This window comes from Ammospiza nelsoni, chromosome 6 (assembly GCF_027579445.1).
Source record: "Ammospiza nelsoni isolate bAmmNel1 chromosome 6, bAmmNel1.pri, whole genome shotgun sequence".
NCBI classification, from domain to species: Eukaryota; Metazoa; Chordata; class Aves; order Passeriformes; family Passerellidae; genus Ammospiza; species Ammospiza nelsoni.
The window spans coordinates 15,875,616-16,132,771 of record NC_080638.1 but is presented as its reverse complement, the minus strand read 5'-3'; the positions used below and the strand labels follow the sequence as shown (position 1 = coordinate 16,132,771).

Below are 257,156 nucleotides of genomic sequence, written 5' to 3'. Positions count from 1 at the left end.
CCAGTCGCTCACAAATCATTTCCAACCCTGAACTCTACCATGAGCCCCAGGCTGTGAGATGCTGCCACCCTGGAAGCAGTGTGGGTGTTAATTAGTTTTGGCAGGGTGGGCATTAATTAATTCTCCCCATACCCAGAGAGCACCAAGGGCTCAGTGTGGCTCCCTGGACCTCCAGCTGCATTTATTCAATGCCCATCAGCACTGTCAGCCAAGGAAAGGCTCTCTCCACAGAGTAGTTTTTTAAAATTTCTGTCACTTTTAAGTGAAAGTTCCAGTAAAACGCTAAAGGAGGGGACAACTTTTAATTTTATTACTGTCAGACCATGAACCATCACAGAGTCACGTTCTTTCTTGAATCCATGAGTTTGATGTTTCCACTGTACAACAAAGCTCTGGAATGCAGCCCTCGCATAGCTGGAGGCATAGAAACAGAGAAATGATCAAATAGGTGAATATAAAAAAGTGTTTAAGAGTTTAAATTTCAGCCTTGGGTACAATAGGAACCTGAGACATGCTCTTGTGTAGAGAGCATAACTTTCTGTGCTCAACACTTCACATCTTTTAATCATGCTGGAAGAAATTCTGACAGAGGCATATTCCAGGAGCTAAAGGGATATAGGGCCAATATTCCTCTGTGTGCTTTTTACTAAGTGAAGCGCACACTAGTATTTCTACATAAATAGTCAAGAAAAGAAGGTACAAAGTTTTAAAATTAATAAACTGATTTCAACAGGTGGAAAATATTACCATTACATTATGACTACTCTTGGCAGATTAACCTTGGGTCTCAAGGGACCTGAGAGTTCAACATCAGCTTTCATTCATGCACAAAGATGTAAAAAGTTACTCTCAACCTACCTGAACATTTCTATATAAACCCTGAACTACTTTACATTTGGGCATAGGAATAATAATAATAATAATGTACTTCCAGAGCATAAAAATAAACACATTATTTCAGCAATTACCTGGACTAAGATAGAAGCAAGAAAGGAAGTTGATGTGAATGCCTAGGAACCTACTACACCCTTCAGCTTAAAATATTGCAGGCAGGTAAGACTGAATATTTGCTAATAGTCAGTATTGCAATAATGACCTATCATTACTTAAACACAGAACAAGAAAGTAGTTACATGTCCAATTAATACTACTGACTTGCAACATCAACTTAAATTTGCTTCTAATGTACATCTTATTTGAGAATAAGATACTAAGTAAAACTGTAGGCATTTACAGAGGAAAATAAACCCCACAACCAAAACTTACATCCTCCTACCTCCAAACCTAGAGCACAGACCACATTAAGGGCATCAGAGCTGCATCAGTCCCTGATCCAAAAAGCATCAGCTGGCCTGAAATAATGAAAAAGTCAAAAGGCATAACAATGGGATTTCCCCTGTCCACCATTTGTTACTCAAGTTTATCAGGAATAGAAAAGGGGAAAGAATAGCTTTCCAAATACAGAGCACCTCTAGTTATTTCTCTAACTTGTGTGCTCTAAATAATTAGATTTGCTTTTCTATTGATGTTAATCCTTATAATATTGACTACTGTGTATTAATTAAAAATTAAGAAACTATATTAAATATTAGTTAAGTAATAATTTTCCAACATTAAATTCTGTTATTACCCTTAATTTAATTTACCAAAAATAACAAATACCAGAGAGCCTTATTTTGGCAGCATATTGTACTTTGGAATAATTCAATTAATCTGGTCTTAGTAAAATTTGGAATCAAAGTACAGCTGTTGAGCTGTAATGATTCTTGAATCCCTGGTATCACACTGAAGATGTTTCCTTTCTCGCATTACTGCAGGATGGTCTAACATTGGGGAAGTTTAGAAAAATAGAGTCCTATTTCCTCTAAAAGTACTGATAATCAGGACTGAAATGTGCTGCCTTCCCTGGTCACACTGAAGCAGTCCCTGATTTCAGTGTGAGCCCAGATGCTGATTTCTATGGCAAAGATGGTAATTTCTATGGCAAAAGGTGGTGATTTCTGTGGCAAAAGGTGCTGATTTCTAGGGCAAAAGATGGTGATTTTTAGGGTAAAAAATGCTGGTTTCTATGGCAAAAGATGGTGATTTCTATGGCAAAAGATGGTGATTTCTATGGCAAAAAATGCTGATTTATATGGCAAAGATGGTGATTTATATGGCAAAGATGGTGATTTTTATGGCATAGGATGGTGATTTCTATGACAAAAGATGGTGATTTCTATGGCAAAAGATGCTGATTTCTATGGCAAAGACGGTGATTTCTATGGCAAAAGATGCTGATTTCTATGGCAAAAGATGCTGATTTCTATGGCAAAGATGGTGATTTCTATAGGAAAAGATGGTGATTTCTATGGCAATAGATGGTGATTTCTATGGCAAAAGATGGTGAGTTCTATGGCAAAGATGGTGATTTCTATGGCAAAAAGATGGTGAGTTCTATGGCAAAAGATGCTGATTTCTATGGCATTGAAGGGATATTTTAATCAGCAGCCTGAGGTGGTTTCCCCTCCTATTCAGCATGCCCAATATCCATGTTTTTGTCGCTGTTTGCTTGCGCTGGGGGACTGGCCGCAGCACCCCGAAAAGGCACAGAGGAGGCAGAAGGCGCCCATACCCCACCCCAGCACCGCCCACCTTCGCTCCACACTCCGTCCCCCTGCGCAGCAGCCCTGCATGCCCGCTGCAGGCAGAAATGCGTTTCCTTGCAGCGCAGCAGCTCGGGGAGCCCTCACAGTTTACCTTAGCGCTGATCCCGGCGCAGCTGCGGGCGCTGCCCACGGTGCCGCGGCCGCCCCTGCGCCCCTAATCCCGCGCTGGCCGCGCTCCCGACAGCGCCGCGTGAAAAAACAGATGGCGGTAAGCGATACGGGCTGTAATCGTGGCCAGTTAATAGCGAGGATAAGAGTGAGATAAGGACCCAGCGCCGGTGGCCAGCTGCTGCCGAGTTAACCCTTCCCGGCATCACCTCAGCGCCTTGAGATGCTCGCTCAGACGCAAGGGTGCATTGCGGTTCTCTCCAGTTCCCCTTCTCTGCTTTTTATTTGGCTGTTTCGTTCATTTCAGGGCTTTTGTGCCTATCAGAATAATTAATTTGAAGCTGGATTCTTCCCTTCCACCTTCTGGTCAAGGATCTCAATAGCCACTGTCGTGATGGCATTTCTTAGTGGAGCAGGTACCCTGGCTCCATTCTAATGAGAGGTCAAAGAAGAGAAGTCAAGTGACTTCTCCAAAAGCTCAGGTCCAGATTTATGCTGGTATTCATCCAGCACAACCCAGCTTAAACAAAGGAGCTGCTCTGTGTTTCAATCAAATTCAGCCATCAAAATAAATATTAAGACAAGTTCCTTATTCCAAGCTACAAGTGCCAAATTGAAAAAAAAAAAAGGAGAAAAATAAACTTCAAAAGTAAGATGCATGAAGCACCATCAATTAATGCAAAAGCAAGCTCTGTCCTAAATCAAATGACTGAGATATTGCAGCTTTATCTTCAAGACGTGTATTCCCACACCATAAAACACAAAACAACACAGACATCACCCCATGAGGTACTTGTCCTGCACTGCTCATGTTGTCAGCTTCTCACTCCAGGAAAAAAAGCAACTGTTGTTAAAATTTATTCAAAATAAGCTCATCTTTTCTATCTCCCATCTGAACTCAGGGATATTTTAAAATCAAGACTTTTGGGAAAAAACTGAGTCTGACAACATAGATTTGGGTTAAGATGCTGAAACTTAATTCACATCAAAATATCTTGTTTTAACTTCCTAAGAAGGAGGAATACCTAATATTACTTTGAAAGTATATTGGAACTTTCAGCATTGCTGATCCACATAGTATGAATAGAAAAAGGGAAACTCAAGGATAACCATTTTCATGGATTTTTCCAAGAACAAAATGGTTTAATAACTTAAAGGTTTCCTCAAGAGAAAGCTTAAATTTTTTTCACTCTAAACTGAAAGCGTGACTTTCCAAACTCTTAAAATCCTATGCAAAACCCCAGTATTTTCACTCTTCACAAAATCTGTGACAGCCCTAGCTTGCTTATGTAAAAGGCAAGTACTGGCCGCATTCAACAAAAGGGCCTCCTATGTACAGCTCAGGGCAGCCATAAACACACACCAACCATATGGATTTGGTAATCTAGTTAAAAATTATCCTGTTTCATAAAAAAGAAGAAGTAGATATGAAGTAGTTTCACTGTATATAAAATATGTCACTATTTTAGTCTAAAGCCTGTGGTTTATCAAACTCCTCCACCTTTTTTAGCAAAAAAAGGATTGAATCACCATTGTCAGACAGTCTCTGAGCAGCTGCAGGCTGCGTTCCAGTAGCACATTCCCAACCCCACATCAGGTAGTACTCCAGTGGGGGTGCAGTCCTTAGGCAGCAAATGCCCTTTCCACAGGTATCTCAGCTCTGATTTAAGTGTAAAACAGAAAGGAATTAGAATTTCCCTTCCCCTCTCTTATGGACACTAACATGGGAACCACTTCACATCCTCTCTTGCAGCCTGTATCTCCCTACAAACAAAGAACACTTGCTGTTCTTGAGCACCAAGAGTAAGAAAAGCCCAGACATGAGCCAGTATGGACTTTCCATTGTTGCTCTCTGGCAGGAATCAGGCAGATCTTCTCCCATCCCATACAGTAGTGCATGCAGAGATCTGTTCCATCCTCTTAATATCACCAGCATTCAGAAAGAAAACAGCTCACAGTTCAATTACAAAAGCCATTGTGTTACAATATAAAGACACCATCAAAACAACATCAGTAAATGCAGCAGCAAGAAGTCATCATCAGGTCAAACCCAGTATGGCAACACAGACAGTGCACACTGCTGTGAGAGGCATCAGCTTCTGCTATATCCATCATCTACTCCAGTATTTCACCATTTTCATTCATCTCAAAAAAAACCCTCTGAAAATATTTTAGAGACTTGGAGCATAAGAAGATTTCACCCAAGTACAGACTTCATTGGGATTAAGACAAGTATGAGCCACAGCAGCACCGGGAGAGCAACCGTCGCTTGATGCTGTACAGTGCAGGGATTGTAACGACTATACATCTTCTAATCCTGCTTCCTTCTGGCAAAACAATAGATTTACTGTGACTTTATGGCCACAGTGTGTCAATCAGTTGGGTTTCCATCCCCAGCATTCCTGCTCACCGCTGGCACGTTGCTGCCACTTGGCCATAAGCCGCAGGCTAAACCCTTTCGTGCCGTGGGGTTTGATTCGGGCCGGAGGAGCAGCCCTGCTCACGTGCCCCTCCTGGAAGTGCATAAGGCTGCGGTTGAACATCTTGTTTTTTCATTTGCTATAGACATTTGTTCTTGCAGCTGACCATGTGCAGGAGAATTTGCTCATGTTCCAGGAAAAGACAGCTGCACCACAAATTACCTTAAACCTCCTTGCTCCAGGGATTATCTGGGTACAGTGAAGTGTGTGTATCCTAGGGCAGGGGTCTTTTCTTACTATAAACAGAGTTATTAACCTCTTATTTACCAAAAGTGTTTATAAACTCAGTAATGGAAACAGTTTGGATATCAGTAGTGACTTCTTCCTGGCAATAATTTCTTGGAAGGTCCATCCATTTGCCCTCACAGGCTGGTTTTCTTAACTAATTCTTTTTTTCCATGAATTACATCTCCCACTAGCTACCTGTCCTTAGGGGACATGCACCTGATGGGGATGTCTGTGTGCAGGACTGATGGTTCCAGCCCCTCTTTGTCATGTTCCCTGCTTGGATCCTGCTGCAGTAAGCTCCCAGAAGTCTCCCAGAGCCCTTATTGAACTAACTCTACAGTAACTATGCCAAGCATGTCTTGGCTGTCAGCAAACTTATCTTGGCATTTACAGGAGATGGAGGAGCATCACTAAAGCCAAAGACAATCCAAAGAAACATTTCCACCTCTAAATTTGTAAGCATCCCTCCAGCAACATGCAGCTACAGAAATAAATGTCAGTGCAGGCAGCAAGCAGTGTCCCCAGCTGACTGCTGAGTGTTCAGCACCAGGTGAGGAACCAGCCAAGAGAAAGGCCAAGACAAAGCTGGGGATACAGCTCCAACCAACTTTTCACAAACCTAAGTTATGATAAAGACATAGCTCTAGGGACCTTCACGACCTACTTACCAGCTATTTGAAATCAATTCCTTTAGTCTTCTGTTTTTCTCCTTTTATGTTTTCCTTTCATGCAGACATTTCCAATGCAAAGAGGCTTTGAACAGGTAGCTCATTAAAACTGTGTTGCCTGCCTCTGGCTGAGTTCCATGCACCACCTTTTCACTCCTGCTCTAAACCCAGTTCCTGCCCTTTGACACTGCAGCAAATCCTCTGCTACTACAAACAGCCTTACCCATTTTCAAGAGCAGGGGTCCTGGCTCACTCCCCTCCAAGTTCTCCTCTCTATTTAGAGCATCACAATAAATGAGAAGTAGACGTATCTAACTCATGCACAAACATACTCATTATACAAAACATTCATATACAAGTAATAAAGCTAAATCAAGAATTAAAATAATAGAAAGGGACCTTAATGGGACCCCTCCACAGAGAGTTCCATGTTTTAACATCAAAAATGCATTTGTGAAATTAAAATATGTACCTTCAGTCTAACTTCAAATAGGATTTGAGGGGAAATTTCATGCATTCTCCAGCTCTTCATTTGTTACTGGATGCCAATAAAAAGGTCTGGAAACACATGCCAATTGAAAACCTGGGCCGTAAGAGACACCGTGCAAATAAAAAAATACTAAATTGAATATACATTAATATCTCTTCATAGGCATCTCTCTTAGTGTGCCTATTAATCAGTCTCATAATTTTTTAAAGACAGCTAAAATCTCATCTATAGATACCAACAGACAGCCAAACACAGGATAGATTTAGGAAGACATTTTTTAAATGCAGAAAGCACTCTAGCTATATCCGCCTCAAAGTCAGAAATTAGATTCCAGCTGTCAAGGCAAAAATTAATATCATCTTTTTAAAGAAACAAACAAGCAAAGAGTTGAAAAACCAAACTATAAAACAAACCCAAAACAATCCTACTCAGCTTCTTAGCAATGGAAGAAGCTGTCTAAAGTGGTTTTCAGCAGTTTTAATCATAAGCTGCCCTGATAAAACTACTTGTGACCCTCCATGTCAGTGCTACAATGTGATCTGGCAACACGTTGACTGTTCTGTGTAGAGCCAAACACTTCCTACACCCAGATAATCCTGTATTTAATTTTTAGGCCACTCTTCCATTCATAATACTCATTAGTCATAACTTTGAGCTATTTGCATACATCTCACAGTTTCAAGATCTTACCTAATAAAAGTAAGGATATCACTACACATTAATTCATCAAAGCTTTTGCAAGTACAAGTTCTGGCAGTGTTCTAGGAAGTGTTTCCATTTGTTCCATAACTTTCACTCTGATTGCAGGTTGCATTATCACTGTGATTTTTTTATCTAGGATGTATATTATATTACACTCCTAGGAGTCAAGGGTTAGATATTGCTGGGAAAACTATGCAACACAAATTCCTGAAGTGTACTGGCAGCCCACAGCCACATCAAAACCAGTCTAAAAATAAGCCAATTTGCTTTGGTCCACAAAGCAAAGTACCAACACCAGCTCGTTGACACAATCTTCCTTCCATGATACCAAACAAGGCAGACTCACTATCTGCAAAAGAAGAAAGCACAAATCCTTGCCCTCTGGTACAGTAGTAATTTATGAATTTGAAAATAAAATGTCAGCTGTGCCTCTGATGTTAGAGTCTGTTTTTATGTCACCACAGAGTCCTGCCTCTCAGTGTCTGAGGCTGTCTCTAGTGTCTGTAAGCTGCATACAAATTTCTCTCTAAGATATCCCAACAATCAATCTGGAAACCAGCAGACCAGATAATTTCTTGGTCTCTTAAAAAAATCCCAAGCAAAACCAAACCAAAACAAAACAAAGAAAACAACTAGCACCAAAACAAACCACATTTTGTATTAGTATTCTTTTGTACCACTTGAGCTGGAAAAAATTCTTCAGTTTTTCTCATCACGGCTTTCCACTACAGCATGTAGGGAAGTCCAAGACATTGGGAGGTACCAGCCCTGTTTGCATTCCTTTGGAACAGTTTCCTTTTCACTGGGAAGTGTGGAACAGGGAATACCTCCTCACCTGGAGCAGATGTACCCACCACCCTTGCCAAAACTCCCAACTCCATTCTTCTACCACCAGAGCAGAACATCTGCAAGGAGACCAAGCTGTATCTATTATGCCTTTTACCTTTTAAAGCCTTTTTCTCCTCAAGTTAGTAAGTCTAAGAGGGATCAGCCAGTGTTTAAAAAAAAAAAAATTATCCTTACTGATTCAATACACACCATCATCTAGGGATGGGGAGGAACTATCTGCAATCTGTCAGTCCTTTCATGGTGGATCAGATGATTCAGAAGAGAAGTAGTATCTTAGACTGTAATGGATACATTTGAATTGGAATCAGTCTTTGTACAATCTTTGTGTACTTTAACCATATATTCTCAGACTAAGTTTTTCTGGATACTGCACTTGTGAAAATACATATTTCCACTTGTGCTGGAAATATTAATTGATCAGTCCACAGTTTCCCACAAGCGTCCCTGCTATAAAAAGCCCACATCTCTCATTCTGTCAGTCTCAGTTTCCCCTTCCCTCTGTACAAGAAAGGGCCCCCCAAACAGCTGGCACAGACTCCCATTTCCAGATACTGTATTTCCATACAAGGTCCCAAAAGCAGGGAGAGGGACAGGATGTCCTCAAGCTCCTAGAGGAAGGGGGAAGGCTGTATTTCACCAAGGAACATATCATGTCCTCCACCCAAGGCAGAAAGGGACATGACACTTCAGCAGCTGGGGGGAAATCCCTGTGCCTGAATGAGACTGGAAACTTCCTGGGGAAGAAAGTCTTCTGTGGTGAGGAAGAGGAAAGAGATGGAGATTCATTTTTTTTTTCCTCTCCTAGAGACTTTGGAGTAAAGAAGAAAACATTTGTTCAGCTGGGATGACAAAGAGCCTGAAGTCCATGCTGTAGGTGCATTTGTTCAATTAACAGGCAGTTTCATATTTAAGAAGCAGAAGCTATAGAATGTATAGTGACTTTTATTTCCAGGAAGGAGCATCAGGATGTTAAAGACCCTCACAGACAGCTCTGGTGGAAAAGAGTGGGAGAGGCTCCTCACATGCACATGCACGGGGAGCAGGGCCCCCACACTCCAACTGGGGCAGCCAAGGGCAGAATTCACCTTCCCGACGTCCCTGTGGTTATCTCATGCAGCAAGGCAGAAAAAGTGCCACTTACAATTTCCAGAAGAGCCATTTGAGGAGAGCCTGAAGCTCATCTCAGAGCCCATTTTGAAATATTCACCTTTGGACTCACCAGCACCTGTCAGGACCCTCTGAACCAGGGCAGCTCTGTGCAGAGCACGCGAGATGCCACCGGGCTGCTCCATGGCAGCGGGGCATCCAAACCTTCCCAGCACATCCAGTACATTCCAGCCGGACAGACTGGCTGGGGCTGCTCCTGCACATCTCTCAAAGTGTTAAATAAATCAGAGCTCAACAATTCCATAGTGTTAATGATATTGTTTTCTGTTAAAACAATAAAGCGTGCTCCACTTTCAGTCTTGCTTAACACGCATTACTTAAGGAAAGAAGGCACTGTCCCACTGCAGAGCATCTGAAACCACAAAAGAAATTCCTACCAAAATAGCATCTCTCAGCTTCTATCTCCTTGCCATCACTAGGTCTAAAACAAAGATCCATTTTCAAGTGTTTAGACTGTCTGAAGAGAAAAAAAATAGGGCTGAAAGAGTTAAAGTGTTTATTGTACTTTTACACATTTTAAGATATCATCTTTCTACAATGGCAGTAAAATCAGCATGTAGCCTTAATTTTCTATGGTTGAACCTTGAACGTGAATCATTATATTACAATGTACTTATTGATTTCAACAGGAAGAGGATTAAGCCCAGAAAATCAGGTTAGGAACCTGAAACTGGACTGAGGAAAATGGAATTTTTCTGGTACTAAAAACTTCTTATGTTATGTAAAATACATTAGAATTTTAAGTATGAGATTTGGCCATTTGGAAAATATTCTTAACATCTTGAACTCAGCAGAGCTGTGACAAGGTCAGTGGACTGAAAATCCAATTAGTAACCAGGAATAAATAACCTAGTACTACACATATTAGACATCAATATCTGATTTTACCTACTTGCACAAACATATATAAATTGTAATGGTGCTTAAATGGAATATTGAACAGGTATAAAGAGAAAACATTTGTGAACTCTGAGTGCTGTCTGTTCGCCACCAGTATCACATACACCATTGGATGTATATATATACATTATATATACATGTATATAACATATATGCACAAGGAATACACACAGTGTAGATACACTTCAAGTACAACCAGGACATCAAATTGAAATTTATTTTTCAGTTTCCCTGTTTTCAGGAGCCTTTTCAGTTATTACCTGTTCATTGGAAGTACCAGGCTAACTCAGACATAGGTGTTTAATTTATGGGAGGGAGAGCAACACAAATACCAGCTGCACATCCCTGCATGCATTACTATTTGCTAAAGCTGGTGACAGAAGCCCACTCCCCACATAATTTACCCAGAAGCCTCCCTTGTAAAAGTTCTTATTTTGAAAGTTTGCAGTTTAGACAACAGAATAATTTGGACAGAAATTTTCTGTAATGGACATTGTCCTCCTTAAGTTTGCAGTGTGTGCTACAAAAGATTCCACATTCAAAAAACATTTCTCAATTGCTCTAAGGCTTTTCTTGCACAGAGAACAGCAGTATCTCAAAGACTGCTGCAAAGATCTTCAACTGCTTTGAACTTCAAATGACCTGGTAACAAAAACAAGCTCTGTAAGCACTGAGCAAGTCACATACTTTGGTGAGTAAGCACACAAGTCACTGAAATTTCCAGCTTATTACAAATACTTAAATCAGAATAAGCTATGCCTGAGAAGAGGAAAAATAATTAATTAAACTTCAGCTGGAAGACAGAGATGGTGGTAGCATATTGATGGAAATCACTCCTATGGTACTTTCTCATTCTTATTTGAAGCAGTTTGAGGCAAACATAAAAGGCTGATAAAATATTTAGAGTTATACAAGGAGATTTGAACTAGAATATGAAAGCACTGGAAATGATAAACCTTTCATCAGGCAAGAGAAGAAAATGCAGCAAGGATAGGAAATTAATCCAAACTCACAATCACAAGGCATCTGTCCCCATGCTCCCCTTCCCAGACACCCTCCAGCTACCTGAACACTGGTGCATCAGTGAATCATAGAATCACAGAATGGTTTGGGTTGGAAGGGATCATCTCATTCTAATTTCCCTTCCATGAGACACCTTCCACTATCCCAGGCTGCTCAGAGCTCTATCCCACCTGGCCTTGAACACTTCCCTGGATGGAGCATCCGCAGCTTCTCTGGGCAACCTGTGCCAGTGCCTCACCACCCCCACAGTGAAGAATTTTTGTCCTAATATCTAATCTAAACCTACTCTCTTTCAGCTTGAAGCCCTTACCCCTTGTCCTGTCACTACATTCCCTTGTCACTCTCCATCTGCTTTGTAGGGTCCCTTCAGGTACTGAAAGATCACAATCAGGTCACCTCAGATCTGTCTCTTTTCCAGGCTGAACAAACCAAATTCTCTCTGCTTTTTCTTGTAAAAGAGGTGCTCCACCCCTCTGATCATCTTTGTGGCCTCCTCTGGGCTCACCCCAGCAGGTCCCTGTCCTTGCTGTGCTGGGAGCCAGAGCTGATGCAGCTGCAGGTGGGCTCTGAGCAGAGCAGAGGGGCAGGATCCCCTCCCTGCCCTGCTGCCCAGGGGCTCTGGGTGCAGCCCAGGACACCTTTGGCTCTCTGGGCTGGGAGTGCCATGGCTGGGGCATGCCCAGCTCTCACCCACAGCAGCCCAAGTCCTTCTGGGCAGGGCTGCTCTGGATCTGCTCATCCCCAGCCTGTGCTGGTACCAGGGGCTGTCCTGACCCAGGTGCAGCCCCAGCACTTGGTCTTGTCAAACCCCATGAGGTTCCCATGGACCAGCTTCTCGAGCTTGCCCAGGTCCCTCTGGGTGGTCTCCTGTCCTTCATGTGTGCCAACCACCCCACTCAGCTTGATGTCATCTCCAAATTTGCTGAGGGTGCTTTGATTTATCCTTGGTGGGTCACAGGCTCTTCACTGTCACCCCCACGACTCATGTCCAGCTACCTGGCTCTCTACCAGCCCTCACACAGAGGCAGAAACAATTCTCTTTATTTCCAGCCCAGCAGTGCTTTGAGACATCAAGGGAAACAGAGCTATGGGGTTCATACTGCTTTAAAAAGCACACAACGAGGGGTGGTGCAAGCCCAGGGAAAGTGATACTACCAGAGTACTCCAAGCCACAAGACAGAAGGAAGATTTCTTGTTAAGCGGCAAAAGCTGTCTTGTAAAAGAGCAGATGGCACTAAGTTGGCACAGATGGCATGAAATCGTTTAGGGTAAATTGCAGTCTAAGGTAAATCTGTACAAATACTTTAATTCTGTTTCTAATTCCACTGTTAATGGAGTTAATCATCTGGTCACTCGGGAATAAGCCATTTGCACTGAATTCAAAAGTTAAAAATTGCCATATGGAAATAAGTAAACACTTCCATTACCCACTTCCACCAAGTAATTTCCAAGCCTTTCCAAAGTCAAATTAACAACACAATCTACAAACCCACAATTTTCCTTGCATTTTGGCTCTCCAAAGTTGACCTGACATGTTTCCAAAACTCTGAGGCACTGTATTTCACTTGGGAATAGGCACAGGATAGTGCTGCAAGAACATCAGAGCAGGCAAGAGCCATGAGCATCCCAGCACCTCTGTGCTAGCTCCAAGGTAGCCAGAAAGGAGCAGGGTGTGGGTCAGGAATGTTGATAGCCAGCCTGAGGCAGCTATTATCACAATGAAGCTTGGTGCAGAGAGCAGAATGCCCAAGCTCCACAAAGGTGACGCCCAGGGCATCTCATCTTTGGGCACAACCACCACGCTCTCCCCACCAGCAGCAAGGCTTCCACTCCAGGTAAAAGGCAGCAACAGCGGAGCTTGCCACCCATTACTCAGTCATGCATGAAGTGGAGCATCTGAAAAATGTTGCTGCGTTCTGGAAACACACTGCTCTTACTTGATATTGCTGTATAAGCATCAAACTATTTTGTTTTAAAAGCCATGGTAAATTTATGAATGAAACTGTGCAAGAGGGATTTAATGAGAGATCCATAGCAAGTGTTCAGTGGTCTGGATGTTGCCCGCCACCAGGGTAGCATGAAATCATTTGATAATTAGACCATGGCCATGCAGGATTAGCATACCTTAAAAATATAGGGCTGCATTATTTTTATTTATATAACAGATGGATATTTTAAAAGGTCGTGCATTTTTTAATGAATGCAGCATCACGCCAGTGTTGACAGAAGATTTGGAAGTGTTACAATATGACCAAATCTAAAGCCTAAAAATGATACCTTCCCTTCCCCTTGTGCTCCAGACTTGGAGCCAACAAAAAAATGTGCAAATGCTGTAAATTTCCTTACAGAGATCAGCTTAAATACAGCATTTACAGGGCACTAGGTTATATCAACTTCCATTTCATGTCAATTACTGGTAATTAAAAGACTCTCATTATTACAGTTACCTGGAGGCCCCAGGTAACTGTAGCCTTTAGCCTTATGACACATGAATAGGATAAGAGAGAAAGTTATGTTACCTCCAGTAATGCTGCACAAGAGCTGCACTCAAGCCCACTGCCATCAGTAACCACAGGACAAGTCAGTTTTCCTTCATTGTCAAGGGATGGACTTTTTCCCCACCTCTAATGCTGAAAATCCCAAGAGGCTCCCTTAGGTACTGACTCCCACTTTGCCCTGTGTAACAAATTCATGATATTTGGGCTTGCCAGTCCCATCTGAAGAAAAAACACCTCCTAAATGTTTTCAGTCAAAACATGATCCCTCATCTCCTTTCTGCTCCTTTTCCAGAGCAGAAATTAAAAGGATGAGAGTCAGGATCTAAGATATTGGTATTTCAACTAAATACTTGAAAATAAGAAGTTGCCATAAAACCATTTTTAACATTTTAGGGATTTTAATCAAACATGGTGGGGTTTTTTGTTGTTGTTTTTGAGTTGTTGGGGTTTTTTTTTTTTTCATTCAAAGTTGTCTCAAGTAGATACAATAAACATTTATTTATATTTCCTAGATAGATTTCATTAAATTCTGGGAATCACATTACCTTTAATATCTTGGAAGCCAAAAGCTTAGAAGGCAAGACCAGAAATCACCTGCAGATCTCAAGCCAATATCTACACAATGAAAAGGTTACAAAACAAAACAAAAAAAAATTAAATTCACTCACCTTATGGATTTTTTCCAGCTAATGGAAGACACTGCCATGGAAATAAACACATGACATCTTTGCAAATTCAGCTGTGCTTTTCCATCTTGAAGATTCGGCTGATGATGATGTCCTTCTGCAGCTCTAGAGATACAGGGATAATTTTATAGCTGTTACACAAAGTAAGTATTCTTGGAAACATGCAGGAATCACCAAACAGGACAAAGGACACTCAATTCAGCTTCATGCAAACCAAATATTACCATTAATATTGGTTGTCAGATAAGATATGCCATAATCACTATCAGAGTAGCTGATTTTTGAGCCTGTTGAGGTATCGTTAACCATTAAAGATAAATTTAATTCCAACTAATTTTAATAGTCCAAAAGCAAATTACCTAACCATATTTTACCATCTGGGTTCTCTCCACAGTGAAAAGGAAAGATGGCACATCTGGAGGATAAATCACCATATCAATCTTGGACACTTATTTAGGATGGGTTGAGTCACTCTCTGGATGCAGCTCTCTTTGGTAATGGATGGAGCCTGGGCACCTGAGCTAATTCAGATATCTGTGTTACAAACAGCTGATGTGAAGTGACATGATCAAAGCCTTGGTCAGAAGTCCATGCAGAAAGCAGATCTGAGGGGATGGCAGTCTGTCAGGTGCTATTTCTGAAGAGGTTAGATGTCTTCATCACACTAAGAGGGGATTTTTCCAAAAAATCACCATCTGCATAGCAGCTGTTACCTCGTTTTAATTATTCATAGCTAGCCACTTGTAGAGGGGAGGGAGATGGTGGTGTGGGCAGAGATAAGAGTGAAGGCAAAATTTTTTGAATTATTTTGGTCTGACTTCGTGGGCTGCATACTTGAGAGCTATCTGAGGGGGTGTAAGTTATTTAACTTGTGACTAATAGTTCACATAAAACTGCAGCCCAGCAGATGCCAATATCTCAGATTAATTTACCAAACCACCAGGCAGCCCTATCACTAATTAGAGGAAGCATTACTCAAGAGTCCTGAGTCCAGATCATGTCCTAATAACCCCAGAGAGTGAGCATTTAGAAAACACAATTGATATCATTATATTTCTTCTTAAAGATCTTTCTCAAGGGCCAACCTCCATGATATTCAAGAGTCCAGCTGCCAAATCTCATCTTTTCCCGTGAATCAAGGCTGGGTAAGCTTGCTCGAGGTAATACAAAAAAAAAAAAAAAGCTTTTTAAATGAGATGAAAATGGGCAATCATCACTGTAACAACAAACCAATGTTTCCATACTCAAATACGAAAGTTTTTATTCAAAGATGGAAACCCCCTAGCATTAGGAAGGTTTTAATTCCTAGATTTAATGAACACAAGCCTGTGATGATTCCCTCCCAACACTGGGAATCAGTTTTGTGAAGAAACTCCATGCATGCAAACACATGTGAGAAGACCAGGGGTTACTGGGGTGGAATAAAGTTCTGAGACTTTCAAAGAAATGTTAAGAAGCAAGTAAGTTTCAAGCAAAGGATTTAATTAAAAGAAAATAAAATTGGTTTAGGACTCAGTCATAGTTACAGCCCAAGTACCTCCAGCATGGAAGGGTCAAATGAAACTCCCATGGAAGCTCCTTTGGCTTCCAAAGATGTAGAAGTACAGATAGAGTACATCTCTTTCCAGCTGAGCTGCTTTGTGCAACTGCACAAGGTAAGGGCCTGGGTGGCTTTGAACAACTCCAGATAGGCTGAGGATGTGTGAAGGAATTTAACACAGGGGCAGGATTAAAGTGACTTCCCCTGCCACGTCAGAGGCAGTTTGAATCTTTTCCCTTGTTTCTCCCAGCATAAGCCTAAAGTTTGCAAAAGCAGAAGTAGGGACCTAGCACAATATTAATAATTTTACTGCTGAAGTAGCAGCAGCAGCAGCGGTGTTTGATTATGGTTACCAGACACACTACTGCCAGCTTTCTGCTCTCTGCCTGCATTAACTTTTCTCTTCAACCAACAGCAGAAAGTTTGGATCTCAAATGCTTCTCAGAGCTACTGCCTTGAGCTGATAAAACAATCAGCTCTCTGCTCAAGTGGCAAGAGGAGGGACCACACTGCAGCAGAGGGAAAAGTGTTGGTTGGCCTAATTCCTGCTCTAGTTCTGTCCCTCGTGGTGGTGAAATTTCGAACTTCACACAACTATCATCTCAGCTGAGAGCAAAAGAAGTGTCTCTTAATTCCAGCCCTCTAGGATGGCATCTGCCAGCTGGTAAACTAAGGAAGTTTGAACTTCTCCTTTGAAAATGCCAAAGCATGAATTTTAAGCACGTGGTGTCAAGGATTTAACTCTGCTCAATGCCTTATAAACAGTGTTTGTTCCCTCTGGATTTCCAAAGATGGACTTCTCCCAAATTCTGTCCCTTCCTGTAATTTAGAAGACAGCTTTGAAAAAGGAACATCATCTGCAAAGAGATCAGGGACTGCACAAACAGCAGGTAGAGCTTAAAGACACATTTGGCCCTACGTACAGAAGGATGACCATCACTACACAACAATTACTCAAAACACAGTCCACACACATTGCAGTCAAACTGAAGGTAAATTCAGAAAAGATATGGAAAGGATATGTGCAGAAATTCCTGTTCTTTTCCCCCTGTTTTTCCAGAACAATCTGACAGTGTCAGAGTTGTGTTGTTACAGTTTGATGAACAGGCGTTCTCCAATTTTTGTTTTGAACAAAATTACAGAGATGAATTTTGCATTTCTGAGGCTGAAAGTGAACTGTGATGAAATCAGGAAAATATATAGATTTTTTTAAATCCATGAGCAAGTCGTCTCCTTGATGTACTACTTGTGATGTCAGTAAACCCTAAAATTACCCATGCACACCACTGAATAAGAAAATTAGTAAGTAGAGTGTGTTTCATCACATGGCAGTAAGCTGCTCTAGCAATGATAGCAAAATTAATTGTAACAAAATAAGACTTCCTGTTTTTTATTAGTTATTGTAAGAATGAAATGTACAGTATACAAAATTAATATCAAAAATGTTCACATGATTGATTTTAACAACGCATTTTTCTTTGGATTTACTGCAGACAAGCAGCTTCCAAAGAGAGGTGCTGAGATCTATTTACTCAAAGATCTCAAGTGTATCACTGCATGCTATCTACAATTTCAATCTACAAAACAACAGTTACTGAATTTTTGCTTAATCTCAATGGCATTTGTTAAAGAAGAAGAGAATAGTAACATGAGCTTAGAGAAGAAAAAAATCAGTTCATTACAAAAAATTTAGTTTTTCAAGTTCATAAAAAATTGCTTTTGAAATTTCAAACCTTACAATTGTACATTTTGAATTTCAAGCACTTACCATAAGAAGTTACATCTACTATACAGGTGACAAAGCTTTTCAATTTTGTTTTTCTTTGAGGCAGTTACATATAATCCTCATTTTCTTTTTCCTAATGAACTTTCACATCTTTAAAATTAGTGTTAAACAATGTTCATTCTAAAGAGACAATTTAAGTATGGTTTCATTTCATAAGATGAAAGTTTTCATTTAAGTTATACCTATAAAAAGGAATATAAAAAGGTTTTCACTTTTTAAATCTGTGTATTTCCAGTTTATGTCATATTGTTTAGCAGAAAGATAAAGTGACTAATGGCTAATCTAGATAGCCTAAAGACAGCAGATCTGTTCCATGAACACATGCTTGCCATAATGCTTTTCACTACAATATAAAATACATTAGAAAAACTGAAATGATTCACAGGGAGTGTTACATACAGTTATCAGTATGAATAACGTTTCCCTGACTAAAAAAAATAAATCCTACATTGAATTTCTTATACATGCTCTACTTAGCAACAGGAATATGATTTAAACTGAAAATTCTTCTCATGTTGTCCAAAGAATTTTTCTTAAAAGACACTCAACATATTTGCATAATTACAATGCTTTCAAAGCAGTGACCTGCTGCCAGGTAAGTCAGGCAATGATGTAAAACTAGAATGGGGGCTTGACAAAGGGTGGATCAGCCTTCCAGAACAAAACATATGGTGCTCTTGCTCTTTAGATGTCACTAATGTAAATCACCTTTTATGTTGGCACATATCACAAGAACCCTTAAAACAATCCCTGTGACTGAAAATGAAGACAAATCATAATACAAATGATGCAAAGGCACTTTTCAGAAATTTAGGAGAGTCCAAATGTATTTGTGGTCTTTAGCAGTAAACTGGCGACATTAAGGGGATTGGCTATTGTGTTTTTAATAGATAAACTACCATAAAATTACGCTGTGAGCAGCGGGGCTTGCTGCTTTCTTTCTCTACTTTTAAGACCACTGGCAAGAGCAGTCAGTGGGCTCTTGGATGGAGTAGCTGACCCAGGTGGAGTTGCTGGTGCAGTACAGCTGCACAGTCCTCCTCTGCAGCCCCAGCTCCCTGCAGCACTTGCAGAACCGGGCGTAGGTGTTGATGTTGTAGTTGTAAATGCTGGCAGAGGGGCACTTCCCATCACACGAAACGATGTTCACCTGGCAACACACAGGCAGTAATTAACAAATGGGAGCAGGCAGGAGAGTTGGGGGTTCTCAAGGAACTCTGAGGACAACAGGCACCCAAATCCAATAGCAAAGCAGTGAGAAACGTGGATGTATTTCTTCTACCCCCTTATGAAATCCCATTACATCTGGAATTACCTCTGACGTGCACTGCCCAGACAGGTTTCAATGTCAGTATTACTGATGTTAATGATGAGTTTTCTGTCAATTTCAGTAACAGATTTGCACTATTTTAACAAACAAGCAATTTCAGGTTTGAATTTTAAAGTATTCGTAACAACCTTGGCTTGAACACAGCACCAAATGTTCTTTCCACAGCTCCCTGCAGTATTCATTTCAGAGATACACTGATGCAATGTTGCTATACTGGGTATCAGCAAGGAGGAATAAAAGAACCAATCCTTTGGAAAGCCGAGGGGAATTACTGCTAACGACACCAAATGTGTAATGTAGACTGTAAGACAAATAGGCTTAAGAATCTGATAATTTTTTTCAAATTTAATAGTCAGGATTTGTGTTTCTGTTCAATGAAACACTGAGAGTAAATTTCCTGGCTGCTCAACAGCTTACTCTACTAAATGTACTCTTGGAGTCATTTTAGAGGCTACAGCTGTTTCCCTACTCTCTTTTATTACAGCTTTTCCAGGCGCTCTTGCACATCTCACACGAGACGTTTGTCTGCACCCTTGCTGCTGCTCTCAGTCAGTCTCACTGCTCAGCAGGACATGGTCGGTGTCCTCCAACACTAAATCCTTTGATAGACACACAGATAGTGCCTCATTCTTCCTTCACATTTCACAGTGTACTCACGCTGCTTCCTAAAAAAAACTTTCAGGAGCCAGGATTCCTTTCTTCATGAAGTTGGCATTCAAACACCGACCCTGGGCAGATGGAAAATTACACACATCTGCAGTTGTTTTAGCTGTAGAGTATCAGGGCAAGGTTCAGTTTTAATAGTTAATTTGCATAGAGCAACTGCAGTATGGGGTGAAATAAGACTAAATTGGCATGCACCTAAATGCACACACAATAAAAGAAGCAGCCTCCTTTTTTATTATTGAGAAGATGACTGCTGAGAATGTAGGGAAGCATTAAAACAGCTCTGTGAAACACTGAAACCTCTGCCTCTGCAACAGAGATGGAGACAGTGGTCTTGTGGAACCTGAGTTCCCTTTCCTCCTTTTTTTAACTGCTCAAAATTTTTCTCTTCTATAGAAAGAAGTCACAATGGCTTTCTACTTACTGGTGTGTTACTCCTGCAGTCGTTCTTGCGGATGGTCATCCTAACAGTCACCTTCTTACAGAATTTACCATCTTCCTTACCTGCAAAATGGGCATAGATTTAAAAATATCAGCTCAAATGTCTAACATTTCAGAGACAAGAACACTCCTGACCATTTAATGGATTCAAGAGACACAAAGAAGAAAATATCCAGTACATCACTGCGTACACAACTTTGGTGAAGTAATATTAGCTGCACATTGAATCACTTTTAAGATTATTTCACTCATTAAAGTATCTCTTTTTATTTTTAATAACAACTATAAAAGGTTTATTCTTCGCTCAGAAGCCTTTTATGAGTAAGTCTACTGTTTCCAAAAATTTTTATAAAATTGATTAAACTCTCTGTGAGAAGACTTGGTAATTATTCTAACACTTTAATGATAACAAATGGTATCATTATTAAAAGATACATTTCTTAATAAATTAAAGTGTATTTTCTGTGAAATAAATACAGCAAACTTTAATAGCAGCATTTGCATTCCAGTGGTGTAAATAAAATTTAAAATAAACACAAAACAGAACCTGAAGAAGAACAGGGCTTCGGGGAGGTTTACATTTCTGCATGTTTTCATTAAATCAAAGAACACCAGTGAATAAATGAAACTTTTATTTTCATTTTCATTAACATTTCCACGGGTTTTTTTTACAAGGCACATGGATCAAATAAAAGAGATCACAAGAAATCATGAAATTAAATGAGGAGTTCAATTTAATTAAACAAGGGAATGCCAAACATTGGAAGCAAAAGAAAGATGTTTGGTGTAAAGCTCAGTTTCAAGAGAACAGGAAGAGCAGTATCTTCTGAGGATGATTCCCTCTGTGCTGATAAATCCCATCAGGCTGCAGATCTGTAAGAGAACCAACAGCCCATTCCTTTAGAAGCGTTTCCACTGTTTCACACCAGGTTTTACACACCATGATGCAGTCCCCAATGACTCCCCCCTTACAGAACTGCATTTTCTTTGAGCCAAGAAATCCAAAGATGTTGACAAAAGGGAAATACTGCTAGCTCCAGAAAAGCAAGGGCAATAAAGGATTCACTGCTTTGAACAGTACCCAATATTGAACTGTGACACAATTTAATTACACCTTGATGCACAATGTCCAGTTCTGTGCTCTAATCCCTGTCAAATGAGTAATACTGCTTCTTAGAGAAACAGATTTTAAATGTTGTCTATTTGGGGGTTTTTATTGAGATTTTTTTTTGTTGTTTGGGGGTTTTCTTGCCTTTTTTCAAAATTATATAAGCCTGATATTCTTCCTAGACATAGCAGAGTTTTCTACAACACGACAGAAAGGAGAACAATAAATCTTCTTGGAAACAAATAAAAACCTACAGACAAATGTCTGGCTACTGCTTGACTGTCACTGAATTATGTTTGCTTAGGGAAAAAGTAAATTGAGAAATGAAGGAAAAAATAAATTGATTTTAAAAAAACCCCAACTCACCGTTATTTCGTGTTTTTCACAGTTCTTTTCATGGTTCTTTCTTCTTTTACATTATACATGGTGTGTAGGGTGGAGAATTCAGTGCAGCTGTGACTATGACTTCATCCAGGCTATGGTGAAAGTACATTGTATCTCATACAAAATAAATATAAATTGTATTTCCATGCATGCATTCTAATATCCATTGCCTTTTAATGAGATTTACAACAAATATACATTTACATGTAGAACCTTACAAAACATGGGAGCATTTTAAATGTGTCATAATAGAATGAGATTCTTTTGCACCATCTGTATGGTTGAAAATCCTTGCTTGGTTTTTGTGTTGACTCATAACACTGTGGTCATTTATTGTGACAGCAATATGAAAGAGAAATGTAGATTTTGATTCAGTAGTCCTGGAGTCAGAAGTGTAATCAGATGTAGGATGTATACCTCAGTGGTGTACAAAATTACAGTCAACATAATCCCTCTTCCAGAAATTTAGAGGGTTGTTTTCACAAAATAAATGCCAAAACAAGCATGTTACAATTCAAAGAATTAACATGCTTTATGAAAAAGAACAAAGATAATCTCCAATTTTCATGGACTAAGCACAAGCTTGCTGTTTTCAGTACATTGTCCTAACTATGGATGGGAAAACAATTACTTGCTTCTGCTGTACACGGCACTGGAAGCAAAACCATATGACACATCATCTGCAAAAATGTGGCTGACATAAGAAGCTTTAACAAGCAAAGCAATTAGTCTCTATGTTCTAGTGCACTGTAAACACGATGGAATTAGTTTACCCTTTTAAACACAGCAATTTTACACATGCAGCAAGCTAAAGACTATGCAAGTGCTCACTACCAACAGTACATTGTTGGCTGACAACAATGCACTGCCCACACAGTGCAAAGTGAGAAACAACCAAAAAAAACCAAAATGGAGCCACTCTGAGCAACCATGAGCAGCTGTGCTACACTGCAGCTTTGGCAATAATTGGGTGACGAGAGGTCTGGCGCTCCTATCAGGGAGTACATTGTTGGAAATCAACAATGATGCTGTTTGGGTTGGTCCTACTTATTTCAGGAAAAGGTACCTGTGTGACAGCCAGCATAGGCTGTAGGAGTGACTGGGCTAACAGGGAATGGGAGGAGCACTGACACTGAAGAACCTGGTGAGAATATTACACATTGAACAGAGCACGTGTTACAGAGGGTTTCTGGAAGTATGAAAACATTTGGGAGTTACTAGATTTTGAAAACAGAATTCAGCTTTAAGATGTTTGTACATTTCAGGATCACAGAATGGCTGAGGCTGGAAGAGACCTCTGGAGGTCACCTGGCCCTGCTTCTCTGCTGAGGCAGGGATATACCAGCAGCTGAGTACCACATCCAGGCATTGCTTCATTGTTAACCTCATGTGTAAACCAGGAAGGATCTGGTCTACCTTGGTATAGCCAAGCCAATCTGGTATCCTGAGTCCTGTATGTCCTTTGGGGCTACAACACAAATAGAGTAATTTCCTCTCTAGGTTTTGATGGAGCTCCTGGCTCTTCATTTTCAAGATTAATTAAAACTGAAATTGAAAATCACAATTGTTTCTAATGGCGAATTACCTCAAAAGAAAACAAAACACTGATAATCCTTCTCATAAAACACCTCCTAGAATTACAACTGGCTGACAGCTCTCATGGCAGTTTGCTTGGAGTCAGAATGAGCTACATGATTCACAGAGGTTCTGTGTTGTGCACAAACAGGTGGGAAATCAAAACTCTAGGAATGTACTTGTAAATGCATCTCAGAAGTCACTGGGTTCCTCAAGGGTTTAATTTTACCTTGTGAGGCATGTCCCAGGCTAATTTACTTTTGTCTTTAACAATTAAGGAGCGTGGTTATAGTCTTTCTCTAAGCATAGCAGCAAGATCTTCTGCCCTGTTGAAGAGTAGCTTAATGCATGTTTAACTGTCTCATTAATTTGTTCAGAAGCTGGTTTATTTGGCTGCTAGGGCACTGAAAGGCAATTTATGATCATCAAAAACTGATCTCAGAGTGCCTATGGAGAATTTGCCAAAGAACTAGGTAGGACAAGTGCATGAAACACAGGTCCACCACAGGGAAAAACTTGGTAATTATCATGCCTCTATAATGGGAGCAGAGAAAAAAAGCCCAGATAAATCTTGTACAGTTTCCATAAATTTTTTCCCACAAAATGTAATGCAAGGCAGTAGCACCAAAAGGTACCTCCCAGCTGGCAGCACATAACCCACTGCAGGAACCGTGCACATGGTACCATGTCAGGTAGTCACAGCTGTGCAAGCTCCATCCCACCCAGCAGGAAATACTGCACTTTCTCCAGTTCTCTTCCCTGTCTGGAATAGGTCACTATTCCAGCCATTTATGCAAATTAAGTCAGTGGGTTTGCATTTTTAAATACTATTATACTGCCCAGTATAAAAAAAGTCAATAGTATCAAACTTCAGCCTAAGGCCTTCATGAGATCAACCAAAATGTTTCAGCTATGTAACAATGTGTTAAGAAAGAAAATTGTTTCTATTTTCTTGATTTCTATTAAGACACAATGTCTTTCAAACTTAGATTTCCATTCTGGTTTTTTCCCCTCAGAGAATCTTTATTAGTTCTCACAAAAAATCAAGAAGGGGAGAATTTTTAAATTGTAGAATATTATAAAGATACTGCCTGAAGGTTTTTTTAACTGTCTATTATTACTATATTCATTAGTTACAAAATTAACTTACAAACCACATAGATCAATCTCCATTTTCACAAAATATGAATATATTAATGTAGATGAAGCACTGTTTTAAGGTGCCTTTTAAAATACAGTACTTTTTATTTTACCTAATGCAGTACCTGAAATTTTACACAAGAGCTACAAAATTGTTGAGGTAGCAATTTCAGTGACCTGACCAGCTACAATCACTATTAGCAGAGTAAATGTTTCCATATTAAAGTGTTTCCTTTTGATTTAACTCCACTCCACATGCATTAGTTATATGAGTAAACCTGGGAAAAGCACAGGCTTTGAGATGTGAATCAAGCTTTTATATGGGAAATTATTCACTTTATTCATAAGGTAAGAGATCAGAGACTTGTGAGGCAGCAGTTGTCAATAACCACTTACATGTTTTGCAGCATCCTTCTAAGAATGGCACAACATAGCCTCCAACCTGACCAAGAGAGAAAATAAAGAGGAAAAACTTGATTTTTTTCAAGCATTCATTCCCATGTATCTGCACTATTAGAAATATCTCTCAGATAAAGGTCAGCATCATTGTTCAGGCAAATGCAACACTCTGGTGAATGGATGAAGGTTTGGCTACACAGCTGAGACAGCTCTGAGGAGCCAGCCCACTGCTATTTGTGAGGAAGAACTGAAGCCACTCAGTTCCTGCAGGACTCCTCCCTGCTTGTGTAACATCATCCACCAAGCAGAATATCTTTCTATCCACATGTAAATGTAAAACTATAGAGAGCAGTAAGAGAATTCTCCTTGCCTCCATTCCCTGGCACTTAGAATAATCTTGTTTGCATACTCAAATAAAATTTTTGCTCTTGCTCTAAAACTAGTTCATAAAACTTTACGTGCCGCTGTAGATGCTCCTGATTTTCAGACAATCTTGCCTTTTTTCAAAGTTTTTGATCATTATGCTGAGTCACATTGCTACACATCAAAAATGTTAGAAAGAGGAGGTTCAGCCCACAAAAACATCCAAGTTCAGACAGTTGTATGAAGACCAGTTTGATATTACAAACCCCAATTAAAATAAATATTCTAAGAACCAGAAGAACTGTGTCCAGCTCTGTAAATCAGCAGCCTGGTGGCACAGTAGTCTGATGTGTGGCCATCCCTTTCACCTTTAAACGTCTAGCAAAATATACAGGCACTACAAAAATTAATAATTTCTCCCTTCTTGAGAAAAAAAGCATCTTTTGTCAGAGCAAAATCTTTTCATGCAAACATAAATCACAGCTAGAATGCAGAGATTTGGACACTGACCTTGACACATTCAGTTTCATTAAAGGGTGGGCACCCAACTGGAGAGGACACCAGAACTGGTCCTATTGCTGTGTTGGTGCATTCATATCTGATGCAGCTTGAAATCCAAACAGCACCAGGCTGTCAAACATTTTAAAACAGAAAATTTACTCAGCAAAAACCGTATTTTAAGTGTTAATTTAAAAATTTCATTGAATGAGATCTTGCTTGAATCAACAGTAATACAGCAAAAAACAATTTAAATGCATATTCTGTTTAAGTACTGCATTTGAAAGTCCAATAAAAATACATAATGTTAAGCAGGTTCTAAAATAGTCAAGTTGATGGTAATTTTTTCATATATATCAGAATCCTTTAATTTTTGTTGACAGTTATATGGTTGACTTTCCAAGAAATTAATATTGTTTACATGCAAAACTATTCCTAGTATTTGGCCAAATAAAGCTCTTTTCTGCACATTTTTTATGTACAGTATTTTGTGATTTTTGCTGACTTCTAAATATTTTGAAGGAATAAAATATGCAAACTCACCTTAAAACTGGTAACTGTGCCATTGCTGAAAGTGTGGAGACAAGACAAGTTCTTGCAGCTACCACAGCAAGTTGTCAAATCTTTTGGAGGCTGATAGACTTGGTTCTGCCAAAATCAAATGGATTACTCCTTGTATAAAATCATCTTGCAGCTCAATGTTTTACTACTGTAACAGGCAGATTTTTTTCAGGTATCTGATTCTAGGCATATTTTTAAAATAACTTTAAAAACCACATGGCTTACACTGGCACTGCACACCCGTGAGGCTTTTATAAAATACATTTAATCTTAAGTGAAGTAAAAGGGGAGGAGTTCCAAATCTGAGAGAATTAACTGGTCTTTCTACCATTTTCAAATGCGACAGCTTACTTCAAGAACCACTGAAATCTTAACTTTTTACACATTAGCCATTAAGTAGTTATAAAATCAGAGAAAAAAAATCTGTACAATATTCCCATGGTTATGTATAATATCTTGTAAAAAGACAATTTAACATTTACTTATTTTATAAAGCTGTTTTCACTGCATTTAGAATACTTCTTCTATTCATAATTATTCTCTTTCTGATTCTTATTCAGCTAATGTCTGCCAGGCACTTGTACCAGTTTGCACAAAATGGAGCTGAAGCTCTGCAGGGGTGCAAGGAGGCAGCACGCCATTAATCCAAGGATGCATTCACTATCTACTTGAATTTGTGTAAGATTTATGCAGCAGAGAAAACAGTGGAGGGAGGGAGACTCTTCAAACTTCCATCAGAATTGTTGTAGCATATCATTAGAGGGAGATATCCTAATTACTCTTTCCAACTTGCTCTATGACTCTCATCTGCTCAACAAAACCCTGAATCACAAAGTAATTCAGGTCAATGGACACAGTACACTGGTTTAAATTTCTGAATTCCTTACAGCTTTGCACTTGACAGCACAGTCTATGGAAGATGTGTTTATTTTGTAGTATTTAGTGGAGGGATCAACCACATTTGTACAATAGGAAATATGGCAAATGCCATCTGCACTGTGCTCCACAATCCTCTGCCCAGGAAGCAGCACTCCTCTCTCATCACTCAGGCAAACTTTGTCTCTCACTGCAAGAAAACACAAACAGCACTCTCAGGACATTCAGCTGGGCATCAAAACTCCACTGAAAACATTCCAAATGGTGAAACAGGAATGGAAAAAGCTACTCTACCTTTTCTAGACACTTTCAAACAAATCATTTATAGTAAACTAATGTTTCGCTGCAGTCACCAAATCTTTTCAAATATAGCCATGCATGAAAACTGCATATATAATATTTTATTTGCTGCACCGAAGTGACAGTGCAGGCTTCTCCAACTGTTTTATTTTGTAAGACTACTTCAGGATAAGAAATGTACCTGAGAAATGTCTATTTATCCCCACTAATTACAGAGGACATAGAGGAAAATTAACACTATTTGTGAATTAAGTAAATTAATCCTGTCCTCTTTAGACATGTTCAAAGTGAATGCCTGATTTTTAATTCCTAATTTCCCTTAGCACTTGAAAGGCTATTTCTTTGAATTAAATTATTTTCTGACTTACCACATTTGTACTTCACACAGTTACAGACATTTTCTGTACTGTTCTGAAACAGTTCATCTATCTGAAGTTTCTGCCCCTGAGGGTATAAAAACAAATAAAAAATTTTAGATGAAACAACTGTAGGTGTCCTTATTTGTATCATCTTTTTCTATTAAACAACTTTCCTGCAGAAATTGGGTAGCAGTATCTCTTGAAGGTTCTGCTTAGTCAGCAGCCTGAGTGCATGATGTATGTTAACACATTCACCATAACAAATAATATTAACTGTGATGCTTGAAAGCATTCAGTTCAACCCTTTAAACCCAACATTTCATCCTGAATTTTATATTCTGTGTGCATGAAAGCAGTCCTGATCGACTAATATACTGGGGCAGAATATGATAATAAAAAGCTCTGGAAATATCAGGGCTGTAGAGTACTGCAAGGTATTTAGACTTGGGTGGCTTATAAAAACTGTATATATATTACTCTAAAGAAATTTTCTAAAAAAGAGGTGATGCTGTGCCATTTCATATTTCATGGATAAAACTATTATTCAGACACTGATAAAGAGATTTATTAAGAAATTATTAAAAGAATAGTGACAAGATAAATTTCATACCAGTTTGCACTGTGGTTTGGGGATTGTTTCACACGCACATTCTGAAACAAAATACATCCGAAACAGTAGGTTAGCAATTTATATGCCATTTGCTTACAACAGAGCAATAGAGGGAATAAAAATTCCAGATATAAAAGTCAGCAAACCCAACACAGGAACTCTTACAAAACTTTCAAGATAGTAAATAACCCACTTTGGAAATAAATTCTACAGGATGCAAGAAAAGCAAAACAGGCAGATTAGGAAGTTCTGCAGCATGAAGTGACTTTTCTGTATCATTTGTTTGTGAGCAGCTCACAATGGTGTAGCTGGCTGAAACCAAGGGGCCAGAGCTGCTGTCACCTCTCATTGTGTAAGGCAGCTTTGGTGAAAATCAGTGATTTTACCACATGTCCGGAAGGGGCAGCACTTCTCTGGGCTCCACACCTCCACCAGGGACATGCCCAGCATGCACCTGAACTCAGGACAACGATGGATTTCACAGACTGAAATCAAAGGAAAGGAAGAACAATAAACACAATGTTGTCACTTGTAGATGAGTGGAAATATTAATCAAGATACAGTAAACTACTTACAATAAATACATTTGGATAACATCTTTGACTGTTAGATTTCAACTGATAACAGTATGGAGTACAAAATACTCTAGACAAGTATTTAAATAATTTTAAATATCCAGAATTTGAGGTCTGAAACTACTCACTTGTAGTGAATTCAAGGCCTGAAACTACTCACTTTTAGTTTCAGGCCTCAAATTCTGGAAACTTAAAATTATTAAAATCTGGATATTTCATGATACAGATATCAGAAAATGCCTTACACACACGAAGTTTTAAAAGTAAAGATTATTAGTTCAGGACTATAAATGATAACTTGCTTATGCTTGTATCTCCAATCCACCACTTGGACACTGAACATCAACCCTACAAAATTTCCCATGTTCTCTGCTATTGAAAATATTAAAATCAGGTCAAACTTACTGCATTGGTATGTAGGGCAACACCTGCCAGTAGTGTTGCCATCCACAATGAGAACTTCTCCTTCCTGACATTTGGGAATTTGATCCGAGCAAGCCTCGCATGCTGGAGAAAACAATTATCTAAATTTAAAACATTGGAAGAAATTTTACTACTGCCTAGAAAATTTGCTATAAGCTTGTCCTGGACTTATATAAAAGAGAGCAGAGGTGCTCTGCATTCACTGCTTATAGACCCTATACAAAAGGCTAATTTTCAGTGCAGCTTGCCCCTTTTTCCTTTGTTCCCTGCTATAAAGAATCAATAGCTTTTTTGTGAGCAAACAGGATTTTCCCTCCTTCCCGTTATGAAAAATTTTTCTAGATCTTCTCTCCTGCTGTTGTTTTTTTCAGGAATCTTCAATCCTCAGCAGAATGCATCTCCCGTGATCCCAGTGTTATCCTCCCACTTGAACACACGACAACCACAACAGGAACTTTTCAATATGTACACTGCAAAGACTCATTTTATAAAAAAGGAGTCAAAAAGGGACTCTGCAGACAGTGAGAGGAGCAAAATGCTGGCCACTGTTAATATACAATCAAATAATCTGATTGCTATAAATAACAGAATTTTAATTCACATTTCCAATTAACACTCAAATTTTTGCATGTAGAAGGTGCTTCCCTTCCCAGATATCTGTTTGAAAATAAAATAAACTCAACAGCACCTCATTATCAGATTATTATCAAACAGAAAGCAATTGCATGGTAAGATTGGAGCTCATATACTAATGGCAAAAGTGCAATTTTATTATTGAATTAAGTCATGAAAGGCTAAACTCCAAAAGAATAAATAATAATAAATAAATAACAATAAATATGCATAATACTCTAATATGAGATATTTGTCATCAATTAAGATGGGCCATAGCTGAGACAGCAGGATACAGGGAATAAAAGCCTATATAACTTCAGTTTTCTTTCAGATAAAATATTTGTGTATCTCGTTCACACTGCATATGGATAATCTCAAAAGCCCTGAATTCTTTCATCCACCACAAGTCGTTTACTTGACCAAGGAATACTATCCAGTTACACAAAGCCATTGTATGACTCTTAATGGTTGTTAGCACTTTTAGAAAATTAATTTAATAATTTTAGGTTGTTGGCATATTTTAGAAAATTAATATCAATTTTTAAATCACTTTCAAGCCTTCCTATATTGGGACAACTAAAATACAAGGAGTCTTAATTGGCAAGATAATAATAGACATAACTGCATATGCAAAACCACACTCATAATCTCATGCAACCACTCAGGCTACTGTACCACATATATAGGAAATGCAGCAGGTATTCTCCACCCGAGCAGCAATTAGTGTTTGATCATGCTGACAGCTTGGCATCTGCTCCACTGGCTCACATTTTTCTGGATCACATTCTGAAAAAAGGGCAACAGATATATTCCCTCAGATGAAGCTCAGCATTCCTCCTGTGTTATACTATGTCCCAAGGAAAGGCAGTGTGGAGTACAGAGGTACTACCAGCTGCTGTAGAAAAGCTTTCACCTGGTATCCCAAGATCTTGCCTGATGATTTAACACAAGATTGCATCACATCTGCTCAAACTGAGGCACAGACCAACCCTGAGCTATAGACAAAAGTGAATTTTGTAAATGGCCATACTCACAACGGTACCTACACTACCCTTATCCTTCTGAGTCCATCCATTTAGTTTACTCAATGTCTCTTACAGAGTGCCCTTTACCTTTCAAAAGAAACCTACCACAAACGTAGCTGGGACAACAGGATTCTTCACTGTAGTAGGTGACCAGCTTCTCCAAGCTGCTGCACTCGGGGATTAGGAGTTCACAGAGACTCTGATTACAAACTGCCACACAAAGGGAAAAAAAAGAGAACAAGCACCTTCTAAACTATGCATTTAGAGGTTGGGTGGAGCAGTGGCAAGCAGTATTTGCAGATAGATACCCCAAAACTCCAAATTATAGGCATATCAAAAACATAGTGAAGCAAGAAAAAACTCCCATGAGACAGGATTCAGAAGTTCAACATTTGAGCACTCTCCATGGAGGCAGCTTTAAACTAGAGCTGAGTCCTTGTGAGAATTAAGAAACCAAACCTCCTCTGGAAAACTCACTGCAACACCATACCACGTGGTCAAAACATGAAAATTGCTTTCAGTTTCTTTTTGAAACTTTCTAAGCTAAGCAAGAATTAAGTGAAAAAAAAAAAGATTTTCTATAAGTTTTTACTGCTCACTTTATAAATCAGATAAACAATCACTGATTTGTTTTTCCTCAGAATTATCCAGATCATTTGTTTGTATTTGGATATTAAAAATAAACCAATAATCTCTACATTTGATGGAAACACAATTCATATTCAAATAAACACAGTGCTATTTCAGTCCTCCTATCCTCTACCTCAAAACCTACTGGATATTGAGCCAAACAGCTTCTACAGTTTTCTACATAATCTGTAAATTCAAACCAAAGCAATTTCCATTTTCTTCGAAAGCAGCACGTGTAACAGGAGAGCAAACCTCAGAGAAGGGACATCTGCCTACTGTACGTGCAGTATTCACAACCATGAAGGAACACTCACTACAGATCTTCTGAGGACAGCATGTCTGATCATCAGGAACAAGCAAGGCCACTTCTGCAAATCGCTGACACTCTGAACTGTGGATCTCTGAGCAGCTGTGCTCCACTGGGACTATGGTCTCACTGTCAACACATTTTTGCATGCAGCATCCACTCAAAGAAGTTCTCCAGATCTCACCCACGGCATGAGGGGCTCCTGAGCTGTCTGTACAAGCTAGACCGGGACAACAGAAAACAGAGTTTTTTAAATTCCTTTTAAATTCCAATTTTGATCACTATATTTTCCATTGTGGATGTGGATCTATTAAGTACAAAAAGTTCCAGCATTTTAAAGGCTTGATTATGTCCATCACCCCCCAAAACCTGAATGAGGAGACAGTGTGCGACTGAGTTTATACAGGAAAGCAAGACACTCAACACCTTGCAGAAGGTCCAGACCTCCAATTTGTTTCATGCCTCCACTGCAAGGCCAGTCACTTAAAATCCCAATCTAATCCTTCATTCTTAAAGTAACAATCTGAAAAGAAGTTACTTTTGTATTTCACAAATGTCAAAACTATTATTAATTTACAGTGCTTTAGCAGTCTGATTAATCATAAACTGATTCTTTAAGGTTCATGTTGTTAGGGACAAGAACTGGTCCATTATTTGGTGTGGTGAGGCAGAATTGCAGTGAAAATAAACACGAATGCTGGCAGGATACACACGTTATTATTGAAAATGTGTAATTAACTGCTGCTGCATGTCATTTGAATGGGTATCAAAAGGTTGGACCTTGGCAAAGGGCTTGGGTGAAAAGGAGGCCAAGACTAACATGCTTACAATGACTGAGTACATAAACTTAAGCAAAGACTTTGAAGAGCGTCCTCCAGCTGAGAGAAAGTGTGCAAAATTGTGCATCACAAGGACAACCCCTGCTTCCTCACCTACACAGTTAATGTTTACTGGGTATCTTGAATCCTCAAGTGAATGACATATTCAGAACTCACACAACACCAAACCACCAGAACTCAACTTGTGAATAATGAAGTGTCTGACCACCAACTTGCAGAGATAATAAAGAAGAAAATCACATCCAAATATACCACATTTTTCTTCAGGAATACAGACAGCAGTATGAGTCCTGTGAAGGAGGGTCCCTGCAGCACAGACACAGCCTTCTGTCAGCACTGAGCAGGAGTCTGAGCCCAGAGGAGCCACATCCTTATTCTGACAGCTCTCTGGAACCTCACAGGCAGCTATGCAAGGCTGGTAGGAGAAGTTTTCAGAGCAGGGGAAGGCTGGGAAGGAAATAAATAAATGAATCAGACATTGTCCAAGTTGTAATCCCACGAGACAACACTAAGAAAACACATTATTGTCCTCTTGTCAACTTCCTGTGCTCGCCAATTGAGTTGGGTCTACCAGCCTGAAGCACCAACACAGACCACTTACCTACATAACAAATTAAAACATAAGGAATCTGAACAAATTAAAACATTAGGAATCTGCAAGCACTTCTCTTCTTGTAACAACATTTTCATCAAGCTTCAGTTTGCATTTTGGCAGCAGAGTTACAAACCATGCAACAGTGTTGACACAAAATAATTCAAACTTCAAAAACATTTTCAAATACTACACAGATCAATCATAGAGTGCTCTGAAGGAGTAATCTAAATAACTTGCCAAAGAAAAGGCATTACTCTGGTATAAAAATAAGTGTGATGTGTCCCTTCAAGATGGATAGAATACATATTTACAGCTATATTTTGTAAGAGCTCCTTTTAACAGTTATTGCTAATAAAATCCATACAAACTGAAAAATTAAAAAAAAAATTGGCTCAAAACCACAGACCTCCTTATGTTGTCACTGAAGGGGGCTTTTCCAAGGTGATCATGGACAGCATAAGGAGATGCTGTGATGCAGCTACAGATCCCATTTTGCCTTACATTTTAGTGTTGCTGTGGGAGAATTCTGCTGCCAGGATGCACTAAGATTCCATTGAATCTCAAAGGTGTTTCATTTCCCCAATCCCATCTCCAAAGGCACAGCTTCTGCAGCAGTATCAAAGTACATGAAGACTCAAGAAGTATTGGTATTCTCAACTTACAATAACTCTTAAATTAGGCAAATTTTGTCTAAAACCAGAGGTGGGCACACATGCAGAATACTCACGGCAGTAATCAGAGCTCCTCCACTCTATGCAAATATTGAATTTGTTGCACATTGCCACATAGGCAGCTAGTGAAACACATGGATTTTGAATGTACTCAGTGTCTCGAGCCCATATATCACAGAATTGCTCAGGTGGAACCTAACAAAGGGAAAAAAAAAGAGATGGCACCTTCATAGAGGCTATGCTAGGTAGGAAAGTCTGACCTTTAAAAACATCCACTACAAAGAAGGCAAGAGTTCTTGGCTCACGGTAAGCCTTCATTAGTGTACAAAGATAATCCACTAGTATTTAAAAGTAAAACTTCCTGAACACTGACATGATTACACTCCTTAGTTTCATCTCTTATAAGTGCCAAGGTAAGAAGTAATACAGTTCTTCTAGCAGAAGGCACTATTAATTGGTTCCTTCTTACGTTTACATATTTACCTATTTTTGGTCTCCTCTTCATCAAAATTAGCTGTATATAAAAGGTCAAATGGTAAACATACTCATATATCCACACAAATAATTTATTTGCACACCAGGAGTTTGTTATTTGCTGTAGGCTTGATTTCAAGGGTCTGTTCTGCCCTCTCACATCTCCAAGCTGGAACTCTGTCTCTAGAGCCTTTGAGAATGCAGGTTCTCAGATTACCTATTGCAATTCTGGACTTGTTAAATTACTAAAGACTTAAGGATTAATTAAATCCTAAAACTATTTCATGTTTTTCTACATCCCTCTGATACAGTTGAATTACCTGTGACTGATTTATGAATTATGTGGTATGTCAAAACTAATAGAGGTGAAATTCTGAAAATTGTTTATTGCAACTCTCCTATCAAGCTGCCATACTCTTCAATTACTTTTACCTTGCAACTGTAAGCACACACTAAAATATACATCTCATTCAACAGATATGGTTACATGTAGCTTCACATTAGTGAAATTACCAAGTATACAAAAATTATATCTGAACTGCAGCTCTGTCAAAATGTAAGCTTTGAAATAGTTAACATACATAAGGGTGACAGCTGCTGAAGGTCTGGTTCAACACCATTCTTAAGCACTCTGAGCAGTCCATGACTGAGCAATTAGTTTCCTGATGCCTGTCTTCTCCAACATACTTTAACGTGTCTGGCACTTGCCAGCTGTCTATAAAAGTCGAGGGTGAACTGCTTTGGCTTAAAACTGTCCTGTTGGGAAGCATCAAGTCATTTTCCAAGCTTCTATCACAAAACCCTATGAATTACCAGAAGAGAAAAAAAAAAAAAAAAAAAAAAAAAAAAAAGCAGGTTAACACATGTGAAAAATGTTTGAAGTGGTATATTCAAGAAAGTAAACATCTTTTCAAAATCTTATACTACATGACAGTATCACAATCTACAGTAGATTTAAAAAGTCTTCATTAGGATCAAAATACACAAAATTCAGAAAAATGAAGGAAAGCAAAAGTAAAGATGCATCTCTGAATGGAAATCTACTGCACATCAAAGAGCTGCTCAGAGAGTCCAGCAAAGAAACTCGAACTTTGCTCCTAAGCTGCACAAACACTAAACAAAAATGCATTTTAAAAAAGGTTGCAAAGCACCTCCATGTATAGCAACAAGTTAAAACTGTAAATGTTTTCAGAAAAGGGAACAACCATAAAATATCAAGATGCTTATGTGATACCAGAAGGCAGCATCATATTTTTCTTTCTGTTTTAACTAAAATAGTAAGAAATTTTGAAACACTTTGGAGCGAAAGGAGAAATTTAATATGGACAGTGACTGTGGTCAGCAAAAAACATTCAAATATTGCAGTAGTCTCCTCAGAATATCCTTTAAAAACCAGCAGATACAGAAAAGCAGAATGATGGATCAGACCCCATTCCATCTTAATCAGTTTCTGAGACTTTTGTATCAGGCTTCTAGAGTGTTTTCTTCTGTTGGCTCCACAAGAATGATCCTAATTCTTTATCTGTTCAAAACAGTATTTGCGGATTCCACCCCTTTCTAAAGAACTGGTCTGTTTTACCATTTTTAGCAATTCTTGATGACAATCAGTGATTCAGCAACAGGCTTTCAGGGAGTAAAACAGCTTTCCAAACTGTGTCTGATTGAACCTTTTGAGTCTGTATTTGCAACACAGACAGGAAGTACATGATGGTTCTGAAAGACTTCAAAGGATTGCTGTCAAGTCAGGGACATCTTTTCTCACTTCTCTTACCCATTGACAAGGAGGTTTAAAACAGCAAAACTAAAACTCCACATTTTTCTTGGCAGGATCTGGTTGCAACTAGAACTGACATGCTTTAAATCTTTTTCAGCAGTTTTGCTGTATAAATGTCCATGTTCCCCTCCCACATCCCTCATCTCCCACCCCAGCTCTTCAACAGCTGCCACATTTGCCCAATCCTTGCACTGTAAAAGACACTGTTGTTTCTGGATCCTTCCAAAGGATGCTCGTGCTACAAACATGTAATCATCATCTCAGTTTTAGCATTCCCATGAAGCTCAGAAATCAAGACCTACCAATACAGCAGTTCAGCTAAAAGATGAAAGTCTGCTGCTGAGAAAGCATGCTGCTAGTATTTGCACCAACACAGAAAGGAGCTTAGGCTGGACTAATTCACCCTGAAAAGATGCAGTGCAACGAGCTCATTTGAGGCAGGCTCTTTAAGTGGCACCAGGCAGCACTGTGCAGGCAGACATGCAGAGAACCTTCCAGTCATGTGTGAACACCAGAAATACACAGAACATGCCCTGAAGAAGTTGTACTTGCAACACCATCCACAGAAATGTGTTGTCATCTAGTCAAAATGCCTCGTAAACCAGGAACATGATGTTCCCTATCCTCCCTACACAGTAAACAAACAGGTAAAGGCAAAAGAGATTCTCTGGATAACTTGAATCAGGCTTATTATAAAGATCCACTGTCTTTGTTGTCTTTTTTCTGTTTTATCTAGTTACAATACCAATTAGCCAAACAGAGCAAGAACAGTACTGAAAACAGAAGTTAGGGCAAATAAGAGATAACAATCAAATTTCAAAATGGTATAAATTCAAACTCTCTTTGTGAGAGATATTTCTGTCAGCAGGACTGGAAACTGGACTGAGCTATTCCTGGTATTTGATACTGAGCTACAGGCATTTGCCCTTTCTGAAACTGGAAAGATATCCACTGTAATTATATGATCTCCTTAATCCTGATTTCCAGCTTCAATTTACAGCATAAATTTACAGATGAAGCTACCAAAGTGGGGACTTATATCAGCCAATACATACTTGCAAAAACTGTAATACCACCAGCTTATTCAAGGCTGTACATTTTAGAAAAGGATAAAGAAGGGGAACACAGACCGAACAGTGCAGGGCACATAACAGACCTAACACAGTGCAACATTATTAAGAAATTCCCTCTAAAGTGTTTTCTCCAACAGTGAAACTAAGATTAGTTCTCTGAAGTTTACATTTCCTGCGAATTCTCACCTTTAGAAACTGAAAATAGCATATACCATCTCCTATCAGATGGCTATCAAACTCTAAATCTGTAAATGACCATATTTGAAAAAATGGACTTAGAGCTGTTCTACTTATTTGGGTTTGGTAACTGCAGTCATGCCTGTGGTTCAAACTGCTTACAGACAGAAGCAACACGGTGGGCAAAGAGTGATGAGAGGAATAAACACAAATATAATTTCAACAATAAACAAAATTAGTAGTAGATTAATTCTAACAGTATCTTAAAATTTGCAGTGAACTGCAATACATTTTTGAGACAGACCCTGCAATAAACAATTTATATAATTAGGAAAATGTGTCTCCCTAGCAAAGCACCTGAAATTCTTTATTTCTTGCACTATTCTATACTTACCACATAGTCCCAAAGCTCCTGGTTCTCTGGTATTATTCAACTCAATAATCATCACACCTGTGTTGTGAAACCACTGAATTCTGATTTTTGTTGGGGTCTCAACTGCATACTTGAAGCCTGAATCTTCAACTTTGTATCCATATTTTCTAACAGTAGGCCAAGCAGATCTTGAATTTACTGTTATCTAAACAACACACAGAAGAGAGATTAATGGTCTGGAAGAAGAACTAAGGCCAGATTTTTGACAGCTTAGGAATCTAAGTCCTAAGTAATTTCAGAAGCAGTCAGGCTTTCCTCCATAAAGGTAATACAGGTACCAAAGGTACAATTTATGTATTGTTATACAATAACAATTTATGTGCCTTACTCTGAGTCTTACCTCATTAACTACCCTTGGATCACAGTTTGACTCTTTGAATTTACCAGAAGAAATTTACTTAATTACAAAACTGGAACAATGAATCATATAACCTATGGTGTTCTACTCTATTCCTCGGTATCCACATGAGGAGGCAGCTGACTGCAGAAATAAGGTGTTACCTAAAAGAAAATAAAACCCCTCAAAATACTTACTTTTCTGCTTAAACGATTGATAATAATTTGATTTGATACATAAGTTAGGTTCAACATTGCCAGGCACAAAGAAGTTGAATTTGAATTACTCTGTGGAGAAAACAAAAATACATCACCCATAGCCATGATGTGCAAAATCTGAATACATTGGTTGCTTACTGGTTTTAGGTACGAGGACATTAAGGATTTTGGGAGATTATGCTATTAAGAGAAGAAAACCACTGGTGATTGCAGTTTTAAGTCATGACTACAGAGCTTCTCTGGATAAACAAACAAAATACTATGACCTCATTGTTTCCAGCAACTGTGCTATATTATAAAATCCTGAAATTAAAACTGAAATACAGGTTTTCAGGGAAAAAATCTTATGGTGGACTAGCTGTTTGGACAAAAAATCCCACAAACTACATATTGGAAGGTCTGCAAGGATGAGATTGGGAATGGTGAATCTGTATGATATGTACAGCACAGAAGTAATGGATCAGGAACAAATGCACACTTCCTGAGCTACATAAGGGTGAATAAAACAGAAGGTATTGAATACAAGAGGAAAACAAATCTGTACATCACAAACACAGTCTTCATATCATTCATATTGAGCTTCTGAAATTAACTTGCATTAGGTGAAACCTGGAGCCAAACTTTGCAACGGACATTTATGTAGACATCCAATGACCTAGCCTTCACAGGAGAGACTGGAGTTAAGGGGAGTTTTGAAAAGGCTCACAAGAAATGAACTTTTCATGGCAACCCACACTACCCCATCAGACAGGACCCCCTTCAGGCTTTCTCTCTCAGTCCTGCGTCAGAAACTTGGAATGCACAGGCTGGTCCCATTCAGTCTGGCATTCCTGCAGTATTTTATGGCCCTGAAGATGGGTGTTTCCAGCCCATGTTTGTCCATATGAACACAGATAAAAATCCTGCATTGAAAGAGACTGGTGGTACACCGGTACAACTGTGGTGTGATTGGTAATAAGGCAGCACTCACAGAGTGACTAATGATGTAAATCCACTTGATCTCTCATCACCTTGCCCATATTACACATACCACAGGACAACATGGCCCTACCTCTCATCTTCCAGCTGTTTCACCAGGAACTGTGCATTTACAGCCAGGAGTTAAAGTGTTGTACAATTCATAAGTATTGTGAAATGCAAGCACAATTAATAGATATTGCACAGAAGTGAATAATAACCACAATATAAGGTATTATTATGCTCTTTCCTTTCAGATACATCTTATTAGCAGTACCAAACACCTTTTGTTAGCTGATAAATGTTAGTTACCATTCTACAGTCAAGGACATGGATGGTTATAGTTTCATCTGGAGTTTGACTAACAATGTAGGATGCTTCTTTGAATAAAGCCAAATGACTTCCATCATAGGTTACAATGCTCAGATCAGAGAAAATGGTGCAACGACCTAAGAAAAAAAAGGAAATGTATTTTCTAACTTACTTTATCATTCCAGTAAATCTTACAACATATGAAGATAAACAAATTTCATAAGATGAACTAGCTTACTAAGTGGTTCATATATGCAGCACATATTTGATACAGGTGCATCTTTGTAAATGGACAGCAGAATCAAATTCTGCATGTTGTCAGAGGGGCAACCTGCAGACCTCTGTAATCAGCTATTTCCTTACAGTTCTTGCCAACAAACGTTTGCAATTTTTAGAAACCTCAAACTAAAAAAAAACAAAAAAACCCATGAATGACCGCACTTCATGCCAGATCCATAGATCCCCTGTAGTCTTATTCCTCAGTTTCATTTTTCCTGAGTCTTATTGCTGAAGCTTTTGTCTTTCAGTGGGCTTGGAGTCCTATTCCAAGTTATTTCAAACTCTAAAGCCTAAGCAGAAGTTCCAATTGCTAACAGAGTCCCCAGACTACTAACAGGAGTAGTTAACAGTCTAGGAAATCTTTTCATGCTGAAGTAGTTAAAAAATGAACCAAAAAATCCTGTATTGATTATGTGTCCCCTGATTAGAGAGATGACAAGATGTGTCTAAGTCAGACCTAAACATATCCACTGCAGATACATAATGCTGAGTATGTTAAAAAAGCATTTTTATTTTATTTCACTTATTATAAAACTACACTTATAAATTTCCTTCAACAATGAGTAACCCAAAAAATGTGCCTCTTTTACTTCTATGCTATGGTATATAAGTGTCAGTTCTTACCCTTCTTACATGCATTGAATTATTACCTGAACGCACTTCAAAAGTACTGCAGAATTTAAACTTACATGCACATTCCCACTTTGGGCAGCATTTGTCACCATTTGTTTGAGTAGCAAATCCTAAAACTCCACAGCTGGGTTGAGTAGCATTGTATGGGCAGTTCTGTGACTTATTAACCTGGATCAGCTGTCCATCCAAACAAATGTGCTTTATGCACTCACTCTCTGTGATTGGCTAAGGCAGATTCAATAAAAGACAGAGGTTACCATTCATAACAAGTTAGTATCACAGTATTGTATAGTTTTTGTTGAAAAAGGAATTCACATTCTTCAGGCACAGAATACTTATTGATCCCCATGATGGTGATGAAGCTACAAACAAGGAGCACCTTTGAAAACCTGACCATTCTGTGGATAGATTGACATTGCTGACCTATAGTAAAGATGAGAACAACACTTCTGAATTTTTAACTCTTTTCATTGTAAAGTTGAGAAGCTAAAATGTGGAAGGAAACAAGCAGGAATGGTAATAGGGGTGTCTGGAAAAATGTGCTTTAAAAAGGGCAACGACACAAAACATTGACACTGGACATTATGAAACTTCTTTTTTGTCAAAAACCCCATTCTTGTAACAATCACACTCAGAAAACTGAGGCCTGAAACCCAGTGTAGTAAAACATTTAGAAAAAAATATTTTGCATAATGAAGTTATCCAAGGTTTCAGATATAATGGATAACAATCAGGCTCCCTTGTTTGATACAGATATTTTAAATCCTAAAGATCAAGGCATGGCTCACTATTTTATATTTTAATCAGTGTGTAGAAGTAACTAAGTTTCAAAGCAGGCAGGTAATTATTTATATCTACTCACTGTACAAGTTTGAAGAGTTGCTGTTTCTCGAGGCAACATAAAAGGTGATGCTGCAGCTCCTGCCATGGCTTCAGCTATTGTCAATCCATCAGAAAATGTTGCAGTCAAGCCATGAAGTGTTTTGGTGGATGAAGCAAATGAGGAAACTGATGGAGCTGCTGTATCATTTGGATGATCAGGTATAATTAGCAGTGAGCTCACAGATGGTGTTTGCATCTCAGATGTTACTTCAAATTTTGAAGTTTGAGTAGCACTGACTGATGATGGAGCTATAGAAGAGAACACTTTTGATTCAGCAGGTGAACGTGCAGTGGACAGAACTGAAGTTGTGTTTGTGAAATACAGAGGGTAAAATGTCTGAGGTGTAACAGTAGCACCCTGAGTAAGGACAGACTGGAATCCTGTCATTATTTCTGACTCTTCAGACTTCACTGTGTCAAGGGGCATGGCTCCTTTTCCTTCTGAAGTAACAGAAGGAGAGCTGGAGATGGGCTCTGTGACTGCTGCTGCTGTGTCTGAGGCTGCTGACGCAGCGCTGAGGCTCTGCCCAGCGCTGCTCATCGCTGGAGAGGCTGAAGCTGCCACTGAGGAACGGGCCTCAGGGGACAAGGCTGTCCTTGGCAGGGTCATGGAGCTGGAGGTGGTGGCTGAAGGTGTGACCTGCTTAGGCAACACCACAGTTCCCTCTGTACCACTTTCCCTTGATGTGGAGCCCAAAACAACAGGAACTTCTCTTGTTCCTGGTGGCAAAACCATTGAAGAGGTCGACTGAGAATCCGATGAAGGTGATGCTTCAAGTGTTTGTCTGGAATCAAGGGATTTAGTAAATGTAGCTTCATGTGTGAATTTTAGACCTGTAGGTGTCTTTTGTGTGGAAAATGAAGGAATTGGTTCTTTTTTAATTGTTGCTGAAGCAGAGGAAGTGGCAAGCACTTCTGGTGAGAAAGGGGGAAATTTGGTGTCAAAAATCAAGTCAGCTGTTGCTCTAGCTGGGACTGTAGGCTGCAAAACAGAAGTTCTTGATACAAGCGGCTGTGTAACCGCATCAGTTAAATGCAAATATTTTTGAGTTGGTAAAATAACTGTGGTAGGACCTATGGAGGTAGGTAACACGCTTGAATGAGAGCCTTCAGGCAGTGAGGTCTTTAAGGAAGTCAGTTCCACTGTAGCTTCAGTTGTGCTAGAGACAGGTTGTGGCTGACCAGGGGATTCTGTTAGAGATTCTGCAGGATACTGGTGAACTTGGCTCGTCAATGAAGGTTCAGAGGTCTGATGGCCAAGTTCTGTAGTCTTCTGACTAGCATAAGGTGGTGTAACAGTGGTCCTTGTGGTCTGTAGCAAAGGTTTAGCTCCTGAAGATGTCTGCAAGGAGAAGGGGCCTGCTGAAGGTGGAGGCAGGGATGGCTGAGCTGCAGCTGCTGGAATTTTCACTGCTTCTGTCACACTTTGGACTGCAGGTTTTAATGCTGTAGAAACCATTTTAGTTTCTAATAAATATTTTGATGTGGTTGTTACTTCTGGTAGCAGTTGTGTTAAAGGTGAAGAAACTAATTTATCTCCTAGATACTGAGAGGTGGAGAAAGTGTGAGAAGACTTTGTTACTGGAAGTGCAACAGAAGGGGACAGAGAGGATTTTTCTTTGCCTGTCATCATTTTTTTGGTTGTTATGAGCAGACTGCTGATTGCAGAGGTTGGGGAGAATGTAGCATCAGTGATATTCCCTAGTGATTTTTCATCTGGTACTGTTGTTATTGAACTTGATTCTAATATAGAAGATAAAACAGAGAAAGTTGGGACTGGAGAGGTCTTTTCTGTTAACACAGATTTTCGTATAGTTGTTCTAGGATATAAAGAGGTTATTTCATGGGATGTACTCTTGGGACTCAGAGTTGTCAGCAATGCTTCTTTTCCATCTGAGGGTAGTGAAGGAAGAGAAATGTTTAAAGAAATTAGAGAACCTGATGGTGGAAAAGACAAAGCAGATGGCTTTCCAGTAGAGATGGTAGAAATACTTTCTACTTGTGATTTATCAGGAAGTGTTGTCAACAATGTGGTTTCAGTCCCACTAAGGAGAGCAAGTGGAGATCCAGTGATGGATGTTCTTTGAGGTGACTCCTTTTCTGTAGCTACAAAAGGACCTGTGGTGGTTTCCTTGGTTTTCATTGCTGATGTTGTAACACTCCCTGAATATGCTGGACTGCTTGTCTTCACTGTACTTGAAACCAGAGCAGACTTGTATTCAGTAGATATTTTTCCAGAAAACAAAGTTGACTTTGTTGCTATTTCAAGAGGGGACGTTATTTTGGGTGTTACCTTAACAGACAAAGGTGTCACACTGCTAGTCTCAGCCATGACAGGATATTTAGTGTATAATGTAGTCAGGAACTCAGTTGTGTTTAGAACCTTGTGTAAGGGATATCCTGTAGTTGAAACAGTTTTAAATGTTTTTTTTAATTCACCTGAAGCTGGAGAAGCAGGAATAGGAGCAGACACTGCAGGTCTCTTTGTAGAAAGAATGAAGGATTTCTCAGTACTAGAACTAGGATGTGGTGAATAGGGAGGGAAATAGGAACTTGATGTATGATCCACATAAGATGTTATTTTTGGGATTTCCTTTTTATGAGTTGCAAATGATAACAAAGTTGTTTCTGATGATCTCTCTCGGGTTTGTAGAGTTGTCATCTTTGGACCTAGAGTTGTAGTGACAAGAACCTCTGGAGAACCAGTCAGGTGTTGAACCATTCCAAGAGGAGGTTCTGTCATTGTCTTTCCTACTGAAACAGGTGGCATGGTTGTTGGTGAAGATGTAGTCTTCTCACTCTGTCTGGTTAAAACAGCTGCTGCTCCTGTTGTTGCTGAAGACACTGGCTTTAACAAAGATGAAGTAGTGAGCGTAGGAGAAAATGATGTCACTGTAACATTAGCTGCTGTGGAAAGAGACTGTTCTACGCTTATTTTTGTCCCTTCTGAAGCTCCTGTTAAGTTTACTGATGGTGTATATGAAGGCACTTCCACAGGTGATGTAGAAAGCTGTGCTACATATGCAGTAGTTCTTTCTGTTATTGATTCAAATGAACTGGGTGTAGATGTTCTAAGTCCTTCTGGTTTTACTTGTGCTCCTTTCATGGGAAGTGTTCTTGTGGCCATTTCTGATAACTCCATTATTTTAGTTGTGACTGGCATTTCTGTTGTTCTAAGTGGTGCCCCAGTAAAAACAGAAGTAGCAACTGGTTTGCTCTCTGTTTCTGTTCTTGTGGTGACTGCATGTGTAGCAGTTGCTGTCTGAGGTTCTGTAGCCCTGAGCACTTCAGTGGAGCCACTACTGATCAGCTGTATCCTTGTGGAAGTTTCTGAACTGACGGCGGAGGGAAACAAAGGAGAAATGTCAACAGAAGCAGACAAGCTTACATTAGATTTTGTTGTCCCTGTGGTTGCTGTAGTGCTTCTCCCAGATGTCGTTTCTGTCGACTGTGAAGAAATAGTTGGCAATAAAGTTACAGCTGGAAGCGTTTTGTTGGATGTAATAGCCAAAATTTCCAGTTTCTCTGTGGTTGCTGTGAGTTGCAATTTTGTAGCAAGTGTTGTTTCCCTGCCCTTTGCTTCAGGCACAGGAAATGAAGTTGCCTCTTCACTGATCACTGCCAAACTTGCACTTGGTGTTAAATGTGGAACTGCTGGGGTTTGAATGCTGAGAAGCAAAGGTGGGCTGTCATCTGCAGGTTCAATGCCTGAAAACAGACACAAGAGAACAGCCTGAAATTGGTGAATAATTATAGTGATGGAGCCAGCAGAGTTCTAGGTTAAATGGTATCACTGATCTTTTCAATAGCCTTTAAACTTCTAAAACTCATAGACGAATTTAAAAATAAATTCTTTAAATCATTTGCTTGACATCTAATGTTACTGAAATATTTTATGAAGAAAGAACAACTTTCTTAGTTTAAAATTTGTCTCATATTCTTGAAGAACTAAATTATTTTAGCTAAAATATATGTTTAGTTAGCTGAAGGTTCATGTAACTAATGTCATGGTTACACAAATGTAGGCAGTGATATTTGAAATTATGGTGAAAGAGCTAATTAATCATTAAGCTAAGTCTAACATATACTATATATATATAAGTTTTCAGACATACAGTCTTCAAAATACACGCATCTTTGAGTGATTTCATCCAGCAACATGTTGAGAGGACAGGCAGGGATGCATCCTTCCACTCTAAAAGAAAAACAATTAGTATTAACCAGTCAAATAGTATCTTGTGGATCAAGAACTCAATTGCAGAAAAAGAATCTATACATAAAGCATAAGCAGACAGTCTGGCACACCTGAGTGTACTCCTTCAAAATGTCACTGCCATGGCTTCCACTCCCACCCACATCTAAGGGAAAACATGAACTCTATGACACTCAGCTTTTTGAAATGAACAGTCACAGGTTCAAGAGTGAACACTACTGCTATAAGAAATACCCAATATTTTTATATGTCAAAGTCTGCATGTCAGTTTTACCAGATTTAGCACAAATTTTACATCACAGGAAAAAGCAAGGCCAGATATAGCTGCTGCAATGACATAATGGAAAAGAAGGGCACAACTGTTTGAAACAAAGTTGTGATAACCTCTCTTCATTAATGCTCTGTAATACTCCCAAAATGAAAGCTACAAATATAGCAGGCATTTCAGAGCCTGACAGTACACTAAAGGCTGAAATGTCATGTTTATGTGGCTACAGCAGCAAGTCTTATTCCATTTCTTTCCTCTTTCACTCACCTCCTTACCCATTAATACAGTCGTGGTATGTTAAGTCTACATTTGGTCCTTGTATTCCTATTATCCTGCTTAAGTGTCTTGCCTAAACTACACACTTACCCATAAAAACACAGACACTTACTTTGGTACAGTCTGACAGTTTTTTCCCAAAGGGTCCCTGCATGTCTTGAAGCAAGGGCTTGTGCAGGCGTCATAACGCCATTCACATGTGGAACGGGACAGAAGCTTAAATTTGACATCTGAAAAACAACAAAGATCTGTTACTCTTAACATTCCTTTCAGCACTCACAGATACACATCAGCACAAGGCATGTCTTACATTCACTGTAGCATCTACACACACAGTGTTTATTGAAGGACTTTCAAGTCACTCAGCAGAAACACAAATTCAAATGCACTCCAGCCCTCCCACACCTCCACGCAGAACAGTTCCCTGCACAAAGCTGGGTTAGCCCAGTGGCTCTTCCAACACCTGCAAGATTTACATGCTATATCTGGATTTCAGTCCCTGCACTATGGCAGCCCACCCCAGCTCTTCTAGCAGCAGCCAGGGCAGGGCAGTGACATTTCCTGTACATTCATGCCTGCAGAAGAAAACCATCATCATGAATGAATCCCCTCTAATCTGGTAAACCTGAGCTCAGAGCAATGTTGTTCAGAGCCTACAAAGAGTAACTGCTCTAAAACGATGTGTACATTAAGCACCAGGGAAAAAAAAAGGCAGCTAATTACTTAGAAAGAACTTCCATTTTTGTGGGGGTTTTTTTTTGAAGGGTTTTTTAAGTTTTCCTGATCTTTGCTTGACTGAGATACAAGGAATAGCTCTTTTACAGCTTCTTGAAGACAGGCAAATTTTCCATGAAGATACTGAGCAATTTTTATTCCTGCAGTTTAGGGAATCTGCACTTATAATTAATTATCTCTATCATTATTAACTGTTAATGTCTCCACTTAAAATAAAAATAATTCTTTTAAAGATAGGACTCAAACTCAGACAAAAGGGTGTGTATGTTGCCATCTAGTGTTACCCCTTCTACATCTCATTTAATCCAGGAATGTAATTTGTCACTCCTTTTAAAAACATAATTCTTATGACAGTTAAAAATGTATTTCTTATGTTCTCATAAGAAGATAAGTACAAGTGACTGAATTCTTCTGTGATCCCTTCCATTGACACCAATATAAGTTACATAAATCTAATGGGGGAAGGGAATTTTTGCCATACATTTTATTAACTGATGTATGAGGTCTTGTACACACGGACTCATTGAGTGGTAAGGTTTAAGGGCAAAAGAAAATACTTACCAGAAATACAAGGTTTAAGGACAAAAAGAAAACATATGGCAGAAAGACAAAACATATCAGAGACACACTGGTACGGGCAATCACCAAAAGTAGTGATAACAGTAAATAAATCTAAGTTAAATCTAGGAAATCTCATTCATTAATCTACTCTAGAATTAAGTAAGGAGACAAATCCATAACTTTTAGCTCTGGCCACAGAACTCACCATTAACCATAGAGTAAGTTTCAAACACAATAAAAGTACAAGCTTGCAGAAGACAGACTGCAACCTGATGAAGAATGACAGTTTCTCAATTTAGCAGAATGGTGGCCATGAACTAACACTTCCAAATGCTGGGATTAACATACCATCTCTGATTCTCCAAATGAACCTTGACTTTTATGAAATGATAGCCACATTTTCCTCAAGATTTCCTACAGGCTAAGCTCACAGAGTTTGGTGGTGTTGCATGCCTTGGTAAGATTTAGGGTGAATCTCCACATAAACGCATAGCATTTGCTGAGTGTTTCATAAATGCTGCCTTCAGTCAAGAATGAAGTCATGCTTGTTCACAAATTTTGTCTCTACTTCTACAAAAACAACTATGAACAACAGAAGAATCTGTGAACTTGGTAATTAAAAATTTCTTTCAAAGAGCTGTAGAACCAATGGACATTTAATTTTCCAGTCAAGGGATTTTAGAGAATGGAGTATGCAAGGCCAAGCTATACCAGTGTTTTTTAGTGTGCAAACTACATTAAAGAGCACACCAAATCACCACAGCAAGAGTTGAGTATTTGTATGAATTGTTGTCCTTTTTTTCAGAAAGCTTTCAGGATGTCTCTGTAAACCCATAAGGTATGAGGATATCTGTGCTTTTTTATGAATTGTGGAAAAATTATTTAGAGTATTAAGAAAACATCAGTTGAATAATTCATCATATTTAGAGTTTTCACTATTGTCAACCTAACTTCTGGAACGCCTCAGCATCCCAAGGATCAGGCCGCTGTAAATTGAAACAAACCAAAAAGAAGACAAAAACACCTGCTCAGCCCTGGTGCAGCCTCATCTCAAGCCCTGTGTGCAGTTTTGGCCACCACAACATAAAAAAGGACATTCAGCTGTTAGAGAGTGCCCAAAGGGGCAATGAGGATGGTGAAGGGCCTCGAGAGGAAGCCACATGAGGAATGGCTGAGGTCACTTGGTCTGTTCAGCCACCTCCACCACATGCTTCCCATTTTTTTAATACTTAAATTCCCCTTCCAGCAACCAGTAACACGAGCTTACTGCAGCCTGAGCACCGGCAGAGTTCGCTCACCGCAGAACAATGATTTGCAGTTTACAGACAATGAATCAAGCTTCTCGTACCAGGCACGTGTTCCTCAAAAGGATTTGTCGTGGCATCTGGAGACAGCCATGTGTCTCCTTGTCGAGCCTACCAGCACTTGCCTCCTGTTGACAGGGTGACACAGCAAATCCTTCCCAAAGCGGTGACTGATGTCCCGGGTGACAGTGGCCCCAGCTGGGGGATGTGCCAGCTGAGCCCACGGTTCTCTTACCCAACAGGAGCTAGCACATCAAAATGCAGAAACCCCTTGTGCGAGCACAGCTATGAACGTGGCCAAAGACAATAGATTAAAAGGTATTTCCCAACTCCATTGCTTTCACATCTTCTTGAATGTCAGAGAAGCATTTTCTTCCCTGTAATTTATGATTTTCTTCTTCATGGCTTTCAAAAATAAAACTGGGATGACAACAGCAGTTGCTACCATTTAATGAAGATTTTTGATATTTTATCACTGACAGACCATGAGGTTCTGCTGAGCCACAACCGCATTTCATGGTAACTTGGCCGCTTCTTTTTTGAGTTGACAATTCTTACTGTTCACAAGCACCTTAATTTTCTGTGCTGACTTTCAAGGCACAGAGACAAAATTTGCCACTGTTAGAAACTCCATAATATGAATAATTCCAAGTTATGCTGAAAAAAGGGCTATTTACTTAAAAAAACCCCTAAAATTTGAAATGTTCCAGTGTTAATAAAATGCTGTATTTAAAATAAACATCTAAAAAATAATTTTTAAAATAATGTATTTGGATTTTCAATCTTACCTGATGCTTTTATTTTTGGTGTTGTTACTTTAATACAAATTTTTTTTAAAATCTAGTAGGCACAAAAATTGCTTTAGAATTTGTTCTATTTATAATGGAGGCAAAACTCTGCTTGGTAACTTAGATTGCCTGTCTCCTCAGTTACAAGTTTAGAAACATGAAATCCTATCTACCCACTTAACACACACAAACGAGTAACAAACCCTGCTCATGACTTCTAAGTTTCTGCAATGAGAAATGTAAGCAAATATCACTGGAAAAACCAAACTTTGCGCCCAGCCAAGACATCACTGGAAGCAGAGTGCAATTACCTAACTCTTGTCCAAGTACGGTTCAGTTTGCTATTTCAACGTTAACGCAACTCTTTCATCTCCTTCTATTTATACAGCCAAAAATGGCAGGTCAAATGTTTGTGTTTGCAGCATAAAAAGGAGAGATGTTATTGTACAGAAAGCTCAGCCTGACTGCAGGAGCTATGAGGCAGATATGTTCAGTGGCACACGTGGGATTTGCAGGCACAGCAGCAGTTGCTCAGCATTTTCCAGCCCCACATCATGAACTTTTGGGCCAACAAAGCACACGAGCTCAAATTAAACTCAACAGCAACTCATTATGAGTGAATCAGGACACTCCAGAAAATTAATTCTACTGATGGAAGCGGATTAGAGTAAATTGATGTTAAAGTAGTTGGTAGTACCACGTGTAAAACTGACTTAAGGTAAAAAGATGGTTTCGTAAAAAACATTTTCATTAAAGTTAATTCAATTTTCAGTTTTACCCCACATCTCTGAATGTGATTGAGTTAATTAAAATACAAAGATTAAAAGTGCTCTCTGTCAAACTTAAACACTGAAAAATGCCTCTGTGCAGTGGGCCTATACTAAGTGCATCTCGATATTTTAATTTTAGCTAAAAATTCTCTCTAAAACAGGCCTTGTATTTACAGCAAGTTAGCTATTACAACACATAACTAGCATTATTTAATACTTTGCTGCAAAATTTATATGGGGCAAGTCATATTTTCATGACATAAAAATAATTCATAGTGATCCTAAATAGGTAACAATTATATGAATGATAAAAGGTAACTAGTTTGAGCATATTATTTTTAAAAAGGGTAAGAAAATAGCAGCTACACCCATAAAAAGGTCATAAATTTCCCACATAAAATGATTTCCCAGCAATCTCAAATGGGAACTGATGGCTCTTACATGGCACCTTTGTGTTTGTCCATCTGGTAAGAGTAAAGGTATTCTTTCTTTTGACTGAATGCATACCAATCTGCCAGCAAAATAATTCCTGAATAGAATGCAAAAATGTATTTTCTTATGAATAAGTATACACTACATATCAAAATTCAGTTTTCTACTCAACTTCCTCACATGTTTGTGGGAACAGGACAGCAGAAAAAGCAAAGTATAATTACAAAAAACCCAATTTTAAAGCTGAAGTGACTTCACATGGCAAACACTTCCCAGCCTTGGTGTCTCCCAACATGACAATATTTATTGCGATGAAACTGGAAAAAGTGACTCGTCAGCTGACTTTAAACAGACGTGTGTCTACTGCTGTGGTGATCAGGTCACTTCAAATTCTTCCTTTTGCATGTGCGTCACCGAGCACGAAGAAGTCTCATGAGGAGCTTTCTGGCCAAGGGGATTTACTGGGCCTATTATTCTGCTCCTGATATTTATCCTCTGATTCCGCAGGAATAGCTGCTCCCGGTTCAAGGGTTTCTGATCTAATATGCAAAGCATTTACAATAGTCAGCAGGAAACCCAATACGCTTTTGCCTGCGCACTCTGGAGCTGGTGTAACTTTTCCATTAACTTAAACAAATGCTGCTGTATTTTTAGACCATGTAATTACCCCACATCAGCAGGCTGGCCCTTGTGAGAGCACGCTGGAGAAAGATTGGAGCCCTATGCTCCTCTGCTTATAAAACTCTGAAACCCAAGCCCTCGGATGTGGTGATTAATGAAATACCTCTTGATCATTTGATCTGATCCCACTTGCTGAGGTAAATTGTTTTAGTTTTCCATCGGCATAAATAGGATTTTTCGGTATAATGACTGGAGGGTAAAGACTTCACACTTGGAAAGACATACCATTCTGTGTTAATGGAGGACCACTGAGAATCGGAACGTGCTTTACCCTTGTTCATTCCTCCCCCAAAGATAAAAGACCAAGGAGATATTTTTGTTATGTCCCAAAAAAGTGCCTTGCTTGAAATGCTGTACGAACATCCTGGTAATAGCATTAGCCCTCTAATTCTGCCGCTCAAAACCCTCAACAGCTCTGTGATTACAAGCATTTGTCAAGAGGCAACAGGCATTTGGCAATGACAAAATCTGTCATTTTTCTGAAGTTGGAGTGTGCCAGTCAACAGCTGCATTAGGCTGTCGGCGTAATGTACTGCAAAACATGGGCAGATTCACAATGACACCATTAACACTAATTCACTGTTTTGATAACACGAAGCTCCACGAGGCATACAGTTGGCCTCTTCTGTCACAGAAATCAGAGGTTGCTTCAGGTTTGTCTGTGCCACAATTCAACATGGTCACTGTAAAATATGGTCAGGTCATGCTTTATTTCATACAGTATTTCATTTTCTTTCTTTGCTTGTAAAATACACTTCAGTTTCAGAGAATGAACAACTGACTTTAAAACATGGCATTGCCAGGAACACATTAAAATAGTTCTGCTAAATAAATAAACAAATAGTTAATGCATTTAAAATTACAGTACAATAAAATTTTTAGAACATAATCACTTGCAGTGATTTTGGAATTATATATACTATGTTTGGTTTCAGCAAGTAATTATTGTCACTGAATTTCATAAATGGATATGTTTGATGCATCTAATGTGTTAAGGAAAGTAAAAGCTAAAGCAAAGAATAGTTACATGAATAATTTGTTTTGCTTTATTTTATACACTGATATAACTTGCATGTTTTTCCTGACCTCCAAAGCCACCTTCATTTCAGTGGATGGCTCCACTTGTTTAAGAATGTAAAGACTGTAATTCTTATTATTTCTTTTCCTTACTGATATAAAAACACAAACAAAAAACAAACACACAAACAAACACACTGAAGAGAACTAGATTAAATTACATGATCTTTTTAGTGTGGTTTTATCATCAGCTCTTTTAGGGTCAACGTCTGCGGCCAGCTCTTAAGAAATGATCCTTGGAGTGAGTATCTTCTTCATTTCTGATCCTAATGTCTCAGTGGAATGTAACTATTATGGGAATGGGAATCTCACAGGTAGGTAGAAACACCCTCACAGCAGTCTGTTTTGCATTCAAACGCTGTATCTGTTCAAGCAACATTAGGGAAATGAACATCTGTATCCCCAAGAAGGGGTGAATACCCCCAGCTAGATGATGACTGAAACACTGGTGGTTAACACCCCAACAGACACAGCATCTCTGTGTGTGTAATGGATAAAAGCCAAGGTATTTTTTAGGAAAAAATGAGGTTTGGAAGGTGTAGCCTACAGGCCATGTCCTTAGCGCTGGAAGGCATTACTCCTGATGAGGCCACAGGGTTAGCAAAGAGAATTCACTGTACAGAAATCTCTCTCTTGGCAACAGGCAAAGAGAGAAAACGTTGCCCACACACCTTAAATTTTAGAGATCTGTTCTTTTCTATTCCCTTTGTGAATCCATTATTTATGAGTATGAAGGCTCTACTCCTAAAGAATTTTCTTACCATCTCCACAGCAAATATTGCCCAGAAAATATACACTAGGATATGTATTTCCAAATCCATTTGGCAAATTTAAAAAAAAAATTGTGTTAAACTATTTTAAAATTGTGTTAAGCTAATTTTTCACAAGAATATAGAATCTCATCTTCACTACAATGCTCAGGGAAAAATATTTTGAGGCTGGATGTCCCAGAATTCCCAGAGTAATGTAGGGGAAGAGGTAAGCAATCTCATCACCTCTGAAAATAACACCATTTAGCCTGGATTTGCACAAGGAGAAAACTGCTGTTCATAACATTGAAGTGTAATTACCTACCTACAAGTTTAAAAAGGGTTGACAGTCTGAACTCCTCTGAATGATGGTACTTCAAAAGCCCAACTGAAGAGGCTGAAATGTGGATGAAGAATCCTGGTTTTGCAAATGACTCAAAGGAACTGTATCCCAATAGCCACGTGTTCTTGTGAATGACAAACGTAGATCTGTTGTGAAAATCTTCTGATTTTTTCCATTTAGAAACAACAAGAGTATTATTGCAGGCCAGCTGAAGAAAATAATTTGGTCTCTCAGCTGTTTCAAATGAAATCAAGCTGGAATCTGAAAAAATAAAACACAAGAGAGCACACAGAACTTGTTTATTTGCTGATAAATGCATCATAAATTCAGTTCATTCCAATGTACCACTACTGACCCTAGTAGCATGAGGAATGAAAATTGGCTTTGGCCTTACCAGTGAAAACAGCCTCAATCTTGTAAGAAAATGCACTGTGTAGGGATTGCAGAGTGCTAGATGGTGATGATTATTAAGTTTTCTAAATGCTCTACAGATTCCAACAGGAATACAAAGAGATTGAGACATTTGCCCACACCAGGATAAAGGAATATAGCCCTGCAGTCAAGCAGAACTTAATTTACAGTCTTTACTAAGCCATTTGTTTAATAAAAACTTTAACTCCATCTAACTAGGTTTAAAAGTAACATTTGCCATCAGGAATTGATAGCTTAAAAGCTCAGCCTTTCATTAAAAATAAATTAGAAAACTGTATTTTGTATTCAGCTCTCTAGCTCTCCCTTTAAGAACAGTACAGCAAAGTCTTTTTTCTGGCAAATGTTCCCTCATGTTACCTTACCCTGCAGTACTTCTGATTTCAAGCAGCCTCTGCACAGCCAATTGCAGGGCATCAGATCTTGAGCCTGTCACAGGCATCTGTTGCTCACAGAATTACTTCATTCTATTTTGCTGTAAACTCTGCTAGTCTCTTGAAAACAGCCATTAATCTACTGTAAAATCAACTAACCCTCCAGGACTGGCTAGCATTTCTTTAAAAAAAAAAAGCTTAGAAAACAAATGATCTCTATTAAAAGGATGTATTATCACATTCTGGTGTAACACTTCTGGAAGACCACCTTGTTTTCTGAGCATAAAAGTTCCAGATAATCTGAAAAACCTAGCAGTACTAGTGAATGCCTTTTTATGAATTGCCTGTAGCAAACAGGTCTTTGATAAGTAACAAAGGACAGTCAGTGTGATTTTTAACACCTGCTGTATTGCCAATCAGTGCATTAATACCCAAACTCTCCATTGTCCAGGAATGCCTGAAACTGATAAGACATGCATTGTGCTGAGGTACCAAAGAGGCATGAATGTCCTATAATGATACAGAACATTGATTGTGCAAATTCCTCATGACCAAATGATGAAATTTCATTTGCTCAAACTGGACCACAAGGCACAAACTCTATTTGCCAGGTTAAATTCTGAGAGAGATTTTTATAGGGGAACAGAACAGTAGGACTGACCTTCCCTTTCCAAACATAAATTGAACACAATGTACAAGTGCCTCAAAACTATGACTAATAAAAGAAATCTATACCCAGCGATTCTGTTACATGAGCTCTGGTGTCAGTTCTACAGACAGCAGTAGTAGTAATCAAAGACTTAAGTGACACAAAGCCACCTTCAGGCTACCCAAAGAGCTCATCAGGGGACTCTGGTCAGTAAAACCATTGATACCCAAGTGCTCTGTGGGCATTAAAGCTGTGTATGCAGACAACTTAAGCATTTAAGAATATCACAAATGCTGGGTATACTCTTGTAGGTTTTCTGCATATCTCTGAAGGTGTGCCACACACTTTTCATCTAATGAAGAGGGAAGATTCCTTCAGGGAAACTTAAGTTGGGACCCAAATGACAAAAGTTTACAGCACTCACCCTTACAGAGCTCAGTCAGTGCCAAAGGGCATCTCTGTGTGTGTGGGCAGGCAATGAGTGATGGTGGCAGAGCAAGGGAGGTGGGGAGCACTTCCCTTGCAACATTTCTCTCCCATTCTTTCCCACTTGCACCAGAGGAGAGCTAAAGGGAGCAGCACGCAGATTACTGGGCTGCAATACCAGTTCGGTGCTTCTGAAGGCTCAGGTGTGGGGAGGCAGCTGCTTTTTCAACTGCTTACAAAGCAACAATTTAATAACCACCAAAGAAAATTCTGGCAGATGTTAAAGTGTACATTCAACTGACAGATAAAGCAAGAAATTTTTAACCCAGGTTTATTCTTAAAGACAAGGGCAGAGTCAGCTCTGTCTTATTTAAGAAGCTACGTTATTATGACTTTACCATGTGCTTTGGGTTTATAAAGTCCTGAAGTGAGCATGAAGCTCACTACATGCCCAGGATCATCATCATCTTCCTTCACAGGGAATACAATGCCATCCACCAATTTTGCTGCTATTACAGATCTTCCATCCAAATAGCTGACCAGTTTGTATGGGCCTTTTCCCAGAGCTGTAGAGGAAAAAAGCAGTTATTTTTCATGTCAAGTGTCACAAATGCTTGAGCTCTGACCATTAGGGCAGAGTGAAGAAAAGCACATCTCACCACTCTGCAAACAGATCTAGGTGCCATGCACTGAATGAAAGAAAACCAAAACAAACCTTTTTTAGAAAACACATGTTCTGCAAACTATCAAGAATACCTACTTTCAATTTTCAAGATTCATGATCAGCTTCTCCTTTTTGTTCCTCTTATATGCTTTGGTTTCATAATAATTTCATTGGAGTTAGCTGGCCCCTAGGTTAATTGATTTAGGATCCTTCTAAACTATTTATTTGTATGGTTGAACTGATTATACAGGTCTTACTACTTTTTAAAACTTATTTTATTAATGTCCAAAGCATGAGGCGTATTGCAGAGAATAAAATTTTGTTGTCAACAAGCATCAAAAAATTCCCTGAACAGTGAAGTCTTATTTGTGAAGTATGACAGGAAGGAATCAGCATCATAAGCAAAGAATGATCATACAAGTTAAAAAAGCCAAAAATATGCAAATTCATTTTTAAACCTTAAAATGCCACACCTTCTCATTTAGATCAAACTTTATTACAGAAACATAGTTTAGAGTTTATTTTTAAGTGTTTTAAACTATTTTTGTTAAGTTCCCTGTTAAAATTAGGCATTTTATGCCTCACCTGAGCAGTTCACGTCATTACCGTTTTACCCACATGGTAAAACAGCAAGCACACATCTGAGATAACTGCAGCTATCGGCTGGGAAGTTAATAGCATTGATTCTTAAAATCTGTTCCAACAGGTTAAAATTTTGGACTACAATTTGCAGCTTGCCTTCATACTCTGGTTCTCCAAAATCTTAAAATTTATTAAGAGTTTTGAAATCCTAAGGATGCTGCATTACATGTAGAGACCTGTATCCTAACTGGCTACCTTTTCATACCATCAAATTCTAATGGCATGAAAAAGTAGCCAGTTAGGATACAGGTCCATTCCCACCTAAACATGTACAAAGATATCTTTTTACCTTCAGGGCAGGGAGTTGAAAAACCATGTTTAAATTACTACTTAAAAGTGCTCTGGAAATATCCTTAGATCTTTAAGTATCCCATCTCAGGCCCATCTAAAAGCTGGGAGACAACAGCCACCAGCAGATAATTCCCCTTGACCAAAGACAAAAGGCTTCTGCTTCTAGTAGGACTGGAACTATTTCACTCTGGATTCACCACAAAGTGAATACCTCTTTCTGGTCTAAGACAACTTCTTAACCTTCCTGTCTCCAAATCAAATAAATTCTGGGTCATCCTACTCTAAGTAACATAGACAAGAAAATACTCAGCATGGAGATGATTTTTTTTTTTTTTTACCCACTGGCAGCTCTGAAACATCATGTTGAATCCTGATGAGCTGGATTAGCAAAGAGTACAAAAATACAAAGAAAGAAGTATACAATAACCATGTTAATTTCAAGACTAGTCATGTGCACACATCTCCACTAATTTCTGTCAGTGAGAATTAAGTAACAAAGGCAATAACACACCTTAAAAGTGTGTGTGATCATTTAGCTTCACTATCACCACAGATGTTAGAGACACTGCACTTGCAGTCTACCTGCACTAACATTGTCTATTATCTGACTGTATTTCTTTTATGAAAAAAACCAACCAAAAAGAAAACTTAAAACCTTCAATCACCTCTTATAGTTAACTATCCTTTATATAAATTAATTGAAAGTCTTTAAATGGAGATTTAGATAAAATTCCCATCCATTAGTGATTTGACTCCACTCAAAATCTTTTCAGGAGTCAATGTGTGAGAAAAGGCACATTTCTTGGCCATATTTTTTGGGCATGGCACAGTGCAGAAGTCTGTCCTAATTTAACTTGGTCCCTTCTCTCAGACCTTTGCAGGAGTGAGCTGCTGCAATATTGATCAGAAGACCAAAATACTCCATGTCATGTGGACAGACAGGCTTCTAGATGAGCTTGATAAAGAGTTACAGCATAAATAGCAGAAGCCCTGACCTTTCCTCACACCAGGCTGCCTTGTGTGCCACATCTGACCGTGCAGACACAGGCAGGGTGATTTGGAAACAGCCTGAATATGGGTTCCAGAGCTAACACAGCACACAGCACCCTGTGCAGGTTCAAGGTATGGTCCAGCACCTTCCCCAAGGTTTGCACCCCTCTGACAGCCACTCCGATGCAGCAGCAATGCTGGTCAGTCAGGAACTCCAAGTTGGGTCAGACAGACCTAAAAGGAGAGTTGCTCCCCTCTGGGGACAAAAAGTTGCCATAGCTTAACAGCTACCTCCCTCTGGAGGCTGCACAGGAGGCTGTGAGTGATTTAACAACCCACTGGGCTCTGTTCAGCTTTGAACTGCACTGCACCTCAGAAAGTAGCACCACTGGCACTTTTCACTTTATATTCCATTAATTACTTCATGATTTAATTGTTTAATCATCATCCATCACTGCAAAGAAAATTAGTCAGACACATGTTCTTGGGAGAGGTCCAGGAATTATGAAATTAAAAACCTTTGAAAAACCAAAATAACGCAGCAAAACAGAAGTTAAGCAACAGTTAAACAACTAACTGGCTAGTTAACATAACATTCACAAATGTTTTCAGTAATAGAATCTTTGTATAAAAACAATTGTAAGACTTAAATTAAAAAAACCCAAGAGTCCGTTGATATTTTTTCATTTCCTTCAGAACTTACCTTTGTTGAAATATTCACAATCATAAGCTAAAAAAAAGAAAAAGAAAAAAAATGCAGTTACAGGCATTCTATAGATAAACAGGTTTTCTATTCCCCTTGACAATTATGATGTGAGCCAAATGCTCGGCCAAATTGGATCATACCAAACATTTATTTAAAAGTTATAGCCAAATATTTGCTGTACTTCAGATAAAATACTAATTTAAACTACAGAGATGTACAGAAAGCATTGATTCCCAGCAGGAAACACTAGGCTTACATACTTACAGCTGTCTTTTTGTGACCTCTAGTGGCTATGACTGAGCTTCACATAAAAACACACCTTTTCCATCCAAAGTTAAGAGTAACCCCCTCACTCAGAGGCCAGTTTGCTGTGTGACCCTGAGCAAGCTGCACACTCTCCCTGTACAACTGCAAAGTGAGAAAAATGCTTGTTTCCTTCCATTCTTTGCATCTCCCCTTCTTTTATCCCATCTTTGGGGAAATGACAGCCTCTTGTTAGGCACTTCCACTAGGTGTCAGAGAAAAGAGCCTCAGATTTTCAAGTTCTAAGAATTGCTGGAGAGGAATCCTAAGGTAATGGCTCTGCCCAGCTTAAAATTAACTTGTTTTTCTTCAGAAGACGTTTCTTTATATTTCACACTTGCTCTGTGGGCTCTAATAAGGCACGTATGTTTACTAGATCTTATTAAGAAGTGAAGTTCTCCTGAAGATGGAAATCACTTGAGCTGTGAACTTTGCCCCTTTGGTTTGAGGGATGCATGCTGTACCCTAATATAGATTTCCCATGTTTTCTCCTTTGACATCATAGGACAAAGGGATTAAAAGCAGAAAAGTATCACTCACAAACATAGAAAAAAGCGCATAATCCAGCTAGACCAGAATGAAATGGGAATGAGACGCACCAGTGAGGCTTAGATTCAATTCATGGCCCCAAGTTCAGTTGGTGTGACTGATTTTTGGGGTCTGGCTGCCACGAATGCAGGGCAGGGGCAGCGATGGTGAAACAAACTTACGGCACACTCTGGGAGACCTCCAGTCCACAGCAACTCCGTGCTGGCAGCACTGATGGGCATAAGCTGAGACACTCGTACAGAAACACTCACAGTCACCACCCTGGCTACAGCCACAAGTGTCTGTCAGGCAGTTGGAGTAAAACCAGGTGACGTCAATCTGGAAATGAAAACATCGCTTATCAAAAACACTCCCACAGGAGCTGCCAGCCAACACCTCGACACAAAGCTGCGGCTCTTCCAAAGGGCAACATATCCAACTTGGAAGAACTAAAGATTTCACTCTCAATGCTTCCTGGAACATGAGAAAAAAATGTTTATAGGGACACACCATAAAATCTTGTCCAGCCCTTCGCAACACAATTAAATCAATGACTCATTAAGAACAGGCGCATTAAGATACTGATGTGGGCTTGTGTTTCGCAATATTTAAGTCCTAATAAACTGTGAAAAATGTTTATGAAATTAAAGAAAATTTAAAGGAACACAGATACACATAAATGTAAGAAATCAAAGTAGATGGAAAGCTCTTCTTTATGTGCAAGTAGTTCATATTCTCTTCATATGATCAGGCAATTTCACACAAGAATTCGTCATTTTTCCTTACAGTATCTTCAAGTCTTGTCTTAAGTGACAAAATTTCAAAGAAAACTGCCAATGGTAATTTTCTTACTGAAATGTTACACATTGTACATGGATTTGCATTTGAGTAAGTTTGCTAGAACTGAGTTTTTCCCATCTGACACTGCCCATCCAATACATTTGTTTATATATGCATGAAAAACGGGCGTGCCATGCAACACATTTCATGAAAAGCAAGTGGTTATTCTTACACAAGTAATATTTGTGATTAAAAATAAAATATCCCAAATTAGGTGTATTTTTGTCATCATTAATAACAAAGAGCTTCATATTGAAGAGCAACATTTCTCTCTGGCGCTATGTTCGATGTCACTTGTTTATATACAGGACTACAACTCACCACTGGGTGGCAAGCTTCAAATGCTTCACTTAGCAGGATCCCACATTCCTTCTTGGCAAATGGCTCTCTAAGGGGGTTCAAACTGCATGGATTTCGAATGTCAGGGCTGTCAACACACTAAACCGGGAAGCAAAATGAAGGTGAGAAATTTTTCACAACCACTTTGTGTTTTGAACTTGCAAATCAGATTTTTGTGCTTTTTAATTTTTAAGGAAGATGGAAAATGTGAAACAAATGCATCATTTAAGAAACTAAAGCAGGACTAAGATATAGAGTTAAAAGCTAATGCTAATGAAGAAGAAATGGAAAATGACACTATTTGAAGAAATATTCCACTGAAGGCAGCACAAAAACACACACACACACACACCTATGGGTCTAATCGAGGTACCATAGAGGCACATAGAATTTTTTTTCTTTCCATTTCTGTGGCTGCACAGTAAAATGCTTCCCAGCTATGAAAAATCAGCTAAACTTTCAACACACTCTAAAGCAAACTCAACATTCTTCCATTATACAGAAATCCCACTACTTTATTGTTCAAATGTAATTAAAAACATTCAAAATATTGTTACAGCATTTTTCTCTACTCCGTAAACACTCTGCAGCAAAAAAATTAATTTTGTTTCTTTTCTTTAGCAGCTCATGGCATCTTTAAGAACCACTGATATTGTCATTTGTATTGCTTCCTGACTGGTTCTTTCAGCAATGAACTTCTGATTTTATTCAAGATTAATTTTATTGTATAACAGCAAAAAAAAGTACTAGCAAAATATATTAGTAAGCACATTCTCTTTTTCCATGTACCTCTACAGCTGTCCAACTGTTTCCAAACTCTTGTGCATTTGTTAATTCAAAATTATCAGGAGTCCTCAGTTCATTTACTGTCTTCAAATCAAAATTTCCACACAATCCAGTCAATTCTCCCTGAGGGAAAAAAATATATATACATACACATATACACATATTTATAAAAACATATTTTCACAAGATGAAATCCTGTCAGTCATAATCATTTTCACAACTTGCATCTTCAGCTGTTTAATTATAAATTTGTCATATTTTGATCCTTTTTCAGCTAAATTTCTGTCAAAAGAATTCAGCTTTTCAGTCAGAAGAATTCAGTAACAAAGCTATGGAGGATATTTTATTTTGGCAACGTCATTATTTTGCCTTTTCAGTTATGTACCCCCAAGCATTTAAAAAAGGAGATGACCTTTTTGTTAATCAAAGGGAGCTGTTAGCCAGTTATGTGTATTTTTAAGCCTCAGCAAAATAACATCTGCTTCAGTCATATAAGGAATGAGTACTGAAGGAAAACTTCGTCCCAAAGATATTTCTCTCTGTTGTTATAGCAGTTATACAGAAAACAGTAACTAAAAATATAATAAATGAGAATGAATACTTTCATTGACAAGGTAGCTGAGTGCTTCTTTAATTTATTTCTGACAGTCTATTCTCTGAAGAATTATGTCTTATTTAACAAGTTTTACATAAACACCTCAAAGAAATGGTAATAAGAGTGTGGACTTCCACCTACCTGCCACTGATGCCCCATCTGCACATGAACAGTTGTCCTCTGATCCCAAAGAATGGTAATATGTTCATCAGGAAAGTGAACAACAGTGAAAAATCCAGCTTTCCATAACTGCATTTTTTGTAGGCCATCTATGTAACTAGATAAGCTCTGTTCAAAATAAAACAAGGGAGCTTATAATGGAAATAATATCTTCATAAAATGTTCGCTTGACAGAAACAAAACATCTAAATGAAATTAACAACATGGTTCTCTGACACGTCCAAAAAAAGACAGAAGGCCACAGAGGGGAAAAATGTTTAAGCAAAAGGGGCCTGGATTTTGGATGTATTGTATTTTTATGATTTTCTAATTTTAAAAGTTGATTTTACATCAAATTTATAAGATGGGTAATGGACTGAAGATTAGAATGTTAATAATTCGTCTGGGAGGTAGATGACTAGTCTCAAGGCTCCTGATTATAATTTTCACTTAGTTATAAGTAATTCTGTCACAGTCACATGCTTTTTTTTGAATATGGATAGGTAAAAAGGATGCATGAAGCAGCCTCTGGAAATTAGGAATTGTCCAAATATGTCCCTAGATCACAATCTTGTTGACAGCATTTTTCTCTCAATCCACTAACAATCAGATTGCAACTTATTTGTAGCATGGGCTAATATGCCTGGTTTGACTGCACAATATCTCAAACTTCCTTTCTACAGTCAGTCTATAAATAGTAAATAGTACTACTTATACTATAATTACTAATATACTAAAATACTAAACAATGACAGAATAGAGTTTGCAGTTTGGCCAAAACACAAATAAAATCCAGGCTGTGGAGGATACATTCCACAGGGGCTGCAATTTGTTGGGATTTTTTAACTGTACAGACATATTCCTCCTATACATTCCAGACATGACTAAGCTCTTAGTTCTAGTACAATTAATAGCAAAACTCCCACTGACTTCAAAACACTTGTATTTGTCCTAAGATATTAAACAGGTAATAAATCTAAAGAAAAGAGCTACAGTTATCTCCTCCAACATTTTTGTTAAACACAGACAAGATTTTGTTTAAGGTTTCCACTGAAAAATTCAGATGTGATTAGCATTCACTGTAAATATATTTACACCTCTGCTACTGAAGTGGCACAGTAAGTTTTTGGTTATGAAAGGAAGAAACACCCAGAGAAGTGCATATTCTGCTTTTTGATCAGCAGTAAGAAATGAAACTTACTGGATTCCCAGTTTCATCATCAAATACTAAAAGAGATTTTCCAACATTAATGAAAATGTTTTTTCTGCAAATGATTCCAGTACTAAAGCAGTCAACATTCTCTATAACGATAGAAAGACTGGTTGAAGAAGTCCCCTGAAGAAAAAAAAAGTCAGTTTTTAAATACATTAATATATTGTTATAGAATTCAATTAGCAGAAACCTCAGAGCATGTTTATGTTATGTATGATTCAAAGTCTAAACAATGCCAAAAATGAAAAAAACAGGATGTAGGACTCAATAAAATGCACAGAGAGGAAGTAAGCACGACAGTAGATTTTAACAACAAGTTTTAAACCAAATTTTAGGGAGGTTTTGCACAGAAGTCTCACCTTGACCAGGTGAACCTTACAAGTTCCCACAAAGTCAAAGGTGAGCCCATCGAAGGTGCGGTAGTGCCGGTCCCCGTACGCCGTGCACATGGACGGGCAAGGCTGGAAGGTGCACTGGAAGGATCCGTGCTGGCAAACGCTGAAAAATGCACCACCAATTATGGGAATATCAGCTGCAAGCCCAGACAAATGATTACAGCTATTGCACTGAGAAGCAAAGAAACAAAAGCTGTGCAAGTGTGAGGAGCGGGGACAGAAGCATTCTGAAATGTTGGCTAGAAGCAGGACGTGTCAATTAATTCTCTGGGGAAAAAAACATCTAAGTTTACTCTTCCATGAGAATTGAAAGGCTCCAGAATAGACAGGCACCACAAAAATTCTCAAAAATCCCCAAAATACAACCAAGAAAATCAACAAAACAAAAAACCCAGTGCAATGTGATACAATTTATTCTGTAGTGCACACCAATAACATGCCACAAGGAGCCTTGTGTTTCAGCTTGTCACCACACATTTATTTGTACAAGCAGAATCTTAGAGTCAAAAAGTAGCATGTCCTATTACTAGAGTCTGCATGCATTCTCTGCTTGAATGAGAATTTCACAGAATTACCAAGGAAACATTTCAGTAGCACTATTTGGGTGCTTAGGTTCCTTAAAAGAGCCATGCTGTTGGACTTACTCTTTTTCCGGATGTCATCACCCCCAAACACCAGCCTAAGAATTTAAGGGCTTCTAGAACAGTTCAAGTTATGTCTATAGCCACCTTAAACATCAAAGGGTTTTCATCACACATCTACAGAACAACTGTTCAGCCCTTGCTGAATTCCCTTTGCAGCATAAGAGAAGAAGTGGATTCTTTTTGCATAATAGGAAGGAGGCTTTGAAGCATTGGATATTATGCCTCTTTCTGAATCATCCTCTTGCTGTTGGGATTCATAAAATCAGAGGGTTTTGAGAAAGTGGTAAAAAAGGCAGGCCTCAGACAGCAGACTTGTGAACACTGCTAATACAGCAAAAAGTTTTCTAAGCAGTAGAGCAGACGTGAGAAATAGAACAATAAGCGCTTGTGACTTGCCCTTACAGGTTGCAACAAGTTTATTTACTGTATATCTTTAGAAGGTTAGAATGAGTCTCTGTGCTTCGTCTCTCATAAACAAGCCATTGTGTTAGAAAATAAGTCCCTATTGTGTTAGCTACCATTACATGTGTTTCGTATGATTGGATAGAATTATTGTCAATATGTTTTGCTCTATGTGTGATTAGCTGAAACCTAGGCTGAGATGGCTTTATGCTACCCTGTAATGTGACATTTCCTTGGCATTCCATTTGAATCAGAGAGCTATGAACATACTGTCTCCATTGTCCTAACAGTGTACTGAGACTGATGTGTGAAATAAACAGCACGACACTGATTCGGATTGTCCCGTTCTGTTCGTGTCTGTAAATAGTTGCCGGCTTGGCAAAATCTTGCCATCTAAATAACATTTTCAGAGATAAGAGTTTTATAAATAATGGATAGAATTTCATTTCCTGTATCCATGAGCAATCATTACAACATCATTACTGTGTTCCCAAATGACCCAGACACAAATTTTCCTTGATAAAGACAGCAAAGCTGGTGCCTTGGCATAGCTTTAGTATAGGTATCTTTATAAATATAGGTTAAACTAAATACAGCATGTGATATAACTTTGGCACATGCCTAAGTTTACTTTTAAAAAAACCTACTTTTAATTTACTCATTAAACGAATGCTGAATATATTACAGCTAAAGTCTTAATGTGACTTACAGAAATACTGGATAAATCTCCAACATTTGTCCCTCATATACTGAAGTAGGAGGTAATAGGAAGTTTTCTCTCAGTATAAATTTTTAATAGTGTAACTTTTCCCTTCATATTTCTATCACAGTGCCAGTACACCACTTTTTTCAGAAAGGCAGCAAATATCTAGAAAACCTAGGCAGCTCCAGCTACTGGTAGCATCAGGTTTCCTCCAGTTCCCTTAGCAATTAACTTGCACCTACATGGAGCTACTGTCCAGGTTTTCCTAGACCCTGCTTTTCCCATCACTGATTTGTTCCACTACTTGCATTTTGCCTCTCTACATGTATCAATACACTAAGCAGATGGCTAAAATAAGTTAAAAATACACGTGAGAAGTGTTTGCTGTACCAAAGCACAAGGAAATAGCAGCAGGACTTGCTAACTGCAGTCATTTCAGAATAGCAGCAAAGGAAGGAACCTCATCAAGCTGATGGAAAGAGAGGCAAACAGAAAAAATTGTTTGGATTGGAAGACTAAATGCTGCTTCTCATGTTCTCCTGAGACAATAGGTTTTAGTTTCACTCATGGCCTATTCAAATCTCCATACGCTGATGCCTTAAGGGTCTCCAATGTGCAGAAACATTGCTTAGCATGTAGAGCCCAGGGAGATGCTTTTCTTTTTATTCAGGAACACACTGACAGACAGAAGGAAGGGATTAAGAGGTATACAATGTCTTTGAAGTCCTCTACACCAGTATTTCATACTAAGTGAACTAATATTTCATACTAAGTGAACTAACATTTAGTTATCAGAATCTAGAGAGCCCTAGCTGGAAAAGCTGAGCTATCAGAATCTTCTAAACTTCAAATAGCTTTTTATACAGCGAATTTCCAAGAAGTATTTGTTAAAGAACACAAGAGGCCCAATTCAGCAGCCCACAGAGAGTGACCAGGAGTTGCTCAATGGACTCAGCATGATGACAGCAGACCAGCACATCTACTTGCAGAAGCCCATCTTACCTGGCACAGCACCTCATCAAAACATTGCTCTGATAGCCTCAGCATTAGAACATTCTGTGTTTAATGTTGCCACTACATGCTAAATATTTCAGGTACTTGCACTGAAAACAAAATTCGGGAAACCGAGAGCCACAGGTCAGTCAGACCCCACAGATTGGGTTGAAAGCTCCTGCCAGTTCACAGGTAGTTTTGCCAAATTATGAAGTTAGTTTGTTCATCGTGTCATCATTCAATACATAAATCATATCAACATTTAGGTTGGTAATACTACACCAAGTATGAGTAAGATATTTATTGTCAACACACACCAATTCAATGCACCAGCCCCACTATAGGATGACTTCTACGAGTGCCTAAGTGTGTTTGTTTGTACAGAAGCACTCTCATGCTTTGCACCTTCTCCTTAACACATCTAATACACCCTTGCACATCCTCTCAGCAGACTCAGATTTTATATGCTTTGTATCATGTAGAGCTTCTCGCAAGCTCCCCTCCATTTGTGAGCAACAGGTTGTCTAAAATCCAATATCACTTAATCTGTCTCTGCGTCTGGATATGGAAGACTACAAAACTCATGACAACATTAACGATTTGCATGAATTAATGAGCCTGGCCTCAGGGAAAGAAAAAAAAAAAGAAAAGGCTAAATATCCAGTGTCTTTCTGCCTGCATTGCTGCTGCCTTTGGTGAAGTCTCATACAGGTTAGATGGGATAAATTAATTCTCCCTGATGCAAGCAATCCCACACCAGGTCCAAATGGAGAGGCCTTTGGAAACAAGGGGTGAACAACCCGGGTCGCTTTACCTGCCTGCCCAGTGGAGATGCCTTGTAAGTCGCTTCACCAGTCCACCAAAGGGCTACAAATCTCTTCTAGAGCAGCTACTGAGGACCTGACGAGAGGCAGAGGAAGGCAGTCAGCACAAGGCTGCAGGGGGCACGACATCCAGACAAGGCAGAGCCTGGTGCTGATGGGATGAGCCTTCCCTGGGCCGGGCTGCCCTGAGCTGTAGGGCCAGGAGCAGCAGGGGACACCAGTTAAATGCTCCTGGAAATCTACAAGGAGGGCACAAAAACAGGGAGCTGCTCTGCTGGGAACCTGGAGGCTACACCTCTACCACAGCATCATGTGCTCGGCAGTACAGCTGGTGTTTCTGAGGCTCTGGTAAGACACAGCACTGCTTAGTGCCAGCCTGCAACATTCAGCCTTGGCCAGAGACCACCATTAAATGAGCTTGTTTCAGCATCAGGTAGGTGGGGTGTATTTTTACACTCCTGTGAAGCTTATTAAAATGGCAGTAAAGCACATCCTACTGAGAGTGCTCGAGGAAACCTAGCAGGGTGTGTGCTGCATTTACAACGCTGGATAGCAAAAGGAAAAAGGAATCGGTGTCTGTGTATGTTTAAATGATCCTATCAACCCTTTCCTATTGGAATTCTCCCTCTGAACCCTGATTGATTCATCAGTTATCCACACACGCAAAATCAGTGACCCATCTGTCAGTTTCTTTGCTCAGTTCTCCCCTTAGTTTAACATAGTAGTGGATGCAGATTTAAGGACACAGAGCTACATTCTGGTCACTAGACAGCTCAGATTCAGTGCTAAATGTGAAAATGAATAAGTAAAAAGCTTTCCAAAATGTCACTCAGGTGTAATACTTAAGGGATTTTACCTGTACTTTAGGAATTCTAGCCATGACCTTGAAAATAGCCAACAAAATAAAAACTCTAAATCGAGATTTTTAAAGACTAAAAAGATGCCAAATCACCATTATTTTGTTATATAAAGCACTTTGAAAAAACAAAGCCTGAACCAGTTTTAATAGTTCTTTGAACAAATGTAAAAATGAAGTCAAAGTAGATAATCTGCTGTGAAATTTATGATCAAAACACATGAAGGAAAAATAATCAATCTACAAATACACAACTAAAATGAACTCAAATAGATCCCCACTTACCATGTATGGCAGGCAGAAATGACTTTGTCACCTGGAAAATATTCCTTTCCTTTCCATGAGCATGGACATTCATCTGCATCCAAGCACATATCCCCATGTTTCACAAGACTATAAAAAAAAGCAAAACAAATACTCATTCAGCAGCAGCACAGCTGGTATCCAGACACAAAAATATTTTCCTAAACTTGAAAGTTACTGCCTATTTTGTTATTGAGACACAAATAATATTTAAAGTCTTTTGAAACTGAAAAGGCACCATTTTGTTAATAACTGTGTGTGAGCAATTTGGTATCTTCCTTTCACATGTACCTGAATATTTTATCTTTATTAGATGCTAGCACTTTGGGTACAAACCCTCTAAGACTGACTCATGAATATACAAATTTTAAGGTCAGGGAAACTATAAATTTCTAGAAATTCTCTAAATTTCACCAAATTTCTCGTAACTCAGCCAAATAAACTGCATTTGACTCAAGCCAAGAGATAATCCATGAGATGTCGGAGCCATCACAGCCCTTTGTTCTAGTGGTATGCACTCCTACTCTCCAAAATCAGGGCATATTTAGTCATAAATATTTAAGAGGATATTTAAGAGGCATATTTAAGAGGATTTCTTCTTGCCCTCCTATTCTTTCCTTTCATTGAATTAAAAGAGTTTTATTTTACTCCAGTTTTTCTATAGCTGTAGTTACACCTCTTGCTCTATGAATAATTTAATATCAAAAGAGCTATCCTGGCTACATGTAATTATTGTATTAATACTTATTTCTGCACCCTTATGCAAGCAGAAATATTACATGCATCTACAGGAAAGCAATTACAAATATACTTTATTTTAGTGGCAGAAGTATCCTCACAGTCTTTAAAGGAAATTTTCATTATATTATAGCAAACCATATGCATAGCTGTTTACAGTTTGACTAATGCTGTGAATTGGTGTTTATATAGAACTCCTACACAAGCAGATAAAAATGGAAAACTACTGAAGAAAAAAAGTGAAAAAGATACTTGTTATAGGAAAATAACAGAGGAATTCTTGCCCAGAAAGACTAACTAAAGCAACCAGTCCTAACTTAAAGTAATATATTTGAGGCTTTTTGAAAATATTCAGAAAATCTGAAATTAGAAAAAGAGACAAAGAGAGAACTCAAGCAGATTCTACAAATAAAGGTCATTAAATACACCAGAAGCACTGATTTCTTTTATTAAATAATCTATCATTTCACTGAGCCCAGGAAAGTCGCATTTCTCCCAAAAACCAATTCACTTTATCACAAATACTGCCATGGTATTGGATAAGCAAAGCAATATCACTATGGGACCTGAGGGTCCAATAACAGATAGAACAGCTGTGATGACAAATCCATCTCTCAAATGAAAGCTGTGAAACTTTAACTCCTGACAAGCTGCAGCAGTGTCCTTCACTCCAACTGCTGCAGCTCCAAAGTTGTTTTGATCCTGCCCCAATCCCTACAACACAAGAATCCAGAGCAGCTACCACGCCAGTTCCATAGTGAAAGGATTCCTTACAGCCACCATGCAGTCTAGGATTATCCTTGTTTCTAATGTCTGAAATGTACTTGTATTGACAAATAAACAGTCTCTTCAAATGGTACTTTTGGGCAGATAATTTATTTTTTTCTTCAAGGTAAGTTTGTTTGGAATCCCAGTACACCTCTGTAGTAATAAAAATTTTGTACAGGTTTTTCTGTGTTCCTAACAGATTCATTGCTCCCGATGTTTAGCACTCTCATTTGGGCAAGATATGGCACTATGGATAAGATGTGATAAGTGTGAGGCACATGCATGACAAACAGGGTAACAATGTTTTGTTTCCCTGCTATCCAAAAGGAAACATTTCATCATTGAATTTATCACAGGAAATTCTATTAGCTCATATTAATGAGCTGGTAATTTGTATTTTACAAATTACATTGTACAAATTAGTAATTCGTATTTGACTTAGACTCTTCTTCAGTGTGTTATGTATCAGACAGAAATTTACATCTCTGTGAGGCTTATTAATGGGAACATGGAGAACACCATAAACCCTCCTCCCCCCTTAAAACTGAAAAACTGTAATTTTCCTCCAGGGTAGGTGAAGTGTTTGTAATCCATACTTATTTCAAGCATTGTGTCAACTTGGAGACAATCAACTGTGAGACTGAAATTCCCACTGGTTTAAAGCTGCTCAGAGCTGAACAGGGCACATTCAGACACAAAGAGATCACACTGACAAGGTAACACTAAATGCAGGTTTTTCCTCATGTTATTACACTGAATTAAAAAAAGTGATAACAGCTTTCTCTCTTGTAAGGCCAAGCAAATGGATAGATTTCAATGATCTAAGAATTCAGCACAAATACTCTACAGAGAGGCCTTGCACAGCTCCTCTTTGAAGTATCAGACATTTTTCTTGACACCTATACTTACTGTCCAGCCTACAATGGAACTGCAAAGACACAAGGATGACTATCCCACTTCACCCTGCTGAACATTCACTTTCTTTATTATCTCATTATTATCTTGAGCTTTCTGCATTCACACACACAGAAGTATATAAATAATCTTGGTAAAGGCATCATTAGAAGTAACGTCACCTGTGACTCAAACACTTTATTTCTGCAAAAATAACAAATCTGAACTAAAACAATATTTTTTAAAAAAATCACTCTCCCAGGTTCCAACAACTTCAACAGTCTGTGTCTTGCACAAGCTCCTTCCCCTTTCTTCTGCAAAAGCCTACCATCAACTGATTTATGCACCCACAAGTACTTTTGCTGCAACATTAAATTTACTCTCTGAAGGTTTCACAGATCATCCTACAAAGGTCTGTAATTTAAGCTTTAAGGGAAGCAAAAAATGAACAAAATAATCAGCAGGGGGCATTTGACTTGTCTAACCAGAAAACAAGGGAAACTTTGAGAGAAAATCCAACATTAGTAACATTACTGTAGCGTATAATGCCTTCCTTAGGGTTCACTCACTGTCTAGACAAGGAGAGTTAATATATTCTGGCTGTTTTCTTTTTTGTTTGGGGAACTTCTTAAAATCTCTTCCAAGATATTAAGTAATTCTGTAGAATGCTTGGAAGGTTTTCATTATTCTCACTGTACCTTTCCATCTTTCTGCATTAACACATTATTTTGATGCTTGAAGTGAGAGTTTCTTTTGAAGCTTCACCCTGGATTGGAAACATTCCTGCAGTCAGCTCTATCACCAGCACCACAATTTTAGAAATTAGCTCTGAACATAATGGAAGTGTTCCTTTGAACTAAGTGACATAGTTCAATATTTCTCTTAAAAACAAGCCAGAAAGCAGAAGGCCATATGAAAAGATGCTCCAGAACCTGAATGATACTACTGAAGATCTACTTTGAAGTAAAATACAGGGAGGAAAAAAAATAGGTATATATTTGCAGGTATAAACTAGAAAGTGGGAAACCAAGAAACTTTATACGAACTGAAAGAGAAAATAAGGAACCCAAAAACACATTAAGGAAATTTGCAAGTCTGCAAAGCAGAAAAGGATGGGAAAGAACTGGATTGTCTTGCAAGGGCACTGCAATAGATGTTTTCTTTGGAAATGAGCTCCTGCGCTTGTAGCACGCTGTGTCTACTGCCATCAGAAGTAGAAACCAGCATAAAATCTAGTGTGGATAAATATTGGCTCCTGAAACACCCAAACACAGGAACACTGATGCAGTCCTTGTAAGAGAACTGTATTTTCCTGAGGAAATAGTCAAGTGCATAGCCATGATGGTATCCCCATGGGGTTAACCCTTATTTGCCTGAAAAACAAATCAACAGGCCTCTCCAAAGCCCTGCCTAAACAAAAAGATTAAAAATACTTAGCTAGATAACAGCAGCAGGGCCATCCAGAAGAGTGAAATTTGGACAGAAAACGGGTTCTATTTTTACACTGATAATAACAGTAAATTCTGGGTTTAAACTGAGCAGCAGTAGGTCTTCTGAAAAATTATACTAGACACACACCAAAAGCATAGGATTTTCATTTAATCTAAGGAGACTTATTTTAAGACATAACATGGTAAACGCAATTACATTAATAAAGAGTAGTTTTCTAAAAATATTTGAAACTCATCTGTATTCTTCCCATCTTAATTCTTCATTAATATGGTTGTTTGTCCATAGGCACATTTATAAGACAACAACATTGGTTTTTTTGTGAAAATTACAAAGTTATAAGTTTCCTTTTTTTAAATAAAACCTTCCAAGAATGTATTTCAGCTTGTTATGTGTCACTTCATACATACCACAGAAATACAATAACTGCGAAAGATTTAGAAGGAAAATCTGGCATTATATTCATTAGCTACAAAACTTCATTGTAATTACAGGATATTACAGCTTTGAATTTACTAACTCTTCATTAATCTATTTTATGGGAGCAATAACTGATGAAAAAAAGGGAGAGCCAAAAAATTCTAATTCTATTAAATTTCCTCAATTTCAGTGAAGTCAAGTTTTTAGCACAAAAGATATTCTTCTGTCATAAATAATAAATTGTCTCCAGAGTGTGGAGGTGGGAGAAATGTACATTTAGGAAAAACAAAAACAGTCCTAAGAAAAAAATTTTCAGGCATTTTGCTTAAAAAGTGGCCCACAGTTATAAACAATTAAACATTTGGTGCAAGGAAAAAAGAAAACTTCAATACAGTTGCATTGTGTTCTTGAGATTCAAACACCAACAGGCCATAAAAAATAAATACACACTTGGAATTATGGAGCACATTATGTTCTTAGTTATTCTAAAGTGGTGTTGCTTTATTTTCAAGATCAGTATGTTCACACTAAATAAAATATTGAGTTGGGTACTGGATGTTGCTGAACAGTGAGAAATTAAGTGACCTGGATGTACAGATAACCACTGATGGCACCCAGCTGAGAATTAACTTTTTATTCCCTTGCAGTACTGATATTGAGAGCGAAGTTTTAAAAAAGTCACCGAAACAAGGAGAAAATTAGAGGCAGTTTTATGAACATGATTAGGAAGAGAAGTTTGGCTACGATTTAGAGTTCAAATAAAAGTCATGAAAATTTTGAAAATGAAGTTTCAAAATACTGCAAAGTTAGCAGAGACTGCTTGATCTAGGTTTATTGTTTAGTGGTTGGTTTAACATAGCTTTACAGAAGGAACAAAAACATAAAAAGGCAAAAATTATGAAGATATAATAGGCAGATGTAACAGAAGCAAAAACATGACTAATTGCATTTGGGACGATATGTATTTTAAGCTATTGACATAATTCTCAGAATTTGTGTTTATTATTCATATTTTGAGCCTGGTGAGCCTTGTTTTTGCAGCAAGATGGAATTACTATGAAATAGACATAGAAATTGCTACATATTTCAGCTAATGGAAATAGGAATGGATAACATGATCCAAAATAAATACTAATGTATGTCATTAAACAATCTGAGTCAGTCCACATGAAAGCAACTGAATTGAAAAATCTGACAGGGCTCTTGTTAGAATCATAAAACCACTTAGGTTGGAAAGTACCTCTAAGCTAATTAACTCCAACCAATGTAATACCCTCACAAAACTATTTCTATTGCAAATATAGCACTAGTTTTATGCTGTACATGCCACAAAGTACAGATCAGTTAAATCCAACTCATGCTGCAGTCAAAGGGTAAAATGCTGTCAAAGAGGGAAGTGGGAAAACACAAGTAATTCCTTCAGGAAAGTGACTGCTTGTCTTGACAGCAACACTAAGAGCAGGCTGTAAGCCACAAGGAACAGAAGCTGTTTTGGAGATCATTGCTGGTCTGACTGGAGACCAGGGAAAACCAATGGAAAAGGAGAAGCACAAACCAGCATAGGCCCATTTGGAGCAAACATGTCATACAGCACCCACAAATGTAGGAAGGTACCACTGTCTATTCCCCTCTTTTACCTTAACTGTCTTTTCTCCTTGTTTCTTCTGCAGTCTGATTAAGGATCCTGTCTCCATGTCAAATCATGCACATTTGGTATAGTCAAGGAGGAAAAATAATTTGATTCATAGAAATTCTGAAGCAGAAAATGTAATTCAAATATTGTACTTGAAAAAATATGCACTGAAAGTGTATTACTTATATTTTTGAAATGCAACATATAAATATAGAACGTTTCCCTTTAAATGGTGACAGATGAAAACCAGTAAGAAAAAACATAAATAAAGTCTTAAAGATTACTTAATATGTCAGGCAAAGTAGGGTGAATCAATATTAGGAAGTGAGTTCCAGGAGAATTAATGTCCAATTTCAACAGCTTCTAAAATAGATGTAAAGTATATAATCAATTTTTGTACCATAAAAACTGTAAGCCATAGAATTACCTCCTGTAAATTTAGATATTTACTTAAGCATGGTTACTTGCATCTGATTTGCTGGCTGTAGAGGAAAAAGAATGAAGCACAGTTGCACTGTGAGCACAAAAAAAGAAGGAATCCTAAAAGTAGTGAAGTATTTGAAAGAATATTTCAGCTTTCAGATGCTAGGAAAATGGACTGCAAAACAAAAATATTGCCCCCTCGAAATCTTAACACCTGTTCTGTGAAAAGATGTGCCTTTTGTTAAGTACCTTTCAGGGTATCACTGCAGAATAATCACCCCACTAAACAGATGAGGGAAGGTCCTTCTGCCTCAAAAAATTTTATCTTCCAACATCCCTACAAACAGGTTTCTTAGTGATGACACATTCACTTCACTCAGTTTTAAAATTATTTTACCTAAATCAACTAATCAAACACATTAAACTGATGTCATTGCTACTTAAATCAGTTTAGCTTACATGTAATGAATCAAGATAAACTGATGCAAGATCTCGAACAGGAACAAAAGCATGAATAAGGCAATGAAACTTATTATTTCAGGTAAAGGACTAATGTTAAGATCAAAGAAATTCCATGGCTGTGTTACCCTTTTAAAGTGGACAATGTTACCTCAGTTTTCTATTTCACCACTAAGAACTGATAGCCTAGAAAAGGGATTTCCAAGTTGCATAAATTGCCAGTGCTTTTGAATCCTGCACTGCTTGAGAGGACATGAACACAGGATGAGGTACTGTACAAAGGTGATGGTATTCCACCCATTTTTCTCCTCCAAAAATTTAATTAAAAACTTTTCATTACTGTATTGTACTGGCTCTAAGTTGCTGAATCTGCAGCATGAATAATTGTAGGGTGAATTCAGTGACTGACTTAAAACATCAGGGCTCTTCATACCCAACTTCTATCAAATGCATCTCTTACTAAAATTGCTAAAAAAGTAGGATTCATTATCTAAATTTAAAAAAAATCTGCGTAGTTAATACATAGCACAAGTCTCTCACTTTTCCAAAAGCACACCAGAAAACCACACACCTTTAGGATCATCCTAATTTTTCCTAAAGCAACCTCAAATAAAAATAAATTTATAAGCAATATAGGACCACTAGAGCTGAATATTTAAAAGATACCAGTTTTGACAAGTTTCTAAGTGACTTAAATTTCTACTTCATCAGTACAGACTGACATTCCTAATTCAAACCTCAGGCTTACATCACTGTCTCAAAGTTCTGCCTTTTAGCAGCACCAAGGGTAAAGTCCTGAAAGACAAAAAAGTCTCTTTGCACATTCTCAAAAAAACCCCAACCCAAACAAACAAAACAACCAACAACACAAAAGCAAATAATTTTGTTCTAGTAACTCTACAGGCAATACACTGTAGAAAAGAATAGAGTTTGTTAAAATTACAATAAAGACAAATCATCTTAGTTTTTATTTTTGTCCCTAGGAAATCATAACACTTTGCCTCTTACACCCATAAAACTGTATTATCAGAGTTTTGGGGTCACCAACACTTGACACTGAGTCTTCCGATGCTAAAAACAAGTAATTATTTACACTCTAGACCTAAATTCCACCAGGAAGTAGTAGAGATGACAAGCTCAGAGGTTATGCACAGCAAAATAGCAGAGAATAAACTTTTTATATGATCTGAGCTGCCAGCCATATAGTGCTGCTGAAGGTAGCCTTGAAGTATGCCAGCCTGGTCCAAGAGGGTGAATTTGTGCAATTCTGAAAATATCTGCCTCCAGTTAATTCCACAGTCTACCTAAGCGCTTTTCAATATGGTACCATACTGTGAGTTCCATTAATTACAGGTTCCACTTCATATCAAACACCTCACATGACATGTTTCTGAATATTAAAGTAAAATACCAAAATCCCGAGCAGCAATATTTTATCATGAGATGGAAATATCTACACATCCCTCAGTATGAGTGCACAGACTTCAGCTGAGCTATTTCAACAGTTGAAATTATTTCAGAGTTATAACACCAAAAAAACTCCAGGCTATGTGCTTAACAAATTAAATTCCATCAAGACTAACATAATTTAAACACAGTATTGTAATTTTTATAATTGAAATTCTCTCAACAATAGAGTGCTTGATTCCACAACAGCTCATCTGTATATTATCAGCATAAATCCCCAAGACTTAAGAGATTCTTATGAGGGAAAAAATACTAAAAATTATGCCTATGAATGAATAAACTTATCTCCCTCAGCCAAATATTGAAATAAGATGTTAGATATTTGAAAAAAAATCTAGATAAACATAATTCTATTGTAACAGAACAGATTGAATAAAATCATTTCAATGCCTTTTCTCTATTCTTGTTTTTTGATCACATTACTATGAAGTATTTAACTCCACTTGTCTCTTGGTTTAGCATTTATTATCACTTTAACAGCCAGTACCATGGGGTAAGCCTTCACAAGCTTGATGCTCAGCCTTTGAGATCTCAAATTGTCCAAGTAGAATTAATTACTCAATCATGTTTGTGCAGCAAAAGACGCAAATCTGTCTGTACTCACCCTGGTGGGCAGACACAGCCTGACACACAGGGAAGGTGTGTTGAGAAAGTGAGGTTCAGCAGCTGATTCTCACAAGTCCTCTCTCTGCTGAGCTCAGGATCCACTTGTGGATTACTGCAGTTAATATAAATCTGTCCAACTGGGCAGCTGTGGGCTGGGGGAAAATGGACAAATGCTTCAGCCTTCACACCTGAAATTCTGTGTTCTGTAAATGTGTGCAATAAGGATTTGTAACACAGAGAATATATCATTCAGCAATACTAGTAGCATTCAGTTGCCTCTCCATATTATTTGGGGCAAAGCTATCCTTTTGTTTCCCTACTGAAGGTCTGCTGTTTATCATGCAGCTAAGCTCATCTGCATTAGCAAGAAAAAAAATAGTATTTTAAAGTACTGGGGGAAACAGGATTTTCAGATTTAACAGTATTTTGAACAGTTAGGTTGGTGCAAAGCAGGAGCATTACTTTTCAACACACAAATAGAATCCCTTCTCAGAAATTAATTTGTACACATAGCACTATCTATCTTTGAGACTGGAGGAAATTTATTCACTGGGCTTGAAGCATCGTTTCCCTCTCCCTCCACTCACCTATTATGTTGTTATCACAGTTCATTACTCCATCCCTGCAATGGCTGCAATAGAAATACACAAAAATGTACTGAGAGCCAGGAACAGCTAAAACATATTAATATATTCTATTTAGTAATGCAGAATAAGCCAATAGAAAATAATTTTATAAATGTTTGCACTGAACATTATAACCATCAATAAAGCATTGCCTTAACTCATGAAGACCATTAGTTAAACTCCAACCTTTTGCTTTATACATTATGTTATTAGGAGTTAAGATGCATGGGCTGACAAAAAAATATGTACATGAACATGCCCCCATACTGCTCCCCAGAAGACATTTCCCCTGCATGAAACAGTTCAAAGCTGCATAAACCTCAACCTAACAGGATACTGTGTGCAGGGAAGAACTGAGAAAACTAACACTGTCTGCTCCTTTCTAATTTGGGCCAAAATAGCCCTGTACTTTTCTAAAATGGTAGCAGCTCCTATTGCAGCTCATTGTCAGGGAAAACTGTAGCAGTGCTGGCTGAGTTTGAGGTCCTGGTCATCACTAAAGAAGCTGAGGCCATGAAATCCAGCACTATTTTCCCATTCTTTTGCAATAGCTAAAAGAATTAGGATCCCCAGGACTCTTCTGGCTGGTCAGCAGATTCAGAATCAAATTCTGTGTGGGCTACAGCCTCCCTGTGAACATATATGGAGTTGTGTATGGACCCCAAAGTCCTGCAGGAAAAGCACTCATGGACTGCACAGTATCACTGAGGGAAGAGGAAAAGGAGTACCAAAGGCAACTGAGAGGGAGGCAACTCAAAGGCTGATATAACATCAATGAAAATATTTCAAAGAACTTGTTGAAAGCAACAGAGCAGAAAAGCTGTTCCATAGATAAGAAATTCCAGTTTGAAAGTGGGAAGTTCCAAACAGGAAGCAATTGAGAAGAATAAAGCATGGGGAGAAGAAAATTAAGATCCTAATTGTTTCGAAGACAAAGCGACAGATAAAAAGAACGCTTCATCACAGAGCATTTTTTCCAGTTCATCCACACATTTATTCCTACAGTATTCCTAATGCATTGCTTGGCATAAGGCAATTCACAGGAGCTGACAGTCTGTACTTGTTGTCATCTTATTGCAGGGGCTCCATACTGTTGTCTCCTTATGGCAAAAGTTTCATACCTTCTTGGTGTTTTCTCGTGGTCAGCTCCTCAGAGCACTGACTCTTTCTCCTTCCCAAAGCAGCCACTGACCCCAGTTCCCCTCTCACCCACCCCCCTCTTTTATAGCACTCTTCTTCTCACTGCTTACAGCTGTGGCCTGGTAAAGTCAGGCCTGTTCCTAATCTTTGCTAATTGGCCCAGCTGCAACTCCTTAGGGGTAACATTACTTTCTACACTAGCTTTATTTTCTTATATTCTATCCCTCTACACATACTTCTGCATTTGAAAGCCTTTCCTCTCAACAGATCTGTATATAGCCTTATCAAAAAAACACCTCAAGTAAAAATTGCAGCTAGATAGGAGACACAGATCTGTAATTCCAGCTAAAATCCTAGTAGTTATAAACCAGTAGATTAATTTTATTAGCAGACAAGCTGCCAGATCCCAAGCAATTGCACTGAAATTAACATGAAGAGGATTTTTGTCTACAGCAATTTTTTAAAAAACTACATTCGTGGATGATCACATGATTTACATTCAACCATATATCCATCAGATGGGTCAGCAAAATTAGCTGAACTAGACCTTTGAGAAGGAGGATTAAAGATTTACAAGAAGAAGCATCTTCTCTTGGCTGCCAGGGCTGTTTGGCACATTCTGTAAACAAAAACACATTGGGAGGGCAGGCAACAGTGCACCCAGCCTTTGCAGGGCCTCATATGCATCATGGGCTGCCTGGCACACTCCAGGGAATCTGCCCTAAGGTAAAAAATTAAGCTAACTTGGTGATGTCTTCATCAATTTATAACAGTCAGTATTTATGGACTGCTGACAAGAATGAGAAGGCGTTTGTGTGTGCTCACTAAGTGTCCCCATTGCAACAGGAATCTGACAACCCCAATCTCTAATTTGGCCTTTGTAACAAGTACTACACTGATCTGTCACAGACAATTTGGTCTGCTCTGCTTTTAATTAAGCGCTGTAACAACTGATACAGGCAGTCAGAGCTCAGATGTTATTTCTGAAAGATTTTTATCTACAGAGCTTGTCATCCACATTACTTAATCTTCTCCAGACAGAAATAACTGCTGAAAAGGATGCAGCAGGCAGGAGCCAGGAGCACCTAACAAACTTTCTTCTTTAATGTCAGGACAGCAATGATGCAAATGGAAGAGCAAGAGGACAAGAACAAATGCCAAATGTAAGGAACCATAACAGAGATGCTTATTTATCATTGGCTGCAGCTGACCATTTTTTGTGTCGTTTGTTAGTTGATAAAGGCCACACTGCTCTTTTGCAATGGTTCTATACTAGTGGAAGACAGGTTCTGAATAATGCTTCATAAATGGATTTAGAATCTGGTAAAGGGAAGGAGAATAGCAATAAGATCTTTGGACAGTCAGGAAACTGTGCTTTTCTGAAGCTCTCCAGATTAGTATGATATAAGAATTATTGTGGCTTTTCTTTCTGTTTTGAGCTTCAATATATTGCATTACAAAGCACAGCAGCCCGGAAAGCCTAAGTTCTAAAGGACTTTTGTCAAACACAGAAAACTGGTCTATTCTGTAGGTTTCATTTAAAATTACTAAAACAACTGAAAGAAAACCCAACAAACTAGCTAAAATTATTTGAAAGAGCTCTTAAAAAGATGACAATTTAATTTTGTGAAAACACAATTCTTTATCTCACCATTTGCCTAAAGATGTCATGACATTTTCTCCTGGGGGATAGTCAATTCCTTGAAAAAAACATGGGCATTCATTTCTGGAATAGAGGAAAAACATGTAACTGATTAACCCAAACTGAAAAAACAAGATAAAATTCCCATTAAATTGCTGTTCAAATTTCAGTTGCTGTGTTGTTTTTTGTGTGGTTTTTTTGGTTAGCGGGGAGTTTCCTGCTTGTTCAGGGTTTTTGTTTAAATGCAAGCAATTGATCTCAATACTGCTGTATAACTCAAGCCCATTTCAAACTAAATTAGTAGGAAAATGGAAGCTTATGTTTTCTATCTCTTATGTGCCAAAAACCAGACCAAGTAACAACTAGCGCTGATGATGTTCACTGAGTGTCCATGTTATAGAAAAGCTATTTCTGATCACACAGACATCCAGTTCTATATAATTCTAAGAGGGTCTAAGAGACCCTGTCAAGTTTACAGATGCCTATCATCTACAAGGGTACAAGTTAATTAGCTTTCCGCTCTGACTTGCAAATCTGGTGGTCTGAAGCCACACAGTGAGCGTGGCCATCAGAACTGCAACTTTACCCACCGCTGCACACATCGCTCCGTCCTGGCATCCAAATACATTCCAGAAGGACAAGCACAGCCTTCAACGCAGTCACTGCTGCATGTCTCTGGCACAGACAGTGCTTGGCAGGTCCTGCCACAGGTAGATACACAAGTACTGTACTCCTTTGTGTCTTCACATGAAAGAGCTGTCCAAACGAAACAAATCTCTCAAATTACACTGCAAGAGACTCAAGGACCTCCCAACAGTCTTCTGATAAACATCTCCCTTCTTTTGTTCCCAATCACATTAAATTCCACTAAAATTGCTATCTTGGCACTATGCTGTGTAAACTACACAGATGTAAATCCACAGTAATAACAAGAGCAATGAGTCTGTGCAGGTAATCCAGATTTACACTGTGGAAACCGAACAGATGAAGCCTTTTTGCCTCTAACTCTGAAAGAACTTGCCATTCGTGCATGGGCTTTTGGAAATGCACAGCACCTTAAAAGAACTTTGCAGATGTTGCACAATAACATATTAAATTTTCTTTTATATATATATCTATATATATAAATATCTGTCTCTCATAAAGCTCTACTAAAAAAACACTGAAGCTCTTGAAATAAAAACAGATGAATATATTTTAAGTGCTACAAGCATGACTTTTTAAATATACTGTGAGAAAACTATATTTGTTTCCAGAAAAGTAAAATAAAATGAAGTGGCTTGAGTGACTCAATCGTAAGTGGACACAGCCATTCAAGCCCTAATAATTGCAAACAAGGCAGTCTTTTCAGATATACATACAGATATCCCAGCTTAAGATGGTTAAGCTGGACTAAATTAATTCTCTTTATCGTGCATTAAAACACAGATAATTACATGATGTGATGACAAGTGCTAAATGCTAAGCTCTTGAATACTCCTTAGAAAAGATTCTCAGACTTTTTAATAGAGCCAGACCTACATCAGGGGTATCAATTTCAGATGGTTTGAAAGGGTTTCCAATTTTATATTTTTTTTCAAATGTATGTGAGGGCCCAACATGCCCTATCAATATCTTTTCCATCACTAAAATCTAATATAAACTACAGAATTTAATATTATCCTTTGCTTGTGAGGATTTATGGAGTAGTAACAGACATCACCTTTATCTATAAAGATACATATAGTCTATAATGTTCTATTCATTTTAAACTAAATAACACCAAGTTTCAACACTTGCTTCTGCACTTTGTCTATTTCAGCGTCACTGACAGTAAGAGAATAAGCAGAGATTGTCAGACAGCAGAAGTAGACAAAACCAACTAAAATTGCTTAATACTTAATTCTTAACACTTCATTCTTCATCTTGTTCATTTAAAGAATTAGATAAACCTAGCATCTACAAGGAAAAGTAATCCATGCAGTTCAGGAATAATATTTATATAAGATATGCAATGCCATATAATAAGGACTGACATATTTTGAGTTCTGTACACATTTGAAGCCTGCTGACAACTTTAAAAATATTTGTAATATTTCATAAATCAAAGAACTGCAGAAAAGGAAGAATTTGTACCAGTGTTTTTAGAGGATTCTATCTTGACAGAAAATTCTTTTTAAAAAAAGAACCTTGCCCTGCATGCAAAAGTTCGTGTAAAAATTAATCCTTTTCTCATTTAAAAGACTGGATTGATTTAATTTTATTTGCTGATTGTCTCTAAAGTCCTCAGGCAATAATTATTTAAGTCTAGAAGTGACAGGAAACTCACCACAATCTGGGACAGCTCCTCTGAAATCTATTACAATTCCAAACCTTCGGCAGTGATGAGTGTAATGGGCCAGAGCAGAGCAAAAACAAGTCTGTCCACATTTGCAAGTGTCTCTTCTGCACTGCTCAAAATAGGGAACAGGACTCAAATAGGGGTAGCATGGAGCAAAAAGATCTTTCGTAAGGATGCTACAAGCTTCCGCTGCATAAGAGGCTACACAAATAACAGATTAAAAACTGTTTCAGTGAGGGAGTTTAAAGAGACTTGGAACAAAAAGTGTCTTCTACACAATGCAACCAATCATGGTTATTTACTACTGCCACATAAATATTTTTGTCTTTGTTACCTACACAGCTGTTCAGAAGGACTAACATTCCTGTCCCAATGTGTTACCAACAATGCAGCTTATTAGCACTGCACATGGTGTACTCAAGAGACAAGTGATGTTGTAGCAGGAGACATGACAATTCCCTAGCACTGCTGAAATCACAGGGGAAACCTTAATAATCTACCTCTGTGTCTTTACAAGTGTTTAGTGTGAATACAAGAAGTGGTAGAAATTGTGAAATAGATATAACTGATGACTTAGTGACCATCTGTGGTCCTCATAGCATCAGTCACCTGCATGTTATCCCAGCTGGATAGTCCCTTTCTAATTCTATAGGCTGGCAATGTGTAAGCATCCTTCTCATTCTCTTCCATAGTAGACAACTAAATCAAGTATTTACTTTTTTCAGTATTCTCAAAAATGAATGCTGCAATAGTTTTGAGTCTCCATCTTAACTAGCAGCATCACCAACACAAGACATCCTAGCATCTTTTAATGCATGTCTAATTTACCACAGTGTAACTGCAAACCAGAAATAAAAATGAGGTATTTCAAACGCCTCCGCAAGTACTACAAAATCCTCAAATTACACAATGTGAGTTCTTAAGGGATTGAACTCAGCTGCCTCTATACTACCCTAGGTACTAATTTCTTTCATGGGTAGGTCTGGTTATTTCTGTACCTGATCCAGCTAGGAAAATGGGCACAGGTGTACTAAGCAGAAATGCATTTGTCAGTGAGAATCTGCCCTGGCTGCCCACCTGCCTGCAGATGAACATCACATGGATCCACCTGTGAGCTGTCATGCTCAAGAACACACCCAGATGAAGTCTTCCAAGAGTTTCCAAACAGCTCTGGAGTGCTTTCTGTTACTCCAACAGGAGATCTTCCACAAAACAGAAGTCAGTCAGAAAAAGTACAGTGAATTTGCAGGATGATCTCAGTTCTTACACCCTCTGATTCAAGCCCCTCTTTCACCATTTCATATTCTCATTCACTCATCTATAAAACTGTAAGTTTCAGGACTCCTTTGTTAGCAGGTAGAGGCTCAGAAAAAAAAATATCCTCTAGGGACTTTTTAAGGAAGAAATGACCAAATCAGACCAAGTTTCATTTTTATAAGAAAGCAGGGAGCATCACTGTCCTGATAGTTTGAACTCCCTTATTTGTCTTTTTGGCTCCTTAGTGATATCTGATCCATTTTTAATCTCTCCTCTACCTTTAGCTTCCTGTCTGTTGCTGACTTCCCAAGCCCTTTATTCCTTGTAGGAAAGACAAAAGAAAAGAAACCCAAACCTCCAAAAATATAACTGCAAATGCAATTGAACAGATACCTGTGAAACCTAGGAAATAGAAGCTGAGCAATAAAGACTTTGATCAAAATAACCAAGGCACAGTAATGTCATACAGAAAGAATGATCAGAACTGTGCATTTAAATACGGAACATTATATTTGAGGGAAAATATTGCACAAGGCACACAGTTAAGTGTTGCCACTGCTAAAGCAGCTGGGAGTGAAGGTGTTGCAACAGACACCACTGTCTATGGCAAGTATCCCAAATCTGCTGTGGATCAGGCTGGTTGTGTTTGTGTCAATATGCTTTGATACCACAGTCTGTGTCATGTCTGAGCACAACTTGTAAGACTCCAGGTTTAAGGACTGAATTTACAAATACCAACTACTGCACAGCTTCTCATTTGCATGAGAGCAATCCAAAGACTGTCATCAAAAATACACTACAACACTATCTGTCAAACACAAATATTTTAAGTAGCTTTACATTAATAATAACCTTTTAATTTAGATGCTATGTATTTCATAGTCTCATTATAAATAATAGTCTGATCAGGGTTTTTAATCTGTAACATAGAAACTGTTCAAAATTCCACTGGTATATTTGTGTATCTGTCTTTTTAAATGGGAACTATAACGGAAAGCTTTCCCATTTTTCAATTAGTTTTGAGTTAGAAAAATTCCAGCTGTTCCAAGTGCAAAAAAAAAGGAAATAATAGAAGAATTTCATATCTTGTTGTTGAGTCCTAACTTTGTGTTGTTCTCCCAGCTCCACTAGGCTTCTCTAATCCCTTGGAAGCCAATTTGCTCTTCAGTGTCTGTGAGACATAAGCTGCAGAGAAGCTGGGCAAACAGCAGCTTTGGCTGTGGTGCTTGGGCAGCCCTGAGCACTGCTCCCTGCAGCACAAGGAAGGGAAGCTCAGGCAGCAGCCAGTTCCTCTTGCTGCTCTGCAGGCACTGAACAATGGGGGCTCTGTCAGAGACAGCAGATTAGGGCTCACAGGAGAACACAGGAGCTGGAAAGAGATAGAGCCTTGCAGAGGGGCAGAAAGTTCTGTATATAGGCCACTCTGTATTTTGGACAACACTTTTTCCTGGTAAAATAGCTCTTGTGCATCAGATATATTTCACCAGAATTTTAAATTAAAATATTTCTAGCAAAACCAGGCTTGATATCCTGCAGCTGAAACTACAGATTTTCTATTAGCAAATTGAACCCTACTATCTATCTCACTAATGAAAAACTTCAAAATAAATTATTCTTGGTATCCATCCTTTCAGCTTCAGTACACACTTGATTTACCACTCTATCTACAGATACTCATATACTGGCAGCTCAGATAACTATAGATATTGAAATCTTGCAGCTCTGCATACAGAAAATCATCCTCAGTGTTGCCATTGAAGGTCCCACAAAGGCCCACGGTGTCGTCCTTCCAACGTTCATCCACCTGAAGGTACAGCCTCAGTCCTTCTCTGTCGTAGAGGACCTGTAACCCAATCTGGGTCTTGACTTGCAGGAATACAGAGGACAGCTTCCGTATTTCAAATAACTCTGGGGAGCAAAAACAGAGACTGCTGAAAGGCAAAGAAAACCTGCTTGAAATTTACATTTTGTTTCTTGTCATTTCACTGGTTTATATCACTTTTATCTAAGTTTTTTCCTATTAAGGTCCTATTTTTATCTGAACATGGATTTCTCATGAAAGGTTATATTGATTCAAACATTAGGAACAAAGCAAGAAACTTGTGAGACTCACCACACTGGTTTAAAATGCATTGAGTGTTAAGTGATATATTCACAAAGGTAAACTAAATTAAATCAATGTAAAGACAGCAACAATGCAGAACATTTGTGTAGACAAACTAATCCTAAAACCAGGAACATGACTCCTATTTCAAAATCTTTTTTTGTGAAATCTCCAAAGAGCCAAGGCCTTGCAGACACCAATTGTACTAATGATTTGCATAAAAAACTCTCATTAAAGATAACACTAAATCTCACAGTCATATATACTATGCAGAATGCCAGACATCTTCAGGACAGAGGGATTTAAAAACTCAAAGCCAAAAGAAGCAAAATAAATTTTTTGTCTGAAAATCTGGAGCTCACCCCTAAGGGGCAGTAGGGTCCTTTCTCCTTAAATTTACATGAGTTGCTTACAAAAATGGGAGAAGAAATTATTTAATTCAAGAATCAGAAAAAAGAATTTCCCCTCAGGCAAGAACTAAAAAACCTTGCAAATGTGTGGGATGGCATTTGGACTTGTTAAAATAAACAAAATCATAATGTTAGAGACAACTGGCCTAATGCAGCTAGTGCACAACTCCTACCATTACTGTAAAAAGTACATCAAAAGTTAATTTGTGAAGCATTTAATAAGAAAGAGCAATATTGACACTAAAATATGCCTTGTAATTTCAGCATGTTAGCAATACTGACAGTACCACAACACGCACAAATGTCATTGAAACACTGCTCTAGTGTTTGATAAGAGTTATATGGTTATGTATTACTCCTTACCATCTGCATAAGGCAGGTTAATTTTGTACTGGTCATAGATCAAAACATCTCCTGAATGAGTCAGGGTCACTTGCCTCTTAGGGTCCTGCTTAAGAATGAGGCTGACAGATTGGATACATGACCCATCCTGGTTCTGCAAGTGAGAGCAGAGCAAACAAGAAAAGTTATAGTTAGTGGGAATTGAAAATTTTAATATACACCCTGCTTCTTAGCAGAGTGCACTTAAGAAATGTGCAGCCTTACAGCTAAGAAAAATCAGTATATGGGTTTAATAATGACATTAGCATGCTATGCAAAAACAGCACAGAAGTGAGATTTGGCAAGAGGAATTTGAACAATTCTCACATAGCTCACACAGACACACACAACTCATGAGGCATCTGATTAAAGGCCCACTGAGGCTGAGTTGATATTCACTAACAATGTCAATGTGTTCTGATATACCCAGGTCCTTCCAAGCATATTTTAAGGTATAAAATTCTTTTAAAGACAAACATTAATGGGAGACAAACAGCTTGTGAATCCTTATTTAAAACAGCACTTAAGTTCATTATCTCAGAGGGGAGTTGTAGAATAGAACATGTTCATAAGCTCTGTAGATGAATACTGATATAAAAGGCAGCATCATGCCAGCATATAATATCACAACATCCAACTGACCCAGCTTGCTTATTGCTGCTACCATCGCTTATTCTTATTTGCGTTTCACTTCTCCAAGTCAAAATGTCACATAGAAGAACACACGGGTAGGAATACTGCATTGCAGTCTGGATGAAACATTCTTAAGAAAAAAAAACCTAGACCTATTTACTTTTTTTACACCCACACTCTTCAGTGAAACTTAATTTTCAAAAGTACCAAAAGGAACTAATTAAATGAAATTCTACACCTCTCTTAAGTAACATGAAAACGAATCAAAGAGGTGATTAACAGAAATCAGTCACAATCAAAATTTTCAGAATAGGACATCCACTTTCCAGAGTAAGTACAAGTACTTTGGCTTCCAATGTCAGTATGGAAAGAATGATTGTTAAATCATGTACATTAATTACAGCAGATTAACAAATTTTTCTTAACAGGATGAATTTGATCACTAATTTAAAAGAAAAATGCTCTATCAAAGAGAATCAGGTGCAGTGGTGGATCAAGAGATGACTCAAATTTCCCCATGTCAGCATTGACCTTGCTACATGCTAAAAGACATAAGAATCCCAGTCTACATTTTACTCTCTCATTGCTCTAGAAGGAAATTGGGTTTCTGATACTCCAACTAGACTCAAATCTCTTCACCATAGCTTGAGACACCAACTTATTTCCACTGGCTTGATGTGGCTGGGTAAAGTTCAGAGATTGTCTATTCCCTGCCATCTGCAGACAAAAGGGGAAAGCACCCAACTCTTGTTTCTTCTATTCAGCCTCCTTCACTGCAAGGCCTCGTAACCATTTAACAGCTATTCCAGAACAATGACAGAAATTGGGTCCACTCTTGTCACACTATTTGTTCATTTTCCTCTCATCTTGACTATGTGTCTTCAACGTCTCAATGTTGTAACAAAAACATCTCTCTTACCAACACCATTTTGAGCACAAATTCAAAACAGCCTTATAGACCAGAACATTTACAGATGTGTCTGAAATCATTTAGTCAAACAGCAGTCTAGGTCTCCCTAGCATTCCACACTGATTGGACCTGGAACTGTGCTGCAGCCAAGGAATAACCACCAGAGGTGTTGGAGGCTGCATTATTCATCCCCACTGCCTCCAGTGAAGGAATGACTAACAATGAAACAGCCAAGTTTTAAGCATTTTCAGTGCTGAAAGAGACAGTGAAAAAGATCTAGTCAAGATAACTTTTGGACAGTTGCACAAACATCAAAATTACACAGTGAATAGCACCACTCATGGTGAAAGAGATCAGAACGCTCAGGCCAAAGATTTACACTTCTATTCAACTCTCTGACTTTCACTGGGATGTGTCTAATCCAGGGCAGATGTTGCCCTGCTGGTTGAAAACCATTCCTAGAGCTGCAAGGATCTCAGTACAGTACCATGTGGTCCTGACACATGCTGAACTAGCAGCAGAGCAGATCACCTGACAGCTCTTCAAATACCACGGACACAAGTACACACAATGGTGCATAAAGATAAACAAATACATGCAGAGTTTCCCTGTCTCTAGATAATAATGCAACAGTGATCTTTCACCAGCAAATGAAATGATAAAATGCAAATTAAAAATGGTAAATTATAAAAATAGCTGGAGCTATTTCATCAGCTCAACCAGCTCCCCTGGAGTGACAGTGAAGACAGACATCTGCCTCATCAAATCATGTGCTTGTAGCTTATCTTGCTGTCTCACCTCTTCACCAAGAAATTAGGTTTCTGTGCATTTAATTCAGCAACAATGGCTACAGAGTGACAATATTGTTGGGCTTTTAAGAAGCTAAAATAAAAGAATGGCAGGTGACATGAGGAGCAGAGGAGAACCAAGAAAACAACCCTCCATAGTATTTGTATACATTGCACAGTATTAACAAAAGCTTTATTATTCCTTCAGGTTTAAACTGAAGGAGAAATTCTGCCTGACAATTGTTCTCTGTTCCAATAGACTGTTTCTTTCACAGCACTGCCCAGCCAGCTTTTGGCAGGGGTTTTCACAGGAATGGCCATTTCTCTCACTAGATACTTGAAAAAAATATCTATATTCAGAAGACCTTCTCATCATACAAACTACAAAGCCAGTAAGGCTGTCACCTGAAACTCAGATAAGGTTAAGCTGTGCTGATCACTTGACTGATTCTCCTTCCAGAAAGTGCTTAAACAAAATTTCACATCGTTTTGAAATAACTTGTTGCCTGATGACTGTTTATGTCACCAACTCTGAGGCTCAGGATGACTGGATTCTTTGTGATTCAGAAAGCTAAAATCTCCCCAGGTATTTTCTTTCCACATTTTCTAGTCTGCTTGAATGAGATCGGAGTGATAAGGCTTTTTTAAAGAAGCACATAAAATCTCAAACCATCAAGAAATATGAGATTCCACATTAGAAATCTTTTAGCTTCCCATTTCAATTCATTAATTTTAATAAATGGGTAAAAAAGATAATGGAGGGTGCCTGGGGAACTGAAAAGCAGCTCCTCTGCCAAGTGGTACCAGCTGGTTGATAATCAGACCCTTGAATAGCTGCTCTGAAGCCCCACATTATTGCACTCTACTACAAAAACTGTTCTCACTGCCCTCTTACCACCTGTACACTGATAATTAAATCAGCAGCACATAGCCCTGGGACATATCCCAAAATCCTCTGATTACCCACCTGATTGCTAACATCCAGAATGCTTTACTCAGACCTCTGTAAAATCTACACCTGTTACGACTGATCAGATTACCTTTGTTAAAGGCTAGCTGAAGTATGAAGCTGAACATGCAGTAAAAGCCAAGAGAACCTGGGTTTTTTCACCTGCAAATGACCTGGACACAGAGACACCTTAAGCAAAATCACTAAGTCAGGCTGAAGAAGAAGGCAAGAGGCACTGCACAGTCTCAGCAGCGAGGCAGAAAGCCAACTAGTTTGGTTATCACCTTGCCCAGCAAAAATTAATCACAACAACTAAACAAAAAAGCACAATTCTGTCTGCTTGTACAGAAAGAGAAGTGTTCCTAGCACGAGGCAATCAGATACACATACGTACTCTGCCCATTACCACAGGAGGTATCTGCTCTATTGATGGGCTGTCCAATGAAAACCTGCTGCGAGCAAGAAGTCACTTTGGCCTCAACTCTCCTTGGATAAACAAGTTGCCTCTGCAGTTTCTCTGGGGATTTCCTTGGCTTTTCCTCCATGATATAATACAGCTGCACTATACACAACCACATTTCTCAAGCTTCTTGGACTCTGCAAAATTCTGAGACTCTGACACTGACTGAATGGATGCACGCTTATGCTTATGTTTTGTTTCACACCTATTCTTTTAATTTTTTTTAATTGAGATGATACTAACTTGATCAGCTCCTCAGGATTCCAAGGTTAGCACAGAATGAAGTTAGCCCAACTTGCTGAAATAAAACCAAGCTAACTAAAATATGCATTTGAAGTGGGGAATTCTAACAACCAGCTACATCTTGAAACAGCCTCAATCTTTCTATAAATTGGAAATACTAGCAGGATCACAAGAATAATGCACCCAGAGGGTAAAGCCTAGAAGTTTTTTAAAATGTCCATGTCCTTGCCAACATTTAATCTCACAGCCTTCACTGTAACACTGCTATCTCAAAGAGCTAAAGACTGTTAAAACGTTATACAGCAATTTTATTTGCTACTCGGGAATCCACTTTTTCAATAGTGGTAACTTCTAGGCCCTGTCACATCTCACCTGGTATCCTGATAGGGCTCTCCTAGGAACTACAGAAGAGACATTTATTTCAGCATCATCAAATTTCAAAATATATTTGGTCTCTATTCCAGCTAAACTATTTTTCTTACTTCCCAATTTGTACCACTGAGATCAGGGGACTCCCTGCCCTCAGTCTCCTACCTCTTACCTGGATTGAAAATAAATAACTTCTATTATAATAAACTTGTCACTGCAACTTTATTCTAACTTTCTACTTAAGTCTTTTCTGTCCCCCTGAGAAGTAGGTTAAAACGCACAAATAGAAAATGACTACTGAAATAGGCCCTTAGACAGTGTAGCATGACAACTTATATAACCATTTCATCTCCCCAGGGAAATCTCAACTGCATGAACAATGGAAACTGCAGAAAAGAGTGACTGCAATCATTAATGCAAAAAGGACTTATAGAATCATACTTTTACTTAGAACACAAAAGAAAACTAATGTAGTTACCTCCACAGAAGTACAAAGCAATGGCACTAAATCTAATTTCATGTGAATTGTGTAACAATGTGGGCCTAACATATACAGATGGTCTAGAATTACAGCAAAGTCACTTAAGGCTATATACACCTCAAATACCTGTACAGTTGCTTCTAAATAAAAACTATTGCAGAAGGCCATTGGAGACAAAACATAAATTAGGCCAAGATCCAAACTCTCTCCTACTGCAAGTCCAGCAGCTTGGTAATCACAACTTTACAATAAACGTGGGCAAAATCCTGCCCTTACATGCACACGTAGGACTCAGTGTGAGAAAAGCCTGATTCCAGAAAACAGCAGAGCTCTGTCACCTGCACTTCCCATACCATGGATGTATTTTTAAGACCTCTTCTACCTTGACATCACTTCCTGAACATCATAAGCCCAAACAAGACTGAAAAAAACCAAAACTCTGTAGTCAAAAACCCCACCAGTGCTCCACACCTCACACATAGTTGTATGATACATGCACAGAAATGCACATACAAAATAAAGGAAAGAATGGGTCTTGGACATAAGGCAGGCAAAATATTTGGAGACACCTGTGCACAGCTTCAGAAACTTTCAAAAATAAAATAGGACCATCCTTTGAATTACCTTTAATAGCACATTTAGTATCAGCTATACACGTGCACAGGCTTGTAGCTTGCTTTTCTTCTTAAAAGCTTTGTTTTTCCCCTCAGTTAACAGACCCTTCAGGACACAAAGGTCACAGGAAGGCTGCAAGCCCTACCTGTCCACAAGGGGCATTCTGCAAGGACACCGTGAACATCCCAGACGTGCGGCTCTTGGCCAGGATGTACTGGCAGGGGGCTTGGAAAGTGTATCTGCGCCCATCAAAGGTCATGAAGTGAGTGTCTCCTGAGACTGAGCATTCAGCTGAAAAACATCACAAATAATGCACCCAAATCTACAATAAAGACAGCATATTCCTCACAGTTATTGCTGCTGTGGAGTTCATACACTCTGATACATTCTATAACTTAAAAAATTGCATATATATATATATATATATTACAACCAGGTATTAGGAACCAAAACTTATCCTTGCTTTTGTTACGGAGTTCCTACCTGATGCCCAGCCAGGATACCTGAACAGCTCCTCCCCTAGAAGGAGGCAATAATATCTGTCATCTGTATATTATGGGTATTGAATTTGTGGCTCTTTAAACTGATTTTCAGAAACATTAACACATTTAACTGATAAGCCAGGCATTTTAGTATTTAATCTACTGAGTGCGTGGATTGAAATAAAAATGCAAATTACATAATGAAACATTATATTAACATCTAAAAGTGAGACTTACTGAAGTAAGAATTGACTTACCAAACAGTATTTGGGACTTTAACATACCTGGACATGTAAAATTTGTACAGATCCACTTTCCTCCAATGCAGGTGCTGAAATCAAAAGAAATTTTTCATACTTTTATTCTGTGAATTATACACAGCTGTCCCTCAGTTGTTCTTCCTGCATCCCTTCTCTATGGAATGAGCACCAAATGTCTTCAGTCTTATAAAAGGGTACAACAGGGTTAATTAGCACTGTCTTCATGGCTGGAAGCTTGTCATGAGGACAGAATCATGTGTAATTTCATCCATGCACCCAGTGTCACTACCATTTCTTTTTAGCTCCTTAATAACCATTAGAAAAGTTAAGGATTAATAATATATTAAAAATATTGAGGAAAAACACAAGTAATTTGAATTTTATGACTTTAAAAGACAAGAACTTTTGGGGGGAAGCATAAGTTTCTCATCTGCTAGTTCATCCATTTTCTTCAGTTAAGGTGATCCACTAAAAGTCACATTCTCTTCCTACAAATTTTTCTTTCCAAATCATAAAATTGACTTTTAAACTCCAAAACAGCAGCTTAATGTCAGAATTACATTAGGCTCTTTATGTCCAAGAAATAAAGAGACAATACAAACAGGAGAACAAGTCAGTACAGTTTTCCTGTTAAGATTTTGAATTCTAGATTCTTTTAAGTGAGAGTCCGAAATGGAGAACAGGATTAAATATTACAATATTCTCTGCAGTATTTGTCATGTTCTCTTCTTCCACATTAATAGCTTAATAGTTTATCTTTGCCTTAATTGCAAAACATACAAAGAGTAGCCATTTCTTATGTAGAAACAGGGAGCGTTTATCAAGTTTATCCAATTTCTAACTGAAATAGGCCTTGAAGAAGCTGTTTCTTATGATCATTCAAGGATTTGGTTCACAATGTAGTAAGAAGAATTACTCACCAGTTATTACATTCTTCATAAACCACTGAACCCATCTCAAAGAAACTTCCATGGTAGTCACAAGGACAGTCCATAGGCTTGACACATGATCCATTTTCATAAATTAAGCCTAGAAGACATAAAATAACAAGAAAAAAGTGGCTGACAGAGCACTAACAATTATACTCAAAACCAACACCAATGATCATTTTATATGATAATAAATCTTTAGACTATTTGTTAGCCATTTTCACAAAAAGTGCATTTGAATTACATTAAATAAATTATATTACAGGGATCAAGTCACTAAATTTCCTGAGATAGAGCAAATATAGTGAAAAAGCCAAGTATTTAATTACTGGGTGAGAGGGAGTAACACACACACAAAATAACAAACACAAACATACAGGCCATGCTGCTATGAGTGCCTTTGACTTATTTACAAACATATCTAACACATTTACAAATCTTTGCCTCTATGGTCCTCATTTCACTGATTTTTTTTTTGCCTTTTTTCCTTATTACTATAATGATTATTATTATTTTCTTACCAGAGGACCAGAAAAAAAAGGCTTTACCAAACCATAAAAGACAGTTTATGACACATATCATTAAACTTATAAACAAAGGTTTATAAGTTTATAAGAGGCAGGACTTGAAGATCCATCCATAACTTTCTGTCCTCTTTTAGACAGAATTCTGAACTCAACAGAAGCCAATAACTAGGGGAAAACTGGATATCAACATCTACTTTGGTGATGAGGGTAAAGGTTCACTACAGACCACACTGCTAAATACCTCATTTGCCAGAATGATACAGCAACCTAAGAACTTCAATATCAACACCTGTTTCTGGCCACAGGAACGAGTTTTATTTATGTCATGGTTTTGAGCCTTTCTAAGCACCCTAACCAGAAAAAAAAAATAAAACAAAAAAAACCCATGCTACCAAAATAATCCTCCCCAGCCAACAAGAAACAATCAGCAAGCACCACAATCAGGAGGATGCAACAGAGAAAATCCCGTTCTTCACTGAAATTGTGTAACTCTACAGGTAGAACATGGATCTGAGCTGAAACCTATTCCTACTTTTTATAGGGAGGAAAAGGCTGCTGTCAGTAAGGAAAACAAGGTCAGTTACCCACACTGCTGACACTCAGTTTATAAAGAGCTCCTGCTTCTTATCTAGGCAGGTCAGAGAGGGATGTAAACCTGGGGAGGAACACTCTGAATGTTGTGTGGAACCAGGTGTGTGGAACCTGAGAAGCAGAACTCACCATCTGGGCAGAAGCAGCCATCAATGCAGTGGAGCTCACTGCCAATGCACTGGGATTGCTGGTGGCATGAAACAGGGCAGCAGTTGATGCATTCACTGTAGGTCAAGGGCTCAGCACATGTAATGACTGAAATGCAAAAACAGGCAGAGAAATGAAAAGGTGTACAGCTACTGTCACAGGGCACCAATGGATTGCATATGCTCCTTTCAGTGATCTATTTTCTGGCATGTCAGTTGAGTATCTGTTCTCTAGATAAACACTGTGTAAAACAATGGCTTTCCTAACACACAGAATTGGTACATATTGATATTTTCTTTATTAAAGGTGCATTAAGAAGGAATAATCTTAAATCATGCTTTCTCAAAACAGAGCTGTTTGGATTCTTAGACCATCATCAGAAGCAGTCAGGACACCCATTAACACAGATTTTTTGGAACCACCCTTCCGTCATAGATGACAAAGCAGTTTTGATCCTGTGGTCCAGGCAGGCACCCAAATTAGACAAGCTCTTTCAAACTTACATTACATGACTTGTAATGTAAGTAAAGTCTTGTAACATGAAGTCTTATGCAAGTATAACTTAAAATTTATTTTTAACACTTGTGACACACATTTTATATATCACAAAGCCATGAAGACTTTGGCAATATTTAAAAGAGTAGCTCCATGAAAATAAAAACAGTTAATCACCTTAAAGAATCACATTGTAATAAGCTTAATGCTTTAAAAAATTGCACACTTTAAAGAGAAAATCCATTGTATTAATGTAGCCTTGAAGCAAGTCTGACTCACTGAATCACTTCATTACCAATAGTACAACTCCAAAACTGGAGAAAGTCAAGGAACTGAAACTATGAAGGGCAGCCTTCTCAAAACACAAGGAGTAAGCAGCATTTCCAAGAGAGGAGCATGGGCATTACCACACTGCTGGAAGTGCACACGCCATCCATGAAGTGGCTTTCCTGCCTGGGCACACGCCCTGGCGTACTCAGTGAGTGCTCGACACCAGGTGGCATCATCAGCTGCTGACCTTACACAAATAAAAGGTGACATATTATTTTGTGCCTCCATTCAAACACACACTCATGACCTCATGAATGCTCCTGCACTGCGTTCAGCCATGCTGTTTGAATCTACTTTAACAGTATTCTAAGCTACTGTGCTGTTGGACTAGGTTAAAAGTCTGGAAAGGATAAAAACATTCTGTCACCCTTGAAGAGAGGTCATCAGTATAAGTATCAATGCTTTAGAGACCTGACACTATTTTCTTGAATAAATCCACAAAAGGCAGAAATACAGCAGTACAAGGAGACTTCAGTAAAGCTCTTAATTTTTACAGAAGTACTATCTTGCAGAAAACTCACAAGAAGGAAGTGTAAAATTTCTACCAGTGAGCCACGAGGGTACAAGAAATGGAAATTTATCTTCTGACTTGCCTTTTTTTTTTTTAATTTAACTAGTCAAAACTGCTCAGACCAGGAGCATAGCACATTATGAAATGTCAGCATAAGTTCAAATGTTTATCAAATCCCTCTTTTCAATGGATTACCATACAGCTTGCAGAAGCCAAACTGACCCATCGACTATGACATTTCACTATAGGCTTTAGAATGGCAGGAAGTACCTAATGATGTTGCACACTCAGAATCAAAACAGATGACACATTCAAAGGAGACAGACTAACCCAACTGGAAAATATCTGGGCCTGAATTTGATCATTCTTATACCAAAGAAAATAGGAACAACTCCGCAGCATTCCACAGCAGTAAAACCAGACCAAGTGAGAAAACCAAGACAGCAGAACAAAGTTAGATAAAAACTTACATGCAGAGAAAGCCACATATCAGCTCATTTGACATTTATAATTCATTCTTATGATAAAAGGACCGTTGGGATTTTTTAATAATAGCTTTGGAATTAGCCAAAAACATTCACTTACATGCAGAGGTCATTTGTGCAGCTTGCCATAAAAGAAAGAGGACTCACATACTCATGACATTGTTTAAATGGGGGATGTAACAGGATATTACACAGAGCATATGCCCTCTGAAATGAAAGAGACAGCTGTTATAAAGAAGGCTTGCAAAAATAAACATAAGCAGAATAAAATAGAATGCTGTGGAAAACCAGAATAGACATCTTCTGTGTCTAGGAATCACTTTCCTCACACCACACAGAAGCAGAGTTTAGCAATACATTGCTCTCCATGTCAGAGTTTCCATAACATTGAAGCTTTCATCCAATGTCACAGCAGTGCCCAAAAAGGGCACAGATAATTTTGCAACTAAGCCAACACAACCTGAAAAAAGCCTTCATTTTAATTGAATTACACAGTAAAAGGCAAGAGAAATAAACCATAGCTGGCACCAGCTTCAGTTACAAAGCACTTAAATTTAAGGGTTATATCCTGAAAATACCAATTAAAAGGAAAAACTACTTCAAAGTCATGGAAAAAAGCAACAATTCTCTTTTTAAACCTTGGCAAATAAGGACAGAGCAAATAGTGCTCTGACTCTGGTTTTGCTTCCCTGCTTCTTTCTGTCCTTCCTATGGATAAGTTCTAGAAGAATCCTTTATTTTACAACTTGTGACTCATTCAGCTTCATAGTCAAACAGTTCTATTGGCTGCTATGCAGACAGTATAATATTTGAACAGATCAAGAATTAAATACAGCAGAAAGGGGGGGCAGTGGGATGATGGGAGGGCAAGGGAAGACCTGCTGCAACAAGCATTTCAATTAATCTCTCTCAAAAAAAGATGCAAATATTTCCAGTCTCCTTCAAAGTTAATAATTTTTGTCAAATAATTCATTGAAAATTCAAATTATGTCAAATTCTTGCTCCAATTAGAATCACCAGCAATGTCAATAATCCTTTTGTGTTGACCCAAACCTGCAGAGATTCGTGGCTTTGTGTCAGGCACGGGGGCTCGCTGAGAAGAGATTTGTCCCAGTCAGGTGTTGCTTGTGGAGGATTTTCCTGCCAGCTCTCTACAAATTCTGTTACATCATCTGTCAGCTTTCCTGGACAAGACACAGAGAGTCACACGGTGACTTCAAAGAACAACACTGTTTCTATAGGATTTCCCAGGGAAACGTTTCAATAATCAAAGCACACCAAGAACAGAACACCCAACCCTTCCCTCTGCTAAGTGAATCAGCTGAAATCAATCTGATCCTTTCAAGAAGCAAAAAATACTTTTAAAAGGAGCTAGAGAAGCGGGCTTTCAGGAGGCAGAAAGCAGCTTAAGCAACTTGGCAAGGAAGGGATTTAAGGGAGAAGGACCACACCTACCTTAGTCCATCAATGGAATAAAGGAAAGAAAAGCTTAAAAAAATTAATAAATCAGACATAGGTTGATGCTGCTACTTTATAATAGAATGCCCAACAGGGAGTCCAAAACCCAAGAAAGAGGAGGCATTCCTGGGTCATAGCAATGGTACAAAATGATTGTCTGAATTACTCAAATACAGGTGCAACTCTTAAGTAGAAATGTCCATGCTAGGGTTAAAACAACAAATCCATCATTAATATTACTCACCTTGGGCAGGTGGTGACATTGATTACTGCTTGGATTACCCACAAATGCATATCTTGCCACATTACTACTACTACTCCCCAAGCCAAGTGGATAAAGTTCACGCACAGTGAATTCACTCACTTGTGCTACAAATGCAGATTTAAGGGATGAGGACACTGAGAAAGGTGAGAGGAGAGAGAAAAGCCTCTGGGGAAATGACCCCTTTATCTTGGTATTAGCATAAACACCTTGATTTAGTGAGCAAAGTATTAGTGGGGGTAATCACTGTTCACAGGGCAGGGCTGGTGCTTTCTGAAACTGAGGAGAATGCACAAACAACAGAGGAGACCACATCCATTCTGAGATTTGAAGGAGTGCTGTGCAGAAATATCCTCAGGTTAAAGAGGAGGAGCCAACAGTTAACCCAAAGCAATGATCTCCAGAACTTTTTAAGGCCTCACTTAGGATACTTCACAAGGGACCTGGTCTTTTCCCCCTGGTTTTTTTTCTCCTTACTCATTATATACATGTATTCACTCACTATTTTTTTACTGAAAAGAAATCCTTTTGTAAGTGTCTGAAATTGACATTGAAAGATGACTGATTATTTCTCAAAGTGTTAGCACATATGAAATGCCAGATCAAACAAGATTTGACAGTTTGCATTAATTTGATTTACTAATTATCAAATTTTTTCCAATTGCAATACCTCAGGCTTCCACAGGCCTCAAAATTTCTAAAAGGGCAGTGAACATCTAAAAACAGATTTTACCTTTCAGGTCCCAGTAAAGTGAAGCACAAACACCATTGTAGGTAATTGAGCATGACAGCTTTAAGATCTTCCTCCCTAGATCCCCACCTACATTTCAATTGTTCCTCTTCACTAAATATCACTTAGCAGAAGTATTCCAAAGCATATTTTCCATTCTAAAAGCCACCCATCTTAAATTCAATCAGCATTACAACTGACAACTAGGAAAGTAACATTTATTTCACCAGGAAAAAAACCAAAAAAAACAATACATTACTCAACAAGAAGTATATTAAATACTCACCATAACTAGTTTCCATATCATCCTGCAGAATAGCATTATTGTTTCCACACAGTCCGTGGGTTTTGCCCAGGTACTCTGGTGCCATTTTGATGTACACTGCAGATTTACCATCCCAAGCCAGGGTAAAGGCATACTGGTGCCTGACCAGGAAGTATCCAGCTAGTTTCTGGATGTGTACGTTTCCAACAACATAAGGTAATTTTACTCTGGAACCAAAAATAATATTATGTCAGGAAACTTAACCATTAAAATAAATAAAATATTAAAAAAATATTTATATATATATTTCCATTTTATTTAAAATAAAAATAAATATTTACACACAGAACCAAAAATATTACATTAGGAAATGGAATCATTAAAAATAAATTACCTGCTGATGCCTTCCTCATACAACTGAAAATTCCTGATGTAAATATTTAATAACTCCACTAAACCAGATGAATCATGAATGGCGATGATTTTACTTAATTCTATATACCACTAATTTAGGTATCATCTTTCTCTCACTACTCAGGAAATGCAGAGTAATTATTGCAGCTGTGGTCTGGATGCTTTTTCAGCCTACCAAGGAATAACTTGGCATCTCTGTCATCAAAATGATACCATGACATTAAATCCAGTGCAACTACAGCATTAGAAACATGACTGCAATTACCCAAATCCTTTATAGGTGACTTCACTGCTCATCTTTATCTGTTCATCTCCAGAAAAGAATAAACTAATGGACCTTTTGCAGGAATAAGGAGAAGAATGGCATTCAGGATCATTATTCACCTACCAAATAAAATCAAAGTCAATGTTTTAGTTAAATCCTTTGAAATAAATACATAACAGAACTAGTACCCCCAAATCTGCACTCAGCATGGGAACAAGAAGTTTGGTCCCCCTCTTGTGGAAAAAACTGAGCAGTGTTTCCATAGCCATGGTCATGGAGTGGTCTTTTCACAGCTTTGAGTGAACAAATCAGACTTTGGAAGGACACACACCAGTCTTGCTCCAGCTATTCAGATCCCATGCTATTGTAGCCCTCATCATGTTAAAATCACATCTATATTACATTTTACAGCCTCCTATTATAATCAAGTAATTTTTAATCTCCTAAAATTAACACATTATTAGCATGTTCAACAACAGTTCAAAAGAAAGTAGAAGTGCCATTCCCCACCTGTATGGAAAAGCTCTGCTCATCTAATTCAGCGTGTCTCACAAGGGCATACGTGGATTTCCCAGAAAAGTAATAATAGAGTCCATCAAAAGTTTCAAAATTATACTGGCCCCATGTCCTGCAGATGTGATCTCTTTCAGCACCTGTGTTATACACTAACAAAAGGAGAGTCACTTGAGACACAGCGTTGGTTTTTTGATACAAGCAGGAGCTGAGATGGGGCAGTGCACAAAATATGCTGTGAAATATGATGACATAAAAGAAAGGAGGGAGAAAATGCTGCAGCATGAAGGAAAGCTTTAGGCAGAGAGCAGTCACTGTAGCTGTGGGAGCACGAGTGCAAGCCCAGAAGCCCAGTCAGATTTCTCTCCTTACACACCTGTCTGGCATCGTGGCCCCGTCGCGTTGAACCGACTGCAGTTGCACAGCTCCCTGTACACACACTCACCCCCATGAAAACATGCAAGTGAATCTGAATGGAAGCAAAAAAAGCATGTAAAAATTAAAGTCTGATAGGTTTTTTTCTTAAGACCCAGTTCTCTCAAGGAATATAGCTCTGAGAATGACAGGAGTTGCTAGCTTAGCAATAAAGTGTCCTGGAGAACCTAACCAGGCCTATAAAAATGAAACAGTGTGAAGGCTTCAACCCAAGTTAGCAGCCAGATTAATGAATCTATTGCACCTTTAGAGAAGCCAAATTAAAATGTCTGTGACATCTGTTAGTCTGACATGTTTTCAGTCCCCTGAGCAATGACTAGAGGGAGTGAACAAGTACCACACCACAAAGAAGCGCAGAGCCCACATCCACACACAAGTGACACACTGTGGGTAAGCTCTGCCAGGAGGAGAGCAAGCTACCTTACAAATACATATATTCTGATCCCAGCTGTGTATCTGCACCCGCCTGCCCTCCTTCCATCTCACAGCTTCCATGAAACCAACCACAAGCACTTACCACAAAGACACAGATCCCTGACTTGCAATGACAGATTTGGGTTTGGGGGAGGGAGGTGTTGTTTTGGTTTGGGTTTTTTTAAATTCCAGTTTTCCCTGTGAAGATCCCTATCAAAATATGACAAAAGTTTTCACAGTCTAAAGAAAAACGTTCACAAGCAGAAACAAAGTTTCCCGTTATTAAATTTAAACTTCATTATTAAATCTTCTAAAAAATTGTGATCCATTTACTTATTTTGCTGCTATTTGCTCCTATAAAGTTTGTTTAGGAAAGGATTTTAATAATTTGCTATTATACAATCATAAAAGGTTTTTTAGAATACAAACTGAGATTACTTTTGTTGCAGAAAGCGGGTAAGTTGCTCAGAAGAAACTGTTTCCCGAAGATACAAACTGAAGGTTTGGCCTTCTTTTCTTTATCTTTACAAATACATCATTCTTGAAAAATAATCCTAGCATGGTTTGGGTTGGAAAGGATCTTAAAGATCATCTTGTCCCAACCCCATTGGACCAGGTCTCTCAAAGCCCCATCTCACCTGGCCTTGAACACTTCCAAGGGTGGGGCATTCACAACTCTGAGCAACCTATTCCTGTGTCTCACCACCCTTATAGTAAATCATTTCTTATTAATATCTTTAGATAATATATTATCTAAATGTACTCCCTTTCAACTTCAAGCCATTACCATTTCCATTTGCAATCACATTATAAACACAAAGTAATTATCTGGAGATTTTCAAAATATCCAAACAATTAATTTTGAATCCCTTGCTTTCAACAAGCAGCCTTGCACCCACCAATTAAAAAAAACAAAAAGGAAAAAAAGGAGGGGAAAAAAAAGGCCATGCTCAAAAGAACCAGGCAGGTAGACAAAGTAAAAGGCAGTGCTTCTTTACCTGCTAGCCCAACTATCCTGCTCCTTTCCTTGCCTGGCAGTGCCAGATCAATAAAATAATGCAAGCACCATGCAGAAAGGTCCCAGCTCACCCTGCCTGAGCCATCTCATTTACATGCTCACAGTGACCAATCTTGTCAATAATGCAAAAGCCTGTTCCTCTTGTCAAGAGAGGCAGACATTGATCTCTTTCATCTTGAGTGTCGTGAGACCTGTGTAACCAGAGCTCTGGTCTCTGTTCTTTGCTTCTCTAGGATTGTGCCCTGTTGCCTGTCTGGTTACAATAATGTGCAATTAGGCTGCAAGTCATGTTCCTCTGAGCTGTAGAGGAAGTTAGCCCCCTTTTGATGTTTCAGGTTGAATGATTCCTCTCTAAGCATGGCTCAGGTGACCTGCTCCAAGACATGTTTGTTCAGATTGTGCAAACAGTCAGCTGACCCAGGGACCCTTGCTGTCACTGTGAAGGATCCCTGGCTCTCTTTTTGAGAGAAAGGGTGTTAGTCAAACGTGAATAAATAAAAAAATCAAATTACTCAATCACAAGCATTTTCTTCTACATGAAGATCTCTTTGATCTGTGTGCATGTGATTCTAAGAAAATATGATGATCTCAGGTACTAAATTTGTTTACATCCCTTTTAAAATTACTATTAAGTGTCTTTCCTTACACTGCATAGAACATCTGTGTGTGCAAACATGAGTTATCATTAAGCAGGTAATGAGGAAAGCAGCATTGTTTCAGATCATATTTAGTGCTCCTACTGCTGTAAATGTGGCCCCCTTTAATCATCCCATTCTGATCCATTAACACAGAAATACTTCCCAAAGTATTCAGAATAAATACCCTGTAACAAGAGGTTCATTCTAACCTTTGTCATTAAAGGAATATGAGCTCTCCAAATAAGCCAACCCATACGACCATTTCAAAAGTTTATCTCTCCCCTAGAAATGTGAGAAACATTTTCATACTTGCAGAAAGGGACAAGACATCAAGACTAACTGAAAGTTAAAATTAGGAAAACTTACAGAAGAATATTTTGTCCTCCATTAACCTGAAAGCAACACCTATTAAAAACTCCTCAGCTCCTCTTTCCCCTTTGACATCATGCCAGTTGAGTGCCCTGGGATGGAATCTGAAACTGAAAACTGGTGAGAATTTTCTAGCAGAAAACAGTAGGTCTAAGTGGCATGATTTCACTCACATAAGTAATAATGCCACTAGAACCTGAAGATCACCCTGATAATTCCATCATTGCTGTGATGAAGCAATCAGCATCAAATTCTTTCTTTATCAAATAAGATGAAGGCTTGGGATCATCTTGTAACACAGGTCTGAATTCTCCTCTGCTGCTCTGAGCTTAGACTCCAACCCCCTGTAATTCCTGACTAGGCTGCAGCCCCATGGGCAGGGTTATTTTAGGCCCTTGAGCACATGGGCTCCTTTTCAGTTCACCCTTCTTTTAAACCCTTCTATGAGCAGTAGCAGAACCTTGAGCCTGTTATTTATCAGGGCCTTTGAAACAGTGTGACTGCAAGCCAGCCCACACCACTGCAAGGGGTTCTGCAGGGCAGTGTCCAAGCTCCTCACAGAGACATTCCTCAGCAGCATCATGATAGCTGCTCAAAGGCATCCTGCATCCTCACCAAAATTCACATTTATCTTGAAACGTTATTATTGATGCAATGTATCTTGTGGTTTTGGATCTCTGATATGGTGCACACTTAACTTTATCTGCTTTCTTACATTACTTCTTCTCAAATGAATACTTAAAATCTCTTGAATTTATTTCAGTTCCAGTTGAGCTCTATATCATGACTTGTTCATCCATGTCTGATCTTCTGCTCCAACATGCTCATTAGGAAAAAAATAAGCAATTTACATAGTGTGGAGCCCTTAAGCATGAAGTGAGATAGCCACTAAAGAAATGCTCTCCTGTTGGAGCACAAGGATGTAACTGCAAAGAAATCTTCTCTATGTATTCCACACAAAAGATAAGATACTGAATCAAAGACACATCTAAAATAAAATTTTCTCACTTTCATTCAAGAAAACATCAATTTTGAAATACTTGATTTTTGCTTTAACTATCACATGAACACAAATGTTTGAGCTCAGGTCTGACCTCAAAGTAATACAGCATTGCCACCAGTACACTACAAATTCTTGAAGATTTGTGCCTGATTTTTACCATCCTATGAGTATTTTCTGTAAAACATTAAGTACTTCTTTGTGCTACTATTTTTTCTACTATTTATAACACAGCATGAAAAAAAAATGCTCAATGCAAAATGGTAGACAGGTTTCCTTCCAGGGTATTCATTACTAGATTTGCTTGGACAGAAAATGAATATGAAAGATTAATGTAGAAATCTGAAGTAATAAAGTTTTGCTGAAGCAAGATAGATAAAAGATCCAGCCCATGCCTTCAGTTCTTATGATTCTGCCTAGATATCAACTTGGACCCAAGCAGCTTTAGAAATTTGAGGTAATTTACAGAAATAGACAGGAATTCAATTTTGCAGAATTCTTTGAAAATTACACATTTTTAAAGTAGATATGAAAGATTTGAAGAGTAGTTCAGTTGAGGAGTCTGAAAGTAATCACAGAACTAAAATAACAAATTACTTTAAAATTAACAAGTTTTATTCTTGAATGGAAAGGTGAAAAAGAAAAGTAGATCAGGATAAGAATTTGGAAGAAACCGAAATTAGATCTAGAGCCACACATAAAAGAGTAGAATATGTACTTAGAACATATTTGAATTTTTGCAGTCAACTTGCTTGAAATTCTGTATTTTGTAACTCTACATAATTTCCACTGCACATTTCTCTAGGTGCAAGTTTTCAGGTGCTCCTTTAGCTATGGGAGAACTAATACAACAAATATTTTCTGCAATCTTTTTTACCCTTCAACTTCAGTCTTTGAGAGCACCTGCCAGCAGTGGCACAGGTTTTCCCTGGCACACAGGCTTCAGCAGGATGCAATTTTACAGGATGTAAGATTTTCCTCTCTGCAATTCTGAGGTGAATGAGATTTTAACCCTTTAATTTTAAGAGCCTTGCAGTTTGCTGCATATTTTCTGTTCTGGTACACCTCCTGAAATCAGTTCTCAAGGACACATTGTAAGGGATAAACATCTTCTGTGACTGCCATGAATTATGCTTGCTACAGCATTTCAAAACAGGAAAATCTGTAGTGCTTAGAATGTTAGAAATTCTCAGCAGTAGCCTGAATATTACCAGAAATAATTTGGTTTCCCTGTTCCAGGTTCTTAATATCCTTTAGCTCAGGAGTTTCCTGTACTAGGGCTTAGGGCTTTTTTACAAAAAAAAAAAAAAGTTATTTCTTAAATTTGACATGAATAAGATTTGTGTGGAAGGAAGTCAAAAGTTGAACAGCTACATAAACTACACAATAACTTCAATTATTCTGATACACATTTAAACCCTATGTTCCCTGGCTACAAGAAACTAACACAGAACTTCTCTTGGCATTTGCTTGTGCTAACGCAAACTTTTTGTTTCATTGACAGATAAGACAACATCACTTTCAGAAATGGTTTCAATTGACTAACATAATGCAAAGGCAAAGAGATCTCTTGGCAAAACTTATTCCACATAAAACACATTGGTTTATCTTTTTATAGAGTCACAGAACGCAAGAAAAACTGCAGGAAGAAATGACTGCAATATAATTTCATTATAATTGCAGTTCTACAAGTATTTAAAAGAATAGTTTTCTTAGAGACATCGCTAAAGTAGAGAACACAGCTGACAAACTACCTTGCAGTTTTGGTTTGGGTATTTTGTTATTGATTTGGGTTTCTATTTGTTCAGGTTTGCAAACAAAGAAGGTTTATTATTTCATATATCCCGAGATGTTTGTAAATCCCACTCCATGGGCAGAGTTATCACAGCTTGCCTCTCTCTTTAAATTGGAGAGACCAAAAGAAAAACTATTTTTCTAAGTATTAGGAGCACTGTACAAAACACATCAGGTTATTCTTTTGTTTTGTAATACATCTTTCACACACAGACAATAGACTCCAAACTTTACTGTGACTTAAAAAGCAAGTTTCCAAACCTATGCATTCCATTGTTTTAAAAAGAGTTTAATAATGCTGATTTTATTTGCCTTCAAGAATGGGCAATTATTGATAACTTTTAAGGTGTGTGTTCAACAACATTGCCTTTCCAAAACAAATACATCAGAAATGGAAAACCCACACTGAATAGTTTTGCCTCACAAAAAGACAAATTAGAACGAAACAAAAAACTTTTTACTGTTACGTCCACAGAGGACAACAGAACCTAATTCTTGCCATCATAACTGCATCCTCCTCTAGAAGCTTACCAATGTGATGAGTTCGCATGAGACAACTGTAAATATTTTACTCTCCCTAGCTCCATATTTTTTCTTCCATTTCTTAAATATTAGGGCTATTTAAGAAGCAATAAACTTGCACATAAACACTTGACAAAAGCTCTTTAATAGAAGTCTTGCAAAGGGTTTATGTGCATAGCTTTTATTGTACACTTCAACAGTAAAACATTTTAGAAGCTTTTTTCCAGATCGCAAGTAAAAAATGAAATCTACTAATTTTAATTAAAGAAATTTTCACTAGGCAAAGACTAAACCCAGGGAAACAAACAATTCTTATGACAACTAATTTCTCAGCATGATCTGCTCATCTTCTCTGTCAGCTGCTTTACTTAGTATTTAAAAAGCAAAACAACTTCTTGGTCAATAAGATGGTACAAGTCTCAAAAACAGAGGAAGTTTTATCAATATAGAGTGCTAGGTCTCTAAAGCAATTTTATCATACAATTTTTTTTTCATATACTGAAGAGATATCCATAGGTAGTATTTTTATTTGTGCAATATTATGCTTCCCTAAACTCTTGTATCATTCCTCCATGTTCAGCTACACACTTCCCAAAAGCTTCTGAAAATACTGCATACTGAAGACACGAAAAGGTTTTGGAGATGATACAACCCTAGTCACAAATTATGAGTTCATTCCACATTGCCTTTTGGGCTGTAAAGCTATAGGATGCAAATTGAGACTATTCACTATAATGTAGTGATCCTTGCAATCACATCCTATGCAATCAGGCTGACTGCAGAGAAACTAGAAGATTTGCAAAACTAACTAAAAATTACTCTGAGTTATTTTGCCTCATTCTTCACCTTTGTACAAGACCAGCATGACACAGACCTTTCTCAAAATTAACACAGAAAACCTTTACCCTTCAGCAAAGGTATTTTAAGCCTATCCACTTAATTTCTGAAAGCGAGATTAATCAAAAAAACATGCACATTCCTCAAGCAAATGCCCACTACTGCAAGATGGTGGCCAAAAGGACCTCATCCTGCTAACCCATAGACGGTACACACAAACAGCATCTGCAGGTTACCTCAGCAGAAACAAACAAACAGTCTCCAAGCACAAAAAGGTACAGGACAGGCAAGTTACTGGTGTCTAAATATCAATCCACATTTTTAGATATACTACTATAAAGATTCCTTTCTGAAAACTCTTTATTATAAAACCTGTGGTCAGGAATAGTCTCCCAAATTATCAAATCAGAACCAGGTGTAAACTTTAAGCTAGGTGAAACTCCATGACAAATTTCCATGCTCCTGTGTACCCTTGAAACCAAACAAGGTAAAGCCTCATTATCATCAAGGCCTGTATTAGATGTTTTAGGATTTTTTTTTCTTCCTAGGAATGATTAAACAAAGCATAAAATAAGGGGAAAGAGAAGCCACTTTATGTACAAACATAAATAACTTACTGGGTGGTCCACATTTCATACTGTGAATTCTCCTGTTCCAGGACAAGACCATTGCTGTAGGTGAAGTGTTATAAACTGCCATTCCAGACTCCTTTCAGAAAGAACAAAGAAATCAGCAGCTATAAACAAAGCACCTAAAAGTCTCTTCAGTCTGTCAGTAAATTCACCATTTTCAGTAATATCATTGCTTTGTATTTGCTTTCTATAAAGTTCTCAAAAAACCACCATTGTAAAGTAAAAAGTACACTCTACTCAAAACTCCAATATTTTTTTTTCTTCTTTCCTCCTAAACTGTACTCCTTACCCAAGATTTCTGCTCAGTAGGCTAGCCCAGAAAGAAACACAAAGTTTATTTCTATATCCTGAAATATATATTCAGGACATATAAATATCTTGAATTTATACATCCTGAATTCTTGGTGAGAGAATTCAATACCCTGAATTCTTGGTGGGAGAACCTAAATCCAGGAGCATTCACTATTACGTGGTGGTTGATTTGGTTACTTGTTTGCAGTTTTGTGACATTTTTTCTGGCTGAGCTTTTCCCAGAAGGAGCAGGGAGAAAGCAGAGAGAAAGGTGACTCCCTCTGAGGAGCCAGGGACAAGGACCACAAAGCAATCCTGCCTTTTCCCACCCTCGAACAAGGGAGCGGGAACCACACACCCTAATTACATTTCAGCAACGTGCCATGAGTGACACAGCCGAGTCGCCAAGACAAACCACATCCAAAACCCTGAGTGCTGAGCTGCAGTGACCCGATACTGCCAGCTCGCTTACCTCTACCGAGAGGCAGAAAGGCTCCCACAAAGCAATTGTTGACCTCAGACCCCAGCTTTTCCTCGAGCAAGGACACTCTGTACAGCACATAACCTCTTGAACAAGCTGAAGCTCTAGATACAATCACAGAGCTTTTCTCACTGTTCTAACACTAAACTTTCATTCAGGATTGAGAGTCCTCCTGGCTGGGATAAAATACACACTCGAAGGCAAATCCTGAAGAATTACCAAGGGTGAAACAGCCACCCAAAATACAGATGGCATCACAGCAAGGTATATTATTGAGGAAGACGTTATCCTGACGACAACCAGAACACGCAACTCTCTGTCCCGCACCGCCAGCCCCCTCAGAGTGATCTCCCCGGGAGCGGCGCTGAGACCCCGGCACCACCTGAGCTTATCAGCCCCACGAGCCCTAGATGCAGTGTGGTGGATGCTCTCTTTCCGGGGCCTGCCTGGTGGGAAGCTGCCCATCCCAGCGGCCCGGTGTCCCCTGTGAGGTACCGTGGTGCCCGGTACCGCAGAGCCCGCCCGCCGCTCCTCAGCGCGGCCGCATCCTCACCTGCGCCGCCTTGGCCGGGCCGCCCCCGCTCCGGGCTCCCGCGGCGCTGCCTCGGCTGAGGGGGAGAAAAGAGCAGGTTTGGCTCGGTCCGGGCAGCGCAGCGCCCACCCAGCCCGGAGAGCCCCCGCCGTGCCCCGGCCGGCTCTTACCTGGGGAGCGGCAGGTCCCCATCGGCCGGGAGCTGCGCCCGGGCAGCCCACGGAGACAGGGCTGGAAGGCAAGGGCGGCAGGTTAGCGATAGCCGGACTGCCCTGTCCGCCCTCCCAGAACCGTGCCATGCTATGCTATGCCATGCTACCCCATGCCGTACCGTGCCATGCCATGCCCCGGCCGGCGGGACGCTCACCTGAGGACAGCCAGGCGCCCAGCAGCGCTCCGAGAAGGAGCCGGGTCTCCATGCGGGCAGCAGCGGCTTCCCGCGGAGCTCCAGCCGCTACCTGCGCCCTGAGCTCATCCCGCCGGGGCGGGCGGGGCGGCCGGGGGGTTTATCCGCCCTCGGCCCGGCCCTGCCCCGGCACCCGCCCCGGACACCGCCCCCGGCCCCGCCATCGCCGCTCCCGCCCGGGCCGTGCCCGGCGCTCGCCTCGCCTCCTCCGCGCATTCGCTTCCATTTGTGCGCTCTCTGTGCTTTTGGGAGCTCCGTGTGCCGCTGTCCCCGCAGCAGCAGCCGGGAGCGCCGCTCTAAGCGCCCACTCCGGGGCCGGCGGAGCCGGGGCTGCTCCCGCAGCTCCTGCGGATGGATGGGCACGGACCGAGCGCTCGGCTCCTGCGGATGGATGGGCACGGACCGAGCGCTCGGCTCCTGCGGATGGATGGGCACGGACCGAGCGCTCAGCTCCTGCCCGGAGCGGCAAATCTTGTCCGTGCTCAGCACGGAGCAGCGGCCCCAGTGAAAGAGGTGTCAGGGCTTGAGCAGCGACAGGCATAAGTGAGACACACACTGAATGCAGCATGCAGCTAACGTAGGGATGGTTTCCATAGCTTCTGATAACTTTTTTATTTACTATAAATTCACACTCTGGAACTCTCTTTGGAGCCTTTTCCATGTTTATTCCTCCTCTTTTTTCTTTCCTTATTTCACCCTTTATGATTAAATTTGCTTCCTTCCATTATGTTTTTTTCCCTTTCCTCCTATCACTGTTACCTTTCCTGTTATTTTTCCTTTCCCATCTGCTGCTGTCTCTCTCCCCATCATTCTTCAGGTTTGCATATCCTATGACAGAAGCTTTAGAAGCTGCCCATACCAGGTGAGAAACTGTCTCAGATAAAAAGGGGCCTTTTCTGACTGCTTTGGGAAGTCTGTTAACAGTAAGTCATTAAAAAGATCTCTTTTCTGCCTTTGTAATTTGTCCCTGTGGATTGTGTTTCATTTCTAATGAAATGATGGAAAACTAGTGATGTTTTCACCGAGAATTCTGTTCCCTCCTGTAAGTGTTGGAAGGAGAATGTGCTTGAGAGAAAAAAACATGAGGAATAAAAGATATCCCTTAACTTTGACACAGCCTTTTCCAAATAACCCCAAATTTTTAGAACCATGTGCTAGCCTCAGCCTATATCTGCTCTGAGGGCAGCAAGTGCTTGGCTTTGGTGCAATTTCACTGATCCAAGTTACATTAATGGAAGCAGAGAAAGCAGATAAAAGCAACAGGGATCAGGTTACACAACACACACTTTAATGTATTTCTTTGCCTACTAAATGAGCTGCTCACTTTGTTCATTTTCTCTCTGTGCCACAAGTAGCAAACAAGAATTGAAGCTAATTTAGAACCAATTTAGATGCAATTTGGTTTCTTCCTAGGAAAGATTTCATTATCTAAAAATACTAAACAGTCATAATTGTACCATCTTTTAATACATGGTGCATTTGAAGCAGTGAAAACTTCAGAACCATCTCATAAATTTATTGATTGTCCAACTTCCAGATTTGGAGCACGAGTTAGCTTTGTGGGTTTGTTTTCTTTGTATTTACACACAGTAGAGCACAAGAATTCACGTAACAGCAGAATAACAGCCCACCAAGTTTCTCATCCTTCCTGCACTGTGTCCTTTACATGATGATTTGGAGCAATTTTCACATCACCAAGTGAAGTCAATTTCACAATTCTTTACTACATGGAGGAGTTTCTGACTCCTGGGAAGTTTATCTGTATTATAAAAAAACAGTTAATTTCTTTCAAATTTCTTTGAGCTTGGATAAGATCTATTCCTGTAAAGCCTTCTAGAAATGATCAATAGATATCAATGATTGTTCTAGACTATAAGTAAATTTAAAGGCTCGACATGTATGGGTTCAAATGTGTGCTTTAAATTTTTTGTTTCCTTCTTTCTCTTTTCAAAGACAAGATAGTTTTGCTTTGCGTGTGCATGGCAGAAATTCTGTATCTCTGTATGTAATTCTATATCTGTGTAGAGAAACTAGCTTTTTGGTATTGCGTGGTACTGGAACTTAGGTAAAAGTGATTTATGTAGTAATAGTTGCAATTTTAAGAGCAAATCGTTTCCTGAAAACAACTGTATTTATTTGTATACAGGCTTAATATGCACTCCTCTCATATTCCTGACACCTGATGTGAGAAATGGGTAGTGTACATACAGCTGAAATGTTCCAACACAGCAAAACCATCTGAAATGGCTAAGAGCAATTTCTAATGAGCCAATAAAGCTTACAAAAGTTATCTCACAGAAATAACAAAATAGAACACAGGGGGGTTTATGGCAGTATGGATTCTTTTTTAAATCACACTTTTAAATGTATTCATACAAGTTTCCACTCGATTGGAAGGAGGAGAGGTAAGTTACCTGTCCTTAGGTAAACCCTGCTCTCTCTGGAGTTATGTGGTTAAAGGTGATTTTGCATGGAGACCAAGAGACTTGGGTGAGCAGGTGTTCTCCTCTCACTACCCTCCTGATTGAGGAAATGCATGATCTTGAACCACAGTAGGGAAAGTGGGAGAAGAACCAGCTCAAGACAAAATAGTATGGAAGAGAGTAGTCCGAAATAGGCTCCTCTTCAGGTGCACCGAGCTTGATTCTTCTGCAGTTACTCACAGCAGCCACGTCAGAGGCTGTATTTGTAAGCAACAACATTGTGGGAAAGGTTGGGGGAAGTCTGATCTAGACAATGATCCATTAGCTTCACTCTGCTTACCTAAAAACAAAGAAGTTGAGATTATTTGCTGTACAACAATTTATTGAAGCAATTTTTTTCCGCTTGTTTGGGCCTAGATTGTTTTTTATTTGATTGTTTTGCTTTTAACCCGGGTGTTTATGCTTTTATATGCTTTAAAGTTCACATCTTCATGCTTTCCTTAACTATTATTGTTACTGACATGCACGCAGACCTACAAATACAGGAGAGAAATTGGTATGGGAGCTGAGTGCCGTTTGAGAAGAACCAGTCGTACAGATCAGCCCGGGTAGCACACCGCGGGGCAGGGGCCGTGTATGGATGCACGTTTATTTTGGTTTTACTTTCCGGGCCGTTCCGGGCCGGGTAGCGGTGCCCGGCTGCTCGTGCCCTGCGATGCCGGGGCTGCCGGAGGCGGCGGCGGGCGCGCCTCTCACCGCCCCGGGGCGCGGCCTCGCCCGCGCAGCCGCCCCGCTCAGCGCCCGCACCGCTCCCGCAGCCGCAGCCGCGCCATGGAGCGCCGCGTCGCCCGCGAGTTCCGGCACAAGGTGAGGCGGCGGGGCCGGCCGGGGCACGGAGGCTGCGGGCCGCACGGCCCCCCCGGCCGGGCACGGCTGTGCCCCGGTGAGCCGCGGAGCAGGGAGGGAGGGAGGGAGGGAGAAGCTCGGGGACTTCGCACTGCCCTGCCACCGGCGCGAGTGGCAGCCTCCGGGGACGGGATGGGTTAAAGACCTTAGAAAGAGAGAGAGAGAAGAGGAACCTTCCCCAATATACGAGCTTTTCCACGGCTTGGAGCAGTTTGTTTTGTGTTTAGCGCTCCGTTGGAGCCGGTGCCGGGTCCAGGCGCTGGCGGTGCCCGCTCAGCCCTGCGCGCCCCCGGCGGGGCTCGGCCCGCTCCGGTTCCACCTTAACATTCCCCGGCGCGGTTGTGCGCTCATGTGCAAACGCGCTTGATACGCGGAGCCGCTCGGGCTGCCTGGCATTTTGTCGTTTTGTCATTTATCCGGTTAAATAGGTGCTCGGCAGAGCGCAAAATTGTATGAGCGAGGAACGCTCAGAAAGCTCTAATTAAGGAAAGGAGGAGGAAAATAGTTTGCATGTGTAAAAGATGTTTTTGCCAAGCCGCTTAGGACTGTCTCAGATTAAGGTTTTCTGTAGTGCTTTGTGGGGATCGTTTTGTTTTGTGAAGAAAGTTGTGGTTGGTTTGGTTTTTTCTTGGTTTTGTTTTGTTTCATCAGCTAGGACACGCAATTTCCACAAAGTAATGTAATGTTTTATAGAAGTGTCTGCCACCTGGTAATAAACACATTAACCAAAGGATTGTTAGGATGAATTAGAGGAAGTGCAAAAAAACCTTCTATATGTCAAATTGGAGTACAAGAACATTAAGGACCTGGATCATCATGATGACTGTAGACATCGAGCACATTGTTTCTGCCTTGTTCCCTATTACTGTATAACTCATCAGTGGGTTGTGCAACCTTTCTGTAAAGACTCTTGTTTCTAGGAGGGTGGTTACTGTCGTGAACTTTAAACCTTCTCCCTTTCATTGCTGCTATAATTCATAAATCATTCAAGCCCCACCCCTGACAACGTGAGATTTATTGTCAGTGCTGCAAACAGCTGGGATGCAGGTATCAGTGACAGCTTTATCAGAGCTAGAAGACATTGAAATAGGTATTTTCTTTTTTTTTTATTTTGCATCATCCTGCTTCTAGTGACCTCTGCAGCACCCAGCCTTGGATGCTTACTTTTTCTGTGACATACCAGTGAAGATGCTCACTACAAGATCTAAATTTCCTCAGTTAATGGCAGTTATCTTACTTAACATTTTTTTTCTTAGTTTCTTTTTTCTTAGCAAATATAATCAGTTTCCCTGTCAACCAAGCAGCAATGTAAAATATGCTATATATCCAAACCAGATTTTCCCTTTCCTTCAATAGTTTTCCAAAATCTGGCTAGCTTAAACAGGACTTCATACTCTTCTTTGAAATCTGGCAGATTGGAATAGTGCTAACATATTGCACTATTGCCATCTGAACTTTTTCCACACCAAAAAAGTGCTTTTTCTTCCCCACAGCTTCTATTCCACTGAATAAACTTAGGCAGACTTCTTGACAGACTTCATTTTTTATGTATGTAGGTGCAGATTGTGTGATGACTTTTTATTCATTTCTGTAGGGGGATAGAATATAAGAACATAAAGATAGTGTAGAAAGTAATCTTACCCCTAAGGAGTTGCAGCTGGGCCAATTAGCAAAGATTAGGAACAGGCCTGACTTTACCAGGCCACAGCTGTAAGCAGTGAGAAGAAGATGGTATAAAAGAGGGGGGTGGGTGAGAGGGGAGCTGGGGTCAGTGGCTGCTTTGTGAAGGAGAAAGCGTCAGTGCTCTGGGAAACTGCCCATGAGAAACACCAAGAAGGTATGGAACTTTTGCCATAAGGAGACAACAGTATGGAACTCCTACAATAAGATGACAACAAATTTATATGAAAAACAGTGCAGTGTATGTAGTGAGAAATTGAGCATAATCAACTCTGTATTCTAGGATTATCAATGATACAACTAATATGAAGACTCTTTAAATAATCACTGAGGGTGGAAGAGACATCTCGAGGTTGTCTGCCCCAACCCCGTGCTCAGGGCCCTCAAGAGCCAATTGTCCAGGGCTGTGCCCAGATGGTTTTTCTAAAATATCCTTGGTTTAAAAGGTGTGAAATCTCCTATCCCATGACTCTCCAGTAATTTTCTTGAGAAACAGATCCTAAAATACTTCTGTGATCCAAGTTAAACCATGTCACTGCTAACTTATTTTTTTATGTAGTGGAGGGATGATATTTTAGAATTTATGAAATTAGAGTCAGATTTTAGAAGCTGCTGATAAGTCCAGGTAAAGCATATGTTTTCAGTAAGATTTAACCCCAAGGAGTTAAAGAATTAGGAAAATGGCATGAGATGCAGGTGGCTATGATGCAGTGATAATTGATGGAAGGGAAGGCAGCAAGAGGAGAATGACCTATTAGTAACAGTGGCCCAGGATGATTAACCCAGCTGTAGCATTCTGAATATATTAGAAATCACCTGGGTGTTGGGTTTGGTCAGATGAGAAGGAAGTTGCTGATGTAGGATGAGAAGTGCAGGAGTCAACCAGAAAGACTGAACATTTTGTCAGAAGAAATAGCAGAATTTAGACGTGGCCCTCCGTTTTCTGAGGGGAAATCTGGATGTATCCACCCGCAAGCATATTAGGAGAAAAATTGAATGTTGTTAATCTTTTCTTTCTCTGTCAGGAAAAAGAGATGATGATGGTTTTGCCCTTTGCTGAGTAGGATTAATAAGCATTTAATGTTCTTTGTGAGGCACTGCTCATACAGTATCTTAGCTGGCATTGGGGAGTGAGCTCTGTACTTTACCTGTTAGGGAAGTGAAAAATGGATGCTGGAATTAGTTTTACCTTGAGTTTTACTTTTACAATTAGCCTTGCCTCGAGTCTGTGCACAGTATTACTGAAGTTTTGATTGCAAACATTTTATTTCCTTTTAAGACAGATTTTATGTGATGTGTGTCAAAATTCACTGTGAATAAATGGTATTCACTGGTATAACTGTAAAGCAATCTTGACCTGCATGTAGCTTTCTGGCCTTTAGGTGTTTTGAAAGTGTCTTTTTCCAGAGGAGACAAGTAACAGAAAACCACCTGAATGCGAAGTCTTGCTGGCTTTAGAGAGCCAGGAGGTACAAGTAATAGAAAACCACTGGTATGTGAAGACTTGCTGGCTTTAGAGAGCCAAGTGGGACAAAAGGAATATGAAGCATGTATTTAGTTTAGAACATAATACAAACCATTGCAAACCTGGAAAGAAAGGGCCTTTCTTTAAGTATGCAAATTGCTTCTCAGTCTTCACGTCACAGTAATATTACCCTTTAGGTCAGATGTAAATTGCTTTCCTAAACATCAGGCTTGTCCAGATGTAAAACTGATGTGATGTGACCTTTCACTTCAAGTAGGATTAGTGGAGGTCTCACTATCACTGAATATAAATTGAACTCCTCATGTAAGAATTCAGGTTTGGTTTTCTTTTGCTTTAATTTACTGTAATTATCCAACAGCGGGCATAGTAATATGACACTGGTTTAAGTAAAGGTGCTATTAGTGGGAGAGGAAAGAAAAACTAGCAAGTTCTATCAGTTAAGAGCTGGAGCAGAGATGAACAGAGGTGTAGCAGTTTGCATAATGCTATAAGTGAGCTCCTGAAATCGGTGGTTTGGACGACAGCACAGAGATTGTATCTCAGCGCGCTGGTTTTATCTGTGACAGCATGTGCTACATTAATGAGTGGCCAAAAAGGTTTCTGAAGACATTTATTCAGCAGTTCAGTGATTATCAGGTAAGACAAATATGATATTACTGTAGTAATACTACTGCTGAGGGGAAATCTAGCATACAGAGTATATCAAGATTCACCACCTTGTCTAATTGTTGTCATACTAATTTTAGAAAGTCTCATTGTAAGTGTGACACTGTGAGGTAATGCTCTGTTGCAAAAACATATCTATCTTTAAAAAATTGTTTTTCCTTAATGAAACTTTTGCTCTGTGGCTTAAGAATCTGTGGAAGTCTCTCATGTTCAGCATTTGGGCTATTAAGTCAGGGATTAATGATAGTGTCCTTGGGTTTTCAGGTCAATCTATTAATTGACAATGAAGCGGAGAAGGATTACCTTTATGACGTGCTGCGGATGTACCACCAGTAAGATCTAGCTTTATATATCTTGGTGTGAAATTTTACTAATATTTTTTAATGTGAAGAATTAATATTCATGATTATTTAAATAGTCTATGTATTACTAGAAAAGTAATTGAAATAAGAGGTTTTTATCCTGTTTAATGAAATCTTGTGGTTTCGCAGCATAACCTGCAGGCAAAGAAGCAGCATGTCTGTAATCACTTATAAAGCTACTTTGGTTTTATGACTTGGCAGTTTTTTATAAGAATTTGGTAGATTCATATCTGGGGGTGTGTGGGGGGAGGCTCCTGCGTGATAAAGCTGTTCTTAGGAAACGGGAAGAGAGCATTAATAGCAATCATTAATATTTCCAAATAGTGCTTATTTGTTTGATACAAATTTTTTGCTGACATCACTTTACAAAGATTTTTTGAGAACTCTTCTGATCAAAATTTTGCAGCTGTCCTTCACAAAGCTGGAAAAATATACTCAGAATTTTTTGGCATGTTTAATGACTCTGGCTTATTACAACACAATGGTAAAAAATTGGAAAGGTGATAGGCCTATTACCAACCCTTCTGCTGAACTGATTTAAACCACAGTTGCCTCAGACTTGTTTTGTTGCAAATTACATCAGCCCATGATCCATTGTTTTTCAGAGAAGATGAGAATATATTTTCCACTGATCATAGGCAAGTGGGTCTCAGAGACATTGTTTCCATTCATATTGATTAAAAGCTTCTTAGCTGAGTGAAATGTATATGTTTCCATCTGATGTTTGTAGTTATGGGGGTATTCAGCTGCATATCTGATTCAGTTTCACTCTGGTCTGTCTAATTGCTTTTCCATTCATAAAGATTGTTGTTTGGAAAGCCAGTTGGTTCAGCAGGTCTGAATTATTTAAAATCTTCTTAGAGTTACAAAATTAACAATGCATATGGCAACTTTTCTTCAGTTTCCACAACTGCCATGTCTTGGGCAAAATTTTCAATATCTCTGTGAACATATAATGATGATGTATCACTTCCTGGGAATACATTATGAAATATCCTAAAGCAAAAATATGTGCATTTGCTGTTGGAGTTAGCATTTTATTTCTGCTTCACTGTGAATAGTACTTCCAGAAGTATTTGACCTCTAATCCTGTATAGGTATTCCTGATCTGTATTTTCAGTGCCCATACCTCGGGAATATTGCATGCCAGGAAATGTGAATTTAAAGAAAGGGAACAGTAAATAACACAGAAAAAGTTTAACTGAATATTTTATAGGAATAGCTCTGTTGAACCTTAGCTGTTCCTCCACTCCTGCAGCTGTACAACAAAGTATATTTTGTAGATTATAACCATCTCAGTGCTGACGATTTCAAGGAGACCACTTTGCTTAGCTCTCATGAAAGAGATGTTTACAACAGTTTAACTTCTGTAGGTTTTGTGGATTAGTTAATCACCCTTCAAATTTCATTTTGAACAAAAACTGGAACTTCAAGTCTTTCCTCTAGCTGCTGAATATTGGCATATTTTTTTGTCATGGATTGAAACAATTTGTCAGTACTCTAAGTTCAGGAAAGGAAAGAGCTTGTAGCCTATATTTACTTACAAGGATCCCTAACTAATAAAGAAACAAAAATCCATTAGGCAGGTGGGTCTAATCTGGAAAGTTATTTTCAAATGGTTCCATAAATCTTGTAGATACTCTGAGAATGAAGTTGGAGATGCTGTCTATGAACGTGATGTGCATGACCTTAAAATATTAAGTGAATGTATAGAAGACTTCACATGTTTTGAAGCAAATGTTCTTTATTTACAGAAGGTTTCCTTTCTCAGGGGTCAGTGTGCTTTCATCAAACCAGTATCTGCATAAATATCTCTTTTGGCAGCTTGAAAGGACATGCACATATTGAAGCCATGAGCACAACAACTTATAAAATGAAACTTTTTGTTGGTGTGTTGTTTACCTGCTTGTTTTGTCACTGTATTTTGACAGGTCTATGAATCTCCCAGTGTTGGTGGGGGACCTGAAACTGGTGATTAATGAACCAAGCAGGCTGCCTCTGTTCGATGCTATCCGCCCACTCATCCCATTAAAGCACCAGGTGGAATATGATCAGCTTACACCCAAACGATCACGGTGAGACAATGTAGAGCAGCAACAAAACAATGCAGCTAACTTAAATAAAAAACCAAGAAATACTGAGTTTACTGAGGTAAATTCAGAGTAAAATATTGTCCATCTGTGTAGATTTGGGCATAGTTATTTTACTTTAGCTATATTTGCTAGAAGTACAGCTACATGTACTGTAACTAAATTGTTTGCCAAGCTACCTGTACTGTACCTAAATTACCTGCTAACTACCTGTACTGTACCTAAATTGTTTGCCAAGTGGCTTAATCTAGTAACAGCAAAGTAAAGGAGTCAAAACCAATATTTTCTCATTTTTCTTGAATTTCATAATAGAAAAATCTCATCGCTCTAACCTTCTAAAAGCAGTTTCAGTGATTGAAAATATCTTTTCATATGAATAAACTTGATAGTTTAGCTAACACACATCCATCCAAACTTCAGTGAACTTGCTTTTTATGCCTAAATTATATAAGTGATAAATAATGTCTAACTTGCATATAAAACATTGTTGAGGCAAGGTGTTATGCAGCTGAACACTCAAATGTGTTCCATTTTTGCAGAAAGCTGAAAGAGGTGAGATTGGATCGATTGGATCCTGAAGGGCTCGGATTAAGTGTAAGAGGTGGAGTGGAATTCAGCTGTGGCCTCTTCATCTCTCAGTTAGTTAAAGGAGGCCAGGCAGACAATGCTGGACTTCAGGTAAGAAAATTCTATATTCATGTTAGGTGCTAATGGTTGTTCTTTAACATTCAGAAGTTGATTTTGCCAAGATGCTCTTTGTCACTTCAAATCGAATTCCTACATGTAAAGTAATGCCATGGTTAATACCATTATACCAGCAGTGAATCAAGTCATTAAAAATGTTTATTTTGCTGTTGTTAATTATATGTAAGCCTTCTTTTTTTCTTGTTTGGGATATGCTAATTTTTGAAGGCTTAAAGTTTTCCTGGAATGCTTATACTTCATTCTGAGTAGCAACAGTTATATGTAAGCAGATGGAAAGAAGGATTTCTAGACTGTAGAAGAATGCTTTAAGTTCCTAAGTTTTGATTAAATGTAGAACAGAACATATAAATGCTAAGTGTTAATTCTATCTTGCATAGATATAATTTGTGTAATGAAGTATTTACTTGAACTTTATGTATAGATTGTGGGGGTTTTGGTTTATGCAATAAAATAAATAACTTATTTTTTACTATTCTCAGTATCCTCTTTACTGCATAGAATTGCACTTTCTGTGATTGAATTTTGGATACATGAAGTTGCCCACAAGATTGGCAAAAATAATTATGTGTAGAAACACTGCAATACTCATGTAATTTGCATTAATAATGTTTTGGGTGTTTGGTTTCTTTTTGAATGTGGCATTGCTTAGTGAAGAGAGAAGTAAGAAATTGCTGTGGCAAATGTCTGCATCTTTCTATCAGACTTTGAATCTGATAAGGTGTACTAAAGGTCTGAATTTCTGACTGGAAAGGCTAATATATATAATATGCCTGGCTACTTTTAATTTGTCAAGTCTGAATATCTACTGCAAGTATTGATGGCTAAGGATTGTGTTTAACACTAGTCCAAAATATATTAGACTAGTATGATTCATTAGTTTTAATTAAGTTTAATTAAGCTAGCATGTTTTTGTAGATATGCTTTAGTATTACCTCACAAATCTCTTAAATGAAAAAATAAAAATAAATATCAACAAAGCAGATGAAGTTAGGTTTCCCTATTTGTGTTACTCATGCTGAAAGCTTTCTAGAATTTAAACTGTTTCTGTTTCATGTATGTGCATGCCCTTCTGTTTGTGCATTCCTACCTATATATCCCATCCACAACCACCTTTGAATTGGTTCCATCTTCTGTCAGCCTGCTCTGCACAGGTGCATGACTAGCATGTGTGACAGGTGCATCCAGGGGGATGCTTTACAAACTCCTTGGAACAAAACCACGAGTTTTGTGTGTAGTTAGAACTGAGAGGGTGTTTAGCTCAGCACAAACCTTGTGCTCTATGTGTGCTCAGCCTAATTTAAGCATGGGATTTGCCAATGGGCAACTGCAGAAAAGGACATTGATGGACCCTCTCAGTTTGCACTACAAAAGTTGATGTATCTCATCTTCTGCATGACACAGCAAGAATGGGAAGTGTAGACAAGGGAGTTGTTCCTGGGCTGTGGGGAGCTCAATAGGAGAGATTGCCTCTGCTTCCTTGCTCGACTGCTAGAAACTTGAGAAAAAGATCAAGACCAGTCCCTTATTTGGCTTTTGTAGACATCTTCTGGAAAATATTGGACGGCACTAATGATGCTGATGAATAAAGGACTTACTAGCCACTGCCTTAAATACATTGCAATACATCGGTGTTAAGGCTGTTTTGCAGCTCTGCATCTCTGCTTCTTTCACACTAACATTTTGACACCATAAGGAGTGATGTTCAGCTGTTGTGCTCTTATTAGGATGTCAGTTTTCCTGCTTTCTCTGTACACAAAAAGGCCCCTTGGCTTTCTGTGACCAGGGTCGTTGTTGGACATGTTGGTGTCAGTCAGGAGGTTTGTAAAGGATCTTTGGGCTGGAGTGTGTGAACTCTCTTGTAAATCAGGACATTGTTAGGTTTTAGCTGACAAAGTAGGGACATTAAGGGGGAAGAATGCTTGACACTGACTCTAAACTTGGTAGGGATTATATGAATTCATATGGGCAGATGGTGCTTTGCAGCTCCTGTAACTGCCCGGCTTCTGGTTTTTGATACCTGGTGTTAAAGCTCAGCCTAAAGTGCCTGGATAATAGGTGGCACTAGGCACTTTCTGAACCTCACTGAATAACAAGATCTGACAGGCAGCCCATTGTTCTAAATTGCTGTCTCAGAGTAAAGCCAACTGCTTCTGAAATTTCACCCACCTGATTTATTTAACAAAATCTCTACACATTTTTGATCCCAAAAATGCAGTCTGAGAAAGGTATAATGATTTTCTATTATACCATCAGTTTTACATCCTGCAGCTTTTAAAATTTCCAGTTCAAATTGCATGTTTTTTCTCGAGGTACTTTCCAAGTTATATTAAAATGACCAAATAATAATGAAAGGTCTCTGTGATACTTGTAGGTTTGACCCTTTTTTGACTACAGTTTCTCTAAAAGGCACAAGTGTTTTGTCCTTCCATTAAGAAATGGACTTCATCTCCCCCCCCACCCCCCACTGCTTTTTGATACTTGTATGTGAGGATTCTGCTGAATACAAAGAGATTGGTGTGAATGATGAAAGTGGTAGCAGTATACAAAATGGGAAATTTGAAACAGTTGATGTTATTATATGAAGCCCTTCCATTTCCTAGAAGCACTAAATATTATATTTCTCATGTTAAAAGTTAGAAATAATAGGCATTTTACTTGAGAAAAAGTTAGGTTTGCATCTTTTTTCTAAAGTCTGTCATCTCTTGGTTGGATAGGGAAAGGGGAAACTGTGATATAATACCAGAATAATTGTTACTGTTCTACTCTGCTCAGTCCCACAGACTTTTATCTCTACAGCTTTGATTCATTAGCTTGGTATACAGTGATACCTGTACAAAAGTAAGAAAATACATGAAAACAGCTATTAATTACTCCAATATTAGATACCATTGTTCAGGAAAAGCTGTTCAAGTATCCTAAAGAGAAGCAGTTTGCTGTATGTTTATAGGTCTTCTGTAGTTCAGCCTAGATAAATAGGGTTATTTGTAAACCAACCTCAGTTATTGTCTGTCAGCAATACAAATGTCATTACGTTGAGTTTGAGAAATAAGATGACAGTCCAGTAGAAGAGAGTATTAAAAATACCTGTATGGGAAAAGTTTATTCCCATACTGGAGGGAAAATAAAATATGCTCTTGTGTGCATTTATAATTTTGCAAGTGCTTCTTGAGGAGATGAGAATAGATTTGACTCAGTGAATGCTGATATCCTCAGAACGGTGTGAGTTCTGCTGGTGCAGAAACCCCAGGATGGCACTGTCATTTGCAGCCCTGAAACTGGGGGTTTCTGTGTGTTAAGGCATGGCAGCCAAGAACAGGGTGAGAGGTTACCCTTTTAAAGACTCAGGTTTGTGCAAACCCAGGCTCCATGCTGTGTTAGAGTCTGCATGATGTAGAAGGTGTGATTAAAGGGGGGATCTTGAACTAAAAGGAAACCAAACAAAAAGCCCACCCTACCCCTCTGCCACATATGTAAAATCAACAGAAGATGGATAGGGTGGATGGATGTGGTTTGGAATGTTTGGAACTGTTAGTTGGTTAAGCGAGTGACAGCAGGACCTGTCAGGGATGTAACTATAAACTGCAGACCTCATGTGCTCTTCTGGTCTGATTCTGTATTTTACCACAGGTTGTATGTTCAAAGGCCTTCATTACTGACCTATTTCTGCTGTTACTAAAGATCATTTTAAAAACCTGACTGTCAAGCTCTTAGGAGTGCAGGCCGTTGCCGTGGATGAGATTTTTTTGGATGCCCAGCAGAGGGAGTGGATGTCCCACTGGTCAGGAGCAAGGGACCACAGTACTGCTTTGCCTCTGTGCCTGTATTCCTTTCTGCAGGACAGTTTTCTTTGCTTTTGTAGCCTTCTGATGCTGTGTTGTGTCAGACAAAAATCCTCAGCTTCAGTGGAAAGTGGGACCATGAGCAATGCTGGTATAGTGGACATGTTAATGTTTTGTGTAGTGTTGCAGAGCATGAGGCACTTCCCAGAAAAATTAGAAAAGCTTGTGAAAGAAATAAGGAAGATAGATTCATGGGGTTTTCTGTTTGTGGGTTTTTGTTTTTTTTTTTTTTTTGATTTGTCAGATCCCAGTAGGAAGATTCAAGGAATCTTTACAATATGAAAAAAGGCAGAAGGTGATAGCAACCCTAATGTCCTGTCACACAATGTCTTGTCTTTTTGTGTGTTAAGATCTCTAGAACATAGGCTATGTTGAGGAATTTCTAATTCCAATTCCACTCAATCCTCTCATATAAAAGGAAAGCACAGAGCCTCTCATAAAGTAATTGTAGGGTTTTTTTAAAAAGAGCTTGATTATGCATTCCACCTAAATTTTCTTGAATAAAAATATCAAAAATATTGTTTCTTTAGCTTTGCTGAAAACTGAAGTCAGCCTAACGCAGATACCAGCATGGAAAGCTTAAGCCTAAAGTGAACTTTGGAAGCTTGACACTTGAGTCTTTAAACGGAACATTTTAGGCAATCATTAACTGGGGATAATGCTGCCATGAAACCAGACACATTTGTGAGGAGGCACCCAAAGTTTCATTGACTGAGAATAAAATCCCATGCTGTTGGTGTTAATGAGAAAAGTCTCATCAAATACATTTGTCATAAAAAATATTCACAATAGTTGAGAGGAAATGCTTCTGGAAAGGACCCAAACTATTTGGCTTTGTCCATGTAGAGATCAGAGGTATAAGATGATATGGTGGATGGTTTAAGGTAATTTCATGGTAATCATTTGTATATTTTACTGTGCAGTGGATTGATCTGCATTGATAATGGAAGAAATCATGCACTAATTTTTATACAGCTACATCACGTGGTTCACGTCAAGTAAAAGTTTTTGTTTATGGTGCTCCAGCCAGGACCTGGAATTTTTCATTGTAATATTGGGCAGATAATAAGGCACTACCTAAAATGAAGTAGGCAATGTCTTCATCACTGATTCCTTCTCAGCCTGGCTGGGTAAAAGGATCATTGGGCAGAGTTCATAGAAACTTGGAAAATTCTCTCTAGTCATCATGGCATATCAAATTTGGATTTATATTAGAGGAAGAGAAACTTTTTGATTGTACTTTGATAAATAAGATTTGAAATTTTATAGAAGTGGCTGAAAGCACCTTATCTGTTCTACACTATTGAATTGAACACTGCCAGGGAATGTCCTCAGGGTGCTGCCATTGGATTGGCAATAAATGTTAGCGGGGTCCCCAAGCAAATGAAAAAAAGGTAAAATCCCTTAAAATATTGTATTTTCTCAATCCAGAATCAGGCAAGATAATAAGACTAAGTTTAGTTTCCTATTGATCAAATATATTAAGGAAGATATCTCAGAAAATATATGATAAAAGCAACATAAAAGAAAATTACTATAAAATTATTTTAATTAAAACACAGACTTGTTTTTAAAGTAATCTGTGGAATACAAATCTGATGTATAGTAGACAGTATTTATAAAATTTTTATTTGGCCATTAATTTGCTCTTTTGGTGTTAGGTATTAATTCAAAACAAATACAGGTAAGTCTGCTCTGACATTACCTGAGATTCAGAAAGTATTCATGAATCGACATGATCTAACCTTTGTAGCAAAATGACTGCCAGATTACATTCAGTCTTAAAAACTTCTAAAATTATTAGCTCACAATTACTTTTTCTTTTCCATTTTGTGAGGTTGGGGATGAGATAGTGCGCATAAATGGATATTCCATTTCATCATGCACACACGAAGAAGTCATCAACCTCATTCGTACAAAGAAAATCGTGTCCATAAAAGTGAGGCGTAAGTAACACAGAAAATCACCTCTGTCACCAATGATTGCTGTTAATGGATTGTTTGTGGTCTGCAGGAACATAACAAAGTATTTTTCTTTTTCAGATGTTGGCATGATACCTGTCAAAAGGTAATGGCTTTTCATTTGAAAACAGATTCATTTTTGCACAGCCTCCTTCTATCCCAAGAATCTGTGTTTAATTATGAAAATGTGTGAATGCTGATTAAAATGTCACATCCTTTTTAAAGAACAGGCAGATGTCTTGCTTGATGAATCTGATATTATACCAGTTGCCTACTTAAATGAACCAGTTTCTATTTCCTCATTTGTCACAGAAATCTCCTGGAAATTTAATTATCAATCCACCTAGCTTAGGAGAGAGCTCCACTGCTTCTTTGTGTATGTAGCATATGATGATGGCTTCAGAGTTTAGAAAAATTTAAAATTGTTTTGGTCTTGCAATTTCCATTGAAAAGCTGAATCTTTAGGTGGAATGTTTGAGAAATGTTAATGACAGGAGGTGTCACCCTGAATAGACATTTCTGTAAGATGTTTGAGTGGTTATGGTTCATTTTACAGTTTTCCTCTGAGTTTCCTAAAATTGTTTTACCTGAGAGGGCTTTATCTGTTTTATATTCAACCTTTACTAGCCCCAATAATTGTACTCTTGTTTAATGTTCTGTTTAAATTTCTGGAAAATAAACCAAATATGAATGGTATCCAAAGAAAGTTGTGAATGCCAAACAGAAGGCTTCGTTCCAAAGTAAGCTTGTAGAATACACTGACATTTATTTTGTCCCATTATTTAAAATTACTTTTTCCTTTCAGTTCACCAGATGAACCCCTTAAATGGCAATATGTGGATCAGTTTGTGTCAGAGTGTGGGGTAAGAGATCAATATTTGGTTAAATGTCTTCTGGGCAGTCTGTAATGGTTCTGAAACACTTTCTCCTCTGACCTTATCAGAGAAGCTATTGATGCATTACTATAATGCAATATCTTGTTGAAAGGATTCTGTGAGGAACATCTTTTGTGATATGAAATTATTCTAGAGCTATTAGGTAAGGAAAGGGCAGGACACAAATGAAATTGCTTTTACTCATTAATTGCTTCATTTTGCTTGAGCTTATTAGCTTCCCAGGCTGTAGTTCTACTGCATAAATCTTTATCAGATCATTTGGCCTATTTTAGGCATATTAGTGGAGGAATTACAACTTTGAATGCAAGTGACTTCTAAGGGTTGCAGAAGTGAAAAGAAAAACCACAATTACTGTTATTTTGCTTTCAGGAAGAAAGACATACTTAAATAGTGAGCCTTATCATGTATTTCTCCAACCCTTTTGTCAGGAAACAATAATCTAAATTATTATTTTTCCATATCACTTTCCTCTGATTTTCCTCCACCCTTTTCTGAAGACAAAATTTGACTATTTAAGTAATCTTCTGCAAACAGATAAGTTCAGTCTTTCACCTCAGCCATGCAGCTCCACTGAAATGACTCTACCTCACTTTCATTTCCAGCAGGATAGGACCTTGGAGCCTTTAACAGGACCTTGAATCTTATCTTGACGCTGGCTGGGATTCATCCTGGCTACATGAAATTTTATAGTAGTCTTAATATGAATTCAAGACAGAATTAACATCTGCATCGTTGTTTAATCCCTGTACAGGAAGGAAAGGGCAGTGTGGCTGGACTTGCTTCTTCTGGAGGGAGAGACAGTAAAGAGAAGAAAGTCTTCATTAGCTTGATTGGTACAAAAGGCATGGGATGCAGGTGGGTACATGTTTTTTATTTAATGTCACTGTTTTTTAAAGGAGACACTCAAGGCAGTTATTTCCATCCTTCTTGGCTATGTTGTCAGACAAATGAAGATCCATGCTGGATCAGGAAGGCGAACTAACAGTAGGGTATCTGTGGCACATGCTGCATATTTTTAGGCAAAGTGTAAGTAGCTGTGTTAAAAGTACTGTGATGAAGAAAAGAACTTTAAAATTTAAAAATAAGAACGGACTGAAAGTGCCTTAGTACAACTTGTCATGGAATTGGATCTTGTAAATGCTTTTACATTTTTAAATACTTAAAAGTGCTGCTCAGTGACATAGCAAATTCCAGCACTGTCCACTGTCAGGTTTACTCTCTGCAGTCTCTGACCCTTTTCAGAGCTAAAACATGATCACAAAGCTACATCCAGCTCCTAAAATCAATCTTGAATTTACAAGATATTTTAGAAATATGATTCTGGGATTCTTGGACTCCTTGCAATACTTATGGAGATTTTGGAGTAGAAAGGGATATTGTAGGATTTCTTATATATTTAGAAATAGATAGTTGTAATTATCAGGCCTCTTTTCTCCTGCAATTTGGAGGATGTAAAGATTTTTAAAAAATCATTTACAAACCTGCAGAGGTGGCTCAGTATCACTCGTTGAATGTATAATCTACAAAATAGTTTGTGTCTAGGCCCAGCTTAGATTGCAGCTTTAAGTTCCTGATCTAGATGTTGGCCCCTGGATGAAACATCCTTCTTATTCCTAATAAATAATCCTGAGAAAATAACAATGTTTTACACATACAGGGTCATGCAGTTCAGCAAATAATTCTTCATTGTGTTGCTTGCTCACTTTCAAGTATCATTAGTGCCCCAGTCCTTTAGACAGTGTAAGTCCGCATACATGTAAGTTTTAGCATGTAAGGCAAAATACAGATGATTATTTTTCTTTTAGGTTTTTCTTTTAAACCAGTTTCGTGGGGTGGAGAGTAGGAAAATAGGGTGATAAACCACTGTGTGTGTACTGGTAAGTTTTGGTATTTGTTTCAGAATTGGCTAATACCATAAATATTATTCAAGCAAAAAACTATGGAGAAACAGCTAAAACTACTCACTGTATTACGCTGTATTCCTCATAAATATTATTCTATCAATATTATCCAATTAATGTTTGGGATTTTCTACATTTCCAGTATTTCCAGTGGTCCAACACAAAAACCAGGCATTTTTATCAGCAATGTTAAGCCAGATTCTCTTTCAGCAGAGGTGGGCTTAGAGGTAAGTTTAGCACCTTGCAAGGTAGGTGCCAAAAGGAATTCTTGTTTTGTGTTGACAACTCCAAGGATTCAGGGGGGTTTTCTTCCCCATAGGAAAGAAATATCTGGTGATTACATTTCAAACAAAGCTAGTTTTCTAAAATGTAAGAACAGGAGTGACCTGAGTCAGACCAATATTCCTTCAAGCTCAGGATTTGATCCCAAGCAGTGGCAATGGCAGATCCCAGTGCAGGAGTATGCAAGCCTGACCAGTTTTCAGTCTGTTCCCCTTGCACTCTGCCAGTACCCATGATTGTTGTGTGAAGGGTGTTAGAAAGCACATTTCTTTCTGTTTTCATTGAATGTATGTACTAACTTAGCATCTGTACTAAAATTTGCATTAATTCCTTTAGGTTGGCGACCAGATTGTTGAGGTGAATGGAGTGGACTTTTCTAATGTGGATCACAAAGAGGTAAAAGTCTTCTTAATTCCCTGGATTTGTAGTTGTCAGCTTATTAAGTATGTGTCCTGTTTTCCTGTCCACAAAAAGTATGTTCTGATTCTGAGCTGTTAGCTCAAGGGGTTATGTATTGAACATGGATTTTGGATATTTGCATACCTATGACTCTATTTAGTTCTGGAAATTCCAGTCTTGGTAACTAGCATTTTACTGGCCTTTTATCCCTTCCTTCACACTGCTTTTTGTTTTGTTTTAATTTTCAGGCTGTCAGAGTGCTCAAGAGCAGCCGTACTTTGACTATCTCTGTGGTAGCAGGCGCTGTAAGTAGCGTATTTGTAAAAGCAGAACATTTGTAAGCAGAAATGAGTAAAGCTGTGTGAGTAAATAAATGGTAAAAATAAATGGATAAAAACAAAAGCTGTGTTTCTGTATAAGATCTATACCTCTGGCAAACCAGCACAGTTTTGAGTGGCATGTTATTCTTTCATACCACACCAAGTATTGTCAAATAAAACATGGTTGTGGGCCAATGCAAAATCATTTCCTTCACAAGGAATGGAAATTAAGGTTATTGTAATGGTCTCTCATGTTTGAGAGCTTCTGTTCTAATAGATATCTGCTTCTGCTGAAACATGAAAGGTGAATTGGATTGGAAACAAATGATTTTTAATCCTGAATAGCTGATGCCTCAGTCTTATTCCAAATGAGTTCCTTTTGTAACTGTTTATCCGATCTCATTAGTGTATTGACACACTGAAAATTGCTCAATCTTTCATTTCCACTGTTCTGTGCAACAGAACCCTAAGCCTTTGAGGTTTAATGTAAAGCCAGCTGAAATTTAATCAAATCTTCCCTCTGACTTCAGTGTGACTTTCAATAAATGTTTTAATGTTTTCACTGCTTTAATCCTTATAGAAAGTGTGTAGTTGTATACAAGAGGATAATCAAGTTCCATAGACTAATCAAAGACCAAGGTTTCTAATTGTCCTGCAACTGAGTTAAATAGGGGAAAAAAAAAGATTTAATAAGTCACTTCAGCTACTTCCTAAGGGCTACTGTATACTGTGTAGCTACATTAAGGAATTAATAGTTTATTTGATTTACTCTTAGAGTAACAAAACATGAAGTTGTCCAAAGGTGCTGTAGAGATTATTTAAAGAAATACTCTGGGTTAGTTGATGAGGCTCCAGGAATTCAACATCCTAAGGATTTAGTTTCAACTCCCAGTTATGTTAACAACTTTAAAAATATGAGATCTACCTCAGCATGCATCATTGGAGTGGTATCCTTAAAATGGCAAATTGTTGCTATGGAACTCCTCTGTCCCTCACTCCTTCCCCTTGCATCATCTTCTCAACAGACATCTTTGACTGGAGAACAGATAGCATAAGGAAACATTTTCCTTACTATGGTGCAAAGACATTCCTCAATGCCTGGTTTTGTTCAAGATGTGTACTTTGCACTTTAGAGACAGGAAAAATCCTACATTCCTAATTAACATGGGATTTTTCTTTCAGAAATGAAAATTAGATTAATGTTACCAAAGCATTCTACCTATAGCAGTATAGAAATAGCTTTCTTGAACAGAAAATAGTGCTAGTGTCTTAATTGTAAAGCTAATGAAAAGGGAACCAACTGAAACACATAAACTGACCTAACTAAAGTACATAAAACCAACTGAAATACATCAACTGCAGTGTGTTTTGGGGATGTACATTCCCTATATTTGGGGTCCAGAATGATGACATGTTTGTGCAGCAGCCAGGCATTAAGAACATTAAAACACAGTAACTGTGTAGTTCTCTTCACATTGGGAATCATTCAGTGTTCTGTTTTCTGGCATTTCATCGCCCAGTGAAGTTTCAAGAAAGTATTATGTGAATTTTTTTTTTTTCTGAGTGACACTGAGCATAAATTTGGCATGACCCCTATGGTGATGTTGCTGGCTTCAGTAGTTGCAAACCTTGTCTGAAGTGTTTTGTACATAATAACTGAGAGGCTGAAACTAGAATAGCTCCTTGGAGTAAGCAGTCAGGTCTTTGAGGATCTTCCAGGGTGTGTTCCTTAGGAAGAGCAATGTGAGGAAATGGCAGATGTGCTGTGGATGCTGACAGTCTGGTCAGAGAGAAAGTCAGATAAATTTTGTCAAGCTTCTCTAGAATAATGCCTGGGAAAGTTTATCGGACCAGACTGTCAGCATCCACAGATGTGCTACTATGTAACTGGGTTTGAATCATCTCCTAGAAGAACTGCAATAATGAGGTATTTTCACAAGTGATGGAAGTGGTGGTTTTGATTTCAGGGCAAGGAGCTGTTCATGACTGAAGAAGAAAGGCAAAGAGAAGCACGTCTCCGTGAGCTGGAGCGCCAGGAGTTAATGCATCAGAAGCGCCTTGCGCTGGAGACCAACAAAATCATCAAAGAGCAGCAAGAGAAAGAGAGATTGTGAGAACTCACTATAAGACAGCCTGAAAAACTTAGCTTGGATTTGGGGAGGGCATGGAAGACAGGAGCACATAATTATTTCTGTGATATTTCTCACCAAAGTGAGAAGATTCTCAACTTAGATTAACTTTGTTTTGCTTTTGCAGAGTCTCTGTTCATAAAATGTTTATCCTGTGATGCTCTTGATATTCTGGGCTTTCAAAGCTGATAGTATTTAAAGCCATCTTGAGTAGAAGAGTCCTGCTGCTCCCTGACTCTCATAGCCCAATGTGTGGTATTCATTATTTTCCTGATGCTATTCACTCATGCTTTATTTTTAGCAAGATAGATAGAAGTTTTAAACTCATACAAAAACATACTATTGTCTTTTCTCTGAAGAAGATAGTGACTCAGACAATTAAGAGTGTATGTCCTTATTATCCATGTGGTCAGGAATGTCCTCAGGGTTCCTAGGAAACCGTACTGAACCTTTGGTGTCAAAGATGACTTTTAAAACAGGGCATTTTTCCCCAATACAAATGTATTTACTACATTTAACTTTTAACTATATGCTGACACACTTTGCTCAGGTTCTTACTCAGAAAATACTATTTTTATCATGTTGTCCTAATTCCACTTATTATAGAAGAAAGCTGGAGATTTCCCAGAAGGCTGCAGAGGAAGAGGAGAGATATCGCAGAGAAATAGAGCAGTGAGTAAAAACCTTACACAGGCAATGTGCTGCCTGGAAAAGGGTTCCTTGTGTATTAGATTAGATCTGGCTGAAAACATTCTGCATGTTGCTTTCAAAAAAAGTTATGTAGGATTTGTATTTAGCTAAATGTAGGATCCAGTACATATCAGTAAGTACACCACAGTTAAAGAATAGGAAATGGATCTGAAAATCAGCACCTGTGAAACATGACGATTATAAATAAACATGAGGCAATAATAAATTCAGTGTCAAGTTGAAGTTGAGAACTTATTTTAAAAGTATTATTAATATATAGAGAAGCTTAAGATTAAGGAAATTCTGTGCCCCAGAACTTGTTTACTTTGTTGTCACTGAAACATTACATTTAATTCTAAGAGCAAAAAAAGCAGTTCTGCTAAGAAACAGATCAGTACTATATTTTTAACTGAAACATTTTTACATTTGGAAGTTTGAAATTAACCAGTTGTTACCAGAGTAATTAACTTTTCTTCTAAATGATGCTGGGAAATTGCATGAAAATGCGAATTGCAGAATAACATCTGTTTTGATTCAGCCTTCTTAGGGCTACGATTGACCCTCAAGTCTTTGGCTTTGCCCATTTGGCATAATAAGGGGTTTTAATTAATTTAATTCATTTAAGTCTCTCTTCATGAATCTGTATTAGTCAAAATTTTCTGATAGAAAAAGAGCAGGGAATTCTGAATTTATAAGGTGCATAAAGAAATATATTCCCCAGCTGCCACAAGAGAAAAATCTTCTGGCAGTCCTGCTGGGGGCTCTGCAGCAGCACATGGATGAATTCTTATGCATTTCCCTTTTCTGATCCCAGGCAGTTGATAACATCCTGTTCTTTATTTGTGGCCTATATAGAAATTCCTGCAATAGCCAAAAGCTGCTATAAAAGCAGGCCATCACAGGTGAAGGATGTTTCTGTTCTCCAAATCTAGATTGCCTGTCTGTTATAATGGATGTTGGCTGTCTGCTGTGTTGTTCCGCACTAGGAGCATCTTTACTCACTCAGGGAGGGCTTTCTTGCCCTGAGGGCTGCTCAGTGTAAAGTCTAGCGCAGCTTTATACTTCCTTGTATAATTTTTAAGTGTTGCTCGGGCATTTTTTAGCTTTTCCATATCACAATCCAAACTGTTAAGTTGGTGTCAGACTCCTGGGTGAGGAAGAGGAAGAATGGTAGCACAGGAACCTAGATGAAATCTTAATCTGAGATTTAATGAGCAGTTGTGGCAGGCTAAAATACAATGTTTTACTGTATAAATTGTTTCTGAGTATCATGCCTTGCCTTCTTTTAAGAATCCTTTCTGCAGGAGTTCCTTGTATAAAGTCACTGTGCCCTTTTTTTGGTATCTTGCATTTGAAAAAAATTTCATATGTGCCTAAATGGCAGAGGTCCCTAACGCCATGTACTGCAAGTTACATTGTAACACCAACTTCTAAAAACTAAAATTAAATGAAAAAACATTCTGTCCATTGTTCCCTGGCAATGCCTCTAAATTTAAATAGTGAGCTCAGCTACATATTTAGGAGTGTTTTGACACCATGTGAATATTTTTTCAATTTACTTTAGTTAATTTAGAGATGCGAAAGATAATCCAAATATAGATTCATATGTATTTAAGACCTGGTAAATTTTGGCACCACATTATCAGTTCAAGGCAAGCTATAATCAAGAATAGATATTGGATCATTTAAGGCAACATATATGAAGCTACATGTTGTCATGTTATTCAGCACTTCTGCTGTGACATACTTGGTACTTACTGAGTTTTTGCTTGAAACATCTTTTTTCTCTGATCAAAGTGCAATGCTAGGTAATTTACTTCTTTTGCATGCTCTTGTCCTGAATTGTGACACTCCCTGCAGCACCCCCATTCTCTATGTGTACCTTTCTATTCCCCTCTCCTCTCTTGTTTGATTTTTTCCCGTTTTTTCCTAAAATACAGAATTTAATATGGTTTCTGTTCCAACAGTATTTATTTCTTTTGGGGAAGAGTCACTTTTTATGGCAACCTAGAACTACGTGTTTAGGAAGCAATCATCAAAATAGTTTTAAAGATAGAGAGGAGTCACATATTTTTTAAAGTATCATTTGCCATTGTGACATCTGATTTACATGTATGGTAGATATTCTGTCATTCAGTGTTTCAGTTTTTCTAGTAAGTAATTCCAGTCCTAAAAATGAAAAAATTGCTAAATGAGAGATTTTTTAAAATTCATTTAAGGTGATAGTACTGTAGTGTGTCACTCATGGTTTATTATCTGTGCAGGTGTTAAATAAGAGGCCTTAGAAGTCTAAATATTAAGAATATCTTCTTGTATTGTACTTTACAAATCCTCTTGGTAGTTTAGTAAATTAAACAGATTGATCGATTAATTCAGTTATGAGGAAGGAGCAGCTTATTCTGCTTTATATTCAAGAGAAAAAACAAATATGCTGAAAAATTATAATGGTAATGAATTTATACTGATGTTGTTCGTTTTATACTCAGAATGTTTAACTGCATTTGTTTCCTCTAGGATAACAGCAGAGGAAGAGAAATTTAAAAAGGAGTGGGAAGAAGACTGGGGTCCTAAAGAACCACCCAAGTCTCTAAAAACTGTAACTGCAGAAGTGCACTCTCCCCCTCGTTCCAAACACAAAAGTAAGTAATTGATGTCAAATTTCCTCCTTGTATTTGTCTCAGACACATCACTGATCTCTGTGGAATATACCACTAGTTTGTCTCCAAGGTAAGGTTGCTATGAATTGATTATTTCCAGAAGACTGGAAGCATATGATAAATCAATTAAATAATTCTTATTTAACAGGTATCTATCTTGCAAAATATACATCCATTCACACAGTCATGATTTTTAACAATCAGCAGCAGGAAAAGTAAAAAAAATGCGGCTTACTAAGAAATGGTCTGAAGCATCAACCTTGGGGATTTGGTGCATTGTTTTGCATGTTGTTTCTGTCAGCCTTTTCACAGTTTGGCTTGGGATATTAAAGATCACTTTGTTCCAACCCCCTGCCATGGGTGGGGACAATTTCCCCTAGACCAGGTTGCTCAGAGCCCTGTCCAACCTGGCCTTGAGCACTGCCAGGGATGGGGCATCCACCACCTACCTTGGGAAACCTGTTCCAGTGCCTCACAGTAAAGCATTTCTTCCTAGCACCTAATCTAAATCTGTCCTCTTTTAGTTTAAAGCCGTTCTCCCTTGTCCTGTCACTACTTGCCCTTTTAAAAAGTTCCTTTTCAGTTTTCTGGTGGCCCCTTTTAGGTACCAAAAGGCTCACCTGAGGTCTCCCAACAGCCTTCTCTTCTCCAGGCTGAACAGCCCTCGCTCCCTCAGCCTTTGCTCATAGCAGAGGGGCTCCAGCCCTCTGATCATCTTCATGGCCGTCTGCTGGACCCATTCCGACAGGTCCAGGCATTCCATCTTATATTGGGAGCTCCAGAACAGGATGCAACACTCCAGGAGAGGTCTCATGGAAGCAGAGTAGAGGGGCAACCTCCCTCCCTTGCCCTGCTGCTCTTGATGCAGCCCAGGATGATGCTGGCTTTCTGATTTACTTGTCCAAATGGAATTCAGAGAGTTGGAGCTCAGCTGGCAGTTAAGAAGCTAAATTGGAAGCTGCAAATTGTCTGTGGAGAGTGTACTAAAATTGTATTGTAGAAAGAAAAATGTGGAAAGTTCTTGTTGCATAATTTATAGGAGACTTGGGCTGATTCCTAACCTGATATTATTTTACTATGTTATTTTTTGTGTGACTTTGGGGAAGTCTGCTGATGGTTCTGTTACAGGAAAAGCCACCAAACTCTTCAGGCTTCCCTTCACCACATAGCAGACCAGTTGTCCATATGCAGATCCTATCAGCTCTTCAGGACTGGAGGAGGTTGGAGATTATTTTAAGTAGAGCCTTTTTTGTTTTTTTAAACAATTCTGTAGAAAAACATCCCATCACTTACTAAGATTTTTGTTTCACAGAAACTTGTAGTCATACATTACTGATCTTTTTCATTTCATGGGAACCCCCAGCTACTGTCACTTCTGTCCCCTCACCCCTTTCCTCCTTTGTTTCTCTAGAAGATTTAAAGGGAGTTGCACATGACCAACTTGAAACAGATGACGTGGATGGAGTGAACATGAAGCAGGACAAACAGGTTTGCCGCTCAGCCCTGACTTCCTATCCTGATTCAGATTCTTCCTGTGTCTCACCTCCTCCTGACAGTCAGTCTTGACATTCAGCTGACCATTTGGTTTTCCTAGGGCAATATGTGTGGTCCTTTAGTAAATGATGAAAGATTTTGACACTGCTGCTGTCATTGTGTCTAAAGATACCTTGATATGAGATCTTACAACCCTACAGAAACATGGATTATACTGAGTGCTCTGAATTAGCAGTGTTTCTTATATAAAGTTATGGTAACATATTCTTTTGTACGTTTTTACTTAGCAATATATTTTAAAATATTTATGCACTCGGCTTGAAATATTTTGTCCTGGGAAATGGAGCTTTTCATGTCTCTCCTCAAAAGCCATGTTCTGCCACAAGTTTGAATTAGTTTGAATACCTGGTGAACTTTGATAAGGCTTGCTGAAATTACTGCAAAGTAGGAGTGTGACCATAAAAATCCCAGCAATGCACAAGGCCTGTGTGGTTCTGTATGAAGATTACTTGTTGCATTTTCTTTGTTTGGCATAAAATGTGTATCATTAAAATAAGGGAAGCCTATGACTAAATGTTCTAGAACAATTTATCAGGAATTTAGCTAAGAGCTTGTCATGTAATATCAAACCACTGGTGTTGTACCTTCAAATAAATTTTAATCAGTTACACATATGAGCATTGATTGGTCTGATTATGAGCCTGTCCTTGGCTTTCCATCAAAAACCAACTTTTCCTTTACCTTTTGTAGCTTTTGGATGGTTTTATCGGTATGAAGGGAAATTTCCCACAATCCGTAAGGTACAGAGTTTGAAATGAGAATTTGTTTGCTGTGTGTGTTTGGATTGGAATTCCTTTTTTCTTCTCTGCTATTAGTAAGCATTCTTTGTTGTCAAATGCTCCTTCTTTTAATGTGTGCACGAATTAAGATGCCTTTGGGATGCATGTGTCTAGGACTTTGTCCTTTTGAGTCCTTCGGGCTCTGAGTTCTGCCATGTGCAGAGGGAATTGTATAACAATACTTTGCAGGTGTTTATTACAGGTGGGCAATGCATGTCTTCATGTTCTCCAAAAGTCCTCAATCAGTGTTTGTAAAAACAGTAGAGACAAAAATTATCCACTTATACCTTTGCAAATCTCGCTTTGGGAGGAGTGCTGAAGGCAAAAGGCTTTTAGGCATGCAGATTTGAGCAAAATCAAGTGAACAATCTTTAAGCTGATAGAATATTTCTGTATGGAATACTGCTGAAGTATTGCAATTTCAATTTATCAGAGTTTTAAGTAATATTTTGTACTTGCTGTTGCTTCCTTTTACTTTATTTCTTGAAATGTATATTAGCCCTATTTTAGGGGGATTGCTGTTGTGCTGTGTGTTTTAGTGGTGTTTTTTTGCCAATTAAGTGTGGTAAAATTGCCATGAAGGTTTTGTGTGTGTACCTGGCAAGAACTCAAGGTTTCAGAGGAGGTCAGGATTGTTTCTGATGGATGAAGTATTTGTGTCACTGTTTAGGACTTTTAATTTGACCTTCTGTGTGCCCAGGATATACCTGTTCCCCTTAAAAGAGATCAGGAGAAGATGGTGCATTCAAATAGCTTTTTGTACTGCTAGTGACTGTAAATCATCATGGATCTGTAACCTGTGTGAAAACCAGAGCAGTTGGGATTTTTATCTGAAAATTATGAACACATGCTGTGGAAACTCTTCACACAAAGAGGGTAATATTTGGGGTTGCTGCTGAAAACTATAGTTTAGGAGAATGCCTAACCACCTCTTTATACTAATGATCTTAATTCCTGTTGAACTTCACCACACTGTGTGCCCCGGAAGCTTGAAAACATTTAATTTTCATTTTGCTTTTGGCAGTGGTGAATTTCTATCCTACTCCCTATTGCTAATGATTTTTTTGTTTGTTTTAAAAACAATATTTTACTCTGTACTAAAAATGTCTATAATAGGAAGTAAACTGAATCCATGGGGAAAATTGTAGGAAAGGATGAATCATCCTGTTGCATCTGAATGCTGTGAGTGCAGCTAAGACACTCAGATATATGTTCATGTTCTAGAAGACTTTGGCTTGTGTACTGCTTAGTGGGCCTTTGAATTCAGTAGTTCTTCAAATGTTGATACCTAGCAAGTTGACCTGCCTGATGTTACATTTGGCACTGTCTGCTAGATGTATCTTTGAATTTTTAAGAGGATGATGTTGGCAGTTGTTTTTAAGGTAAAAACTAATTAACCCTGAACAAAATAGACCACAGAACTAGGTTTATGTTAAAACATTAGTGTGAAAAGCTAGTTTTTTTTTTAGTTAAGCTTTATTTCCGATGTTTTTGGGGTTTCTTTTCCCCTGTTCTCCTCCGTAAAACACCACCACCACATAACCATGAAGCAGCAGACCACATCCCACTGAACTCAGCAGTACAAAGTTCCAATTAATGGCTTGACTGGGGGATTTGGCTTCTGTAGCTGCCAGGGAAAATGTCTGTTCTCTAAGGCTTTGTTATCAATATTAACGTGCAAAAGGTGAAAGGAAGACAAATAATGCTATTTAATGTGAAGCAGTTTGTGGTGGTTTTAGGAATTCAAAGCAAGAAAAGTCAATAGCTGATGATGATGAGAAGAAAAAAATCAAACCTAAGCTCAGCCTTTCTGGCTGTGGCAGTAATTGTCTACAAGTGGCCACCTGCTCCTCTGTTTTAGTTTTCATAAATAGAACAAGAACATGGCATTTCCAAAATGAACTAAGTCCTACCTGTACAAATGTGAAAGGGCAGCAGAAATGTGACATCACAAAAGAAGAAATAAGGAGCAGTGTGAAGACAACATCAACAGAGGCTTCCAAAAGACTATGTAGCTTTTCCCTTTCTTTGTGTCCTACATCTAAAATTTTAGAGTCACTTTGTGCTGTATTATTTAACTCATCTGAGTAGATTTTACCCAGTGCTTGTAGGAGCTACATGGTCTTTGTGATGCAGTGTTCCTTCTTGGAAGCAACTCAGTTTCTGCACTGATCTAAACCTTTCCTTTACAATTCCTTATTTCAGTTTTATTAGGGGATGCAATGCTGATTTTAGGGCATGTGCATGAAGCTGTTGTATGCATGGACTATGCACATCTACCTATACATGAGCATCTGTCACCTGAAAGCAGTCGTTCATATATTTATATGTAAGTGCCAAAACAGAGAGTTGACAATTTAAGACACAACCAAAACTCTTTGAATATTCAAAGTTTTGTAGTGGGCCTGTGTGCCCTAAAGTTGTAACTTTGCAGAGGAACAAAAAAGTTGAATTCTCTGATCTCATCCAGCTTATGTTTGGGGGCACAAGCGCTCCAAAAATTTTGAATTTCTTGCAAATTGCTGGGTAAAGGAACTTTGGATTTTCTTTTAAAGAACCATCCCCATACTTGGGTAGACTGTAATTAAGTTTTGAAGGCAGACACTCATGTACCAAGATTGAAGTTTCTGGTGGTTTTAGCTGGTGTAAAAGTTTTTCTTACAAAACCTTCCCAGAAAGGGAAAGAACGAAAGAAGTCAAAAAGTGATAGCTTTTGTGAACAGAAGAAGAACAAAAAGGAAATGGAGTATGAGCAAAAACTTGCCAAAGAGAAGGAAGGAATGCTGGAAAGAGAAAAACAATTGAAAATAAGTCGTCTTGTGCAAGAGGTATGTTGTCACCTATCAAGTGCAAAGCTATATTGAAAGAAAATTAAATGGATTTTTAATGGAATTATTTTGGCAGGACACTTGTTTACTTATTTCAAGATAATGAAATTTTACAAACTGTCTTACTGCAAAGTTCTGTTGATGCATTTGCTTATTTCTAGTCAGCTTTTATCCAAATGAGGATACTTCTGCAGTTGTGTCCATGTGTAGTGATGAATTTACTGAAAAACAGAAAAATAGGAAATCCTTCTTAAAAGTATTATTTTTTTTAAACTTTTAGGTGAAATTTCATACTTTTGAAACATAGTTGTCTTATGACCATACCTGTAACCTTTTCTAATGCACCAATGTTATGGTCAAGGTATCTGAGACAGAGCGAGAAGACCTGGAAGAATCAGAAAAGGTTCAGCACTGGGTGGAAAGACTTTGTCAAACACGGTTAGAACAGATCTCCTCTGTGGAGAATGAGTCTCCTGAGGTAAAATTCTAGTATTTCCATATATTGCGTGGTCTCTAAATAACTGAAAGTTGTCTCCTAAAAGCAGCAGGTTTTACCTGTGAAAAAAATCTGTCTTTCTTTCCCCCTCAGCCCTTTCTAAGGGGGAAGGGGGGAATTCTGTAATTGATACTTAGAATTTATAGCATTTCTTTTCCTATATTTTATGAAAATTTAAACATCATTTTAATTAACTGATTGTATTTTGTCCTCTTTAACTCTATTATCACCACTAAACTGGCAGTTTTATTGTCTCATTAAATATTTGGGCTAGGTGGGACATGCTGCCCATCTAACAGAAGCAAGGTCCAACAAGCTAGATCCATCTATGTTCATTAGTATTATGTGAATATAAAAACATCGATAAAGAGCTCTTGGAAGCTTCCTTGTATTGTGTGAAATAAAGGAAAAGGATAAGAAAATTACAGAAAGATAGAAAACTCAGAAGGAATAGGGTTTGGGCTTGTACTTTAAATAGTCCCCTTTAATCAGGGGAACTGCAGAAAGTGGTTGTTCCTTAGACCCTGATGGTTCTCGACATGGGGTGAGGCTTTCCCACCATCCTGTTGCTCTGGCTGCCTTCCAAGGAAAGCCACTTCCAAGAGGAACACTGCAATCTACTGAGCTCTCATGGGATCCTCGAGAAACTGCAACCACAAAAGGGGCCTTGGGGAATGCTCTCGCATGATGTTCCTTCAGGTCAGCGTGGAGCAGCTCTGAAAAAAGCAGCTGATCTTTTGTTCCTCATGGCCTTAGGCTCAGATCCATGTGGTTTTTCAGTACAGGTCTTTAGTGGAATGATTATGCAGAGGTTTTCTCTCACTATCCCAACTTGGCAGCCTGTGTTCTGCTAGAACTTTGTCCTCCTTTGTAAAGTAAGAAGGAACATAACCAATTACAAACAGTGTTGTGTTTTCAGAGCTCAACCTGGATTTAAGACCAGCACTCTGTTGTGTTTTTTCCATCAATTTTTCCATTATGTTATATATGACTGCTCTACTATGATTTTTCTGCAAATCTGCCCAAGCAGTTAAAACACATAAAACACAAAACCTGAGTGCTCTTTAGCGGTAAATGCAGCTGAAAGATATTCAGGTGCTACAGGTTGAAACTGTTTCTTGGGAGCAATAGCGTTCAAGATCTCAACCTCTGCCTAGCAATTTTTCAGCACAAGAAGGTGAGCATGTTAGATAAGAAGAATGTGAAAAGTGTCACCCACTGAGGGACGTGTTGCCATATTAGAGTAAGATGAATGTGTCTGTCAGACAGCTTATCTATGTAAGGTTTCCTCAGCTGAGTCTACAAAATAGCACAATGAGTGAATTTTCTCAAATACTCCAGTTGCATCACTGATAAAAGAAATGTTAGCAACTGTAACAGCTTATTTAGATGCCTTCCTCACACACATCCTTATTTTTTTGGATGAGCTGCTCATTGCATTCTGAAGTTCTTTAGTACCCCAGTAGATCTGGTGTGGATTAACATAAATTATAAAATCTCAAGCCTCTTGTGGATTAACATAAATTACAAGATATCAAGCCCCTTGAGGTTCTGAATTTATTACCACACTAAATTTTTGTTTTGATAGCTGCTTAAGCTTAGTTTCCTTTCTTATACTAATGTGTGGTTATGTTTACACAACTTTAACCCCTTTCCCTTTTTTTAACAACATAGAATCTCAAGGCCTGTCTTTGATTATTTTCCTTCAAATAATCACCTTCGTGAGGAGCAGTTCTTGCTTTCTCCTCATAAGAGCCAGAGAGGCAAAAGTTGTGTTATCTTGCTTTGTCCTGTGATTTTTGCCTTCTGAAAACTTCGTGCCATTGGGGTTTTGTGGGGTTTCTTTTGTCAACCCCCTTACCCCAACAGATGCTGTCACACCACTCCTGGTATTTTTTCTTTTTAAACTGGAATCCCAAGGAGTGCTTTTGGAGAGGCTTTCAGAGAAAACGTTGGTGTATATTCTGTGTGGGAGAAGCAAAGCTTTCCTGTGGAGGAGCAGTTGGCCTGAGCGGTGTCCTAGGGCTGCCCATTCTTTGGAAGTTTTGAGGCAGGTTTCTGTTGTGTCACCTGTAGCTGGCGAGCGGCCGTCCCTCTCCCCCGGCCACCTCGATGCGGCGCTTTGCGGGGGGCCTGCAGCTGCACACCACAGACCTCGATGACATCAACTTAGACGAAGCTGACAAACCCAAACAGCGTGCGCCGCCACCGCCACCACCACCGCCGCCCCCCACTGTAACCCCAGCACCAGCAGCTCATCCACCTCCTGCCTCAAATGCCCCACGAGGCCCAGCCCTGTTGGTAACACCAGCTTCCCAGGTGACCTCGGGATCTGTTTGGATGCATGCGCCTTTATCATTCCCCTAAGTGCCTCCCTGATCCATCACCCTCTTTGTCCACTCGACATACCCTTCTGCCCCTTGCAATGTCAAAGGAGAGAATTGGGTGGTTTCTTCGTTTTGATCACTAGTGAATGCAGTCTAGAGGTAGATTCATTTTAATATTTTTTAAATGTAAATCAGGAGGAGTTTGCTCTCCTTCTTGCATACCTTGTAACCCTGCAGATGTACTAAGCAGAATGTATCAGTTTAAAAAAAAAAGATTGTTTAGACTTCAGTGATTAAAAACTTTAAAAAGCTATTGCAGGCAGCAGATTTAATTCATTGTTAAATTTGAGAAAAGTATCCCTGTAGTGGAAATTACTTGTAGAAGTTCTTTAAATGTGTCATCAAATTGCTTTGTTAGGTGAGAAGAGTGGACAAAGAAAATTGGCCTGAAGTCAGAAGGCCAGACTTTTAAAAGGTCAAAACTATGTGAAACAAAAAAGCAAGAGCTGGTAACCTGGTTTGACTTTCTGCACTTTGAGAAAACATTGACTTTCTCCTTATTGCAATCTGAGCTCAAAAGAGGATCAAATAAAAGAAATTATGTGCCAAATCTCACTTTAGGAAAGAAATGGCAGCTGATTCATCATAATTCCCTTTGCTAAGCACTGTAGTGAGAATCATGTAGTTGTTCTTTTGGCAAAAGCTGCTTACTTGTTTCAAGCAGCAGAAGAGGATCCCATATGGTCACTTCTTTCCTATACAGTTTTCTGCATGGGTTGACTGACTGCACTGTGGGGTTTTGGGGGTTTTGCATGTTTACTAAATAGTCTTTGTATTTGCATGGTTCTCCTTGGGTGGGGAAAGATATGCACATTTATCCCTTTTTGGTAGAAACTGGTAGATTCTTTCTGTGAATAATTGCCCTGATTTGACCCATGAATCTCTTGCAAACTTCTGTGGACCTCTGATAGCATTTGATCTATTTGGTTCATACATTTGAAGTGCCAAGAATGTGCTAGATCTACTGAAATGGAAATATCGTGTGTTCTTATGGATAGCAGATTTCCCAAGATATTTGCTAAATAAAAATGACGAGAAACGACACAAGTGTAAAAAATACTTGTGTTGAGACAAGAAATACACTCTTTTAAAGAGAACAGAGACTGTTCAGACAGAAGGAGTAATATAGGAACTGCCATACTTATCTGACCCCAAATCAATGTAATCTAATATCTGTTTCTGGTGGTTTGTCACTGCTAGCTGTGTTAGAGAAAATAAATTAATAATTAAGAAAAATATGTTGGGTAACAACAAATAACCTAGTCTTTGAAATTGATGTCAGTTTTCACTGAATATAATTACTGTATATGAGGAAATAACTAGGCTCTTAGTAAAATTAATTGAGCCAAAGCTGCTTTGTTTATAAATAGGTAATTCAGTATATCTGATGTCGTTTCAGAAATGGAAGAAAAAGCCAAAGCTTGACAATTTATTCTTGCTACCTTTTACAAAGTCAGTTTTTAACCCCACAGATAAGCAAAAGCAGTACATTTGTGTGGCTGTGGATTAAAGATCTTGTGTTTATGCCTGCTAAAGCCGAAAAATAAGACAACTGTAGTTGTCCCATAAATTCATTTCTCTAATATTACTCAAGCTGGTACATCTTCTCTATATTGCTCCATTTTTTGTTTTAATTCAGATAATTTGATTTCCAATTCAGCTTGAACAAAACCTGACAAAAGGAATAAAATCCTGTCAGAGACATTCTTGAGAACTAGCTATAAATATTATAAATAAGTATAAATTATCTGTTTCTGAAAAAAATTATTATTAGCTTTACACTTTATATGAACCCAGTACTAAGTGTGTTGCTGTTTAGGTTGTAAGAAACACCTCCCACGTTGGCAAAGCGTCCCCTGTGTCAAGCAACCCGCTGGTATGTCACGAGCTGTTTATCATGGCTGTGGTTTCATGAACTTCCCATGTAGTGCTGATGACAAGGAACTGCCAAAGGTTTCACTCTGCAGGGATAATTTATTTAAAATTCAGCACAGGGAATGATCTGTGTGGATATGTTGCTGTGCTGAAAGTACAAGTGATTGGAGTGACTTCTAATGGTCCAAGGATTTTGTATTTCAAGAGTTTAGCAAAATGAATATTTGCATGTTGTGAATGTCTGTATGTCACAGCACATGTGCTTTGTTCTTCCACCACGGCAAAAATTGCTAGGTTCAAACTACCTTTTAAATATAATGGGTGCTAAGATGCAAGTTTCATCTCAGAACCACCATTTGTTATCTCTTTGCACTGACTTTGCCTGATCAGAATGATCAGACATCCATTCTGCCCTCTAGAAAAATCTGTTGCTAAATAATGCAGCTCCAGGAAAAATCATCCAGTTCCAGTGCAACTTAACAAGTTGGTATCTGTGAATCTGTTGATTCTGATTCTTCTAAGTTCAGAATGTTTAATGTATTTTGCAGTGTAGAACATTAGTTGAGTGATAGCCACAGGGACTTTAAAATATCTGATTCAAACTTTTTAATAAGTTGTTTAAGAAAGAAAAGAATGAGGGAAACAAGCCCATGGGGGAAAAACATGCACACACGCACAAAAAATAACAAACAAAAAACCAAATCCATAAAGTGGCTTAACCCATTTGCTGGAAGCAGATGAATAATTTCAGAGGTTACAGCTTGTACCATAAGAATGATCTCTGGAATACATCACATTTCCTATGAGAAACATTGAGAAAAGTGTCCCAGGAGTTGCTGGGGCTAAGTCAGAAACTGAACCCACGGGACTCAGTTTTGAACTCTTTTCTTGAATAAAACTGTGCTTGCTGTCAGTGGGAGTTTTGGCTGAGTGAGAAGTGTAGGACTGGACTAGGACATGCTGAACGATGAGGTTTCTGGGTATCTCTACTTTGTGGAGTCAAGGGCAGGGAATTGACCAAACAAACCCTTGCTGTTAAATCAAGACCATTTAGCTTGAAATTCCTTATGGAAAGCTGTTTGCTGCAGCCCTGCTGAATTTCATCTTAAAAGATTTATTTAGCCATGGATTAGTTAAAATCTTTTTTTGGGTTCACTGTGTTCTTACACTCAACTTTAGCAGTTTTGGGTTTTTTCCCTCTAACTTCTCATTCAGTTTGTTGCCTTTATGGGAAAAATGCCAAAAGCAATGCGGATATTATGGAAAAATCTTTCTGGTGAAGCCAGAATTTAGGTAAAAAGCTACTACTCTAAAAGAGAAATTGTGTTTTGGTTTGTTGACTTTGTGAGCCTTAGTTAAAATAATTCTGTCAGCTCTGTTTTGGATTAGTGTCCTTAAATTCATTATGATAAACCATTTGAATTGAGGAGTCTTGGTGAAATGATGGATTTGCACAAATTAGTTTGTAAACTGTAATTTTCCTCAATTAACTCCATAGCAACTTGCTCCAAGTCCACCTACCCAGCGTCATCCAGGGGTACCAATAGTCTCTAAACCAGTTATGCTGCATCCTGACCCAAACTTCGTGGTCAGGCCAACAATCAAATCAGAGGCCCTGGTAAGCCTTTTATTATCCTTTTTCTGAGTGCTTCAGTACTGTGGGGGTTTGGTTTGGATATTGTTCTTTGAGATGTCCTCAAAGAATCAATCTTTGTCTCATTTCCTTATGAAACAAAGATTGATTTGTCTCATTTCCTCATTCCTAACTAAAATTCCTGTATATTTTCAAGCTGTCACTAATGGTAAGTACTAAACAGTAGTTTTCCATTTTTTTCCAAGGTGGAAAAGCCACTTTTAGTGACAATTTTTGTACAGAGGTGCATAATTCCAGAGCAGTGTAAAGCCCTAGAATTTGTACATATTACTTCTCATTTATTCAGATGCTGGGATTTATTTTTATAAATTCTGAATTCATCAGAAATGAAATAAAAATTAAGTCAATTGCCTTTTTCCTATGTAAACAGTCATGAACATACTTAAAGATATATGCCTTATGATATAATTTATCCTATATATAAATATAAAAATATATAATTTAAATGTATCTTTTAATTTCCAGAGGGAAAAAAGTGTGTCGCTATATTAGACTCTAATATCGTAGTCATGCAGTTACTGCAAAATTCAGTTGCTATCAGCTTCTTTTTCTTATTTCTTTTCCATTTCAAATGCAAGTGAAGGGGAAAGTCAGAAGCTAAACATTTTAGGACCAACCATGAAGCATCCTTGGGAACTGTAGTTTATGAGCAAAATGAGCCAAGGCTTACTGAGCAAAAAAAAAGGAGAAATATTTCTCAGACAGGTGATAACTCCCAGCTGACAGTCTTTGAAATTCACCTAAAATAGCTGGTGAACTAGTTGGTAGTGTTTATTCTTGAGGGTCATCATGACTTTAGCTATTTGTGTCAGAGTTCTGTGTTTGTTGCATGCATGTGTGGATACATGTATATATGTATTTGTAAGACAGAAAGTGACAGAAAACCCATCAAATTGTGTTGTATTTATTTAATTGAAAGCTATTTCTGGCAGTAAGTTATGTGCACAATATTCCTAGCTGTGTTTCATTAAAACATGATGGATTTCTTTGTCATTTTTCGCTTTAATAATTTAGATAGTCTTGTTTCCTTATTTTCCCCTGTTACACTTGGAAGAAATTTAAGTGATACTTAGTAACCACTTTTCACACAGCCAGAGTCATCGTGAAGCTTCTACATTATAAATTAATTGAATGGTAATTGGAAGCAGTTTTAATAAGTTGCTTAAGAGAAGGCAGGCACATGAGCTAAAAATAAATTCAGATCCCTCCAGTGGAGATGTTGCCTTCAGTATGAGCTCTCATTTTGGTTGTGTTCAGTAATTTAACATCTCTAAGCAATATTAAATCCCTTAGGAGAGGAATGAATAAAGTCATAATCTGCAGTTACTATTATCTAGCTTTTGAAAAAGTGTATATATGTGAACTAGTTTGCAAAATGGGTAATACCTTTATGTGTGATCCAACAGTCTTGGTACAAATTTTAAAAGGCCCTTTTTTTTACTGACTATATACAATTAGTTTAAGAAACTGGCAACAAGATCCACCTCCATGGGAAATGTCTTATGATTTGTTATGCATGCATGCACATTTTCCAAATCACAAGCCTGCTAAAATCTTTCAGATTCAATCATCTTCCTTCCCAAACTGCCTTATATTAGTTGGAAGATGAAAATTTCCGTGGGAGCAATATTCTGGTTGGGACTTTGAGAGAAAGATCAGTCTATAAATCGGTTTGGTGGACCTTATACCTCTTACTTCCATTGATGACTTACTGCAGTAAAGGGTATTTATTCATCCTCACTGCAAGGAAGTCCTAAGTGGCATGTGAAATAAACCAGCATGGATACTGAAGAGGAAGATTACTCCTATTAAAAAAAGAAAAGGCCACTGTATGACAAATCAAACAAGACAGTGCCTGCCTGTCTCCAGAAGTGTGTAAGAATCATAATTAGATTTCATGCAAAAGGGGAGTGGGGTTTGATTGGTTGCTATGTGTGGGTTTGTGCCTGTGTGTTGAAGTTCATTGTTCACATACAGGACCAGTTCCACTTCTCCTGGTAGAGGACAGTATCACCAAAGACAACATATAGGGGGATAGAATATAAGAACATAAAGATAGTGTAGAAAGTAATCTTACCCCTAAGGAGTTGCAGCTGGGCCAATTAGCAAAGATTAGGAACAGGCCTGACTTTACCAGGCCACAGCTGTAAGCAGTGAGAAGAAGAGTGCTATAAAAGAGTGGGGTGGGTGAGAGGGGAACTGGGGTCAGTGGCTGCTTTGTGAAGGAGAAAGAGTCAGTGCTGCCCACGAGAAAACACCAAGAAGTATGAAACTTTTGTGATAAGGAGAGAACAGTATGGAATTCCTGTGGTAAGATGACAACAACACCACCACACCATTTGCTCTCTGGTTTCTCATCTTCCTAGATTTTGCACACCTTATGGAACTCCAGCTTTTGTCTTAATTTGACATAATGCACACCACTTTTTCTGCCTGGTTTTTACCTGAATTTCACTTTCCTGAGTCACAAGCTCAAGAAAATTAGGTTGATGGATTTATTTGATTCAAGAAACTAATCCAGTTGGCCTATATTCAAGCTATTAACTAGTAAAGATGAAAAAGTCTGTATTTAAGAATAAAATAGGGATACAAGAATGGGTAAAATTCTCCTGTTACCTGGAAGGTAGTTGGGCCCGATAGTCTCTGTTGTGACTTAAGTAATCTTATTAATTAAATTCAGGTCAGAATTACAGGGTCTTTTAACAGTTGATGGATATGAAATTGTTTTCACTTATAAATAGGGAAATGATGGGAGATGTTTAAGCCTTAAGTGTGGCCTTGAACACTGAGGGCTGCTCTGAGTGAAAATCAGGGTGAGCTGTACTAGAGTGAACTGGAATACACCCACAGCAAAGCTAATTAAATTTTGGCTCAGAGAACAGAAGGGGATTGTTATGATTTAATGGTGAGATTGTCATAGATGCAAAACCACCAGGAATATAAGTCTCTGCTCTCCCATCTATCAAAACCATCCTGTTGTGTGAGTTGCAAGGCTCTGTTGCATTGCTGCTACAAAATATTTTCCTTATTTGTTTGCAGCTGGAGGAAGAATTTCTGAAAGGAAAAAATAAAATTTAAGCTTTCCTCTAGTTTGTAGGATTTGAAGCCTGGTTCTGCAGGACTGAAGTCAAGACAGGTGCTTAGGTACCACGTGGCAAGAAGGGGAGGATTGGAAATTTCAGTTAGTATTGGTTATAGCCATACCAAAACAGTCTTGTTGAAAGTGATTTCTTTTTTTTTTTCAAGAGGTTTTAAAGAAGTTTGTGGAAAATCTTTCCAAACTTGCCCTAAGTCCTTTGAGATAAAAACTTAGAGTTTGTATTAATTAAGGATAAATCACATTTTATTAACTCTGGAATATATTTTTTCCAAGTAATGGTAGGACTGTAGGACACTGAGAGGAACATTAGTGAAACTGTAGTAATGTAGTAATTGGTTTCAAAGCAAATCGAGTTTGTAAAGGTAGGTGCCAGAGTTCGGTCTGTAGAGAGTTTTTCTGTTTTTCTTGTTTCAGAAAACTCAGATATGTCACCTGTTTTGCTGCAAGGCTTTGAGTGGAGGCTGGGGAACTGTCAGTAGTGTTTTATTGGGACTTAGCCCATGTCATTTTTGAAAATTTTTGTAGACTAAGAGGATATTCTGTATTTTAAGTGATTCCAAACTACTGCATTCCATTTTGTTAGAATAGTGGAAGTGACAGAAAAACAAAATGAATGTGCAATTTCAGACCTTGAAGCCAAACAGAAGAAAATAAGATCCATTTAATAATAGAATTCACCTTCTCAGTATAGGAAATCCTTGGTAAGCAAACCTTATCCTAAGAAAGCAAATCTTAAATGCATAAACGTATTTTTACCATGACCTCTCAATATTTTTGAAATTGTCTACCATTTTGTTCATGTTTAAGGTTGGGGTTTTTTTTCAAATTTCTTTTCTCATATATCATTGATGAGAGACCCAAGCACTGTTTTGTAGAAATGAGTTGTAAAAGCAGCCATGGAAGATATTTTTAAGAAATCTTGTGGTATGGAAATGTGCATTATTTATGTAGTTTTTCTAGCATTCTTTCCACTTTGAATTCAGTACTATTTCACTCTGGGTGTTCTCTCAATTTGAAATTATACAGGGAACAAGCACTAACATGTCCAAGTGTGATTCAGTCCCTAGGAGAGCAAAATAAGCAGTAAGATAATTTATGAGTAGGTAATACTTATTTACAGCAAAAAGTTAACACCTGGTTTGGCAATTTTCTTTCTTTTGCAGCCACAAGAGATGTTTAAAAGGATGGTGGTTTACAATTCATCATTTAGATCTAAGAAAAAACAAGTAAAATAACGTTTTCCGTGTTTTGTGTGGTACTTCTTGTTTGACTGATCATAGATTTCAAACTTTCCTTTCTAATTCTGTTTCTCAGTTTCTAAAACAGAAGATGCAAGACAGGCCTAGTGCATGAGTACTGCTGGTCTTTTTAAGCTTTAAGTGTGTGCCTGTGGCTCCAGCTAGGCTAGGCAGAAGAAGGAGAATAAATTCTTAAGGCTGAACCATCTGTAACTCCCTTTATGGTTAAGTGCAACCTTTAAGATAGTTGAATACTGATAACTGATCTGATACTGATATTCCTAAGATTTCCTTGTTTCTTTCAGTGTCCAGCTGCAATGCTTTCAGTGATAAAATCATTTATCAGATTAACAAATAGAGCTATCATCATAACATAATTCTGGTAGGAGGTTAGAGGAACTGGTGGTGGAAAGCCTTGTTCATTCAGCCTTCCTGTATCGTGTAGGATTTTCCTGCTGCATTTTTGCTTTTGTTGCTTTCCTCTGTCATAATGATGAAGTTTTCATCTCTCCATCTTTGGTTGGCTGGTGGTTCAATAGATAGCTTCTTGAAGAGGTGAACTTCAGGCTAAATTTCTCCACTGCTGTAAAATGTGCCAGTTTCTGTACAAACCTCATTTGGTAGTGCATGCTAAGTTATATGCATTGACATTATCTGAAAAGTTGGGACACAGTATTGAGCTCACAGTGTGAGATTTTGAGCAGTAAAACAGATTAATAACAATTTTTTCTTTTTTAAATCAGTTTCAATCTATATCTAGAAGGGATAACTGACCAAGAAAGATCCAGCTTTGAGATTATTTATTTACCAGTAAATGCCAGTATGTTCTGAATATATAACAATTGTATCCTCAAAAGAGGTGTTTTTTTGACAAGTTTGTTATTTCTGGTCATGAGTTTCTCTTTCAATTATGTGTTGTTGTTGCTTGGGGTTTGTTTGTTTGTGGTTTGCTGTTGTTATTTCTGGTCTCAATTGCTCTTGACTATTGTTGTTAGAAACCAGTGAAGCAGTACCATTAGTATAAGTGGCTGTGTTTTGGAGGTTGTTTTTTCTTTAAATAGCAACTTCAGCTTTCACCTCAAAGTCCAGACAGAGTTGTTTCAGTGCAATCAAATATTTTACTGTTCCATTTTCAATTTATGCTCAGTCCTCTGAATGTTTTTGTAAGTCAAAAAGGGATTTAAATGCTCCGAACTATTTCACCTGAAACATCCTGAGTGGTGGGAGAATAGGCTTAGGACTGTGCTTTCCACTTGGTGTTCCTTGGTTCATTCATCCTTGCTTGGATATGGAGTGCACTCTCTGATCTCTGAATTTGTGGTGTCCATTTCGGGGAAGATTTATTACAGTTCAGTGCATGTCTTCTTTCTGCCTTAGCAATATTTGTACATTATTGGATCCAGATCATATCTCTGATACATCGTGACATGAACCCAAGGGGAAAAAGTTTAGGTTGAGTATTAGGAAATGGTTTTTCACCCACAGGGTGGTTGGGCACTGGAAGAGGATCCCAGAGGCACCAGCCTGACAGCTCAGGAAGTGTTTGGACAGTGCCCTCAGGTGCATGGTGTCACTCTGTGCAGGCCACGAGTTGGACTTGGTGATCCTTGTGGGCTCCTTCCCACTCAGGATATTCTGTGTTTCTATGACTTTTGCTTGCAGATTGTTTTTTTAGTGATTTTTTTAAAATTTTATTTTGTGTGTTTGTTTTTGTGGAGTTTTTTGTGTTTTTCCTGTTTAAATATTATTTTCCCAGGGAAACTTCCTTCAAGGGCAACATCTGTTTTTCATGAGGACAACCTGGGACAAAGAGTTCACTGACTTCCTTTAGATTACATAATGACTTAGTGACTTGGCTGAGATTGGCGTTGTCTTCTCTAAATTACTTGCTCCAAACCCATAGCTATCTACTTTAGCCATGATTCCAAAAGGCAGTACTAATTCATTTATTCCAAGTATTAATTGTTTGGGTAGCTTTCACTGTAAAATACTTCTCTTACAGTTTTAGTTAATTGGTTCATAATATTAATACAGTTCATGAATTAATGAATGATTGATTGAAGTTGTTCCCCCAGAATGAAATTCTGTCCTTGCTGATGTCTGTGATGAAATTCCCATTTATCTGGTTAACAAATGTAATGCAGTGTAACAAACTTAATGTAAGGCAGTGCTGTTATGGGTGAGATCAGAGCCCAGAAGGTTCATAGTCAATCGAAATTAGGAAGCCAGAGGAGGTGATCAAGAGCATAGCAGAGGAAGCATTAGTGTTTTCTGCTGCAACTTTGCCATTTAACAGCCAGCCCTTAAATACACCAAAGGAATCTTAAGCTTTGTGTTTGGTTTACAAGTGGAAAGAGGCTTAGGTGAGTCTGGCAGTGGAATAGTCTTTGCTGTCAAATGGATCCAGTAGAAAAGAGACAATAATGAATATATTAACCTTTATCATGCACTGAACCACTGGTCTGTGTAAGGTATTGGCTTGCCTGCCATGTCTGCAAATGGTTTTGTGGTTCTGTGTTCCCCTGTCCCCAGCTCATTGCAGCTCCCACAAGAGTGGGAGCTGGGTCCCTCAGTAAAGATTTTCTTAAGTTCTGAAGTCCTTGCTTTAGCATGCAGGGTTAAGTGAAAGCTTTCATAAATCCCCAGCACAGGCCATACAGTCTCACCTAGTAGCTACTAGTCCTTCTCAAGAAACTGCACTCAAACACCACTGACTCCTGATTGCTGGTGCAGGAACTCCCATCCTTGCAGAAAAGGTAACTCCTGCTTTTCCCTGCAGTCTTGGTCTGACAAGGGTTAAGCACTACATTTTGTGAGTCCCCTCAAAGTTTAAAAATCTTGCTGTGCCTAACTGCAGTATTATCTTCTGCATTTCAGACGTTTCCTGACAAAACTTTTAAGTTCTCCACAGAACTATATGAAAACAAAAATCATATTGTTGTCCTGCAAATTGTCTAACAAATTGTTGTCCTGCACTTGCCTATGGTATGAAGCCAACTCCCTGAAACTCAACATCAAGAGGGAGAGAAGGGGGCTGAAAAAGAATCCTAAAACCCAGACAGAGTGGAGTAGTGTTGCTGACTACTGTGAATTGGAGCCTGTCATTTTCACCTGTTACCATCCAACATGTTGATAATCCCAGGAAATGTTGCTCCAGTGTGACAGAGCATATCTGCTCATGGTGCTTTCAAGATTTGTTTCTGTTCTGTCAGGTGTAGAGAGGAACTATGGAGCTCATAAGTGGTAACTCTTCCTCCGAAATGCTCCGTTACATGACCAACTCAAATTATTCATCTGTCATGAGGGTTTGAAATGTCTTCTGACTGTCAGGATGGACTCTTTGCTGTCTCTCTGGACTTTTCTTCCTTTTCTGTCTTCTTTCATAGCTTACAGAATTACATGTTCTCTCACTAATAAATAAGATGGAATTTCTGTGTTAAGTGTGTGAGTTGCTAGTTTTGCAATTAAATATCATTTTATTCTCAGGGCTTCCAGAAGTATGTGGAAGATTTTGATCCATATTCAATGGTAAGGAGAGAATTATAATGTGCTTCACTATTTAATATTAAATACTCTGGAAAAAAAGCCAAATCCTTGATTTTGAGGGCTCAGAGTAGGTAAGATTCTTGCTTGTTGCTTTTCTGGGTCTTGTGTATTTGTTTTTTCTGGTCATGTTGAACAGAAGCATTCTTAGAGAAAAAGGTGATGTGGTGTTCTGATCTCCCTCTAACACTATTTTAGAAGGGGGAAAGTTCCCTTTACCCCCAGAAATTACATAGATTAGCTTAATTGTTTTGTCTTTCCAAAGTGGAAATGATTAATCATTATATCTTTTCACAGTTTACCCCAGACCAGATAATAGGAAAAGATGTACGGCTATTACGAATAAAAAAGGTATTTACTGTGTTGGTTGAATGACATTTAAAGAGTTCATGTAAGCATTTGATGTACAGCATCATTTACTAGGAAGAAGGAAAGATTAAGCTCCTGTTGATAGCAAAAATAAACAGACTTTTCTAAACTAGAACTGGTTTTTTCGTAGGAAGGATCACTGGACCTTGCAGTTGAGGGAGGAATTGATTCTCCAATTGGAAAGATAGTTGTGTCTGCCATCTACGAGGACGGTGCTGCAGACAAACATGGTGAGCAACAATGGGGAGTTTGAATGCTGCTGAGAAGTGTTCCCTTACACTGGCTGAGAATGGTTGGCTGATTTCATTGCCTGGTACTGAAAGGCTCACTTAGTTTGCCCAAGGACCCAAGTTCTGTCTCAAGTTTTGGGGCAGCCCACGTGTGTTGGTAAAATTAATAGTTATGTAAAATTTGTAAAAACCAGCACCTGATTCTCTGGTGTATTCTTTAGTCAAGGAATGTGTTCTCCATTATTTCAAAAATTCTAATGACATTTGTAATACTTCCACATGCAAAACAATTACCTGACCATAGCTACACTGTGCTGCTTAGTTTTGTTCTTTATGCTACTATAAATAGTAATTTGCTAGTTAAGTAGCTGGCTGTTAAAAACCCAACTAAAACCCAAGTAGAGCCTCTGAAGCTTAGCTCTTGAAGGCACAAGAACATGCTCACCACCTCATGTGGGCTTTGCACCTGGTGGGAAGTATCTGCCATCCTTTTCTCGAGAGCTCTTGTGATGACCAGGTCAACAGAGAGGGCAGTATTCCCTTACACTGTCTTTGCTGTCCTTGTCCCAGCCTGCACATAAGTTCAAGTAAAAACATTGCTGTGAAAACATTTCAGTCATTTGATGTCCTCAGTGCACTTTTTGGCCCTTCACTCTTTTTAGGATCTCTCATAACTAAGGCTGTCCTCTTATCATCCTCTTCAAATCCAGTTCTAGTTGTGCTTCATTCCAGATTGGCAAGTCAAAATCAGTTCTAAGGAGCAAACACTACACATAGACTTGCAAAGAAATGACCATCATGCAAACCCTTGATAAATGCCATTTTATTCCTTCAGGAATTTAATTAATTTTGTCATTTTTATGGACTCGTGGAATTTTTGGGTTGGAAGAGACCTTACAGATGATCCAATTCCAAGCCCCTGCCATGGGCTGGGACACCTCACCCTAGACCAGGTTGCTCAAAAGCCCATCCAGCCTGGCCTTGAACATTTCCCCAGGGTTGGGGCATAGTAGTAACGTTCTGCAGGCAGCCATAGGTTGTTAGCTGTATAGCTTGATTACCCAAACAGGCAAACTGTAGAAAATCATATTGAACTAGTTTTTTACTGGTCATTATCAATAAGAGATTAGTTTGGCTTTGGCATGCTTAAAAATTCCTGTTGTGTTTGCCTGTGCCAGACTTCCTACAGTTTTTAGTGCAGACTTTGCATCCAGTGAGAATACTTTTCATTACAGTCACTACTGCACAATTATGGCACAGAAAAGGCCCCTAGAATTTATTTTTTTTTTACTTATGCGTATTTGACACATTTGTCTTTTCCCCAGGAGGCATAGTGAAAGGGGATGAAATACTGGCTGTAAATGGCAAGATATTAATTGACAGCAAGCTGGCAGAAGCACAGGCAACTCTAGCAAAAGCTTGGAACATGGGTGGGGTAAGTAACCTGGAATGCTACTTCATTCTACCTACAGAGCTCATATCAGAGCTGCTTCTCTATCATGACATTGTCACATCAATACAAACAAGGTTACAAACTGAAAAGTAGTGGGTACATGACCTAGTCTCAAAGTAAGCTAAAATCTGCAGAAGATGCTGGCATGTAGCATCTCTGAAAACCATGTGTGTAATTTACTGGGAAATTTGATGGTGTTGAGCCACATGTCAAGATTGGTATTTAAACACATTACATTCCTTGTGTTTCTAGTACCTTTACATGTGAAATCACTCATTGATAATGAAAATTACTTGCAAGTTGATTGGAATTTTCTGATAATAGCTTGTCTTTGTTTTCTTGATGTACAAGCAACATTACCCTCCAGCTACAGTGAGTGTTTCCACAGCAAGAAATCTTCTCACTGCTCAGAGGACCAATACAGGATGATTGTTAAAATAACTTTTTTAAAAAATGTTGTTGCAACAGTAGATTTTTCTTTAATTTCAAGATGCAAATCAAACAGCTCAATCTTTAAATGGTCTTCCAATAGAAGTTTTTATTACAGACTTACTTCTTCTCCCTGGGTTTTTCCAGGAATAGATTACCTCCTAGATGCTCTGACATTCCATGGTGGTGCACTGGCCACCTCTAAAAGCAGTATTTAGTGGCAGATGTTTACCTCTGCTTTTCTTTTTCAGGATTGGATTGACTTAGTCATTGCAGCATCACCTCCAAAAGAATATGATGATGAAATGTAAGTACATAAGCTTTTTTCTCTGGGGATTAAAAGCTGAGTAACAATAGCCAGTTTGCTTTTTTTGTCACACGTTTTTCAATTATGATCTTCTTCTTATGGACTATATAACCTCCTGCATTACATGGTTGCTAATTTGATAGTTATAAGTAGATGTCATGCATTACAGCAGTGGTTCCCAGACTGCAAAACTGAAATTCTCAGAATTGGTTGTACGTGACTACACCCTCGTACTTTAAGTTTAAAGTTTGGGGATTTGCGGTTTGTTTTTAATTTAGAAGTTCACTTAAATTCAGTCTGAGTCATTTACTACACTTCCATAGATGATAATTTAGGGAAACAAATCCCTGTAAACATTCTGCATCACAACCAGACATTTAATTCTATGGTTTGGTTTTGTTGTTTTGTTGTGGTTTTAAATTAGATTGCAGTTATTGTTCTTGTCTAAGCAAGCATATATAATATTTTCAGAAGAGATTAAGGGGTTTAGGTGTCTTGGCAATGCTCACAGGATCCTTGTTTTGAAGATAATCAGCACAGGTGTGAAACAGAAGAATCTACAGCTACAAGTGTGTTGGAAGTATCAGGACTATACAGCTTGCTTTACTTTGGACAGTTTCAAAAGCAAGACCGTGTTTTCTAGTTTGATTGAAGGAGATTTGAAGATATACTTACTACCAAGTAAGATGGCAGAGCAAGGTTTTGTAGTCACTGTTAACCTGGGCTCTTGCTCTATGTGGAGTACTGGAGTATTAGTTGCTGTAAATCAGTTTTACTGCCTAACACCAACTGTAGATTGATGTGAAATTTTGTTTAATACCTGTGCATAAACTAATGGGCAGGGAAATAACTATTATTTTTGTTTTTATATTTTGTATATTTAGCCTTACCATTCCCTCATCAGCAGTCAGTCCCAGCACACACAGAAAGGTTTTTGAAGGCAGTGCACCTGTGTACAGACAAGGGTATCTCCTGCAGCTGTAGCCACTGCAGTGTCCCTCATGGTGAATAGCACACTGGCTTATGACTGGCCATTGTGAGGCTGTGTTATTTTTTAAGCATGTGCCTGCCTGTGCATTGCTTGCCATCCTTGCTTTTGTTCCTGGCATGCTGGAGCTGGAGTGTTCTTTGGGCTTTTGCTATGCCTGTACTATTAAAATATAAGTATTTAGTTTCTACTTTATAAAGTCCCTCAGAGATCCTCTGCAGAATTGGTTTATCACCTGCCAGACTATTAAATAAATAGGCCCTTTCTAAACAAGTAGGATTAACCTAAGGTTTTGTTCCTTATCTGTGGACCACTGCTGTGGCTTTGTGAGTTCATCAGTATATAAGCAACTATAAATTATTTTCTTGTGAAGGCTTGTCCAAAGAACAACTTTCCATTTGGATTATTCACAGTGTGCCTGTAAACAAGTATTCAAGAGTGTTTGGTTTCAGTGAAGTTTGTCTCTGTTATTTTGTCACATAGCTTTACCATTTGAAATTATCCTTGTCTCTGAAATTCAGTTTACTCTGTATGGTTTCTCTGTGGCTGTAACGACTGTAAGTACAGTCACAGATCTCTAGAACTGCCAAGGTAAGATTTCTTGTTGCATTTGGGTCTTCTCAATTATTACTTGTAATGAAAATCAAAACTACTCAAGATCCAGTTTAAAAACTGTGCTTACTAGAAAGATGAAAAGCTGCACGAGAGCTAACAGCATGTTTCTCATTACCTTTTTTTTCCCCCCACAGGACATTTTTTTAAGGAAGACTACAAATCTTGAAATGGAATCTCTTCTCAGCAGAAACCTGCTGCTCAGTAAACTAATAGGAAATCAATAACCATGGGAAATGTATCTTTATTGACTGACCTGTAAATTGAACTAGAGACATCAGATTCTTCAGATAACTTGAATAATTTATTATCATTCTATAGACATACAGCAAAACTTTTTTTTCATGATGATTTAAAAGAACTACTGACCATCATAGTTCAGACTGTGAGTGCTCAATCTCTTTTTGCTATTTTGAGGGGCCAAATTTTGCAAATCATCTTTCAGTTTTCCTGGAAATAGATTTGAAAATGACAAATGAAGATAGAACACAGATGTCTGTTCCCACATGCAACACTTGTGAATACACATTCACAGGCCAGTTTGGGTGTGAAAAGAATTATATTTTTACTTCCTAGATATTGATTTTCATGGGAAAATGAGGAAGTGCCCAGGTAACTTCTGTTCTCATATTCTTGTAGCTCTCTTAATATCCATTTTTGTGTCTCAGTTGTGAGGATTTTTTCACCATAAAAACCCTGCTGGTAAAAGAACTGGGAATACCAGGAATGTAAGCATTATAATCAAATAATTTTGGTTGTGTTGCTCATACAGTATGGAAGATCTTCTGCAGCAGCAGAGTAAATAACTAGGAAGTAGCTCAGATAAAATCATTATGTGCAGTCATATCCATACTCCCAAGTATTTGTATTGTTGGCAAAAATTCCTCCCTCATATAGTCATGGGTGGGAAATTTGGGTGTGATTCACAGTCTGCTGTTTTGTACTTTGTTCTCAGTGAGCCTATATATGTGACTAAACTGTGCAGGAAGCCACCAAGTGTAACTTTCTGCTCTTGCTGACTCTGTGCCTTAGATTTGAGTCAATTCCTCAAGACCATTAAATTGATGTTTTGCTAGTGTTTGGTTTCAAGTGTTATTATATTTGTAGACTTAGTAAATATATTATAGAGACACCTCATAAGAAATGTCATGGTCCTTTTCCTTTCTTGCACCTGCCAGCTTGTGCTCTGTTTTCCATGTTGTGTTTAGATTTTTCTCACCTGTTCTACTGAGAAACAGTTCATTGGCATATAATTTTCCCACTGAAGTCTTGCCTTTCCAAGGTTTGGAGCCCTCCTCCATCATATGAAAATAACAAATTCATGAGAACTCTGTACTTACATGCAGATGCTTACTTATGTTGACTTTATTTACAGTATTCTTCCAGTATGCCAATTAATGTGTGTGGCAGGGTATAAATGTTAGAATATTTAAAATGTTGAACTCTTACAGCTAATCCAGAAATAAAATTGCATTTGCCAAATGGAAGAAGTCTATTTTCCTATTTGTCCCTGGGTTTGTACATCATAGTAGTAGTTAATCTGCTAAAGTACACAGACTTCTGAATTTTTCTTCAATTACAGACCCACTTGGAAGAGATTGCCACCCTTGTGGAACTTGTAATTCACTCTGTACAGGAGGGAATTTTCCCTTGGCTGAGCTGCAGTAATCTTTTACAGAGTTTTTTGGGGGGCAAATCTGGTCATTTGACAGCTGGCAAGCTACCACAGTTCCTACAGTGTATTTTTTTGCTAGGTCTTAGCATGCATCTACCCAGGCCTATAGACTTCCTAACTACAAAGTAATCTAAATGCTGAATGCATCAAGATCAGCACCAGAAGGAAATTGCAGCAGGATGTACTTCTCCTGCTGCTTTAGTTCCCAGTTGCCTACATACTGCAGCCATCTGGACTGCATGACAATGCATCAGAGAGATGAGGGGTGCTATCCAATGTTCTCCCAAGGGCTGCTTGGATGTTTGTACCAGCAAACAGAGAGCCACAGTAATGCACCAGTAAAAAACTTCAGTGCCTGATTGTGCAAAACACTGTCTCAGCACACTAAGAAACATAACAAAACTTAGAGGTTAGATATTAGAAATATTTCTATTGGTGTTATTTTTTCAGAGACAGAAGGAGCACAGAAGACTGAGCTGGGAAATCTGTGGGAGTACCAGCAGCTGAGTTGTAGCCTTGCTTCTTCATCACAGAACTATGTTTCTTCTCCCCGTCTACCCTGTTAACTTGATTTGTTTGGATACAGCTTAAAATGCATGACAGGCAGTTGAGGAAATAGTTCCTGCTCAATATTCCAAGTATGTTAAGAAAGTGTTGCTTTGAGAGTTTAACCTGTGTTGCTTTAGGCAATATAAGTATGTAGTGTCAGGAGAAAAGAGCCTGTTACTTCTGAAATCTTAAAATGGTCTTAAGCCATTAGCCAGGTAGTTTTTTACTGTATTTCTGACTTTTGGTGCCCTAGAACATCATCCCATCTTTCATTTGCCAGCTAGCTTAAGGGGTTGGAAAATGCTACAAGAAAATACATTTTTCAGGCAACTTCTCTTTCAGTTATTTTGATGTGTGTGAGCAGTGTCCCAGGTGTAAGTAGTTTAAACAGGAGTGCCCATTTTGAGTTGGGGCTGCGTTGTTCTTTGGTGGCTGTCAGTCATTACATGTGCTTGTGCCTCATCCTGTTCAAAAAGACCAGCTTTGAAAAGGTAACAGTAAGAGTAAATGGGACTTTCTCTTGCTCAGCCAATGCTGTTTCCTTTGGGAGTATGGAAACTGTGACCTGCTGCACAAAGCAGGAAGAAGTCCAAGTACTTCACTGACAGTATCACAAATGCTTCAAACCACTTTTAAGAGAAGATGGTTTTTTGTTTTTCATTTGCTGTAATCTCAGAGGGGATATGTGTAGTTTCTCAGAGCTGTTTGTTTGGTTAAGACTGCCAAACCGCACTATCTCTCTCTATGGGATAATAACCCAGAGGAAGACTTTCTCAGAACTGTTAACAACCATTCTTATTCTCTCAGGAATTTCTTGGCCACTTTTCTTTAGCAACCCCCCCACAGCTGCTGAACTGGAGCATGAATTACACTAGAGACTTGTGACTCTCACATTGCTCTGTAAGCGTGTGCGTGCCTGTGTGCAGGCAAAAAATGCGAGACCCTATGGATCAGAACCATGGCGTGCATTACAGGATAGGAAATACCATGGTTTATTACTCATATGGAGATTAGCATAGGGAAGTCTTTGATCTATTTATTACTGCCATTCTGCTACTATTTAGTTTTGTTACTGTTTATTATTTGGCCATGGCATCTTTTAGAAATTGTGCATACATTTCAGAGAAGCTAGGTCTTTTTTAAAAAATTCTCTATTCGCAAACAAATGTACAACATAAGGAGGGGTGTATGCATGTACATACACCAGTCAGGTTTTTTTAAAATCAACTTAATCTGAGGAGCACACATGTACAAATAATCTTAGCAGTTCACAAATATGAGACATAACCTCTGAATATATTTAATTTGTTGTAATTGCTCTCACCATAAAAAGAAGAGTGAAACATCATGGTTTTGTGTCAAAGGATGCCTATCAGGTTGTAAGGAGCTTGATATGCAGTCATTGCTAAATGTCCTCATGTTTGCTTCTGCTGTATGTTGACCCTGATAAAGTGTGGTCAGATTTTGGCTGCTGTGGAATTCTTAGCCATCTTTCACCACAGAAAAATCCCCCTGGGATCTCTGTTGGTATGAACGGACTCCCTTACACCATCTAAGGACCAGGTCTAGTGGAGAAAAGCCAGTGTCTTAAATGTAAGTATGTGACCCTTAGGATTGTAAATCAGTGGGTCTCTTGTAGTCAAGTGATGATAAGCTAATAAGTGCTTGATCCTCAATCTGAGTTTGACCTTCAGTGTTTTTCTGCTACCAATTTTATCTTTTGCCATTGTCCTTGATCTCCCAAGGTTTCTGCTTTTATGACTGATGGAAGTTTCTGGAACAGTTTTCAAAATTGTTTTTCTGCAGGCTTGAGCTCTGAGGTGGTTCCAGGTGGGCCATTGACAGATCATGCAAGCTTTTTTAAGGAGGTTGACTAGGATGCTTGCTTTCCTTCTTCCTAGGGAAGGCATCCAAAGGTTTGTCTCTGCTGGAATACCTGGGGCCTCTGCTGGAATTCTTCTTCCTCTATCACTAGGTTCACATTTGATGTATTATTGAAGGACACAGATAATAGCACAACACTTTGGTGAAATTCAGGGTCTACTTATATTTAAAGCAAGGTAACTTGGACTACTTTTGGTCTCTACTGAAATCATCTAGGATGAAAGAGGAAGCGGAGACAGGAAAAGCAATCTATAAAATTTCTGTTCTCTAGAAGGGAAGTTTCTGAAATGTGAAGTTTCAGAGGATCACTGCTTACAGTTCTCCAAACTGTAATGATTGATGCATACCATAATATCAATGATTAGTGTAAAAGCCACTGGAAGGAAGTCTTAAGGAATTAATTTTGAATAAGTAAGTTGCAGACTGACAGCTCTTGGATATGTAAGCCTGAATGGCTGTTGTTGAACTCAGAATGTTTATGTGGAAAAAAGGGAGTCTGATTTCCTGCAGAGAGCTATATCATGATTCACAAAACCTGCTGCATGATTAGCAATGGGTATCCCTTGCACACCTGCACTGTGCTTGATGGATGTTTGGCACTTAGCAGTCTTAGACTAGAACAAGCAAAGTACTTAAGTACATGCTTAAATTTAAGGATATGAGCTAATCCCATTGACATAGGTAGAGTTCAATAATCCTCCTCAGGATGGATTTTGCTGGATGGAGGCCTGAAGGCAAAATCTGAAGGCACTTGATGCCTTAGTCCTGGATGTGTTTAGTATGGAAACTTGTTAATGCTCAAGTTCTACTGTTCATACTGAATTTTAGTTCCTCCTCATTTTCTCAAATATTCTTCAAAGGTTATTCCTCCCACCAGCTCCTACTGCCCATTTTCTTGGCTTGTCCTCATCTTATCTTTTCTCACCATTTCTCCTCCAAACATCAGTAAAACTCATTAGTCTTCAATAGCTATAACAGAGTTTGTTTATATGGTGCTTAGAGTAAAGTTTGGGAGAAGGAGACTGAGACTCTCCCAACATAAACTGGGCAAGATAGAAATCAGACAGCCTTTTTGAGGACAAGGACTTTTCTAAACAGTAAGGATGTGAGAGGGAAAGTTGGTAATGGTTATTCTTTATGCAAAGCCAAACACACACATGTAAAAGCAAGAGAGTTTCAAAATACTTCTTCTGAAATTTGGTTCTCTTTTCTCTGCCTTTCCCCTAAGCAGTTCTGCGTGCTTTAGCACTGGGACCCCATGTTCATGTTGGCAACAGCCTGAGGCTCTTGAGGATTAAAGCCACTTAACAGAGAGCAAAGAACACCAGCTATAAAACATTTTTAGAAACACTCCGGAGAAAATTAAGCTTTGACAAAAATCTTGTAATAAGGATTACCCTGACTGAGTGAAATAACTTTCCAGGGTTATCATTTGAAACTAAGTAGATTATAAGTTTGCATATATCAATATTTTTGTTATTCTTTCTGCCCCCAAATACAGAATGTGGAATTTTCAGAGTGGAGACACCCATTAACAGTTTTTAATTACCGGCAATTCCAGCCTCAAGGAAGGACAGAGGCAAAGAAAGAGAAATGCATGTTCCCGTTTTGACTGTTCACAAAGAATTGTGGTGAAGCAGATCTCTGAATGTTATTAACCTGCTAGGACAGAAGAAATTGCATACTGTTCCTCAGTGGAAATCAGGCAGCTCCATCTTAATGCAGAAGAGTGACATGAACAGCAAGAATCCAGACTGAGATGACACAAAAGTCTTTTCTTCAACTAATGTATAAATTTCTCATCAGTCATTTTAGAATTTGCAGGCGGGTGCAACATAATTTATAATGCTCTTTTTCTTCTTGGAGAATATGATTGCAACAAATTTCTGTTAACAGTCATAGGGCTGATTGAAACAGAGGTGGTGGGCACATTTTGTGGTTGGATGATTCACAGCAGAAAGTAAATTGTGTGTATTAAGTTGCAGTAATTTGTCCCATATTGTACTGCTGCAGGAAAGCTGTGTTTCTTTGTTGTCAGCTGTGACAATATTCACATTTCTTTGCCTCTAGCCAGACAAACAGATGCAGAGATGGGTTTTTATTTTCTATTATGCCATTGAAGTACACCAGGAATAGTATAACTTCTCAAGGATAAAGATACCTGGTATTGCCTTTTCTAATGGTGTCTTTAAATCCATGTGTACCTGTTTAAACAGATGTTTAAAATACCATAGTAAACAGATGGGGAAAAGTGGCTAGATTTATAAATGACACAAAGGGACAAAATAGTTACCCCTTCTTTGCACTAGGACAAGTAAGTGACTTTTATAAAAGGAACATCACCATTTTCCTAAGTAGATAGCATCTGAGTATGAAATTTCAAGTATTCTTTCTTTAATACTGTGGTCTCTTAGCCACAGGGCAGTGATCACTATAGCCAGCTGTGGAAGAGACAGGAGCTTTTAGCTACTTGTAGCATAATCCTTTCCTTATCTTAGTCCTTATATCTTGAGCCTTCGTTGTCCAAACTACAAACAAATGAGGAAATAGCAAGTGGTTTTTTTTCTGATGTGGTGAAAAGAACAGTCAATTCAGAACTTAAGTTCAGTTTGTTAAAGAAGACATAGCCAGTTCCAGGACTGGGAAAATGTAAGAGGCAATCTTACTTTTTCTGCCCAGTTGCTGGGAACATGTCCTGAGGATGTGTCCCTGGCACACATGAGAGGATCATCCCTTGTCAGTGTTCTCCAGCTGGATGTGGTTGCTCTTGTTTCCACTGCGTTGCTATTTCACTGCAGATGAAAAGCAGACAGCTGAGAGTTGCACGTGAGAAACCTCCATGGCTGAGCCTCAGCACTTGACATCGCCCTTCACGTTTGGGCTGCCAAAATGCAGACGTGCAGAACGCTTCCACTGGCTCGTATTGCTGCCTTATCACAGGAGACAAATATAGCCGGGGGAAAGCATGCTGAGAAAGGCTACCTACAGCTGTGAGAGAAAGAGAGAAATGGGAATAATTCCACGTGGGAGGGAAGATCAGAGTGTGGGAATTATGCCCCACAAAGATGGTTCTGACACATCCCCTTGTACTGTCAGGTGGGCAGCCAAGGGTGTGTGTGCCAGCACGTGGCTGCCCAGGTACCTACTGGGACCCAGACTTAGGCTGAGAAGTACCTGAGGCTGTTTTAGGATGATTCTCTACAGAGACTCTGCAAACTCTCCACAAACTAATTCCTGTGAAGAAAGGCATTTCTATCTACTATGTTTTACAAACTGGCCTCATGGGCTATTTATATGAAAAACTATAAAACCTGAAATAGTGTTCTTTCATGTTACTGGTCAATTCTCATTATATCCTTGGCAGGATTTCAGCTCTATCAATCACATTGTGTTTACAGTTTTTGCGAACTGCAAATTGACTGCTGCACTCCCTAGTCAGCATTGTTTTCATATCTAATGCTACAGACTCAGACAGTGCAACATATGCTGTTAGGAAAAGAAAACATTTAGCTTTGAGAATTTTTTTTTTTTTTCAGAAAATCTACAACAAAAGAATACAGCTTCTCTTTTAAGAAGAGTTTTAAAATAGAAAACATTATCTTCAGCCCTGTGGTATCACCGGTCAGGAAAAATTAATACATGTGCTGAGGGGAAAACTACTTCTGAAGGAAACAGGAATTATTCTCTTTATAACCATTATCAGGAACACAAGGAACTTTCCCAACTTTTTTTTGTTACCATGACAGTGTCGATTTTTTCTTTAATTATATGATTTTTCATAATATGTAGGAGGACACAGTATGGGTAATGTAAAATGTAATCTTATCCCCCAATGAGTTGGAGCTGGACCCTACTACTAAAGATTAGGAGCAGGCTGGATGATAACAGGCCACACCTGTAACCAATAAGAGCTAGTGGTACAAAAGAGAAGTCCGAGAAGTCAGATGGCTGCTGCAAGGACCAGGAACAGTCAGTGCTCAGAGGAACTGCCTACAAAAAACATTGAGGATGTATGAGACTGAGGCCATGGAACCCTTGCACCATAATGATAAAAGAACTCTTGATATATAAGACAACATATCAGGATAATAGAACTGTTGTACTATATAAGACAACAATAATAGGCACATCATATTCCTACCAATAGCTCATACTTTCTTCAGAGCAGTTCTTACAGAGAGATCTGCAGCTGCTTTACATCCTGCATTGATGTGGGTACCTAGAATTTTTTGTTACCACTTGTATCATAATAGTGCATGTATGTGCCAGTCAGTGTCAGATTCCTGATATGTCTTAAATATTATTCCACCTCTAAATATTCTTGTTTTCAGAGAGAAAATAATTCTCCATAGGAATAAAAGCAGAATCTCAGAATCACTACTTTGGGAAAGATCCCTCAGGTCATAGAGTCCAACCCTTAAACCAGCACTGCCAAGTCCATCACTGAATCATGTCCCTAAGTGCCATATCTAGATGGCTTTTAAATAACTCCAGAGATACAGACTCAACCACTTCCCTGGACAGCCTGTTCCAGGGCCTGAAAACCCCTTTGGTGAAGAAATGTTTCCTAATATCCCATCTAAACTTTCCATGGCACAACTTTTGGCCATTTTCTTTCATCCTATTATTTATTACTGGGAGAAGATCAACACCCACCTGGCTCCAGCCTCCTTCGAGGCAGTTGCAGAGAGCGGTGAGGTCTCCCCTGAGCCTCCTCTTCTCCAGGCTGAACATCCCCAGCTCCCTCAGCCTCTCCTCACAGGACCTGTGCCCCAGGCCCTCCACCAGCCCCATTTCCCTTCTCTGGACTCTCTCCAGCCCCTCAATGTCTTTTTCCTGCAGTGAGGGGCCCAGAACTGGACACAGGATTCAAGGTGTGGCCTCACCAGTACAGGGGGACAATCCCTGCCTGGTCCTGCTGGCCGCACTATGGCTGATCCAGGCCAGGGTGCCCTTGGCCTTCTTGGCCCCCTGGGCACTGCTGGCTCATGTTCAGCTGCTGTCAGCAGCACCCCCAGGTCATTTCTGCCCAGCAGGGTCCCAGCCTGTGTCCCAGCCTGTGGCCCTGTCTGGGGCTGTTGTGCCCAAGGCCAGGCCCCGGCCCTTGGCCTGGCTGACCCTCACACAGCCGGGCCTCAGCCATCGCTCCGGCCTGCCCAGATCCCTCTGCAGAGCCTTCCTGCCCTGCAGCAGATCAGCACTGCCAGCCAGCCTGGTGTGTCTGCAGCTGACTGAGGCTGCTCCATCCCCTCATCCACAAAATTGAAAAAGATTTTGAACAGGACTGGGCCCACGAAGCCCTGAGAAACACCACTGGTACCGGATGATGATAGGTGATGGATTCCACTCACCCCCAGTCTCTGGGCTCAGCCATCCAGACAGTGTTTACCCAGTGAAGAGTACACCTGCCCTCTCCATGGGAAGCCAGTTTCTCCAGGAAAATGCTGGTGTCAAAAGTCTTTCCTAAAGCCCAGATAGAAAACATCAACGGCCTTTCCCTCATCTGCCAAGCAGGTCATTTTGTCACAAAAGGAAATTAGGTTGGTCAAGCAGCACCTGCCTTTCATGAACCCCTGCCTGATCCTCTGGTTGTCCAGTTTGTGCCATATGATGGTACAAAGCTCTTGTTTCTGTCATTTGCTCTTTAAAAAGGCAACTTGTTAATGCACACAATAAAGCTAATTGAATATCCACTACTCCTACTCAGCCACTTAAGGAATTCAGGTAGTAAGAGTAGAATATGTTTAAAATACCAGGGCACGATCAGTGATCAGTCCATGAGGTGACTCCTCTGTGAGTCAGAGTGTGAAGGACCTGTGGCATTTGCATGAACAGCTGAGACACTCCACGACCCTGAATCCTAAGGACAACCTATTTGCTGTCCAGAGGCTGGAAGCCTGGCCTGTCTCAGCAAAGCCTGTTTCCTGTGTGCTAACGTGACTGCCATGGTGTTATTTGTATTTGCTCCCTTAGAGGAGGAGTTTGGAATTTTCCCTCTTTTCTTTGGCTGAAAACACTAATTAAATGTGATCCGAACTTGTAAATAGTTTTAGCCCCCTTGACTCTGTGTTATTTTGCCCAGCTTAAGGGGATTTTTGAAGGTTTGGTACTCAGTCTTATTGTTGTTACAAATTTTTAACTTTCCTATACAAATATATAGACTATGTTAAAAAAAAAAAATTCTCTTGCTGTGAAGAGAGTGAAAAATAATGCCAAATTTCAATACTGGAGGGAGTTGTACAGCTATTTCTTACTTTTTGCCTTTTTACAAAAGCTACTCAATTCCTCCTAAATACTGACAGTATAAAGAATAGTTACCCAGAGCAGAGCATCTCTGGCTGGTTTGAGGGCTGAGGCTGTGGACATCTGCCCTAAGTGAGGATATTCAGGAATTGCTGTTGCCAGGTAAAAGTATCATAGACAATTTAATTTTCTGCAGAGCTTCACACTTAAAAATCCAGGTTCAGCACTTTGCTGTACAAAAAACAGCACTATACTACTCCAAGAGATAATGAGCTTCAGGTTCAAATAATCATGAAAATAGGAAAAAGATAGAAAAAATTACTACTGGCTGTAAGTTCAATTACTAAATTATTAAATTAATTTTCTTTATATTTTTATGGGTATTGATTGTTTTGATTCCCTTGAGTCTCTTAAAATCCCAAAAGTAGTCTGCACGTGGGCTGAACTCAAGAGAAATGTCTCCTGAAATAGGCCTTTTAAAATTAATTAGGTATGTGATAAATTGCAACAGGGAATTAGCAGTATTTGCTATGCAGGAACAAACCTTTTGTGCATACTCATATTTTGGGTTTTCTTATGAATCCGTGATATGATTTTTTGTCATTATTTTAAGAGCTAGAATAAATGCTACATTGCAACCTATTAAAAAAGAAGTAGAAGAAATTCGGAAGTGTAACATTTCATTAAAGTACAGCACCCTTTCTGTTAATTTTCTTCATAATTTTGTCAAATAGTGGCACAAGGTAAACATATTCCAAAGCCAAGTCTCAACTGATAGCTTTGTTTCTCTCTAATTGTTGTGTCAATTTTACTCACTGGAGAAATTGAGGGTAGCTTGGAACAATCCCTGGTGGTCAATAAACAAATCAACTAAAGCTCTCTATGCCTAAGCAGAAAACTGTTTTACATTCTGAGAAGGAAAGATGATATCTTTGGTTTGTTTCTAATAATCTTCAAAAAACAATTCAGATCTTAGTGTTCAATCTAATGTGTGGTTTTCAAAAGGGTTCCAAGACAGACCAGTGACTTTTAGCCCTCTTATCTTTTGGAAATGAATGCTGGACATTTGCTATGGTTATTTGTTAGTGTGTGTAATTTTTTTAGTATAAACAGGCAGAATAATCTTTTATATACAAAAGCCCATATACAAGGCAAGCATCATAACAGCACTGAACTGAACCAGTAACTAAAATAATATTTGTGAAGAATACCACGCTGGAGCCAGCACACAAGTTGTTTATTGGCATGGGTTAGTTCACAGCACACAGCGTATTCCCCTGAGGAAAACACAACACTTGTACTTCAAGTACTACACAGGGAGTACTCAACACCTTAACCATTTAGGTACTGGAGATGAAACTAAGGTGTGAGGTGATCAGTGAGATCATGCAGAGATTGTGAAAGTTCATCTGTGCATAAGGATAGTCAGGAGTGAATAGAAAGTTGGTTTAGTGTTGTTGTCGCGGTTGTGGAGAATCCTGGTGATTGAGGAGAGCAGGGGAGCATCAAGAATATCTTTAGGTGAGGCTGGTAAGGAGATAGCCTGCAGCCCTTCAGGAGATTCTCCCTGAGTTGTGCCAGGTAGCCCCAAAGGAGTCAGTGTTTGTTTAACACTGCAGAGGAGACTGAATGAACAGAAAAGTGAGATTTTTCACCAGGCTTCAGGTGCCAGGTCAGCACTGCTCTGTCTCTATTGAACCAGGAAGCTACTGTTAAACTGAGGAGCTAGTTCATGGCAAGATTAATTGGCTGAATGTTATATTGTATGTTGGAGAATGTGCTTCATAAAATGACTTAATGATAGAGGTCATTGATGTGGCTGAAGCCACAAGATGTCTGAACACACTTAAAGATAAGCTGTTCCAATCTAAAACACTTTGAGTGTTTGCCTGAAGATGATTGCCCACCAAACAGTTTGTATTTTGTTTCCACTCAAAGATAGATCTGCTTACTCATAAGTTCTTTCTTCATTTTTAATGAGGAACAGTAATTAAAAATTAATAAGGTTTATTTAGAGAAAAACAGTTATTTCTGTGAATCTTTGGACTATTATTAAACTGAAAGAGGGAAGGTTTAGTTTAGATATCAAGAAGAAATTCTTCACTATGAGGATGGTGAGGCACTGGCACAGGTTTCCCAGAGAGGCTGTGGATGCCCCATCTCTGACAGTGTTCAGGGCCAGATCAGCTGTGGATGGACCTTTGGACAGCCTGGTCTGGTGAAAGGTGTCCCTGCTCATAGCAAGGGAGCTAGAACTGGATGATCATTAAGACCCCTTCCATCCCAAACATTCTAGAGTTCTATGTGTATGCTTATGCTGTGCATTTTAACAGCAGCATCTTAGACTGTTTTTCAAAGATTTTTTTGTTGTTGTTAAAAGATGTCTTCTATGAAATGATTGAATGGATCTCTTTGTTCCACAAGAATAAAATAACGCTTTTCTCTGGAAGAGAAAAAATCACGTCTGGAGGTGATTTTCTCCCATTTTTTTCCCCTCAGCCTTTCCCAACGTGCTTCAGAAAGGGATTGGTGGCTTCCTCCCACGCATGTATATTGTTTCTCCTCTCCTCTTCCAAGAGCAGAACTAAATAGGAACCAGAAGTCATAGTTTAGTGCATATTGTTTAGCTAATTCTAAATCACAATGAGAATTTGCTTTGTTAGCACTTTTCCCTACGATTTCCTATTTATAATTGGTCTCATTAATGACTTTAAAGTACACAGGGAAGTGAAATTTTCCTGCAAGATGCCTAAATTTATATACCTAACTACAACAACTTTGAACATGGTCTGTGGCTGTTCAGAACTTTCAAACCTTTGGGGGTTTTTCTATCTGCATTTCTAGATGCAAACAAAACCACAAAACTGCAGAGTGATCTACAGAAGCAAACCATGATTTTTAGAAAGAGAGCACTTCACTGATGAAAAAGAGAGGCCAGTGTGAAGAAGCTGAATAAGAGGAGCAATACAAATTACAAAGGTAGGAAAGAAACAATGAAAGCTCTCACATAAATGAATATCTGTTAAAAACAACTGAATTCTGAAGTGTCAGTGCTTTACTATAAAACCAAAACCTGTCTGCATCTTGCAGACAAAGAAAAATTCCAAGGCAAGCATAAAAAGTGTTTTTGCCTTGAGTTAAAAATATTGTCCTTGTCTCTCTGGAAATCAATTTTACATAATCAAAATGCTTTCAAAATATTTCCAGTCACCTACTGAATGTGCTAGTTGCTGCCAGCATCTAACTTGATGTCTCATTTCTAATAGATACACTGAAATAATGAAATAGGAAACTGACTTCTTGTCAAATAGAAGTATTCTGGACTTGGAGAAATAAGATGCAAAGGGACTTTATTGGAAAATCAGGTTCCATTTGCAACATGCAGATAAACATGGCTGTCTACCTGTTGGTTTCATATTTTCTTTGCCTTTTCTGTAGTTTGAAAAGGAATTTTGCTTTCACAAAGCTTCATGGAATGACAGTTTTGAGAGAGAAACTATTCCTCTGTGACCTGCTCCAAAGCCCACAGGACCAGCAGAGATAGTCTGGGTAAGGAAGTCCATTCCTTTGACACCACAATCACATCCAAGCCTTTCCTAAGAAAAGGAACAAACTATGTTTTAGCATTATTTTGTGAAGGCACAAAATGGCTGTTTTACCATTTGTGAGTGAAAAAGTTATTTAACACTTTAGTAAGCAAGACAAGTATTTGTCCAGATTACTCACTTGATTTCAATGAAACAGTAGGGACAAAACTGGAACATTGTTATTGGAAGTGTGAATTATTTAAAGAGTTTGGGTGTCTGTGTGCGTCCCTGTTTATCGCTATGAATGCTCACCATACCAATTTCAGTTTACCAACTGTTTTGATTTCTGTCACTCTGGGGTTTTTTCTGTATTTCATTAAGTCATTAATTCCTCATTTAATCCACCATCTCTCTGTTCAGGGTGCCAACACATTTCTGACTCAACTTGAGCTCTGTGACAGGAGCAGATCTGTTGTAGGAGAACAATGAACTGAGAATATTAATCTTAAACCACCACATTAACTATGCAATCCAGGCTGTGTCTGAAAATCATTGGAAAGATAAATTTCAAATTCAAAACCATGGGGTTTCTGGGCTTTTTTTGTTTGAGATAGACATTTTTTTAAATGTTGTGATCGGCACCTTGTAGGTACAGAAAGCATGCAGAGATTGGGCATGTGAGCTCAGTTCTTGGATTTCTTCAGAGGTTTTGGCAAACTTTAATTTCTGTGTTAAATTCTCTGGTCATGGTTATTTCTTCCTCAAATCTTAACCGTGATTTCAGCCTCCAGAGTGTAAACTGCCAAGAGTTAATTGTTGCTCTTTGTTCATGGTAACACAGAGACCTTGTGTCACTTGGGGACTCAGGAAATGCTAAAATATAAATGATTTTTAAATTATCTGCATGTAAACTGCTCATACTGTTTATTAAATAACGATTAGGGTAGCAGAGCTGAGCTTGACCAGAAGCTCAAATGAATGCTGGATTCTATCCAAAACTTAAAATAGTTATAGTCTTTCCAGCGTGGGTGAAACTTTCACATTTGAGAATACATATACACAGGATTTGGCTTGGGGTTTGTCTTTTAATTTTTATTCTTAACCACACTGCTGTAGCTCCAAAAGACCATATATAGGAAATAACATTCCATGCAGAGAATTGCTTTTTCTTTGCTCCTGTCCAACAGCAAGATCAATAAAAGTAGCATGACAAAAGTAATTTTCAGGTCTATTAGTGAAGCTGTCTGTCCTAGAAATTGAATGTTATGCTGAAGGAAGAAGGAAATTTTTCATTTATGGGTTCATTTCCTTTAGAGGCATTTAGCCAACTTGTAGCTTTTGCATTTTGAAGAGTGAAGCCTGGATATATGGACTCTTTTTGTTGAGTTCTTGATTATTTCATGGCTACACACCAGAGATATTTGAATCTTGGACATTGACTCAGCCTGTGCTGGGAAGTGTGTGCCAGGTCCAGATTTCTGATGCACATCACATTTTACTTTCCAGTGCTATCCCCTAGCAGAGAGGTATTTGATCAGAGTTTTTGTTTGACATTGGCTCAGGTGAGCCTAACTTCTGCTCTAGAAAAAAAGGAATTGGAAATTTTGATTTGTAGATTACTTTGGTGTACATAAAAAATGCTTAGGGAGTGATTTGGAGCCCACTCAGATTAATGATCTGATTCTCAGAGACTGAGGTAGTCTTGGTGGAGAGGGAAAACTAGCTAGAGTTTAACTCATTTTAGGGGTAAAAAAAGGTAAGGCACAAACACAACAGCTGTTCAGGATATAATGTTGAAGTCTCCTTTGGGAGAAAGCTATGGCTGAATACGTGACTTAATCTAATAATATCTTTATCATAGTCGAGAAAAAAGCAAAAGCTGACAAGGTTGAAGGAACACACTTTCCATAATCTGTAATTCCTGTCGTCACTAATTTAGTGCTGGATATTTAATGTTCTGTCACATTAACGATGCATAAAGCGCTCAATACCGACCCCGAGAGCCCTGGAACACGGGTCTGACGCTGCGGGGTACCGAGGGCTGTCACGGTGCGCTCGCAGCGGTCCCAGCCGCGTCAGGGGAGGCCCGTCCCGCCCCCGTCCCCGCCGAGCGCTCCCCCAGCGCCCCGTTCGGGGGCGGTGCCGGGGCGGGGCGGCGCCGGGGCGGGCGGAGCGCGGGGCCGGGGCCGCGGCCGGGGCCGCCGCCGCTCCCGGCAGGTGCGGGCAGAGCCGCGGCCGCGCCGGCCCCGCCTGATGTGCGCGGAGGCGGAGGCGGCGCCCGGCTGCGCGCAGGGTCCCGCCATGGCCCTGGCGTTCTGCGGCGACGAGGGCAACTCCACCGCCTACAACGTGGACCACGGCGTGCTCAACAACGGCTGCTTCGTGGATGCGCTCAACGTGGTGCCGCACGTCTTCTTGCTCTTCATCACCTTCCCCATCCTCTTCATCGGTGGGTGCCTGCGGCTCTCCGTTCCCCTGTCCGCCTGTATCTCTCCTCTTTGCCCTCCTTTTCCTTCTGCCTCTCTATCCCCGGTGCTGCTTTGCCGCGTCCCCCCGCCCGGCTTTGTCTCGCCGTGGGTTTCCCTCCCCCGCGCGTGTGCCCGCCTGGCCTCCCCTTGCCGTGTCCCCCGGCCTGGCCCTGCCCCCGTGCCGCGCGGGGAGGCTGCGCCGCTCTTGGGATGCGCTGCGAGCTGCGGGATGCTCCGGCCGGCGGCCGCCTCTCCCCGGGCAGCCCCCGCACCGCACCGCCCGCCGTCCGCCCGGGCTGCGGGGCCCGTCCCCGTCTGTCGGGGCAGCCCGCGGGGCTCCCCGCAGGTGAAACCCCTTGCGCAGGCAGGGCAGGGACGGGTGATGCTAGAAGAGACCGCGGGATGTGCTCTGCCGGTGCAGGGCAAAGAGCAGAAATAAATGTGCTATTAAAGCCCAGGAAACCTGAAGTAAGTGTTGCGTTATGAAATATCACCCCCAGCAATGACTGCGGGGTCACAGCCGCCTGGTAGCCCCCCCCCTCATTACAGGTCCTGCCCCGCTGGCTTCTGCGGTACCTGAGGCGGGTACCGCGATTTAATGTCACAAGCCCGGCGGGGCCGGTAGGTGGCCCGGTGGTTCGGCGCACGGGGCTGTCACTGCTCCGCATGCCCTCGTCCGAAGGCTGGACCGGCCCGCGGGGAGCCACGGCACGGCTTGGAGCAACGCTCGCTCCTGGGAATGGGAAAAGGTCCGGTGGGGAAATAGCAGCCAGCACGACCGTGAAAACGGGGTCAGCTGCTTAGGATTCCCTGCGTTTATCTGGAATCTCTCAGTATTGCTAATTTTTAGCAAGATAAAACTTCACACCTTCTCCTTTTTATTTTTTTTAACTTTTTAAAAGAATTAAAGGAAAATAAATAGTGCATTTATTAGAGTGTTTGTTTGTATTTGTCAGAACGTTAATTTATTGTTCATTTAAGCTGTGAATAGATTTGAAAAATGTTTAGTGCATGTAATTACTTGATACTAAGTTGCTAGAAGTATAGGAATTTAAGGCTGTGTCCTGTCTGAATTATTGATTTTATTCCATATAAAGTGAGATAGTGAGAGCACAGTTCTGATAATAATCAAATACATGTGTGTTTAGCAACACAGCCGTGTCAATGTTGGTATGCAGTTGTTACATATATGGTTTGGGGTTTTTTGTAAGCAGGAACTTTGTGTGTCACTCTTGTTAAGAAAGCTCTCTGTAATTCTCCTTTCTCTTTTAGGATGGGGAAGTCAGAGTTCCAAAGTACATATACATCATAGCACATGGCTCCATTTTCCTGGCCACAATTTACGTTGGATACTGACTTTTATCCTCTTGTTTGTGCTGGTGTGTGAAATTGCCGAGGGCATAGTGTCTGATGGGTAAGTGTTTGTCTGCCTTCTCCTCGTAGCAGTGAGCAGTTTAAAGGTTTCAGAGTAGATATTTCCTCCTTGTCTACGTTCTCATCTAAACCATATTCCTTGTGGTTATGAACATATAATCTGTTTTCTTAGTGATTAACCTACCAACCTTGTATCAGAAATTCCACAGACCTTGCCAAGTGATGTACACAGGCACAACTGACCTTAATCATTTTTAGTTTAGCTTAATTACACTATCTTTCCAAAGAGTAATCATAGATAAATCCTAATGATTCAAGCAGATGGTGACATTTTCATGATATGTTTTATGTCCCACAGTCGTTACTTAGGAGGAACTCCTGTGTGCACAGTAGGTCACACCATTCACCCCCAAACTGAGTTCTTTTCATCTAAATAAGAGGAATGAATCTGCTGGGCTTAAGTCAAACCCACAGGGTTTCTTCTGATGACTGTGAGCTATATCTCATATGTTACCTGGAGCAGAGCAGCTGATGTTATGTGAGCATGAACCATCATCCTTTATGCAGCTTAGCATGTCACTAAACAGAAATCTGTGGGGAAAAAAAAGTGATACAGGAGAGTGATTTATTATGAAAAAAGCTAATTATATAACAATGAATATTATCTCTTCCTATGACGAGAGGCATGATTTTTCATAACAATTATGAATTTGAACCCAAGGATTATGAAATGGAAGTTCCTAATTAAATAGGAAAAAACCTCCCTGATTAGCCATCTATATAACAAGTATCCACCAACCAGTGTGAAATGCACTGCAGACTTCTGGTGTAGAAAATGATATCATCATTATTATTTTAACTTCTCTTAAACATATATAAATAGGATGTTTCTCGCTGCCAGTTTTTTTAAAGGAATTTTTCTCTTGCTTTTTCAGAGTTATCAGAGTGTGGGATGCTCAGAGCACAATCTCCTGCTTTGAGTTTTGTCCTTTATTTTTCTCGTTAGCTATGCCTCTCATTATGTTTATTTGCTATTTAACTTGACTCAGAACCCTGCTGTTAAGTAATAGGTGTCACCTGATGAGAATCAAAGCTCAGAGCTCTGCTGGGGGAGTGCCAACCCACAGTCGTTCTTCCCGAGTACTCAGCAGGCTGGTGAGGGCTCCAGTGAATAGAAGAGAGTTTTGATATTCATCAGCTTTCTAAGAACCAAAATGGATCGTGCTGGTGAGTTCTTTTGGCAGCAACTGGGTGCTAAAGGCTTTGGCATCTCAGCAACAGAAGTGGCCTATTGGAGGTACAGTTATATAGGGGAATTCCAGCAACTGTGAAATAAATAGGTTTTAAAAAGCCTCCCACTGCTGCAGTGTTACCTACTGAAGCTTAGGCTGTCTGAAGAAATCTGTTCTTGTTGTTTTTTTTTATCCTTGCTGAGAATTCAGACCTGGTGTACAAAATCTCCTGGCATTACTAGGAATTTCAGAGGATCTTTTCTCATTTTGATGTGTTGACATCCAGCTATTGTCAGCAAGAGGAATTTAGTGTTCATGACAGGCTGTGAGCATGGCTCCAGCCATCTCTGCAGAGTTCACCACAATCATCATTGAGGGCTCTCCTTTCTAGAGCAGAGATGCAGGAAATGGTTGTCCTGAGCTCCTATGGTTCTGCTAGACATTTGGAATGTTCTGCTCTCAGAAATGTGATGTCCTGAGATATCTTTCATCTGCCTCCCAGCACAGCACTTCTTGTTTCCAAACTCCACAAAAGTAGTGTTTGATGCAGCAAGAAGAAATCCATTCAGAGGACACGGTGTCAATTTCTCGAAGTGTTTGTGTCCTGAAGTCATCTTGGTGTCTCCTTCTGGTGAAACTGGCTGGGAGACAGAGGAAATTGTAGCCCTTGATAGCTTAGGGCATTAGATTCTTTTTGTGAAAGAAAGAAAAGGGGAGAGGGAAGGAAGAGAAAATGAGTAGGAAGAAAGAGGAGGAGAAAACAAATTTCTAATGAACACTGCACAAACCAACAACATTGCCCCACAATTCCAATATTCCCAAAGGGCTGTATTTGGCAGGACCCCTTTTGCTGCTACCTGAAGCAAAGCATCAGCAGAGTTTTGCTTTATAGGACAAAACATGTATGATTGTTATTAGAGTGCATGATTCTGTTATAGGGGTTTTTTTTTGTTGGCTTGAAGTCACTGAAGATAGACCTCACTGTAAGTAAATCCTGTGCTGTGGTGCTGTTCCTTCTTTGATACTGAAAAAAATGAAACACTTGCACAAAATGCTTCTGTAGAAAATCTTGAACTGTGCTGTCAGTTGGTCTTATCTGCATATTTTGATGGACAGCTCCCAAACTAGTTTAGCTTAAATTAACTTTTCTCGTTTTGTAGATGAGCTGCTTGTCCTAATTTAAACAAGTGTTCCAATTGATTTCAGTAGGAAATAGGAGTACACACCTTTCATTTTCAGCACAGGGGAGGAATTTGAAATTCAACTGTGTGATTTAGGAGCAAAAGTTCAATTAAAACTTGGAGGGGTTTGCATCCATCAGTCATTCTAGAAAATCGTACATCATAGCAAGGTACTGTTCATGAATTAAAAGGGAAACATTTAAATAGCTGAGAGGTTTGACTTTAACAGATATTTTTTTGTTTTGAAGGGTTTCTGAATCCCGCCACTTACACCTGTACATGCCGGCGGGAATGGCATTCCTGGCAGCTATCACATCAGTTGTCTATTACCACAATATTGAAACATCCAACTTCCCCAAACTCTTAATAGGTATGTCTCAAAATCTATGCACCTGGAAATGTGGCTGTGGTGCTGTGTGTCTGCTTTCTTGGTGACAGGTCACTGCACTCTTCTGTAACCAAAGCTACCTCTCTATGTATGCTCAAACATTTCATTCCTTTTAATGTGTTTAACTTCTAATAATAGTGTGTGTAATGTTGTCAGGGATTCAATGAGCCAAAGATTTCTATAGGAAAAACTGCTTTTGTGGGAAAAGTAGCATGGGAAATTGTTAACTCTAAATCCAAACCCCCTTGTCAGCCTGTTGCGTGGAAGCGTGATGCAAGAGTGAAGAAATCTTGGTGTGCGTGGTCTGTTGAAATATGCAAGGAGCTAAGGAATGACATCCCTAACTTTCACTCATGAATATATTACTCTGCCTGCTTGCTCTTGCTTCATGCTCCTAAAACTCCCTTTGAAAACTGCTTTAAGGCCTTTTGAATGGAAAATGCTATAAATGAGAGCTACCTAGTTTACTCTGTATTTTGCCAGATTGTGAATAAACTGTAGCTGTAGAAAATGCACTGCTGCTGATAGTCATGCAGTTGTTCATGTTCTCATCTGTTTAAGTAGACTATAGTCTGGGGATGGCTACATGTTTAGTCACATCCTGTTACCTGTTATTTCTTTGGTTCTGGCTCATCAAATTTTGTTTGAGCTGGATTTCTGTCTCAGTAGATCCTGCTAAAGTTTGTCTTGTGCCATTGTAGCTCTGTGTATCAAAGTTTTGTTCTAGTTTTTGTCAGGTGGGGAAAAGTCAGTAATAACTAGATTTGAGAAAGCTTCTAAATATTGAAGATTATTTTGATCTACATGTTGGAGTAAGTGAGAGAGTCCTGTTCTGGAGAATTAGGCTGTAACTCCTGAAAAAAATTTCCTCTCCAAAGACTTAGGTTTCTATCCAGGCCTAAGCAACCCTTAGCTTCTCATTTGGGACTGCTTTTCTTCCTGTACCTTTCTTTTAAGTAGGATCTTTTTTTATCCTTTAAGAACAGGTGAGGTCATTTAGTTGCTTTTTAAATATGTCAACAGAGTATTTTTAATGCTTTCTCACAGGAAGGCATTATGCCTCAGGAAGCAATGCTAGCCTGTTACAGTTGCCTGTAAAGCAAGCAGTGGTTTTTGTGGTTTTGCTTTTTAGGTTGTTTTGTTGTTTGGGCTTTTTGTTGTTATTTCAGATGTATAATGCAATGTTAAATAATTTAGTGTCACAGCCACATTCCTGCTGTTAAGTTTCTGAGAAGGGTAGCAAAGTTACAGCTGGTAGTTGATTACCCATTTTTGCATAATTGCTGCTCAGTAGAGATTTCTTTTTTATGATAATTTTTTTCAGTGTTTAAAGTGCTGATGCTGGATAAACTCTGGACAATACTTGAATACTAAAAAGTTGTGCCAACAAATACCAACACTTACTTAAGTATTATGGATGAATCTTAATTATGCAAGGATTTCCAAGGAACAGACTTCCTCAGAAAATCTGGTCCTAATAGCGCTTAGGCAATAAAGAAAATCAGACCATCAGAGTCTTTCCCACTTAGTGTGTCTGATTTGAATTTTAGTCCAAAATCTTCACGAGCTGATGGACTTTGATTTTTATTTTATTTTTTCTTTTGTTTTTCTTTTATTTGTCCTAAGATAGACATTTCTGGAAGTCTCTATCCTTTGTTCTTAACTGCACAGATTAGGAGGATTGTTAGTTATCTTTCAATCTTAATTGCAACTACTCAGTATTGACATCTGGGACGAGACAATGAGCACTTGATGCAGATGAGCCCAGTATGGATGGTTAAATTATACCTTTACTCACCTGTCAACCCACTAGAGTGCAGTGTGGCCATGAAGCTTTGCTTTAGAGCCTCATTTTATGAGGTAAATGAGGACCAGGAGGGAAAGCTAAAGCTGGTGATAAGCTTTTGGCTGGGTGTATGGGAAAATGGGCTTGTGTAGAAGAGATCTGATGTTGCACACAGGGAGCAAAGTAGAAGAGCTGATATGACATCTTGCTGCTTCTGAGCATCAGTGAATTTCCAGCAAACTGCAGGGCATCATCTGCCTCAGCTGCAGGATGAATGCTCACAGCTGCATAGAGTTGGTAGCTGTTTAAAACAAAGACTAACAGAGCCTTATCCAAAAACTATTAAACCCAGGAGGGGAACTCTCACTGATGCAATGCAGTGGAGCTTTAAAGGTCTGATCATTAATTCTGAACAGGGTAAAATTTTCCAATCCCATGAAATTCTGAGATGTATTGTTTCTTAAAGATGCTTTTCACTCTGTACCTCAAAGAAACCAAATCCATTTGTAGCTCTTCATGAACAAGTAAGAGGCAGATACCATGACAGATGTGGGGATTAGTGTGTTTCCTTGGGTATGCAAAAGGAGGACTCAAAGTTCCTCTGCTGATCCTGACCCTGCCTTTCAGCTTTAGCCCAGGCACTTGGCTATTTTGAAGTAGTAATCCTTAGTATTTCTTATCAAAAAACGTTTACAAGGTTTGGAATATTTATTCACTGAAGCTAATGATTGAATTAATGAATGCAGTTGTGTGACCCAACTATTGGAACACCTTGATCTGGTTTGAAAGTGTTCTTTTTCTGTAAGATTTTGGTCTGTAATTATATTTCAACAAATGTAGCTGTTCACATGTAGTCCTGTTTACCAGGGCACTCTCATAATAATGTGAATTTTGATGCTTTTTGCACTACATGGTTGCATAACATTTCTACAATTAAGCAGGACTCATTTTAGAATACTTTTCATACTGGATTGGAAAATCGCTGCTTTCTCAATGTTTAAAATACACAACTGAATGGTATTTCTGATTCCAAGAATTTTAAAGTTAATTTCTTTGTTTTAAATAAAACTCAAAAATTTCTAGTAGGAGAAAACTACGAGGCAACAACAGGACTTTGAGGTGTTTATCTGAAAGGGTGGTAGTGTGGAAATATGTGAATGTTTATATTTTAGAAAATTGTCCCTTTTTTTAAACTAATCTTAATTATCTGACTGCTTTACTGTTACAGTATGTGCCACAGCATATGTCACAGTTGAGATGGCCACAGTACACAGAGTGTCACCATACAATTTCAGAAAGCTTCATACAGAGTCACATCACTTCAGAAGGGTGCAAGCATCTGCTCTTTCTTGTTCTAGCCCAACATTTTATCCCCTCATGTTCATGTATGGCACTTGTGTGCCCTCTGTTCCCTTTGGTGGTTGGTCAGTGCACCTGGACACTCCATGGCTCATCACCTTCAATATTATCCACCTGTCCTGCACAGCTGTAGCCCATTAGGGATGAGGCTCTGCTGCAGCCCCACTCCCAATTACCACAAACTGTGTGTGCCTACACCTTACTACTACTAGACAGGGATCTATTTTTCTGATTCAAAATTTTTGTCCCTTTGCATTGCAGTTGTTTCCCTTGGAATCGGTTTATTCTCTAAACTGGAACTTCTTGCATAAAAGTATTGCTTATTGCTTAGTACAAAAAAATTTCTCTCCAAACAGGCACAGGTTAATTAATAAATTAATTAACTTTTTTGATTTGGCTTAAGTCAATAAAGGTGTAGAAGAGTTTGAGTTGGCAATTGCCTTATTTTTCAGAGGTATGGCCCAGGTGAGAATCTCCACCCTGGTGGTGTGGTTTGAGGTATCTTACATGGCCCAAGAAAAAAGCAAGGTCGTTTAGGCGTGTAGAATAGATCTAGAGCAATCCTAAGTAAATGCCTCTCTGGTCTGATCACTTTCCAGTTCAGACCAGTTTAAGTTCTCAGAGATAATTTCTAAAAACTCTCAGCCAAAATGTACTCACCAGCCAGATGATAAAAACATCATCTATAAAGAGCAGAGCCACAATTGCATTTTCCAAGGAGCCTTGAGTGGCCTGTGAGCATTCTCCAGATCAGATTAGATACATTTGTTTTCAAAAGTAAGAAGCTAAGTAAATTCAAATGCTTCTAAGTAAGTGGGACTTGAGAATGTTGTGTTTGGCACTTCATAATACTTCTTAGATAAAAGATAAATTAACATTATAACAATAATAATAAAAGGTCATATAGACCATTATTTAAGCCATAAATAGGATAATGGCTCTGCTAGTTCTTATTTATAATTCCAAGACATACATAAATGCCTGTTGGCTTGGTTATTTTTTTGGAAGCCCTCCACTGGTAGATATTTTCAGTGTGCAATGTTTAAGTCCCTTTTATTCCAAGAGGGATGTGTTCTGAGCCTGTTGTTGAAAGAATGAAACAAAACAAGGCTTAACAGATAAAGGTGGTTAAGAGTAGAATAGCATGGAATGTAATTCTTGGATCAAGTGAGACTTTATAGTCAGAAGGACTGCAAAATAGGGAGGGATAGTGCCTCAAAGGAAGGAAGCAGTCTGAAACAGGATGAGAAGCAATCTAAGTTGGGAAGATGGTAGGAAGCCTCATATAAAAAAAGCTAAAGTTTTACAAGAGAAATTTGGTTAGTATATCTTTAAAACCCTCTCTGCAACCACATTGGCCACTGAAGTGCAGTGTGCAAATACCTGACCACTCAGTGTTTTCCTCTTATGAACTGGCCTCTTAATTTTAGAGGAAGAGAGGCTCCCTTGGCAAATGTCCTAATGCACAGTGTTCCTGTACTGTTCCATTCACTGTCCTCATTAAAAGAAGAGGTTTTATCTTAATTCTGTAGAAGCAGGACTGGCAGGACAAACCTCACATGGATTCTCTGCACTGAATTTAGCTTTGCTTGGAAGGGTAGGCCCAGAGCACATGTCCAGAGAGCTTTCTGGTGCCTCAGTGTAGCTGGAATACCACCAATTCTTTGAAATTTATGGAACTTCCTGATGATTATCCATATTTAAGCTAGACTTAGAGTTGCTAATGCCTTGGTTGAAGTCTTCTTTCTGTGGTGTTCCAGCAAGACACTTGGAAAGCACATCCAAGCTTTTCTTGGCAGTTAGAGCTCATTCCATCTGTTGTACCATGGCAGATACAGCAGCAATGAAAGGTTTACTTAAAAGAACATAACCCCGGGAGGCATTTCCTTAGGAATAGGGAACAAACAGGAGCTGGCTTATGGTGTGATGAATGGTATGGAGAACGCTTCCAAGCCACCAGAGCTTATTCCATGGATTATTTAGCTGTAGCTGATGGTACAATGAGCACCTTGAGACAAGAGGTTTCATAGAACACTAAAAAGTGAAAGTTGTATTCCATGAATGCCAGATATACTTCCTTGATGTGACTGTTTTATCTACATTGTGAATTACATGTATGGAATTTTTGTTGAATGGTAGTGCAGCAGCAGTTTGGACACAGTATTTTAATATCTGTTCCTGATGCATCCCAGAGATTCACAGGGAATTTTCCTTCAAACCACATTAATAGCAGTCTTGTAGCATTAACCAAATCTGAAAAACATCATTCACAGGCACCTTCACTTTTGGAGCAACAGCCTCCCTTGAGCTGATCATGTGGACACAGTTTTACAGCAGATGAAATTTCCTTCAGCAGACTTCACTGTGTGAAACTTATGAAACTAAATCTAATTGAAAAGGCATTAGCAACCAACAATGTCTTACTATTTTAATGTTTTTGGAATTAAATTAGGGTTCTGTTTGACATGAGAAAGGCCATTCTCTGGTTTTATATATTTTGTTGAATTCTTTCTTAATTATATTTTATAATGCCTTTGTAAATTTTTGCAACTATGGAGCTGGTTAATTAGTTTGGGTTTTTTTCTCTACAGCATTGCTGTTCTACTGGACTTTAGCTTTCATAACTAAAACCATCAAATTTGTGAAGTTCTGTGATAATGGGGTTGGATTTTCTCAGCTTCGATTTTGCCTCACGGGACTCTTGGTTGTTCTTTATGGAATGCTACTAGCTGTAGAAATCAATGTCATCAGGGTGAGGGTAAGTAACTATGCTAGAAGTCTCCTTCTGTGGTTTTTATTGGTTGTTTTTAGGGTTATTGGTATTTTTTTAAATCCCTTTTCTAGGTAGTTGGTGTAAAATGTGTTTCAGGAGAATGAAAAATCCAGTTAGAAATTTGACTATTTGACTATCAAGGGTTAATAGTATTTCACTAGGCCAGATGAATATGTAGTTTCAAAAAATGCCAGACTCTGTTGTTGATAATTTAAGATCAATTTCATCTGTTTGAGTTTGCTGTAATTTTTTAAATTATTCTGTTTCAGTCATGAGAGCCAAGTATTTCTGATACAAGAGAAGACTGGTAGAAAGGAATTGTCTGCTCTATCAGGGAGTATCTTAGACACACAAATAGCATCTCTCATTTTCCAGGAGACAATCACAATAAGTGATTTATTTGGGCTACTAGGGTTCCTCCCAGCTATATATTTTTTTCCTCTGCAGTGTCTGCAGTCATAATCTAAACTGAGATATTGGAGACTGCTGGATACATAAATTCCAAAGTTCCCTTCAGCTGGCACTCACCAACTGTGCACACAAATTCAATTTAGGAGGGAAAGAAATATTCCCATGTAATTTTTTTTTGCTGCAGCACCAGTAGCTCCATGTTCTGAGCTAACAAATGTGAAGCAGTGTGGTGTGGGAGATGAATCCCAGTGATAACCTCCGGGCTGTGCTTTTGCTCCTGTGTCCCATGATGTGCTGCCTGGAACTCAAAGTAATGCTGGGACTGTCCTGTTTAAATAATTGAGGGGGTCAGTCTCTTCTGACATGTCTCAAGTGAAAGGACAAGAGGAAATGGTCTCAAGTTGCACCATGGAGGTTCAGATGAGTTACTAGAAAAACTTTTTTTTGCTGAAACGGGGCAGGCACTGGAATAAGTTGCCCAGGGAGGTGGGGGAGTCACCACATCTTGAAATGTTCCAGAGGTGTCTGGAGATATGATGTAGGGGTGATTAGGATGGTTCTGGCTTGGTGGTTGTAATGGATGATCTTGAAGGTCTCCAAACTGTGTTGATTCTGTTTCTGTAAGGTGGTTTGCAGTGTTTTTCCCCTGCAAGTATGCAAATTTTTGCCCCATAAGCAGAGTCATAGTGAATGATAAGAATTACTTATTTCTAGACTGGATGCCTCTGATTATCCTCAGTACCTGAGGACACTGTATTGCTGTATTGGTTGTACTTGAATGTCTTTTAAGACTGATTCATTGATTATCTGCAATGTCCTTATCTATTCTTTGTGCACTTGTATTTTCTACACATTCACTGTGATTCTCCTGGCATTTTTCTGGATTTCAGAGATATGTTTTCTTCAAAACTCCTAAAGAAGTTAAACCTCCTGAGGATCTCCAGGATCTTGGTGTGCGATTCCTGCAGCCCTTTGTGAATCTGTTATCCAAAGGAACATACTGGTGGATGAACACATTCATCAAGACTGCCCATAAAAAACCAATAGACTTGAAAACCATAGGCAAGCTTCCCATTGCTATGAGAGCTCTGACCAATTACATTCGCCTTAATGAGGCCTTTGAAGCACAGAAGGTATGCAAACATGGAATTATATCTGTCTTCTTTCTCAGAGCTTGTGTTTTTCATTAATTTTTATCATATAAGCATGACACAAAGAGATATAAACAGATATGATGCAAATGAAGGATTCATTGGCATAGCAGTCCATACACCAAGAGACCACATTCTCAGTTGTGCCTCATACAAACAGTGATGTTTCTCTAATCAAATGTGTATATCAAACACATTACTGGTTAAATGTGTGTAAAATGTGTGCAGCCTCTATTTTGATGTGGAAAGTAATCATGGACTGTGTTCACTTAACACCATTATTCCTCCTAATAAGACCTGGAAACTTTCAGTTACACAGTCTGTATTAATTAGGCCTTGCAAGGCTATTTTTTTTCCATGTTATTTCAGTTACAGTTTGTCCATAGGAGAGTTCAAGGCTGAAGCTACCTCAGCTCAAATTAATTTTCACTCCTCAGTGGGAGCTGAGTGTTTATGGTATTCTAAGAGAACTTGTTTGCATCCTGCCTAAAAAGTGTATGCTTCCAGTCTCTGGCTTCTCTAGAGAACAAAAACCTGTCACTTCCCTCCCTCTTTTTTTTTTCTTCCTCAGTAGGCCACAAACAACACACTTGAACCCTATTAAAGGTAGGAAAGAAATCATGGTTCCTTTTGTGGAGAGGAGTGCAGTTTATTGCTTTGTTCTGACTCTACAAAAAGAAACAATAGTTGTAGTTCCTCTGCTTTCTACCTGGGAGATTACAAATGGTTGTCAATGAATTAAAGCAGTGATAAAAATACAAAGTATTTGTCAGACCTGAGGTATAACATAATTCTTACTAATTTTAATTTAATTCTGACCAGAACAAAAGATCGTCATCTCCCCAAGGATCCAGATCCATTTGGCGTGCTCTCTGCTGTGCTTTTGGAAGACCCTTACTCCTGAGCAGCACATTCCGTATTCTGGCTGATTTGCTTGGATTTGCCGGGCCGCTCTGCATCTCGGGGATTGTTCACAATGTTGGAAAAGGAAATAACACCATCCGCCCACAGGTACTGTCAAAATGTCACCAAAAAGAGAGGAGTCCAAAAAGGGATGCTGTGATTCTGTTTTGTTTGTCCTCAGGAAGGAAAGCGACTCTGTGCTGTGTTTGAGTGCTGGCAGTGCCAGTGTGAATGTGCTGATACCCACCCTTGTACTGTGATGATGGGTGTCCAGTGCAGGGCAGCAAAGGTGATTAAGGGACTGGAGCATCTCTTGCAAGGACAGGCTGAGGGAGCTGGACGTGTTCAGCCTCGAGACAAAGTGACTGGGAGGGGACATCATCAATTTATGTAAATATCCAAAGGGAGGGTCTCAAGAGGATGGAGCAGGCTCTGCTTGGTGCTGCCAAGCAATAGGACAAAAGGCCATGGGCAGGAAATGATGCACAGGAAGCTTAACCTGAACACGGCAAGAACTTCTTTACAGTGTTGGTGACTGAGCACTGGAAGAGGTTGCCCAGAGAGGTTGTGCAATCTCCCTCCCTGGAGATACTCAAGAGCAGTTGGGATGCAATCCTGTGCCATGTGCTCAGGGATGACGCTACTTGAGCAGAGAGGTTGGACTAGATGACCTCCAGTGGTCCCTTCCAACCTAATCCATTCTGTAATTCTTTTGGGGCAAAATATCTGAGCCATGCATCTAGTCAGCCTTGCATTCTGCAAAATAATCTCATTCAAGAGAACAGGGAAGCATATCCAGAATCCCATCAATATCATAAGGAATTTAGTTGCAATCTTGAGTAGAGATGGAATCAAGTATGTGACTGAGTGCTTTCCAGAAAGGAAAAGTGTTTTTAATAGGCTTGGCTTTTCATTTCTAAAAATGAGGGATGTCTAAGAGGGTTAAAGCAGAGTTTTGTCATCATCATAAAATGCCAAGTAATTTAACTGTGACCAAGCATTCCCTCTAGTGCCTTTTGGGAGGTTAGTTTTGAAAGATCAACTGAAACATATTTTTAAAGGATGCTATTTAAATGAATGCTCTCCAAAAGGAAGCAGACATATCTCTTGATTAACTAAAAATAAAAATGTAACTCAGGAAGCATCTTTTCATTATAAGGTGAGGTCACTCAGGCTGGATTTCTATGAGATACATCAGTTCATTTCTGCAGCTCACTTAGTGTCTGATATAAGACTTTTTCTAAAGTCTGTTGACACTAATGGAAATATACCCATCCACTTAAGTACACTTTGGATTAGGTCCACTGTAAATATTGAAGTCCATCAGCTGCAGTGCAGAAAATTTAACAAAGGCTTCAGGCTAAAATTAACTGTTTGTCCATTTTGCAACCCTTATCCTAATATTTGGAAACTTTATTATAGTGAATAGGTTCAATGGAAACCAGTTAAAGCAGGAAATGAGAAAATTAAAACTATAGTACTATGTTGCAGCAAAGTACTGTGGAAGCTCTTGAGCTCTGCTTTTCAATAATTTGTTTGAGATACTGTTCCAGCTGAAATTGTGATTGGATATAATTTACAGATTGTCCTATTTAATTTTCCTCTAAAATTGTCAGCTACTGCTTCTCTGTGAAAAATAAAAATTCAGGTCTAGTCCTGACAGGCCCTAAGCAGAGCTTTATCAGCCTAGAATCCTCACTCACTAGCTGAGCAGTACCTCACTGCTGTCATTGACACCAATTTGAGATCACCTAACAGCAATAGTCACTGATGGTTGTAGTCCACAAGTGACACTTAAGGGTATATTTTAGCTTTGCTTATGTTTCCCTTAGGTTTTGATTGTTGGTTTTTTTCTGGTAAGGGTCTAACTACATTTAAGTTTGAAAATTGCTTTTGCTGGATGAGATGAAATATCTTTCTAATGAAGAGCTTTTATTCAAACTATCTGGAAGCAGGCTGGGGTGTTCAGGAGGGCTCCCATGTATGTTCACATACCTAGCCCACTTGGTCTGTTTTGGAAAGAAAAACACCAGCTCTACTGCTAGGAATGCTATATCCCTGCTTGTAATAAATCAAAAGAGGAAAACCTTGCCCTTATAGTTTGCTCCTATGAGCCTCACAGGTGTGAGAAACAAGCTTTCTAAAATGCTGTCATATCAAGGTGTTGATAAGTGGGGGGAAACAGTGTTTGTGCTTGACATGCTACTGAGTTTGAGAGCCCTGGAAAGAGTTGCCCCACAGTGGGACAGAATCAGATAAGCAATAGAAGTTGTGAGTGCAATGGAGGGTGATTTTACCCATCTCCTACCCAGCTGCATCTTAAATATTTAGATTTAGATATTTTCATGAGTCAACTGTGTCTTTCAAAGAGAAATTCTTTTTGTGAAATTGAAGGCCAAGAGATAGAATAATTTTTCTGTTCCTCATGTCCTTTGTGACAGATATAACCCACATGGAGTGTAACTCAGATCACATGGGTGTCACAGGCAGTATTAACTGCTCGAGTTAGTGCTGTAGTTAGAGCACAACAGTGTCTTAAATTCTGTCATGCTCTTCATGTTTATTTATAACTCCAGTATCAATATTTATGGCCACCCCAGAACATTCCTATGACACAGATTTCTCTCAGTCTTAATCATTTCACACTGAAGAAGAGACTGACAGAATGACTACCTTTATCATTTGCTGCTAGCATCTTCCACGTTGCAACATTAGGATTAGCAGTTCCAGTATTAGGAGTGGCTGCTGACATAACACATTCAGAGATACAGCAAACTCATTATTTAAAAAGCTCTAGAAGTCATAGGGCCCAGTGTAGCTAAAAGCCCAGTATTGACACTAAGATTGTTTGAGTCTAGAGTCTTTATGCATTTAAATAGCAGCTTTTTGCCCAGCCTTTTACTGGTTAGAGCAACTTTCAAGAATTGGTGTTACCCTGAAGTTGTCAGGAAGGTGAGACACTGAATATTCCCAAATCTATTTCTGAAAATAAAACATCTAATTATTTCTGTTAACGTCTCAAACAAGGCTATTTGCCTTATATGTGAAAGGTTCAGGAAGTGTTCAGGTATTTCTGTGTTTCCTGCAGGCTGACAAGAGTGTGTAGACCCTATTGCAGCTTAAACACAGGTGTGCTCAGTAAGCCATAATGGCCTGATAATGCACCTGAGGCTTGGCAAACATCTTGCTATCAGCAAGTGTGTGATCTTTACGGATGTATGTTTGTCCTCTTTTTCTCTCAAGGGAGTATTTATTAGAAGGAAGGATGAGAATATTCATCTCACTTTCCCTCCTTGTCTATTATATAATGTTTTGATGGGAATCAGTGCTGCACCAAAATCTCATTGCTAGACAAACATAGTTGTCAAACATAGTTGTGGGAAAAAAAGTATTCTTTTACATACAGTAAAAAGTGGTATTAGCTGCAGAGATTAGCAGTAGTGGCCAGATGTGTATGGAGGACAGCACTAAAAACCTGAAAACCTGAACTTGGCAGGCTGTAAATAATCTGGAAGAGAAACTTATTTTTAGTGTACTATAAACTATGTGAAATATAAAATGCTGCTGTAGCCTATGAATTGCTATGGGATAAGTAATAAATTAGGGCTTTAAAATTGCTTCAGGGTGCAAATAGGTAAAATAGCAGTTAAATGTCTCTTTATGTGAACTGTAAATGCTGACATGTACTGTAATTGTTCAGAGTTTTACAGTTAATAAAGATTTTAAAATCTTTCTCCTTTTACAATCCTTATCACCTCTACTCCTCTTTTCTTCTTTGCTTTATATCTCTGGCACTACTTGGACACTTTTTTGGTTCATATGGCCTATTATTTTTTTCCTGGGCTGATTTTCTTATCTCAGTGATTTGAATTGGCTCAGGGAGAAATCCAGTTATCTCTCCAGCTAGTGCACAGTAAGCAACAAAAGCGTGCAGGTTGGAGCAACCAAGGTATAAATAAAAGTAGGGAGAAGTTTGTTCCTTTTCCAGCTGGCTCAGCCAAAAGAACAGCTTAAAAACCTGAATTTTGCCTCTGTATGAACTTGCCATATGGGGTTTTTATGAAGTTAACTGCAAGGTGCAGATCAGATCTAATAAAATGTACAGACACTGAGAGTTTGTGAAATGTAGCTGATTAAGTGTTATAGCACTTGTGAAAACTTCAACAGCAAAGAGACTATGTAGGCAAGAAAAAATGTGCTGAGCAAGGGATCCAGCAGGAGTGTTAAATGCAAGAAGCATTCTGAAAGGGAATAGAAGGATTCATCTTCCTAATTTTGCCTTTAATGGAAGCCCAATCCAGCAATCAAAGTTTCTGAGGAGCCAAGAGGAGAAAGAGGAAGATGGAGACATTTTAGTTATAGAAGGCTTCTCATGGTGAGCCAGCCTCTCAAGTTGTTGTGGTACCAAAGATGTCAGCTCATTAAATATAATCTGAAATAAATGCACTGTTTTCCCATTGAGCTGTAGACATGCATCAAAATGCACTTTGGTGATCTCATGAGCTTGCTAGAAAGTAACGACCATATATAAAAGTGAACAAGATGCTGCAGGCCAAAATAATTTGCATGGTTCCAGGAGTTTTGGGATTTTTACAAGTTCTGAAGGTCATTTTTAGTGTTCAGTAACCTGAGGTGTTAAAATTAAGAAAGTAATTTTTCCCAAAGGATGTTGACTGTTCCTTTTTGATGATAGGCAGTGCACATTTTTTAATAAATGACCATATGGAGTGTCCTAGAGTTTTGGAAGGATATCAGAAATCCTATAAACATCATTTTGCATTTAAGTGAAGCTTACTGACTTGGCATGTTATGAGACTGTGTCTTTGAGGTGATAAATTGTGAAGTTTCAGACAAGGCTGGGAGCACTTTCAAAGTAATAAACTGTGATTATCTCTGTTTATCAATTGTGCAAATTACCATTGCACCTGATTTCTAACTTTCTTTTTGCAGATTAAAATTCTTGGTGTTTTCTTTATTTCATCACAAGAGTTCCTGTCCAATGCTTATGTTTTGGCTGTACTCTTATTTTTTGCCCTTCTATTGCAAAGGACATTTCTCCAAGCATCATACTATGTTGCTATTGAAACAGGAATCAACTTGAGAGGTGCAATACAGGTACCCAATATATTACTAATTATGAACATGTAGTTGTAAATATAAATGATATAGTTGTTAAATTCTGAAATGCTTCTCTTCAGAAATGTATTGAATGTACCATTGCTGTTAGAAATAGTGTTAGCTCTAAGTTGTTTCCTTTGCGTTTTATTTTGATGATTTTATATAAATGTTTATTTTCAATATCCAATGCTGTATTTCTTCTTAACTTCAAGCAAAAATTTGCTGACAGTAAAACTGAATATAACTTTTGAAGTAGTTTAAGTGTGAACTGCACCTCCCATCTCAAAGGCATTTTTTGATAATGTCACATCCAATGCAAATAAAACATCCTTAAAATGTATTGTAAATATATTTTGGACAGAAGGATAGGTTGTATTCCCAATGCATGAGCAGTGTTTTATTCCAGGCGTGGTCATGCCACAAAGTCTGCCAGTCACAGTGGAGTCTGTAAGCACTGAACAAAAGTCAGATTGCAAAAATGGGATCTCTAATCGTTGTATAGCTGACAACCATAGATCAGAGTTTGATGTAGCATACAAAGCTCTGTGCCTGGAAATGAGAGAATTTGGTGTAAGATTACAGTGTGGGATTGCCAAAGGCACTGACTGAAACCTACCCTGTGATAGCATGAAATCCAGGCTTAGTGTAACTTATAAGTTACACTCTTTATCCCCTGAGCTGCATGGATCCTGTGGGGAGCGTCCATGATGAATGGATGCTTTCAATAGCAACCTAATTGTTTAATTCTCTTTTGATCTTACACTTGGAAGCACTTGTCAGCTGACAGACTTCTGGTTTCCATCCATTGGTTTTGCCTGACTAGAGTGAAGTAGAAAAATTCTACAGAAATAAAAATTTGACCCGAAAGTACAAAAAAAAAATTTTGACTTGTATCAAGTGGAAGAGCTGCAAATGACTGAAAAATACAAGAACCAAAGCAAGTGCAATAGGGGAAAAATTGGAAAAGAGAGTTAAATATTTTTTTAAAGAAAAACTTTGTATTTCCTGTTCTGCATATTACAAGTCTAGATAATGCCAGTTCGACTATTCAAATTGGAAAATTTTTAGGCAGCACTCTAAGCAGCAGATGAGTGTTTATGGCAGTCTCCCTGCCAATATTTTTATACTTTTTTTTTCCTATGTTTTTTGTTTAAATCTTTTCTCTCCTCCTGTCCTGTGTAAATCTGCCGCTGTTCAGTGTGCCCTGTTTGATTTTTACCAAACTAGCTGATGAAAGTGTGCTTTCATTATTTTGTACTGTTATTTTTATACCTGTGCCTGATTCTGCACTGAGGCAACTGCTTAATTCAGTACAGAATTGTACCTGAGACATTCACTGTCTGTGAATTAAACTGTGTAATGGAACTGAGTTCTCTAAGCAGAATGTATCAATCAGCCAGGAACATTGTGCTGAGGCTGGATAGGACCTGAGTCAATTGCCAGAGAAAAAGAACAAGGATTATAATACGTGAAGGATTATATATTGAATCTAATAATATCTTAGTGTTAGTTACAGGAAGGGCACTCTGTGGAGATGCTGGAGGTGTAAATCAATAAGAGAGTGAAACCTTTACTCCCCAAAAATGCCCAAGAACCACATTAGCTGGATTATGAAGTTGCTAATGTGTTTTTGGGCATTTTTGGGCAGTAAAGGTTTCATTCTCTTATTGATGCACAGGCATGAAAAAAGGGAGTACTTGGACAACCACAGTGCAGGTAACAGCACTGTGCTTTGTGTCAGGGAAGATGAGTAGCTTTAAATTTTATGAAATAACATAAAAGGCTAAACTTTATTATCTTCACTCAAGTTACTGGAATTATTGTTTGCCCTCAACATGCTGGGCCTGGAGTTTAGATGGAGCTAGAAGTCTCATTGTATTTCTGTATGCTAATACCTTTTGATCTCTCTTCCAGACAAAAATATACAATAAAATTATGCAGCTTTCAACTTCTAACATGTCTATGGGCGAGATGACAGCAGGCCAGATCTGTAACCTGGTTGCCATAGACACAAATCAGCTGATGTGGTTCTTCTTCCTCTGCCCTAACCTTTGGGCTATGCCAGTACAGGTAAGGTGATTAAATGTGCTTTTGTTCCTAATGCACCTCAGTCTGTAGTGGTTCATTGCATGCGAGTTTTATGAAAGTTGGGATATTAAAGAAGTTAAAGAATAACTTGAAATAAAATTTCAAGCTATTAACATCTAGAAATCTTGTCTGTAATAGATTCCACATCTGTGACTGGACTTTAGGTATTTATGATTGTATTAGGATCTTGGCTGCTGTCAAAAATGCTTTGCATTTATAACATGAATTTATAGGGTGCAGCAGGTTACAGTGCATTCATTTATTACATCAGGGAAGTTAACTGGAAGATATTGCAATCATTTGTCTTCTGAATCCCAGCAGAAGCAAGAGAAGTAGCATAAATATGATTACATAGAGATGATCCTTTGGACATGCCTTGGAACTACTGCTGCTTTTTGGATGAAAAACTCCACAGTTTGTCATTGTTTCAAAGGCTATTTTTTTTTTATTAGAACATATTTGTTATGCAAAATGGTTTTGCTGCTTTATCCTGTGGTGTCTTTGGCCTCCTATATCTAAACAGCTGTCTGATCCTTTCAGTCTCCTTTCCTGCTCAGATCACCCTATACTTCTATTTAAGAATTACCTGAAAAAACTGACAATAAAGCATGAAGTTTCATCTGATACTCAGTCCCTGCAAGTCTTCCCACTTTCTTCCAGCTACTTGGTGCACTTTTGTTGGGTGTCCCTTTTGTTGTTCAGTGCTAGCAGTAAATACAAACAGAAGACGCAGTGGAGTTTAAATTCTCTTTTTGGCAAATTTGATATTTTCTAGACGTATAATTTAGTTTCAAAAACATGATGAAAACTTCATTGTGTTAATGTCACAAAGGCAGTCTGGTTCCAGCACCACACAGAGGCTGATTTTGCTGGTTTGTAAGTCAGAAACCTGCAAGTAACCTATCCAGCAGCTTTGCGTTTTAGGTTGCTTGCCCTTGCCCAAAAATTAAATGGTTTTCATGAGGCTGTATATAGACACCACCTGGCAGATTGCATTTCCAGGCAGTTTATAATGTGGTTTTAGGGGTGTTGCTTAGGAGTTTGTGTCCATCAGCATCTTATACAAGTGATTTGTCTTACTCTCTGATAAAACTCTTGTTAGCTTCATGAGACTTGTGCAAAGCCTCAGATCAGGATAGTGAGCATATTAAGGGGTGAACAATCAGTTTACTGACTGATGGCTTCTTTAACTGTGCTTACTACATGTGTGAGATGTAGAAAACCATGCCTATTAAAATATTGAGATTTAAGGTGATTGTGGCCATATTTATGTCACTGTGTGGTTATCTTCATGCAGTATGAATGCACTTTTTTCCTCCAATACACTTACTCCTGCATAAGAGGTATGGACTAGTTTTTCTGATCTACTCTGGAGGAGCTTATATGGCAGTTTAAAACATTTTGCATTCTAGAATTAAGAGAGGTTGATGGATATAGCAGTTATCATATTGAATTTTTCAGAAAACAACTTGACTTATTTTTTGGCATGGTTTCCCTGAAATTATGGATGGGGGAGGAAAAATGGGAACCAGATTATTTTGAAGTGGGGAGGAAAAAATTATCAAGGAGTTTGTCCTAATATTGATGTCTAATTGCAAAAGAGAGGATAATTATAATGAAAATAAATTGAGAGAAAATAGCATATTAGGTATGGTTACTTATTGGAAGTTTTTGGTAATAATTTGGATGTCAGGGTATTTTCCTTCCTTTTATGGGAAGCACAGTAAGAAGTCAGTGATTGTAGACTAAAATGATATTGCTGAAAAGCTATGGAGAGCCAAGAAGAGTCCACCCCCTTAATGATAATGTCTAGGGTATCAATTATTACAGACAAACTTTGTGCAAGCTATCAATTTCACTTATTTTCTAAGACCTCTCTGGCAGCTCAGCGTAGAGAGTGCTTTAGTGCAACAGAGAATTAATCCAATTCCATTGCATATTCTGTAACAACATTTTGCTTTAATGGGCCAGAAGTCACAGACTCATAAAGACTTCCTGACAGTCTGCAGAAAATAAAATTATATTTGCATTAGAATTCCTGCCGTGATGCTCCTTGCCAGATGAGGACGATCAGTGCTGGAGCGTGCTCCTGTTTTGTGGGTCATGCCAAAATCAGTGAGTCACATTGGCCACAAAGGCTTCTTCAGGAGGTTTTCCATAGCTTTCATTCAGTACCATGTTTTATGAGGCAGTCAAAACAATTACTGGCTGCTTGAAAGATGGCTGATACTACATTGCACAAACTCTGTTATTATTTAAAACAGGTTTTTAATTGTTTTGTAGCTCTTAGTCTAGCAATCAACATTTCAGCATCTGCTGTAGATTTTGTAATAGCCATTCATGACAAGGTAGGTTTTCTATACAGTCCAGATAATTTGAGCCCCATCTTTGCTCTGACTGGAGTCAATGGGAGCTTTATCATTGCCTTAAGTTACTGTTTGAATGTTATTGGAATCCATGAGAAGAGGCCCAGGAATGCCAGTCAGTTGAAAGATGCCCTCAGTAGGTTTGACTGAAACCCTGGGAGCAAAATGAGGCCTTAGAAAGGCCTTCCCCCCATGCCTCCATTTGATAAATACCCTTGTTTGATTTCATTGTGATTATTAAAAAATCCTGTATTCTCAAATCTCTGGCTTATTGGTAGGGACAGCTTACACTTGTAATGAAAGGGCATTTGTCTCTTTCAGAACTGCCCACAAAGCAGTTTCTGGCTGCAAGTACTGGCCATCCTTCAATAAATAATCAAGACAAAATAACCAGAGCTATTGGCGAGCTTTTCGCTCCTGATATTTATCTCTGGCAGAGAAGAGCTTTGGGATTTTGATGAAAGAGAAACAGTGTTTCATTACACAGACTTTTTTTTAAAATATGATTTTTGCCTTCTCAGGAATATTGATGAGAGCCCTCCCATCTGCCAGATACTGTCCCCCAGAGCTCAGATGTTATCTATGTACTCTTTATTCTTGACTCCATACTTTGTGATGTGATATAGAATTATGTTCAATAAGATTTCAGCTCTTATCAGATACAATTCTTCACTTTTTTTTCCATTCATACTGAAGATATTTTGTCCGATCGGCTCTTTGTCTCTGCTCGGACATGCGTAGGATGGCTCTGGGACAGCCCACTCTTCAAAGGACGAGTCTGGACTCTTCAGATTTTCAGTCTTCAGATTGTTTATTATTTCTTATCTATAAAATTTTCTGTCTGCCCAACAGAGGTCTGACCAGCAAGGCAGTCAAGGGCACTCTGAGCCCCCACTGGGCGGTCGTCTCTTTTTATACTAACAACTACGTACATCATATTTACCTATTTACCTTTATTTCCCAATACCTTTCACCCATATTAGCAAGTGCACCTTCATCGTGGACCAATCCCAGAGTGCCAACATCACCACAGAAAATGGATGACAAGAAGAAAGAAGGACGAGACACGCCCTGATCCCTCCATCTTGTCTCCATAACTCCCCTGTACCAAAACCCTCAAATCTATATTTCACTCTGTAAATACATCATTTCTTACACCATTCATTCCCAAGTGACTCTCATGTCCTCAAACAGGTGGCACATCCCTTGTAGGGTCAAAGTCAAAGTGCCAGGTACTTTTGGCAACATTCCAGGATCTCTGAGACCCCCGCAAGGGTTCTCTCGGTAACTCTGGACATCTGGAGTGATGTACTGAGTTCCCACAGTATTTCAAAAGTTTGTCTGTACTATCACATTATAAAGAAGATGAAAATGGGATAATTTTTGACCTGTTTTAAACATGGTATCATTAGCACTTTTGCAAAGACCGAGCCTCTCAGTAGCTAGTATGAGGGTTGGAAAAGCAGCTGTGAGCTAGCAACTCCCTCAGGATCCAGCTGAGATAGGTTTCTCCTTGTCTATGGGAGAAGCTGATGCTCTCTTTTTAGAACCAGGTGGTCCCATAATGTCCTTGACAATCAACCAGTAGTGAGGGACAGCAGGCAAACAAGGAGTCAGTGTTCTGCGGTGGCTTCTCACTGTTCAGTGCTTTCCTGTATTTTCAGTGCCCACAGCATCTGCGCACGATGAAGCAGTTGGGAGTGAAAATCTTGATCTGTAAAGACCAAGACCATTTTGTGTTATGGAGGAGAGCTCTGACAGGGGTGTCTGGCAGAGGCCTTTTGTGTTTTGTTTGTTTTCAGACACTCATTAATTTCCTGACTTCAGGTGGAAGCAGATTGCTCACTTACTGATGACTGAGAGATTTTTTAAATTTGGAATTTAACCTTGCCTCTTACTAGATTTGTGGTGCATATACAATGGGATTTTACTTTCATGTCAGTGCCTAATTTCTTATTCAATACTATGGCTCTTTTTGAGAGTCATGTTTTAGTTCAGTTCAGCTGTAGAGAGGCATCAGAGAGTTCCTAAGAAGAAAAAAAAAAATTTCTCTCTGTGCTTTAAATGGATGGAAATGTGGAAACTGCAAACTCCTTTTTTTTCATGTAAACAGCCAATTCCTATAAATGTGTGGAAATAGGCATATGACCATTGAGCTTTGAAATGATGGAAGATGGTGAAGGTTATGAGAGTGAACAAACATATCAAGAGTAGTAGATAACATATTAAAGAAATTTCCAGTAATTGGGTTTTTTTAATTAAGGGAAATTTTGTATGAAATTAACTTTCTATCCCTTTGTCATCTGATTGATTTATCAGCTTACACTTTTGAATTCTTAGATCGTCAGTGTTGCAGATTGTTCAGGAGTCAGTCATTACAATAGTGATAATTAACTTTGGTAGCTTGTATATATTGTTTGTGTTTATTGAGCTGCTTACAGTAAACCATGGATGTGACTTTCTTCTAGATTTTTACTTATTCAAAGACAAAACCTTTTTTTTTTTTTTAACCATTTCTCTAACTCTGTTTGAAAAATAATTGCCTATCTGGCACTGTATATCCTTAAAAAAGGCCCTTGCCAGTTTGTCAGAGATTATCTGAGACGAGTATTCTCAGTGCTATAGTGTGTTATTTGGAAGTAATTTTAAATTAAATTTTATTCAAAGGTGTTTTTCTAAAATCTATTTATTTTTAAATAAAGTTCTTCTAAATAGTTTTGAAAGTTAAATTATGGAAGATACACAAACCTTTTGTAAAACTTTCTTTTACTGTGCATAATGGGGAGAAATACAGAAACAGAAATACACAAAATGCCCAAGCTAGGGAGAGGAGCACTGGGTGAGTGTCTGGGTCCCTGGGAGAAGCCCTGACTGATCACATTGGGTGTGCCAGCAGTGCTGAACTTGTGCCATTTGGGGTGGCTTTAACTGCAGCTGCTGTTCGTTGAACAAGGTCCCTTACCCTGACGTTGGTCTTTGTGGTGCATACCTCAAGTGAAGCCAAGATCTTTCCCTCACCTTCTTTTATCCCAACAGATAATTGTAGGAATTCTTCTGCTCTACTACCTTCTTGGAATCAGTGCCTTAATTGGAGCAGCAGTAATCATAGTCCTTGCACCTGTTCAGTACTTTGTAGCAACAAAACTCTCACAGGCCCAGCGAAGCACATTGGTGAGTGTCTTCAAACTAATTTGTAATCTAAATATCATATCTGGTAATTATGCATTGGTCTATGCTTGGAATTACAAAGCTAACCATGGATGTTGACCCAGAATTGCTTCTCAAACATTTGCTAGTGTTCAAGAATGCCACGTTCACGAATGTGAGATTGTAAGTGTAGGCAGTAAATACATATTTTTTGGGGTTTATATTTTTCAGCAAATGTGGCTCCCTAAGAGCTAAAGTACCTTTAAAACCTTCTGGTCTACAAATAGAGATGATCAGTAGTCATGGACTGAAGTAGCTGTGGGCATTGCACAGAGCTGTGAGTCGTGCAGGGCAAGCTGTCCAAGGGGAAAGGAAGTAGGAATGCTGTGTCCAAACTCGGACCCCAGATGTGGAATTCTATCAAACAGGTTTATTTAAACAAACCCCATGCTGTCCTAACTCCCACAGTGTGTGCCTCAACTGGGCAGCTTATGGGTCTGCTAAGTCACAAGCTGTTCCTTGATCCCTCATTTGGCTTGTCTATAATTTGAATCACCTGCACCACTGCTGAAAATGTTACCGTGCTTCATTGGCATTCCCATGCCCAGCTGCTCTGAACTTATTCCCCCTTTCAGCAACTGTTGCACTGCCAAGGAAGCCACAGGAACTTGTAATGGAGCCAGAGCTTGCTGAAATCTCTTCCACCACAGATCATGGGTAGTGATGAGGGTTATTTGTGCATCTTCCTGTGTGTGGAGGAATTCCTTCCCATCAACAGTATGCACCCTTCCAGAAATGTGGACAGCATTCATTCTTGCAGCTTCCAATCATAGTCAGTGTCACCTAGAAATTCCTGCACAGGGGAGCAGTGCTGTTTGTGATGGAAATGTCTGCACTGTGCAAGGGGGCTGCTTATAATTTATGTGTCATCCTTATGCTTAGGGAAGAAGTGTTTTTATTGTGCTTTTCAGGTAAATGTGTGTGTAAATATTGCAGGAGTACTCCAACGAGAGACTGAAGAAGACAAATGAGATGCTGCGGGGCATTAAGCTCCTGAAACTCTACGCTTGGGAGCACATATTTCACAGCAGTGTGGAGGAAACCAGACAGAAAGAAATGACTAGCCTCAAGTCTTTTGCCCTTTACACCTCCATATCCAGTAAGTCTGTTCCTTCACAGTAATCCACTGCTCAGCTAAGTGCTACTGAATTATTGGCTACTAATGAGTTTCCCATTTCTCTGTCGAGATTATTTCAGTTGCTTTAGGCTCTGATCTGTACTTCTCACTTTGTATCTAGTCAGACCCTGCATTTAATTCAGTAGAACTTTGCTTGTGTGGGAAATATGCCTGAAAGAAAAAATGTGTGCTTCAAAGAATTGACTTTTTCTGGACAAAAGCTTTCAAGGGACAAATATTTCCCAGATTGTATTTAGCCAGCAATATTCTCTTCTAGAACACAGCATTCAAGAGGAAACGGCTGCTGAAATTTATTTATTTTTGAGGGTTTTTTCTGCATTTTGCACAATTCAGAGCATACAAATAATATGTGACAGGCATTGTCTTTGCACTGAAGCTCCAACAGACAATATTTACATGTTCTTACTCAAAATCTGGATTTCTTGTTAAAATAAGTGATTGTTAAAACCATTTCTATATGCTGGAAAGAAAAGTATGAGCATTCTGGCAATTTCATCATTCTGTATCCCGATTCTTTCCTCTCCTGTTATTTTTCAGGCTGCTTTAAGACTTTATTGTGTTTTTAAAAAGACCTACAGCAGATTGAACTCTGTGTTTGATGCATATTGTTATATGCAATACCTATATAATTGCTATGTTAATATTTTAGAAATAATTAGTAAAGTCACACTGAAAAATATATAATCTGTGAGATATTAATGAAATGGAAAACTTTAGCAAGAAGTTTTTGAGCACTACTAGGTACCTGTACAAATATCTCCTGGGATAATAAGGAGGCCTAGTTCTTATGATCACATAAGGTAATGTACTCTAAGAGAAAGATCATGATCCCACTGAATTTATCTGACATTAAATTGAGGTATTCATTGTCTTCTAAGACCAGAATTTCTCTCTGGCAATCCTAGGCATTGTGGGCTTGGAGAGGAGTTTCTGTTTTGACATAAAACAGAATTTGGCTGCATGCTGTGAGAGCAGAAACTCTGTGTTACTCCCAGATCAACATAGATGGGTTCCCTTTGTCTGCAGTGCTTCATGTGGCATTAAAAATCTATTTATAGTCAGGGCCAAGGGTTCAGCTGTAGGGCTGTGAAGGCTTATTGGATTTTAAATCCTCACAGAGTCATTTGCAAGAGGTAGGAAAAGTTGTTTTCATCCCAGGGGTACTGATTATTCTATGAAGCAATGACATAAGAATCTGTATTATTAGAAATTTATATTTACTGATGCTTCTAGAAATTTATATTTACTGATGCTTCATGAAACATTCCGAGTTTGTAATTGCATTCTTATTTTGTATTAAATTTTATATGGGCAAGACACAAGAGATAAGTTCTCAGTTGGGGTAGAGCAGTGCAGCTTTATGCTGAAGGTGCTTATAATTTTGGCTTATAAAGGTTCCTGTTATTTCAGCCTAGGAGTTACACCTTCAGACTTTAGCAGAAATAACACTTGTCTTTGCCAACTTGCACTTTTGCAGACTAAAAAGGGAATGTAAATACAGGAGAATTTGCTCTTTTACCTTAAGTATAATTAGAATGAGAGGCATAATCAGCCCAAAACACATTGGCTACTATTGTAGTGAACGTATTATTTAATTTCTTTAGGGAAAAACAATTAAAAGGCATTAGAGGACCACAATTTTTTGTATTTGTGATGTAGAGGAAGGCAGAAAGATGCTAGAATACTAAGACAGAACAAAAGAGATTTTTATAAATAGTTCTTTTAACAGAGTGTTGAATAGACTCTGGAATTCTTTTCTAAGTACACATAGCTATTAACAGAAATAAAGAATGTGGTTGGAGTTATTTTATTCACAAGGAATAGATTTGCATTGGATTACAGAAAATATACCTACAAGTTTCAGGGCAGTGTTGGCTAGACTACAAGAAAATTACATTTCAAGACCACATGGAAATTGGATCTGGTGTGCCTCACCCCTGTGCCAGGATCCAGGCTATATGTATATGGAATTGTTCATGTGTACTAAAAGAGCCACTATAGAAATTGCCTCTTCCTGTATTTTAATGAAAGGCCCCCACCAGAATCAAAGTTGGGTGGCATCTTTACAGGATTTAATGTACATTAAAATTCTGGAAAGACAGAGAAAGAAAGGAGTGGTTTTCCTACTTCTATGATTTTTTGCCTAATCTCTCAGAAGCAAAATAACTCCAGGCTTTCTCACAGGAAAATAACAGTGGTTACTGTTACTAAAATATCCAGACCAACTGAATATTTTTCTCAGTTCTTAGTCTACCTTTTTTCAGTAACAAAGTCCTTTTGACTAAAACTAATTAAGCATAAAGTCTTAGCTGCAAAATAGGTTATTTTAGAAAACATTTTATTATTCTGGACACTTGCATAGTTGGAAAAAAAAAATTTATAAAAAAAGGAAAGCAACCCCCAAATTCCAATGGCTCATATTTGTTTGGTTGAAAGAAGTTTGAAGTCCTTGTATGTACTGGTGATCTCATTTAATAGCAAAATTCAGCTCAGCTTCTTGGGATCCACCAAGTGTTTTAGGTGTTTTAACTCTGCAGCAAGCTTTGCCAACCCTACAGGATATTTATTCCATCCAGCTGCCTATTTGACAGGCATGATCTTGTGCTGTGGACAGGAGTAGAGCAGGATCCATCTCTGAGAATCTGATCATCTTTGCTAGATTCTCTCACCACACTGCTCCCTAAAAGCAACCCGTGTACTGCAGCAGTCGCAAAGGCACAGTGCAAAGGCAAAGATTTAATGGCATTCAGAAGGACAGAGTCGCAGGCAGCAAGCTTCCCTTCTTTACAATTTCTGTGCATGTACCTACCTTGAATTGATACAAAGTGTGAAAACTGGTCAGGAAGTAGAACCATTAAAGAGACATGAGAGGCTGCTTTGTGTTCCAACACACAATATTTTTGTCAGAAAAATATGTAGGGTTTTTTTTCCAGGGGTGAGGCGTAAACTGTGCATTTCTAGACTTTAATACACATTAGTCTTTCAAAGCTGAAGCTTTTAATTTGTGATTACACACTCTAATATACTTACATTTTTTAATTCTCCTCTCTGACAATGAATTAGAAGATATGTGCAATAACTCAACTATTTTATATAAGTATGATTACAGAATTTATTAATATGTTAGAGGATTCATTAAAGCTCCTCTAAATGTAGGTGAGAGAAATATCTGACACTCTATAGAGTCCTTCAGGGGTTCATGCCAAGAAAAGGGTGACCAAACTGTCAATTTTAGCATTTAGCCTGTCTGAATGAAAATTGTTCCTAAATGTTCCTATGTGTTTTCCTTCACAGTCTTTATGAATGCAGCAATACCAATTGCAGCTGTGCTCATAGTAAGTATGGACTTTGTAAATAGTGTTAATTACAACTGCATTTTCAAGTATAAGTGATGTGGAGCTGGGGAGGGAGGAGAACAGGATGCAAACCTGCTGCACATTTGCAGTTCGTCTGGGAAAGAATGGAAAATGCTCACTTGCCTTCTGGGACCAGAAGCAGCTCAGAGCATGCAGCAGTCCTCCAAACTGTTAAGAGAGTATGAATCAAGGTTCTGTAACTGAAATGTTTGTGAAATATGAAATTTGTTTCCTTCTTTATGGCAAAGCACTGATGGTGATGTTTGTCTCTTTGTAGACATTTGTTGTCCATGCTCATCTGACAAGAAAGGCTGACTTCTCCCCATCAGTGGCATTTGCCTCCCTCTCCCTGTTTCATATCCTTGTGTCTCCGTTGTTCCTGCTCTCAAGTGTGGTTAGATCCACTGTCAAAGCATTAGTAAGGTAAGAACTGTAAAATTAATATCTTCCACCTATCCAGTTTCTGAGAATGTGCCCATTGCTCATTTTACAATTTCAAGTTTAGAAATAGCATGGTGATTATTTATCTGTAAACTGCCTCCCAGCTTTTTTTCCCCTCCATCAAGCACATAGAAGGGTAAACAGTAATCACAGAAGGACATGTGGTTCAGCCTGTATCTCTTGGTTTTGCCTGTTGGGGCTGAGTTAGACTGAAACAGGCAAATTAAAAACCTTAAAAATCACTTCTAAGAGTCACAGTAACTTAACGACTAAATGTCTAATCCAGCCTTGATGAATTTTTACTTTCTGATGAACATGTTAGTTTAAGTGTTGAAAAGCTGACCAAGTAACAACCAGAACTGCTATTTCACTGGGAATTTTAGTATCAACAGATTAGTGTAAAAACCTCCTAATGCTTTTTCATATGCAGTGTAACTCTATCTGACTGATAGGGGAAACAGAGTTTGGACTTCCTTCTTTATTAGGACAAGGTTGACCTCCAATGAAGCTGTCTGACAAGCTTATTTAAGCTATGGGACAGGTATTGGCCACCACCTCTTGCTTAATTTCCTTTGTGTTGCTTTGGAGATGGGAGACTGCAGCACAAGGCTGAGATTGCCTTCAGTGTTTGAAAATTCCCTGACAGTGCAAAGTCACAGCTGTGTCCTCTCTCCTAAGAAGTGTGAAATCTGAGAGCATCAGCAGCTGGCAGGAAATGTTTTGCAGCCACTGTGGTAGTCCCTTGAGCCATGGCAAATTTTCATGCAAAGATTACAGCCAGCAAAGTGCCTGGGAGCCCACACTGACAGTGCCTATTACCAGCAGGCATTTATTTTGGCTTGTCTAAAGATTTCTTTGCAAATGAATTGTGCCTGCTAATGCCACAGGAACAATTTGAGAGTGATTAGGATCAGCCAAGTATTAATTGTTGCTAGCTGGGAGTTCTTCATGGGTTATTCTGGAGATATCTTCTTGTTGGCAGGCTGTTTGTGGTGCAGACAAGAATCAAGCTCTGTAACAAAGCTGGCATCATCCCTGCTGGCTGTCTGTATCACCCAGGTAGTGTTCCGGAGTGCATTGCTCCATAGTGCTGGTGGTGCTGCTCTCTCTAGAGTGCCTCACCCTTCAGTGGAATATTTTGGAAGCATGTGCCAGATATTTTCAAGCCATAAAAAGATGTGGTTGCTGAAATACTTTAGTAAATGTTAAAAAGCAGACAGTTGAGTTTGCACTAATTGAACACAGCTATTTTTTGCTTTCTGCAACTGTGTCCTACTGTTACATCTTCCTGCTTGTGAGTAGCTGGTCAGGCAAAGGTGACCAGACTTGGCAAATTTGTATTTCACTGTTTTAGGCTGTGATAGTCTAACTGATTTTAGCATGTGTGCAAAGACAGCTTCTCCTGGAGTGACAGAAAGGGACTAAGTGGTGCAGAAGATGATCCAGCAGTGAAACCTGCATGTAAACGACAATAAGAGAGTGTTACTGGCTCTGCTTCCCAGACACTCCACAAACCCTGCTCTCTTACTGTTGGCTACAGTGATTGATGCCCAATGTATCAAGGACAATAATATTGATCAATAATCTTGTCAGTATCTTTAATTGTTACACATTGCCCAATTGCAAAGCATCCCCATGGATGGGCATTGACCTGCTCAGAATCACTGTAAGACTGACAGGTTTAAAGCTTCTGTTCCATGTAGGAGCCCTGAAAATGTTCAAAGTTATGGGCTTGGGTGTTTGCTTCTGAGAGGAGCAACTGTTCAGTGTCTTTAGGAAGGTGACAAATCTGATACGTCTTTGTATAGTGGTGCTCTGGGTTTTTTTTAATGTGTGGAGTGTTTCTGCAACTGAAAATTAAAACTGAGGAGCCAATGGATGCATTTGTTCAGTGTGAGTCTTCAGGGACAAAGAGTGCAGTGTGCCATTTTCAATCAGCAAAGGTTAAGTGGCAAGAGTGGTATTATGTCTCTTACTGGGTTTAATATCAAACCATCTTTCCAGTGAGGCGTGCAAATAACAGTGTTTTAATCAATATGTCCTTTCTGTGGCTTAAAAATAAGTTCCCCTCTGGAGATATTGGAATACTCAAATTCTGCTGTCAGCAAGAGCTCTTCAGAGAAGGTCCTTTTTCTGTTCTTTAAGTGTTCAGAACAGACTGGCATCCTAAGTAAGAGCTGTTGCCTCTAAGACAATATTTTCTCACAGCTCTACTGTGTTTCTTCAATAATTGCCTCAGGAGGAGTAATTCCAGAATTATGCAGAGCATTATGCAGGGGTTTGCAGAGAGTACAGACACCTGAATGCATAACTAGAGAAAAAAATCATATTGTTGGATGGCTTAATAGAAACATACTTCTGTTTGGATATGCATGGTCTGAGAATGTTTGCTGTCTTCTCTTCCTGCCCTTCTAGGCCCTGGAGTAGATACATGGGGGACTTCTCTGTCTGTTCCTTCTATCTTCACAGAAATTTCTCAAATATCAGTGTAATTTTCATCCAGATAACATAAGGGCAGCTATATATCAAATCCATATAGGCAACATATAAACCATCATCTGGTCCATTGAAAGACATTTGAAATTTTCTGTTAAATATTTGGTTCACTGAACAAAAAGGGTAAGATTCCTAGCCCTGTTTTCCAGAACTTTGTGCAAATAGATATTAATATCACTAGCAATGGGTCTTCTAATCACTTCCTTTGAGATAAAAGACCTTCCCATTAGGGGATCAAAAATTGATCCCGAATTCATTGTTATTCCTCTTGTCGCATCCCAAATAATTATTCTCCCTCTTTTTGTTGTTTAGATTGTAGTACCTGCTCTAGCTAAATTCCCTCCACTGAATCCCCTAAGAGATCCACTGATCTCAGTCCCCAGCTGCCACTAGCAATCAGTAAAGTTGACAGAAAAACTCTAGAACCAGTTCTCTCCTAGGGAGTCCCAGGGTGGCTTTGATCTCTGCTTGCAGGGCAGGTGGTAGCTGTGCAGGGAGTCTGCCTCAGGCAGTTCTGCAGTGCCTGGATCCAGCAATGTTTTGGCATCAATGGGGGATCTCATAAGGTTCTTAGAAGAAAATAAGTCTCTGTCTAAAGAAGAAATCCCTGGTAGTGAAATGCAAAATAAATCTTGGCAGGTGAATTCTTATTTTATAAGATTGACATCCTAACAGATTACCACATATCACAATGCTCCAGTGGCATTGTTTATCCTCTTTCTCCCCAGTGAGCCTCTGGCTAGACATTGAAATCAATTTTTTTCAGCTCTTGTTCATAAATTTATTTTTAGACCTTCTGGCACTTTATAATTTTGAAGACTTATTTCCAGCTAATTGAGCTCCTTTGATGTTGAGTTCATGATTCAGTCCAATTCTTTCACAAATTTCATTTGGTGTTCCTGTGAGTAGATTAGACATACATTTTATAAAGTCAGGTACAGAGATAAAATTAATGCCCTGATCTGTTAAATGTCTTAATAAAGGCACATTATCTCTTAGCTAATTAAATCTCAAAGCAGCTAGTGAAAATTTTATGCCTTCTTCTTTGTTGCTGGTTGTCAGGATTCCTTTTATATCTCATCTGTTGAACACTATTCTGTTGTGGTGTATTCCTTTATCTAGTTACCTTATGCACATCATATTTCACCATAGCTGGTTGAATTTCGCTCACAGTGTACAACTTTTATAAGGCTCTTCAGTAGGACTGACTGGGCCAAACTTGATCAGCATAAATGACTAAAATTCTATAAAATTCATAAATTACTAAAAATGGGTGAGTGGTTTCAAAAGAAGCCACTGCTGTAGCCCTTCTGTGTCCTACCAAATGCCTGAAAAAACTTCTGTGTGAGATCTCTCTGGTGGTGTCAGAAGAGACATGACTTGAGGTACGTGCACAAGCTGTTAAAATATCACTGTTAATAGGCAACAGGACAGGTTTTGACAGCTTCCTTGAGTAACTTCCCATTGCATGTTTTCATACACCTGTTACCAAACAAGAACAAACAAACTGCAGCAGACAGCAGCTGAAGTACAAGAAGGGATGCTCTGTAATAAACATTGCACTGAACAAAAGTTTTGCTTCCAAGGTTGAGGTGTCATTGTGGGATTTTTTCCCCTTTCAGTGTGCAGAAATTGAGTGAATTCCTGTCAAGTGAAGAAATTGGAGAAGAGCATGATAAATCTTCAGAGCTCAGAAGTGCAGATAATCACAGCAAGTACCAAGCAGTGGTGAGTAAAGCTGTCTCATTGCTGGTGAAGTGGCTGCAGTCGTTTGTACCCAGAATAAATTTTTCACTCCTCCATTTCCTACTGATTATTTCTTGCAATTGCAAAACCTCTATTTTAATACCCTGAATTGTATCATTCACACTATGGTTGCTAGAGTTTGGGACGTTTTGCTGATGCTGCCACCAATTAGTGCTTTTTTCTGTCTCTCTGATTTTGCACAGCCACTCAAGGTTGTGAACCGCAAGAGGCCTGCCAGGGAGGACTGGAACAATTACAGCTCTCACATGAGGAGACCCATTAACATCACAGAAGCAGATGATTTTTGTGTAAAGGTGATATGAAGGTCACTCTAATAACACTTATATTAGCTCACTAATAGTCACTTTTGTACTCTGATGGCAATTTAAAGTTCAAGACACAGCATTTGATGTGAACTGTTAGACACTTGTGCACTTGTCAGAGATTAACCTCCACCTTTCTTGTATCTGTCTTCCTTTTTAAGAATTAACTACTAATCTCTAGGTTGTAATTAGTTGCAATTGTTCCTTTAGATTTCACCCAGCCATTTGCTATTTCAAGTGTTTAAGTCATTAGCCCTGTTCTCAGATCCAAAATTTTTAACCCAGAACAGCCAAGGTTGGAAGGAACCTCAAAAGATCATCTCACCCAACCTTTTATGTATGCTAGACTCTTTCTTCCAGTTCCAGGGTTTGTATAGAATAATAGGATGAAGAAAATAGAATTTGTTCTAGATGTTCCCGAAATAATGTCATCATGGGTCTTCCCTTCCTATTTTGGAATTCCTAGTAGCCTTTCCCCAGATGAAATTAAAAACTAACTCCCAAAGACCTAACTTGTCTGAAGAAAAAAATTACAATTACCCGCTTTGAAGACTGCTCTTGATTTGTTGTGGAAATGACCAGAAGTAATAAAAATCCCGATGGTTGTTATAGTGATGAAGCTGTTTATTTAGGGAGCCTGCTAATACATTTGCATTTCCAGCAAAAGAGGATGAATAATTCAGTTTCATGGGACTAAGTAGGACAACTGGTGATGCTTTCTGGGTTTTATTTATACATGCTGAATTGGTGCAGGATCCTTCTTAACAGACTTCCAGGAAAATAAGAGGAATATTTGAAAGAGGGTTTTGGGGGCAAAGTTGGGTCAAAAGACTGCCTGGAGTGGCAACAGTGTCACAAAGGAGAGGCCAGTGTAGTAACCTCTGTAAGGCTTGAAGGGAAAGCCAGGCCCAGGGATAACTTTTGGCTCCATCTGCTGACACCACTGTCACCAGTAGCCCTGGGTCAGGGAATTTGTGCAGGTACTGCCTGCCTGTAGCTCATTGCCCAGGAAGGGACATCAGTAGAGAGAGGATCCTCTGGCTGCCTTTGGTAATCCAGAGGGAGGAACACCACGCTCGCTTTGCTCAAGATAGGAGTATCAGCTTTTCTCAAGAGTGTGATAAAAGTGTCCCCTTCCACGCTTCTTAGATGAAAAATTGTTGTACCTTGCATAGCTGAAAGGCTTTGAAGGCTTTAGTGGCTCTGAAGAAGTGAGGGAAGAGGGTCCTGTATAAATTTAAAATTATCTCCCATCCCTTGTTTCTCGTGGTATCCATGGAAATCTCCATTTAAAGTCTGAACAGGCTTTGTTTCCTGGTTTCAGTCTTTTTCAGTGAAATTATTTCTCTATCTATTAAAACCTAGATTATCTGGGAATCATGTCAGAAATACAAAAGAAAATTCTGTAATGGGCAGCAATATCTGATTTAATGAAATGTTCTGCAGGTCTGCTTGGAATTTGGGGGTTGGAATTGCTGTGAAAACTGCACTGTGTCTCGAGTGACATTCAGGGCTCTGCAGAGAGCAAACTGGGCATGGATGTAATTTAATTGTATTATAATCATTTCACCTATTACATGTACCCACCTTACAGACAACAGAACAAGAGAAACTCTAAATGGCAACTTTTTGTCCTTATGATTTCTCAATAATTTTCTAATAGTGCTTGAGTTCAGAGGTTTCTGCCCATCAAAGTACAGTCCTTCACAAAATCAGTCACTTGAAGATCTATTTCCTGCAATGGGCAAAGGCTAACTCTGTTCCCATGCTCAGTGTAATGAAAAAAGAAGTGTCTCTGATGTTGGGGGGGAAAAAGTGAGCTCTAAATCTGGGTTTCTGTTTATTTTATTTCTCCATGTTGTTATAGATCACAAATGGATTTTTTACTTGGACACCTGAAGGTCCTCCAGCGTTGTCTAATATTGATATCCGAATCCCTCAAGGTACAAAATTGCATCAGATAAGCAGAATAAGATATTTTTCCATAGTTATTTGCTAAATCATAACCTTATGTAAACCTTTTACCCTCACAGGCCAGCTAACAATGATTGTAGGACAGGTGGGCTGTGGTAAGTCATCTCTCTTGCTGGCCATTCTTGGCGAGATGCAGAAGATCTCTGGGAACATATCCTGGACCAGGTAGGGGCATTTAATATAAAATTCTAATTTAATTTTAAAATTCGGCTTGACTAGAGTGGTAATGCAGAAAAAGCCCAAAATCTCTCCTGGAAACTTGTGGAGTCAAGGATTTTCTAGATACACAGTCAAGATGAAAAGATCAGAAGGAATCCCCAGCCAGGGTCAAACAAGTTGCCTATTCCATTCATAGGAAAGGACAACCATTCTTGGGCATTCTGCGCTCCAGCAACATAACCTGAGTGAAACTGTAACTAATTTGGAATTAGAATTAATGAGCTTGAGGTGTTGTGCAGCTACAGAATGGTGTTTGTACTTTCAGGCCTGAGCTGGTATCTTTGCATGGAGCTCTGAAGCGGTTCTGGCTCACTAGGAGCAGTGCCTGGCTCAGATGTGTGCTCCATCCCAGCACCAGGCTAATGCCTGACAATTTGAAGAGTGTCTTTCAAGTGGCAGTGACCTCAGAGTCATCCCCAGTGCATCCTGCCTGGTCTGACAGGAGTGAGTCAGCCATGTCCTGCCCTCCTTCCCCAAGGGGACACAGCACCTGGACTCTGATAGCCACTTAGAGATTCCACTCATGTCTGACTTGGGTATTGGCCTTGAAGGGAGAGAAAAAAATTGTTCTGAACTCCAGCAGCTTCTGTTGGGACTTCTTCTCTTGACCCTCAGGCAAGGTGACAGATGGTAAAATGTATTGCAGCTCCTGTATATGGTTTCCAGTAAATTCCTGCCATCTCTAATATACAGTTTAATCAATGTGTGTGAACATTTTTGGCCTGTTTATTTCACAGTAGCAGACTTCCTACTCCTACAGTCTGCACTTTGCCTTTTGGGCTATAATAATTTGTAGATAAGGTTCAACAAATTGCAGAAGTACCTAGAGAAACAATTAATTTTATTTTCAATTGATTGGGAATGAGGGAAAACCAGCCTACCTATAAATCAAATCCACACACTCTGATAGACAGAGGATTGTTGTTATGCAATGGATGCTGCAGTGATTTTGTGGAAGGGTTCTCTAAATTCCTTGAGTGTTTGTCAAGAGATATGATTTATATCCAACCTTCATGTATAAGCCAGTCACACTTCTGAGAATTGCTTTAATAACAATAATCTGTGGAAGGAAGGTTGTCTACTTTATAGGTGGGGAAAATGAAATATAAGAAGCTGACCCTTTCAGCTAGTGAGGGAAACAAGCACCGCAGCCAAAGTTCCAGAATGTGGTGATCTATCCATGAGAATATACTTCCATAAGCAGAAAATCAGACTGTGGTGACGAACCATACAGAATCCCTGCAGCCTTATTAGGTGAACTAATTTCATTTCAGCAAGGCTGTAATTTTTTGCAGAGGACATAACATGATTAAGAAGTGTAATTTGAATGTCTGATGCTAAACTACAACAGATGACATGATGTTTCTGATCAGAAACTCTGCTGTGTTTTTAAATAGCACTTGTTTAGAAGTATGTTCTTCACAACAGTGGAAAGGTCAGAACTGGTTTTCATGTCTTCTATATGTGCCAAAGTATCACAAGGTGCAATTCAGTTGTTATCACATTTGCTGTGCTATCTGTCAGATATGTAGAAAGGGACTTGTGGCTGAACAATCTGAGCACTGTAAGTGCTGGCTGCACTGAGGCAGATTAGGTGTTGTCTCATCTTTCAGAGCTGCTGCCATGTGCACTGGTCTATTCAGAGTGATGGATGCAGCCAGTGTGGGCTGCACACTTGTGTTGTAAAGCTATCAGATGAAAGCTCCCTTAATTTGATAAGAAAATACTAATGCCTGACTGGGAACATGCAACCTTATCCCAGGTTCAAGGAGAGTAGTCTTATCAAGTAATCATCAGGGCTGGTAGCCCCAGCTCAGGCAATGAAAAGTGTCACCAAAATCACTTAAGTTCCTTGTTAGAGCTCTTTCTTTGGGAATGCTTGGCTTCAGTCATTCATGTTACAGAATAGACCTGAATTAGTTCATCCAAATTTCCTTCCCCTTCCCTTCCTCCAAGGTCATAGCTATGAAGATGAAGGATGTGTCCTGCTGACATGTCACTCAGTGCTCAGGAAATCTGGATGCTGTTCCTGGCCCTTCCCTTGATCTAATAGATAAGTTATTTCCCCACTCTCTGCCTCCATGCTTTATGAATAAAACAGGATTAACTGCATATCATCTTTCTTGTTTCTTACAAAAATTCTTTCAAACCCTTAAAAAGTAATGTAGTTTATTCCTGGGCTAGGAGGGAGATAATCAGAAGTGAACCATGGCTCATTTGTGATATATTTGTTGTGTTACAGTGTGTGTCCAGAAGAGTCAGCTCAGATTCATGCCTCCTGTCCAGAGCAGCCTGAAAGCATCTCAGTATAAATATTTTAAAATATGGTTAGGGATTTAACAAAAATAGAGGACTCATTATTTACCTTCTGTGCAGGTGGTAGATGGTAATGATTTGACCTGTTATTGAGTAAATAATTATAGTATATGCCATGCTAATTTCTTCTGGGCAGTATCTCTCTTTTAATAGTCCCAATTCAAGTCTTGTTGGAGTAAATAATACCAGAAAACTGACCTAATGATGCTCAAACAAATGTGTTGCTCAGACATAATTATGTAATTTGTTTTAAACAGGACATACATTCTTGCATGTGAATCTTGAATCTTTATAATGTGAAGGAAAATAGAGATTTAAGGTTGTTAACAGTAGGTTTTCATCTTAGTGTGGAGTTGACTGGTTTAATCTAATGAAAAAAATTAAACTTGTTTTTATGCCTGCAAAGTAATTGGTTTTTTACAATTCAGGTTTCTGGAGTTTTCAGAAACATCCAAGTACTTAATTTTATCTAAGGGGGATATCAAAATCTGAAGGCATGAAAATCTCAGTAGGCTCATCTTTGCATCATTAGACATCTAAAGTACCTTGACAAATTAGATCTAGACCTCATTATCAAACATATGTTACTTTGACATTTCAGCATCGTTAATTGCCAAGAGTATGCAGGAAAAGGGAGAAGGAAGGGATAGGACAAGTGTGGAAAAGTTGGTTGAGAAATTTGAGCTAAAACTCCAAATGGAGAATAATTGTTTTCCTGCTACAGTGCAGAAACAGAGATCAGGGAATTGATTACCATTGGCTCAGGGTCATTGTGTCCTGCAGGGAAGGGCTGGAAAAGGAATTTTCTATTTCAATCTATCAGTAGTTCCTGTGAAGAATGTGTTTCTAGTTAATGACATGCAACAGGCTTGTGGGTTTTTGGAGACTGGACCACTGAGTTCACATGGTCACTAAAGGCCGGTGGAGTATGAGTGTACTGTGGAAAAGCTTTGTTCAGTACACAGACCTTTGGAGTAAAGGTACTGGTGGCTGGCTGGTGCTCACAAATTGTACAGTAATTTGATTTAGATATGGTCATTGCTTATTGTGTGTAAATTTTATGGAAGTGTCTCACACCAACTTTTGAATCTGCAGGTATAGTTTTCTCTCTGGTATATTTATAAGCAAATTGTGTTGACTCAAAGTTAATGAGATTGTCCTGTTTAAAGCATCAAAGACTTTGTTCCTCCTTGATTTTGTTTATATCATTTGACACACAGATTTTTCACTCTTTTGAATGGAACTGAATTTAGCATCAGTAATAAGTATGCCCAGTCATCCTGTCAAAACAACTCGGAACATCTTTGTGTACGTTCAAAAATAGCAAAACCAAAACCTGTCTGTCCTTTGGACCTGCCTACATTAACACAAGCACATCACTCCAAGGATAGGGCTGCACAGGACACAGTATGTGGCAACTGAAGTTGGGGTTTGGGGTTCACAGTAACCCATTATATGCTATAAACATGCAGTTAAAAAAAAAACCACCAAAAACAGTATCACAAATTATCATTTGGTTTTCCCAGAAAATGAACTTTTTATAATGGAACATCATTCTTGTCACAGCAGGACTTCTCAGTTCTGCTAGCACCTCCAGGACAGGGTGGAGGTGGTTTTATTTGAGTCAAATTAATGTTTATAAGGTAAAAAAGGGTCACCAAATCTTTTTGCCTGATGAAATCAAGTCAGTTTGTGTAGAAGGAACAGATGCTGCACTGGAGCTCTGTGATAAGTAATGTTTGCAGCCTGTGCACTAAGTGGAATTTAATAGTTTTTCTTTCTGGGGCAGATTGCTTGTGCTCACTTAAGTAAACAATCTTTGCTTTCTATTTGTGATGCAGCTGCACTTCTGACAGTGAGACGGGGGAAGATTTCAGGTATGGTATTATATGCCATTATTGGCTTTCCTTCTGAATTGATTGCAGTAGAAAAAGCCAAAGGTTTCTAAAATCTTAAGATACAGAGTCAGAATTCTGAAAATCAGTGAAAGTTTTAACTGCATTATCTCAGGATACAATTTTTGAAAGCACTTATTCAAGTAATGCAAATAAGAGTTGGATTTCTGTAATGAAAGCATTCCCATTTGGAGATTTTGAAAATTCTATCCTGATATGTCTTTGAAAATCTTTCTCTAAAGATCTGAACCAGATTATGCTGCACTTTGAAAAATTGTATTAAGTGTTTAAAGGTCTCATCTATTGAAGCAAATTCTCCCCATTATCCTTCTCTTCATTTTTTCACATCCTGTCATAAGTTTGTTTTCTCACCTGCCATTCTTCAGGCACATGCAGAGAAGTGTGGAGAGTAAGAGATTAGTCCATCTGTTGGCTTAGAAATTATTTTTACCTGATTAACATAGCTCAGCTTGGATTTTGGGAATATTTACCAAATCAACTAAGAACAAAGCTTTCTGATTTTGGGGCACAAACCTCCAGAATGATAAACCTTGTAAAAGTGATGATCCTGTTCCTGCTGGACTGAGTGAGAACTTTGTTGTTGAAATCAGCAGTGTCATATGGCCTCTCTTACCTTGACTTAGGCTAAATCCTGTGGCTTTTACTGACCAAAATATGTTCTTGGTTCTGTGATTCTCCAGCTATCCCCCTGCCTTTTCTTTGGATTTGCCAGCCTCTTCTCTCCCATGTACTTTATTTCTCAGACTTGTTGCCTGGTTGTCAGACTGAGTCCTGCAAAACTGCTGCTCCCATCTCTGAGTATAAGAGGAATTTTCATGTACCTTGTGTCTAAGGCTCATGGTCAAGGACACGTAGAAATCTCACAGTCCTTTCTGTGTTCAGAGACTGAAGTTTCTGGGCCAAGTTGAAGAAAAAACATTTGAACCCATTATGATAAAAGAGAATCATGATCAGAATCAGTCTCATGTGTGAAATTGGTATGGAAATGGATGGAGAAGAGTGAGATAACATGCACAACAGTATAGCAAGAGTATTAAAAAGTAGGAAAGAATATTAGACTGGATGAAAAAATTACCTACATTGTCATATGTTCTGGGAATCCTGGTTGTTTAAGTTTTGTAAGAATACCTTTGGTGGTTTTGTTGCACTAACATCCTGTAGAACTTTTTTGGTGTTCTCAGAAGAAAATTTTGGGTCAAAGTCTTTTGAGGTCTTGAGCATTTACTCATAGGTGTTGGAGGCTTTCTATGAGGTTGTTTAGCACTTCTCCAAACCGAAGCTTTAACTCTACCCTTTTTAGGTCAATATCACATAGCCCAGAATTTTAGCATAAAAAGAGCTTTATTTCTGTTATGCAGTCATTTTGCTGGTTTTTAATTATAGCATAGTTATATTTGTGGTGTTATTTGCACTGTCTGAAATATATTTTTTTTTTCAAAAAACTTGTGTGTTTGTTTTCTACAGCCCAGAGAAAGAATCTCCTGTTGACATGGAAGTCAGGTACAACATTTTAAAAACTAATGGGAAGCCCCAGGGGTTCTGTTCCAAACTCAGCCATTCTGTGGCTTGGTGAACATTGTTCAGCAGTCTCTGCACTTAATGAGTTGAATATTCCCCCTTAAAGACAAACAGGATGTCTCTGTATGCAGCTACTGCAAGATCTAAACCAAAAAACAAACAGGTGGCCCTTGAAGTTTAATAACGGCAGAAAGATTTCTTCCTGAATGCTCAGGACTGGCAGTACCAGAATGCTCCAATACTTCCCATCAAGCTGAAAATACAAGAAGCATAGTTTTTGCATGTGCAGTTATAATGTAGAACAGTACACATTTCTCTCATATCTGAAGAACATTTGGATTTGAGTTGACTGGTACTAAAAGTTAATGAATTGTGCAAAATAATCAAAACAAAACTGAAGTCAGCAATCCCAAAACACACAGGAAAGGCTTTGCAAAATATTATTTCCTCCATCATCATAATCCTAACTCCATTGCATTTTAAGTGCATCTATTTTCTTTTAAAAATTGCCAACATCTCAGATTTGTAGATTTATTAAGGCACTGAGATTCATATATGTGTCCCTTAACTATTTGTGTTTGATCTTGAAGATCTACTGCACCTCCTGCACTTAACAAAATGAAATGTGAAAGTAGAGATAGATTAATAATTTTAAGCAAACAATCTTCACAACAGAATGACTGAAAGATTAAGGTTGAAGGGACCTCAGGGGTCATCTGCTCCAGCAGTGCCATCCCAGAGCACATGGCACAGGATTGTATCCAGATGGTTCTGGAGTATCTCCACTGAGGGAGACTCCACATCCTCTCTGGACAATCTGTTCCAGTGCTCAGCCGCCCACACTGTAAAGTGAATGTTGTTCCTTTTCACAGTGTTGTTTCTGATTAATTAACCTGATTCATAATTAGTAAACAGGCTTGATTCTATATTAGACATAGTTCATAGTCTCCAGGGAGCTCAGTGAAGGTTTTCCTTATTTAGTGCAAGGCTGAATTTTTCTGTCTGCACCTCTGTGATAATTAAGAGGCTATGGTTAGTCTGTTGTGTTATCAGAGGGGGAAAAAACACACTGCATTGCTGAAACACATGGTTATTTATGCAGTCTGGGGAAAGGAACAATCACTTCCACCCACAGAATGATGCCTTGAAGGCCTGTGTCTCCTAAACCATTGGTTTATATTCAGTCCTAAAACTGTGAAACCTTATGGATATTCAAGGCAGACTTTCAGAGCAAGTCTTGCACACTCCATTGCAGAATATTTTGTTCTCTGGATTTTCAGCCATATGTTTCTCACAGTTTCAGTAACAATTGTTTGATTCTCTTTGCTGTATGCAGCACTGTGGACATGCAATAGATTCCATACATATGGAAAGAAAGATGCTTGCAAGCATTTGCAGACTTTTTGATTATGTCAGAATATAATCAGTCCTGATATGCCATCCTAGTGTCAGTTTGCAACTGGGATCAATTTAGAGGAATTTACTAAATCCTCAGTCCATAGTCAGTTTTGGCAAGGTTGTTGCCTGTTGCCAAGTTCCTTGCAGAAATGAACTCTCACTGATGTCCTAAAAGCAGAATGTAATCCAAATGTGAGTGATATTCCCAGACATTGTGCTGGTTCTCAGCATGGAGTGCATCACACTGGCAGGACCCATATCTTCACTCAACCAAAGAACACTTTCTGCGAAAGTTGTAAAACCTTTTTCTTCACAACTTTGCTGATGTTTTTCAAAAAGTAAATTAGCAGTAACTTTTTGATCACATTTAGAATTAAGAGATGCATGGTCACAGTTTCAAGCAATGAAAAGGAGAGGAAGGGAATACATCTTCATCTTGGAATGCTCAGAGCAATTTTTTTCTCAGTTATTGGGATGAAAATTTCATACAAATAGAAAAAGTGCTGCTTTCTTGAGGCAGACCTGAATGTTCTTTGAATTAGATTTTGGGGCTGCAGGCTGGGCTGCCTAGGGGCTATTTTCTGTCTTTTTTTTCTTTTGTTTAGCTATTTCTGTTTCATTTTCCAGTAAAGAAAATGTATAAAGCATAATGAAATTCTAGTGAAACATCATAAATTTCAACTTGGAAGCATGTTAGCAGAATAGTGGAATTGTGTGTTCTTTGAGGTCATCAACAAAAATTGGATCCTATCTTGGTTTCTAAACAAGCTTGGTAAAAGCATGAAAAAAAGAGCAGGGCAAGTGACCTTAACTTATAAAGAGAAATAAAATGTACTTTGTCAAGTCGTGGTTTGAATTGCTTTCAGGTCCATCTAGGCTGTCTAGCAGACAAAGGCCACGTTTGGGTGAGAGGTCCTATCTTTTTATTGGATTAACTGATAGAGCTAGGAAGAAAACAAATATGCTTTTAGGCATATGATCCCTCTATCTACCTTTTCTGTAGAAAGGATGATATGCCAATGAGTTTTCCAAAAGTATCAGTTGCTCTGATAAAAGATGTTGCCTTTCTCCCAGCTCTGTCTTTCTGGGATCCTTAATGCACCACAGACAACAAAAGCACAAATTCTCTAGCAGGCAGAACTTTCCTTTTTTAATAATAATAATAATAATTTCTGCTAAATAATATATGCATAGTGAGTAAGATCCTGTTGACTGTACCTGCTAAATTGTCCCTTCTGATGATACATTATGAGGGCCATTTCACTGGCGGAAATTTAGCAAATTTTTTTGTCTGTGTTCTTTTTTCTTGCCTTTATAGGCACAGAAATGACTTACTCATTTACTTTCCAACTCTAGTTCTCTTCTAAAAATGGGGGGGGGGGGTGAATGGCAGAGGGAATTGCCTTTGTCCATGTGCAGATTGTTTGGATCTTTTTCAAACACTTTATCTTTCTAGAATGGCCCACCCTGAAATGTGCTGCCTAACTAGTGATCTGCTACACATGTAATTTTTTATTAATCTATCCAAACAGAGCTGGGATTCAGTCTTTGGTAATTTTTCTCCTGCCATCCACTCTGATCAAGAGGCAGCTTTATAGAGCTGGACTCTCCAAATCCCACCTCACAGTAGAAGAGGGAACAAAGTGAAATTCAGTTGGGTAAACAATTCCAGTATTCTGTTGGAAATTTATCATCTTATGTATTTCCTTGATGGAAAAGCTATTGATTGTCCTAATGAAAGAAAGGAAAGCATTTTGAAGACTAATTACTAGTTTCTTCATTTACAAGAAAATGGTTTCCAAAAGCAGCAATTTCACTGGTAAGCTGGGAACTCTTGTGTTTGTTTTTTTCCCAGGAAAAGAGGTGCAGTAGCTTATGCATCTCAGAAGCCTTGGCTGCTCAATGCCACAGTGGAAGAGAATATCACATTTGAAAGCTCTTTTAACAAACAGAGGTAACAAGTTCCAGCGCTGTTGTGTTTTACTCCCCTTTTCCATAAATATTGGGGTCATGTGGGTCACACATGGGGCCCCATCTCCCTGCAGGAACAAACCTACTGCACCTGCCTGCACATGACAGCCTCCCCCTTAGAGCACGCTTTTCCTGAGTGACACAAAGGACTGGGTTTGTCTCACTTGAGCTCAGGTGTACAAATGTTTCCATTTCCAAGGATTGTGTTTGTTTAGCATGCAGTGTTCTCTCATGTGATTGACTAGTTTGCCTCTCCTGGAGGGACATCACCTGTTTGGGAGTGGGAATATTGTGTGTAAAGAATTAGTGGGCTGCCTTTTTATTCAGTATAAATGCCCACAACACATTGTAAAATACTTAGAAATCAGCTGTTGGTATTCCATTCCCCACCCTTAAAAGAAGTGGTCGATTATGCATTTGCATCTTAGACTCATTTTTTTCTGTCATCCTTGGATATTGAAATAAGAAACAAAGGTGTGAAAACCAACTGCTAAAAATAGCAATATACCTTGAAAGAACTTATGTTTGTCTTTCCTAGGTTTAACTATTTAACATTTTTATTTGGGAAGCTAACATAAGATTTCAGCTCAGCTTTTTCTAAGCTGAAATATTACTTACTTGCCTGTGATTGAAAGAGATCCCATTAGAACAATTAGTGGCTAACAAATATGTTTTCCACTGTGTGATTTTTTTCCAGCTGGGTAATTTTTGTTCCTCCGCAGGTAGGAAATGTGCTTCTCCAGCAGTATCTGTGTGGATTTTGTTGCCCTTTTTGTTTCCACAGGTACAAGGCAGTAATTGATGCTTGTTCCCTCCAGCCTGATATTGACATTCTGCCTCACGGAGACCAAACCCAGATTGGAGAGAGGGTCAGTAAACAGCTACAGGCTTCTATTTTTGGTTTAAATATATAGAGAGGGGTTTATTATTTTGTTGGTTCTTAAAATCTTACAGGTTATTTGGCAACAAAGGTAATCTTTTAGTTAAGTGTATGTTTGGGTCATTAGTCTGAAAGCTCATTGCTCAGTGAACATGGAAACACTGTCATTTATGTGAGGTGCAATGATTTAAATGTGCTGCTATCAGAATGTTTGACTATTCTGCAGCTGCTATTGCAGATATCCTGACTTAACAGGATATTTTTTGGTTTCTTTAGAAGTAACAGAAAAATAAATAACAATACATAGATATATTTTTAGAGCCCTTTCATTTACAGAAGGGCCGGTGTTTAATCAATAGCTTTATCATATCAGGGAAGATTAGGAAATGATGAGAATGGAAACAGAAGTCAGAGATTTGTAAACAATTTCCTCTAGCATATACTGGCACTGGTACAAACAAAAGAACCCCAAAAATGCCCCCTAAAACACCACAAGGATACATTACAGGCCCACACATTGAAAAAATTTCTCATGTTTCTCTGCCCAGAAAAGTCTTCTATGGATAATTCAATTAGAATAGGGAATATGAATATTCAGTTGATATTTTCTTTAACTGTCTGATTGTTTCTCTCCTGCTTATCTCCAGGGTATTAATCTGTCTGGAGGGCAGCGCCAGCGGATCAGCGTGGCACGAGCACTTTACCAGCAGACAAATGTTGTGTTTCTGGTGAGCAGTGCCCTTCTGTTTATGCTCCATGCAGAAGAAGGAGCTGCTTTTTCATTTAGAGTATTTCATGGGTCGCATGCTGAACATTGTGTTTCACTGAGCTGAGCCAAATGTGCACTGTGTGTTTTATATCTCTTGTCAGCTAGCCTGCAGGTAGGAAGCATTTTGTAAATGCTGCAGACAGACAGGTAGGTATTGCACATTAAAATGCTGATGCTTATCCTCTCAGTATGTTGAAAGTTCAATTTGACCCTTGCTTTTATTTTTGGGTCTTGGAAATGTAAGTTTCAACTGTATTCATGAAATTCCTAAGCTGTCTCAGGCCTAAAATTAATGTTGCCTCATGTCTGGGGTGTTTCCTTTCTGCAACAATCTAAGCTGCTTTTGCACCCTGAACTGCCTGTTGTATATCCTGTCCCAGCTTCAGCTATGGAAAGAGAGTGACAGCAGGTTCTAACACCTTCACAGGTGGGAAAGCAGATGCATCCTACACACTCACTTGTAGTGAGCTTGCTGGCTTTTCAATTTAGGACTTCCTTCTTGAGCTGAGTTTTCTAGAAGGTTTGAATCCAGCTGTTATGACAGTGAGACATAAATCATGTAGGATTAGATAAACTGTGCACATTAGATGTCATACCTAAAAGAAAGGGAGGCTATTTAGACATTTCCCTGTAATTAAGCTGATCAGTCTGTGCTTGCTTCATGTGTAGGGCATTTCCAGGCAAAGATCAGATTGCAGGAGAATAGAGAACAGTTGGGTCAGGTGCTGCAAATCAGCTAATCCACTATTGGTCTGTAACTTGGTTTTGCCCTTTTTGTCCTTCTGTGAAGGACACTCAATAACCTCCTAATAGCAGCAGGTTCTCTTATGGTTTGGCAATGGAAAAACACCTACAAATAAACTTCATTTCCAGTATTAATATTTAGAAAATAACCAAGAATCCTATATGTTAGTATTGGCAAACACTCAGTTCTTTTAAGGCTGGTTTTGTAAAGAAATACCTGTGAAGCTTCACTCTCACAAGTACAAATGTCATGTGGCTGATGTTTAGGTCTGTGCCAGGTCAGAAGAGTGCAGCAGCAGAGCTCACAACATCCTTGCTCAGCGAGCACACTGCATACATAGGTTTTGAGAGAAAATTCTGGATCATGAAGTTACTGTGTTTCAAAAGCACTTCCTATGTGCTTTATGTTGTGATGCTCTGGTTTAATAAACTAAGTGAATCTAAGTGGCCATATTTATCTTACTTCTAATTTCAGATATTTTTGATTTCTAATGAAGCCTGGGTTTAGTGTGATATTATAGTATGAAATAGTAACACTAAGTAAATCCTACAGCCAGTATCACTATTGCAAGCAGAAATATCAAATCAAATCACAAGGTTTGTGATTCCATATAAATAGGATTAGGTAGACAAGCTTCCCAAAAGATAGTAGAGATTAATTTATGCCTAAATGAATTGCATATAATTGATTGATTTAATAAGATAATGTAGATCTCAAATCAAACATCTGAGCTGAGTCAGCAAAATTATCAATATTGCTTCTTTTATGATATCTTTTGGTGATTCTTTGTTAATAGTGTATTGATTTATGAAGAAAAAAAAACCAAATAAAAAACAAACCAATAACTGGAGGCAGTGATGTTCAAGGGAAACAGAAATATGCTCCTTTTCCCTGTTGGTGGAGCAGTAATGCAATATTTGCCACCGACCCACACTGGGAGCCTGACAGAAGCCATGCTCTCCAGCTGTGTGGGCCATGAACACATCTGGAGAGAGGAGCAGGTCCCAGAAAACCCCACAGAATTGTAGAATTGACACAGCTGGTGTTAGTCAGTGCTCTCTGTAAAAACACAGTTCAAGTTTTGGCGTTCTGTAAATTAAGAAAACTCTTCCTCACAATTTTGATCTGATGGCCTCTTTGTGTGTCTGTGTTGATCTACCTGGTTTTACTGATATTAAAACCTGTTAAGTTTCCTTGGATCCCACAAGTTGTGGCTCCAAAAGCTGACCCCCCTTATCCTCATGACAGGATGATCCTTTTTCTGCCCTGGATATCCACCTGAGTGACCATCTCATGCAAGAGGGGATCCTGAAGATGCTGCGGGAGGACAAGCGGACGGTTGTGCTGGTGACCCACAAGCTGCAGTACTTGCCCCATGCTGACTGGGTAAGGAGCCTTTTCTCAATTTTTCTGTGGAAGAAAAAGCATGGCAGGAACATGTCTTGCTGCAAACAGTGCTTTCACTTCATCTCTCCCCCAAGTAATAGTTCAGTGAGAAGATATGTAATAAAGATCTTTTGAAAATCAGCCAGTTAGGGGAGCCATAATTTTGTTATTCCCATCTTGGAACACCTAAATATGTTGCATTTTCATAGACCTGCTTCTTAATACTCTTATGAAAGCCAGTAACATTTAAAATATATTGACTATCCCAAACCATTTGTTATATTGAAAATTTTGGCTGATTTTTTGATCTCAAAACAGTGAAATGTTTGAGTAACACCTTTGACTCTGCTGGGATGTTACTAGGAATTTGTGTTATCACAGGAAAAGGTTCATTTATGCAAGGTGGATATTGAGAGGTGTGGAAATATAAGGAAAAAACCCATTGTTTCCCTGTGGTTAGTACTAGCATATTGAGTATATACTAGTATATTAAGAACATCTTTTCCCTTTGTGTGTGGGCAAGATGTTAAGAAATCTGTAGTATTTGATTGTTCTGTTAGGTTTCTTTTTTATATCTTCTACTTTAAAGGGGAAAAAAAATGGAGGTATGCTTTCTATACCAGTTTGTAATTGGAAATGTCAAAAAGATGATAAGGGAAATTTTAGGGTTTGGATTCTTTCTTTTTTAATTCATTGGTTCCTATTGGCCTTGCACTAGTTCCTGCAGTTTTCCACCCTCCCAGGTCTCCTGGCCCATGGTGATTGATGACTGCAGTTATACCTCCTAGCAGGACTTCTCTCTTTCACATCCTGCACAGGCTATAGCAGCAGTTTCCTGGTCTCAAGAAATAATCATATTGCAGCTGCTTCCTGAGCTTCATGCTGGCTTGGTATAAAGTTGCAGATAGACATTCATCTTGTTCTGATCAGGGTTTGGTGGGCAGCAATTGTTATTTATGGTCTCGGCTGTGACCTTGTCCCTCCGTTGTTTGTTTACCTTTAGAGTTAGCACTGTTCTCAACACAGCCCTGGTTTTCAAAGTAGTGTCTCTTGGGATACAGGAATTTTTTGCCTTCTTCCCCTCCCTACGAGGTCCATCTTAACTTTTTTTGTTTTTATATATCTGCAATTTTTTTAAAGGCTATGGCTGTTCATCAGTGTAATTGTTTTAATTTTCATTGTGAATATAAGACCCATTTCTAGATCTTAGTGTTTTAAGAGATTTATGAAAATTGCTTTATTTTTCTTATCTTCCAGATGTGTGATTTTTTTATGAAATACACTGTTTCAAACAGTAGCACAGGAAGGGTTTGTATAAACTTTATAATAAAAAAGATTTATTACAAATAATTCAGGTTTTTTCCCTAATTGTAGGTTTCAATAATCCTTAGCAATACTCACCCAATGGAGTGAAGAGGGAATATTTATTTTATTAAGAAATTTTAAATAAAAGTATAGTTTGAAGTTTGTCATGGTCCCCCTAAATCTTTTCAACAAAACCCTCAGAAGAATTCAAGGTCCAGCCCAGTTGTAGGTCTCCTGAATAAATTGATCACAAAAAGATCCTTGTTTTCTTTATTTTTACCTTCTCTCTGGTGCAAATTCATAGCAATAATTGAAAGTAAATTCTTAGCAATAAATGAAATAGTTTATTTCCCCACTCCCTGCCTGTGGAAATTTCTGAGTTTCCAGGGAGAGAGAAAAATAAATAGTGCATTAACTGTTTTGTAATGATGGAGGTTTGCAATCTGCATGCCTCGTTTTCCAATTGTCCCTGTCAGACCCAGGCTGGTGGTAGTTCCACTGTGTGTGTAACGTAGTTACACTGACACAAACTGGAAACTGCTCCCTGCAGTCTTTGTCTTGCACAGATATTTTTCTTTTCCAAACTGTGTCCACTATTTTATGCTTTTAAAGCTTTAGGGATTCAAATTGCCTAGCTCTTCCTTATCAGTCCATGGTATCAGAGAAGGAGCCAGCATGCTCATATCTAATTGCCTGAATGAGGGCAAAACCTCCTGCACTCAGTGTCTTGCTAAAAGCTTTTTCCTTTTAGGAGGTAAGAGAGCTCTAAAATCTTATCTTGCTAATGACTTGTATTTAGGATCCCATTCCTCTTTCTTAAAAGCAGCCTTTTCTGAAAACATTGAGGGCAGGAAGTTTCTGGGTTTTCAGCATCTTGAATGAAGGGGATGGAGCCAAGAGATAATGCCACTGTCTTTTTAGAAGTCAGATTTGTTTGTGGAAATATGATTTATTTAGGAAAAGAGAAAATCCTGTCAAAGCACAGACACATAGCTTTAAAATAAATAGACATACCTGGCTATTTATCTCAGCGCTTGTGTTTCTGACTTTTCAGATAATTGCAATGAAAGATGGTAACATCCAGAGAGAAGGAACACTCAAGGACATTCAGAAATCAGAGACTGAGCTCTTTGAACACTGGAAGACATTAATGAATCGACAAGACCAGGAGCTGGAGAAGGTTTTTGATGGGCAGGGCAATCAATATGTGCAATATGTGCAAGAAAATGTTGTGCTGCTTTTTTTTTTTACCTTAGTTTGAAAGGTTTAACAAGAATTGACATACTATGTGTGATGTCCAACTTAATATGAATGAGTATTGGTGTTACCATTATTATTTATCTCTCAAGATAAATTCCTTCATCTGGACATGTCATATTTCCTTGATACTGTTCTAATTCATTCTTGATAGGAAGCCCTATCAAAATATTGCCACCTGAGGAATATAAATATGGCCGTTTTAGGAAAAGCTTTGCTGATATTGACAGCTGGTTTTATAGATATGCCTGAACTTATTCATTGGCTTGGGTGGGAGCTTTGCAGATATGCCTCTGTCAAGTTCCCTAAATGATGAAGACATTTTGTCTTTCATTCTTATAACACAAGAAGAATCTGATATTAATCTTTGATCTTATTAATTCAGGATAAATTTCCAAGTTAAGATTCCAGGAGGGTTGGGATTGACAACCTGAAATGAATGTTAGATATTTCATTTATCTCCTTTGGTTTTATACAGAGGTAGAAAATCAATCACTTACAGCTGCCTGCTGTGAGATTCCCACTTGTATTTTTCACTGAGTTTTTATCACAAGTATCAATTTTTTTTTTTATTAATTCTCTGGTTAAAAACACATGAGCTGTGCCTTTTTCAGGAAACAACTATTGAGGAAAACCCTGTTTTGGAAAGACATCGGAGGACGATGTATTCCCGGGAAGCATTGCTGAAAGATGATGAAGAGGATGAAGGTAAAGGGCACCCTTTGAGCCCACTGCCAGTACATTACTGTTTCACTGTTAAATGATATTAGAATGAATTAACACCATTCAAACTGGCAGGAGATCAAAACGTTTTTCATGTGAGTTGTGATTTATAGGAGTGCTTGTTTCCATTGCTATGACCTCTGGACCAGAGTGATTGCAAGCATTCACAAGTCATCTCTTCCTCCAGACTTCTGAGGCTTTTTCTTATATGCAAATATGATTTAATAATGAATGAAGAATAGTATTAAACAATATGCTGGATGAACTTCACCTGTCAATAGCTAAAGATATTTGCTTAAGGTTTTACAAAGGAAAAAGATTGCAATTGATTTTTATCCAGCCAGTGCTTTCACCTATCAAAAATGTGGTTTAAGAAATTGATCACCAAGTGCTGAGGGTTTTTGCATCTTTCTAGTATGCATTGCTATTTAGTTTAGCAGGTTAATACATGCAGTTCTGAGCAAGTACTTTGACCTTAAAGCCACCCTTTTTCCTGGATGGGAATACCTGGTTTGTAGCTACCGCTAGCCAGTCCCTTGGAGATGTATGTCAGCTTGGCTGTCCTTTTTTCTTGCACCTTGCAGAAGAAGTAACCGAGAGTGATGACGAAGACAACCTGTCCTCAGTGCTGCATCAGAGAGCCAAGATGCCCTGGAGAGCCTGTGGCAAGTACCTGAGTGCAGCAGGGATCCTCCTGCTGCCCCTGCTGCTCCTGTCCCAGCTGCTGAAGCACACGGTCATGGTGGCCATTGACTACTGCCTGGCACTCTGGACCGAGCGTGCCATTTCTTTCAAGATAGAGCCTGACACAAAAAACTGCTCCCAGTGCATGGTAGGCACTGCCTTCTTCACTTCCTCTTATGATTTCACTGGGGGTGTTCTCCTGCTGTCAACCTCTGCTCCAAGATTTGTATGCAATGTATTATTTTTCTATAAAAGAAGCACTCCAGGGTATTTTGAAGCTCAGTACATCTTTGCATATACGGCACAGTAAAATGAAGTTAAGTTTGGTGTGTTCTCCTTTTGCTAGATTTATTGTGTATTGATATATAGTATATTGATATATTGTATTTTTAAAGCTGGGTTTCTAAAGTAATTTTGATATCAGGGTTCTTTTTTGTTTTCCCTGCACTGTTGCATTCTCACAGCAACCTGGGCTTTTTTGGTGTTCCTTGAATTTATACTTCTGATTTATCACTTATTTCCATGCAATCATTTTCCTCTCCAAAGGATAATAAATTATGATTTAAGATGAGTGAAAATCATGGACAGTTTAATTTAGGGAGCAAAAAGGTTATACTCTCACATTTTTTCGCTTTTGTGCTTCTGTGTTTACAAAAATATTTTCAATGTAATTTACAGTGAATATTTGTGTTGCTCTTTGCTTCTTAGGAATTTGACCATTCTCAATATTCAAAAGTTTTCAGCATCCTTTGCTGCCTTGGCATCATATTATGTCTTGTCACATCAATAGCAGTGGAGTGGACTGGCTTGAAAGTCACCAAAAAGCTACACTCTTCTTTACTAAATAAAATTATTTTGGCTCCAATGAGGTATGTCTTGATTGTAATAGAAGTTTTATTACAGTAATTTTGTCTTCTTTACTTCAAGACAGTCTCCTAAGTACAGTTTTTACTAAGAAATTATTGTCATTGCATTTTTTTTAAGATATCAGTGAAAAATCACCAGGTGTCAAGCTTCTGAGTAGTTTTTGAAAATGGTACCCAGGCTGCTTAAGTTCCTAGAGACAAGTCAAATGCCTCTCCTGTCTGACTGTGACTTCAGAGATTTACTTCCTTGCATGTTTAATTTCTCTTGGCAGTTTTTAATTAGGGAGAAAACACAATTATTGATCAATACGTGGTACAGATAATTCATAGCATGCTTCCTCATCTTAATCACTGGAAATATTTACTGTCAGGCAGTGATTGTGCAAGTCTAGGAAAGGTAATGAGCTCAGACAAGTGTCATTAGAGGCATCATTAGAGTATACTGGGATGTACTTTGTTCCAGCAGAACCTTGGTTGTCCTCCATAAGGTTTTTTTCCTCTATATGAAAGGAAAAGTGAAGCTTGATTCAAACCTGCAGCTTTAGGAAAAACAAGTTCTTATTTTTAAGCTAACTATATTTGATCCAAAGAACGTGGAAAAATCATGTACATGAAAAACCTCAGAGTTATTTTTAGATTTTTTTTTCCAGGATAGACTTCAGGTTCCACATGAGTTATGAAACAGCTAATAGTTACAGAACAATAATACAGTATGCATTTTGCATATCCAAATGTCTTTTAATATATTTTTCCAACAGTAGTTCGTCTTGTTACAAATTTCTGTTCCCAGAAATATGCAAGACTTTGCAATTTAACTTCTTTTGAATTTTTCCTGAATTTAAGTGTCTTCAAATAAAGTCTGAAAGGATTTTTTCAAGTGTAATCATGTGATGTCCATGGCTTAGGCAGTAGAGGGAGCTGAGGACATGCTTGCAGTCGTAGGGTTCTAAGTGGTTTGTAGGTTCATGCTTGTGGTTGTAAATTCAAGACATTTCCATTTAATTGGAAAGCCATAGGTTCTGAGCAGAATGAGAAATTTTACTACAGCTGTCAGTTTATTTGCTTGTTTCTGTGATATAGTAACTAACTATCTTAGGTAAGACAAAATAACATGGATCAGTTCTAATGCCAGTATTGTAAACTTTGCCATTCCTTGCACCATTTTAGGTTTTTTGAAACAACTCCTCTGGGAAGTATATTGAACAGATTCTCAGCTGACTGCAATACCATCGACCAGGTACTGTTTAAGTATTTTTGAGCTCTCAAGTTGAAAAAGTGGGGTTTCATTTTTTACAGACTTATCTAGGTGAAGCTTATAGATGAGTTATAATTTTGACTCTATCAGTTTGAATCATTATTTTCTTAGTTCTGAATGAGTCCCTCATCTTACATCCACATTGAAAAAAACATTTATTTTGTTAAGATGTCCTGTATATAAAAGGGAAGCAAAATAATATCAATAGTGATATCCCTAAATTAAAGAGTATCTACTTTTTTTGTAAGTGAGTAAACACATTCATTTGAGGAAATTAAATGAGAAAAAAGCAAATGCTATTGTCCAGAATAGAAATGACTGAAATTCAAATTACTATTACTTACCCCAGACTGCACTGCCAGGATTTATGCACATGCTAAAATCATCTACTGCATCCCATCTGTAATCCTCTGACATGAGGATTGTGCTCCACAATGCAGATGTGAAGCAGCCTCACAGAAATCCTTTCAGATATCCCCAAAACCCATTGGTAAATTCAAGAGCAGACCTGTATGCTTAAAATACACAGGGAATAAAATTTTTGAGGAAGCAGGAGAAAGGAAAAGGAAGCATTGTTTTAAGCTTGGCATGTTATGGACGGCTCTGTGTGCTTTTTTCTTCTCTGCACAGCACATCCCAGCTACCCTGGAGTGCTTGAGCCGCTCCACCTTGCTGTGTGTGTCTGCCCTTGCTGTGATCTCCTACGTCACACCCATGTTCCTCATCGCCCTGGTGCCCCTGGCCATCATGTGCTACTTCATCCAGAAGTACTTCCGAGTCGCCTCCCGGTAAGGGCACCGCCAGCACCATCCCTGCACTGGGGACAGTCCCTGCAGGGCAGGAGGGAATTGCAGAATTGCAGTGCAGGGGAGCTTTATGTGTGCATTTGGTCCTGTCAAAGCTGTGACACTGTCTGCAAGTGGGACAAACCCAGTGCAGTGGAAATGTGTCATTTTACAAGTGCCTTTGTTGGCAGCTCTTCGAGCAGAACTTGTGTGATAAAGCAGACTCTGCATGATCAAAGGCGTTTGGAGTTCACAGGACACAAAAAACCCCAGCTGGATTCTGTCCTCCCCCAAGGGCTGTGTGCTAGGTGCATGCAAGAAAATGTGGACAGGGAAACTGAAATCTGCCTGTGCAGGTCAAAGTGGAAATATGCAGCCTTTCCTTGACTTAACAGAATGCGGCTTCACCATGGTGGTACTGCTAGCCATTAAGGATCCAGTGTGCATTAGCCTCCTCTTCTCTTCTGGGTTCCTTCTAGTTTTTAAAAATATGAAAATTTTAATTTTGTCTGAGACCTTACTCCTCCTAAGATGATAGTTTCCCTATTGTGAAATGTTTGCAGCAATGCAAAAATATGCATATCCCCTTATATATGCACAGATTGAGAGGGAGTCTGCAACCAATTTACTTCCTGCTGGAAGAAACTGAGACCAAATAGATTTCACCCTACATGTGCTATTACTGATATGAGGACTAAATATGATATTGAGAAATGCAACTTAATAATGAGTGCAGACTCTGATTTACTGAGTTTATGAGATACTGTTGGCTCAGTAGTTGTGCTGTTATCAGGGGGTGCACTTTGTCTTCTGCTTAACTTGAGCTCCTCTTTGCAGCATTCCATTAAATTGATATTCAGTACAGAGACAGAATGGGGTTTAAATCAATAAAAAATTGACTACAAGAAAAAGGAATGTAGGAGAAAGGAGGGAAGGCAGTGAAGGGAAAAGACCTATTCAGAACTCCAGCTAGTTAAATGTTAAAAGAAAAATCCTGCTGGGGAATTCATTCCCCTGCAGCACTGCTTTGCAATCTGTCTGAACCTTATGTATGTGACTATTGTGATGATATTCCTTTTCACTCCCTGGGCCTAAGTCAAGAGAGTAACTGCACAACAAACCTGTTTTTTTACTAAATTCTTTTCCTAACCCTCTTCAGGGACCTGCAGCAGCTGGATGACAGCACTCAGCTACCATTACTGTCCCATTTTTCAGAGACCGTTGAAGGTCTTACCACCATCCGAGCCTTCAGGTACAGATTTGTTTTTTTAAGAAACATAGATATTCAAAAGTGAGGTAATGTTATGATGTTATGTCTTAAACTGTTATGTCTAAAACATCCAGAGCCCTTACAACATGGGCAGGTGGGGAAGTCAAACATTGAAGAATTTTAAGCATTTTGTATGCAGAGGAGTCACTGTAAAAAGAATAAGCACATGTGGGTCATCTGCCCTGTGGTTGCTGTCAAGACACTTGCATACAGCCTGAAAAAAAGAACTTGAGGGCAAATGTGATTTAAGAAGCTAAATTAACCTGCAATTACCACAGCTTGTGGTGTGGCAGATGATGGGCTTGGACAGTTTCCATGGCAGAACTAATATGCACCAACTTGGTACAGAATAATCTGTGTCCATGTCCTGGGCAGATGAGCTGTGCATGCTGCTGACTTCAGAGGCTCCAGTAGTACCCTGCATTGTTTTTCAGTTTACTAGTCGAAAATGTGGGTGTTTACACTGATTTTGGAAATACACAAGCTGGAGACAAAGTATTTCCTTGCCTGTTTTGGTTTGTTTTTCCATCCACATAAGCTCCCAGGAGGGCAGCCCAGGAATACCTGATAACGTGCCTGGGTTCTGTGTGTGTGTTAGAAAACTGGCAGTCATGCTGATACCTCAGACGTACCAATAAAAAAGCACTGCTGAGCTTACCAGCTGCTTTCCCTGAACCAGGGCTATTCTTGTCTTTTCCCAGTTGGCTCAAACACGGTCAACTTTTCCACTAGATTCTCATCTAGATGATGTCTACATATTTTGTCAGTTAATTATTACTGTTACCCTTCTATCCTTGAAACAGTAGGTTTTATTTATTCTTCCTAATATATATAATTGGAATTTTCTAATAGAAGTAATGCACAAAGGTAACTTAAATGTTTTAAATATGTTATAAATATTTAAAATATTTATAACATAAATAGATCAAAGAAAGAATAACCAATTTAAGTGTTTGTTCCTTTTAGACTGAAGGTAGCTTACCCAAGAATGGTGGAGCAACTTAATGTTTTCCATTAATTACTGTTCTTGAATATTTAATTCATTAAGTGCCAACAATGTTCTATGGTTTGTAGTTATGTCCATGTTCAATTTGCAGGAAAAACAATTTTTCTTTTAATTCTGCTTTTCTCATTCCTTTATCCTTTTATTTGATCAAGAGTATCTTTGAAGCATTATGGCTGTATATTTTCTGGTGTTGATACAGAAAACAATATTCAATGCCATCTAGCTAATATTTTCCGTCTGTCAGAGAATTCCCTCTTGATTCTTCGTGTCACTCTGGAATTAATTCCTCTGTCAAAGAATTGTGTTTGGTGCCTCCTTTTCCTTAAATCCTGCAGTAAGTGATGTGTCTCTGACCCAGCCAGCCATGTGTGTTCAGTGAGTTCTGTGTTCCATCTGTCTGCCAGCCTCCTGCCTCAGCTGTTAACCCAGTTATTTTTAGGGCTGTGTAGCTTTTCAGCTGCCTAACATATTAGCAGGAGTGGAGTTTAGACTTGCTAGCGTGAGCATCCCTAAAAATAACACTAACTCAGGAATTCATTCTGTTAGGAGGTGCCAGTTGTTCCTGAAGTGTCCTTACCCTTGGTTAGGATTTATTCAGGATGCAAATGGAAAGAAATTTACAAAAAAATCTAGGGGAGTTCAGAAAGACAGTGATTGCTGTGCCTACAAAACCTCCTTCAGCAGATGCCCTGGCCTGATTTATAGTTTATTTTGGTACTTCACATAGCATTTGTGTTAAACAATCAACAAAATGTAAATGTGAATGATTCTGCAAAGACTTGTCTGTATTCTTTAAAACCTGGTAATCTGAAGACACTTTCTGAAGAGAAATTCTGATATTTTTGCATCAGTCCAGCAACTGCGGTAACTTTGCATCCCCGTTCCACGTGCATGTGCATGACTGACTCCTGATGCATACCTCACATTCTCTGAGGCTATCTGCCTCACATTCTCTATCTGCCTCTCACAATTCCTCCTGGGATGAGATAGGGGAGTTAAATGTGGCTATATTGGTTGCAGCAGCAGCGTAGCCACGTCTGTGCAGTGAGGGCTGGGGCAGTGAGCCCTGAGGAGAGGAAGGGCTCCCTAGCCCTGCCATGGTGACACTAATGCCTGATTTAGAAATAGCCATTCTGCTCTGCAAACACACCAACGTGCTCACAGCCAGCCTGGGTCCTGGGCTGCACCCAGAGCCCCTGGGCAGCAGGGCAGGGAGGGGATCCTGCCCCTCTGCTCTGCTCAGAGCCCACCTGCAGCTGCATCAGCTCTGGCTCCCAGCACAGCAAGGACAGGGACCTGCTGGGGTGAGCCCAGAGGAGGGCCCCAAGCTGATTAGAGATGAAACACCTCTCCTTTGAGCACAGGCTGAGAGCTGGGTTTGTTCAGCCTGGAAAAGAGAAGGCTTTAGGGTGGCCCTACAGTACCTGAAGAGAACCTGTGAGAAAGATGAGAGAGACTATTTACAAGCGCATGTAATGACAGAACAAGGGGAATGGCTTCAGGCTGAAAGAGAGTAGATTTAGATTAGATGTTAGGAAAAAATCCTTTATTGTGAGAGTGGCAAGGCCCTGGCACAGGTTGCCCAGAGAAGCTGTGGGTACCCCATCCCTGAAAGTGTGCAAGGCCAGGCTGGATGGGACCCTGAGCAAGCTGGGCTGGTGACAAGTGTCTTTGGGGGTTGGAATGAGATGATCTGTAAGGTCCCTTCCAATCCAAGCCATTCCATCATTCCCCACTGCACACAGCAGACATGTCTCTTATGTCTTAGCATGTGGCTAAATTGTGGGCAGCTGAATTATTTCTTTTCCTCAAAATCATAAACTTTTAATGTAAAGTCATTCCTGTGATCAGAAGAAGGATTAAGGTACTCTGCAGTGAACGAGTTTGAAAGCTTCTACAAGCTGTGTGCTTCATACATAGGCATTCTTCTATATCTATTAGGAGAGCTGAGTTTATAAATAATCAGTGCTTGTCACAGCCATAATAGCTCAAGTATATGGTAAAGTTTCAAAGGGGGGAATCAAGTGTATTAAACTTTATCATGTAATAAAAGGGGGGGAAATGCAAGATTTTGGTGCTGAAACTAAATCTTCAGGCCTTTGAGCTTTATATCACTACCCTGGAAAAGACTTTTGTGCCAGGCTTGTGCATTATTAGTGTAATTGTTGATACACTTGATTTTTGATGTCATTTTAATTTACTTTTAATTTATATTAAAAACTATGCAATTAAATATGCCCAGCTCAAAAGGGGGACTGGCTGACTTGAACACTTGCCAAGACCCCAGCAGGGAATCACCTCTCACACCTGCTGAATTCATGGCAGATTTCATTGGCACAGCTATTCAGATGAGTGGGTGCAAATTCACTATAACAAACTGTAAACAGGCTTATTTGTGATTAATCCAGTTTTGTGTACTGTATTCCTAAAGGGAAACAGTTCTTTCCAAGCTAATACTTATTGTTCTTGGACTTCCATTTTCCAAAGTGCCCCATTTGATTAATGATAAGGACAAATACATGTGTTTAATATGGGTGCTACTATAATGGGAAGTTCTTTGAGTTTATACTTTTTTAACTGTTACCATTTCTAGGCACTGGTAATAAAAATCTTAAAACATGAGTTTATATGATTGAGGAAAGCCAAATCCTGCAGCATTAATGCTTCTTTTCACGAGTACAAACATGCATTATTTTTCTCATACATATTTTAAGTATTTTAGTTTTAGATTTCTCTCTCCTCTCTCTCTCAATTATGTCATAAAATACATTTATAAAATGCCCAGTGGAAGTCCTAGAGAACTTCAATACAATAATCAATTGTATTGCTATCAATGCAATAATATCCACAAATTACTTCTCAAGATACTGCACAAATACATTTGGCCTGTGTCAAATACAAAACTACAAATGAAGTCACTCTGAGCTACTGATAGGCTGATTAATACCCTGTGCCAACCTGTCCATAAGCACATACCTCAGAAATTAAATTTTACTTTCTATTTTTCTGATACCCCAAGGCCTGACTCATTTTTTTTCTCTTTTCCTCTTGCTTTCCTGCTTTCTTCCTTTCTTTTATTTTGTTTCCTTTTTTTAGGTATGAAGCCAAATTCCGACAAAAACTTCTTGAATACACAGATTCCAACAACATTGCCTCCCTTTTCCTCACAGCAGCCAATCGCTGGCTGGAAGTTCGCATGGCAAGTACAATATTATTATTGTTGTTGTTATTGTTATTACATTGCTATTATTATTATTATTTTGTATACACAAGAAATTTTTGACTTTGTTCCAAGTAATCTGATGAGGCATCCAACAGTTTCTATACCTTTGCCCTCTATGTCTCTCTGGCTGTAATGTTCATATGCCCAACCCATCCTGGACACTGAATGGGGTATGAGTTTTTCCTACAACCTGCAGCTGTTTTTCCAAGACAGGAATAGTTTTCATGGGTCACATTGGCTCCTCTGTTTGTGATGAGTGATCAGAGCTAGTTGAGCAGTGCCACCAGCCAGCATGTCACTGTGGAGCCATGTCAGTCAGTGTCAGCAGCCTCTGCCTTGTGGCTTCCTAGGAACATTTCAATATCTTGGAAGCTCTTCTAATGAGCAGAAGGATGTAGATAAGTCTGAGTCTGTTTTGGGGTCATCTGAAGAACACCAAAGATATTCAGTGGCTTGTTTTCTGCTCAGTGAAGTAGCCTGGCATGAGAAATTGTTTATTAAAAATAATTCTCTCAGAAGCAAGTCAAGGAATTTTATGTTGTGGAATGTTCTATCACAATTTTAAATGCAGGTGTACTAATGCTGTTCTGGTAACATGGGCTTCTTTTAAATGTGCTAAATGTATGTTAATTCACTTTTCATGTCACGCTCTATGGATTCATTTTGGACTCCTCCTTAACTGGCACCTTTTTCTAATTTAGTTCAGATATTGGGTATGACTTGAATACAATATGATTACCCAATTATATATTCAGGGCTAGACCCCCTGAAGTCCCTAATTCTGATCAATGCCTACATCACTAAACAGTTCAAACACAGACAAATGATAGTTATTATCCCACAGAGTTTGTTTTCTAGTCTGTTACAAAATTTTACTCAAAGAATTGTCTGTGGGAAGTGAAATCACCAATGATTTAAATTAAAGCAGAAAGAGGCCCTTAAGGTAATAGGTGTGTGCTGTGCAAGAGAGGCTTGTTTGAACAGTTATGGATGGTAGGAAACAAGCAGCAACAGCAGAGCCTCCCAGCAGATCATCATCAGCCACAGAGATGGGATGCATGAGCACTTCCCTCCTATCGCAGGTAACTTCAGCTGCATGATTTCAGCCACCTCCATTACATGCTTAAGGTATCTGGGTTGATTTCCCCAGCACAGCCCTGCTGATAGCAGTAAAATGGGTTCCTGGTTAGGTCTGGATGGAGTTCCATGGGGTTTTCTGCCTGTGTTTGGAAATGGTGAAATGGCTTTGTTATTTGGTGTGCAAAGTTATGAGAACGTTTTAATCCTTTGTAGACTTATAATGATGGAGCTTATTCATATTCCTTCAGGAGTACATTGGAGCATGTGTGGTGCTCATAGCAGCTGTCACTTCTATTACCAGTTGCCTGTATAATAAAATCACTTCAGGACTTGTAGGCTTGGGACTAACCTATGCTCTTATGGTAAGAATCTCAGGATCCTTTCTGTCTCTCCCAAACATTTTTTTGTAATTCCTCAGGGCACAAAGATGAACAGGAAGATTGAAGGTGTCTGTACATCTCTAGTGGGTACTGTAACATCATGGAAACCATGTGTTTACTTCAGTTCACATGTGATGGTTGACATATTTGAGTGTATGCTTTCTTCAGTTTTGAGATCAAATCTCATTGAGGTGTTAGTTCAAATATGTCAATGAAACATGGACAAGTTGCATCATAATTTTTTATACTGTGTTGCATTGTGAATAATACATTTTCAGTGCATCAGCTGTAATTATGCCCTGGTATCTCATTCTAGATTGTCCAAACTTGAGTTACCAAAATTATGTCTTTTCACCTGTCTTTATTGTTCCCCCACCCACTTTTCTGTTGGTGTAGATCAGATCTCCACAGTACCAAAGTCTCTGTGCACTGCAGTTAGGAAATGTAACCTTTAGTCATTGTTGCCTCCCTGTTGGTGTTCTACCATCCAGTGCATTCACAACTTCCACTTACTGAGGCATTCTTGTGTAGGAATATAAACTGCATGCTGGTCAAATGGTGCAAACTACTAAAGATCTGGGATTCAGTTGTGTATTTGCTTTACATCAGGTGTCAAATTATTTGAATTGGATGGTTCGTAACCTGGCTGACATGGAGATCCAGCTGGGGGCAGTGAAAAGGATCAATGGCCTTCTCAAAACAGAAGCTGAAAATTACGAAGGGCTCCTTTGTAAGTGCAGTTTTGTGCAGCATGCAGAAAGCTTGCTGAAATTTTATTGACTTTGCAGTGTATTGCCATGAAAAATGTAGTAAATCACCTAATGAACCAAGTAATTTATTATCAGAGGGTTGATGTTGGGTTTTTCCTCCCTGTGCCCGTGGTACAGCTTCATCACAGATTCCCCAGAACTGGCCAGACAGAGGGGAGATCCAGATCCAGAACCTCAGTGTCCGATATGACAGCAACCTGAAGCCAGTGCTAAAACACGTCAATGCCCACATCTCACCAGGACAAAAGGTAAAGAGCTGCAGTAGTTCTCAGAAGCACATCACATAAATCAGAGTTAAAACATACCACAGAATGCTTTGGTGACTGAATTACAGATGATTTTTTTCTCTGAAAGCATGTAGTGCACTGTTAAGGAGTCTGGGGGATTCTTAGCTTGTTGCATTGAGGCAAACACCCTCCCTCTCAGTATCCCAGTGCCCTCCCGTCAGCACACAGTGCCAGATGAAGTGACAGTGAGCCTTTACAGTGCTACACCTACTTTTCATCCTTCTCACGTGACTCTGTCTTTGTACCCATCATTGCCATTCTCCTATTGTACCTGTTACAGGACTGGCCTTGATTTATCCTTAAATGCTCAGAACCCTAAAAGACAAAAAGTGAACACAGCGATTCTGTAATGAGTTGTTCAGTTTGATCTGTCAGGAGGAGAAGAGGGTCATGTGAATCAGAACAGCTCCTCTACCCTTTCATCTGCAGTGTCAAGTACAGATGTTATCTATTTCCTGTATTTCCATTGCCTGATCTTCATCTGCTTTTGTGTCACAGATTGGGATCTGCGGCCGAACAGGCAGTGGAAAATCCTCCTTCTCTCTTGCATTTTTCAGAATGGTTGACACCTTTGAGGGTAAGATAACAATTCTGTGTGTCACTCAAGCTTAGCTCCTGAAGGTTCTTTGGTAGTCTTTTCCTTAACAGCAGTAGCTCTGAAGTGTGATTTTCAAATCTGCAGGACACACTTTCTGGCCCTGTTCAAAGCTGATATCATCTGTCACCTAACAGCTGTGCCATTTGTAAGCCAGATCAATAAAAATTCTGCTTGATAGAAGCAAAAGTCCAAGAGTGACAGATGACAGCCTTTCGTGCAGTTAAATCACAACAGTAGGACCAAGGCATAAAAGGGCAAGGTGTTCAAGTGTAATCTGTGCTCAAGGCACAGAAGGGATCCACCAGGCCCAAACAACTCAGCACTTGGGGATTGCAGCTTGGCCTGCTGCCCTGGAATTTCCTGCCATATTTCCTGCTTTTTGGGCCATGTCCACATGCCTCACAGGGTGCATCTCAAAAAGATGTCAGCCTGTTTCCCAGCCACATCACCCACAGAGCCCCTATGCAGAGACACAGTTGTACTCAGAGATAAGATTTCATAGTGCTCAAGAGTAATTTGGTTTTCTGAAAGGCTTGTTGCCCCTGGTAATTAATCCTTGATTGAAGTAATGTCTGACCCTGCTGTTTGATAGCTGTCTACTGATCAAGCAGTTAAGCAGTGTATCTAATCATTCAGAAGATACTTCAGGCCCCCTCTGTGTGCTTTCCAGCTGAGCTTAGGCTCAAGAAGGCTGTGCTGCCTTTTTAGCCAAAGCATGTTTCTTTGGTGGAGAAGGGGCTATGTGATACAGTTCCTGCTGTACTGCCTTTCAGCCTGGAAGTGAGCCATGTCTTTGCCAGCAGCTGTGAGGCACAATGAACACACTGTGCCCTTTCTTTTGAATAGGGAGGATTATCATTGATGGTATAGATATTGCCAAGCTGCCCTTACAGACACTGAGATCCAGGCTGTCAATCATCCTCCAGGATCCTATTTTATTCAGTGGAACAATCCGGTGAGTATTAAGCACCAGCAATAAATAAAAAACATGAAATCGCTTATATTTCATACAGTATTAATTATATGTTATATTTCTGTCTGTGCTTTTAATTCACCCCTGCCAGACTAACCTTTCCTGTGCCTGAGCCTGGACAGGACACTGTTGGCAGAAGACATCCCATGCCTGGGAAGCAGGGAAAGCCAATATTTTTTCCTCCAGTATCCAGTAATCAGTTTAGCTCACTGATCAAATACCCATAACCACCCAACATTTCTTGAAACCTTCTCTCTCCTACATCTGTTTTAATCTGTCTGCCTTAATACATGAGATGTAAAAAAATGCAGACTAAAAAATTGCTGTAGACAGAGAGAAGGCAAAGGAAGAACATGAGAATTACTGGGAGCCTGGCCTGGGTTGTTTTTTTTTTTTGCGTTCTCCTCCTACTTCTCTGAGAAGATGATGTAGCAGAAGCAATGGCCAAAAATTCCAGTTTCCAACAAATGCCCTTTCCTGTTTCTGTACCATTTACCTTAGGAATAAACAGTACAATCCTCAGTGCACAGGTACATCTCCTGCAGTTTTAGTTTCTACATAAGTGATTAGAGTTCACTGAAAAGGATACAGGCTTCAGGACATGCCTGAATAGACCATGATTCATTCACATCAGTAGATGATGTGGTTTTATTCCTTTGTTTTATTAATTAATCTATTAAAAAATGCATTTAGGCCAGCATTGATCCTTCACAACTCATACAGCAGGAGTAAAACATAAAAATAGTGTCATGCACCATTGAATCTTTTATTGTCATTCTACATCCTAAGGTAATATGATGTGAGATTCACATTTGTTACTGTCACTTCTGGGCCACAGCAAGCTAAAATAATGTTCATCTGTTCATAAATCCAAGGTTTTTTGAATTGCAGTGAAGACTTCAATCTCGTAATGCAGTATGAAGCTTGATTATTCTGTCAACATTACTACAGCAGTGAAGAACAAAGAGACATTGTATTTAAAAGGAGGGAGGGTAAAATCTTGACGTTTATTAAAATTGAATGTTAATGTAGACTGAGTATAGTCACAGCTTTTTCTAGTAAAACATGAGGTTTATTTTGTTTATACAGAATAAAATAAATTCCAAAACCATAAAGATAGCCACAAAATAGCAAACTTTTCCCTTTGTGCTTAACTGGCAGTCAAATTTTCACCTTAATCACATTGGCATAAACATTGATCAAGTCTGGGAAATTCAATGGATTTATAACAATGATAGATCAGAATCAAGCCCAGACCTTCAGTGTATGATTCTGATTATCTGCAGGTTTGTTCCTAAGCACACTAAAAGCAGAAGTCCATTGCAGCAGTTTCTGTGGACTGATGTTCTTGAATTCCCCCTGCTGCAGGTTTAACTTGGACCCAGAGAAGAAGTGCACTGACAGCATGCTCTGGGAAGCACTGGAAATAGCTCAGCTCAAGCATGTGGTGAAGGCACTCCCTGGGGGCCTAGGTAATGAGACTTCTGTTTGAGAATATTGTTTCCAGCATTCACAATGTTCCTGTTTCACACTTATTTATTACAAGGGTAGCTGATGAAGAAAGAGCTTTTGAAGTTTGTGGAAGGTGACAAAAAGTGCCTGCAGGCAAATGTCCTATGTCTGTATAACTCCTTTACCAACTGTACCTTGGGCGCAGAATCCTCTTTTTTTCAAACGAATGGCTAAATTATTTTATTTCAGTATGTCTTTGTTATGAAGCAATGAGCTTTATGGGTCTTGTTAAATAATCTGTCAACAAGTCATCTGTTACCTAGAACACTTCTGTATATTCTAATAGTCATGTCCAAGGAGGAAGATCTCTAAAGCTTCAAGGTGTAAATCATTTGGCCATGCAGAAAAAAAAAAAAAAAAAAAAAAATCAAAAAACCTCCACCAAACACCTAACAAAAAACAAAAAAATGACCAATAAACTTCCTTAAAATGGTAAGTTATACAGCCCTAGGGGAAAGAAATGATGGGTGCTGGTTTGACTGGGGGTGCAGTGTCCTAGACTGTACGTGTTTCAGAGAAACTCACTCTTGAACATCCTCAGCTGCTCTGATGTCTAACAGATACAGAGAGTATAGGGAGACAAAAGTACTGGTGGTGTTGAACACTGGGAATAAGCAGGCAAAAATGTGTCACCAGCAGCTGTAAGCCTAGGAAATACTACTTTACACTGAAAGACTGTTTTCCAAGCATATGCTCTATTCTGATCTGACCTTAGTGGTTTTCTGTATCACTTCCAGATGCAATAGTCACAGAAGGGGGTGAAAACTTCAGCCAGGGCCAAAGGCAGCTGTTCTGCCTGGCAAGGGCTTTTGTGAGGAAGACTAGCATCTTCATCATGGATGAAGCCACAGCATCTATTGACATGGCAACAGTGAGTTTGAAGTGCTTCTGATTTCTTTTACTTGATATGTGAAGTAAAAGGTGGAAAACAAGTCTGTCTATTCTGTAATATGCTTACACCATAATTAGTTGCAGACATACTTAAAAGCCCAGGTAGTTGTGAGTCATTGCTAACAAATCTAAAGAGCTTTCAAACCATTTTACTAGAGATTGAATAGTTATTCCAGAGCTGACTGCATTAGGAAAATGAAGCATGTTATTTTAATTGGCAGTGGGGTTTCTAAAGTAAACAAAGCTGGAGAAGGTCAGCTGGGATGGTCAGTGAAGGGTGAATTGGCAAGTGACAAGTTTTCCCAGCATGGGTGGCAGGAAGTTATAAGGCTTGAAAGTAGAGGCAGGGAAATAAACACAGACACAGAAAAGACATACTGGATTATTGCATTAATTGCCTGGAATTTCTAGGCAGATGCTTAGGCACTCAGTAATAGTGCAGTGACTGGGTTTAAGCCAAATAGAATAGTACATTTTTTCATCTCTTATGTTGTTACAGGGAATATTTCCATTTTCTTTCCACTGTAAGTAAAGAACATAATTGGAGGGGTTTGTTAGAATAGCTACAATTTTTAATTCAGTAAAATGTTAGTGTTTGAGCTTCAGCAAGGGAACCATAGTGCAGTTAAAACACATTTTGAATTTTGAGTTTTCCTCCTTTGCAATACTTCTCTGAAGAGCAGCTAATAACAAATGGAGGTATCTGTGCTCGTGACACTTCCAGGCAGTTTGGAATGGAACAACAGTCTCCTAAATAGCAAAGGATGAGTACTTGTTGAGTGAGAGCTATGTATGTTAAGGCCACCTTAAATATCATCTCCACTGTTAACTATGCCAGGTACAGGACAGTCCCTTGCCTGTCCCTGCCACCCCTTGGTGTTAGATGTCCCCATTGTGCTGGAACATTCCTGGGCTTGCACTGGGGTGAAGGACACACCACAGAGGCGCCAGCATGGGCAGCCTGGCAGCACCCAAAATTCACCTTGGGTCTCCTGAGTGTCAGACTGAGGCCAGGACAGCAGGAGTTTGGGGCCAGGGCACAGGTCTGGTGTCTGCTGAACCCCAGAGGCAATGGCAGGAGACACCAGGCTCTGGCTTACTTCAGACATGGAGCTCATTTTCCACTTCTGCAATGGATGATAAATAACAGCATGGAATAGTCAGTGGTTACTTACTGAACCCTTCTTATTCTTCATCTTGTCTATCATGCAACTTCTGTTGTCTGAAAAGCACCAAATGTTGTTCCTTCCCTAGGAGAACATTCTCCAGAAGGTGGTCATGACTGCGTTTGCTGACCGCACTGTGGTTACAATTGCAGTAAGTACAGTCCCTGCTGCCATCCTAATGCTAACAAGGATCTGAAATGTCACCTCTTGTCAGTGTTAATAAATGTGGTAATTGGGCCAGTCATCTTTTTCTTTTTTTTAAATAGTGTTTAAATGTAAGCTTTCTTTTCCTTTTTTAAATTTCTTACTTAAATTCATAAGAGTGGCTTCTTAGATGTGTTACATGATGCTAAGTCAAATTACCTGTAAAGATACATAATCTCAATATGCTCCCTATCTTCTGTTTCCCATTTTAAGCTAATTTAAAATGCCATATACTTTGCTGCAAAATATAAATTTCATCAAGCTAAAATAATCATTTAACTAAGGACGAGTAAATACACATTTCAGGGAGCTGAAATGAAGTCAGTATGCTCCTTAACATTTGAAAATTCAACATAAGAAACCTGCGCTCAGGAATCTCTGAGCATCATTTATTTTCACCTAGCAAATGTATAACAGAAGACCTGATTTATCTTATGGTATCCATCCAGTGTGTCATTATAAAAAAGCAAAGGAGTCATAACCATGACATTTCCTGATTTCTGTGCATGAAATTCAGATTTGCACTGTGTTCTGCATTTATGTATCTTTTTCAGTTTGTTTGGGGACAGGCTGAAAAAGCTTTATTATTCTTTAGCACTCTTAATATGTTTTAAATTGCACATTTCAAACAACATCTTGGAATAAAGTTACTTTGAATATTCTTGCTTACTTCCAATTGTAAATGAGGTTTACAGCAGGTGGGTTTGTATTCAAAACATTCTGTAGTGGAAACATAACACAGGGGGTTTGTGAGATGGGTGGTGGTTTTGGGGGTGTGGAGGTTTTTTTCTTTGGTTTGGGTTTTCGTTTGTTTTGCGTTTTTTGGTTGGTTGGTTGTGTTGTTGATTTTCAGGTGTGGTGTTGTTTTGTCTTGGTTTTGGTGGGGTTTTTTTCCCAGAAAAAGCCATGTATTCCTAATTTCAGTTTAGGAAAAATAGGAACAGTAGGAGTTACAGTTCTGGCTCTCTGTTATCTTCTGTGTTACTCAGAATTACCACGGTGGCAGCACTGATTGTGTTACACTAAAAGAGATCAGACAAGGGCAGCAAATTCAGCTGGAATGTGATATTTCAGTCCTCTGCCCCTGCTGTGGAAGGGATAAATGTCATAGAAACTGCAGAATATATGGGATTTGTAGATGCCATCAGTGATTCTTTTATGGAAAATCTGGCTAGGAAAGCCTGAGAAGGAAATAGAAGAGTTGTTTTGATACTGAGGATGCCCAAGACTTGATTAGGAACCTTATGGGTGAAGAGCAGCTGTGTAACAGAAACCATAATATTCTGAGATTAAATATCCCTGAGGGTGTGAAGCAGATCCAAAAAAATCTCATGCAGTTACAGTTAACATGAAAAAGTGGAATTCTGTCAGTATGAAGAGGCTTATAAAAAACTAAACCCAAAAATAAATGGTAGGGGGAAAAAAAACCTAAAAGAAGCAGTAAATGAGATGGAATCTGACAGGGATTATGGAAATTACTGAAGCATTTTATTTAAAAAGAAGATGGAAACAATGCATGCTATTTGTTTAGGTAAGGCTTGAGTTAGGATAGAAAAATGTGGTATGGACAAAGAAATAAAAAAGATTATTAGGAACAAGAAAACTGAACTCAGAGTCCATAGTTCACACATACCTTGAATACTGTGTGCAGTTCCAGTCTCCTTTTGCCCAGAATAACACATTACAAGTGAAAAATGCTGAGAAGTACAGGATGATTTTGGAGGTGTTGGACTTGCTCCTGGAAGGGAGCAGCTGAGCAGGCTGGGGTCCTTGTGTGAGGAAGAAGGACAATGTAGGGACATGGGAGAGAGGTCTGCAAAGTCACAGGCAAGGGGTGTCTGGTGAAACTCTGAGCAACACGGCCCAGAGCACGCAGAACAGGGAGTACTTGTTCATGCAGTGGGGAGGAAGTATGGAAAAGCCTTTTCCAAATGATATGGGTGCAAAATGGTTGTGAAAGCTCAGGAGAAGATGTGGCCCAAGTCTTGTAAAATTGACTGGATCAGCTTTCTACATAGACAAACCTCACTAAGCCCAGGAACCACCCCAGACCCAGATAGAATCCAGGAGTGGGAGAATTCCCAGCCTCCCACAGGCACTTCCACACTCAGTTGCCCAGTTCCTGCTCTGCCTGGCTGCACTTGGGAGCAGGACTCTGGGCTGGGGACATTCTAAAGGGAACTTGTAGGACTCCTCATTCTCAAGTACCTGTGTAGTTTTTAGGTACTTGAGTATCCACCTGGCTCTTGGTCTGTATATTTATCTGCAGTATTTACACAGAAATTAGGATGAAAAGTAGGGTAAGTAGCCTTTATCAAACTTGAACTTGATAGGAAAATTCATCTTATCCTGGAATATATTGAATAGAGAGACCCACTGACCTGGCATTTTGTTTATTTGTTTTTCAGCATCGTGTGCACACAATCCTCAATTCAGATTTGGTTATTGTAATGAAGAGAGGAGTTATTTTGGAATATGACAAGCCTGAGGTTCTGCTAGAACAAGAAGACAGTGTCTTTGCTTCTTTTGTACAAGCAGATAAGTAATAAAAATAAATAAAGCATTTTAGAATACAATTTTATTATTTTCTAAAAAATGTAAAATACCTGTAAATAAATATTATTTCATAATAAATTGAGCTATTCCTTTTTTAATAAAATGAGCCATTTTTTCCATCCAAAGCATTAATGAATTATCTGTGTACTTTAACTTTTGGTATACTACTACTTTTCTTTTTATTTGCTGCCAAAGAATCATGAAATATATTTGCAAAAAACTACATGGGTAAACCACAATAGGATACACATCAAACAAACATAACCAGCATGGAGTTTTTATGTAACTCTCAACCCCCATCATTTATTAACATGTTATTTTTTATGTGTCATAGCCTTACTGTAGATAATGTTCATGACTGACTAAATGCAGAAGGAAAAATTATATACCAAAGGTATCTCTCAAAAGCTTGTATCTCTTTCAATGAAATGACTCTGTAAAGCTTTAATATCTAAATACAAAATCTATAAAACATTTTTTATATTGTGGTTTATTGATAGTGCCTGAGTTGTGCCTTAGACTCTGCTTTAATCCTGTCTAGAAATGAATCACAATCTGATTCCATCTTTCTGCCCACTGAATACTATTACACTGATTCCAAGCAGGATGGAGGCAGACTCCCTCCCAAACCGTGAAGAAGCTGAGGGGAGGCAGGCTATGATAAAGTATCAGTGTTTAATGTACACTGTTTCCAGACCAGTGCTGATGTACCAATTCATCTGGAAATTATCCCTCCAAGTCTGGTAAATAAACAGAATTAAACCTTTCAGTGCAGCTCAGGGCCATGAGAGCTTGACTCATCATCTCCTAGTTTGACATATTTCACCCATTGTCGTGCTCTCTAGATTTACTGTGACCCTTACCAATAAATTCTGGACACTAAAGACAACTTTTAGCCACTAAAATTATCCTAATTCAGCTAGACAGCTACTTATCCCTGCCCTGTGACAGTCATTCTGGGACTTTTTCATTAATAGAGGGTTAGAATGTCAATAATGGAAGGCTACAATTTTCACTGATTTTTGTACAAGTTTACCTTTACCTGATTTTTTTACAAAGCAAGTTTACATCCACTTTTTTGTTTTGTTACTTCCCCTATTTGAAGGACTTCTAGTGCTTAGGAGAGCTCTTTATCTTTTGGGTTTTTTGGTTTTTATTCACTCTTTAGCCTGCTCAATTAGTTTGGAACCACTTTTTAAAAGCTTTATTTTCTAGAACAAGACACCTCAGTGTTCTTATGAGATCTGTGATATTTTAAGGCATTACTTCTAGCACTGCAGCAGAGAGCCAGGGAAAATGAAGAGCTGTTGTTGCTGTTTGTGTTACCAGTTGCAGAGCAGAGTATTTGCAGCACATCCCTGCTGTTACTTGGGCAATCATGAAGGGCAGGCAAGTGGCACCAGAGGAGAGTGCAGAATGAGCAGTGGTAAATGAACAGGATATGGCAATGCAGATGAAAGGCATCAGCTCTGTCATTGCCTACCACCCTTCAAGAGAGAAAAAGGCCAGTTGGGAGCTTTCTCCTCCTCCAGGGAATTGTTTGCTGGGCAGTGTCCAGGAAAGAATGGCTGCAGAACTATTGCAGGGTGTGTTTTCACCCTGGAATGCCAGGCTTCCGTTAGGGCTGAGAGAGGAGAAGTGGGACCAGAAGGGCACAGAGCAGGTTTCTGCCACAGCTCCTGGGCATGCTGTCTCCTGGCTTCCCATTACTGCTCTAAGGCAGGATCTCATCCTGAAAAGGCTTAGGAAAGCAGCACTCTGCAGGACTCCCCAAACTCACACTGCAGAGGCTCTGCAGCCCTCTGTGGAAGCTCTCAGGGATTCTAATGGCAAGGGGAGAGATGCAGAGAAGTGAGGTTTGGTGTGCTTTTAATAAGTGTCTGGGACTTGACACTGCAATTTGGGCTTGCTCCTACTCCACAAGCTCCTGCCAGCCTCACCCAGAAGGGAATGCAGGGAGGGAGGGACGGGAGGCTGGACTTTATCCTGCAGCACTAAGAAATTAGAACTCAAAAGTGCAAGTGTCACATTTCCATTTTAAATGGGGCTTGTAATTCCCAAAGTAGCATCGCAGGAGAGTAGGGTGAGTTCATTCATATCCAACAATTACCAATTTTTAATGGTACTACATTGCTGAATCAATATCTGTGACCAGGGAGGCTCCTGGCTGCCACTGGGACAGGGCATTTCCTCAGCACATTTCAGCTGGTCTTGTTTATGTGGGGCCAGGGAGTTCCTGCCCCTAACTCTAGAGGATTAAGGGTCTCACCAGTGAGCAGAAGCAGTTCCCAAGAACGTTTTTCTGTGGTGTGAGGCTCATTGACATTACCCAAGTCAGCAGACCTCGTTGCCATGAGATGGGCAGCCCAGCAGTCACTGTTAACCAGGCTCACAAATGTGTTTGTATGGCAGTGAGGCATCACTAAGCAAAGGGCTGTACTGCAGTGGCTGCAAACCAAGCCAGGCTTTCAGTTTTCCTGAGGGATAGGACTTGTCCCAGCCCCAAAGGTGTTAGGGGAGAGGCTGCCCATGGAGCTGCACCAGGGGTTTTCTTGTTGGTTTGTATAAATGCTTCCACCATACAGAAAACTTTATAGGGTTTATTCCCTTGTTTTAGTGTGGCCAGGAAACACAGCAGGGCTCTGCTCATCAGTCCTCTTCCCAGCTCTGCTCCTGCCTCCCCTTGTGGCTTCGCAGAACCAGCTCTGATCTCTTCAGCCTACCTACTCGTACTGCAAGGTGATTCATGAGGCTTCATTTCAGACTAACACTATGTAGCCTCTGAAGCTTTACTCAGCTTCTAAAGGCAGAGTAATAACATGGCAACAACTAAATTTTAATTTGACAGTTATCATAAGATCTTGTTTGATAGCCATTAAAATTAGAATAAATGGAGGGGGGGGAGTTGTGAAGTGTAAAACCTATTTTGTGGGTGATAGAACTTACCCCTCATGATTCAGTACTACAGAGTGGGATTGTTCATTCCTGTGAGCCCAATTGTTTTCAGCAGCTCTTAACACAAATATGTTGGCTCACTCAGAAGATCTGTCACTTTTTTCTTTTAAGTATCTGCCACTTGATCCATAAAGACAGCTCTAGAAATGCTTCAGCAGAAGCCACTGGCTTTGCTGTCCCATCTCAGCCCCTAAGTGCTCAGAGATGAAGGAAAAGAAGTGGCAAATGACAGTCCCATTGCAGAAGTGGAAGCAAGGAAGCACTGCTCTAGAGAGTTCAGGATTCCTGAAAGCAGCGTGGTGAGTGTGCTCATAAATCACCCCTCCCTGGGTCGTTCCTAGCACAGGCCATGCAGCAATTCCCTCTTCCTCCAAAACCCTCGCCCCGACGCAGGTTTTTATCCATCCCACGTTTATGGAGTACCGCCCTCTGGAGGAAAAGCCACAGAATAAAGACCACGCTCAGGAAAGAGTCAGGAAAAACGGCACGAAAGTCAGGATTGCCTCTGGAATCCCTATGTCCATGTCTGCAAGGGTGTAAAATGCTGCCCAGGAGTAGCCTGGTGTTCTACAGCCTGTTTATGCTCACTGCAAAATTCTGGAATAGGACCTGCCACCAGCTACAGAACTACACATCTGACAAGTAAAACTTCAATCAACTTCATCCTCTTGGGTTATGGGTTTTCTTTTTCATGTTTAGAAAGAAAAATGGGGTCTTTTAAAAAGAAAAAAACCACAACCAAACTCTTTAAAAAATTAAATTGTTATATAAATCATGTAGTTAACAACCTAAAGGGGTAGGTGCAGATGACATGCACACCAAGGGCACAAAGAGAGTTTAGGAGATGACTAGATGAAGGGATGTAGAAGAGAAAGGACTAGAGATAGGGCTTAGCCACCTTTGGCTAACTCAGTGGCCTGGCAGCCACGTGCCAGGGCACCTTGTTGCTATTCTAGCTTTATTTATCAAAGCAGCAAGAAAGATGAACCAGATTGGGAAACTGACCCCTCCAAAAGGAATCGATGTGTGCAAGGACGTGCCACAATTCATACACAGAAAGTACAAATAGTCCAAAGCAATAGTAAACAATTAATTACAAGACCTATAACACCTGCTCAGAGAGCTCAGGGTGATTACTTCAAACCACTATTCTGAAATCCCTCGGTGGGCTGCTTTAAGCAGCTGTAGGTGGTGGAGGTTACTCTGAACCCCAACTGGCTGATTCCCAGACATCACTGGACAATTGCCTTGCCCAGGGAATCTGTGCCAAGTGCTGTTTGCAGTGTGTACCAAACACTTAGAGCCACAACTAAAGGGAAAGTCCAGGGACACATGTCGTGCAACTAGAAAATAAATAATCACAAATCCATTGGTACTAAAGAAAAAACTCTTATCCAGAATATCCTGGGATGCTGTAAAAACTCCACAGTGTTGATGTCTAAACTGAAACAGAAACAAAATATTGAAACCAGAGGAAATAAACACATCAATGAGAATATTGCTGTTTATACAGCAGCAAAGCCACATCAGAATGTTTTTACATAATGCATCCTGTCAGGAGGACACATCCTCATAGGCATGCCCATGTACGTATTTATACCCACAGAGACATCCCAGTGTCCCGAACAGGTTCTAGCTTCCTGCCTCCCTTTGTTGCCTCTTCCGAGGATTTTGATGCCTGTCTGAAAGTTCATGTCACTGGGGTTAACCCTTTCTGGCCAGATTTTTTTTTTTTTTTTTTGCAGCTTTTGCTGCTGTATGGACTGTAGACATTTTCTTGAGAAGCCACAGCTCACACCATTTTCACAGTCTCCTCTCTGCACTAAATAAACAAAACAAAACAAAACAAACAAAACAAATTTCCTTATTTATTCGAAATAACTCTGGCAGAATTTTAAGTGGGATTGAGCCCCTTTAGTTCCAGGTTTCTGTTTAGCCATTACCTCCTTGGATTCAGCTCATTCAAGCCAATTTCCTACCACTGCCTGGCGATTTATCAGATGAATGCTTTCCTCCTACTTACCAAACGACACACAGGTGAATTTCAGTATATACATTATTATTATTGTTATTACTACTACTATTATTATTATTATTGATACTATTACTTTATTAATTTAAATATATTATTAGGATGTTGTTATTATTATTAAGATATTGTTGTTGTTATTGTTATTACAATCATTATTATTATTACTATTATTATTACTATTATTATTATTACTATTATTATTACTATCATTTTTATTACTATCATTATTATTCAAATTCCTTCTTTAAAACTGGCCCGTACCTTTTTTCTCCCCGCCCCCATTTCACGGAATAATCACCCGACATGAAGCCACGGCATCCCACAAAGGAGCCCCTGCTAATGGAAGGCAGCAAACCCGTCCTGTATCAAATGTTTACATACAAACCGCGGCGCGAAACCCTTCCCCCGGAGGGAAATTAAAAAAAAAAAAAAAAAAAGGAAAGGAGGGTGAAAAGGTAAAGAAACGCCCCCAGCTCCGGCGGGGAGCGCTCCCGGCCCGGCTGCGGCGGCGGGGGCTGCGGCGGCGGCGCTCCCGCTCGGCGCCGGGCGCGGCCGCGCCCCCGAGCCCGCGGCGCTCCCTCGGCCCGGGCGCGCAGAGCCGGCAGCGCACAGGGGCGCGCAGAGCCGGCAGCGCGCAGAGCCCGCGGAGCACAGGGGCGCGCAGAGCGCACAGGGGCGCGCAGAGCCGGCAGCGCGCAGAGCCGGCAGCGCACAGGGGCGCGCAGAGCGCACAGGGGCGCGCAGAGCCGGCAGCGCGCAGAGCCGGCAGCGCACAGGGGCGCGCAGAGCCGGCAGCGCGCAGAGCGCACAGGGGCGCGCAGAGCCGGCAGCGCGCAGAGCCCGCGGAGCACAGGGGCGCGCAGAGCCCGCAGGGCCCCGGGGCCCCCCCGGCTGGCGGGGCGGTGCGCGGCGGCGGTGGCGGCGGAGCCATGCTCTCGAGGAAGGGCATCATCCCCGAGGAGTACGTGCTGACCCGGCTGGCCGAGGATGTGCCCGATCACGCCCGGTACCGCGCTCGGGAGAGGCGGGCGCGCTTCGTGGGCAAGAACGGCGCCTGCAATGTGGCCCACAAGAACATCCGCGAGCAGGGGCGCTTCCTGCAGGACGTCTTCACCACCCTGGTGGACCTCAAGTGGCCGCACACGCTGCTCATCTTCACCATGTCCTTCCTGTGCAGCTGGCTGCTCTTCGGCATGGTCTGGTGGCTCATCGCCTTCGCGCACGGGGACCTGGACCACAGCACCCGGCTGCAGCGGGACCCCGCCGAGGGGACGGCGGGCTCTGCGGCCGCCTTCGTGCCCTGCGTGACCAGCATCCACTCCTTCACCTCCGCCTTCCTCTTCTCCATCGAGGTGCAGGTGACCATCGGCTTCGGGGGGCGCATGGTGACGGAGGAGTGCCCGGCCGCCATCCTGGTGCTGATCGTGCAGAACATCGTGGGGCTGGTGATCAACGCCATCATGCTGGGCTGCATCTTCATGAAGACGTCGCAGGCGCACCGGCGGGCCGAGACCCTCATCTTCAGCAAGCACGCGGTGATCGCGCTGCGGGAGGGCCGGCTCTGCTTCATGCTGAGGGTGGGCGACCTCCGCAAGAGCATGATCATCAGTGCCACCATCCGCATGCAGGTGGTGAAGAAGACGGCCAGCCTGGAGGGCGAGGTGGTGCCCCTCAACCAGATCGACATCCAGATGGAGAACCCCGTGGGGGGCAACAGCATCTTCCTGGTGTCCCCGCTCATCATCTACCACGTGATAGACAAGAACAGCCCCCTCTACGACATCTCCCCCATGAACCTGCACCACCACGAGGACCTGGAGATCATCGTCATCCTGGAAGGGGTGGTGGAGACCACCGGCATCACCACGCAGGCCAGAACCTCCTACCTGGCGGACGAGATCCTCTGGGGCCAAAGGTTTGTGCCCATCGTGGCGGAGGAGGACGGGCGGTACTCGGTGGACTACTCCAAATTCGGCAACACGGTGAAAGTGCCCACGCCGTCGTGCACCGCCCGGCAGCTGGAGGAGGACAAGAGCATCATGGACGCCATGCCGCTGTCCCCCAAGGGCACCATCAGGAAAAGGTCTGTCAAGCTAAAGCCCAAGTTTACCATAAGCGAGGAGCCTTCCTGATGCCTTCTGACTGGGAAACTCTGTTAGGGCTTTGTGTCTGAATGATCTCATGAACTCAAAACACTGAGGTGGCCTCTTACTTTTTTTTAAAATTCAGGTTGGTAGCACAAGGTATGTTCTGGTGTTATTTATTGTGGGGAAATCTAAAGCTAATTATATTTTTTTAAAGGTGTGAGAGATTTCAAGCAGAACTGGGAGTAGGGAAAATCATGGTCTGCAGCTTTAAATTTCAATTCAGACTATTTAATTGCACGATCATTTTGCCTTGATTCAACTGCAGATAATGACACATTTTCTCAAAAAATAAATGTATATTTATCCTCAGAGATTGCAGGTTTTTTAGGGTCTTGCAGTGTTTGCAAGTCAGTAGTTTTTAACTGTTTTTTTTTTCCTAACTTGAACAATCAATATAGCAAAATAAAATATTAATAACTAATAAAGTAGGCTGGATTTAAATGATAAAAAAAGGGTCAGGCAATGGCACAAGACCAGATCTGGAAGTGTCTCTATATTATACTGTATGTCTCAAAGAAATTAACTGCTGGATTTGCATCATCCGTATTGTGTTGTATGGAGCCACTCCTACCACATGCAGTATGAAATGTATTTGAATATTTACTTTTGTTTATTTTAAAAGCCTTTACACTTCCAAAATA

The 257,156-nt window shown here is 39.2% G+C and overlaps 4 protein-coding genes across 9 annotated transcripts in view; 3 read left to right on the top strand and 1 right to left on the bottom strand.

Moving 5' to 3' along the window:
- Positions 1–18,722: 18,722 nt before the first annotated feature.
- On the bottom strand, positions 18,723–111,140 carry OTOG (otogelin). Its single transcript, XM_059474156.1, has 56 exons — positions 111,043–111,140; positions 110,846–110,906; positions 110,697–110,751; positions 109,357–109,447; positions 102,089–102,181; positions 101,710–101,864; positions 101,200–101,318; positions 100,542–100,747; positions 98,859–98,989; positions 97,906–98,012; positions 96,887–96,996; positions 95,967–96,092; positions 94,711–94,819; positions 93,815–93,861; positions 93,194–93,339; positions 87,583–87,715; positions 86,436–86,613; positions 84,526–84,650; positions 83,437–83,649; positions 81,719–81,884; positions 81,138–81,212; positions 78,308–78,351; positions 77,719–77,872; positions 68,846–68,953; positions 64,103–64,241; positions 63,732–63,866; positions 62,513–62,659; positions 61,780–61,899; positions 60,973–61,089; positions 59,994–60,150; positions 58,978–59,004; positions 56,086–56,253; positions 53,792–54,070; positions 46,482–46,599; positions 45,728–45,807; positions 41,593–45,320; positions 40,787–40,955; positions 39,819–39,955; positions 38,529–38,618; positions 37,956–38,139; positions 35,119–35,339; positions 34,120–34,258; positions 33,050–33,244; positions 31,966–32,178; positions 31,127–31,231; positions 30,672–30,782; positions 29,364–29,465; positions 28,770–28,868; positions 28,384–28,424; positions 27,783–27,858; positions 27,126–27,304; positions 26,221–26,325; positions 25,690–25,809; positions 24,814–24,859; positions 20,194–20,273; positions 18,723–18,923 (listed from the first exon to the last, which is right to left on the bottom strand). Exons 1-56 carry the CDS (start codon positions 111,092–111,094, stop codon positions 18,723–18,725), a joined length of 10,632 nt encoding a protein of 3,543 aa, XP_059330139.1. The 5' UTR covers positions 111,095–111,140.
- A 3,195-nt stretch (positions 111,141–114,335) lies between these two features.
- On the top strand, positions 114,336–161,805 carry USH1C (USH1 protein network component harmonin). 4 transcript variants are annotated; one of them, XM_059475079.1, is made up of 21 exons: positions 114,336–114,371; positions 118,507–118,574; positions 120,536–120,679; positions 121,234–121,372; positions 127,076–127,184; positions 127,281–127,305; positions 128,005–128,062; positions 128,847–128,950; positions 130,139–130,223; positions 130,615–130,674; positions 130,926–130,982; positions 132,965–133,107; positions 133,733–133,798; positions 136,331–136,455; positions 137,885–137,961; positions 155,871–155,912; positions 156,225–156,278; positions 156,427–156,526; positions 157,852–157,961; positions 158,660–158,715; positions 160,453–161,805. In XM_059475079.1, the coding sequence occupies exons 1-21, from the start codon at positions 114,336–114,338 to the stop codon at positions 160,463–160,465; spliced, it is 1,671 nt and encodes a 556-aa protein (XP_059331062.1). In that variant the 3' UTR covers positions 160,466–161,805. The 4 variants fall into 4 exon arrangements, with proteins under 4 accessions (XP_059331062.1, XP_059331063.1, XP_059331061.1 ...); XM_059475080.1 differs by lacking the exon at positions 114,336–114,371 and adding an exon at positions 116,182–116,247; XM_059475078.1 differs by lacking the exon at positions 114,336–114,371 and adding an exon at positions 118,109–118,212.
- Positions 161,806–176,422: 14,617 nt separating this feature from the next.
- ABCC8 (ATP binding cassette subfamily C member 8) lies at positions 176,423–249,513 on the top strand. Of its 3 annotated transcripts, none has more exons than XM_059474644.1 (39): positions 176,423–176,642; positions 177,934–178,075; positions 180,697–180,818; positions 186,573–186,739; positions 188,056–188,298; positions 189,139–189,327; positions 194,170–194,334; positions 196,252–196,407; positions 201,828–201,962; positions 202,935–203,097; positions 206,431–206,471; positions 206,770–206,915; positions 211,052–211,157; positions 211,379–211,489; positions 213,366–213,441; positions 213,532–213,637; positions 217,849–217,884; positions 219,388–219,423; positions 222,695–222,793; positions 223,595–223,679; positions 224,338–224,418; positions 226,453–226,590; positions 228,950–229,075; positions 229,767–229,860; positions 230,460–230,707; positions 231,268–231,428; positions 232,593–232,662; positions 233,311–233,468; positions 234,625–234,717; positions 238,838–238,940; positions 240,293–240,406; positions 241,034–241,154; positions 241,312–241,442; positions 241,980–242,058; positions 242,926–243,034; positions 244,421–244,524; positions 245,302–245,435; positions 246,710–246,772; positions 249,234–249,513. In XM_059474644.1, the coding sequence occupies exons 1-39, from the start codon at positions 176,447–176,449 to the stop codon at positions 249,369–249,371; spliced, it is 4,785 nt and encodes a 1,594-aa protein (XP_059330627.1). In that variant the 5' UTR covers positions 176,423–176,446; the 3' UTR covers positions 249,372–249,513. The 3 variants fall into 3 exon arrangements, with proteins under 3 accessions (XP_059330627.1, XP_059330629.1, XP_059330628.1); XM_059474646.1 differs by lacking the exon at positions 176,423–176,642 and adding an exon at positions 179,106–179,262 and having other exon boundaries at positions 178,035–178,075; XM_059474645.1 differs by lacking the exon at positions 176,423–176,642 and adding an exon at positions 179,100–179,262 and having other exon boundaries at positions 178,048–178,075.
- A 5,784-nt stretch (positions 249,514–255,297) lies between these two features.
- KCNJ11 (potassium inwardly rectifying channel subfamily J member 11) overlaps positions 255,298–257,156 on the top strand; it is a 1,874-nt gene continuing 15 nt past the window's right edge. Inside the window, exon 1 of the mRNA XM_059474129.1 lies at positions 255,298–257,156. This exon is cut by the window's right edge and continues 15 nt beyond it. Within this exon, the coding sequence (XP_059330112.1) occupies positions 255,298–256,500 (1,203 nt within the window). The 3' untranslated portion in view covers positions 256,501–257,156.

Bases quoted from the DNA above. Each gene is read 5' to 3' on its own strand.
- OTOG (XM_059474156.1), bottom strand. From the start codon at position 111,094: ATGGAGACCCGGCTCCTTCTCGGAGCGCTGCTGGGCGCCTGGCTGTCC. The intron at 110,907-111,042 runs GTGAGCGTCCCG...CTTGCCTTCCAG, and splicing joins GGGCGCCTGGCTGTCCTCAG to CCCTGTCTCCGTGGGCTGCC. The intron at 46,600-53,791 runs GTAGGTAATTAC...GTTGTTTTTCAG, and splicing joins AACCCTTTTTAAACTTGTAG to ATGTCAAATTTAAGCTTCTG.
- USH1C (XM_059475078.1), top strand. From the start codon at position 118,144: ATGTGCTACATTAATGAGTGGCCAAAAAGGTTTCTGAAGACATTTATT. The intron at 133,799-136,330 runs GTGAGTAAAAAC...TGTTTCCTCTAG, and splicing joins TATCGCAGAGAAATAGAGCA to GATAACAGCAGAGGAAGAGA. The intron at 137,962-155,870 runs GTTTGCCGCTCA...TTTTATTCTCAG, and splicing joins ACATGAAGCAGGACAAACAG to GGCTTCCAGAAGTATGTGGA.
- ABCC8 (XM_059474644.1), top strand. From the start codon at position 176,447: ATGTGCGCGGAGGCGGAGGCGGCGCCCGGCTGCGCGCAGGGTCCCGCC. The intron at 194,335-196,251 runs GTACCCAATATA...TCTCTCTTCCAG, and splicing joins ACTTGAGAGGTGCAATACAG to ACAAAAATATACAATAAAAT. The intron at 217,885-219,387 runs GTATGGTATTAT...TGTTTTCTACAG, and splicing joins GAGACGGGGGAAGATTTCAG to CCCAGAGAAAGAATCTCCTG.